The sequence below is a fragment of the Pituophis catenifer genome, unplaced genomic scaffold (assembly GCF_029215685.1).
Source record: "Pituophis catenifer annectens isolate HBS135680 unplaced genomic scaffold, rPitCat1.0.hap2 SCAF_2, whole genome shotgun sequence".
NCBI classification, from domain to species: Eukaryota; Metazoa; Chordata; class Lepidosauria; order Squamata; family Colubridae; genus Pituophis; species Pituophis catenifer.
This window is the reverse complement of record NW_027256882.1, coordinates 161,475,536-161,763,893: the sequence shown is the minus strand read 5'-3', so window position 1 is coordinate 161,763,893 and position 288,358 is coordinate 161,475,536. Positions and strand designations below refer to the sequence as shown.

The 288,358-nt window shown below is 40.8% G+C and overlaps 5 protein-coding genes and 1 long non-coding RNA gene across 11 annotated transcripts; 4 read left to right on the top strand and 2 right to left on the bottom strand.

The window, feature by feature from the left end:
* The first annotated feature begins 61,303 nt into the window (after positions 1 to 61,303).
* Positions 61,304 to 74,897, top strand: ATP5MC2 (ATP synthase membrane subunit c locus 2). 2 transcript variants are annotated; one of them, XM_070937941.1, is made up of 5 exons: positions 61,304 to 61,394; positions 67,829 to 67,901; positions 70,414 to 70,491; positions 72,408 to 72,598; positions 74,617 to 74,897. In XM_070937941.1, the coding sequence occupies exons 2-5, from the start codon at positions 67,836 to 67,838 to the stop codon at positions 74,729 to 74,731; spliced, it is 450 nt and encodes a 149-aa protein (XP_070794042.1). In that variant the 5' UTR covers positions 61,304 to 61,394; positions 67,829 to 67,835; the 3' UTR covers positions 74,732 to 74,897. The 2 variants fall into 2 exon arrangements, with proteins under 2 accessions (XP_070794042.1, XP_070794043.1); XM_070937942.1 differs by lacking the exon at positions 61,304 to 61,394 and adding an exon at positions 62,933 to 63,007.
* Positions 67,268 to 85,420, bottom strand: LOC139312824 (uncharacterized). Its single transcript, XR_011600034.1, has 3 exons — positions 85,262 to 85,420; positions 82,874 to 82,961; positions 67,268 to 67,298 (listed from the first exon to the last, which is right to left on the bottom strand). It is a non-coding gene; the product is annotated as an uncharacterized lncRNA (long non-coding RNA).
* A 239-nt stretch (positions 85,421 to 85,659) lies between these two features.
* Positions 85,660 to 208,476, top strand: LOC139312821 (cyclic AMP-dependent transcription factor ATF-7). Of its 2 annotated transcripts, XM_070937940.1 has the most exons (12): positions 85,660 to 85,807; positions 122,367 to 122,431; positions 183,625 to 183,721; positions 188,484 to 188,614; positions 196,047 to 196,181; positions 197,937 to 198,094; positions 198,787 to 198,886; positions 200,296 to 200,409; positions 201,923 to 202,075; positions 203,929 to 204,126; positions 205,939 to 206,047; positions 207,076 to 208,476. In XM_070937940.1, the coding sequence occupies exons 2-12, from the start codon at positions 122,384 to 122,386 to the stop codon at positions 207,291 to 207,293; spliced, it is 1,461 nt and encodes a 486-aa protein (XP_070794041.1). In that variant the 5' UTR covers positions 85,660 to 85,807; positions 122,367 to 122,383; the 3' UTR covers positions 207,294 to 208,476. The 2 variants fall into 2 exon arrangements, 1 of the variants encoding a protein (XP_070794041.1); XR_011600033.1 differs by lacking the exons at positions 122,367 to 122,431; positions 183,625 to 183,721; positions 188,484 to 188,614; ... (6 more) ...; positions 205,939 to 206,047; positions 207,076 to 208,476 and adding exons at positions 113,232 to 113,339; positions 113,617 to 113,758; positions 116,001 to 116,137.
* Positions 208,477 to 232,783: 24,307 nt separating this feature from the next.
* Positions 232,784 to 236,805, top strand: NPFF (neuropeptide FF-amide peptide precursor). Its single transcript, XM_070934940.1, has 3 exons — positions 232,784 to 232,930; positions 235,264 to 235,394; positions 236,498 to 236,805. Exons 1-3 carry the CDS (start codon positions 232,784 to 232,786, stop codon positions 236,622 to 236,624), a joined length of 405 nt encoding a protein of 134 aa, XP_070791041.1. The 3' UTR covers positions 236,625 to 236,805.
* Positions 236,806 to 238,210: 1,405 nt separating this feature from the next.
* Positions 238,211 to 255,162, bottom strand: TARBP2 (TARBP2 subunit of RISC loading complex). Of its 3 annotated transcripts, XM_070937939.1 has the most exons (10): positions 255,064 to 255,139; positions 253,343 to 253,512; positions 251,675 to 251,780; positions 249,965 to 250,045; positions 248,820 to 248,892; positions 243,673 to 243,790; positions 242,831 to 242,958; positions 240,741 to 240,927; positions 240,180 to 240,335; positions 238,643 to 238,715 (listed from the first exon to the last, which is right to left on the bottom strand). In XM_070937939.1, exons 1-9 carry the CDS (start codon positions 255,126 to 255,128, stop codon positions 240,202 to 240,204), a joined length of 1,062 nt encoding a protein of 353 aa, XP_070794040.1. In that variant the 5' UTR covers positions 255,129 to 255,139; the 3' UTR covers positions 238,643 to 238,715; positions 240,180 to 240,201. The 3 variants fall into 3 exon arrangements, with proteins under 3 accessions (XP_070794037.1, XP_070794039.1, XP_070794040.1); XM_070937936.1 differs by lacking the exon at positions 240,180 to 240,335 and having other exon boundaries at positions 238,211 to 238,715; positions 255,064 to 255,162; XM_070937938.1 differs by lacking the exon at positions 240,180 to 240,335 and having other exon boundaries at positions 238,211 to 238,715; positions 248,820 to 248,889.
* A 3,261-nt stretch (positions 255,163 to 258,423) lies between these two features.
* Positions 258,424 to 278,892, top strand: LOC139310725 (pleckstrin homology domain-containing family A member 3-like). 2 transcript variants are annotated; one of them, XM_070934939.1, is made up of 8 exons: positions 258,424 to 258,617; positions 259,998 to 260,114; positions 262,223 to 262,378; positions 266,229 to 266,365; positions 267,540 to 267,707; positions 271,233 to 271,276; positions 276,263 to 276,481; positions 277,962 to 278,892. In XM_070934939.1, the coding sequence occupies exons 1-7, from the start codon at positions 258,578 to 258,580 to the stop codon at positions 276,447 to 276,449; spliced, it is 849 nt and encodes a 282-aa protein (XP_070791040.1). In that variant the 5' UTR covers positions 258,424 to 258,577; the 3' UTR covers positions 276,450 to 276,481; positions 277,962 to 278,892. The 2 variants fall into 2 exon arrangements, with proteins under 2 accessions (XP_070791040.1, XP_070791039.1); XM_070934938.1 differs by having other exon boundaries at positions 267,537 to 267,707.
* The last annotated feature ends 9,466 nt before the right edge of the window (positions 278,893 to 288,358 follow it).

The following is a 288,358-nucleotide window of genomic DNA, read 5'->3' as shown; positions in this document are numbered from 1 at the left end:
TGAAACCTCCTCCCAGAGGGGAGCAACAGAAACAGACCGTGAAGTGGGTGCATGGAGCCTCTAATGATGCTTTGTGTTCTAAGCACATAGCGCTAATAACTAGTATCACTGGACTACGGTGAATTGCAGGATCCAGTCTGGGTCTATGAGAGAGTCACATCCACACATTCTGGTGAGAGAGAGATTCCCTGAGGTTGGGCTCCAGCATGAGTCTGAAAGCTTGGAAAACAAAATCTCTGGTCCTGGTAACCGACCCAGATTGGATTATTTGATTACGTGTATTTGCCTTCATTCTTGATGATCAGGATTGTCATCCAACACAACTGGAGATTGCTGAGCTGGGGAAATCAGGAGTCAGTGAGCTACCTCATGTTCTTCATGTGATCAATGGAGGAACATTACGGTCTCCTGCTCTTAAGCATAATCCATAAAAAGCAGGGATAAAAAGGTATGTTGGGAAAAGATTACTCAAAGAAAGTGATGCAATTCAGACAATTTGGATAACAATTTCCGATCACTCCCATCCAGCAATCAAGTCATAATTATCAAGTATGAGGGAAGTTGTAATCCAGCTCTAGAGGACACCAGCATGTGAGAAACTTCTGAACAACTCCTAATTGAAAGAAATGCTTTCTCAAAAGCCTTTGAAGGTAATCAACTGGAACAATCAGAAAGAAGAGGGGGCCAAGCCAGAGAGCCTAACATGCCTGGTATTCTAAGTTCTACAGTATTTATTTGTGTGGATATAGCAATAGCACTTATATACCGCTTTACAGTGCTTTATAGCCCCCTCTAAGCGGTTTATAGAGTCAGCATATTGCCCCCAACGATTTGGGTCCTCATATCATTTTTTTATGGTGTTGCGGTAGAGATCTTTCATTTCCCAAAGGAGAAAATGTTCTGTAGCATTGGACAGTCATGCAACTTCCCACAGCTGGACTTCTTTTATATATATATATATATATATATATTTGTTTTCTCAGGTTTTCACGGGTGTTTGTATGTAGGTCTTTGGTTATTCGGGTCTTCTCCCACGTAAAATTGGAAGTGTCTTGGTGACGTTTCGACGAAGTCTCATTCGTCATCTTCAGGCTGGTGTTCTCGGCTTCGTGCTTCCAGGAGCACGAAGCCGAGAACACCAGCCTGAAGATGACGAATGAGACTTCGTCGAAACGTCACCAAGACACTTCCAATTTTACGTGGGAGAAGACCCGAATAACCAAAGACCTACATATATATATATATATATATATATATATATATATATATATATATATTGCAGTGTGTCGTCTGGGTAGATACATCTCTGTGCTACATCGTTCATCATTTATCACATCTTTCATGTTCACATTAACATTAATTTTATAATGTTACATACATTACATATTTAAATATTGTAAAATTCCCCATTTTCTTCTTAGCATCTTTCAATAATAATACCCTGTTAACATCAAATATCATTATTTTCTTCATACAGATACTAAAAATTTTCATCTTATTTATAACTCTTTCTTAATATATTTTCTACTTATTTTTGGTCTCCTTCATTTCCAAGCTCCATTTTTATTCTCCAACCATTGATAAAATACTTCCCATATCATATAATATTCAGTTTGCTCTTTCTCTTTGATTGCTAACGCTAATTTATTCATTTCTGCACATTCTAATATTTTCCTTATCACCTTCTCTTCAGTAGGAATCTCTCCACTTTTCCAATGTTGTGCAAATACAATTCTAGCTGCAGTTAATACATGAATAATTAAATATACATTCTCTTTATTATAGGTTTTCGGTAAAAGTCCTAACAGAAATTTTTCTGGTTTCAACTCAATACGTTGTTGTATCATCTCTTCCAAACATGTCTTAATTTTTTTCCAATATTTCTTTGGTTCTTCACATGTCCACCACATATGATAATAAGATCCAAGTAGTTGGTGACACTTCCAACATTTAGCTGATTTATCTTTAAACATCTTTGCCAACCTCGCTGGTGGTAAATGCCATCTGTAAAACATCTTATACAAATTCTCTTTATATGCGGTTGACATCGTTCCACAGCTGAATTTCTTAATTAGCAGTTACTTCTTCTCAGCAATTTCTTGACTGGGACTAAAAAAAGGTGTATTAGAGACTCTGAAGTCCAGATAAAACAAAAAAGGAAAAAGAAATAGCATGTCAGAGTAAGTCTGCCCCTGAATAGTTTGGTTAGAGAGAATCTAGTCTTCCTGTAGTCCTAGGAGTTGTATTTCACTGATCTAAGAAATTAGTTCTAGGCTACAAGATTTTCTACATTTTCACAGTCTCTTGAACAAGAATTCCAATTTTATGTTGCTTCAAGATTACAGAATCTATGATGCAGGATAGCTGGAGATTAAAGATGCTGGTATAAGAATAATTACTACACATCTTTAAAGCTATAGACTGCATAAGATGTGACTCTAAGCAAAATGCACAAATAGGAAAACGGGGGTATATGGCTGACATAAAAAAAGATTAACAGGAAAAAGATAACCTGGAGGCCATAAGGCATGGTTTTATTTCCCATATCATTTTTCTGAACCATATTTAAAAGCTGAATGTTATATGTTTATTTCACATCATCTTACATTTTGTATGCAGAAATTCCCACAGCCAGTCCCAAACATTGTCATTTAAAAGGAATAGGGAGCAAGGGATGTGGAAGGATCCCCCTCAGCCTGAGATTTCTGAATTAGAATAGACAATAATGGTCTAGATAAAAAGCAGCCTGCACTGAAACAACAGTAGCCCTTTGTTTGCCCCACCTTCTCTCCAGAAACCTAGAAAATCAACTTTTTGCTCTTAGATGTCGGCACAAAAGTAACCTCGTTTATTTTCTTGGAATAGCTCTTATGCTATGTATTATTTCTTTTAACCCACTATATTGGTATTTGTCGCATCCTGACGGGGGCATGATGGCTCAGTGGTAAAAGACACTGAGCTTGTCAGATGAAAAGCTGACAGCCCAGGTTCGAGCTCCCCAGATGGGGTGAGCTCCCGTTCCTTGCCTCAGCTCCTGTCCACCTAGCAATTCGAAAGCATGTAAATGCAAGTAGATAAATAGGTACAACTTTGGTGGGAAGGTAATAGTGTTCTGTGTGCCTTGACATATAATCATGCTGGCCACATGACCATGGGAGTGTCTTCAGACAATATTAGCTCCCTTGGCTATGAAATGGAGATGAGCATCATCCTCTAGAATCGGACACAACTGGACAGGGGAAACCTTTACCTTTAGCATCTTGTCAGTCTGTTGGCAGCAAAAATTCCCTAAGACCCCAAAAATCCTTTATTCCTCCATCAGGGACCCACAACCGAAGCCCCACAGCCCCAACAGCACAAGAGATATGTGTCCTCGCATTATCCTCCCCCTTCTCCTTGCCTGCCTTTTGGGAAGCCTTCCTCGACAGGCCCTCGTTACACCTTCCTGCGCAAACAAAAGCCCCACAATTATCGCACCCTTCCATGAGTTCTCATATATCAATATTCACACACAGGGTCGCATGTTTCAGCAAAAACATCGAGGGCAGTTTCAATATAACATCTTGTAAAGCACCATAAAAAAGCCATAAACCACCAGGATAAAGACGACGCTTAACGCAGGGAGTTAATGAAACAAACAGAGGCAAAGCACTGGCTTGGCTACAGGTAGGATATAACATAAACCCAGACACAGAGTTTTATGGGAATGGATTTTCAAGATCAGTCAAAAGAGATTCCACTTGTGATACAGATGGCAATGTTGAGTAAAAACTCGTAAGCATCTGCCTGGCTTTTTCTGCAGGGGAAAAAAAAAATCACCACTTAAAACCGGTTAGCTTTTCTACCATTCTAACCCCCTTCTTTAGCCACCACATATTTTCTACCCTGCCACCCACCATGTAAACTGTTGTCCCCACAAATTGGCCTTGCATTCTCTGACCCCAGCTCAGGCTATGAGGGAGAAATTGATATAATTTAGGAAGGGGGGAGACTTTTATCTTTTTCGCCAGCATGCCTATTGTTTCTGCTGTTTTTCTTCCTGGGTGTAAAACATGTAGGTTCATCCTTCCTGATGTACATGGGGAATACTTTTAAGCCAGCCTGGATGAAATTATTTCAGCTTCATCAAAGCTGAAGAATAGGCCGCTGTAAAACGGGTCCCTTCCCTGCTCATCAGATTCGCTAAAACTAGAAGGGAGATGTGGGGGGGGGGGGAAATGCCAATACCGCTTTTGTGTAGTTCATAGGAAGGGTATTTTCAGATTGTCAATCTACCACTACTCTATCATTTTTCTGACTGTCTCTGAAGAGCACAGAGAGGCAGGCAAGGGAAGGAATCTTTTCTGCACAAGCGGACGGGGCCACAGTGACATTTAAAGCAAGGAAAGGTGAATGATGGCAATGCATATTAATTGAAACCAGAGGATATTCCCAAATGATCACTAAAGTGCCTGAAAATGTACATGTATTTCCAGGTTCATTTCACGGGAAGGCTTACAGAATGCAGCCGAGACAGATTTCTGAGTAAACACCCTCCAGACCAGGCTATAAATATGTGACAAGCCATTTTTCTACATTCTTTCCATTAGGTTTGTCTGCAGGTGTTTCATGAGGTATGCATGTAATGGGGAGAGGAAGCCCCCCCCTTCATGTTCTCATACTTGCTTTCCAGGTCAAAACAAAACAAAACAGGAAACAGCCTTACACCCCTTCACACCTTTGCCAGCTGTGCCTAAAAATCCAGGCAACCAAATCCTTCTTGGCTTCAGCTGGGAGGCCATTGTGATGTCAGTTCTTCTGCTGATCTGTGAAATGTACCACCAGGGCTTTACAGGGGAAACATGCAATCAAGCTTAATTGGAGAAAGAATTTGGAATTTATACCCACGAGAGATGTCCATTTGAAGGCTTCCAAGATCTAGCGCCAAACAAGGTCAAAACATAATTTAAAAACACATTCCATACAAATCGAATTAGCTTCCTTTTTAAGACCAGCGGGGGCGGGCAGGGGGCAGGGAATCAGAAGGAAGTCAAAACCAGCAGGTTCGTAGTACTTTGTTGTCAGAGAGACAATTTGAAGATGAATGGATAGAAAGTATAAATTACCTGTAGAGCAGGGGTGTGTTCTAAATTTTTTTACTATCAGTTCTGTGGACGTGGCTTATTTTGTGGGCGTGGCTTGGTGGGGGGTAATGTGACTGGGTGGGTGTGGCCAACTTTTTTTTTTTTTTAAAGCATATTTGCTACAACCTTAAGAGGTTGCAGAAAACAATGCTTTGAAAAGCCTCTGCCTCGGCTGAAGAGGTTGCAGAAAAAATGCTTTTAAAAGTTAAAAAAAAAAGCCTCTGATGAGGAGGGCGGGGTAAGTGAGCAGTGACCGGGCCGGGACTGGTTCGGGAGCATGGCCAACCAATGTTATTTCCGGTTCTCAGAACTACTACAAATTTTTATTACCGGTTCTTGCGAACTTGTGCGAACCGGGAGCAACCCACCACTGCTGCAGAGCATTTGAAGGGGGGCTGAGAAGGAGAGTCACTGTGACTGCAGATGCCTGCCTGCCCACCCACCCATCGACATGTCATTCTGGATGTAGTATACGATGACAGTGGGATTTTCAATACGTTGCATTATGGGAAGGCTGAGATGTTGCCTATATCTGGTTTATATTGCCGAGGGACACTAGAAGATTAGATTAGTTTGATACTTTATTTGTTTGTTTGTTTGTTTGTTTGCTTGCTTATTTATTTGTTTATTTGTTTGTTTGTTTGTTTAGTCAAACATGTACTAGATAAAGGTATAAATATAAACAAGGACATGAACAAGGAATGAGTACAAGTAAATGGGGACAGTAGGACAGGGACAATAGGCACGATGGTGCACTTATGCACGCCCCCTTTACGGACCTCTTAGGAATGGGGTGAGGTTCACAGTAGACAGTTTAAGGTTAAAGCTGTGGGGGTTAGAAGATGCAACAACAGAGTCAGGTAGAGTATTCCAGGCATTGACCACTCTGTTGCTGAAGTCGTATTTTCTGCAATCGAATACTCTCCCTATCTCCCAGCTGCTGGCTGGATTGCTACCTTTCTGATATTTTCCAGTCCTTGGACTTGAGCAGCTGACAAAGTGGGTGAACTGTAATTCAATAAATAGCCCCCACATAGCCTCCCCCGATAAATTAGCCAGGAAAAAGTTTATGGAGATGAATTCTCCACCATTACTTCAGCTCCAACCAATTACCTATCCAGAGAAGATCACCCCCTTTGAAGCATAAACCCTTGGCAGCTGCATAATTCCTATCCACACTTTTTATGCATATGTACAGTATATGTATATTTACTTAGTTTGAGTTGATGGCCTTTTTTTATGATCGAGGTTGTAAAAGTACCAGAGGACCTTCTATGCAGCTTTTGCTGTGCAGCCTGGTAAATCCAGGTCAGGGGGAGGTGTGAGAAGGAGAGAGACAAGAAGATTGAACAAAAGAGGCAGCCTTTTCAAAAAAACTTAAATAATCTTCCTTCTTCCTCTCTCCTCCTCTCTCTCTCTTTCTCTTTCTCTTTCTCTGACACACAGTGTTTATTGGTAAACCAAGAGATAGTTAATGGTTAAGGCAATGGTGGGTTGCCCCTGGTTCAGACCGGTTCGCAAGAGCCGGTAGTAAAACCGGCAGGAGGCCGCCCACTGCCCCGGATATTGTCATCGGCGATCTGCGCATGCGATCCTGTTGCGAACCGGTAGTAAAGGTAAGTAGAACCCATCTCTGGGTTAAGGACAAGTTATTCTCTTCACTGAAGAATCTTCTTTAAGATGTTATTTTTAAAAATTGGTGTATCCTATGTAACTACTGTAAAATATATTATCATATAGAATAGAATGTAGAATAGAATAGAACAGATTTTTTTATTGGTCAAGTGTGATTGGACACACAAGGAATTTGTCTTGGTGCATATGCTCTCAATGTACATAAAAGAAAAGATACATTCATCAAGAATCATAAGGTACAACACTTAATGATAGTCATGGGGTACAAATAAGCAATTAAGAAACATTATCAATATAAATTTATTGCTTGTAAGGATATAAGCAATAAAATTACAGTCATACAGTCATAACTGGAAGGAGATGGGTGGTGGGAACGATGAGAAGATTAATAGTGCAGACTTAGTAAATAGTTTGACAGTGTTGAGGGAATTATTTGTTTAGCAGAGTGATGGCATTCAGGAAAAAAACTGTTCTTGTGTCTAGTTGCTCTGGTGTGCAGTGCTCTATAGTGTCGTTTTGAGGGTAGGAGTTGAAACAGTTTATGTCCAGGATGTGAGGGGTCTGTAAATATTTTCACAGCCCTCTTTTTGACTTGTGCAGTATACAGGTCCTCAGTGGAAGACAGGTTGGTAGTAATTGTTTTTTCTGCAGTTCTAATTATCCTCTGAAGTCTGTGTCTGTCTTGTTGGGTTGCAGAACTAAACCAGACAGTTATAGAGGTGCAGATGACAGATGACAGGCTCAATAATTCTAAAGAAACCATTAGAGAGCATTTCACCGAGGCAGCCTTCGGCGGCGCCATCTTGGATCAATTGTACAAGAAAGTAATTTGTGTCCATTAAGTACTATGTAGAAATCAAATATGCTGGAGAATTTTTATCATCTATTATATAGATATCATCTATTATAGAATTATTATCATCTATTCTGGAGCTTACAGGATATCTGCTTCTTTCTTTACTAATATACCTGGAACTCGTATTTTTAGAATAGTTTTATATATATATATATATATATATATATATATTCATACATACATACATACATACATACATACATACATACATACATATATATTTTCTGAGATTTTCGCGGGCATTTGTATGTAGGTCTTTGGTTATTCGGGTTTTCTCTCACGTAAAATTGGAAGTGTCTTGGCGATGTTTCGACGAAGTCTCATTCGTCATCTTCAGACTGGTGTTTTCAGCTTCGTGCTTTTAGGAGCAATGTGAGATCGCAGCTGTTTCTTCCTTTTAACTGCTAGTGGGGGTGTGAACTGATTGGGTGGGAGCTTGGCTGTGTTCTGATTGGGTGGAGGTGTGTTCTGATTGGTTGGGGGTTTGGCTGCGCTCTGATTGGATGGGGGGTTGGCTGTGCTCTGATTGGATGGGGGTGTGTTCTGTTTAGGTGGGGGCTTGGTTGTGCTCGTGTTAGTCTGAGTTGCAGGGGGATTTGAGCTGGTGAGCTGCATTGCTGTTGTTTGGCTTCACGTTTGTGGTGTGCCACATCTTCATGGTGGGTGTCAGTTTGCTTCATGTATGGATTGGAGGGATTTAAAGTGGCTAATGATGCAACTGTGGTCTGGCTTCTGGTTTGTGGCTGTACTTCATCGGTGTGGGTTTGCTTTTTAAATACCTCCAATCCATTCCAGTACAATGGCACTGGAAAAAATGAGTCATGACTGGTTCTCACACAACTGTTGCAGCATCCCCATGATCACGTGATTAAAATTTGGGAACTGGCACATATTTATGATGGTTGCACCGTCCCGGCACTGTCATGTGATTCACCATTTGCAAATTCTGGAGGCAAGTCATTCCACTGATTATTCTCACTGTCAGGAAATGTATTTTTAGTTTTAGATTGCTTCCATCCTTGATTAGTTTCCATCCATTCTATCCATATGGGGGATTTGGCTCCTAGGGCAACTTTAAACTGGAGGAACTTCTTCCATAAATATTTCCACCCTACTAAAGGCACTCTTTTCTGCAGTGATTTTTGTTCTCTTTGGCTTCAGCATAAATTGCCAGGGAAAGAATTCAGCATAAATTCAGCTTAAACTGCAGGGAAAGTGCCTCAGAGGGAGACCATAGTTGCGATATAAGGATATCTGCAAGAGGGACCTTAGGAATGGACATTAACAACTGGGAAACCTTGACCTCCGATCGTTCAGCTTGGAAGCTAAAGACACAGCATGGCCTTCTCCAATTCAAAGAGACACTTGTTCGGCAGGCTGATGCAAAGAGACAGAACCAGCGAAATCTGGGGGCTGGGCAGGGGATAGAATGTATCTGCCCTCCAAGTTGAATGGATTGCCACTCTTGAATTGGCCTTTTTAGTCACACTAGATGCTGTTTTAGGACCTCTATCCGATACCATAGTCTTTTGAGACTGAAGGATACCAATGGTTTAAATTGCCAACAGAGCGGGAGGCCAGAATCTCTTATCCTCAATATCTTTAGCTTTGCAATATCATCGTCCTATTAAATGAGACTGGAAGACACTCATCCAGAGGTGTGTGTGTGTGTGTGTGTGTGTGTGTGTGGCTTTTTGTTCGTTTGTTTTTAAATGTGCTGATTGTGAAAACAAAGAGGCAGGAACAAGCAAACCTACTTGTAATTCTTATTGATGCATTCATTATGTGTTTATGGTGTTTTGTGGTTTTAAATTTAATTGATTTTATATTGTGAATGTATATATTGGAAGGCACCTTGGGAATATTTTCCTAAGAAGCAGCCTAATAAATATTTCAAATAAATGAAGAAATACTGCCTGGCCTCGTCCAGAATCTGAAATGGGGCTCCTGTCTCCACAATGTGTCTACAAGGAGAATTTATGCTGGGGAATTTTCAGAATTTCAGCTTTGAGGTTTATTCTTTTTTGATGTGAGTCAGTGGGCTTCCTTCTCTTTTCTAAGCTTGAACCATTGAGGGTTTGTTTGTTTGTTTCCTTTTGGTTGGTTGGTTGTTTCCTCAGAAATAAGCTCCATTAACTTGATAAAAGCTCCAAGTTAATGGAGCTTATTTCTAAAGAGATGTGAATCGGTGGTGGGATTCAAATATTTTTTATTACCGGTTCTGTGGGCGTGGCTTGGTGGGTATGGCATGGCTTGATGGGCGTGGCAGGGGAAGGATACTGTAAAATCTCCATTCCCTCCCCACTCCAGGGGAAGGTTACTGCAAAATCCCCATTTCCTCCCGATCAACTGGAACTCGGGAGGCAGAGAATAGATGGGGATGGGGCCAGCCAGAGGTGGTATTTACCAGTTCTCCAAACTACTCAAAATTTCCGCTACCAGTTTTCCAGAACTGGTCAGAACTTGCTAAATACAACCTCTGATGTGAATGCACTGGAGTGGCAGTTCATCCAGGCTTTTTTAGAACTCCTACAACAGGGGTATCAAACTCAAGGCCAGCAGGCCAGATCCAGCCCATGGGGTGCTTAGATCTGGCCCGCAGGTCTTCCCTGGAAACAGCATAGGACCGGCCCATGGTGCTCCCGGGCTCCGTTTTTGGCTGCAACGGCCTTCTGCAGTCCTCTGCCAGCAAAAACAGAGGCCTCCCAGCCTCCGTTTTCTCTGGCAGAGGGCTGCAGGAGGCCATCGCAGCCAAAAACAGACCCTCAATGTGTGACGTTGAGCTCACCACACACACTCGGCCCCCGAGGACAAACACAACCCTGATGTAGCCCTCAATGAAATCGAGTTTGACACCACTGTCCTACAATATGAGCCTCTTATCTGTGCTTCCTCTCCTCCAGTATCTTCTCTGCAACCCTCAATCCCTTGCTGTATTTCATTTTTGTTCAATAAAATTAGAAGAATCGTTTTGAGACTGGATAGTATGGGGGAATGTGGAAATCAACAGATCAAGGAAAGGGATATGTTTTCACAGAAATTATGATTTTTCTCTCTGACATACCCTCAATCCTCGTTATTTTCGCATTCTGTCTCCATGGATTCACTTATAGCCTTCCATAAAAGTGTAACCCGTTTTTCGTCAAGGAGGCCTCAACACAGCTATATGCAGTCATGGGCAATAGAGAAAAAAAATTTGAGAGCCTTTTCATGCAGCATTGACATGAGCTACAGCTACACCAAGATGCATTACGGTGTTGGTTGCAGTAACAAGCCTCGATGTCTTTCTTCAATAATCACAGTTTCCGTTTCCATAGGGTTCTTCAAGAACATAACCTGTGGATAATGAGGATTGAGTGTACCTATTTAAAGCTTTACCTGTATCCACTTTCCTTGCCTCCCTCGCCCATACTAACTCTCAAACAGTTTTTGCAAGACTCACATTGGGCTTCCTCCACCAAAATTCACTTGTTCAATCACATCCCAAAGCAAATGAGACCTGAAACCTTAAGTTGATCCACTAACCACTTCATATCTTACCTCTATTCTTTCCCAAATCAACTGGAGTTTATTGCCTCAGAGGCCATAAATACAATTTCACCTTCTTAGTTTGACATGAACGGCTGACTTAAAAGCTGGTTGGGCTGTATCCTTATTGGTTTCAGAACATATACCCTTTTTTCCAATATGTCCAGGACAAAATTCTAACAAAATGATTTTTATAGTAATAGTTCTCGATGTACAATTGAGCTCCACGTTTCTGTTGCTAAGCAAGAGAGTTGTTAAGTGAGTTTTGCTCCATTTTACCACCTTTTTCCATAGTTCTTAAGGGAATCACTATAGCTGTTATGTGAATCATGCAATCACAAAGCGAATCTAGCTTCCCCCATTGACTTTGCTTGCTGAAAGCTGCCTGGGAAGATTACAATGGTGATCACATGACTTCAAGACAGTGCAACTGTCATAAATAAATGCCAATTGCCAAGTGCCTAAATTCTGATCACATGACCATGGGGATGTTGCAATAGTCATAAGTGTGAAAACCAATCATAAGTCACTTTTTTCATTTACCTTCTAATCTTAACCATAGATTTTGGACACTGAAGCCTTTGGAGCAACAACTCTTTCTCCCCACTACCATGTTTAACTCTGAACAAACATAGCTGGTTCAGAAAACTCCATAGCCCATCTGATCCCTTGCCTGCTCTTCTCATTTCCCCAGCAGTAGGAAATAACATCACACCAGCTCAATGGAGGAAAGAACACTGGAAATTTGTTCCCCAAACAAGCAGTTGTGTATTTATTGAGAATGGTTAAGCAGCAGGAAAGCAGCAGAGCAACCAAACAAGCGATATTAATCTTGAAAGAACATCCATTTCTAGAAGGAATATACTGTACTGTGTGTTCTTGCAGCTTCTTCCCAACATTATTTCTTCCTAGTTAGCTGCAAAAATTCAGGCACTTTTTTCCCCCACTCCGAATTTGAAAAGTGACAGTTTCCTGTATGTATGGGCACAATAGACACATATCCCAAAATTGATAACACTGAAATTTCAGATGCTTAAAACAGCTATCAGCTATCAAAGGACATTAAATTAAAATAGGTTTACTAGGACATGGAACAGGTTTTACTTATGGTTGACTAACCATGATTTCCTGGATAAATTAACAAACCATAAACTATATTTTACAAATTACAGTGTCTGGGTACAAGCTTTTATAAACCTGGGTATAAACTATATACCCAATATCTGGGTATAAACCAAGGACACAGTTATGCTTCCTTGGATTTTAGTTCAGCATGCTGTGTAAACCCACTCACTGACTTTAAAAAAATTCAGGCAAGGGGTCCATCCAGTTGATAGAGTTCCCTTTTTTTTTTTACATTTTTATTAGAAATATTTTAATTAGAGCTGTGTGGAATCTTTTGCCTTGCTAAATATATGGTCTTTTCGTAGAACTGCTGCTTTTCCTCAAAGATCTTCTTATCAAATTCTGCCCAAGGAATTAAGAAATCTTACAGAACAGGAACCAGGGTCTCCAGATGCTAAAGAACTACAATTCCCAAGAACCCTTTTTGGCTACAGGCAGAGTGATTATGAATAGCTGGCAGTTATAGTTCAGCTGAGATCCCCATCCCTATGTTGGTGAAAAAACTGAAGCTATGGCCCGGTGCATATATTATATGCAAACGGTCCCAGGATCAGTCTCTGATATTGTTAAATAGGTCTTGTAAATTTCCACAGCCAATCAATACAAACGGGCTAAGCCAGCAATGACATTTCAGATGCCACTGAATTACAATTCCCAGCATTGCTCATCGTTTGCATGCTTCATAAGGATACCAGGAGTTATAATCCCACATTAGCCACAATCTGTGTCTGAATCAAGTAGTTTTGTATGGATACAAACCATAAAGGAATAGTTGTAGTTCCTTTTCTGATCTTTTCAAAAATATTCCCATTCTCTTCTCCCAATTCTATCACTCTGCCGTTCTGAAAAATTCTGGGGAAAATGTACCTATTTTTTGAGATACGGTGCAGCACATGCTTATTGTCGTGTAAGGTGTATGACATTTAATGTCAAAAATGTGTTTTCCGTTACTAACTTAATAACTGCAGTGATTCATTTAATGGCTGGGGCAGGAAAGGTTGTAAAATGGGGGGAAATTCACTTAACAAATGTCCCATTTAACATCAGAATTTGGGGGCTCAATTGTGGTCGTAAATCGAGGACTACCTCAGTGGTGGGTTTCAAAAATTTTTACTACCGGTTCGGTGGGTGTGGCTTGGTGGGCATGGTATGGCTTGGTGGGTGTGGCTTAGAGGGCGTGGCAGGGGAAGGATACTGTAAAATCTCCATTCCCTCCCCACCCCAGGGGAAGGTTACTGCAAAATCCCCAGTTCCTCCCTATCAGCTGGGACTTGGGAGGCAGAGAATAGATGGGGGCGGGGCCAGTCAGAATTTTTACTACCGGTTAACTACTCAAAATTTCCGCTACCGGTTCTCCAGAACTGGTCAGAACCTACTGAAACCAGTGGTGGGTTCCTTCCAGTTCGTCCCGGTTCCACCAAGCTGGTAGCGGTGACGATATGACATCACTGAACCGGTTCTGCCCCCCGCCCCTCCCCCGCGTTATTCTTACCTTTTATTTGGCCCCACCCCCAATCTATTGCTGCCTTCTGAGTCCCAGCTGATCGGCTAGAAGGAAAATAGCTGTTTAAACTCTTGCTGCGGGGCTTCAAAGGGCCGCTCTACAGCTGATCAGTGTTAAAAGGCAGTGTGGTGGTAGACCCGTGCCTCCAAAAACAAATGAGTAGATCGATGCCTGCAAAAATAAATGAGTAGACCAGTGCCTGCAAAAATAAATGGGTAGACAAGTGCCTGCAAAAACAAATGAGTAGACCAGTGCCTGCAAAAATAAATGGGTAGACCAGTGCCTGCAAAAACAAATGGGTAGACCAGTGCCTGCAAAAATAAATGGGTAGACCAGTGCCTGCAAAAATAAATGAGTAAACCAGTACAGCTCTGCAAACAGTTAAAAGCCTGGTAGACCAGTACCTCTGCTAAACCCTAAAGAATTGTCACATGACCATCAAGCCATGCTCACAAAATAAGCCACGCCCACAGAACTGATAGTAAAAAAATTTAGAACCCACCCCTGGCTGAAACCCACCTCTGGACTAGCCTGATATTGGGGATGAAGAATTAGATCCTGCAGCGGAGTTGCCAGATTAGACACAGGAGAAACTAGGTAACAGGATCTGCCACTGAAGTGCTGAATCCAGTGGTATTTCATTAGGGTGGTGGGTGTCAAAAAGGTCAGGCTAGTGGGAATGATGATGCAATTAAAGCCTCACCCTTTTTAAAAATGTACTTCACATTTTTTAAAAAAACAAACTCATACCTGCTATCTTCATTTTTCTGCTCTCCCATCCCAACCTCCTTGGCTGAATCTCTCTGCAACCTGGTCTTTTTCTAATATATTCTGTGTGTGCAAGGGCTAGGAACAAAATCCATCAGTAAGCGCAGGCATTCCACCGAGTCTGAAAGGGACATGTAATTGAAGAAGATGCGTTGTAGATCGTTGATGTGAATACATGCCTATCTTTTCCCTTTATAGGCCTTATTCCTGAGCAGAAGGCCAGATCAGTGGTGGGTTCCTCCCGGTTCGGCCCGGTTGTCCCGAGCCGGTAGCGGTGACAATATGACGTCACTGAACTGCTTCTGCCCCCCCGCCCCCCTCTGCCCTCCCCACCCCCGGGTTATTCTTACCTTTTATTTGGCCCCACCCCCAATCTATTGCTGCCTCCTGAGTCCAAGCTGATGGCTAGAGGGAAAAAAACTGTTTAAACTCTTGCCAGGGGGCTTCAAAGGCCCACCCTACAGCTGATCAGAAAACAAGAAAGAAAACAAATGAGTAGACCAGTGCCTGCAAAAATAAATGGGTAGACCAGTGCCTGCAAAAATACATGAGTAGATCAGTACCTGCAAAAATACATGAGCAGATCAGTGCCTGCAAAAATACATGAGTAGATCAGTGCCTGCAAAAAATAAATGGGTAGATCGGTACAGCTCTGCAAGCAGTTAAAAGCCTGGTAGACCAGTACCTCTGCTAAATCCTAAATAATTGTCACATGACCATCAAGCCACGCCCACAAAATAAGCTACGCCCACAGAACCGGTAGTAAAAAAATTTAGAACCCATCCCTGGGCCAGATAAATATCTACATGAATCCAGGCAGATCTTCCTCATGCAAAAGGAACACTGAAAGAAATACCTGGAAGACACCCAATTATATCTTCCATGATTTTAATTTCCTCTCCTAAATTAATTCATCCCCCCCTCCCCCCCAATAGAGGTTGAAACTGATCTTTGTCTACAAACAGCTTACGTGGAGGAATGGCCAGGTTATGTGGTAAAGTTACATCTATTTTATTGGTTCATTTACTGGGCTTGTATACCACTCCAGTTATAACTGACTGAGCAACTCATTTCCCTATTCCATAAAAATAAGGTTTAAAATGTACATAAAAATGAAACAAGTAACAAATAACTCACAGTTCTATGCCAGGGACAATAAACAAACTCAATTCAAACATAACACCATATTCCAAAAGGGGCACTTCATAACAAATCAATCCCCTAGGCCTGCTGGAAAAGCTAGGTTTTAATTGCTTTTCTAAAGCCCAATGAGTTTGGGGCCATACCGATCTCAGAACAGTGTTGTTCTAAAGAAGGGGGGATAGCAATTGAAAAGGCCCACCACTGAGCCCCCTAAATATGACATTCCCTGAATGTGAGGAGAACCTCTTCTCCTACCAGATGTCAGCAGAAACAATTGGAAGAAGAGGAATCTGATAGTAAAGGGTCCTAGGTGCTCTCTGAGCTTGGTTGTTTTCTTTCATTACCCAGTAACATCATCACCATCTTTGTGCTCCTGAGTTGTTACCTATGTTACCTAGTTTGGGTAATGAAAGCTCTGCAAGAAAACAACCAAGCTCAGAGAACATCAAGGACCCCTCATTTCAACCCTGCGCTACAAATATTCCCCTTTATTAGAATCTGAAGATATTTAAGCACGCAGGGCTTTAAAGCAGTGGTGAAATTCAATTTTTTTTACTACCGGTTCTGTGGGCGTGGCTTGGTGGGCGTGGCAGGGGAAGGATACTGCAAAATCTCCATTCCCACCCCACTCTGGGGCCAGCCAGAGGTGGTACTTGCCGATTCTCTGATCTACTCAAAATTTCCGCTACCGGTTCTCCAGAACTTGTCAGAACCTGCTGGATTTCACCCCTGCTTTAAAGGGAATAACCGGCCTCTTGAATTGCATCTGGAAACAAACTGGTCATCTCTTTGTGAATCATGCCCCATCCCTAACTCCCTGTCAGCACTTTGAGAGAGACCAGAGTAGGAAACCAAAGTTAGTGATGCTATTTTTATTACCGTGCTACAATAACAGAATTGTACAAATCTGAAAACATCTCTGTCTTTATCTACAAGAGAACTAGGGAGGATTAAATCTGAGATGATTTTTTTTTCAAATTATTTTTTTCCCCTGGATTCAGATTCTCTTATCTGATTGTTGCCTTGGTAGCGACTCTTCCTCTTGTTCCTTAGGTTATTCTCATAGCCCATTACATTACCCGAGCAGCAGTATGCTGAATAATCTGTAGCATCTGGGTGTTAAATGAATTCATAGACCCTGCTACACCTTTGTGCAAGTACTACAGAGGCTAAGAAGTTTTCCTGTTCCAGGCCAAATTATTTGTCCTTATTCACAGTTGAGTATTCTAATTGGTAGCATTTTCCCACTGCTTCAGATATAGCTCTCTGTTTCTTTTTATGCTGGCAGTGCCAGGAATGGAAGGTAAAACTTTCTCTTTGATACAGATATCACTGCCAGATCAGTTCAAATCATGCTTTTCACTGGAACTCTTTATTCAGTCAGATGTTGACTCCTCAGCACATTAACAAGTGGTGAGATGTTGAATAATGGCTATACCTATCAAACAGAATATCAGTTCCCCACTTGGAAGGGAAACAGGATTAAGGGTGGTTTGAGTTGTCCCACATTTGACAACTCTATCCTTTTTTCATTGTCAGATCTCTGACCGAAGGGTGCTTCTGGGTTCTACAACCTTAGCCTGTATGGATATCGTTAAACGGAGTAGGAAGATCAAAGGACAATCTAAAAAATCTGGGACTTCCCAGTAGAAAATATTCTATGTGACTGACCATGGAGAATTATTCATCTCATGTATGCTGCAATGCATATGATGTCCTTCAACATCAGTGGTGGGTTTCAAAAATTTTTACTACCAGTTCTGAGGGTGTGGTTTGGTGGGCGTGGCATGGCTTGGTGGGCGTGGCTTGGTGGGCGTGGCAGGGGAAGGATACTGCAAAATCCCCATTTACTCCTGATCAGATGGGACTTCGGAGGCAGAAAATAGATGGGTACGGGGCCAGTCAGAATTTTTACTACCGGTTCTCCGAACTACTCAAAATTTCTGCTACCAGTTCTCCAGAACTGATCAGAACCTGCTGAAACCCACCTCTGCTCAACATGTACAGAGGAAGACCTTGTGCTGGCGAGAGAAAATGCTGTCGATGTGGCCCAATACTGGGTAAATGTCATTTAGTTTTAATCCTACTTATTTTACATACTTTTTACATGTGCTGTATTTTCATGGCCTATTTTGTATTTATCTTATTTGCTCAGTGTCGAGTGTTATATGTTTGTTTGTTTATTTATTTATTTATTTATTTATTTATTTATTTATTTATTCATTCATTCATTCATTCATTCATTCATTCATTCATTCATTCAATTTATATGCCGCCCCTCTCCGAAGACCCAGGACGGCTCACAATACACTCAAAAAATCACTATAAAAACACTTAAAAATTAAAAACATTAAAAACATTAAAACCCATTCAAACCATTCATGGCCGGATCTCGTCAGATCGCAAAGCGAGATCAACGGCCCCAGGCCTGCCGGAAAAGCCAGGTCTTCACTGCTTTTCGGAAGGCCAATAGGGTGGGGATGGTCCGGACCTCAGGATGTAACTGGTTCCAGAGAGCTGGGGCAGCCACAGAGAAGGCCCTCCCCTGCGGGCCTGCCAGCCGGCATTGTTTAGCTGATGGGACCCGGAGGAGACCAACTCTATGGAATCTTACCGGTCGCTGGGAGCTATGCGGTAGAAGGTGGTCTCGAAGATAACCTGGCCCTGAGCCATGTAGGGCTTTAAAGGTAATAACCAACACCTTGAATTGTGACCGGAGACCAATAGGGAGCCAGTGCAGCTCGCAGAGTATTGGTGTAATATGGGTGTACCTAGGTGCACCCACGACAGCTCGCGCGGCTGCGTTCTGGACCAACTGTAGTCTCCGGACACTTTTCAAGGGTAGCCCCATGTAGAGCGCGTTGAAATAATCTAACCGTGAGGTGACAAGGGCATGAGTGACTGTGAGGAGAGCCTCCTGATCCAAGTAGGGTGGCAATTGGTGCACCAGGCGAACCTGTGCAAAGGCCCCCCCTAGCCACAGCTGTCAGATGTTGCTCTAATCTTAGCTGTGAGTCTAGGAGGACACCCAAATTGCGAGCCTGTTCTGAGGGGGACAATTTCTCCCCCCCCAGAACCAAGGATGGACAATCGACATAGTCTTTAGGAGGCAATACCCACAGCCACTTGGTCTTGTCTGGTTTAAGCCTCCAGGCACCAGCACATCACATCCACTGCATCACTGAATTGACGCGGGATAGAGATATACAGCTGGGTATAATCAGCGTATTGCTGATACCTCACCCCGTATTGTCAGATGATCTCACCCAGCGGCTTCATGTAGATGTTAAATAGGAGGGAAGAGAGGACCGAGCCCTGAGGCACCCCGCAAACGAGGAGCCTAGGGGTCAACCTCTGTCCTCCAACCAACACTGACTGTGACCGACCAGAGAGATAGGAGGAGAACCACCGTAACACGGTGCCTCCCACTCCCAGCTCCTTTAGTCATCCCAGAAGGATACCATGGTCAATGGTATCGAAAGCTGCTGAGAGGTCAAGTATCACCAAGATGGAGGAATGACCCTCATCTCGGGCTCGCCAGAGATCATCATCAGTGTGACCAAAGCAGTTTCCGTGCTGTAGCCAGGCCTGAAGCCAGACTGAAAAGGGTCTAGATAATCCGTTTATAATCTGTAGTGCCTCTGACACTTAAGTTTTAGTTTTAGTTTTTAGTTTTTATTATATTTGTATACCGCCCTTCTCCTGAAGGACTCAGGGCGGTGAACAGCCATGATAAAACAACATACAAGACAAAATTTAAAAAACATATTAAAACAATTCAATCTTTGGCCAAAATTAAAACTTCCAATTAAAACCATATTAAACCACTTTAAAACCCAATTTAAAATCATTTATCCCGTCAGACCGGCTTGCTGAAATAATAGGGTCTTCAGAGCACGACGGAAGGCGCGGAGGTCGGGGATCCTTCGTATGTCCGGGGGCAGTTCATTCCATAGGACAGGGATTGTCAGATCATCAGTTGCCTTCAATGCACTGTGTTATTGTAGGAGATGACCAGGCTGAGCCAGAGGGAGGAGTCAAGTGTGTCATCAATCTTGAGTCCCTTTGTGCTCACAAGAGATCTAAGTTCAGGCCAACTTGAATTCCATTTATTCTTATCTACCACCAATTTGCTCTGATCGTTGGTAGTTCAGATTCTTGTAGAGATCTTTAGCGTACAATAACATGTATTCATTTGAACCATATTGATTCTGGATTTCCTGCACTAGACAGGTATAAGAGGTTAGGATGGGAAGTTGTGAAAATGTCACAAAGGAGCAAATATGTTTTGCTGAAGGAGGAACTCATGCAATGGAGAATGGTCAGGAGAGGAACAGCATTTGGAGAGTCTCTTCCCCAGTGAGTCATTCTCTGGCTCTGCTGGGTCTGCAACTCATATGAGATTCTGGCCATTTTAGTTCTAATACGTCTCCTGGGAGACCCAGATTAGAACAGGCTGACATAATTATTTTCTCTCCACTTCCACTGAGAGAAACGCTTCATTGATTAATTTGATTTTTTTTTATAAACTGCCTGCTTCCCTTCAAAGCAAAAGTTTTCCCAAGGCAGTTTACCACGGACTAATTCTAAAACCATAAAAACCTATGATACATATACGGTTACAATACAATAAAGCAATGGCTCAAATAAAAAAGTTTCTGAATAGCGGCAGGCTCCACAACCATGAATAACTGAATGTTGTCCAATTTTCTGGGTCAGTACAACCTGTAATCGTAAACCGCTCTCACAACGATGGCTTTGGTTAAAATGTGGTTGGCTAATACACAGTTTTGGTGTGTGATGGGAATGTATCCACCACATCTCCCATCTGCACTAGGAATGCCAGTCAAAGTAGGGACGAAGCCCTTGAACCAAAAGTTTGGATGATGAAAAAGCCAGAGGCTGCAATTTTCTAAAGAAATCCATACTCAAAGATCCTTCTTTCTCCCACCTGTGCTTTGCTCAACATCTGTTCTTCGTTTCTTTTGCGTGCCCACACCTGCCTTTCCCTGCTAGTGGTCCAGCCAAGCATCGGTAACTCTGTACCTTCTCACTGATCCTTGTCTTCCCCCCACAGTGGCAACGAGTTGATCTAACCCCGTATGGAATTTTTGTGCAATACGAGCACATCCAAACTGCATGTTATCTAGTTTAAGTACTTCACATTAAACTGGGAGGAATAATAAAAACCCTTCAAGCCGACTGCTCTCCCACCTCTCCACTTCCATTGCTGCCATGCCATCTTCTTTTCCCCCTTTTCTCCCCAGTGACACCCTCTCTGCAAACATGAGAGAGATTGCTCCCGCCCCACACATCCCCTGCCCTAGACAGTTGTAGGTAACTGTTTTGTCTGCATTCAAACACAGCTCGTTTTCTTACTGATAAGCAAGGAGAGGGCACAGTGGGCACACAAATGGTGACTGGGGGACAAATGCCTGAATATCAGGAAAGAGAAATAAGTAGGAGATAGGAGCTCTGAGTTTATAAGAAATGGAGACAACATGGAGACACAGCCTCAGTGGTGGGTTGCTCCTGGTTCTGTCCGGTTCTATAGAACTGGTAGTAAAACCGGCGGGAGGCTCCGCCCACCTGCCATGACGTCATCATGGGTCATCTGTGCATGGGCAGAAGCTTCTGCGCATGCGCAGAAGTGCGCGCGCAGGCACGAGCAAAACAAGCACACACACGCACTCCCGCTGCAAACCAATAGTAAAGGTAAGTAGAACCCACCCTTGCACATTTCTATTCAGAAAAAGACCCTGCCAGAGCTGCCCACTAAAAAAACCCCATGAGGCTCCTGGAGAGTTTGAGTGGCTGAGCATGAAAAGCATCCAGCCTCCAACGCTGAAGTCAGTCCGGTCTTTCAAAGGCTGCTTAGCATTCTGACAACGCAGGAGCCCCCTGGGCTGAGCCCACTCAGATTGCACAGCACGTCCACATGGCCCTGGCAGCTTTAAGGCTCAACAAGGCAAAGAGAGAGTGATGGAGAGCAGAGCTATACATGCCTGTGCATACATAGAGGGCACAAGTGACCCACGCAGAGCACACTTCTGTAACTAGCTCATGCAGGCTCACACACAGGTTCCTTTCAGGCATGGGAAAGGAGATGAGCCTGACCTGAAAAGGCTGAAATCTCACTAATTGACCTGGTAATTTAAGCCCAGGGAGACCCAGATTTGTTTGGAGCTAGTTTGATTCCCTTCTGACCAATTATTCCCATTGTGTGCATCACTGGCCAAAGACTAAGTTGTCCCTTCCTCTGTCAACCAAAATAACATCCACACAAAAGTTGGGCCTCTGTAGGCATTCTACTCCTGTGCTTATTTTGATTTTCAATCATTCCCTCAAGCCAGACAATGGGATGGAGATGGGCAGAACAGGTATCCCTCCCCTCCAATTCATTTGCAGGTCACCTTCCCCGATCACTTCATTCCATATAGTTGCATTTACTTGGAACCACAGACAACAAAGGCAGAAGGTAGCAAATCTCAGCGTCTTGTGGCAGTTGGGAGGACTGATCAGACAGCATCCCCTCTTATGGGCTGCCGGCAGATGGTGGTGGATCTTTTGGCCAGGAAAGGGGAAACGTTAAGTCAAGCATGTTTCACAAAGAAACCGAGGAAAGAAATGCAGACAACATCACCCCATAAATCTAGTTAACAGTAAGTTCATTTGGAATTAATTTTAATGGGGTCAGCCCTGCCGTAAGTTAAAGAAAGGCTATAACTTAAGAGAACAGATGTGGGCAGCAGCAGGAACCTTCATGACTCTCAGGACTGTTGAAGACTGGAATTGTTTATTTATTCTCTCCTGGGCTCTCCAGCCAATCTATTGCAGGGTTGGGCAGCCTGTGAGGAAGGAGATCTCAGTTGATAGGCTCAGGGAGAACAACTGCTTCTGTCCGTGATCTCTTACTCTCTTTTTCTCCTCTTCTCTGGGGACTAAACTCCATCATTCAACAGCCAACCATGTTATCTAAATGGGGATGAGTGAGTCAAAGGAGAGTAACATTCTTGTCCAGCTGTCCAAACAGACAAAGCCCTAGAGTAGCTCCAGAAAAAGTGGGCTTCTTTGCAGACTCCATTTTGATTTCCATTTACTCTCCTTTTGCTCATTCACTTTGGGTGAGAGAGCAAAAGCCAAAAATGGGGATGGGAAGAGAGGTAAGTTAGTTCCTCCTGGCTACTGTTTCCACTTGGCACAATGGACTTTTCTTCTGCCTTGTGGTAAAAGAACGACCACTAGGAAGTGGTATCCTCAAAGCTTCAGCTGTGATTACTATGAAGACATCAAAAACGCAACTGGAACAATGGCAATTGTCAGAGCTGGTTCCAATGGGTAAGGTTTTATCTAAGAGTGGTGAAAAGCCACCTCTCTGGATGTTTTAAACTGGATTTCTATAGGGAACAGGGCAGGGGTGGGTTCCACTTACCTTTACTACCGGTTCGCAATGGGAGCGCATGCGTGCTTCTGCACATGCGCAGAAGCTTCTGCACATGCACAGATCATCCATGATGGCATCTAGGTGGGTAAGCGGAGCTTCCTGCTGCCTTTACTACCAGTTCTCAAGAACCGGACCGAACCAGGAGCAACCCACCACTGGAACAGGGGGTTGAACAAGGTTGCCTTTATGGCTTTCAACTAAGATTCTATGGAAAATGCTATTTCCTTTAAAGGTTTCTCCTGTCCAGTCATGGAGGTGGAGCTCATCTCTAATTCTCAGCTGAAGGAGCTTGCGTTGTCTGAGAGACTCTTCCATCGTCATGTGACCAGCATACAGAATGCAGTAACCTTTCCCACTGAAGGGGTACCTATTAAGCTACTTGCATGTGGCATGCTTTTGAACTGCTAGATTGGCAGGAGCTGGGGCAAGTAATGGGAGGTCACCCTGTCATACGGCACTTGGGTCTCGAAACTGGGCTGTCAGCTTTCCAGATGACAACTCACTGTCTTCACCGCTGAGCCATCACACCAGCCGGCTACTTCCTTAATGACGTCAAAATAAGATGCAACTCTGGTTGCTTCCACATGAAAAATGGAAGAAAGTGGGGTGCCATCTTGCACTCAAGGCTGCAAATTATTTTGAGCAGGTCCTCTATTTTATATTTTGAGTCTGAATAAGATGTAATTGTTATCTGGTTTCTGTGAAAGTTCCCTGCTTTTAAATTTGACAGCCAACGTTCTTTGAAAAGTCACCATAGCATGCTGTGCGTGCATCCACACCGTAAATCTAAAAGGATTTGTGTATCAATTATGTTCTCATCCGGTCCTTAAAAAGGGACAATGACAGCCAGTTTCATTGCAAAATAGGAGTTACGATAATACATCAAGAATGTAAACTCTTTTTCCAGTGGTTTAAACAATGCCAAAGGATGTACCGGTATATAGGAGGCAGTACCTAATTAATCTTGGCTTAAAGTTAAGCAGGGTCAGACTTAGTTAATACATGGATAGAAAATGACCAGGAAATACAATTCCATAACTGAAGATTAGACTGAGAAATTGAAAAACTATTCCAAAAGGTGGCAAAAGCAATCATTTTCGTATGATTGCCAAAACAGTAAAAGGGACATGTTAAAAGAGAGTTTAGCTCATTTTATTTCATATATCCTCAACAGCTCACCAATGTAAAAATGTACTTTGTTCTCACACATTGTTTTGTGAATGGCCATTATTAATAAGTAGTTACCACGGTCTGTAGCTTGCATTGATCTTTATCATCCTTGTCCCTCAAGCAGAAATGTTCTTTTAGTTCAGGATAATGCTTTATGTATCGGATGAAGTTGGCTGTAATCCCCAAAGCTTGTATGAAAATAAATTTGCTAGTGTTTTTAATGCCATGTTGCTATTTGATATTATGGCAAAAAACTTAACGTGGTTATCCCTCTGGAAACATTTGAACTACGCAGTATTTATTTTGTTGTCAAAACATAATATCACAGCTCCATTTTACATAATGCTTAATAGAGTAATGGATTATTAATACTTAAATGAATAGAATTTTTTTAAAAAGATAAATCCACACTCCTCTAACTATCTTTTAGAGGAGAAAAGACAAGATAGCAACAGAAAGAAAATCGAGAGGCATATAACTTTGTTACAGAATGACTTATAAACACTCTATTTTGGTGATTGCATAACGCAGCTAACCAAGGGAGAATGCAGTAATTTTAGTTCACTATTCCAGTAATAATTTGGACAAATATTGCCCTCTCATGATCCACTGCTGATGGCACATTTATGTTTGCACAACATAACTTAAACCATAGTTAAATCATATAGTATGTCAGGCACACCCATCATGTACAAAGTCAGTAATACAGAAGTCCAAAACATGCATGTTTAGAGATACCCTATATATACTGAAGTAAATATGTATAATATTGCAGGCAAAGTGAGTAGGTAAGGGGAAAAGGGGAAATGGATGAATAGAATCAAATATTTTTAACTTCAGCTGACTGCTAGTTCAGCAGATCAGCGGATCAAATCTGACCAGCTCAAGGTTGACTCAGCCTTCCATCCTTCCAAGGTGGGTAAAATGAGGACCCAGATTGTTGGGGGCAATATGCTATTTAGTATACTGTCTTTGGTGTAAGCCGCCTAGAGTCCTCGGAGAGTGGGCGTCATAGAAATATGAATAATAAAATAAATAATAAAAATAAATAAAATAAATTAGGGGTTTTGAAAATAATATAGGCATAATTAAAGACTAGAAAATAAAGAGGAAAGGGGAGAAGAGGAAAGTTCAAGATAATATGCCAATTAGAGCAGTTAATATGAGACTGATTGTGATTATGTGCAATTAAGTCACTAATTAAGTTAGTGGCCACATAGGTAGATTTTCTCCATGATGATCTGTCCTAACGTCGTCCTTCAAGTCATCCAAAAGTGCACCCATCATCCCTGTAATAAGATGATAGTCATCCTCTTCCACTCTTTCTTTCTACCTTTCCCAACTTCTCTAGAGCCTTCTCTAGAGAGATAGGTCTTCACATAATGGAGGATAAACGGACAGAGAAGTATCCTCTGATTAGCTGACATATGGCAAACATTGTGTAAGTCACTTTCAGATGAGAATAACCTAAAAATCAGTACAATGAACATTGAATTATTACTCCAGCAACTGAGACAGACATTTTATGATATGGTACCAGTCCATATGACATTGCAAGTATCTACTTTTGATTTTTATCATCTCTAATCTATGGGAAATAAGGGCTTAATTTAAGACCTTTGGCATAATTATTTCTTTATTTAGGCTTGTCGACTTTATGTCTGAATGTCAATATTTGGACATTCACTGCAATGGATAATGTTAGAAACTGGTTGAATGATAATACATATGGGTACATTTCCAAAGGCTAATAACAAATGTTTGGAATGATGCACATTCACGCATGGCATGAAATATGCCATTTACTACTAAGTGATGGAAATGAGTATCACAAGTCTGGAAAGGCAGGGTTTAATTGGCATGGCTGGAGCCATCAGCTTGACTTTTTTGACCTGCTTCCTGCAGACACGCCTGTCTCGAAGATTCTTTGTGAGGGTTTTATGATAACTGCCTGTTCATCATTCTCTGAAACTTACTATGGAGTTAGAGTAGAATTCCATCTTTATATTCATTAATAACATGTATTTTCTACCTACGTATCATTGCATTTGCATGCAAGCGATCTATTTCTATGCAATTCTATCCAATTTCATATTGAATACATTCACATTAACATCCACATAAAACACATTGTTTTATGATCTTCCCCAATGCCCTTCTGGAGGAGATGTTTGTGTGCTGGTGGACAGGGTTGACTTCAGATAGAAAGCTCCAAAAAAAAAAGTCCATATACTCAAGAAATCATTGGTATTGAAATCTAATTCCGGAACTTATTTATATCTGTATTATTATTTCAGTTTATTTATAAAGGCATTCCTTGACAAAGTGCCATTGTGTTCTATTGATAGGCTGTTTAATTTAATCAACGATTGGCCCTTTCTGATAGAAACTATTCATACAAATTCTTACAACCTGGTGTTTATCAATTCTAGAGCAATTATTATTATTCAGAGATATAAGCATGCAATAAAAAAGAATCCCAAATAACCATCCATACAATTAATCAATAACAAGGCTCTTGTTTTAAATTTCAGGTGACACCTTTCATCGTTTCTAGCCAGCCCAGTAATCAGGGTTGCAAGGACCACACCATCTGAGCTTGATGGGAGTTCAAATTCAAGCATCTTCACTTCCACTAAAGAAAGGTGTTCCCAGAACGTCACAGTACTGTAGTCTAATTGACCAGTTGTAATGCTCTTTCTTCCTCTTTCCCCTTGGCTCCTTTAAAAAAAAAAAACATGCTAAATGTGGAAGGGAAGACAAGATCATTGCTTTAATAATAATAATAATAATAAAAACCCTTCTCTTTGGTTTGATGATAACAACCCAAGGAGCCTGGGTGGAGCAGGAGGAGTAAAAAAGGGTCAAAATGGCAAGATAAGTTTCATTTAACTGGATCCGTGAGCAGCAGAAGTGGGATGGGGTGTGCGGCCAGGAGACAGAAAGAGAGAGCAATGAAGAATAGTGTCGGGGAAGGATGACTTTCTGCATATGTGCTCTTTCAGCGCTCTAAAAAATATTTCTAGGAAAGGAGGCGATAGTGGCGTGAAGGGCAGGCAGCTCGCTGGATTCTCCTTCCCTGTTGTAGTTTTGCTTAACTCTATACTCATTGTATCAAAGAGCTAGCGGTGGGACAAGCCGTAAAGATGAATTATTGGCCCATGACAGGCAGAAATATAACATCATGGAAATGCTAATGACTCTGCGCTGCCTTTCTTTATGGCAAGTGTAATACAGACTTCAATCATAAAAACAATCTTCCAACATTTTAATGGGCTCCATCATGCGCACGCTTGTCCGTATATTTGAAAGATAAATCAAAGCCCCCAGTTGGAATGAATTTCCCGTCAAACTCTGCTACTCGTTGGAAATTGATTGGCTTTAAGTCTGGATAGTTTTCACAGGCAAGTCTGGAGAAGAAATAAGGAGGGGGGGAAGAGGGGCTCTGATAATGGGGATGTATGGCTAGAAGGATGTTGTTAGGATGAGGTGCAAAAATCCTCGCTTTGGGGCCTGGAGAAGTTCCCATTCTTGGCCTTGGTTGCTATAGGAAACAGCAGCCTTTTTAGGAGTTGAACAGAATGGCACTGTCACAGTCTTATCCAGACTGATGCCTTCCAGTCAGAATGACCTTCCGGGATGGTTTCTAACACATTCAAAAGACACCAAGTTGGGAAAAGATTACTGTCTTATTAATTCAACATGGAGGGTCCATACTCTGCTTCTATTTCTAGTCTATTAGTTTCCCCCCCCCAGCCTGCTTTTCTTTGAACATTATGAACTATTGCTGCCCTCGACCAAACACCCAGGGAGAGATTCAACCTGGACATTTAAGGGCTATCCAATAGATTTTAATGAATAACATAAAGGAAAGCTTGCTCTGATGCAGGTTAGAAAATCTGTGTGCTACAATTGCTTGCATAACCCTCATGCTCATAGGATACAAAAGTGAAAAAATGGAGTACAGGTTCAAGCTAAAGGCAGATCACGGGTCTGAAAATGTTGGACATGATTATATTATAAAAAGCAGTAATAATTACCTTGTACCTCTGTAGAGTAACAACATCCTACCATCAAGATATAACCAGGCACGAGAAACACTAGTCCTAGCTAACCTAGCTATTTCTAGCCAGAATGGGAAAAATGTCAGGGATGGCTAATCACAATATTCTTAGATGAAACTGATTTTAGGCTCAATTATGCTACAAAAACAGTCTTGGGCACCTTGTTGGATCATCTTTACTGAGAGGCAGGCAGGCAGGCAGGCAGACAGACAGAGGAAAGGAAATCAATGTTTGACAATGGCATGGATTTGATAAAGGTCTACAAACTGAAATTCAGGCCACATGGGACAGAGGTGTTGCTGGTGGATGGTTTCTCAGTCCAAGTTCAATTTATCTGGATGGGATTGACATATATCTTAAGGATCAAATTTGTAATTTGGGGGTGCTTCTGGATTTATCTTGGACATTAAAAGCACAAGTAGCCTCTGTGGTGCGAAACACATTTTTACAAGCTCAGGTTCAGTGGTGGGATTCAGCCAGTTCACACCACTTTGGGAGAACCGGTTGTTAAACTTTCTGAGCAGTTTGGTGAACTGGCTGTTGGAAGAAATCATTAGGGCAGAGAACCAGTTGTTAAATTATTTGAATCCCACCATTGCTCAGGTTGGTGCAGTATAGTCTTAATTGAATAGAGATTGCCACACAAACACAGTGGAATCTAAGCATTGGAATCCTTTTCCAAAACAGGTTATATCTGGCATTATTTTTATCTTTTCGGCGCTACTAATCATGGTGCAATTTTTAACTTTTTTATTGTTGCTGTTCCTGGTATTGTTTTGTTGTTGTAAAGCATATTTTACATTTTGTAAAATAAACAATGTAGGCTTTTATGCATTGTTTTAATTGTTAGATTCTTAGAAAGCACCCAGTTTAAAAAAAAAAAGAATAGAAACAGTGCACCAATATTTTAACTAGAGAATATTATGGAACATGTAGTCTAAAAACATCTAGAGACTTGTTTGGTTCACTTCTCTCAGTTAAACAATATTCCTGTCCCAATGAATGATTTTTAGGTTCCTTGTACATTCTGTATATAATACCTTCTTTTTTTCTCACACAAACATCTTGCCTCGAATGTCTTTATTTTACTTCAGATCCTTTATTCCTTGCTAGTTTCCCAAGAAATCTCACATATACCGGTAGTTCATTACCAGACTCAGCCATAGTTAATTTTTTTTAATGTGCTTTCAGATCACTTACAACTCTTCTGCCTAGATGGGTGTTATATTTGCTGACTCCCACTCACTCCCAATCCCTCTGAAGTCCAAAGTGGACTGACTTCACTGTGCTTTTTTCAGGTCCTGAGATGGAAATCCTCCCCATGGATCATTTGAGCCGATTGGAGGTTTAAAGGCCATAAACTATTCTACAGTCACTAAATCAATGCTCACACAAGTCGGTAGTCCAATTCAATAATCATAAGGTAGACTTTAGTTGTTTCTTGCCACATAGGCAGAACAATAAACATTTACTAGGCCTGTGTGCACAATTCAAAAGAAGTGCTTTGGACTTCGTACAAGCAGTACACCTCTCTGCTCTTCACTAAAGAAGCTTAACTCCTCCAGGCTTCTGCATAAGCCTGGGGAAAAAAGAAAGATGCTGTCATTTAAGAGGCATTATCGAACGGACCCTTTAAAGCATCATTCTCTTTAGGCTCATATACGTTGAATTACTATAATGAATAGGAGATAACTGCTGAACTTGTACCTGCTCCCAAGAACCCCTGGATCACTTCTAAAGCACAACAAGCCCTACCACTTACACTAACCATGTTCTAAACTGGGTATTTCAGTTGAACTTACAATGTATATTAAAGGAACATCAGCCTGTATGCAACTTCCCAGCATCCCATATGAACAGCAAGCTGGATGTTTTACCTCTCCAGCTTGCCTAACATTTTAGCCTTCCTCATTTTATTTATCTTAATACCTGAGAATATAAAACAGAATCGACAGAGGGACCATGTTTTTCAGTTATGCCTTTCTTCCTCCAGGGTTTGTGTGGTGATGTAAAAGAATCATGGTCTCCATATTCTTCCATATTCCCCTAGTCCTCTTTTTCTTACATCCAACCATCTACCATCTCCAATCTTTGTGCTTCAGTTTGATAGTTTTCTAGGACTTTCTTCTGTATTTGACTTTTTTTTAAAAAATTATCTGTGCTTGTGTGTAGGTCCAGTCAGTGTTGACTCCTGGAAGTTGCCTGGATGAGTACCCGCAGTTCTCTCGGCAAGGGTTTTTGGAATTGGTTTGCTTCTTAGGACTGAGGGAACCTGGTTTAAAGTGGAACTAGAACTCACAGTCTCCTGCTTTCTAGCTCAAAGCTTTAACCACTACACTCTCATTTGACTTCTAAATAAAATATAAGTCAAAGAATAAAAGTAATTGTTGGGGGAGATGGGTGGGGGAGAGAGAGAGAGAGAGAGAGAGAGAGAGAGAGAGAGAGAGAGAGAGAAAGAGAGAGAGAGAGAGAATTATCTGTCATACAGGAATTCCATGTGTCATACATGTTTTCTCTTTATCCCAGGTTTTTCCTACAACAATCTGTGAAATAGATTGGGCTGAGAGAGTATGATGGCTCAAGACAACTTCTGTGGCTCAAGGTGTCTAGAAGGCAGGTCTGCTAGTTCGACATCGTAACATTAAGCCAAAATGACTGTTTTTTACATGCTGGGGTTGGGATTTCCATATTTTTTTAATCACATCCTCTGGGTAAAAGAGACTGGATGAAGCATTGCCAGTCATAATCCCTGATGCCTGGTAAAGCTTTTGATGCTATCTCCTGCTATGTCGGCAATTATCACCAAGTACTTTGCAAATTACTGATAATGGCAAAGTGCTTTCTACAACTTTAAAACTGTGGGAAACATGTCAAGTGGGTACTGAAACAATCTATCCTTAAAAAGTCACCCTAAAAAACTTGTAGAAATACAGCAACACACGCACAAACTACAATCTCTGCAAGCTGTATTTTCCCAGGACAACATGATACATAGACCATAATCTATTAAAATTCAATCAATGAGGGTTCACTGAAACTTAAAAACAACACAAACCCCCTAAATTGCCAAATTGGCTTTACACAGCCCATTCATTCCTAATTTTAATCAATCAGTTGGAGTGGAAAAATTATTTGGGAGGAAAAATCTTTGGAATCTGACTTGTACATAAAAGCAGCAAGACTCATGCTAGCAGCGGCTGTTGTTATTATTATTACCAGACCTAATCATAGGAATTTGGACAGTCAGTTGGCCCAGATTATAAAAGCTGCCACTACGGTTAAAATCTGAAACCAGTTGCAGACTTCTGGACACAAGTTCAAAACATATTGTCGCCAGGAGCTAAGATTATTTTGGCAGCAGTTTTCTCTCCAAGCTTGTTTGAATTTAGTTTTTGAACGTTTCGTTACCAGATTAGGATATTCTTGTCCTGTTCTCCTTAGTTTATGAATGTCATATGTGCCAGTGATGGTCGCGTGATTGGTTGTTCGTTTGGAGCTATATTTAAATTCTGAGTAGCTGATTGGTTCTCTTGTGGACTGGTTGTTCGAATGGTCTGGTTTCTTATATATTCATATGTTGGATCTAGAATCAATATGCTTGTTAATTGTAAACTGCTTAAACATGCTAGGATTATTACCTACTTTGTTTTCTGTTTCATGGAAAGCAAATATCTTCTTTAGGTAGGGGGCTTTCTGTTCCTTCCTTTTTGATCCAAGCCAGGGGTGAAATTCACTTACCTTCCGTACCGGTTTGCAAATGTGCACGCCAGAGGTGGGTTTCAGCAGGTTCTGACCAGTTCTGGAAAACTGGTAGCAGAAATTTTGAGTAGTTTGGAGAACCGGTAGTAAAAATTCTGATTGGCCCTGCCCCCATCTATTCTCTGCCTCCCAAGTCCCAGTTGATTAGGAGCAAATGGGGATTTTGCAATAAGCTTCCCCTGGATTGGGGAGGGAATGGAGATTTTACAGTATCCTTCCCCTGCCACACCCACCAAGCCATGCCATGCCCACCAAGCCACGCCCACAGAACCGGTAGTAAAAAATTTTTAAAACCCACCACTGGTGCACGCGACGCGCATGTGCCGTCATTTGCACATGCACAAAGCCTTCTGTGCATGCAGAGGCTTAAAATGTCACAAAAAAGCAACATCATGATTGTCACTGCGTTATTTTATTTACCAGCTGAGCTTCTCATTTCTGGACTATCAGACTTTCCGTACCTTGCCAAGAATTGTTATCAGAAGCTACTACGCATGTCCATCCACCCACATTCCTTCACACTCTTTCCTTTGTTCTCCTGCCAGCAAGGTCCGGCTTGGACCGGCAGGAGATTTTGCTTGCCAAAATGTAACAATTAACTTTTCTTAGTTAGTGAGGTGTTTTTATTTTCTTTATAACAAATAAATGAGTTTTATTAGAAACTTTTTCCTCGCGTTTCTTTTCAGATTATTGCAAACAAGGAGGAGCCACGATTCATCTCCTCTAATTAAACCAGGGTAATTAGTCCCAGAGCCAAACATGGGATTAATAGATGCCCTGGGCGGAGCCTCCCACGGCCGCCACTGCTGGTTCGCCCCAGCCAGATAGAACCGGCTGAATTTCACCCCTGATCCAAGCCCACCATGAAACTATGACAGTCCTACCTACCTATTCTCTCTGCCTGTATATCCATTTTAATTAAGAAAAATCACTTTTCATTTTTAAGTTTTCCATGCTAATCCATAATCTTGCTCCAGGCCCTTTGGGAAAACTTGTTCTTAAAAGGATCCAAATCTTCTTTCTTTTCTCCCGAGAGGTTCTGAATGACATCTTCGCTTCATTATCCAATTATTGGCACTTTTCCAAAACAAGCTTCTTTGGACCATGAGTTCATAATGTATCAGAGTTTTTCTCCTACGTATTCCTATTCCATTTCCTCTCTTTCTGACTAAGCCTGAATAATAGTTAAGTACCCGTGTTGACTCACATGGTAATATAATAAAAACTCAGCTAAAAGAGCATCCTTATCCCCCACCCCAAGCTGGTGTAATAAAGAAAGCTAGGATAGGTGACAATGATTCCTTGCCTCTGGGAAAAGCATGGCATTTTGGGCAGATGTCTACCTTCTTTGGGTAGATAATAATTATTTCCCTTTTAATTGACATCATTTAATTGATTAAATAAAGGTTCACAGTACCAGTGAATTGTCTCTGTTCAAATCTATTGTCTCTGTTTCAAATCTATTGAAGAGAAAAACCAAGTTTTAAATTCAAGTTGTTTTTTTTATTTTATTTTATTTTTTTATTTTTTTTAATTTGATTTATATGCCGCCCTTCTCCGGAGACTCAGGGCGGCTTACAATGCGTTAAGCAATAGCTTTCATTCTTTTGTATATTTTATACAAAGTCAGCTTATTGCCCCCATAAACTGGGTCCTCATTTCACCTACCTTAGAAAGGATGGAAGGCTGAGTCAACCTTGAGCCTTGGAGAGATTCGAACCAGCAGAAATTGCAGGCAGCTGTGTTAATAACAGGGTGCACTAAACCCCTGTACTATCAAGGCTCTTTGGGCACAAAGTGATGTCACATCTGGATTAATTCAGAGAAGGTGGAGTTGTGCAGTATGGAGAATCACTGTGGATATTTTGTTTGCACCCACTCCATTCCCAATTTATCCCTGTATCCAGATCGGAACAAGCATATACCCCATTCAAAATTGTTAGCAAAACAATAGTTTGATGTTTATTAAACATTGGCATCACAAAAAAATTTAACTGGCTGAACAAAAGAAAAAGGTGAAAGTAAGGAAAGAGTGACATGAACAATAAGCAAGAGGTCTGTAGCTGTGCCAGAGTTAATACAGGTAGTCCTCAACTTACAACAGTTGGTTTAGTGACTGTTTGAAGTTACAACAGCGCTGGAAAAAGTGACACTTTTTCACACTTACAACTGTTGCAGCATCCCTATGGTCACGTGATCAAAATGCGGATGCTTGACAACTGACTCACATTTGTGACGGTTGCAGTGTCCCGGGGTCCTGTGATCCAGTTGTGCGACCTTCTGACGAGCAAAGTCAATGGGGGAGGCCAGATTCACTTCCCAACTGTGTTGCTAACTTAACAACGGCAGTGACTCACTTGACAACCGTAGCAAGGTAGGTCGCTCAATGGGGCAACATTCACTTAACAAACATCTCACTCAGCAACAGAAACCTGGGGCTCAATTGTGGTCGTAAGTCAAGGACCGACTTACTACCTGCACACCAGTGGTGAAATCTAAAATTTGTTACTACCGGTTCTGTGGGCGTGGCTTGGTGGTGGGGTAATGTGACTGGGTGGGTGTGGCTAATTAATTTTTTTTTTTTTTACTTTTAAAATCATTTTTTCTACAACCTCTTCCAATAGAGATTGTAAAAAAATGCTTTCAAAAGGCTCTGACAATCCCAACTGAGTTGCCTGATCGGCAGAGACTTTTTTTCTTTTAAATGCCTCTGACGATCAGGCAACTCAGCTTGGATCGTCAAGAGGCATTTAAAAGAAAAAAAGGTTTTTTTTCTTTTAAAAGCCTTTGATGATCCCAGCTGAGCAATGCAATTATCAGAGGCTTTTTTTTTTTTTTTTACTTTTAAAAGCATTTTTTCTATTTTTCATTTTTTTCAGCGAAGGGGTTGTAAAAAAATGCTTTCAAATGGCTCTGATGATCCCAGCTGAGTTGCCTGATCGGCAGAGACTTTTTTTCTTTTAAATGCCTCTGACAATCAGGCAACTCAGCTTGGATCGTCAAGAGGCATTTAAAAGAAAAAAAGGTTGTTGTTTTTTTAAAAGCCTTTGATGATCCCAGCTGAGCCATGCGATCATCAGAGGCTTTTTTTTTTTACTTTTAAAAGCATTTTTTCGGCCGAAGAGGTTGTAGAAAAAATGCTTTTAAAAGTAAAAAAAAAGCCTCTGATGATTGTGCAGCTCAGCTGGGCATGGGGGGGGCGGGGGGGCAGGGATTTTTGCTACCGGTTCTCCGAACTACCCGCTTCTATCACTACCGGATCGGGTGATCTGGTCCAAACTGGGAGCATTTCACCCCTGCTGCACACTCTGTTGCCTTCGTTTCAACATCACCCAAGAGCAGTAAAATAAGTGTGTGGTGTTTGTTAACTTTTCTCACCCTGGGTGAAAAACCTGGTGACCGCTGCGGCTTGAAACACAAACAACTGGGACAAGACAGACCGGCATTGGTGTAGCCAATGTCATGCCAGTCTCATGTAGCTTTCTGCTGCTTCAAGGACGGATGGAGAGCAGTAGGGAAGGGGGGAATCCTTTGAAAACATTGTGGGCTCTGCCCAGCAAGCACTGAGTGCTGTTCCGAATGAAAACCTCGTGTCCTAAAGCAGCCTAGTGGGAGAAGGTGGCTGTCCCGCTACCAGAAGGATGTTGGCGATGCAGAGTTTGGCTCTCGGCCATCCTTCCAAAGCTAGTTCCGGGTGAGTGGAATTGGCCAGCTTCCAGCAGATTTTTTTTTTTTTATTGGCCAATAAATGCCAGCTCTGCTCTTGGAAGAAAGGCTGGATGGGGAAGTGATGAAATGACCCATGCAGAGCTGCTCCACTCCGGGATCTCGGCAGCCTGGCGTGCTTGTGCTTTGTTTTCCTAAGGGGTGGTCCAGCTTGTGCTTGATTCCAATTCTAATTACTTCCTTTCCTCCTTTCTCGCCAAACCCCAAAACAAGGAGGGAGGTGTTATAGAGCCAGGTTTGAATGACAGACTAATAACTTACAGGTAATCCTTGATTTACAGTCACAACTGAGACCAGAATTTCCAGTGCTAAGCAAGGCGGTTAAATGAGTGGCGCCCCAGGTTTTACAGCCTTTTTTTTTTTTTTGGCAGGGTTGTTAAATGAATTACTGCATTTGTTAAATGAATTATGCCTTTGTGAAACAAAATTAGCTTCCCCCATTGACTTGGAAGCCGGCTGGGAAAGTTGCATGACCCCAGGACACTGCAACTCTTCTAATTTTGATCACATGACTGTGGGGATGCTGTGACCGTCGTAAATGCAGGGACTGGCCGTGAGTCACGGTTTTTCCGCTCTGTTGTAACTGTGAATGGTTGCTAAATGAATGCTTGTAAGTTGAGGACAGCCTATTCGGTATTCTATATCAGATTCTCCGGCTGAGCATTTTCCTCACATACTGGATTACAATTCCTCTCCTCAATTCTAGTATTGTAGTTCAATGTACAGGTCGACCTCGACTTATGACCTCCTGATGATTGCGCTCAACAATCCCAGTCAACAAAGAGGAATGATGGAAAACACACTAACGCAATTTTTTACAAATTTATTACACAGTAACAACCTTTGAAGAGCCCACCATGCAAAGACAGCATTACCAGGTTGATGTAGTAATTAAGATACCAGGCTAGAAACTGAGAGACTGGGAGAATGGGAGTTCTCATCCAGCCTTAAGCATGAAAGCCAGTTGGATGAACTTGAGCCAGTCACTCTCTCTCAGTCCTAGGAAGGAAGCAATGGCAAACCAGTTCTCAAATGTTGCCAAGAAAAGTGCAAGAACTTCTCCAGGCAGTTGTCAGGAGTCAAGACTGATTCAAAGGTGCACCACCCCCCACATACACCTAGGTCCACTCCCCCATTCCCTAGGATCTGAAACAGCCAGAGAATTTACCAAGTACAGAGAAGCAATAGAAAGAAAGAGAGAGAGGGGGGGGAAGGAAGGAAGGAAGGAAGGAAGGAAGGAAGGAAGGAAGGAAGGAGGGAGGGAGGGAGGGAGGGAGGAAGGAAGGAAGGAGGGAGGGAGGGAGGAAGGGAGGAAGGGAAGAAAGAAAAAGAAATAGAAAGAAAGAAAGAGGGGGAGGGAGGGAGTAATGAAGGAAGGAAAGAAAAGAAAGAAGGAAAGAAAGAGGGAGGGAGGGAGGGAAGGAGGAAGGAAGGAAGGGAAGAAAGAAAAAGAGAAAGAAAGAGGGAGGGAGGAAGGAAGGGAAGAAAGAAAAGAAAGAGAAAAAGGAAGGAAGGAAGGAAGGAAGAAAGAAAGAAAGAGGGGGAGGGAGTAACGAAGGAAGGAAAGAAAAGAAAGAAGGAAGGAAAGAAAGAGGGAGGAAGGAAGGGAGGAAGGGAAGAAAGAAAAAGAGAAAGAAAGAAAGAGGGAGGAAGGAAGGAAGGAAGGAAGGGAAGAAAGAAAAGAAAGAGAAAGAGAAAAAAGGAAGGAAGGAAGGAAGGAAGGAAGAAAGAAAGAAAGAAAGAAAGAAAGAAAGAAAGAAAGAAAGAAAGAGGGAAGGAGGGAGGAAGGGAAGAAAGAAAAGAAAGAAATAGAAACAGAAAGAAAGAAAGAAAGAAAGAAAGAAAGAAAGAAAGAAAGAAAGAAAGAAAGAAAGAGGGGGAGGGAGGGAGTAATGAAGGAAGGAAAGAAAAGAAAGAAGGAAAGAAAGAAAGAGGGAGGGAGGAAGGAAGGAAGGGAAGAAAGAAAAAGAGAAAAAGAAAGAAAGAGGGAGAGAGGGAGGGAGGAAGGAAGGGAAGAAAGAAAAGAAAGAAAAGAAAGAAAGAAAGAAAGAAAGAAAGAAAGAAAGAAAGAAAGAAAGAAAGAGGGGGAGGGAGGGAGTAATGAAGGAAGGAAAGAAAAGAAAGAAGGAAAGAAAGAGGGAGGGAGGGAGGAAGGGAAGAAAGAAAGAAAGAAAGAGGGGGAGGGAGGAAGGGAAGAAAGAAAAAGAGAAAAAGAAAGAAAGAGGGAGGGAGAGAGGGAGGGAGGAAGGAAGGAAAGAAAGAAAAGAAAGAGAAAGAAAAAGAAAGAAAGAAAGAAAGAAAGAAAGAAAGAAAGAGGGGGAGGGAGGGAGTAATGAAGGAAGGAAAGAAAAGAAAGAAGGAAAGAAAGAAAGAGGGAGGGAGGAAGGAAGGAAGGGAAGAAAGAAAAAGAGAAAAAGAAAGAAAGAGGGAGAGAGGGAGGGAGGAAGGAAGGGAAGAAAGAAAAGAAAGAAAGAAAGAAAGAAAGAAAGAAAGAAAGAAAGAAAGAAAGAAAGAAAGAAAGAAAGAAAGAAAGAAAGAAAGAAAGAAAGACACGGAGCCAATCTCTTGCAGTCTACTGCCTCTAGAGGCAGCCCTGTGAACAAGTTAAATCAGGACCCTGATGCCTAACAATCCCCAGACAACATTCAGCTGCTTCCTTTCAAATGCAAATGTAACTTATTGTTATGTTAACTTGGCAATGATTTAAAGAAACATTCCCCAGCTGGGCAGCAACCACTCAACCACACATGCTGGCTTTAATATTTTTGTAATTGAGGATGATGAGGAGCCAGTTGCTGTTTCCACTGATTAAAAAGAGAGAGAGAGAGAGAGAGAGAGAGAGAGAGAGAGAGAGAGAGAGAGAGAGAGAATTATGAGCTTGGTGGAAAAACCTTATTAATCACAGATTTGAACTGTCGCTGAATTAGGGAGACAGTAAATCTCCCTCGACACCAGCCATGTCCGCTGCGGCCTATTAGAAAATAAATCTGGGCAGCTCCAGCCCTCAACCGCATCTTTTCCTGAGTCAATTAATCTAGTAATTGGTTTTGAAAGGACATCAAGAGATTATCGGAGACAGATAGTTGGGAATGGCAAAGGGGGGCTGGAGCTGAAGGAGGGGGAGGCGGCAACAGGTGCTCTTCTGCCCTTACGGTTCAATGCTTAGGATTCTTCTCACCAATTCAGGGGCGAGCAATAAATAAAGGACAGTTAGTCCTTGACTTACAACAGTTCTTTTAGTGACTGTTGAAAGTTACAACAGTGCTGAAAAAAGTGGTTTATGACCATTTTTCACACTTACGACCGTTGCAGCATCCCCATGGTCACGGGATCAAAATTCAGAAGCTTGGCAAAAGGTTCGTATTTATGACAGTTGCAGTGTCCCAGAGTCATGTGATCTCCTTTTGGAACCTTCTGAAAAGCAGAGTCAGAGGCAAACCAGATTTACTTCACAACCGTGTTACTAAGTTCACAACTGCAGCGATTCACTTAACAACTGTGGCAAGAGAGGTCGTAAAACAGGGCAAAACTCACCTAACAAATGTCTCCCTTAGCAACAATTGTGATCGTTAAGTCAAGGACTACCTGTATAAACTATCTTCATACAGATAGTTCATACAGATGAACTACAGATAGTACAGAGAGCTGAAGAAGCTTCTTGGATGAGAAGCGAAATGTCTTCAAAGAAAAACCAGAAAGTCCAGTTGCCTCTTGAAAAAAGCACCTTTGGGACAACCATGACCAGGATGACTGAGAATCTCCATAGACACTGAACTATCTTATGATGATGGGATTTCACCTGGAAAAAAACTGGGTGTTGAATATGACACAGTTGCCTCCTATGGAACTAAAGAACTTGCCTCTATTTACCTTTCAAAGCGTACCTGATGCCCTAAGATTCCCTTGTTTTTGCTATTAAAGAATAGCAAAAGAAACTCTCTTTAAGTTTCCTAAAAGAAAGGCACAGAATCAGAAACAGGACTGCCAATTTACCGATGCGGTCTATGATGATGATAAAGTCTTGAACTCGTTTAGAACAGAATAGAATAGAATTCTTTATTGGCCAAGTGTGATTGGACACACAAGGAATTTGTCTTGGTGCATATGCTCTCAGTGTATATAAAAGAAAAGATACATTCGTCAAGAATCATAAGGTACAACACTTAATGATAGTCATAGGGTACAAATAAGCAATCAAATCATATTAGGAAACAGTCAATACAAATCGTAAGGATACCAGCAACAAGGTTACAGTCATAAGTGGGAGGAGATGGGTGATAGGAACGATGAGAAGATTAATAGTAATGCAGACTTAATAACTAGTTTGACAGTGTTGAGGGAATTTTAAATTTTAAATAGATTTCTATTTAAATTTTGAATAGATTACTTGGAAATGGACATTAATTTATTGATTCTTAAATAAGATTCCAGATAAAAACTATGTCAAAGAAGAGAGATGTTTAACAAAGAATTTCAGCAATGTCTCACCTTTAGAAAAACGATAATAGTGAGGCTATAGTATAGCTCCGTGATGGCGAACCTATGGCACGCGTGCCACAGGTGGCACATGGAGCCATTTCTGTAGGCACATAAGCGTTGCCCTAGCTCAGCTCCAGCAAGCATGTACAAGCTGATCAGCTGATTTTTGGGCCTTCCGGGCCCACCGGAAGTTGGGAAACGGGCTGTTTCTGGCCTCCAAAGGGCCTCTCGGGGGGTGGGGAGGGCCATTTTCACCTTCCCCAGGCTCCAAGAAAGCCTCTGGAGCCTGGGGAGGGAGAAAAACGGGCCTACCGGTAACCTTTTTGCCGTCGCGTGCCAAAAGTGGGGGGAACGGGGAGGGCATTGAATTATGGGTGTGGGCACACACACGCACCCCCCCCCTCTTCCCGCTTTTGGCACACAACAGCAAAAAGGTTAGCCATCACTGTTATGGCTGATCCCTCAAAGGAGAGTGGCCGGGATATTTAAAGTATATATATATTTAAAGAGAGAATAGTCTCTAATCGCTTTCCTTAATGTGGATCAGGCTGGGTAGGTGGGGGATGAGGCAAGGATTGAACAGTAGGAAAATAACCTTAGCCGTTGACTTTCCTCACGCACAACTGAGATGTCAGTATTATCACACATAAAGTTGTAGGGAACAAGAGATTGTTTAAAAGTTCAGAAACAGAGACTCGTTGAAATGCTCAACCACGATTCAGAGCCCAGGGTCACCAGCAAGTCAATCACATTCAGCCTAGTGTGTTGTGCAAATCTGCCCACAGGAATAGGCCAGGCTATGCAAACGCATGTCGTAAAATTTTGTCACCCGGAGAAAACTGAGTGGGGGGGATGGACATGGAGCTTTGGACTTGGTGCTTAACTTCTCTCACCAAACTATTTATCTTGACTACTGAAGCTATTCTCCCCCAGCAGGATTTTTTTTGCAAACACTCTCATATTTCATGAAGGTAGTCAGTATTTTGTGGAAAATTTAAAAATGGAAGAATCAGAATGAAATGGCAACAGATTCCTCTAAATATGTAATTCCTTTGCAACCGAAGCCTAGTAGCTAAGTTGAAACAGATATACGGGCATCATGTTTAGTGAGGGCTGAAAGAGGATTCAAAAATTTTGTGCAAGCATTGTTCAACTTTCTGAATAATTTGACTTGAATAGAGACTGTTTATTAAACAATAGCTTGAAGTACAGAAGATACTCCAGCCTCCCTGTATGTGATATTCATCTGAAAGAGATTGTTGCTGGTGTTAGTTGCAAAGTTGTGTCCAACCCATCGTGACCCCATGGACAATGTTCCTCCAGGCCTTCCTGTTCTCTACCATCCTCTGGAGTCCATTTAAACTCACACCTACTGCTTCAGTGACTCCATCCAGCCACCTCATTCTCTGCTGTCCCCTTCTTCTTTTGCCCTCAATCGTTCCCAGCATTAGGCTCTTCTCCAGTGATTCCTTCCTTCTCATTAGGTGGCCAAAGTATTTGAGTTTCATCTTCAGGATCTGGCCTTCTAAAGAGCAGCCAGATGTATTGCGTGTTTAAACAATTTGCCTGAAGTCAGACTGTCTTCCTTTATCTCAAGCATCAACCCCATCAGCCACAATTATATGTCTAGACTTCCCAGACTGAAATGTTCCCATCTAACATGAAGAGGTCAGAAAGGGTATGAGGAGAAGCTGCATAATCCTAGGATGGAGCCAGTCCAACATAATCTGGTTTTCATTCAGCTGAGTAACCTAAATGTCCAGGATTAAGTTGAGCTTTCCTTCAACATAGACTCTGACAGTCAACAGCCAGAGTAAGAAAAATTTGATCCGGATGGGAAATTTGATTCTTAGCTTTTGAAACCAGGATTTGTCTTACATATTTAGTGGCAAATGGGGGCTTTTAATTTTTTTTATTTTTATAAATAAAAATATCTAATATTCCTTCTTCCTATTTTTCCCCATAACAACAGCCTTGTGAGTTGAGTTGGGCTGAGAAAGAGTGACTGGCCAAAATCACCTAATGGATCTTTCATACCTAAAGTGGGATTAGAACCCACAGTCTCTTTTTATTTCAAATCTGGCTCCTTAACTACTATTTGCCCAGAGTGGCTGATGCGCTGGCTACATCAGTCCTATTCCACATCACGCTGTTGATAATGTCCAGCATTATGAACTTCGTGGAGATATTAGGAGTAAAGCTACAATCTTTTACATCCAAAGAAGATCTTGATATTCATACAAGAACAACACATACTTCGAATTTTAGCAATAGTCCAATTGTTCTTCAGTTGCTCCAAAAATTAATGTATAGGTAATTTCTATACAGTATATATATTTTACTTGATATTTCCCAAAGTGTACATATTCTTCCAGACGAGTAATTTTAAGAACAGAATTTGTAGATCAGAGGGAAGGTAAAGAAATAAAATATAGTTTCGCTCTGTAGGCTTTGTTACAGTACAGGTAGTCCTCAATTTACAACAATTTACAACAATTCGTTTAGTGACTGTTCAAAGTTACAACGATACTTATGACTTATGACTGGTTTTTTTACACTTATGACCATTGTAGCATCCACATGGTCGTGTGATCAAAATTCAGATGCTTGGCAACTGGTTCATATTTATGACGGTTGCAGTGTCCCGGGATCATGTGATCCTCTTTTACGACCTTCTGAAAAGCAAAGTCAACAGGGAAGCCACTTCTACTTAACAACTATGTTACTGACAACCCAAGGGATTCACTTAATAATGGTGCCAAGAAAGGTGGTAAAATGGGGCAAAGCTCACTTAACAACTGCCTTGCTTAGTAACAGAAATTTGAGGGCTCGGTTGTGGTCGTAAGTCAAGGACTACCTGTCCTGCTGGAATAAAGCAGTGATGAGGCTGTCTGTTAAGACTCCCGTTTTCTGATATCCCAGTTAGCACATGACAGCTACTCTGCCATCCCTGCTACTTTGCCCTGGAGCTACCGAAGCCGATGTCTTTAATCGGTGACTGCTCCATGGGAGGTGAAATGTGATGGCATTCTCCACTGGGCAAAGGCAGTTGCCTATGCTGCACGTCTGCAACCTAGCCAGGCCCCCTGCCCTCTTTTGATTCAGTTACAGTTTTTAGACGAGCTTTGTTCCAAACCATAAAAGCAGCCCCTGGGTCTCCAAAGGCAGAAAACAGCCCTGTAGGCTGCTGTGATTAAACTATAGGAGAAGCCATTTCATCTGTCAGCCAGAAAGAAAGAAAGAGATGCTTGGTTTGGTTGTTCAGAGATGGCCACCCTTTGCAAGTCAGTTGTCCCAGTACGAAACATGCAGGAGACAATCATCGAAGCACCAATACAAATCAAAACACACATTTATTCGTTTACTCCAGTTTGTATGAGGGGGTGAATTTTTTTAAAAAAGAGGAGAACGGGGATGATGGCCCTACCAGATGTGACTTCAGATTTGCAGAGGAAACCAGTTGAGCCCCTGCTGATCAGTTGGTTGTTTTCCTTTAGTCCGAATCCCTGTTTCCCCCACTTGTTATACAAACTGACATCCCCCTGAGGCTCAGAATTGTGTCCTGTTTTCCTTGTATGCCCATAGGGAATTTCTATCTTCAGTGCATCTGTGGCAGAGCTAGGCTTTGAACCCATATCGGGCCAAGAAACACACCCCACAAGAAATACTGGAACCTGACTTTATTGATTTAAGCCAGTGTTTGTCAAGGTTGGGAGCTTGAAGATGGGTAGATTTCGACTCTGCTGGCTGGGGAATTCTGGGAGTTGAAGTCTACTCATCTTCAAGCTTCCAAGAGTGATAAACACTGATTTAGGCTATAACCATGAAAGCCTGATAGATTCCCTTTCCACCTCTCTTTTATCAAAAGAGTTAAGCAGGGCAATATTCTTTCTGATATGGTCTTATTTCTGGGACTGAGCTCATGTTTTGCTACTGATTTCTATACATCTCCAAGCTCATCTCTGCTTTCTTCTCAGGCCAGTAATTTAAGTTCTGTCCACTGAACAATCTTGTCTATGAAATGCATATATAAACTTACTAGGAAGTGAATCCTTCAGTCAGTAACAAAAGGTCCAGGTACATATGTACCGGTATATACATATTTATATAAGTAAAAAATAAATAGATGAAGAAGAAAGAATACTAACAGTTGCACTAGAGACCTAAAGACTTAAACTCAAATCTTTCAGTCCAGAGTACCTCACAAAGAATTGTTAAGAAAATTAAATGAAGGAGGGTATTATAGAGTATTTTGAGCTTGTGTAGAAAATACATGAAAAAATAAAATAAAATAAAATAAAAATTATAACTATGTGACGACTCCCAACAGGAAGAGAGGAATATAAGTAATAACCTGATACACATATTTTTGAGGCCCATGGGTGGATTTTCTATCAATATAGTTCTGAGTTTCAACATCTACATATTTTTATTCCCAGTGTTCATTTTTGCTTTTTAGGACAGGTTTTTTTCAATACATTGATCTAGCAGTGCTCTACGTATAAGGGAATGGCCTGATTTGTGCTTAATGTTGTAAGCCACACAGAGTTGCTTTGGGATGAGATGGATGGCAAACAAACAAACACACACAGACACAGAGAGAGAGAGAGACATATATACATTCTGTGGACCTAAACAGGACATAGTTCTACATATCCGCCATTTTTGCAGCTTTACTGTTTCAAAAATGTAGGAATCCAAATGTAGACAAAAGAGTATAGATCAGGGGTGTCAAACTCATGTCATCACAGTGGCGTCACATGACATATTGCGATTTCCACCCTTCACTAAACCGGATGTGGGCGTGGCCAGTGCATCATGCATCTGACCCATGGGCCGCGAGTTTAACAGTCCTGGTAATAATGGAGCTAAAAAATCATTTGGAGGGATGGAGAGATACAGGTAGTCCTTGTTTAGCAACAGAGAGCATTCAAAGTTGTGATGATGATGAAAAAATAACTTCATGACCAATCCTCGCATTTATGACCTACATAGGTCTGTAAATCAAAGGAAAGTTGAAGTAAGATCATAAACACAATCACAGTTTCACATAGCTACTGCTTGATTTAATGACCAAGTTGCCAGTCTCCATTGTGGTCACTAAACGAGAACTATCTATATAAGAAAGAAGAATTGGAAACAGGCCTTGCGCACAATTTTGCAAGGAAGCACTTTCCGGAACTGCACGGTTTCTTTTAAGAGTTTGAAATTGCTCCTTTCATCACCCGGACAGGATCGCTGTGGTAGCTAAGATAGGTGTAAATGCATGTTTTGCAACATTAGATTGTTTTGCTCAATGGCAGTAAAGATGTTCATGTCAGAACGGAGGGGCTGGGGGAACTTGCAATGAACTTCCTTTGATTGAGTTCCTATTCTAAGACATTATTTGGCAAGTGCCACTAGCTGTCTTGGCGGAAATGGCTTTTTCCTTAACACCCAGGCTTCCAGACCACAGGTAGTCCTCGATTTATGACCACAACTGAGCCCAAGATTTCTGTTGCTAAGTGAGATGTTTGTTAAGGGAGTTTTGCCCCATTTTATGACTTTCCTTGCCACTGTTGTTAAGTGAATCATTGCAGTTTTTAAGTCAGTAACTACTGTCATTAAGTGAATCTGGCTTCCCCATTGACTTTGCTTGTCAGAAGGTCGCAAAAGGGGATCACATAACCCTGGGACATTGCAACCGTCATAAATCGTAAAGCATCTGAATTTTGATCATGTGACCATGGGGATACCGCAATGGTCGTTAGTGTAAAAAATGGACATAAGCAGTGGTGAAATCCAAATTTTTATACTACTGGTTCTGTGGTTGTGGCTTGGTGGGTGTGGTGTGGCTTGGTGGGCGTGGTTTGGTGGGCATGGCAGGGGAAGGATACTGCAACATCCCCATTCCCACCCCACTCTGGGGCCAGCCAGTGTGATATTTGTCAGTTCTCCGAACTACTCAAAATGTTTGCTACTAGTTCTCCAGAACCTATCAGAACCTGCTGGATTTCACACCTGGACATAAGTCACTTTTTTCAGTGCCGTTATAACTTTGAACGGTCACTAAACAAACTGTTGTAAATTGAGGACTAATCTGTACAATCAAAGAGCTGTTTGCTTCCTTCCAAATAGTAGGGAGGCTGCCTGAGATCTGGAAGCTCAGATCTGTAGTTCCAGGATGCTGCCAGGCCAGGAGTGGGTTGCCTGGAGAGCACTTTTGATCCCTTTACACCAGTGATGGGATTCAACTAATTTAATAACCGGTTCTCTGCCCTAATGATTTCTTCCAACAGCCAGTTCACCAAACTGCTCAGAAATTTAACAACCGGTTCTCCTGGAGTGGTGCGAACTAGCTGAATCCCACCACTGCTTTACACCCTGCCTGCCCGGTCCTTTGCTTCCTGCCCTCTCCAGTTCCTGCTCTGCCTCTGTCCACCCCTCCCTTCTGCACCATTTGAGTCACCACCAGTCGGCTGTTACCATGCCAACCTGAACTCCGACCCTCTTAATGGCTATTTCAGAGGGTGATTTATGGCGGTGATTAGGCACTCTGCTGAATTTATAGCTGCAACTCTGGCGTGCAGACATACGCACTCAGGACAGGCGATGGCTAAAGCTGGTTGGGAAGCAACCAAAAAAGTACTGGGCCATTGAGAGCTAGCCCCTTCCTGTCTGTGCCTTGTCTTCAGATCTAGGACTGACATCTGTGCTTCTGGCAGAACAGCTGGAAAAAAAGACGGGACGGATGTTTCTCAGTCCTTACTTGCAACATTAGTACTTAAGTTCACCATTGACTTCCCTTGTGGCTTTTCACACTAGACTTTCATGCTTCCACTCTCCAGACCCATTTCTCAGCGGCCGGGCACAAATCCAGCCCTAAATCAGGTTTTTTTACCACAATGTATTGAACAAGCAGCAATGGCCAGATTCTCCCATGCTAAGCCCTAAAGAGCAGCTTCACCTATCATGCTAAGTCCCCAATAAACCACATTAATCTTGCTGCATTATGTAGGGACCAAGAAATATCGATCACTATGAAGTTATGGCAGGAGCAAAAATTAGAGCCAGTCTTACCATTAAGTGGAGAGAAGTGGATCTGAGTGTTACGAAAGGATAGCAAATTATTACCTACGGTATTAGATTTGTTGATATATTTGGCGTAGTGCTAGTAGTTCAGTGAAAAGTACCTAAGCACTTTTTTTTTTTTTTTTTTGGCTCTGCATTTGGTGGGGTTGTGGGAAGGAGAAAGAAAATGGGGATAGAGATATGGAAATGCTTAACTCTGAAGTTTTTAAATTTTCGGTGGCATTTATTTCACAGAATATTCTGCTGGTGGGGAAAAAAAAAAAGCCGATCAGATCTACGCTACAGATCCTGTTTGGGAAGAGCACAAGGCGGGTTTTATTACGCCAGCCTTTTCAATTTGATGCTGCTGTTTTTATGTTATCTCCTGCTGCTTTATTATACAGTGACATTTTTGTATTTATTGTATGTCTACCTACTTTAAAAAAAAACCTATTTCTTGTAAGTAGCAGCTTGAATTGTTGATGGTTTTATTTTAACCATTGTAACCCATTTGGGGGGCATTTTATAATTTTATGAAAATACAATAAAGTGCTCTTATGAGGGAAAAAATTGCCTGTATATGTTGCATACTAATAAAATTACTGCAAAATATATTAACGGTATTGGTAAAGCCTCCTTCAAGTTGTGCCCTATTTCTGGTTACTTACTGGCTGTGTTGATATAGTTTCCTTGGCCACCATACGGAACAGGGATGCTGTTGCCTTTATTTCCCGCCTTCCTCCATTTTACACCTTGGGATTTCCTAGTGGTTTCCCATCCAGATACTACTCAGATACAAACCTACTCATCTTCTGCAAGATCACCCCAAGTAGGTTAAATGTTGCTACTTTTTAGAATTAATATTACAATATGCCTTATTATCAAACTTGTTGACTTAGTTAAGCATATTGTGGGAATAATGTCATGGTCTTTGTGTATGAGATGAAGAAGCAATGTACGAACCTCATCATTTGATTTTTATTGTAACTAGACTTAAACTTTGTCTTTCTCTCCCATTCTGGAAAATGTCACATTCTTTTTCCCAGGCACCCGCATCCTGTAGAGCCAATGATGTCACTTGGTGGTGTGATTTTTCCATTAAAAGTTAATGGTAAAGTGTTTTTAAAAGAAAAAAAAAAAGGAAGTTGCGCTTGTTGTTTATTTCCTGTGAGACAAATGGTACACTGAGTATTTTCTGGCCTTTTTAATATTTTCAAAATGTTTCTTCTGCCTACACCCTCTGTTTATCTTCTATCTCCCACTCCATTCCATAGCCAAGAATTGCTTATTTAAAATAATGCTAAAAATAATTCTAGAGCCCCTGGGATTAAGAAACAAAACCTGGAAGCGATTTTACATAAATAGGTAGCTTTGATGATCAGATTAAGAAGTTGCGGATTATCAAACAATTGGTTTATATTTGGGAAAATGGGAAAGGAGATATGGCCTAGGCCCGTGATGGCGAACCTATGGCAGGCATGCCACAGGTGGCACACAGAGCCCTCTCTGCAGGCACGCCAGCCGTCACCCCAGCCCAATTCCACCGTGCATGCATGCGCACCTCCTGCCAACCAGCTGGTCTTCGGGTCTCTATCGCACATGCATGGGGAGCAGGGCAATGCGGGGGATGCGTGCGCGCATGTGCGGGGGTGGGGTGCATCCACAGGGGGGTGCAGGTTGGTGCAGGAGGCTTTCCAGGCACAAAACAGGGTGCGGGGGGCCTCGCATGGCGCCCCCGTGTCCCGTTTTGGCTTCCAGGTTGGTGTAGGAGATCTTCTAGGCCCAAAATGGGGCACAGGGGGTGCATATTTTGTGGGTTCGCATGCACACGCTTTGGGCCCTCGGCACCAAAAAGGTTAACCCTCACTGGCCTAGGCTTTGGTTTTTCATATTGGCTTCAGCTGAGAAAAAAACACGACAATCTTTTGTTTTTGAACCTATTCCAAGATAGTATGACAGAAAAATATTATATATATTAAGATGTTGTCCTTGCAACAAAGTTTAATATTTTAAGATGTCTATATGCTGTTGAGTTACATACCTTTTACATGTAAACTAATGGTTGGACAAAAAAAAAAAAAAGGGTTCTCCATGCCATTCTTATTGTTAAGAGACCTAATTCAACACTGGAAAGATAAATGTATAGCCTCAATTATTCAATGGATTGAAGACCTCATGTTATGCATGACTTGCACATGAGTTGCTTAAAAGTGTACATTATCTATGAACATTCTTTATTAAAACTGTTGCGTAGAAATGTCATACACACACACACAAATGCATATATACAATTGTTGCTGTTTTTGTTTTTCCTTTTCTTTTGATATTTTCCCCCTTTGTTCTGTTTTATTAAATAAATAAAGGCAAAAGGGGGGGGACTGTTCCCAACATCAGGGGTGTAATAATCAAAACCTAATTCTGAGCAAGGCTCAGGATGGAGTTGTCTGAAAAAGAATGCTGTTTATCTTCAGGCTGATTCATTTTGGATTTTTACTGAGTCTCATAACTGAAGGACAGCAGCCCACAGGAGCTGAACATCTCATAACCATCAGATACCCTTCTCCTGCCAACTAGGGGAGATGGATCACTGGGTGCAGCTGAGCGCTTGCCTCTCTCCTTCCCTCCCTCCCTTTTTTGTGAACATAGCTCTGCTTCAGCTTTTCTTTTAGGAAGCTGCAATTTTGTAATAATCCAAGAAGAGGCACTATGCTGTCCAATCACTTCATGATGAAGCTTCTTGGAGTAAGCAGTTTGTGACTGGAGGATGGCTAGAGGGAGAGAGCGAGATTGAGTGGAAGGAACAAAAAAAGCATAGTTACTCTTCAAAAGCTACTTTTGGAAATGGCATTTATAATATTTTTTTAAAAAAATCATTCATAAATATTGCTAGCAGGGCATCTCTATCTTTAAGTGCATAGTTATACACATCACCATTCTCTTACAAACTCAAGAAATATGGTGGTTTAATCTAAATGGTATAGAAAAGATTCATGATCCTGCTTCTAGATAGACACTGAGACTTTTCTGATGATTAAAAATTATTCTTAGCACAGTATTTGTGCCAGGCCCAAGTGATGAAATTCATGTTTTTAAGGAGGATGGAAAATGCTCTCCTATTCTTTACTAGTGGGATTGATTGATTGATTGATTGATTGATTCATTGATTCATTCCTTCCTTCATTCATTCATTCCTCCCTCCCTCCCTTCTTTATCTTCTTCCTTCCTTCCTTCCTTCCTTCCTTCCTTCCTTCCTTCCTTCCTTCAAATTTGTGGTCTATATCTTGAGATGCTTCAGGCAGCAAGACAAAGCAGGCTAAGTAGTGGGTGTAGCAGTGGTGGAATTCAATTTTTTTTACTACCAGATCTGTGGGCATGGCTTGGTGGGCATGGTGTGGCTTGGTAGGCGTGGCAGGGGAAGGATACTGCAAAATCTCCATTCCCTCCCCACTCCAGGGGAAGGAAATTGCAAAATCTCCATTCCCACCCCACTCTGGGGCCAGCCAGAACCTGCTGACTAGCAGCCTTGGGTGTAGTATTATTATAGAAGACCATTATAATAAATGGATATTTTTCTCTGTACTTTTATTTTTTAAATGGTTTCTTTATTCTTGTATATTTAGTATACTGTAGCTTGCTAAGGTCTTCAATTTGTACAGCAAGCCCCTGAATTTTCCCCTTCCTTCTCTCCTTGAAGCTTAAATAGATGCTTTCTCATCTCCTGATACAGACTAACTCAAGATACAGCATTATCTCTTTCCTCTGTTTCAAGGTCAGCCACCTGTAGCAGGGAGGGTTTGATATATGAGCTGGTACCATTTAATATAAACGTTTGGTAGCTGATAGACGAGAAAAAAAAGAAAAACAAAGCAAGGAATGGGCTTAATTAAAATATGAGTAATTGGAATTGTGAACTAGATAAGCTTTGGAAAAATTCTCAGGAATGAGCTTCAACATAAATCTAATTTCCAAGAAAAGAAGCTGCACATTAGCCAGTTTTGGGGAGAATGTTCACTATCTATTCACTTTGATGACCAGGTATTCTTGGTTGCGATGGAAGGAACCTGAATTTTCATTCTGTGTTCACATTCCTCATGGCTGCTTTGTTTTTCACTAAGGACCAGGGATAGGCAGATGTTGTTTGTTGTTATTGTCACAGAATGTAAGCTCTTCCAAGTATTGCTGCCTTTTGCAATTGACTGATGGTGATGTGGTCAATGACAAGGGTGTTCAGGTGGGGTTCCACATGTTTTCAGATTATATCCAAGGTGCCTAGTATTTTTGCTTTATTTTGCCACAATCAGTTTACTTCTGTTTGCAAGTCTTTGTGTTTTGTGATTTTCTCCAGTTTTTTTTTTTCCTCTTCTATCCTGCTATCTCCAGGTATTGCAATGTCCACCACCCTGAATCTTTTTGACTTATCTCATCAACAGTTTTTAAGTCTGGGGTCTTGTATGGCAGATGATGAGGATTTGCTTTACTTGGTTTAATAAACCATTTTGGTCCTTACTTTGTACGCATGAACATTGTCTTCCAACCTATAAAACTACTACCAGACTTCACTGTGCACTTCTGATCTTTTGAAAGTCACTCAAGATCTGGCTATGCCAGGAAGTCTGGGAACCTCAGGAGATGGGTGAACTAGTGACGTGGCTCTCTTATTGTTAATATTCCTTCACCCATTTGTTTCTTTGTTTTATTTTTGCTTTTATAATTTTCAATGGTTTTAATAATTATTATATAACAGTTTCAGATAATGAGAGCAGTTTTATTGGATTGTTGTACGCCACCCAGAGTCATTTTCTGTGAGATGGGCAGCCATATAAATTTGATTGAAAAATAAATAGAAACAGTGGGAATATGTGGTAGAAATTGGCTGTGAACCATTTATAGTTTTGGAACTGTTTTGGAAAACCTTTCATGACATTCAGTGCCAACATTTATTTTTCTTCTGTCCAGAACCCAGTTGTGTGAGATGCGTGGAAATAGTCCAACTTCATACGTTTTAAGCAGAAATTGGCTGGGTCCATGGCAGGCATGTCCTCAAGGGGATCTTTCTAGGTTAACCCCATCCTTGTGAATATTCTTGGTATAGTGTTGATTGTCTGGCACCTGGGCAGGCTCCAAGAATATTCTGTGCAACCTCTAGTGCAGTTCTGTCTAAGACTGCAGTAAACAAATGGAGTAAGAAGAGAGGCATTTAAAAACTAAATCAAATAAAATTGCTTACCTGAAAGACAAGGAATAACCCTGACTGACAACTGGGCCAAATGTCAGTTTATTGATTCCCCCCCACCCCCAGTCATTCTGTTTGCAAAGCAGGTGATGGGATCTAAAATGAGTTTTCTGCAGCTGTCTTCAAATCAGGTAAAATGTGATGAGATGACATCACTGTAGTTAAAAGGATAGAATCTGTCACTGTGGTTACATTCCTAAAACTAACTCTGTATGAAACAATGCATATCTCGAAGGCTGAGCCTCCATGGAAGCGCACTGTATGGGCATCATCGCTATGTTCCCATCAAATGCACTCAGAAGGTTAATTGAGGCCTTCTCATATAATCAAATTAAAAGTTGCCTTAATAACTAGGGCTGGAATGAGCAACACAGCAGTAGTTTTTGTATGCAATTAATGTTTCATCATAACTGCTAACAAAAAAGCAACAGTAAATTAAATTACTGGCAATCCTCGCAGTGGTGAAATTTAATTTTTTTTACTACTGGTTCTGTAGGCGTGGCTTGGTGGGCATGGCAGGGGAAGGATACTGCAAAATCTCCATTACCAGCCCACTCCAGGGGAAGGATACTGCAAAATCCCCATTCCCTCCCCACTCCTGGGGGAAGGATATTGCAAAATCCCCATTCCCTCCCCATTCTGCGGCCAGCCAGAGGTGGTATTTGCCAGTTCTCCGAACTACTCAAAATTTCCGCTACCGGTTCTCCGAACTGCTCAAAATTTCCACTACCGGTTCTCCAGAACCTGTCAGAATGTGCTGGATTTCACCCCTGAATCCTCGACTTCATTTAGTGACTGTTCAAAGCTACAACAGCACTGAAAAAAGTGACTTATGACTGTTTTTCACAGTTACCACCTTTGCAGCATCCTCCCGATCATGTATCAACATTCATGACAACTGGTTCATATCTACGACCACTGCTGTGTCCCAAGGTCATGTGATTACCTTTTGCGACCTTCTGACAAGCAAAGTCAATGGGGAAGCCAGATTCACTCAACAACAACTACACTTGTATACTATACTGTTTTGGGCAGTGGTAGTATTTATTTATTTATTTATTTATTTTGCTTCTTGTTTTCGGCTTTTCTGAATTATCACAAGGTGATCATGATTCTGCCTTTGAGAATTTGGGGAATACAAGCATGACGTTTATTTTTTTCATCGTCATTTCTAGTTTACATGTTATTATTTTATTCTACAAAGGATTCCTAATTTACTAATTTAAGAACTGCAATGATTTTCTTAACAACTGTGGCAAGAAAGGTTGTAAAATGAGGCAAAACTCACTTGACTGTCTCACTTAATGACAGAAATTTGGGGATCAGTCAGTTGTGGTCATAAGTCTAGGACTACCTGTATTCTGGAAGAACAACCAGGGTGAATGAGAAGATTTATCCCTTCCAGATCCTGACCATTCTGTATTAAATCCTCTGGTGATCATTGGTGTGCATACCACTTATCCCTATTCAATGACCTCCATCCATGTGAGTTGAGATTCCAACTTCTAACTCTCAAGAGAGTAAGAACCTATTTTTTATTGATGCACACAGTAGATGAAAGCTTTCCTGCTCTTATTCTCCTCAGCCTTTCCTCAGATCTTGATGCAGTTGTTTACACTTTCTCTTCCAACAGATTTGAAATTTGGGTATTTCTGCTTCCAGTGTTTTTGCCCTGTTTCAGCACCACTCCTGCGATTGAGTCCATGAGGTTGCCCCCCAATTGGCAGATGAGCTGATTTGTTTCTGGTTTAGCTGGGCCATATCTGAAATACTGCAAAGCAATATTTTTTTTTTTTAATGTACCTCTGCGGAGTTGTGGGCAAACCACATTTCCCTGCTTGCCTCATTCTGCACAGGGCTTCAGGGTGTAGATACGACAGTTATCCATCAACAGGAAAAGAAGTTTCATGGTTTTTCAGCTCCCTATCCCCTTAGGAACATTTTTCTTTTTTTTCCCCTTTTATCTATCTGCTCACCAGTAGGAACACTACTACACTTGTATACTATACTGTTTTGGGCAGTGGTAGTATTTATTTATTTATTTTGCTTCTTGTTTTCGGCTTTTCTGAATTATCACAAGGTGATCATGATTCTGCCTTTGAGAATTTGGGGAATACAAGCATGACGTTTATTTTTTTCATCGTCATTTCTAGTTTACATGTTATTATTTTATTCTACAAAGGATTCCCTCTCTTTAAAACTTCCTAACTTGGTTCTTCCTTCGAGGCTCAGTTCTTAAAACAGATCTGTTCTTTCTGCTTTGCTTGGCTCCTCACCAGCATAGGGCATTCACCAAGTCCTGAGCCCATGAAGGGGTGACAATGTCCTCTGGAAAATGCCCCTAAAGTCCATATTCTCCAGGTTTGATTAAAAAATGCAGCCTTTTCATCTCAGCTGCCTTCAGCCCTTCACAAGGAAGGGTCTGAGGTGCATCGGTCCATTTTAGCAGCAGAAGTCGTTCTAACTGGCTGCAATTGGCTAATGGGCTAATCCGGTCCCTCCTCCTCAGTGCTGATTGGCTAATCGCTGACTTTGTGGACTAATCTACCAGTAGTTTCAGATCTGTCAGATGGTTATGTTCCCCACTGGTGGGCAACTGTCATTAAAAAATAATAATAATTTTGCAGTTGATCCAACAATGGCTGTTAAATCAAGGGCCTGCCCCAGAAGCTGATTCAGCCCCCTATCATTTTGTCCTCTCTAGCCTCCTTTTTCCTTTGCTTTTCTGGATGTTTCCATTCCCTCTTCTCACAGGACAAGAAGCAAAGCCACCATTGAAGTGGCCATAATTAGGACAAAGCATCATTCCAGCTCTGTTGTGAATCCACTGCAAGTCCGGCCTGGAATGTCTAAAGTGGCTTTAAGAAGCATCTGAGAGTATTACAGCTGACAAGCCGCTTACACTGCTCTGCGTAATTGCCTTTAAGCTCTTAATTGATTGTACCCCTCCTCTTAGCAATCTTATTTCGTCTGTCAGCTAGCAATATCATTGTTAATAGATACAGTCCTCTCTCTCATCTTAGTAACATTTCTACTTACTTTACAACAATTTCAGATAGTATACTAATACAGAATGAATGGGAATATCTTTAAACAAAATCACACACACAGAGAGAGAGAGCTTCCAATGCTTCAATAATCTTCCCCCAATTCTGATGTCATTGCTGTAAGTAAGTCCCATAATGCTGCCTAGAGTCATAAGTAGCTGCAATTCCATCAGATTATGCTGTATCCATTATCTCTGTTCCTTTTAAACTCCTATTATGGCTGTTAATTGCCTTCCCTCTGGTTTTCTAAACTTAGAGCCCCCATCTCCGTCCATTTTACATGGTACTTGGGTAGATGACCACCAAGGAATTCCAGGTCTCAGTGCTAGGCTAGAAAGCCAAAAAAAGCACCTGGAAAAAGGCAATTGGAAACCATATCTGTGCTCTTCCCTAAATCAACTTGCCTGGATGCTTCTGTGAAGTTCCCAGCAAAATAGTTCAGTTCAAGGGCATCTTTTTCTTCTTATCTATGTTATCAGATCTGTATCCCACTTTCATTTCTTCCTTTCATCAATTACGAAATATTTTCTCTTCTGTGCTCTTCAGTTTAACCACTTTCCTATTAATGGCTTTTAAGTGTACAATATTTGGGTAGATAGACATGTAACCTGACCAGAGGTGGGTTTCAGCAGGTTCTGACCAGTTCTGGAGAACTGGTAGCGGAAATTTTGAATAGTTCAGAGAACCGGTAGTAAAATTTCTGACTGGCCCTGCCCCCATCAATTCTCTGCCTCCCAAGTCCCAGCTGATCAGGAGGAAATGGGGATTTTGCAGTAACCTTCTCCTAGAGTGGGGTGGGAATGGCGATTTTACAGCATCCTTTCCCTGCCACGCCCACCAAGCCACACCCACAGAACCCGTAGTAAAAAAATTTGAAACCCACCACTGAACCTGACCAAAGGGGGGCTGAATTTGTACCAGACTTTTTATTGATCTGTTGGGGACAGGGAATTGCACCAATAATCTATGGTGCAAATCTAGCTATTATGGTTTCTAAATGAAGGTTTCTATTTTAGCAGGTTTATGAACCCAGCTTTATTATTATTATTTTAATTAAAGGGTAGTTAAGCAACCAAGTGGAAGGTGTGAACCAGTGTTGGGTTTCAAATTTTTTTACTACCGGTTCTGTGGGTGTGGCTTGGTGGGCGTGGCTTGGTGGGCATGGCAGGGGAAGGATACTGTAAAATCTCCATTCCCATCCCACTCCAGGAGAAGGATACTGTAAAATCTCCATTCCCTTCCAATCAACTGGGACTTGGGAGGCAGAGAATAGATGAGGGCGGGGCCAGTCAGAATTTTTACTACCGGTTCTCCAAACTACTCAAAATTTCCGCTACCAGTTCTCCAGAACTGGTCAGAACCTGCTGAAACCCACCTCTGGTGTGAACCCAGTTCTAAACAGAAGGAGACATGTTAGTTAGAAAGTCTGGGTGATACTGATGAATAAGCCTTGTCTTGTTATGACATTTGATATTTTAGGTCTCAGCCCTGCAACCACTAGGACACTGCCACAAAACTGCAATAGTTGCTCCCATCCTACATACGCATACATTTCATGTGATCACAAACCAATTATCCCAGGAAACTTGACCCTGTGAGGGATGAAATACTTTAAAGCTGTATCTTGGGTTTTCCCCCTCAGCAATAAAGATGAGTTAACAGCTTTTCTTGGCCCAAAGAGGAGGTGTATAAATTACAACCACCGAAACCTTGGGTTAAGCAAAGACAACTTGATATGATGCCTAGCTCTTGGCCTTCTCCCGGGGGAGAAAGATGGCCAGGGCACTGCAAGGAAAAAAGGGAGGAGGAGGTGAAAAATTAATGGGAGGTGTGCTCAGAGAATGAATGAATGTGTATTACAAATCCGTCTGCGCGCCTTTGGGGAGCAGAACAAAGAGTGTTAATTCTGCTTTTCTGTGCCAGCGTGTGCATGCATGTATTTAGGGAGAATTTACTGCTTGTATGTAAGCTGGGGGTTTCTTCAGGAGTATCTGTGTGGATTCTAACAATGAGAATGAGCTCAAGAGAAATGTTATTGTTTACTTTGACATGGGCCACTCTATAGTAAGTTTTGGCTCCTGAGTTCAAATTCTGCCTCATGCCCCAGATTCACTGGGAGTCAGTCTCAGTTTTCTTGTCTGTAAAATGGTGGCTTTTCTCAAACCATCTAGGATATGGCAGAGGCAAGCACAATGAAGACTGTACAATGTTATGTGATTTAATAGGGACAAGATCACCCAGTGCGGTCTTATGCATATATATGTCTCATGGGACTTCCTAATAAAAGGCCAATGCTTGCAGTGCTGATGTTGCCGTTATTACTACCATTATTGTCATTATTAGCCATATCATAACGAAGCCATTTCTTTCCCCTGCCCCCTCTCATTCCTTGAATAGCTTGCAAGTGTTATGTTGCAAATCTGGACAGCTATTACTTCCTACGTACTTTAAAGGAACTCATCTCACGGCTGAATAAGCAAGTTAGTTTTAAATGGAAACACAGCTTCTCGGTTCCATTGGATGATCGACTTCCATACAGCTTTTTGAAATATTTCATTCAACGCTGTGTGTATGGAATCCAATGGCAAGTATAATAAATTTACTCTGTGTAGGACTGTCCTCAAGGTTTTGGACAATGGACAGGTGGAAGACTTTTCCAACTGCAGATTTCAAATCACTGAATTAAGCAACAGCAACAAATTAAAATATGAAGCTTCAGTTTGCTTTATGTTACACTTAAACCCTACTCAAATATCAAGTATGAAAAAGGGCCATGAACACCAGCCCTATTCCTTCCACTGGATCATCCCTACAACTTTTGTGGCTCTTTTGATTTTTTTTTTTAAAGTCCTCAGGCTATAATAGGCTATATACAGGCTATAATACTAGGCCTTAGAGGCTTAGTGCAATGGATGCCTCCCTCAGCTTGAGATCACCAAATTGCAACCCAGGCTTGTAGTTTTTTTTAAATGCATTGATGGGTGTGTTTGCCCTGCCTTTCTCCTTCAAGACATTAAAACAGTGTCTTGATTTACAACATCCTTCCTAAACTAACATAGTAATGTCAGGTGTTTTTTCCCCAGAACTGGGAATTGGTGTAGAGAAAAATCCATTCATAAACCAGGGAACAAATATAGTCCCCAAATCAGCTACAGTCCTGATTTTGGGAACTTTTTAAACAAGGAAATTCTCTCCAACCTGGTAACCTCCTGAAGGGTTAGGAGTATAACTCCTCTAATGTCCATCCAACCTGATCCATGCTGTTGCGCTAGACTTCTAGCAGCAGTTACCTCAACTCAGAGGCCCCAGAACAGACAGGCCTGGCAAAATTGGCTCAACTTATGGATGTTTGACTTTTCCTACTTCCGCCTTAAACTGTTGACTCTCATGCTTAACCCAGCTGGAAAGGAATCTAGATTTAAAATTCCTTTTCTGGATTTCAACTCCTTCCCCCTCGTTGGTCCTAGAGAGGGCTTGCTGGTCTATATGGAGTGTGTTTACTATGTTACCTAAAACCTTACTATGTTACCTACCTGCTTCTTTATACTTTCTATTCATGCACTGCACTAATCACATTCCTAATCACTAATTCCTTCCCATACTTGGGTCTTTGAAGATACGGGGATCCCACTGATAGACTTTTATATGAATTCCCTCTGTTGACATCCTTTATCTAGGAAGGGAGGAAGGGAGGAAGGAAAGAAGGGATTAAATTTATTATTATTCCTGACAGAGTAGCTAGAAGGGGAAATTGACAGTTCTTTCAATTTCACCTAATAAAAACTTCACATTCCTTCCTCCAGGATTTCACTCCTCCAGCAGCCCAGGATCAAATGGCTGTAGAGGACAAGGATCACTGACATTCCTGCCATAGCAAACCGTGGCCAATAGGAAGGTCAGTGTTTGCTACAATTAAATGAAACACAGGTGACTCAGACTCCCCGCCCTTTTTATTTGCATAAACACTACTTTTAATGTATGGCAGAAAATAACAGGCAGGGGTTGCTTTTCTTAATGAGCTGAGTGCGAGTAAAGGATGGCATTGTACATCCCTGTCTTCACAAAAGTCCCAATTAATTTGGGCAGCTCACAACAATCCCTCTTCCATTCAACCTGGTAGATCTAAATTCAATATCCCTTCTGTGAAGAAAATCCCTAGATGACGTTAGGTGACTCAATTGTACTCAATCTTACAAGGATTTTTAATTAGTAGAAATGGCTGGCAAAAAAAGAATAGCACACACATATGCATACATACACACACAGAAGATATAAAATGAACCTGCTTTGGTGCATTTTTATTTTATTTCGCATATGGCAAATACATGGACTTATAGTGGTACAGATATTAATGTCCAGGCTGGGCGAATTCAGAGTGTGATGGAGCCGACGTTCGAAAGGCTGAGAGCACTTTCTTGATGGTAGTTGAGTGCTCTTTCATCCTTGGGGCTTAAGAAGGTCCGTTTTGTTTACCCGTTGCCATGTATTTAGGGAGCCAGGAATTCTACAAAGATGTCCGACTGCCAACTGTTGTTAACTGCCAATTCTTCAATGTAATGTGGCTGCCGATTGTTGCTAGTCATTTGGTACCGTCCTATCCCGCGCCAAAGAATTGAGGCCTTTGAACTATGGTGCTGGAGAAGACTCCTGTGAGCCCCTTGGAGTACAAGGTGATCAAACTGGTCAGCCCTAGAGGAGATCAACCCTGACTGCTCTTTAGAAGGCCAGATCCTGAAGATAAAATTCAAATATTTTGGCCACCTAATGGGAAGGAAGGACTCACTGGAAAAGAGCCTAATGCTGGGAACAATTGAGGGCAAAAGAAGAAGGGGATGACAGAGAATGAGGTGGCTGGATGGAGTCACTGAAGCAATAGGCTTGATCTTAAATGGACTCCAGGGGATGGTAGAGGACAGGAAGGCCTGGAGGAACGTTGTCCATGAGGTCGCGATGGGTCGGACATGAATTCACAATTAACAACCACAACCATGCTATCCAGGGTGCACCACAAGGAGGCACACTAGCACCACACCCCTTTGGTGCATTAAACAGGGTTTAGGACGAAGCTTCGATAGAGCTGCAACACTCCAGATGGACACTAGGTGGCAGCAATTAGACCTTGTCGCTTCTCTTGCCACCCATCCAATGGTAATCTATAGAGTTTTGCAGCTATGATAGATAACTCCACATAAGAAACCTAACTTTAAGACATCCCGCTAACAGCACTTCTATCCACCAGTCAACTTGGCGAATAAACTTCGGGAATGTATTCATAAGCAAAACAAGTTTAATAGTTGCTGGTTCGCCCGAGAGCGACACCTGCTGAAATTAAAAGAGAAAAGCGCCACCAGCGGTCCTTCTCTCCTCCACAGCAACGGCCATACAAATATCTTCCAATGCTGCCACCTTTGGGAGGCGATGCTTCAGAACGATTTGAAAAGCGAATTGTCACATTTTCCGGCAAGAGGCGAGCCGCGAAAAATGTACCGTAACGCTTCCGGTCGACTAGAACGGGAACCTTCCGTGCAACCACCCAAGCCGGCAGATGGCGCTGTCACATTATTCAAGGCCATTCTCCCCACTTGCATTTTTTCCCCCCCTTGGCGTGATGGGCGCTCCAGCCGCCTTAGCTCTTTCCCCGCAGAAACCGTTTCCGGGCGGCTTTAAGGCCCTAGAGTCGTCCTTCCGCTAACGCATGCGCGGAAAGCGGTCCTTCTCGCTCTCTTCTCCTGAGCAGCAGGTAGGGTCGCGGAGCCCTGGTCTTTATGGTGTATGGGAAATCCTCTCTCTCTCTATCCCCCCCACCACGTCCAGCCCCCCCCACTCGCCTGCTTCACCCCGGCCGGCCTTTTTTTTTTTTTTGCTTCGCTTCTTTTGCACTCCGTTCCTCTTGAAGGGGTGCACGGTGGGGTCAAGCGGGACATGCACGGTCTCGGCGGGACAAGGGGGCGGAGCTTGCGGTGGGTGGAGCCACCCTTGGGAATGATCTTGGCTTTAGGTGTGGGCGGGGCTTCGCGGTTTGAGAATATTCCTTATCCTCCCCCCCCAAATAGAATCAGCATAGAAATCTACGAGGTTGCGGGTGTCGGCAACGGCAACGGCGCGAGCGTCCTTTGCAGGGGATGCCTCGCAAAGCCGACGCGCCATGACAGAACAGCCCCAGGGTGACCCTAAGCTCGTCCTTCAGGAGGCCTGTCAAGCCCCCTCAAGGTTGCTGCCTGCCAGGGTTTCTCAACAACAACAACCCCCCCACACACACAATTTTAAAAAGAAAGCTGTAAAATCAAGCTTCGGTATGGTCTTCGTTACCGTTTCCAGTGCAAACCCTCCTTATATCCCCAAAGGTTTTTTTTTTTCTTTTTCCAAGAGGCAACTGGACTTTCTGATTTTTTTTCTTTAAAGACGTTTCGCTTCTCATCCGAGAAGCTTCTTCAGCTCTGGGGAAGCTTCTTGGACGAGAAATGAAATGTCTTCAAAGAAAAAAATCAGAAAGTCCAGTTGCCTCTTGAAGAAAAAGGAGGGGGAAAAAAAGCAACTTTGGGACAACCATGACCTGGATGACTTGAGAATTTCTATAGACAAACCCTCCATTTGTTGTTTCCCAAGGAGAATGCCCCACTATAAATAAAGGCACCAATAAAGGAGAATATTTGCAGCTCAGGGTTGACATGACGGGGTCCTTGGTGCTCTCTGAGCTTGCTTGTTTTCTTGCAGAGTTTTCATTACCCTAACTAGATAACATCATCATTGCTAACAAGGAGTGCTGTTTGCTACCAGAATATAAATTGACAGCAAACAGTACTCCTTACTACCGTAGCACTGATGATGTTACCTAGTTTGGTGAAACGTCTGCAAGAAAACAAGCTTGGAGAGCACCAAGGACCCTTCAAATAAAGGCAGAAAGTTTTGCCCCCTGCCCAAGTTCTGAGATAGGGGAGAAGAAGGTACAGGTAGTCCTGTGATTTATCACCATAATTGAGCCCAACATTTCTGTCCTTAAGTGAGACATTCGTTAAGTGAGCTTTGCCCCATTTTACAATCTTGCCACGGTTGTTAAATGAATCACTCAGATGGTTAAGTTAGTAACATGGTGGTTGAGTGAATCTGCCTTCCCCATTGACTTGGCTTCTCACAAAGTCACAAAAGGGGATCACATGACCCTGCAATACTGCAACCATCAAAAATATGAATCAGTTGCCAAGCGTCTGAATTTTGATCACATGACTGGGAATGCTGCAATGGTCATAACTCTGAAAAATTGTAATGTCACTTTTTCAGTAGCATTGTAACACTGAATGGTCACTAAGCGAACTGTTGTAAGTCGAAGACTGCCTGTATTGAAAGAGGAGGCATGTAAGTTAACATGATTTTTAAAGCCAGTCAAAGTGAGGTTTGGTGTTCAGCACAAAGTCTCTCTTGTAATCTCTTCACTGGGTATTCATCGATAACCTTTTGGTTTATTCCACAGCCTCTATTATTTCTTGAATATCTGCTTTTCTCCTTTTTCCACCCCTTTAGCATAGGTTTAGTTAAGTTCAGGTTGATAAGATTTACTTTTTTCTGGCAATTGGCAGGAAAGTTGCTGAAATAGAATAAAAAGGATGCATTGAGTTACCAGATTCAAAGCCCAGGACTATATTGAGATTGATATAGATTAGATATAGATATATCCCACTTTCCATTTAGGAGGTCAAGACAACACACTTAGTACTCTCTCCTGCCATTTTCCCCACAACAAAAACCTAGTGAGATAGGTGGGGCTGAAATAGAGTGGCTAACACAAAGTTTCCCCATAAACAGATTTAAGATGAATAAGAATCTGCTGTACCTCAGCCGCTTACACCACCACAACTGATTAGGATTTATAGCCTGTTTGTCTCAAAGGTGCTTTTCCAAAAGGCAATTAGACTTCCTTGTTTTTTTCTTCGAAAATGTTGCACTTCTCATTCAAGAAGAACCTTCTTCAGTTCCATAGACATCACAGCCTATTTGCAAACAAATCTGTTCTTGTTTCCTTATTTCAGCAGTATAATTTAACACGAGTAGAAGTATCTTTGTTGTTACTATTAAATAATCTGTCTACCAGATCTGGTAGTAAAGTTTTACTAACAAAATAATGTATCATCACCCAGAGATCTTTTAGATGATTCAGTTTAATTTTTGCTCAATCCTTGCTCTAGCAGACAAATCAGGAAATGGGCTCCCTTTTCCTATTTGCATTTGAAAAAGATTCACTGGGGTTATAAAAATCTTGACAACAATAAGATTTTTTGTGTGCTGTTAGTAATACTTTCTGAAAGATTCTTCAAGTAAGATAATGTATTTCACCTTTAAGTCCTCTGGTAAGTGCTGTATTGAAATATTCACAATAAGATAGGCCTTGAATTTTATTGAAAGTTGGTTAAGAAATTATGGGAGAACTATTAGCTTCTTCAGTTTTTCTGAATTAGCGCATATGAGAGTCTGTTGGGAAATCCTGAGTTTTTAATTTGCTTGTCTTTTAAAGATACTTGCTTCTGACAAGTATTTTTATTTTTTATATATCATTTCCCCTTTTCTGCTAAGCTTTTTTGTTGTCTTTAACAGCAGCTTGTTCTGTGCATAATGAAAGTAATGAAGCATTTTTCTTTGTCAGTTCCTTATAATAAACCCCGCAGGAATCACTGTGGGTTATGTATGTGATCAAAACGGTTACTCTGTTCTGAATCACGCTAAGACAGTTAGCTATAAAGTAGGCTTATCCACAGGAGGGCAACTAGTATTTGATTGTAAACTGTGAATAAAAAATTACTCAATTATGGAAGTTATCATTGCTATTCCAATAAATGTATGTATTAGTGACTGATGATACAGTATAGTGTAAGCTACTTTTCCTATAAAAATGAATAAATCTTGATTTCTTCCGTCCCTCTATATATTGTTCATCCCCAAATAATGAAAAGCTTTACCTGATTTTTGCAGCTGAAGCTATTAGTTACAACAGGAGCAGATCAAGGCTGGTTGGCAGTTCTTCCTCCACATTTTATATCCCATAGATGTGGCAGAGGATTCTGGATCTGTAGTCCAGTTGCTGCCATGCAGTTTGAGTGTTTTATCGAGCGCATCTTTTTTCTTCTCTGAATCTCACGGCTGCTGCATTGAGAATAATTTGAAACACAGTCCACAGCTAATTTTTAGTTCTGGTCATCTGCTGTATATAATAGCAAGCTTGTTGGGCAGCTTATAAAAAAGCTATGCATAAAAAGAAATATTTTAGGGGGGAAGGGAAGCACTTATTTCATATAGCCCATATAAATTATATTGATTTGAGATCACCATGCTCTGAATAATTCTCACAGGTACATCATGAATGCCAAATGTGCATCTGTGAAATATTTTCCTTGTAATAGTTGTTATGTGCTCTTGCTTGGAGCAATGTAGGGACAACACATAATTCAGTCTTATGCGTTATAAGACATCTGAATGCAGAAGCCACTTCTGGTGATGTAAATATCATACTTGACTATGTCTGTTCTATCTACAGTCTAAAGCACAGAACCCAGTTGCTGACATGCGTGTTTGGCATAAATGGGATAGTGCATTTCAAGCTTATAGGATCTTTTTCACTTTTCAAATTAAACCTGGTCACTCATCAACTAGAATCTGATTCAGATCCAGGGATGTTTTTGGTATATGACAAATGAATGAAACATAAAGTCCTTCCACACATACATAAATTCCACTTTCCCAAGCTTGCTTCATAAAAGCAAGGTGGGATGGAAATCTTATACTTGCTACTATTAAACAATCAAGGTTTAGAATGTCATACTGATCTGTTGTAAATCAAGTGCCAGATTTTATTAACTATAAAGTTAGCTGACATTTTAAAAATTGTTCCTTCATTTACAGTCTCCCTCTACTTCTGCAGTCTCAAAGCATTACATCTGAATATCTTCTAGAGGTGACTTTAGGTCCACCTCACATTGGCAAATGTTTAATATCTAGAATAGGCAACAAATTATTCTAGTAGTGTAATTTTAGAAATTTGTAAGGAATGTGTCATAAAATTCATGCTCCCGAATTTGGTATACTGTAAAATTCAAAATCTAATCTGAACATACCAAAAGAAACTTTAGATAAAATCTCTAAAGAAAAAAATATACTGGAATGTTTGACAAGCCAGTCTTTAAATTTGGGAAGCCCAAATTGTGCTAATCAGTTCCCTTTATCTGGCAGAGAACATACTGTGTATTGTTTTTTTTAAAATATTTTTCCATTGTATAATCTTTATATTATAAAGATACCTGCACAATTAGCACAGGAGCCCCCCCCCCAGGTCTGTGTGTTCTCTCCACTTCTCTTCTCTCTATACATCAATGACTGCATCACAAAAGATCCATCAGTTAAAATACTACAGTTTGCAGACAATACAACAGTGATTGGTCTCATTCAAGACAACGATGAATCTGTATACAGATGGGAGGTTGAACAACTAGCCTTGTGGTGCAACCAGAACAATCTTGAACTAAATACACTCAAAACCGTAGAAATGGTGGTGGATTTTAGAAGAAAACCTCCTATACAACCACCTCTTACAATACTAGACAACACAGTATCAACAATAGAGTCCTTCAAGTTTCTAGGTTCTATCATATCTCAAGACTTAAAATGGACAGCTAACATCAAAAACATCATCAAAAAAGCTCAACAAAGAATGTTCTTTCTGTACAACCTCAGAAAGCTCAAACTGCCCAAAGAGCTGCTGATTCAGTTCTACAGAGGAATGATTGAGTCTGTCATCTGCACCTCCATAACTGTCTGGTTTAGCTCTGCAACTAAACAAGACAGACAACAGACTTCTACAGATAATTAGAACCGCAGAAAAAACAATTGCTACCAACCTGCCTTCCATTAAGGATCTGTATACTGCACGAGTCAGAAAGAGGGCTGTGAAAATATCTACAGACCCGTCACATCCTGGACGTAAATTGTTTCGATTTCTACCCTCAAAAAGACGCTATAGGGCACTGCACATCAAAACAACTAGACAAAAGGACAGTTTTTTCCCAAATGCCATCACTCTGCTTAACAACTAATTCCCACAACATTGTCAAATAATTTACTAAGACTGTATTACTATTATTCTTCTCTTCCTTACTAGTATCTATCTCTTTCCACTTATTACTATAACCATGTTGCTTGTATCTTTCAATTATATTGTTTTTATTTGTTTTTTAGTACGATTTGATAGCTTATTAACCTTGACTATCACTAAGTATTGTATCTTTTTATTCTTGATTAATGTATTTTATTCTCCTTATGTACACTGAGAGCATATACACCAAAGACAAATTCCTTGTGTGTCCAATCACACTTGGCCAATAAAGAATTCTATTCTATTCTATTTATTATTGGTGTCCTGCATAAATCATTCCTGATAGATCTTCCAAATATAGTATAGATAGTCTCTGTGTATCAACTGCTTTGTTTACCAACAATTCAAAGTTATAACAATATTAGAAACATAACTTTGCAAGCAATCTTATATTTATTACCATTGTAGCATCCTCTGGTCATGTGATCCTCATTCCATTGCTTTACAACTCGCATTTACAGAAGTCGTAGTGTCTCATAGTCACATTATTACCATTTGTGTGCTTTGCAACTCCATTGTGACAAGTAGAGTTGAAGAGAAGAGAAGAGAATCTTTATTGTCACTTTGAATGCACACTAATCGGCATACATTAAAATGAAATTTCATTGCATACAACTCTGAAAGGGTCACCCTCCAAAATACACTACATAACCATGACAGAATAAACAAATATAAAATTATGCATATACCCACATATATGACACACAGAAACAACACAGTCTAGTTCGGATTTATACATGTACATGGCGAGAAAAATGAATCTTGCGAGTTTATCAGATGGATGGCATAGGGAACAAAGCTGTTACAGAATCTGGTAGTCCTACTAGAAATAAAAGTTGGAAAGTGTGGTCAGAGAATATTTGCTTAATGACTGAAGGGAAAGTGAGTTCATAAGCCCATCACAATCACACTTAGCGATGGAGTCGCTGGTCCCAGTTGTATTTGCTAAGTGAGAACTACCCGTAGGTTCCTACTTGTGAAAGATAATGGAAGCTGTGAATATTTTGTCCTAATATCTTGGCATTCACTTTGTTTTCCAGTTCTTGAATGTTGCTGTTCCACCCAACTCTGAATATGTACACTTGTGCAAAGTTGATTTCTGCCTCCACCCTGGTGAGTAAACTAAGATGTACTTTTGGAGTATTTTTTAATAGTGTGTAGGCTTTAAAAGCCATTGGCCATGTTGACAAGTATGTTAAAATCAATGAACTACAAAACTTGCAACTATGCAGTCAAATATGGACATATAGGATAATTTGTCCTGAAGATCCCTCTGAAGATTTCTTTTAGTTTTGACTCCTTATCCTCCTGATAAAGTATCTTAACATCTCTTGCTGCAGAGTTATAAATTGGAGTGGATTACAGAGGTGGTTTATGACAAGGGAATCATGCATATTTTAGTATTCCTGTCTTTTTCTCCAAGAAACCCATTCTTCCACTGTTTTTCCATGAGTAACATTTTCTGCCAACATCTGAATACACAACAGCCCTTTTTAAATAAAAAAGTTATATAGCTGATCATGTATGCTATATGCTTTTGGGTTTCCATCTGAGATACCTTGACTCTTCATTGCTATGATTATGTCACATTCTTTCCTGTATCACTACAAAGAACAGAATACAGTTAATTGAGCAGTTCATTTTTTTCTCTGCTGAAAGTTGCATCTCTTATCGGGGGCAGGCAAAATGGATGCGAGCAGCAGACTGGACTATGTTCTGTTTATCTTTTCCCAATCCTGTAGGTGAACTACTACAGATTTTTCTGAATTTCAGGAGTTTATAAATATCTTCCTCCTTCCAGTTTGATCTTTTGATAACTTTATCTGAAAATAGGTTCTACGTTTGAAGTTGGAATTATGATGGCTGTTCCCAATTTATGATAGGCCAGGAATGGGCACAGGGCTTCATTCAGCCCTGCAGCCTTAGACTTAGAATAACTTTATTGTCACTTTGAATGTTGCATACAGCTCTCAAAGGGTCACTACCTCCAATATATACTACATAACCATGCAGAATAAATAAATGTAAAATTATGCATAAGGTAAAGGTTCCCCTCGCACATATGTGCTAGTCGTTCCCGAATCTAGGGGGCAGTGCTCATCTCCATTTCAAAGCCGAAGAGCCAGGGCTGTCAGAAGACGTCTCCGTGGTCATGTGGCTGGCATGACTAAACGCCAAAGGCACACGGAACGCTGTTACCTTCCCACCAAAGGTGGTCCCTATTTTTCTATTTGCATTTTTTATCTGCTTTCAAACTGCTAGGTTGGCAGAAGCTGGGACAAGTAACAGGAGCTCACCTCGTTACGCAGCACTAGGGATTCGAACCACTGAACTGCCGACCTTTCGATCGACAAGCTCAGTGTCTTAGCCACTGAGCCACCATGACCCTTAAAATTATGCATATATCCACATATATATTATATGACACACACAAATGACACAGTCTAGCCTCCCAAGATTGTGCGGTAGGTTGTACATTGAGTTGATGGATTACTGCAGTAATAGGTAGGATAAGAGAAGGACACTTTCCACTCTCTGCAGTTTGAACAGGCATAGTTCAAAAGATGGAGCAGCCCAACCTGTTCAACTTAGGATGGTAGTCTGTCTAAATAAAGAATTCAGCTTAAGAATCTTATTTATGTTAAATAACTCTCTATTGCTTTTTGATTAATAATAATTTTTATTAAAGGATCCTTCCAATATATGCCATTTCTAATTTGGAGTGCCTTCTCCCAGGTTAAATTAAATTAAGATAACATTGAAAAAGTTCAACATCAATTGAAAGTGAGAAGGGGTTTGTTCTTCCCAAGTGGAATTACCCAGTGCTTTGTTTTCTTTTCCATTAATGCAGGGGTGTCGAACTCAAGGCCCAGGGGCCAGATCTGGCCCACAGGGTGCTTAGAACTGGCCCACAGGGCCACACTGGAAATAGGAAAGGACCGGCCCGCGTGGGCTCTGCCAGTGAAAGCGGAGCTCACGAGGGCTGCTCGTGGCCCCCCCAGCTCCATTTTCACTGGCAAAGGGTTGCAGGAGGCCGTCGCAGCTGAAAACGGAGCTCGGGAGCCCGTTTTCGCTGGCAGAGCGCTTGGGCCACCATATCTTCCCCCTGACACAAGTGATGTTATGCTGGCCATGCCCTGTCCCCGCCCCCCCAGATCAAACACAACCCTGATGCAGCCCTCAATGAAATCGAGTTTGACATCCCTGCATTAATGGCTCAAATAGGATAACAATTATGCCTAATTCACAGATTCTAATTACTGCTGGTTCTTCAGATAATGATCTACAAAATTCAGGAATTTAATTTACATTTACATTAAATTTTTCCTTAGTACTTGCTGCTGAGAATAACAGTAAAATTCCAAAGCCCAGAGGGGTCCAGCAGGACATTTTACCATTGTTTATACCTGACAAAATACATTGCGCAAACTAAAAACACAAACTAGCTCATTTTATTTGCATGAGTTCGTACAAGTTGCAAGTATTGTATTACTTATATTTTAGCCTTTTTTGTTTTGATTGTAATTTGAACAAGTCTAGAATGTGCTTGGCGAGGAAGCTTGTTTTACCAGTGGAAGTTTTGTTTCTCTTCTGTAATGTGGTTTTTTTTTCTTTCTTTCTGCAGGTGAGGAACAGTTCCACAGTTTTGTGCAGACCTCTCTCTGCTTCTGTGCTGAACAGACCTCAGATCAGGACGGATAAGGTAAGTTAGGATCTCCAAGAGAGATAGATTTTGAATCTTCTCAGCATTTTTCTTCTTTGTCCTACCAAGTTTCGGCAGGCAAAAACTTGCTATAGCTTTAACCAGGGATGCACAAAAGCAATTGTTCAATTCAAGCAGGCCAATGCAATTATTCCAATCAATACTGAAAGCTTTCAGATCATCCCTAAAATAGTCAGATTGGTATCAATGAGAATATTCCAGAATTCTCCAGAACATTCTGCCCCGAGAATATTCAGCACTGCGCATCACTAGTATCAATGAATAAGCTATATTGGAGCATTCTGTGTCAAAGTGGGAGTAATGATTTTAGAAGAATATAACAAGGCTTTTATAATTCAGATTAAGATATGGGAATAAATGCGGCTAAAAGACAATGGGAGAAAAAGGGAAGAGTGCAGTTCCTGCAGGCTTTAACTCGCGGGTTTTTCTTACAGGCAGAAACACACATCCCTACAATACAGGTAGAACAAAATTAGGCCCAGAATACAAAATCATAGCTCAGAGTCAGACTGATCCTTGAAATAATTCAACAAAAAACACATTAATGTGTGTGTGTCTGTCTGTCTGTCTTACCATTTGCTATGGCTATTTTATTCTGTTTCTCTAGTCATTCTCCAGGTTGGAAGGTTTTCTTAAGAGGTTGAAGCAGGCCTGGGAAAAGACCCTGTCTCCTTCTATGATGAAAGGCAAAATGGCATTCCTTTGTTCTCTTTTATATAGCCTACCTGAGGGGAATTTTGCTGCTCCTGATTGGTACTTCAAAGTTTGATTGCCCTGAGTCTCTGCCCACTCTCTGGAGTGATTGCTTTAGGTTTTATTGATGCAACAGATATAAATTTTCCTCTCTTCGTTCATGTCTGAGTTTCTTGAGGTAGGGTTCTTCCTCCTCGTCTTCCGTTGAATTGGCTCTGCTAGATTTTTTTTAAGATTATACAAGCAGCAGCAATAGAACAGTATTCATTTCCAAATAGATATCTTGTAAAAAACAAAAATAAAACCAGCAACAAATCACTAGAGGGCCTTGGGATGCTACAAGACCATCTCTCTATAATATTAATTAGGTCTGCAGATGATTATTGAATTTGTTAAGGTTTGAATCTTTTTACCTTTGGAGCTTACTTGGAATTCTTCCATTTATTCCTCCTCACCACTGGGAGACGCTAAGGCCAGTGCATTTAGTTCAAACTTTGGAACTGTTAATCAGCTTTGAGAAATTATCTCCATCAGTTCCTCATTCATGTATTGCTTTAATCTTGTAAATTCTAGATTGGTTCCTAGATGGGGATCAGCAGTTAAATGCAGTGTACTTCATAGTCACAGAGACATTTGAATCTGGGTCTTATCTAGAGGTGGGTTCTACTTACCTTTACTACCGATTCGCAATGGGACCGCACATGTGCAGATCACCCATGATGACGTCATGGCGGGTGGGCGGAGCCTCCCACCAGTTTTACTACCGGTTCTATAGAACCGGCCCGAACCAGGAGCAACCCACCACTGGTCTTGTTATATGATTCTCTATGCCAGGTTTAGACGGTCTGATACTCTCCATAAGGCTTGTACGGTAAGAACAACAGCACCCTGTGTTGCCTGGAGCCGATGAAACAGATTGCCTACCTTTTCTTTGTAATTATAATGGCCCAAATCGTGGTAATTGCCCCCTGCCAAAATTTACAGCCACTGTCAAACCAAGCTATGAATTGGTTTTAACTGTGCTATATTTGGAAATGCACTATAATCTGACTAAAATGATAACAAACATCAACAGCCAAGATTGGTTAATGGCTGTGGGCCATGCTGATTACTACAAAGTTATCTTTGGTCACCTCCTGTTTCAGACCTTTGCCTTTTTACACCTCACCCACCACTCACTCCTGTTTCTTATTTGCTCCTAGCCCTGCTGCCTTTCGGGTGCTCAGCATGAAGTCTTGCCGCTGCTGCATCGGCAGTTCCAAACGAGCGCGGTGTCCAGGGACATAGATACTGCCGCCAAGTTTATTGGTGCTGGTGCTGCAACCGTGGGTGTAGCTGGCTCTGGTGCTGGCATTGGAACAGTGTTCGGCAGTCTCATCATTGGCTATGCCAGGTATGGGAGAGTTTTACTTATGTCCTCATTTGTAGTGTCATTATGCAATGGCAAGGAATTATGGGATTTTCCTGGCTTTTAGGGCCCTCGATTTAACATTTGTTTAGCGACTGTTCAAAGAAGAATGGAATAGGAATGGAATTAGGATTGGATTGGATTGGATACGATAGGATAGGATAGGACAGGACAGGACAGGACAGGACAGGACAGGACAGGACAGGACAGGACAGGACAGGACAGGACAGGACAGGAATAGAATTAATGGAATGGAAATGGAATAGAATGGAAATAGGATAGGATAGGATAGGATAGGATAGGATAGGATAGGATAGGATAGGATAGGATAGGATAGGATAGGATAGGATAGGAATTGAATTAATGGAATGGAAATGGAATAGAATGGAAATAGGATAGGATAGGATAGGATAGGATAGGATAGGATAGGATAGGATAGGATAGGATAGGATAGGATAGGATAGGATAGGAATAGAATTAATGGAATGGAAATGGAATAGAATGGAAATAGGATAGGATAGGATAGGATAGGATAGGATAGGATAGGATAGGATAGGATAGGATAGGATAGGATAGGATAGGATAGGAATAGAATTAATGGAATGGAATGGGAATAGAATGGTATAGGAATGGCATAAGGATAGGATAGGAATAGAATTAGTATAGGATAGAATGGAATAGGAATAGGAATAGAATAAAACTTTATTATCACTTTAAATATACACTAATCAGACTTTAAATATACACTAATCAGCATACATTAAAATGAGATTTCGTTGAATTCAGCTCTTAAGATAACCATTATGCATATATTCGCGTACACACACATAGGGTACAGCACTGAAAACTGTGACTTTCAACCATTGCAACATCCCCATGGTCACATGATCAAAATTTATGTATTAATGACAATTGCAGGGTCCCAGAGTCATGTGATTGCCATTTGTGACCTTCCCAGTCAGCTTCAAAAAAAGCAAAGTCCATGGGGGAAACTGCATTTGTTTAATGATCACCTGAGTCACTTAATGATGATGGTGATTCATTTAACAATTGTGGCAAAAAAAAAAAAAGGTGGTAAAATAAATCATGACTCACTTAACAAACAACTTGATTAGCAATGGAAATTCTGGTCCCAATTGTGGTTGTAAGTTGAGGACCATCTGTAATAAGATGTTTTTTGCTGCCAGGTTCTGCCTCCCATTGCTTTAGCTCAGGGGTGGGCAACTGTGTCCCTTTTACAACCTGTGGACTTCAACTCCCAGAATTCCTGAGACAGCTTGGCTGTCTCAGGAATTCTGGGAGTTGAAGTCCACAGGTTGTAAAAGGGACACAGTTGCCTACCCCTGCTTTAAGTCAATATAGCTGTGGCATTACTGATGATTGTACTTAATTATTCAGTTCTTCTCACCAAGGATATATATCTAGTAATGTTATTATCCCATCTTTTAACACTTGGGAATAACACTGCCATTCATTTTTAAAATGAAGCATTAGTTTCCTCTTGTTGGCATCCCTGAGGAAAAGGCTCTTTATCAGGGATGCCGTAGCTATGCAGAATAAAAACAGAGATGGAAAAAAGTGCAAGGGGAAGCTTCTAATTAACATTGCAGGGACATTTTGTAGAAAGAAATAATAAACTTAGAAATAAACTCTGAAAGCTCTTGGCCACTACTTATTGATATACAATAGTAGTATGTTAAATGTCTCTCGGAGCCTTAGTTTTAATTCTACTTGCAATTGACTGCAGAAAAGCAGTGCTAAAAAGACCTGGTGCAGAACAAACCCTAGTAAAATCTTTATAGTCTAATAAATTTTGCAGATTTAATTGCAAAACTGGCTAAAGGCTCTCTGCGCAGCTAGGTTTTGTTTTTTCTTTTGCTTCTCCTAATATGTGTGACATGGCCAGGAACAATGTAATATCAAACTTTCCCTTGAGAGATGCTGGAAGTCTAGCTCTTTTCTGTTTTCTGATCGGCATATATTTCTCTTTAATTCCTTCACAGAAATCCCTCCCTGAAGCAGCAGCTCTTCTCCTATGCCATCCTGGGTTTTGCGCTCTCCGAAGCCATGGGGCTCTTCTGCTTGATGGTAGCATTCCTCATTCTCTTTGCCATGTGACAAAGCCAACATGCACTACTACATACTCTTCCTTTCTTCCCCCCCCCGTGTTTAGTCTAATGTGTACGCTGAGCTGAGTGTTTTGTGGGAGAGAAGGGAAGCTCACCTGTTAACCAAATCCTCCCTGTTCACTGGGGGCAAGTGAATAAATACAGATTGGTATACATTTCCTGCTTTTTTTTTAGTGTGCATATTTGGTTTTGTAATAGACACTTGGTTCCAAATATTTTCCCCATGTGGTTAGTGATTGGGGGGGAGGGGGAGGGTTGACCAGTGGGACACATGAATTCCATCTGATGATGTCAGCCATTTGCACAGCATAATTGGATGTGTTCAGTGCCTTCAATAGATCATTGAAAATCCAGTAATGGCTGTAAGTTTGTTTTTTAGTTCAGTAATTTGCAATAAGTGTGAAATACCTAATCAGTAGCTCGATGCCATTACTTTTTATGAAATCTTAATTAATTTAACGAAGCTTGTCCTTAGTGTCATAGGATTGTAGCAATACTTATTAGTGCTTCTGCCGGCATGACTTTAGCTTGGAGCAGGATGTACAGCTTCTATGCAAGATACAGTTCCCGAGCCTCCTGTTTTGCTGCTAGAATGTATTAACAACTAGCAAATAACAATGAGACTCCCCATCATCTTTGTTGTTTTAAAAAGCAAAATAAGCATTTTACATGTTCCGCCTATTTTAGGCATAAGAAAAGTTAAAAAGCAAAAGGCAAATATTAAAAAGTCTTAACACCCATTAGAAACATCACTGCACCATCATCAGTGGCTAATTTTGGAGAAGCACTAGCTTCAGCTCAAGAATGCCTCCCCAGTTTAGGCAATCAGTATTTGTTTGTTTGTTAAGGAGGGGTAAGAATCTGAATAGCTCTTTCTAACTTTTGACAAACTTGCAGAATTTGGTTTTCTTGGTTCCAGTAAATTAAAACATGGCCAAGAACCAGCAGCCTTTGAAGTGTCTCTTTTCCTTTAAGAGTTAGTGCAGATGGGTGTGGGTGGGTATGATATTTAGTTAACATGTTGCTGCTGCTGCTTGGAAGAACCCTGCTTAATTAGACTAAGGCTGATCAAATTTAGCATCCTCTTTTCTTCAAGAGGTAACCATATGCCTTTGGAGAAGGAAGCCTACCAATAGAACACAGGTGTAATGCCAGCCTCTCAGGTACCATAGGATATTGCAGACTTCTCTTCTCCCCATGGACTTCTAATGGATTTTATTCGTAGACTGAATTCACAGTCATGCTAAACTATATCATTTCATTTTTAATTAGAGTTTGGAAACTTTTTTGAAGTATCCCATCTCAAGCTTGAAATAATTATTCCCACTTTATCTTCCAAAGGGTCTGACCAGCTATTTCAATCTTAAAACATTTCCATTAAGAGCTGTTTTCTCACATCTGTACAATTTGCTTAGTGTTATGTAAGAGATGGAGCTCCTTTAATAAATCATGGATATGGAAACTAGGTGTAAGTCAATTGTGAATTCCACCCTTTGTCTTGGGTCCAGTTGTAGGCAATGAGACCTTTTTGCATCCTGATCACCTGATCATTTTACAGTGGTTATCATCTAATTAAATCTACAAATATTTGTTCTGTTTCTAAACCTCTGCGTTTCAGGTTAATACTCTTATATGGAAAAAAGTATTCTCAGCTCCTTTAATATCCAGATGTTTTAGATTACTTCAGCAATCTCCTATAGGGTGTGCTGAGTAGGATTAATAGAAGTTGAATTCCAACATATCTGGGAGGCATCAGATTATCTACTACTATTATAAGTCTTCTGGGTATTTTGGAAAGCACAGTGCAGGATTTTGACCTTACTTCTTATTTGAGCTTTGGCTTATTTATTTAATCAAATTTAGCCACCATCTCACAAAAATGACATACACTAATTGATAAAAACACAATACATATTTAAAAACAGGCATTTAAAAAAAAATAGAGATTAATTAACTCTAAAATCTACAAAGCCCAAACACAGAGAGAGTACATTCAACCTCAATAATGAAGCCACCTAAACAAGTCTCTGGTTCCCATGGAATAACCAGATCGTGAGGAACTTTCACAAAAGCGAGGAAGATGTTGGGGCGGGGTACGTCTATCACCGTCCACTGTATTAGCAATATTTATGATGACTCCAGAAGTCTGCAGTGTAGCTTTTTGTCATTGTAATAGAGCTTACTGAGGTAAAAAAAAAATTGCCTTGATGCTTCAAGGATCTTAGAAGAAAGTTATGACGCTTATGGCCCATTATTGTAATGCTTGTATTTGTTTTTTAAAAGTCTGGGTTGTGAAGGTTCCATTCAGAGACAGGTCTCTTAGCTATTAAGCGAGAATTGGGGAGGATTTAAAAAAAATAAAATTTGGGAGAGGAAAAGAAATCACACGTCTTCTTCAATCCATCATTTGGTAATTAACTCTTTTAAGGTTAAGTACACAGTAAAAAAAAAAAGAAGTGCTCCCAAGACAGTATCATAGGGGCATGAAATGGAGCAGATCTGCCTTGCTGCTCATAGAAAGCTATCCCATGGGCCAAGTGGAAGAATCCGGAATTGCAATCCTTTTGGATGCAGCACTGAACTCTTCATCTGCTTCTTCCATGTTTTTCTGTGTCCTAAGAATTAGGAAGAGCTTTTGGTTTTATTATTTCTCTGCCGTGGGATTTCCTCTCCCTTTTGCTTGCCATGTTCATGTTACAGTATATAACAGTGATGGCTAACCTTTTTGCCATCACGTGACAAAAGTGGGGGGAGTGTGGGGGGGCGCTTGCGCGTATGCCCACACCCATAATTCTATTCGCCCCACCCCCCGCACATGCATATGCGACCCCCCCGTGCTCCCCCCACTTTTGACATGCAGTGGCAAGGTAGGCCTGTTTTTCGCTCTCCCCAGGCTCCAGAGCCTTTCTAGGAGGTTGGGGAGGGCAAAAATGGCCTTCCCCACTCCCCCAGAGGCCCTCCGGAGGCCAGAAACAGCCTTTCCTGACTTTCGGTGGGCCCAAAAGGCCCGAAAATCAGCTGGCTGGCGCACGCATGCACACCAGAGCTGAGCTCGCTTGCCCACTGATTTGGCTCCACATGCCACCTGTGGCACGCGTGCCATAGGTTCGCCATCACGGGTATATAAGAAAAGAAACGAATCTTGTCCAACATAATTTCATAATTTAGAATCCTATCCTTAAAAATAAAAAGGCATATAATCAATTTCCAGTTTTTTTTTTTAAAAAAGAAGGGTTGATCTAAACAAGCTAAAATGCTTTCAAAGGGGGAAAAAAAGAAAGAAAAAAAAAGAGGATGGTAGTCTTTCATCAGCTTCCTCAATACGTTTTTCAGCCTCGCTTCTCTTGACTAAAATGTTTTGCCTACGATTGTGCTGGGTGAACAAATGGCCCACAACTATTTTGGGAGTTCTTGGGAACCTGACTATTGACTAGGGTTGCTGCTGCTTGTCAACCCACAGCTGGTCCTGGCAATCTAGACTGGGGTTGCTAAGGAACTGACTGAGCTGCATATTACAGTTATGGCTGTGTTTTGGAAACTTGCTGCTGATGCCAACCTGGCCATGGGTGGGGTGGGGATAGGGTGAGTGAACAGTAATAGTTAAACAATGAAGGGAACGCTAACAAGTATCTGAACTGAAGAAACATCATGTCTGAGAGTTGTTCTTAGTCTATGTAGGAGATAAAGTAGAATAGTTAATGGACAATTTAATCGAGGACCAGATATTTTCCAAAAATGCTAGTAATAATGGAACTGCTCAACTTCTTATTCCCAGACAGAAAAGATTGTAAAATGGGGCAAACTCACTTAACAAATGTTTCACTTGGCAACAGAAATTTTGGGCTCAATTGTGGTCGTCAGTTGAGGAGTACCTGTACTTAACAATGTTGAGGGAAAGAATGCATGCCACTAACTCCTGGATATGAGCTTGTCATTCATTCATCCATTTTAGCAGGAATAAAGAATGATTCCCTTCTTACTTGGCAAAAACTAGGAGTTGGTGTGCTCTCAAACTCCAGCCAGTGAAAAGAATGTGGGCATGCATCCATGCTGGGGTTTCTGTAGCTAGCAAAGGGGAAAAAAAGCAAATCCTTCAAGTAAACGCCATGCTTAAGCCTACCGTGTAATCAAACATTTATGCTTTGTGCTGCAGTACAAACAACCTGTAGGAGTTATACTAAAGACTCATAGGTAGGAAGCCATTTCAAGGATTGTCAGTTGCTTTGGTGGTAAAATATATACCATCAAGGTAGATGCAGCTTAACGGATGCTCTAAAAAAAATCTTTGCCTTACTCATTTGTGTTGGGGATGTTTAATCACTCTTGTAATTTTGAGAAGGGTTTATATAGGAGCAGAACCTGGGGGAAAAAAGTCTGGCAGCCTTATCTCGCCCCATGTTCTAAAGCTAGGCTGACGGCTGGATTGAGTGTGTACACTTGGGATCCTATACCAAAGAACAATTTCAAAACATTGTGTGCTGTGGGATAAGAGTATTTCCAAAACAAGGAGACAGTAGAATTAAAAATAGTTTTTGCTTGTTTGCCTCTTTTCCTTTTGCCCTTGGTGGAAGGATGCTCATCTCTCTTGGAGTGATGAGTATCTATTATAATCAGTATTTCAACATCTGGATGACCACATATTCCCCCATGCCTAATATAAGCAACATTTTATCCCTTCACTCCAGCCAATTCAAACTTCCCCATCCCCTCTCAGGCATATAGGAATTCCTAACCAGCACAGGGATTCTGGGAACTGTAGTCCCGAGACCTCAAGATTGGTTGGGGAAAGAAAAGAAGGCTGTTTTCATCATCTCCAGTTGCCACCTGACCCTTTTGTTAAACAGTATATTTTTTGTGGACTGCTACTGCCACAGACAGCATCTATTCCTCGCATTTCAAAAGGGACAGGCTTATTTCAGTAGGAATGCCTGGGATATTTCCTAGACCACATGCTTTGTCAGCTGGCTCCTCTCGAGTTGTCTAGGTCGAGATATTTAACAGCCTGCAGAGACAAGATACATCTTAAACACCTGCATGGCTTCTACATTTAAGTAATAACAATGGCAGCAAATGCTATGTTGTTCGCTTATTGTAGTATCACTTGCTTAATCTTTTGTCAGTTTTGACATTTCACTGGCATAAGTTTTAACAACGTAATTATGACGCTCTTTTTAAAAGAATGCTAGATTCACTCTCCTGGTATCCCCCCCACACCCACACCCACCCCCCAAATCCCCACAGCACTGAAACATTCAAGAAAAGTTTTGACTTTGTTGGTTTTAAATCAGGAAATATCTACCCATGTTGTAGCAGAAGTGGTCTGCCTTTCTGGCTGCAAGGTAGGCATATAGTCCTAGCTGGTAAGTTGGAGCAACATGTGATGTGTTTAATATTATGTCAAAGTCTACTAATGTTGGATATAAGTAGAATAATCCTTTGAAAGCCAAGATTATCCCGAGAGAACCAGTGTGGTTCTGGTGTTCTCTTCATTCACCGATAGAATAGTGGAGTCAACAAGCATTAGGATTCTCACAAGATGGGAGGTGTTGAGGTATCTCTGTCTTTATTGCAGACTTGAGTATCAGAGAGATCCTTAGGCAGTTTCCACTAATCATACAGATGAAGCAGCCATCTTTACCTCACATGAATAGAAGATAGCATGCAACCAAACCAATGTAGGTTCATTTCTTGCCTTGATTTTTCAGAGTATATTAAGTGAACAAAACTTCAGTGTTAAGATTATTTTAGGATTTATGCTTGCCTTTTAAAGGCTTCCCTGCTCATTGTTATGGGAAATCAGCTTGCTGATTTTGGGGCTATCTGAAGAGTGCTTCAGGGGTCACAGGTTGCTCTCCTGTGCATTAGATCAATAATAAAGAGGTAACAGAGTTGAAGAGAGGCAAGCCTCCACCGCATTTGTTTCAAATTGAATTACATTATGAATTTGTTTACTGTCACTGCAGTGATGCTGGCTGTATACATTAAAAGATGTGATCTATAGCAAGTAAAAATATGTATGGGCACCTCTTATTTTCACGCTTGATAAATAACTTATGAACCGATGGTGTTGAGAAACTTCATGTATGAGTGCCTTGGCGTTGACCTCAATGGTTTCAATGGTTGCTTCCAACTCTGGTTTCAGGGTTTTTTTATCCATGTGTGAATGCTGTATTTGTACTGTACATCTGATTAGCTTACAGAGCAGTTTGATCAATTTGTGTGTGGCGTGACCCATCCAACCATGGTTTATTCAACAAACAATGGTTAAGCAAATTATACTTTGGCATAATGTGCATATTTAGAGTTTGGATCAGTCTAAGGTGGAAATCCTAAAAAAGTAATTCCCAGGGAGTAAATCCAACCGAAGTTGGTGTACTCATGCAATATCCTGGTTTTAAACTAAATTGTGGTTGGTTTGTAGCTCAAACTAACTACAAAGTTGTGTCAACCCAGCCATTTTGTACCAGATTTACATAACTTGCTGTATGTTAAAGTGAAAACAGCATTACATAAACAAAACATTTGACATAAGGTGAATCAGTGGTAGGATTCAAAAAATTTTACTGCCGGTTCTGTGGGCGTGGCTTGGTGCGCGTAGCAGGGGAAGGATACTGTAAAATCTCCATTTCCTCCCCACTCCAGGGGAAGGTTACTGCCAAATCCCCATTTCCTCCTGATCACCTGGGACTTGGGAGGCAGAGAATAGATGGGGGCGGGGCCACTCAGAGGTAGTATTTACCGGTTCTCCGAACTACTCAAAATTTCTGCTATTGGTTCTCCAGAACTGGTCAGAACCTGCTGAATACCACCTGAGGTGAATATTAAGTAAAACTAGGCAACCTATCTATTTCATTGGGTCACCTTTTCAGAGATATTTCCTTACCTAAATAGAGAAACAGAATGACTATGGACAGGCAAAAAAGCAGTGGGAGCAGGAATGACCTCTGAGTTCCTGCTGGCTTTCCCATTGACTTTTCTTGTGGGAAGCTAACAGGGTACATTGGAAATCAGGATCACAGGACCATGGTTAACCATGTTGCAGCAGCCACAACTTTACAAATGCAATTGGTATGAAAATCCTTGAAATTTCAATTATATAGGAATAATGGGTCCCAGATTTTGTACACATTCTTTGCTAGTTGAAGGTTATAAAAAACAGGAAAGTTTTGGAAATGGAAGCATACAAAACTTTCAGGCACCAGAATGAGTATATAGTACAGTGATGGCGAACCTTTTTGGCACCGAGTGCCCAAACTGGAATGCACATGCATGTGCGCCTGCTGTAGTGCCGGAAACCAAAAACGGCCCAGAAAACAGTCCAAAAAACAGCCTGGAAACTGCCTGGAAAACGGCCTGTTTTTTTGGCCGTTTTTGAGGCAGTTTTCCAGCACTCCAGCAACATTGGAAAAGTCCCACCGGAAGTTGGGAAACGGGCCATTTCTTGCCTCCGGGGGGTGGGGAAGGCCATTTTCGCCCTCCCCAGACTCCTAGAAAGGCTCTGGAGGCTGGGGACAGCAAAAAAACGGGCCGTCCCCACCACCACCACCCCAAGGCCCTCGGAGGCAGAAAACAGCTGTTTCCCTACTTCTGGTGGGCCCAGAAGGCCTGAAAATCAGTTGGCGTGTGCCAGAGCTGAGCTCGCGTGCCCACCAATATGGCTACGTGTGCCACCTGTGGCACGCGTGCCATAGGTTCGCCATCACAGATATAGTAGAACAATTTTCTTAGATAGATTCCTACAGATGTCTTAACATACAGAGGTTAGGTTAGGGAAGACTGCACTATAGTAACAACCCAATTTTTGGTTGATTGTTCTCTTTCGTCCACCTTGTAATAATGAATCTTTTGGAATTTGCAATAAATTACAGATAGGCATAAAATTATACATTACTTGAGTTAATCCATGTAGCTGATTAAGTATAATATCTTTAACTTATACTTAAATATGACTTTATTCGTTAAACCAGAGGATATAAAAGACTGCACAAGAATGAAGAAGCAAGCCAATATACACATCATCAATCATTTTAATGCAAAACAAGTAATCTTCAGTTGACTGGAGTTAGCATGGAAAAAAGTACACAAAGGGAACCAATCTCAAGAAGAGAAGTTTTTTCAGTGGATTTATTACTTGCATTTATGTTGGCTCTTTCTCCAGTGAGCTCAAAGCAGTGCAATGGTTCTTCCTTGTTTTATCCTTATAATAACCTATAAATAAGCTGAAAGACAAAAGCTGGGACTGAATAAGTTTAGCCATGCTTAATTCAGTCTAAGCATCCAGGTTTTCATAGCATGTTGAACCATAAACATGTTTAAAAGTTGGAATTGGTCAATATAGGTTTTATAAGTATAAATTCAGCCAGTAATTGTCCTAGGGCAGGGGTGTCAAACTCAAGGCCCATGGCCCAGATCCAGCCTGTGGGGTATTCAGATCTGGCTTGCAGGGCTGCCCTGGAAACCGCAAAGGACTGGCCCGCAGTGCCTCTGCCAGCAAAAACAGAGCTCGGGGGGGTCGTGTGCAGTCCTCCTGTGCCCCGTTTTCGCTGGCAGATGGTTGCAGGAGGCTGTTACAGGCAAAAACGAAGCTCGGGAGCCCGTTTTCACTGGCAGAGCGCTCAGGCCGCCACAGATGCCCCTGACATGAGTGACGTTGAGCTGGCCACGCCCACGCTGGCCCGCCGAGGTCAAACACAACCTACATACAGCCCTCAATGAAATCAAGTTTGACATCCCTATCCTAGGGTCTATCAGATAGCTGGGTAGACAACTGAACCCAATTCCTCAATCTTTTTAGATGAGGTTTAGATTCAGATACTGTTTAATTCATTGTTTACTTAACTTAAGTTTATTGAAGCCATAACTGGGTTCACACATCAAGCCATATTTCATAATTTGCAAATATCACTTCACACAAAACATAAAAATGAAAGTAATTATAGGGTTTAATGTGATGACCAAAAGCACTCTAATTTAGAGTTTGGTAACTTACACCTGACCAGGTATTACTGTTTGAATTATCCCTCACTATTGACCATAGTAGCCGATTTATAGTTGATCATAATGGATGAAAACTAATCAAAGAGCGAAGCAACCTAGAACTAAGGAGAAATTTCCTGATGATTAGAACAATTTATCAGTGGAACAACTTGCCTCCAGAAGTTGTGAATGCTCCCAACACTGGAAGTTTTTAATAGCAATAGCACTTAGACTTATATACCACTTCATAGTGCTTTTACAGCCCTCTCTAAGTGGTTTGCAGAGTCGGCCTATTGCCCCCAACAATCTGGGTCCTCATTCCACCTCAGAAGGATGGAAGGCTGAGTCAACCTTGAACCTGGTGGGGTTTGAACTGCTGAACTGCAGCTAGCAGTCAGCTGAAGTAGCCTGCAGCACTGCGCTCTAACCACTCTGCCACCTCAGCTTTAAGAAGAGATTGGACAACCATTTGTCTGAAATGGTATAGGGCAGGGGATTGGACTAGAAGACTTCCAAGGTCCCTTCCAACTGTTATTCTATAATTAATATCTGAGGGATATAATTCTGTAGTCTCTGTGATAATTGGATTGTTTAAAGAACCTGTCTCATCTTGATAGTTGTAAATTAACATGCTTTTATCAGCAAAATTTTGGTCCTTAAATCCAAGTTAAGCAGCAGAATCGTGAAGAATTTTTATAAATAAAAGGTAAAGATAATAACTTCCTTCCATCAAGCTCAACCTCTGGTTCATGCCCACGCAGTTTTCTTGGTGACACTACATAAATGGATTACAGCCGCCTTCTGCAAGCTCCTTCTCCCGATGGCCTCCCATCCAAGTATTAATTCTGACTCTACTTGGCCTTTTCCAGATTGGCCACGTTCAATCAGATACAAGAATCTACTGTGGGGTGCTAACAAATAAGAACATTAAATACAGCATGGTCAAGAGCAAAGGACTCTTGATTATGTCTTAATTATGGCAATTCCTCCAATCCTGCAGCTGTAACTCTGCAAATGATATAGACAGTAACCACTTACCTGGAAATAAGGCTACAGGAGATTTATTGATTAAATGCATTGGGAACATGGTCAGTGTTTGGTCCACGCTTACGGCCTTCAACCATTCTTCTGTGTCTTCCATCTTTGTGTGTGTGTGTGTATGTATATGTGTGTGGTGTGTGTATATTCACACACACATATTGCACAGTATATCATGCCATACACATGATTCTTGACTAATGTATTTTATTTTTTCTTTATGTACACTGAGAGCATATGCACCAAAGACAAATTCCTTGTGTGTCCAATCACACTTGGCCAATAAAAGTATTCTATTCTATTCTATTCTATTCTATTCTATTCTATTCTATTCTATTCTATTCTATTCTATTCTATTCTATTCTATTCTCACACGTACATGTGGGTGAAATGGCTGAGAATGAAAAAGACGGAACACAGAAGAATGGTCCAAGGCCGTTAAGTGGACCAAACATTGACCATGTTCTGGATGGAAAAACGACTAAACCAACCTTCCCTGACTTACCGTCTTTTAGTTGGCCATACCAGGCAACTTTCTCAGCCGGCACCTGGAGGGCGCCAGATTGGAGAAGGATGCAGGAATAACTTCGTCTCGAGGGTCGGGCAGCTCGAATTCTACTGGCGTGCCTCGCGCGCACAGGCGCCCGCGCGCTCTCCCTCCCTCCCTCCCCAACCCGGGAGTTGAGCGACGGGAAGCAGCACCCAAGTCCAGCAACTTGTTCCCCTCAGCCGCAGCCGCTGCTTCCCCGCCCCCTCCCCCTCCCCACGCCCCATGCTCAGTACCACCTTGTTTTTCCTAATCCCGCCCACCCTCTCCTTCATTGGTTTTACGATCCTGTGGCCCCGCCTCCTTATCAAATCTCGCGAGGATCTCTGGTGCTCAGAAAGCGGCGCGGGGGGGGGGGCACCGCAATCCACCACAGCGAGACTTGGGGGCTGTCGCTGGAGAGTAGGGAAGAGTCCCGTTAGTGTCGGCGCCAGGCGGAGGGGCACGGGGACTTAAAAGGGGAGAGGGAGCTCGGTCACTTTCCCTCCTTTCTCCCCTCGCGAGGTGAGTGTCTTCCGTTGCTTCTCAGCTTCTCCCCGTTCTCTAACCTCCTCCTCCTCCTCCCCTCAAGAAAAAACCTAACTCCTCCAAGACTTGTGAGATGGGGTTCCGCCTGGCGGTGATTGGCAGCTCTGCCGCGTCAATTAGCGCAGCGGTCGGGAGGAGTGTTGGGCGACTCGGCTAATCAGAGCGTGAAGTTGCAGCCGGAGCCCGCCTCCTTCCCTGGATGTGGGCGGGACTTCGGGGGCTGTGAGGAAGCTCTGAGAAGGGGCCCGGGCGGTGGCCAGGAGGAGGGGGGCGCGCGCCCAGGAGTCGGAGTGATGATGGGCGCGCGAGAAGGGAAGAGTTGGGAGCAGCCTGGGTGGGTGACCCGCGGGTGTGCTTCTCGCACACGTGTATGGATAGGGTGTATATGTATGTATATGTGTGTGTATGCGTGTGTATGTGAGATATATAATATATAACATTACATTACACACACACACAATACACACACACACACATATACATGCATACATACACCTATATCTATCTATCTATCTATCTATCTATCTATCTATCTATCTATCTATCTAGGCACCTGGTCTATCCCAACATGTGGGAGGGAGCATTCTGCTTCCCTTTCGCCTTTCAGCTCCTGTGTGTGTGTGTGTGTGTCTGTATACACACACACACATACATGTGGGTGAAATGGCTGAGAATGAAAAAGACAGATAGTCCAGGGGCTGAGGTTTATGAGAGGGAAAAACAGCATCATCCTGAAGGAAGGGGAGCTGGGTGGCGTTACCGATCAGAGACGATTACAGCTCTTGCAAAGACTTAATGGAAGATATACATCCCAATAGAGAAACGCTCACCCCCCCTCCACCCTCCTCTCTCACCAAACATATTGGGAGATTGTTGTACAGTATACTAAAACAACAAGAAGGATGACTTGTTGTTCAAGGCTTAAAAGATGATGCAGAGTCAGTGAATAGGTGTTGGAAAGCCCTCCTAGATCAGTCTGGAAAAACTTCGGTATTTGATGCCCAAGAAGATTATGCAAAAAACTGCAGCTGCAAGTTCCTTTGGACACACCTATGAAATAAAAATAGGGGTAGCAAGTCTCCCAACTTCTGTATGCTCTTCTGGGTAGTGTAGTTGATGGAGAAGTTGCCGGACTGCCCAGAGGGAATCAATAAGTGAATAGCGATTGCTGCTCCTTGCTGTGATTATTTGGCTGATTGTCCACGAAATATCTATTTCCATTTGAATGTCCAACCCTTTTGAGAGGAAATGGGGTATCCATAATGCCATACAAAATGGGTTAGGAATGGGAAAAGTGTACAGAGATGGCTTGTCCTGGAAGGGCTGCTGTTTTGCCTGTTTTCAACAGGCCAAAAGGGAAGAGTGTTGCTTGTAGGAGGTGCCCCCCCACCCTAAAAGTGGTGCTACTCTGCTGGTACTAGTTCACCTCCTAATAACCATCTGCATCAATAACCCTTCTTCAGCCTCATCAAATGAGATTTCCCCATAAGAGAAAGGCCTCACATTTTGTATTACTAGCAAAGTGTTGCTCCTCAGCTGTTTAAGGACATAAGATAAATGACTATGAGATAGCAAATGTTTGTTCACCTGAACAAGAATTGTTGTTGTTGCGGAAAACTGCTGTAAACTAAAATCTTATCTTTGGATTGTACAGCAGCTGAGTAGCTCCGTCCACCATGACAGGTGTCTTTTGAGCTGCTGCTCCTGATTTTTTCTTATAGAAAGGGTTAGGGCTAGTAAGAAAGTGGTGATCACTACTTTTTAAAAATAACACTCACCTGCCAACTTTGAATGGGGAGGAGGAAGTGATGCTTGTGTCGTGATATCTGCCCGTAAGGCAGTCTAGTGGAATGGATAAACATGTGGTTGTGACAGCATAGAGTGTTGATGGTTGTTGCTTTGCAATGTCAGCTAGTTAACTGAGAGTGACATCATTGGGACCACAAAGTTCTGTGGCCTTTGGCAGCAATCCAGTGACACCAGCTAAAATCATCAGGGAAAAGATAGTGTCCATCTTTGTCAGCCCCTTGAGTTGAGTGCAGACATTATTTTCTTTTAAGTAATGTTGGAAGTAGATTATTCTTCCTGAATGGCTGTGTCAAAAATTTTTCATAGCATAGCATGCTTTATTTCACATCATCAACATTGTCCTAAAGCATTAACTTCACTTGATTGGTTTGTTTATCTGAATCTAACTGGGGCAGTGACAGACTGGGCTGGAGCTAAAAAATACTATACAGATAGTCCTTGACTTATGACCACAAATGGGACCAGAATTTCCATTGTTAAGCCAAGGTGGTTGTTAAGTGAGTTGTGCCAGATTTCATAATCTTTTTTGCAATGGTTGTTAAGCAAATCACTTCAGTTCTTACGTGAATCATGAAGACGTTTGGTGAATCTGGCTTCCACTGTTGACTTTTCTTGTCGGAAGCCAGCTGGGAAGGCTGCAAACGATGATTATATGACCCTGGGACAGTGCAGACATTGTAAATGCATGCCAGTTGTCAAGCACCTGAATTTTGATTACATGACCATGGAGATGCTGTTGGGGTCGTAAATGCAAGTCACTTTTTTCAGGGCTGTTATAACTGAACAGTAGTTAAATGAATGGTTGTAAGTCAAGGCCTACCTGTACAATCTTTGAAAATACATTTTCAATATGCATAACTGGTTTAGCAACAGCTTACAGTATCCCCAATGATACAAAAGATACTTTGTAAAAAAAAAAATCCAAAATATGCGCATTGCCCTACTATCTTGCTTGAAAGTGCTTTCATTTCAGGTGGCAGTAATTGCAGCTTGTTTTGTTTAGAATAATACATGATATATCTGTGGCTTATTTTAAGAGCGCCAGATGCTTCACAAAGAATTGTAGTGACAACAGCTGTGTAGGAAGATTTTCTAATCTAGTCTGAATAGCTATTAAGAAAATGAAGAATAGTGGTTTCCCTATAGCTGCATCGTCAACTTTCTGTAATACAACGTTTGAAAAATTATGGATTTACATACTGACTTACAGCCATTGAATTAACATTACTTTTTGTCTTGTAACTTCGTATGTTGGTGATTATGTTAAACTGAAATTCCACATGGGAAAGCAAATTATTAATAAAGAATAAAAATGGTCAAAATTGAGAAGTGTAATATTTATATTAATATTGCGACAAGTTCCTTTGCTGACTGAAGTTAGAGGAAGCAATTTATAATCTATTTTCCTGAGCCTTTCATCCTTCCAAGGTCAGTAAAATGAGGATCCAGATTGTTGGGGGCAATATGCTGACTCTGTAAACCGCTTAGAGAGGGCTGTAAAGCACTGTGAAGCGGTATATAAGTCTAAATTCTAGTGCTATAGTGGCACAAAAATCTTAAATTGTATAGTAGAGTGTTTCATCAAATGCTTTATCATTTTTTATGTCCTTGTAATGAAAATAAATACTTCGCTTCAAATAACAGAGATGGGCTTTGTCGGAATATTATTAAACTTACCTTATATTTGCAAACTATGGGAGAACATGACACTATGGCAGGAGAATGAAGAGGCGATATTCCTCTTTCATAATATCTTACTCCTTGCAGAATTTTCAGATATTGGGATTTCTCAATTATAGAATTGGAAAGGGTAATCAGATACTAAATTCTATCCAGATGGAAGGCTGTGTCCTTGACTATAGAGGACTAAAAAGCTAAGAATTTTGTTGTTAGCCCTGAAGCCATTTTGGGAGCATCTTGAGGGCTGTAACAGCAAGGCCGGGGGATGGACGGTGGACGTAAGTGGGGAGGTAGAGATAGCTGGGGGATGTGTAGCCAAAATAACATTCTTTCTCATGGAAGCCAAGGACGCTTTGCCGGGTGTTGGAAGGGTGTGGACCAAAGCCAGCTGGAGTTGGGACTACGACCTGATTGGACCATGTGATGGACATGTGACCTGGAGGGCAAGAACTTTGGGCTTTGATTTGGGTGGGGAAACCCTGGGTCCTGCAGAGTCGGGTTTTCACCAGCTGTGCCAAATTGATATCCCAAATAAACTTTTGCTTTGAGGAAACTCTAGGCCTCAGAGTTTTTATTGTTTTGGGGTTATTACTTGGAACCCTGACATCTGTGATGCCTTATTGGCTATAGGTCTTAAGTATTAATTTTTCCCTGACAGTTGGCCCTGATATTAGCATATGTTGATTAAGTATATTGATGTCATGTCAAAGTTTTCTCACATTGCAGCATTAAATCTTGCTAAATCAAAGTGAAATTACTCAAAACTTACAAAAATTGTGGAAGAAAAAAAAAGATGATTTGATTCAAGATGTTTCCTCTGTACTTAGCCACTTCTTTTGCTAAAAACTTCATAGAAAAGCACTGTGATATGACAGAACTGTTTGAGAGCATTGAGTATAATGAGGCTGATAAATATATTGAACTGTCTTTGGGTAGAAATTAATATACTGCTTTCCTAGCAAGTATTAAGTACGTTTTATTTGTGAATCAAGCATTGTAGACGTGTTGGTTGTGTGTGAGGACTTGAAAGTGCACTTTTGTAAAGTTTTGTAGTTCTGAACCCTTAATACAACAAAATAATGGGAATAATGGAAAAAGTGTCCATTAATCCAAATATTGAATGGCATATATAAAATGATCAACCTGTTTTATTCCATTAGTCTGCTAAAATGAAGTTCAGTAAATTAAAGGTTTACTATAGTAAACTCATCTTCTGGTAACTATATGAACATATCCATGTTGCTTTCTTGCATTATGGAAGTAGTTTCCTTTGCCTTCTTTCAGACCTTTAAAGTTATTTTTTAGTGTGACTTATCATTATCTTCCCTAACCTAAGTACCTTCTTAGTAGCTAGCTTTCCAGTTTCCAGAACTCCTAATAGGTGTATTTGCTGACACATTTTTTAATAAAACATTTTTTATTTTATTTATGTATATCCTGCCTTTATTATTTTTACAATTAACTCAAGGCGATGAACATACCCAACATACCTTCCTCCTCCTATTTTTCCCACAACAACAACCCTGTGAGGTGAGTTGGACTGAGAGAGAGGGAGTAGCTCAATGTCACACAGTTGGCTTTCATGGCTAAGATGGGACTTAAACTCACAGTCTCCTGGTTTCTATCCTGGTGCCTTAACCACTAGACCTTACTGTCTCTCTTATCCAGAAAGTGTTATGGTAGGAAAAACTGACTTACATCAACTGGTGTGTGTGTGTGTGTGGAATCAGAAACTGTAGGATTTAAATTTTTGGTAACCATATCTTGATATCAATATTTGTTCCACCTATAAAATATTTCTTATATTATGCAATGCTCCTACACCAAGTTATGTAATGCTCACCTGGATGAATAAAAGAAGGTAAGTAGCATTGGCTTCTTATAGTCCACATACTAGCCTAATAAGTAGAAAAGATATATTTATCAGGTAGGAACAAAATCTTGTAGGCTTCCATTATGATACAAGATTTATTTTCAATACATATACAGTTATTACTCAAATACATTTGTTCACTGAACATGCAAGACTTTTCTACTAGCCTACTTGTCTTTAACTATTGTAAACGATGTCAACAATAGTCTTTTTTTTTTAACCATACTTTTGTTTGAATGCCACAAAGTCTGGACTTGTCATGTGGAGTTACTGTATATTTAACCGCCTGGCTGCCAATGGGAATTAGGAATTGTTTGCAGGAAAGCACTTCCTCCAGACAAGTGAGCAGGCTATTAAAGAGGAACTGAGACCTTTGTCCTTTCTTTGCCTGCCAACTTAGCTATTGTGCTAGCAGAAAAGGAAGGGGATTCTTACCTTCCATACTGGCTGTGAAGGAAAAGTTACCTGGTAATGGAGTAACAGTATTTTTTTTTCTGATTGAAAGTAGATGAGTGAGCTAGCAACTTTGGAGCTTAATAACTATATTTGGCTAGAGTTGGTTTAGAATAAAGGTCAAGTATATGAGCTGCGAAAATCCCCAGTTCCAATATTACCCTATCTATGTACTTAAGCAAGTCACCAGTTTTGGTCTCAGCCCCCTTATAGGCTGGACTGGTAAATTAAACAAGATTTCAGAAGAAGGCCATCAAAAATTGCATCATGACAAAAAACTTATGCATATATCTATGCATGAACAGGCAAGTTTGATATGAAGTAACCTTTTCCATGTTTGTAATATGAAATCTATTACACAGAACTGATTTCGTATATCATATTATTTTTGTATACATGAAAATATATCTTTGTGACTCCTTCCTTCTTATTCAGCAAGCTCTGTCTCTACAGTACATTAAGTTTCCACTCATATTTACATGTCAGCTGACTTAAGCATATTATGCTTCTGTGGAAATATGTTTTTGTTGAGCAAGTATTTACAAGATGACCAGGTAAAGGAAAACTTCCTCATCATTTTACAAGGTATTGAATTTTTAGACCCTTGAACGGGGCATCCCAAAATAGTGGCAGAGGAATGCTGTTACTTATTCCAAGTCATATAATTGCTGAGATCATAACTACATTTTGTTTTATTACTCTACAACAAACAGTGTAATTGCACTATGCTGATAGTTTATTATAGGTATAATTTAAAATTTTGCAAGTATGTTCAGTTGTTATAGTGTAGGGATTAAGAGATTTACACTATTGCCAAATCCTTTATAGATAGTATAGATTCATCAGGAAATCTAGGATTGCATTGTGAGTTAATTTGTGGTCCTAGTCATAGTAGTTGTTATGAATAGGTTTGGGAATGCAGGAGCTCTTTCATGTAGTTATCCTGGATTATGGGGCCCCATAACTAAAGCTTTCACTGTTGAACCAATAACCAACATGATTTTTTTGTTCAACCATCTAACTTTCAGTAGTGCTTCTGTTTCAATAATACAAATGTTATTCCCCATATTTATATGTTGGTAGAATTTCTTCCCTTTCATACTTTTGAAAAAAAATAATCCAAAAATAAATAAAATTATAAATTAAAATGACAAGTGTTTCAATGTTAAAATAGTAATCAAAATAACAATTATAGAAATTTCCTCTTTGGACAGAAATTCTTCTCTTGAAGTACGGAATCTATATAGGTATGATTTTGATTCATTTCAGTAGTTATGGAAAGATAGTGTGGCACAGGGTGGATAAAAATCAATGATTTTTTTTAAAAAAAATCAAAAAAATCAGATTTTTTTTATTTAAATCGGATTTTTTTTATTTAAATCAGATTTTTTTGATTTTTATTGAATTTATTTTAATAAAAAACTTTTGGGGTAAAAATCTATCGTAAGATAGTTTTCTATTTAAGATACATAAATAGTTTATTCAGCATGAAATGGAGCTTAGTTATGTAGCACAAGGCTGTATATTCTGCAACACTGGGACTATCGGTGAGTCAACAGCGGGTCAAAGGAGTAGCAGAGATGAAGTTGCTCTTTAAAAATTATGATTTAAATCGAGTTGATTTAAATCAAGTCTTTTTACTAGTGATTTAAATCATGATTTAAATCATGATTTAAATCGACTCGATTTAAATCAAATCCACCCTGGTGTGGCATTAGCCAATAACTGATTTAACTAGATATTTGAAACTTGTTCTAAGAAAGACATGCTAATGGGGCTTATTTATACTTTATTAAGCCTTAACAAGGGAACAATGATGTATTTCCTCCATGTATTTACAATTATTTTGGCTTATAATACTAGTAGTGATTTAAATAAAAGCGCTATATTCCCATTTGAAAGCCCAGATTACTCAGATTTATTCATGAACTGTGTCTCTAAAGTACAGTTTCAGCTAGATTTGAAGTTTAGCCTTCCAATTTGAATTAATTTAAAAGCTTCAAGCTTCAGTATATGCTAGATGTTGATAAAGCTTTAAGCAATCAAATCTGTAGACAAGTCTTTTTTTGCTGCCTTTCTACCCCAATCCATTATCCACATGACTTAAAGAATTGGAAATTGCATAGAAAATTCTAATAAATTAAGGGCACAATTGAGATAATACGTTTTAGCTAAGATAAATATTGCATTTATTTCTGACACTTTTTTGTTAAATTAGTTGAAATTATCTCATACATAAATTAAAATAAAGTATTAGGTTTGCTTAGTGAATGGTATATTTGTGATGGTTCTAGGAAGGTTTGTATTTAGCTTTATTTGTTTGTGCATAGAGAAGGATCAGGGACTTTCTTGTCTGCTTTACAGAGTATGATTTGCTATCCATAGGATCATCTTAAGAGTTTCTAGAATAATAATATTTAGCTTTTTTTCCAAGTCTTTTTATTTACACAATAAGTAATAAGAATCTACAGGTAGTCCCTGAGCTATGATTGTAATGGACCCTGCCCATTTTGATCATAACTTGTGACAGCTGTAAAGTGGGCCGGTCACATGACCAACCTGATTTTATAGATCTTTTTTGCTGTGGTCATTAAATGAATGCCGCGGTTGCTAAGCAAACCAATGGTGCTGCTTTTATAAAATGCAGTCACATGATTGGGATATTGCAAATAGCCATATACCGGTGCGAGCTGGTTGCTGAGTGCGCAAAGTGCAGTTAACAGGATCGCACGGGTGTGTGTGCGTGTGTGACTGTTGGACCTTTGAATCCCGGTTTAAGTTCCTCCACCCCCAGGGAGATCTGTCAGAACCTTGAACAATCACAAATTTAAGGATTATCTGTACTACAAGAAATAATAAGTAATCAGGATCTATTTATGATTTTGGAAAACATGTGAGTGCCAATGTCATATACTGAACTTAAAATGAGAGTAAAAAAGGACATTTTCAGATAGTCCTCAACTTACAAGAGTTCCTTTAATGACCGTTCAAAGTTACAATGGCACTGGAAAAAGCAATTTAAGACTATTTTTCACAATTAACGACTGTTGCAGTACTCTCATGGCCATGTGATCAAAATTCAGATGCTTGGCAACTGATAGTTGGAGTGTCCCGTGGTCATGTAATCACCTTTTGCGACCTTCTGACAAGCAAAGTCAATTGGAAAGCCCAATTCACTTAACAACCATGTTACTAGCTAAACATCTGCAGTGATTCATTTAACAACTGTGGCAAGAAAGGTTGTAAAATGGGGCAAAACTCATTTAACAACTGTCTCACTTAACAACAGATATTTTGGGTTCAATTGTGCGTATAAGTCAAGGGCTACCTGTATTATCCTATTATGTTTGAGTTGGGCAGTAAAATCGGCTAAGAAATATTTCTCAATGAATGGTGGCTAGGGAATCCTCCTGTATCCTGTAATCTAAAAGAGTAGCACTGTCAAAAATGCTGCAAGCAATGACTGGCTGAAGGTGAAGGAGCTGATTTGCATGTTTCCAGTCTCCTCAGATTTTACTGGGAATAAGGGAAGGATGAACATGTATATAATTTTCAGTATCATTTTGCTTGAGGCATGTTTTTGATGCAGCTGTAGGTTGCATGGCATTGTGAGAGGATTTGTGTACACTTGCACATCATAGGTATAGGGTTAGAAGTAAAAGTCCAAGAAGATAAGTAGGGACTTTAAAAGTTTGAGATGCTTTGGATTAAGTTCAACAATAAGCTATTTTCCATGTAATAAGAGCATGTCTCAAAGGAATTAAACATAAAAGACTTTGTATGTTTATAATAAATTATATTCTCCTGGCACTTGAGATAGTCCACCTATTTGTTTTCTTTTGTTTTGGGTGCTTTCTCTCTTTTTCCTCCTGCCAATTGGCAGCTCTTTTTGAGATTAACTGTAAAGTGGAAAACACATATATAAATATTTAAAATAAGTATTGGAATACTCTACTGACTAAATAGCTCAGAAGATTAGCATAATCAGTTAGAATGTTGTTTATAGCAAAGATATTAAACTAAAGGTAAAGGGTTCCCCTCTCACATATGTGCTAATCATTCCCGACTCTAGGGGTCGGTGTTCATCTCCGTTTCAAAGCCGAAGAGCCAGCGCTGTCCAAAGACGTCTCCGTGATCATGTGGCTGGCATGACTAAACGCCAAAGGCGCACGGAACACTGTTATCTTCCCACCAAAGGTGGTTCCTATTTTTCTACTTGCATTTTTTACGTGCTTTCGAACTGCTAGGTTGGCAGAAGCTGGGACAAGTAACAGGAGCTCACCCTGTTACGGAGCACTAGGGATTCGAACCGCTAAACTGCCAACCTTTCGATCGACAAGCTCAGTGTCTTAGCCACTGAGCAACCGCACCCCTATAAGGATATTAAAGGACAATAGTAAATTCGTTCTCCCTCCCCTTCTAATTAGCCATATATAAAATGGGTAAACTTGTTTTCTGACAGCATTAGATTCTTGCTTTTATATTTTAATGAGCTTATACCATTATAAGAAAGCCTACCTCAAAATGCAGTGTTTGGTGAACAAGTAGAGATTTAGTTACAGCAATCTATCAGTAAATCTCACTTGATTGCAGTATTCTAACCTTGTTTTTTAAAATGCCTTTTTAGGCACGAACAATTGTGAGGAAACATTTATTTAAACTGTAAGGAAATTGGGGGACAGTCTGAAAATAGCAAATGCTGCAGTTTTGCTAAATCCCAGGAAGCCAACATTTCCTGAAATCTCAAGGGCTCCCTTGGGAAATCATACTGAATACAGTCTCTATTCATATGCCATTTAGAAAACTATGGGCATATTCTGAGCTAACCTTTTAAACTTAGCTTCCATCAAACATGGTAGACCACAACACCCATCATCTCTAGCTATTATGTTGTACTCTTGCAGTGCATTGCAGCCGAATGGAGTTTAGATGAGAATATTTGTGCATTCACTTTGAGCAAAAAGGGCATTCTTTTTACTGGATATGCATATTGCTGTCTATGCAGAGTTGCTGAATAATAAAACAAAAATAAGGCAGAAAATTTAAAATTGTACTGTATTATAGGCCTCTGCAAGTCATTTAACTTCTGCAGCTGATGCTCCTCTTTTGATCTTTTCCTGAAAACTGCAAAGAATCCAACTTTTTAAAGAATCAAAGTGGCTCTTTTGAAGCTTTCCTGCAGCCTTCAGGTTGAGTATGAATGCCCAGAGTGTACTTCTGCCAGGATTAGTTGCAAAGCTTTATACAAGCATGCCCGGAGGACCTTCAAAGGATTTCATAACAGCCATTCTGGCACTTTGAATGGTTGGAGCATGAGGAACAGATCCAGTGGGTCATTTTGCTCCTCAAATGATTTGCACAAGCTACTTAGCAAAGTTTGTTTACTGAGCAGAAAGCTAAATAAATATTAGCATTCTGTAACAAGGTAGGTGACCTCAAACTATCTTCAAGAGCATATGGAAATCAGTGTGATAATCCAAACAAACTATGGATCAGTGTGGTCTTCATCTATAGATAGTCCTCAATTTACGGCCACGATTGAGCCCCAAATTTATGTTACTAAATGAGAAATTTGTTAAGTGAATTTTACCTCATTTTATGACTTTTCTTGTCATGTTTATTAAGTGACTCACCATAGTTGTTAAATGAATCCAGTTTCTCCATTGACTTTGATTGTCAGAAGATTGCAAAAGGTAATCACATGACCCTGGGACATTGCAGCCGTCATAAATGTGAGTCAGTTGCCAAGCATCTGAATTTTGATCGTGTGACCATGGGGATGCTGCAATGGTCATGAGTGTGAAAAATGCTCATGTCACTTTTTTCAGTGCTGTTCTAACTTCGAGCGGTCACTAAATGTATTGTTGTAAATCAAGGGCTAGCTGTAGTGCTCTAGTTGACAAACCACTCAGAACTGAAAACAGGCATGATTTACAACTGCAGGTCCTTTTTAATGACAAAGATGAATTCAAGTGTTCTGTGACATGCACACTGCTCCTTTTAATCCTTCTTAAGAACAAGTTGTTTTTTTACCTCCTGTATACGGAAACTATCCATCAACAGTGCCTCCTTAATTAAGGTCTTTATGTCTTCCAGTAACATGCCATATAATTTTTCCTTGGGACTTTATTGATATTTCTCTTACTCTTTCTTCAATATCTTGCAGCTATCCTTCTGCAGTATTTTAAAATGGTCATTTTCTAGAAATATTTTAATATTCTTCATTAAAATGTAGCACAACTAAAAAAGCATGTTGGTATGGGAAGGATTACAGTAAAGAATAAGAAAATAATTATAAAGGTTTAAAAGCAAAAAAAAATGTTTTTGTAAAGAAAAATTTGCATAAACTCTATATATTTAGATACAGTATATGTATGCACGTTGCCCAATATACTTTTTGCAATCTATTTTCTCCAATACATTTCTACCTATTCGTGCCTCAAATCCTGTTGTGTTGTCTCATTGTGGCAAGGGTGATCTAATGATGGGAAAGATGGAAAGAAAGAGAAGAGGGGCACCAGCAGCAAGTTGGATGGACTCGGTTATAGTGGTAATGGACTATCATGGAGAAAATCTTTCTATGTGATAATTAGCAGTTGAAAGTGATTGATGGCTTGATGGATAATCCATCCATTAATTATTTCTGTAAATGAATTTCACTAATAATTATGTCACTAATAAGCACTAATAATGTTCTCATACATATGCTTTTTATCAAGAAACTTGCAACACATCATCTTAGCCCATTTCAAAGTTGGGAAGAATATGTATTTATTTTGGTGTAAAAGTATAAATAAAAATGTAACTTCTCAATGGCTGTATCAAGATTCAATACGCATATATATATAAATACACATTTGTATTCTGCCTTTTTTACAAATAACTCAAGGTAGCAAACACATCCAACACACTTTAATATTTCCACCCACAACAACAACCATGTGAGGTGAGTTGGTCTGAGAGAGAGAGATTCCTGGGCACCTGTATATGAATGTTTATGTAAAAATAAAAATTTGGTCCCATTGAAGCAACAAGGAAGAAAATCTGATGTTTGTTTGGTTTTTATTGCCACCCATCTAAACTGAGGACTGTGGGTGGGAAATATCATAAAAAGGGGTTAAAAACAATTGAAACAACCTAGGCTAACTCAAATTAAATTACACTAGATTCCCAAAGTTGCTAGACTATTATATTACATATTAGAATAGTAATATGTATATTACTATTATATATTATATAAATGTGCTATACTATTATATAGTGATCTGTTCTTCACAAAAACATGTCATAAACCATGCTTTACAAATATCAGTGGCTGTTTATCAAGCCAAAACCATATTGGTAATGCCAGTTTGAATATCAACCCAAATCATGGCTTGCACTAATAAAACCAAACAAACCATTACTAAAAATGAGAGTAAGATTTTTCTTTTGGTGAAAAGACATATTCTTCCAATGACAATTTAATGGTGAAGCCCACAGTAGGAAGAAGTCATATGGAGCCCCTTAAATGTAGTTACATTATTACATTACATTATGTTAATTAAAAGATTAAAATCCAATTTCAGAATACCAAAGAATGACAATATTGTAAATAATCTTTCTTGCACCATTTTTTTTAGCCAGTATGCTTCTTACCAAAGAACTTCTGCTTTGCAACAAAATAGAATGTTCCAAGTAAGCAAAAAACTTGGATTGTTTCCAGCATATATTCTGTCATAAGGTGCAAACAGACTGTTTAATAATGAAGATTTTAGCTGCTGTGTCCTGTTTTAATTATTGTATTGCTGCAATAGAATAGTTCTGTTTCAACGAACTGAATTTCTGGATGACTGGAGAAAATTCTACTACAAAAGATATGTAAATGTATCACTACTATTTATACTTTAACTGCTCAATATTACTACAAAGTAATATAAAATTCTTAGGGAGAAACAAAAGGAACTACTTTGCCTTTACTATAACTACATGTTGGAATCTGGGGCATCGTATTGGTCTAGTGCCATGTTGGCGAACCTATGGCACGCGGAGTCATTTTGTGGGCAGGCGAGCTGGAGCCCTAGATCAGCTCTACCACACATGTGTGTACGCATCCCACTGGCCAGCTGATTTTCGGGTCTCTGCCGTGCATGCAGTAGATGCATGCACATGCCCATGGCGCCCCTCCCCTCCCAGGAGTCTCCACGCGGCCCGTTTTGAATGCCAGGTAAGTACAGGCTCACGCGAAGGCTCTGGGAGGGTGAAAAATGGGCTACCGGAAGTCCGGAAACGGGTTGTTTCTGCCCTCCTGGAGGCTCCAGGAAAGCCTCTGGACCCTCCGGAGGGTGAAAAACGGGCCGACCGGAAGTCCAGAAATGGGCCATTTCTAGCCTTCAGAGGCTTCAGGGAGGCCTGCTAGGCCCAAAACGGGGCACGGGTTGCATGCAACTGTGCAGGGGGGGTGCGCGTGTGTGGGGGATTGCACATGCATGTGAAGGGGATGCGGAGTACATGGCATTGCATTATGGGTGTGGGCATGTGCACGTGCGCACTTTTGGCACCTGAGGAAAAAAAGGTTAGCCATCACTGGTCTAGTGCCTGACTAGATCTGGAACACATTAGTAAGCCAAACTTCTAAAATATACTTCATTAAAATGTTAGATATACTACTTTTTATTTTAGGCTACTCCAGGCTACCAAGGCATGACAAATGTTATCAAGAGATGCTCCCAATCTAAGCTACACCTTGAAAAATAAAATTACCGATAGTTGAAATTAGTGTCAGGTAAAACCTTTCAAAATTTCAGTGTTCTGATGTATAAGATTTCAGCAACTGCACAAACATTTCAAAGAGCTCATGGAAGATTGCCAACATTGTGTGACATTTCTACAGATTTGATAGAGAATGGTACCTACCTAAGATTAGTGAACACAAGCAAACTAAAAAAAAAAAAATGGCTTGAGTTTGAAAGTTTTCCACTTGCAGATTTTGAATCTGCTATAGTTCCAATCTCCTCCTATAGGAGTTCTGCAGGAAGGTTTTGCAACTCATCCTTATAATACTAAGACAATATTGTGTATGAACACAGCACTTTCTTTGCTAGCTTCCTTCTGTCATCATGGACCATGTAATAAACACTGAATATGACTGTCATTCTTTGCAATATTTGTTACAGCTATAATCCAATTCACTTATTGGTGTATAGTAAATTTAACTCTGCTAAGTACTATTTTCATAAATATATCAAAAGCAGAGTTACATTTTCTAAGCTACAATCTTGATTTCAAATTGATAACTCAAAGTGGAAAAGATTCTTAAATTTCAATGTACCTTAGTACAATACTCCTAAGAACTGGTGATTTTTAGATTTGCTGATTAAAAGGGTTGAATATGGGAAGAAGTGTATTATGATGTAACTTTAAAGGAGGAGGACAGGTAAATTAACTGCTGTAAAGATAGGAAGTTGCTTCTCTATATAGCTTCTTGATTTTTTTTTACTTTTTCACACATTTCCTTTTTGTCTTTTCTTAATCTTACTTTATATTATTTCATGTTTATCTTTTGTTTTGGTGAAAATCTTTAATAAAAATCATATAACAAGAATTCATAAGAACTAAAACATGTATTAAAACTATTCTTTGTGAACATTTTCTAATTGTTGCTTTATTTCTTCTCAAAATCCCAGATATTCAATGAGGGCAAGAAACTTATCCAATAGAATAAATAAAATGAAATTAGAAATTCACAAAATTCCAACAAGAAACCTATTACCCTTTTAATAGGTTTCTTAAGATTTAAATCTTTCCTACTCCAGAGCTTGATAAAGAAAATGTTACTGCATTTTATAAAGTGACCCTGATAACCTGAGATGCAGGTTTTTAAAGAAATAGATACTGGTTTCTTGTTAAATTATTCTGCTTGGGAATTTTACAGCTTAAATTGGTAGATCTGTGCTAACAGTCTGCCGATCTGCTAAAAAATAAGAAAGAATCCTTATGCCAATAAAACAATATTTTTGGAATGTTTGCAAAATATTTTAGAAATGATAAGAATTCAAATACTGCTCAACCTTTAGAACGATTTAGTAGCAGGGATTTCTTATCCCTTTCCTCTTTTTTTTCCAAATTTATTCTTCTGGAAATTCCTTGAATAACTCTTGGGAAGTTATAGGAAAGAGACAAAAGCCAAGTTTTGCACAAGAGAGTGAGTGCTTCTGTAGTTCTCCATTCTAATTATAGCCGTGGTGCTTTAATTATCTATGCTGTTCTGATATATTAACTGTTGCCAGTAGTGAGATTTAGAGCAGAGAGATACCAAAACCCTTTCTGTGGACTTCTGCTGTGTCCAGTTTTGTCACCACAATATAAAAAAGATGTTGAGACTCTAGAAAGAATGCAGAGAAAGAGCCACAAAAGATGATTAGGGTGCTGGAGACTAAAATATATGATAAACTGTTGGGAGAATTGGGAACATCTAGTTTAACGAACAGAAGGACTAGGGGAGAATATAGCAGTCTTCCAATATTTGAGGGGTTGTCATAGAGAGCTGGGGTCAGCCTATCCTCCAAAATCTGGGAGGGCAAAACAAATAACAGATGGAAGCTTATTAAGGAGAGATCCACCCTATAACTAAGGAGAAATTTCCTGTCGGTCAGAACAATGAATCAGTGAATGAATTTGTGAGTTTATATGTGTTTTAATATGGCTGTACACCGCCTTGAGTCCTTTGGGAGAAGGGCGGTATAGAAGTTCAATCAAATCAAATCAAATCAAATCAAATCAAATCAAATCAAATCAAATCAAATCAAATCAAATCAAATCAATGGAACAGTTGGACTCCAGAAATTCGGGGTGCTCCAACACTGGAAGTTTTTAAGAAGAGATTGAAAAGTCATTTGTTTTGACTGGTATAGGGTCTACTGCTTGAGTAGGAAGTTGGACTAGAAGACCTCCAAGGTCTATTCCGACTCTGGTATTCTCTAGTGTAGCTGCTCATGCTTTTTTTTGTGTACTTATAGTCTGCTATGTATTTTCCATTTTGTTTTTTGCATGTTGGCATTAGTACAGATAGTCCTGGACTCTCAACTATTCATTTAGCAACTCTTTGAAATTATAATAGCACTGAAAAAAGTGACCTACAACCAGTCCTCACACTTACAACTCTCATAGCGCTCAGTCCTCACACTTACAACTCTCGTAGCATTCCCACAGGCACGCAATTAAAATTCTGGTGTTTTCCAGAGTGCTGCTCCCACTGTCCATGGCTGGGGAACTACACTTCAGATCTTGACAGTAACTGAGTGAGAGCTGTTAAACTCTCCCTGCTAGGACACGCCTCCAGTCCCATGATCCTCCAGTCTATCACTCAGTTACTGGCAAGAACTGAAGTGAATTTCTGAGCTGTGCTATTTTAGGCCTGAATCTTTCAGATTTTGCTCTCTCCCTGTTTTTCTCCTCTCGTTAGGTTTTTATTTCTTTATTTTGATTATTTCCCTTTTTCGTGACTCCTGTTTCTTCTGGCTGCTGTTGCGTGTGGTGAGTCCGTTTCGGGCCGCCCACGCCTGGAGCGTCGCAGCCGCCGGATTCCGACTCTTCGGGGCGGATCCGGCAAGCCTCTGTGGCCGCGAGCGAGGGGCTGAGCGTGCAGGCTTGTCGCTCTCCCCACTGCCTCAGGACATCGGCGGCGGCTTCGGGGAAGCGTCACGCTGAGAGTGCGCTCCCCGTTACTTTGATTCCTGGCGGCGGCGTGAATAGAGGCTTCGGCGCGCAGGCTTGCCGCCATTCCCGACTCGCCGCTTAGCTCTGCATTCGGAGGAGCGTCATCCTGAGGTGCGCCCTCCGCTCGACTGTGTCTCCATCGGCCAGGTCAGGAACGTTCCGGTGGGCTTCTTGGAGGCGAGTGGGCTACCTGGCTTTGGCCTGAAGACAGCAGCGGGCGCCATTTTGAAGGTCCAGTTGGGCGCCCGCCATTTTCCCTGAGTCTTCGAGCCCGCCATCCTGCTGTGGTTAGGAGGGCGGAGTTTGGCCTTTTCAGAGGTTTGAGGCCTTGCAGCAGGCAGTTTATGCCACCAGCCTGGGACTGCAGTTTACTTTAGGCCTGCTCTTAGCCATCACTGGACTCCCTCATCCCTTCTGTATATAGTTATATTCCAAAAAAAAAAAAAAAAAAAAAAAAAGAAGACAGTTTAGAATTAATTTGTTGCTGGCCTGCTTCTTGCATCGTTTGGCATAATCTTACATATTGACATTTCAAAAAAAAAAAAAAAAAAAATCTGTATCAATAAATATATTTAAATAAACTTCAAGAAGGAGTCAGTTGGCATCTGGGCCTACCCTTGGGTCCCAGGCCTCTTCTACTTACCTGCCAGTTCCGTGCCTCCTTGGTCGGTCTGCGCAAATTGTCGACATGGCTGACAATGCATTATCCTCTGACTCTGAACCAGCCCACAGTCCGCCTCACAGTCCAGCTAAGCGGGCCAAAAAGGCGTCCAAGAAACGTTCCTTGCCTTCCAGCCACTCTTCTCGGAAGTCAAAAACTTCCAGGGGCTTGGACAGAGATGCCCAACGCCGCCACAATGCACTTGAGAAACAATGGGACAAAGCAAGGTTGGCGGCTGTGGCAGAAGTGGGCCTGGGCACAAGCGCATCTTCTCACGGCCCAGTCGTCCGGGACTATTTGTCTTCGGGTTCACCAACCTCATCTCCAGAGAGAAATGTCATCTCGACTGCGCATCAAGCCCAGCAGTTACACCTTGTCAAGGGTGTCTCTCAATCACTGCCAGATGTTTCTAGGGCAGGGATCACTCCCTCCCAGAGACCAGTCTGTCACCCGCCTGAGGCCACGTTTACCCCTACTGCAGCTGGGCTTCGGGGTCCCGATGGAGCGCTTGCCCCGTCACCTATGGACATGCAAGCCTTTTTCGCCTCTGCGTTCTCATCGTTCTTGGCTGCCGGAATGCAACAAGCGTCCATGCCTCCACCAGCCTCTTCCTCGGCTCAGCCCGCTCAACTGGGTCATCAGGTTGCCTCGACCCAAGCTAATAGAAAACAGTCTGCCTCCTCATCCAGGGCTGACTCTGACCAGGGTGAGGAATGCCCAGAGGATATCGAATTTTCGGACGATGAGGACTTGCCACCGGATTCCCCGGCTTTCACGGGGTTGTTCCGTCCTTCAATGTTTAAATCGCTACTGCACAAGGCTCGCCTTACCACCAATTTGAACACCCCTGGCGTGGATCCATCTGGTGCTACTGCGTCAGCGGGACCCCACGACGCCTTGTTTATGTCCGCTAAACAGGACAAGGAGGTGATTCCGTGTCCCCGCCTCTTTCTGGACGTTCTCCAGTCACCTTGGGGGCAACCTGGATCTCTGACTTCGCCCAGCACCCTGGACAGGAAGTTGTACTGTTCTGCACCCGAATTAGAGGATCTCCTGGCCCTTCCCGCTGTAGATCCACCTGTGGCGTCTTTGGCCTCTAACTCCTTAGTATCTACTGACTCGCTAGATGGCCTTAAGTCTGAGGACCGCAGAGCTGAGCTGGCCTTCCGGAGGTCTCACCAAGCGGTCGCCTGGGCGATCAGGACGGCGACCGCTACTTCCTTCTTCAATAGGGCCACACTAATTTGGTTGAAACAACTCCAACAGAGGCTGCCTCCGGAAGAGACAAGGATACACCAGGACATTAATAAGATCGTGGCTGCAACCGAGTATTCAGCGGATGCCTCGCTTAACTCGGTGAAGTTCGCGTCCCGGGCCTTGGCTTCATCTATCTCCTCCAGACGTCTATTCTGGCTCCGACATTGGAGGGCGGACCTCAAGGCCAAATGGAGGCTGGCGTCAGCTTCATATAAGACACCAAATTTGTTCGGACCTGCCCTGGACCCGCTCCTAGTAGAGGATCGTGACAAGCGTAAGATCCTCCCGACAGCATACCGACGCACCGAAAGGAGGTATACTCCCTACAGCCAGCGACCATCCTTTCGTCCCTTTCAAAGTTTGGGAGGCTCATTCTCCCGCAGGCCCTCTTTCACCGGCCCTGACAGGACACAAGGGAGGGACTCCTTTCGTGACCGGAGCAAGTTCCAGCCACAATCTAGACGACCCTTTCGTGGCTCCAATTTTAGGCAGTCTCGCAGGGGCAAATGACTCGCCCCTCACTGGGCCCATAGGGGGGAGACTTCAACTGTTCCATCACCAGTGGGCCCTTTCCACCAAGGACTCTTGGGTACTCCGTACCATCTCCTCTGGTCTCTCTATCGACTTTATCGGAACTCCGCCGAGTCGCTTCGTCACCTGCCAAGTTCCAATGTCGGTGGAGCGACAAAAACTGATGCTGCTGGGGATAACCCATCTGTTGAACATCGAAGCAATAGAACCGGTCCCCCATTCGGAACGAGGATCGGGTTTCTATTCGACTTTCTTTCTTGTCCCCAAAAACTCAGGGGGCTGGCGCGGTATCCTGAACTTAAAGCTCTTGAACCTGTCGGTGGAGTACCGCAGGTTCAAAATGCATTCGCTTCGGTCAATACTAGCGGGGGTTCGTTCTGGGGACTTGCTCCAATCGGTGGACCTGAAAGAAGCCTACCTGCATGTTCCGGTTCACCCTCTCCACAGACGCTTCCTGAGGTTCGAGTACGGAGGGAGGCATTTCCAGTACCGGGCGATGCCTTTCGGCCTCTCCTCCGCCCCTCGCACCTTCACCAAACTCGTGGCTGTGGTGGCTGCCTCACTCAGAATTCAATCGGTGCGAGTGATGTGCTACCTCGACGATGTCTTGATACTATCTTCATCTCCAAATCAAGCATCGCGCGACCGGACCCTAGTCCTGGACACGTTCCAACGCCACGGGTTCTCGATAAATCTGGAAAAGAGCCACCTCGTTCCGACTACAAGACTGCTTCACCTCGGAGCCCTGATCGATTCGGTCAAAGGACAGGTTTTTCTTTCACCAGACAGGGCTCAAAGCATCACCAACCTGATTCGACAAATTCAACCGCTCGAGAAGGTACCGCTCTCGCTCCTATCACAACTACTGGGGAAAATGGTGTCCTGCTACAACGTCGTTCCGTGGGCACGCAGACACTCCCGGGCGTTACAGTGGTTTCTCCTCCCCTTCCAACGATCGGGCTCTGCCAGCTCGAGCATCAGGGTATCCTTGCCTCCCCAGACCCGCCTGTCGATGTCCTGGTGGCTTTCTCCTGCGATTCTACAGGGCTGCGACTTCACAGAGCCGGACAGGCTGACCTTAACATCGGACGCCAGCCTACGAGGTTGGGGAGCGCATCTGGGCAGCCTCGTTGCTCAGGGTCAGTGGTCCGCGACGGAGAGCCGCTGCAGCATAAATCTGCTCGAGCTGAGGGCGGTGAGACTGGCGCTTTGTCACTTCCAGAAGTCGGTGAGAGGTCGACACATATTGATCCTTACCGACAACACGGCGGCAAAGGCGCATATAAACAAGGAAGGAGGCACAAGGTCAAAGTCGCTGATGTTCGAGGCGGAACATCTGTTCCACTGGGCAGAACGTCATCTACAGTCGATAAAGGCGGACCACATCTCGGGTGTGGACAATGTCCGAGCAGACTGGCTAAGCAGGGAACAGATAGACCCAGCAGAGTGGCAACTCCACCCCCGCCTGTTTCAAGAAATCTGTCTGAGGTTCGGCACTCCGATGATCGACTTGTTTGCTTCACGGAGGAACGCTCAACTGCCCCGCTTCATATCCCGCTACCAAGACCCGTCGGCGGAGGACCGAGACGCCCTGAGATGTCACTGGCCAGTAGGCCTCCTATATGCATTTCCCCCCATTCCTCTACTGTCACGAGTCGTGAGGAAATTGCTGAGAGAACAGGCGGACCTGATCCTGGTGGCACCCAATTGGCCACGCAGGGCCTGGTACGCAGACCTTCTCTCTCTCTCCGTGTCTCCGCCCTGGGTGATTCCGCCCACTCAAGTAGTTCTGCTCCAAGGGGCCGTTTGTCATCCAGAGCCCCAATGGCTCCACTTGGCCGTTTGGCGTTTGAGCGCGTCCTCCTAAAGAAGTCTCATCTGTCAGACGGAGTTGTCAAGATTATACAGGCGGCCAGACGCCCGTCAACTTGCCGTATTTACGAGGCTTCCTGGAGAGCTTTCTGCACTTGGGGGGCTTCGAGGCATGTGGATCCCACCTCGGCGACGGTGGAGGAGGTCTTGGAATTCCTGCATTCCGGTCTTCAGAAAGGCCTGGCCCCGGCGACCCTGAGGCGACAGACTGCTGCCTTATCCACCGTTCTGAAGTGTCCTCCCTACGATTCTCTTTCACGACACCCGCTCATCAGGGGCTTTCTCCACGGCGCGACCAATCTCTGCCCACCACAGGTCCACAGATACCCTACTTGGGATCTCCCTCTGGTGCTTCGGGCCCTGACAGCTTCTCCATTTGAACCTATTAGGACGGCTACGCTAAAACATCTGTCATTTAAGATAACATTCCTGTTGGCTATCACATCCGCCCGCCGGGTATCGGAGCTCTCAGCGCTCTCTATTCGAGAGGACCTTTGTCTTTTCCGCGACAGTATGGTGATTCTCAGGCTTGACCCTACGTTCCTTCCGAAAGTAAATACTCCCTTTCACAGGGCGCAGGAACTATCCTTGCCGGACTTCTGTCCAGCTCCGAGGAATTCTACGGAACGTCGTTGGCATAAACTTGACGTTAAGCGGGCTCTGCGCATATATATTCATCGGACCTCTTCCTTTCGTAGGACGGAGGCCCTGCTGGTCTCCTTCCATCCTGCCTCGATGGGACAGAAGATATCTGCAGCTACAGTCGGCAGGTGGCTCAAAGCGTGTATCTCATTGGCGTATGAGCTGTTGGGACAACCTGTACCGGGTAGAATCCTACCACACTCCACACGCAGCGCGGCTACCTCCGCTGCGTGGGCGACACAAGCCTCGGTGGAAGATATTTGCCGGGCTGCAACATGGTCCTCGGTGTCACAGTTTATCCGTCACTATCGGATTGACTCATATGCTTCTTCGGACGCTTCCTTCGGGCGCCGAGTACTACAAAGGGTAGCCTTGGACACAGGTTTGGGGCATCCAGTCTCCCGCCCTAGTACTTGAGCTTGGGTATGTCCCAGCCATGGACAGTGGGAGCAGCACTCTGGAAAACGGACGTTGGCTTACCTGAACGTCCCTTTTAGGAGTGCTGCGACCACTGTCCATTCCCTCCCTTGTTTGTGTGTTATTCTGCTGTTGCAGTTTCTTTCAGACTGTCTGCCGTGTTTCCAGTTCCCGTGTTTGGATTTGCTGTTGGACCTTTCTATTGGAGTCTTGCTGTGTCTTCGTGATAGACTGGAGGATCATGGGACTGGAGGCGTGTCCTAGCAGGGAGAGTTTAACAGCTCTCACTCAGTTACTGTCAAGATCTGAAGTGTAGTTCCCCAGCCATGGACAGTGGTCGCAGCACTCCTAAAAGGGACGTTCAGGTAAGCCAACGTCCGTTTGACAACTGGCTTGTATTCATAATAGTTGCAGCATCCTGAGATCATGCGTTCACCATTTGTGACTTTCCCAGCCGGAATCCAACAAGCAAAGTCAAAGGGAAAGCTGAATTACCTTAATGACTGCATGATTCATTTAGCAACTGCCATGATTCGCTTAACAGCTGTGGCAAAAAGTCATAAAACCAGGCACAACTAATTTAACAACCTCCTTGACTAGTAATAGAAAGCGTGAGGATTCACGCTTGATTCCTCTCAGTTGAGCTACTAGGGTCAATATATTATCCGGCATGCATCAGAAAGTTCAGTGAGCATGGGAGCAATGTATTTCCTCTGAAACATCGTCAAGGAGCGATGTGCTTTTGGAACAGTTTCAAAGCACAGATTTCCTTCCTTTCACTTTTTTGGCTAGGGAGATTTTGCTGCTTCGGCAAGATGAGTTGTGTCTACATACAATGTTCCTGGAAGCAAAGAACGAAGGGTTCTTTTTAATGACTTATTGCAACCACTGCTTTATTGGGTTTGTTGGGAACTGTACAGTTTTCAGGATGTTGACTTAGATTTTTTTTTTCTTACAGAAGCATATCCCTTAGCATGTGACATAGTAAGAAAGTGCCCATTGACATACAACTTAATTTTAGTAAATTGAGTGGTCATCTTGGCATTTTACTTTGTGTACTTTTATGTAACCAGTTTGTTGTGCCTTGAAGTTTGGGTAAAATTCGCAACTCATATATTGAGTTGACTTATTTGTATCATGGCTCTGTAGTTTGCTTATGCTAGAGCTTTAGCCTCCCAAACTCCCAGCATACCTTACAAAGAACAGAGGTAAGAAAATCCTTGCCTTTAGGCTTACACCATAAAAGCACAATATAAAATAAAAAGAAATGGAAGAAGAAACAAAAATTTTAAATGGGACACCTTTACAGACAATTAGTTTTAATACGTGGTTATTGATTTGGTTAACATATTTGTTTTCCCTTGCCTTTTTTGAACTGGTTGAAATATACATGCTTGTTCATTTTTGTCATATGCACACATTTATCCTTAGATAAATGTGATGGTTGTGATAGAGAATATCTGTGACGGTTGACATCAACCAATAGATCTAAAGTAATGAAGGAATTATAAAAACGCCTTTATATGGAACATGATTTTCAGGGAAAAAAAAGATCTCTAAGGCAGGGGTGAAATGCTCCCAGTTCGGACCGGCTCGGGCGAGTAGGTAGCGATGGCGGCGGGCAGTTCAGAGAACCAGTAGCAAAAATCCCTTCCCCCCCAGCCTTCAGCTTGCTTACCTTAGCTGCTGGTTGCAACGCCTGCCTTGCTTCGCTTGCTGTAATCCCTGCAATCCATTGCATCAGCAAGCAATTGAATCTCCCTGCCTGCAATCAAGCTCATCGGTGAGCAGCTCTATCTGCCTGCCTGTAAGTTTTTTCCCCTTTGGGAGCTTTAAAAAAAATAGTTAATAATAGTTTTTTTAGTCATTCTTTTTTTAGACCTAGCCATTTAAAGTTTAAGAAATTTTAAATTTAGCTGCTTTTATACACTGCTCAAAAAAATAAAGGGAACACAAACAGAAGACATCCGAGATCTGAATGAATGAAATAGCCTTATTAAATACTTTGTTTGTTACATACAGTAGTTTTGTGTTCCCTTTAGTTGTTTTAGCAGTGTATAAACTACTGTATGTAAAGACCAAAGTATTTAATAAGGCTATTTCATTCATTCAGATCTCGGATGTCTTCTGCTTGTGTTCCCTTTATTTTTTTGAGCAGTATATAAAAATAAAAATAAAAATAAAATAAAATAATATTTGTGCAGCTTTCTGAGATTTTGTGTGTTTCTGTAGTGTTTCACTCTAATTACACAAACACACAAAATCTCACAAAGCTATATGTGGAATTTTGTGTGTGTAAAGTGTGAAAGTTGGTTTTTGGGCTTTTTGGGGCTGTGTGAGGTTCCTGCTTGTTGCAGGGGCCATTTTGGGTCTAGCACAGCTGCTTTTACATTGTGGGTGAGCCAGTTGTGTTGTGTTGTGTGTGTGTGTGTAAAGTGTGAAAGTTGGTTTTTTGGGGCTGTGTGAGGTTCCTGCTTGTTGCAGGGGCCATTTTGGGTCTAGCACAGCTGCTTTTACATTGTGGGTGAGCCAGTTGTGTTGTGTTGTGTGTGTGTCAAGTGTGAAAGTTGGTTTTTTGAGCTTTTTGGGGCTGTGTGAGGTTCCTGCTTGTTGCAGGGGCCATTTTGGGTCTAGCACAGCTGCTTTTACATTGTGGGTGAGCCAGTTGTGTTGTGTTGTGTTTTGTAGGTTAAAAAAGGGCAACAAAGTGACATTGACTTGGCCACGCCCACCTGACCAACAAGCCATGCCCACCCAGTCACCTGACCACTAAGCACCACCCACTAATTAAGCCATGCCCACAGAACCGGTAGCGAAAATTTTTAGATTTCACTCCTGCTCTAAGGTATATTAAAGTTGACTTAGAGTTGTATTTTATTGGATGGGCCAGAAGCATGAGAACACTAGTGAGAAAGATTGCTTGTGGGAATGCTTCGGACTACTGTAAATCCTCTTCTTCATCAAGAACAGGCAGAAAAATAGTCTTCATTATGTATCAATTCTGGTAAGCTAGTTACATTTATTATGTCAGAAATTACAGGAAACTATGGGACATGGATTGCAGTTCTAGCAACTGCATAGTGGCAAAGAGCAGCTCCTTAAATCTGTTGTTAACACAAGGTACCTCCCAGTTTAAACACTGGGAAAGCTAATTATACAGGTGCTAGTCAAGAGTGATTTTTGTTACTAAGCATGAGAAATGAAACTGCTTTTCAGACACAATTCTTTGTTTATTTCAGGCATACAAAGTAGTTAGCGGTCTCATGCGTGAGGCAGGGGAAGATACTTGAAAGAGGCATTTATAACATTCTCCCTTTAACTGTTATTCAAATCTATATTAAGAAACACAGCATCTAATGGATGGAAATATGCAAGCTTGAAGTTTTATATGGGATTCCTGACAACTGGCAACCATTTGGAGTGCATTTGATGTCTCATAGTGAGTGGGATATTCTGCTCTGCACACTAGTTGCTCTTGGCTAGTTGAAAAGCTATTCTTCAAAAGATTGGCTTCATGAGGGATCTGTGGGTCATGTCTGGGCCCATATTGAGGCAGCAGTTGAAGCTTATTTCGTTCTTTACACCTCAAAATTGTCCTTATTTTCAAATTTGTTTTTATTGGAATTTTAAAAAACCATTTTCCGTACTTTAAGATGCAACATTGGGTTGAAAACCATATTTAAACCTTACATTTGGTTTCTTTCTGAAAGTATTTTTGAAGTGCAGCATGCTGAACTTTCTTGGAGTTTGTCTTCCTAAAATGGTGGCAAGATGAAAGGCAAATCAGTACGAATGGTTGAAGTGTCAGATTCTCAGATTTTTCTTCTCATTGGTTTTGCTCATCTGTCAACCTATCTCTTTCCAATATTGATATTGGAACTAGTGCCCTAGTTAAGGTGGATCAGTTCCTGAATGTAAAATAGAGGCAAATTACAGTATTTTATTTTATTTTATACATACTATTATATGTGCATACTAAAATACACACACACACACTTATGTGGTATATAAATACTATGAATCAACAAATACCCCCAATCAATGCATAAAATATATTTGTGGGAAGCATTCTTTTGATTGAATTTTTAATGGCTGAAGTGTGATCTTTGTCAACCAATCGATGACAGACATGTGCACAGACAGTTGTGAAAACAAGCAAGGACAATTCTCAATATAAATAGGCAGTGGATCATGTTTCTTCTCAAATGGATGACAAATATAGATTAAGACGTGTTGAGCCTTTAAAGGTGTTTGGTTTTTATTTGAGTGCTATGGGGTGGGGATGCTACTGTAGTTTCCTTTTTATGCGTTCTTCAAATCTCAGAATGTATTCTTATCCATCCTTCCTATGACTTAGTGGTCTAGATTTGGAAATAATTTTGCCAGTGCTCACTGATCAATTTTACGTTGCTTTTATCCCCTCCCTCTCGGAAGACATGTGGAAGTGAGCTCTTTCTTACGTTTGGGTACCGTCGCTGATTTTTTTTTTGTCTATAATCCATCTTTAGAATGCAATCAATTATGGAAAAAACCTGAGTCAATTATTTCAGCTATAATTTCCAAAATTACTTCATCAGAGAGAAAAGGAAAAGAGCCTAATGAAAGCCTTATGAAAGGTATGTGTTTCTTCTTTGCTTCAGCCTCTGCATCATCTCCTGAATATGTAAACAAATTGCTTATGAGCGTGATGTTTTCTAGGACACATAATTAGCCTAGGGCCCCATTCCAGCTCAGGAACATTTTTTTTTCATCCCAGTTTTTAAAATTTGAAATGTGACATAGTCGCCAAACATTTGGTTTACTGGAATTTTAAACTTAATCTTTCAAGTTTAAGGATTAGTTTAATGTTTTTTTCCTCCTCACTGAAGTTTGGCGTGGTCTTCTACTCCCCAGATGTTCATAGGGAAGTCCTAAGTCTGGCCAGAGTCCCTCCAGAACAGACCCACACCAGTATTCACCCACCTCCGATGGGGGGAGAGAGAGAGAGACCAGGAACTCCCATTTTGAGGCTTCCCAACTGAATCAAATTGCAAGGGTATTGTATTATAATTGTTTTTAAATGTTTTATTATTTTTTGCTGCCCAGAGACACTTGCTTGAGATGGGTGGATGTAGAAGTTGAATAAATAAATAAATAAATAAATAAATAAATAAATAAATAAATAATATCATTTAGATTGCAGTTAGTTATACCTACTCACCTGAAGATTGGGTGGGGCCACCTTATTAGCCTTTAATATTGTACCAAAAACCATACAGAGTATCTTAACATCCAAACAGCTTATACCACCCACATGTACATGAGTTTTTGTAAATACCGTAACAAAAAGGAGTGAACCCCACAAAAATCGGCCTCCTTCCCAGTCCTGTTTTCTTTGGAATGAACTTTGACAAGGAGCTACAACTTACCATCCTCCATAGACAATCCTCTATCAGCCCCTTCTTCAATTTTATCACTAGAATATTTCTAAAGAAGAAAAAAAGAAAGATTTCTAAGATGGGCCTCACTACTAAGACCAACCACTGTCTTTTGTTATCTGTTATGGAACTTTCAGCTAATTATCTAAGCCCTAATCCATGCCCCATTCAAATCCTTGAATACGTCTGACATGGTACCAGTTGCTAACTTCCTAGAAAGATGACAGAGATAAGAGTGCAGTATGCCCAAAAAAGTGGTAGATCTCCCACCCAGCCATTAGGAACAGTTGGAACAGCAATTTGCTTATAAATTCTCAGATTTACAAAAATCTTGAGTCCATTGTGATAGCTAGGGAGCGTCTGTGACCACGTGATCTAGGACTGCTTCTGGCCTGTGAACTTTAACAAAATGAAATAAATAGAGTGTTCTTTTGGTTGTCTCTGGTCACTTGTGTTCTTGAATTAGTGCCTGATATCAGGAGACTGATACCAGTAGTCTTAAAAGAGGCTGTGATGCACCCATTCTTTCAGAGGCTTTCCTCAGATCTATCTGTATTTGATAAGTATTGCCCGGGCTTTAAACTGCTCTTCTGGAGAAAGGCTATTGAGACTACAGTCAATATTCAACTATGGAGCACCCTAAAGGAATCCGACGGTTTTGACTCTTTTCAACCAGGATGTAGGTCTGGGCATGGAACTAAGATATGATTGGTTGTTCCTATAGATGACCTTGATTTCCCTTCTTGTACTTTTGGGCATCTCAGCAGTTTTTGATATTATCCATCATGGTATCCTTCTGGACTACATGCAGAGAACTGTTTTAAAGTTCTGTTGTGTTCCTAGAGAGTTCTAGTCAACGGACAGGAGAGAATTAAGGCAGGTTCTCTGAAATGTTGCAGAAATTAGTTTTCTCTCCCCAGGTTCTTAATAACCACATGAAGCTGCAGGAGGTCATACGTTGGTTTACAATATGTTAATGATACTGAGCTGTACATTGTTTTCCCGTACCACATAAGGCATGCTCTCAGCATCTTGATCCATTGTCTGGTGGCTGGGAGGTTTGAAGAAACAGGATCACAGTGCAGGGTAGTCCTGATTTCAACAGCTACTTCTAGATGGATAGATGGAAGCCATAGCCCAGAGGCCTTTGCTCCATTTTAACTAGTGTACCAGTTGTAGCCGTGTTGCAAATGTTAGGACTTTGCAACAATGATGCTCTCATCGCCACTTGCTTGGGATCAATGCAATGTGATCTACATGGCTCTGCCTTTGTAAATCATCTGGAAGCTTCAACTAGACCAGAATGTGCTAGCCCAGTATAAACACATTATACTTGTGTTCAAGTCTTGCATTGGATACTTACTGGCTTCCAAATGCATTTCAAAATGCTGGTTTGGACCTTTAACGTCCTACATGACTTGGCTGCAAGGTATTTCAAGGATCATTTCTCCAAGCAGCCTGTCCAACACAGATGCCCCTGAGGAACATTTACTTGATCCATTCACTGCCAAACTTTCCACTTCATCATTTTCAAACAGTAGAGGGAATGGCAGTTCATAGGAACAGCCTCTCACTTGTCATTTCCTCCCTATTCATCAACTCCCACTTTATTAACAATTTATAAACTGTAGCCACGTTTGTGTCCAAGTGGACAACTGTCATGTAAAAGATATCTCACCCCCTGCGCACCTTGTTCCCTTCCTCCCCGTCTTTTTACCATAACTTAAGATTTTATTGCTATATCTGTATTTGTATTATTTTTCTTAACTTTATAAGCCTCCCAGAGTCACTTTGTGGCAAGATAAGGGGCAAATAAATTTAATAAATACTACTACTAATAATAATAATCTCATTCTACAGAAGGAGAGGCAAGACACATGAGAAATGTTCCAAGAAGGGGAAACTCCCTAGTTTTCCAGAGAGCAAAAGGAAAGAAGAGGATAAATAATTTCAGTCCTGCAAGATTTTGTTAATATAGCTTTATAATAAAGATAGAATTGGTGTTCATAGTTGTGCTTCTTGTGTGAACTACCTAAAAGGGGTAACATGGAATTATGTTCTCCACCTGAAATATGTTCAGGATCTTCTAGCTTTTCCTCTGCAGCAAGTCTATAGTCTACTATCCTATCTCTACTGTTGAAAAAGCACCACAGTACATTCAATACACTGTTCTCCATCAGCGCGCAGAGAAGGAACGTTCAGGTAAGACAACGTTCGTTCTTTGCTTCATTTTGCTGAAAATTACAGCATGAGCCAAAAAAAGGATGGCTTTGTATCTTGTCTTTAAAATAAAGCTTAAAATATGGAGCCATTCAAACTACTTTCAGCTGGTGGGCTCTAAATATGTTAGATCCCCTGCTTCATATTTAAATACAAAGTTGGTGTAAAGACAGATGCTATTGGTGCATGTGATACAAGTCTTTTCACTTTAGCTTCACTGTAGAAGCCCACTGTTTTTTATATAAAGAAGTAAAAGGAATTTGATTTTCTTGGCCCTTGCTTTAAAGAATCATGCTAACATTAGAGGTTTTGACTCTCTGAGTAGAAGCTTATGCACTTGAAAGGAGACTCACAAACAGTTATAAGAAAATCCAATTAAAATTGCAGCATATGAAAGGAAAGGGCAGTGTAGCACAATACCTGCATTGTAGAAATGGTATTGCTGTTATCATAAAAGTGTATGAGAGCAAAAGGAATGTAGAAGGGAAGGGGATTCTAAAATCCATTGGATGAAAAATAAAATACAATTACTGAAGATATAGTAGATACACTACTATTCCAAAATTCATGCCTTATTTTTGCCTTTGGTTTTTATTGAGCTTCAGGATAATTTTGCAGCTTTTAAAGAACTTTTAATAGTCAAATGAAGTTTCCTGAATCAAATATATATTCTAGTATGTTACTGTCAAGGTGCAATTTGTGATCTCTGTAAATATTCCAAGGAGCTACCTTAACATACGTCTTACCTCCTCCAAACAAGCTAACAGTCTTTTCTGCTTAGTTTTACATTTCTACTTCCTCAGTATAGAGCTATAATACTCCCACATGATGAAATAATGTACAGTTTCCTGTTTGTGAAACTGGTGAGGTAGACTTCTCCTAATATTCACAACAATGTGCTATAGCAATACAGTGCTAGACTCTGGTTGGGAAAATCCAGATTTGAATGTTACTTCCCTTTTAATTTCAACTGGGTTAGTGGCGAGTTGCCAGCATCTCCTCCTCCATGGGATTGATCTCTCAGAAAAAATGATTGGGAAGTATGGGCTATATTTGCAATTTGGGTCTTTTGGAGAAAGTCTAAAATAAAAAGCACTTAAAATCACAATGTAAGGAGAGTTTTTTTTAAAAAAATATAAGGGATATCTTGCACCATGCAGCCCAGGTGTGAATTTTTTATCAGAGGGGAATATATTTTGCTTTAGGTCTGACTGTTGTACTGTATGGTAACTGTGGAGAGTGTGGATTTAGGAGCTATATTTAAAGCAGGGCACCAGCTGCTGCCCTTTGCAGATACCTTACAGCACAAACACACACTAACTGAACCTTTGCTGCTGTGCACGGAAATGGAGCTTTTTGTAAAGTGGACATCTTCGCAGAATTTCTCAGAAATCCTACTGGCATATTAGGAGGGCAGTTAAAGCTGGGGGGGGGGGGTTTTCAGGAGACTTTTGAAATAGCGGGCTGAGATAATAGTCCAATTCTGATATTCTGTGGACTTTGTGTTCAAGCATCTGGATGGTACCCTTCCTACTATTCAGTTTACTATTTCAAAGGTTGCAATCTGAAATGTAGCATTGTAAGAATATGACCTGGAGGCTGTTCTTATTATACAAATCCTGATACAGAAGTACAGGTAGTCCTCAATTTACAGCAGTTCATTTAGTGACCATTCAAAGTTACAACGGCACTGAAAAAAATAACTTACTACCGTTTTTCACCCTTACGACTCTTGCAGCATCCCCATGGTCACGTGTTCAAAATTCAGATGCTTGGCAACTGGCTCATATTTATGACAGTTGCAGTGTCCTGGGGTCATGTGATCACCTTTTGTGACCTGACAAGCAAAGTCAATGGGGAAGACAGATTCACTTAACAACCATCTTACTAACTTAACAACTGCAATGATTCACTTAACCACAAAGAAAAGTCACACAATGGGGCAAACTCACTTAACAAATGTTTCACAACATAAATTTTGGGCTCAGTTGTGGTCATAAGTCTCCCTGATTTGTCCCTCTTTAAATTGGGCATATGCTTTCCCGTTTGATCTGGAAATAGTGAAGAGACCTGAAGACTTCAAAAACCAAGTGAAACCAAGTATACACCATTTTTTAAAAGAGGGGGGGGGGTTTGCAAATCCTTCAGTTTTAATTTTTAGCTATTTATTTTAATAACAACTTTAGCATGGCCTCATATCAGAAAAGCTTTAATTAATTCCTCCTTTATATTGAAAGTTGCAGTGCTGAACAATTTAAAATAACAGTAATAATATAGCTTTTTGTTTTCACTAATGTATGCCTGCAACTTGCTGAACATGTGAGAAAGCAAGAAATTGGATAGGATAAACATCCCAATAAATATTGTCCTTACTTTAAATCCTAGATTAAGCAAAGCACTTGACAGGAAAAAAAATTAGAGTCTACAACTATCATACATATCTTTCTAGCCTAGCATTTTCAGTGTGATAGCCAGTGTGTTAGAAAATTTGGGAGACATAGTCAGAACACATAATGGAAAGCTGTTTTAGAAGATGCTATTTCATATTTTGAGAATTCTTGGTGCAAATATGTTGGAGTTCCATTCAGTGCAAAGAATATGTGTTTGAGTTCCATGATGAAAAGGACTAGGAGTTGAAACTATTTTCCCAATATACTAGGGAATAAATAGCGGATTTTAATTTTTTATGTATGAAATTAATTTTGAGGCTAAATAACAAAATGTGTTTTGTGTTTGTTAGAGGTTTGGAAAATTTCAGTCAGAATTAAAAATGCAATGCATGTAAAGCCTAAAGAATACAGCTATAATAAATGACCAGTAAGTATATTAAATCTTCCTGGAAAAGGTCTGTGTATGTGGTTACTAAAGGTCAGCACTGACTTGATGGCACATAATCAAAGTATATTAAAATAATATAAAATAGTAATGAAATATAATTCTTCAAAATTCACAAGAAGACATTTTAAAGTTATAAATATAGCACACATATTAAAATATGTAAAGACAAATTTCAGATTATTTGCCAGTGGTAAAAAGTTCAGTTATGCATTGTGATCCATTTCTCATCTTCTTCAGTAGTCTGAGCAATAATTTGTTTTAAAAAAATATCAAATCTGCAATTAATCCTACTTTGCAATGTACATTGAACATCACAGATTGCTTAAAAACTAATATTATTACAGTAATACAGATCACTCCACCCATGATTTCTTTTTCTCAGATCTGTGTTTTGGAGGAATAATCATCTGATGCAGTCAGCATGAACATTACAAAAAACAAGTTTGCAGGCAGATGCAGTTGTATATTTACTCTCAGATGCAAAAAATAATGTGCATTAGCCAGGTGCATTTAAAAATGCACTTGTTGAAAATAGTAGCCTGTGCAACGGGGGAAGATGTTTACAAACAGTATTTACAGGATTCAGATTCAGCAATCAACCATTTCCAACAAATTAACCCCTTAATTTAGGAAAATATATGGAAATTTCATAAACAGTTACAATATAGGTCAGTGATGGCTAACCTTTTCGGCACAGTGCCGAAAACGTGCGTGTGTGCACACACCCATAATGCAATGCGCACGTCCGCCCCACATATGCATACATGACCACCTTGTTCACTCCACCCCCGCACATGCATGCACAACCCCAACACGTGCCACACACCCCTGTGCATGCACGCATGACCCCCGTCCATGCACACATGACCCCCGCATGCGTCCTTCCCCCTCTGCATGCATTTGCAACCACGTGCGTGCGACACCTGCACATACACACACATCTCCCACATGCGCCCTGTCCCCCATGCATGTGTGGCAGAGACCTGAAAACCAGTTGGCCAGCTGGAGCTGAGCTGGGGCGACAGCTTGTGTGCCCGCAGAGAGGGCTCTGCGTGCCACCTGTGGCACGTGTGCCATAGGTTCACCATCATGGGTATAGGTTGTTTTCAATTTATGACCACAGTTGGGATGAGAATTTTTGTTGCTAAGCAAAAAGCAAAAAGTTGTTATTTTACAACTTTTTTGCCACAGTTATTAAATGTTAAATTAATGAGTTGTTAAATGAATCACTGTAACTTATGTGACTTATGCAGCGAATCCAATTACGTTAAGCGATTTTCAGAAGTGGTTTCAGTGGTGTGCCACTGTCTCCTTCCTAGGGCTGAGAGAAAGTGACTTCCCAAGGTCACCCTGCTGGCTTTGCCCTTAAGGTAGGATTAGAACTCAAGTTCTCCTAATTTCTAGCCTGGTGTATATACCAAACTGACTCTCTGTTAACTACAGGCAATCCTCGATTTAAAACCACAATTGGGACCAGAACTTCTGTTACTAGGCAAGTGAGTTGCGCCCAATTTTATAATCTTTTTTTTTTTTGCTATGCCTGTTAAACAAATCACACAGTTGCTAAATGAATCATGCAGTCATTAAGTTAATCCATTTTGTTTGTTGGAAACCAGGTGGGAAGATCACAGATAGTGATCACACTACCCTAGGATATTGCAACAATCGTAAATACATGCCGATTGTCAAGTGCCAGAATTGTGATCATGTGGCCGTGGGAATGCTATGATTCCCCTAAGTGCAAGGACTGGTTACAAGTCACTTTTTTCAGTCCCATTGTAACTTCAAATGGTCACTTCAAACCATTTGTAAATCAAGAACTGTATGCAATAGCAATTTCTCTGAAGAAATAATAGCAATTTTATTATACTGTAATTGTTTAAGTTTCACTATTAAAAAGCTGGGTGGGACAGAGAAGTGATTATTTCTAAAATTTGCATAGTGGAGGCTTCTTTTGTTTGCACTTTTTGTTAATAAGAATAGTTTCACCTGTTGTGTAACAGGACTGATGTTTTAAATTCTTTTACAGTCATTTTTGTCATCGCTCTTGCAATTTTACCATCAGGGAGCTAGATTATTGCCTTGAGAAAATGGAGCTTCATTCCTACAATCCTGTGACTAATTACAGATTTGTAGTTCTCTCATATTAAAAATATTGGTTCCACGTTGAGAAGAATTGAATTTATCTCTCCATAGCTTGGAGATAGATTGTTGTACATTGCACAATCACTTTATGTTTGCTTATCTGTGTTGTGATCACAAAAAACCAAAAGTGACTACCTTCAGAAGGATAATAAGTAATGCATGGTATTTCATAATCCAGCTATCTTCATTCTGTGGCCAGAATTGAAGATTAAGGCCTGCAAAAGCAACCTGAGAGTAGCATGAAGCAGAACTGAGATTTTGCTAAGTTTTACAATATGTCTATTTTTTGAAATACTGAATCTTTCTGTGATTCCTAAACATGTTCCGACTCTGGAAGGAGAAGGGAATGCGTAGATTGTTTGAAATGCCAGGATGTAGATAGTATCTGTGGTCCAGATGTTTTTCAAGGATCTGAGTTTTTCTGCTGCTTCACTATTGGTGATAGCTAAAATGTTAAGAAAAAACTTCCCAACGGTAAAAACACTGGAACAGAGAGACAATTTCTCAGAGAGATGCTGGGCGGCCTTTGACTGGATGAACTCAGGAAACTGGGCAGTCATCTGTCTGGAATGCTTTAATTAGAATTCCTATACAATACTGAGCAGGGGATTGGAATCGGGGACCTCCTTGGCCCCTTCCAACTCTATGATTCAGTGACTCTGAATAACAGTTGTATTAGTGCAGTGTGTGTGTGTGTGTGTGTGTGTGTGTGTGTGGCTTACGTCCCACTGCTTGTTGCACATTTTCCTAGATGTACTTCTGGCCCAAACTGGGAGGCAGGCAGACTGACAGGCAGACCTTGCTGCTCAATATTTGTCTATTCCCCCCCACCCCCAGAATTCTCATTGTCTTTCCTCATCCCCACAACCTTGTGCCAATTTTGGTCTGTTCAAACATGTCATTGATATTGATACTCCTAAAAAGTGCTGCTACACAATAGCATTTCGGCTCAAATTTCATCTTTAGCTAACTTAATTTTTTTTTTTTCTCTTTCCTCCATCCCCTTTTTCCCCCCATTTGTAGCTCAACTGTAGAAAAATATGGGAGACGACAGGCCGTTTGTGTGCAGTGCCCCCGGCTGTGGACAGGTAAGTTTACAGTATACTTTGCTGTTAATATATCATTATGAATCAAAGTGGCTGTTTTATCACCGAGGCAAAGAGTTTAAAGCCAACGTCTTATGTGATCACTGGGGGTAATCAGATCGGAAGATTTGCAGTGTGTAAATCCAAGTTATGAGCAAGTGCAAGAGCCCTGAAGTAATGAAATTTGCCTGGTATGCCTGGCGTTTTGCTGGTATTTTCTCTCTTCTTGTATGTCACATCCAGAAGTAATCACAAAATATAGAGGGAGGAAACTTTATACCTGATATCTAGATAATATAATCTGATAGCGTAGTATGATTTAATAACATTTCTTGGTCCCCCCCCCAACATATATTTATTTCTCAGGAAAAGCTTAGAATGTCTTTAAACCTATTTTTAAAAAGTGCATATTGTTCCATAGCAACACTTATTAAATTTTCCTTTTATAATACTATATATTTAAAAAACACAAGAAGAAAAACAGAATTAAAAAAAATAAAAGCACCTAGGCATATAATCTGTACAAAGATGCACTTTGGCATAATCCTTTAAATATTAGCCTATTTACTTTTAAAAGCAGTATTTTAATAGTTTAAGAAAAATAAGTTGACATTTGCTCCTGGATGAACACATTTATTTTCAAATGGAGACACAAATAAATAAGCCTTGTTTACATTCTGGGTGTATGAGTGAAGGTCTGTACTATCCATGGAAATAATCTTTGCCATTAAATGGCTTCAGATGGACAAGTAGTACACTGAGATTCACACTGCGATATGTACAGGTAGACCTTGACTTGTAACAGTTCATTTAGTGACCATTCAATGTTACAACGCCACTGAAAAAAGTGACTTATGACCATTTTTCACATTTGCCACCATTGCAGCATCCCCATGGTCATGTGATCAAAACTCAGATGCTTGGCAACTGGTTCAGATTTATTGCAGTGTTGCAGTGTCCCAGGGTCATGTGATCCCCTTTTGCGACCTTCTTACAAGCAAAGTCAATGGAGAAGCCAGATTCACTGTACTAAACACGGTACTAACTTAACAACTGTCATGATTCATTTAACAACTGTGGCCAGAAAGGTCATAAAATGGGGCAAAATTCACTTAACAAATGTTTCACTTAGCTACAGAAATGTTGGGCTCAATTTCAGTCGTAAGTCGAGGACTATCTGTATATAAAAAATAAATTTTATGACAATTTGGACTGGAATTTCCATCATAAGTCGTTCTGATCATAGGTCAAGTCAGACCTGGTTTTACAACAATTTTTATGGCAGTTGTTATGCAAATCGCCATGGTCCTTAAGTGAATCCAGCTTCCCATGTGGCCGTTTTTTGCTAGAACTTGGCAGAAGTTGCAAATTATTACTACCTGATGCTGCTGATGCTGCAGCCTGTCATAGATGCGAGCCCTTTGCCAAGCACCAAATTCTGATCATGTGACTGCGGGGCTGGGGCAATGGTTATCATGCAAGTACAGGTCATACATGACTTTTTCCAAAGTCGTAACTTTGAACTGTCATTAAACAGATAGACATAAGTCGATGGAGTGCAAAGGAATTGTCTCTGTGCGTGCTTAGCTGAAGTGCTTAATTAACGCTTAACCTGAAAAGATGCCCATATGTGAGTGTATCAGGTTTTGTAATGAGATGCATAATTCAGTTATTATTATGTAAAAGTGAAATGACAAAGCAATTCTGTAAGCTGCTATCTGTACATATCCATTGATATCAGTGAAACTTACTCCTGAATTAGCATCCATCAATCTGGATATTTTGCAAGGTGGAACAGCTGATATTATGCTATATTTGTAAGGCTCTGAAGTTCCTTGTGGAATGCAAAGAGATACTTTCCATATAGGTGGTCAGAGCAAAGTAAAGACCTTTATAGAGGATCAGAACAATTGCCACCAAATTAAAGAGATCTAGATGACCTGTTTGTCCAAATTTGAAACAATTTCTTGCTTAAAATTATCTGGTGAACCTTTTATTAGGATCCATTTTTTTGGGCTGGTGATAAAGAAGGTATTAGAGCAGCACACTTCAACATTTTCATAAATTGGCTATTTTGTAATCGACATTAACTATATTTTATCACTGCTGGATTAGTTAGTTACCATTTTCAGTCTTTCTGCGCCATTCTATATAATTGGCAGCAGATTTTGATATTTGAACTGAATAATTTTAATTAGCTATCTGAAGTTTGTTTCTTTTCACTTCACACTCCTGTTGTAATATTTTTCCTTTTTAATACTTCGTTATGTGTGTGTTATGATGTATAATGTTAAATGAAAGACTGAAGAGGAAGATTGGCCAGGGAACAGGGACTTTAGGGACAAAGTAAAGAAAATGGGATAGATGTTGATAACTGTTGCTGAATGACTTACTTTTAAATATGAATTATTCTGAGGTGGTTGTATGGTTGTTGTTTTTCTTTCCTGGCTCAATTATGGAAGTACCTAGTACCCAGTGTTGATCACTAGAGGTAAAAAATGTAGCATCAAAAAGATATTCCATATACTAGTAAACCTGGCTCATGTAAAATGTTGAAGGCATAATATTTCTTTTTTGCACACATTGTATGAAATTATCCACAATGTTGGAAGAGATCTAATCTAATCCCTTACTTGATGCATTAATTCACAGTTATGGCAAACCAAATAGATAGTTGCCCAGACCCTTTTTAAAGGCCTCCGTAGGACCATACAATGAGTCTGTATTGCGGTTATTATAGTCAAGACTCTTCCACCACCCCAAAGGATAATAAAACTAGTGTGACATAAACTTGTGTAGATATAGGTCCCTAGAGATGCTAATTCCATAATAATGTTAATAAGAAGTCTTTAAGGAAGAGATGGGCAATCTTTTTAATTTATTAAGGGCTGTATTTCCTCAGGGGTAATTGAAATTGTGGAGATTGCATTTAAGCAATATTGAAGCAAGTGTTGTATTTCTTATGGACACTTTCTCCCTCCCTCCCAGGCAGCAGACTTCAGGGAAAGCGATAGTATCTCTTATCTGTCTGAACTGAGCTCTTAGAGATAACTTTTGAATTAATCTAAAGGACCCGTGTGTCCTTTCCCTTCTTTAAATATATATGTATCAATAATATGCTATGCTTAGAGTCATGATGCTCTCCTGTAAGATCCTGTTAACAAATAATTAGGTTGCTGTATCTAGCAGATGTATTTCCAGTCTATCCTTTCATGTATCATGGATTTATCATGTATTGGAGATGAATAGCTATAAGTTTGTATAAGTCTGTGCATGTCAAGGACATAAAATTATTGAAATGACAGGAAGATAATGACCACTAACATATGACTACCACATATCCCTTAGTATTTGCAGATGTGTTTTTCCCTTTGAAATATGATTTGCAAATATAATAGAAGTATTTCAGAACAAAGGTCCAGTGACAAACTCTTATCTGTACTGAAGATCCCTTCATTTTTCCCGTATTATTACTGAAAGAAAAGCTGAAGGAAAGCCATTCTGAAGCAATTTATCCTTTTTATTTCCTTTATTTGGAAATTAATTTACTATTTTTCAAAAGTATGGTGTGGCTCAGAAATCTAGTAATTTTTTTTTAATTTTTTCTTAATTTTGATTTATATGCCGCCCTTCTCCGGAGACTCAGGGCGGCTTACAATGTGCTAACCAATAGCCTTCATCCTTTTGTATATAGTAATGATTTAAAGCTGGAAATAATTTCATTTGATTCATCAATGTGGTCTTTTATAAAATACGGCCGTACAAGGAAGGGGACTGATTCTGCCTTACGCCGCCATCTTGATGCTATAATTTTGTTTTGTTTTATTCTTGCAGTTTGGGAACTCCTAAACAAAAATGTACATAGCTCTGTTTGGCTATATTTGTTCATAATGCTAAGCTGAGATTGATTTTATTTATTTATATTTATTGAACAATAAATATTGTTCATAAATATTTATTGAGTTTTACAGATGAGCAACGTAAACACGGCTTTTTCAGTCGATTTCTTGTTCGCTTTCTTCATTTCCTTTGTTAGTACCACAAGAAACAGGTTGAGCACAAAAACCAGAAATAGGCCAGGGGAAAATATAATGATAAGCCTTTGCTGAAACAAGTCATGACTCAAAAAACAAGTTGAAATCTCTGAAAATAGCCATGAAAGCCAGCTGGGTGACCTTGGGCCAGTCTCTCTCTCACAGTCCAACTCACCTCAGAGGGTCGTCGTTGTGGGGAAAATAGGAGAAAGAAGATGTGTTTGAATATACCCTGTTTCCTCCCCCCCCCCAATAAGACATCCCCTGATAATAAGCCCAATCAGGCTTTTGAGCACATGACAATAAGGCCAAGCACTTATTTCAGGGTTCAAAAAAATATAAGATAGGGTCTTATTTTCGGGGAAACACGGTATATGTTTGCCACTTCGAGTTATTTGTAAAAATAATAAAAGTGGGTTATAAAGAAACAAACAAATAAATAAATACATTGGAGTTCATTGGAAAAAAGAAACTTGGGTTAGAGTCCAAGATCCATAAGATAACACATGAAGAATCGCAATATGTCTTTCTTCACTTGGGCTCAGAACTGTGTTTCACCCGCATACAAATCAAAGCTTCTAGAACCTGCATTTTCAGTTCAAGCATGGATCACTTGAAAATGAACTGTTAATGCGTGTACACTCTTAACATGCAGTTAAGCAGACACTATTCTTTTTTAAAGTGAAACCTTTCAATCAGGTTTTGGTACCCCAGTTGTCTTTTGATTTTCATCACAATTCAATTTTATCTATAGTAAATATTACATATGGTTGCCCAGCAACCATAGTATTATCATGATAGGCAACCCATCGGTTTCTAGCGTTAATGAACTTTTAGAATCCTTTTTTTCTCTCCCTTCTTCTCTTTCACTCCTTTTGTATATGTACAAAAAAAAAGGAGGGCCTGAGACCTTGGTTGGCATAACCCTGTTAGAAGTCTCAAAATCTACTGTCTTTTTATTAAATTTTATTTTAAATATTTTTCATACTTTTTAAACTTAGTTGGCTATTGAGGGTTCTGTGTGGATAGTTCTTGATTATTGCTTCTGAGTATGGCATTTTTGTTAAATAATGTTTTCGTTCTTTTGATTTGCATCATTATATGTGTTCCATTGCTTATTGCTAAAAACTTTGTATGATTTATATGGTGTTTAAGAAAAGTGTAAAATTGTCTTAATATTCAGTAATTTACAATATAGATTCGGGAACTAGCCTGATCACTGCTCATTCATTTCCAATAATCACTGCAATAATACATTTGGTTGTTTGGTTGTTTTTTAAAGATAAGTATATCATTATTTACTGGTAGAACATTAAAGGATTCATACAATAAACAATTTTGATTTTCTTAAAAAATAAAACAGATAAATACATATTCTATTTTACCTCTGTTTACATTATGTGTGGCTTGGTATGTTAGTGTATAGCATTATATACAAACCAGCATAATGCATTCAAAATGTAACAGCAAGTAAAATAAAGTTGAAATGGAAACTGAAAAGAAGGCTGGCGAGTTTTTGCTCTTCAGTCTTGAAAGCTGGTGTTAAAATAAGTCATTTGGTATCTCAGTGCCTCTGGAATGTTACACAAGAGTATTTGTATATATCAGTGGCATTCCCAATTCCTTCCATTATATTGTTTTTTGAAAAGTGCTATTTCAGTTAGGGAGGTGATAGACTGAAATTGAATTAGGTGAAACTGCTTTCCATTCTATCCTGTAATTCAAGCTATTGGACTTTTAATGGACCTATAAACATGTTTTTTCGTTGCTAGGTCTTCAATGACTGTTATTTTTGGATTCTGTACATGATCACTTCCCAGCAGTAAGCTTGGTGTGACACAGCTGAATGGGCTGCATATACTTCTTTTTTTAAAAAAATCCACTGAATGCCATTAATCTATTTTCTTTTCTAAGAGGACAGGTGACACTTCTTTCCATTCCTCTCCAGATTCCTTCTTCCACCTGGTTTCTAAGTAGTTGCTCAACAAGAATGTTTCTCATAAAAGAGAGTTTGGAGATTCGAGGCTTTCTGTGGCTCAATCAGTAGGCACTCATGAGTTACATTTATGCAGTTTCTTCTATTAAAATATGAAAAAAGTTACAAAACTGATTTCTGTGGAGTAACGTTCTTTCAGGAGAAGGAAATTACAGGTCAACAACTGCATAGTCAGACAACTGGACAATTACAAGCAAAGAAAAAGTTGAGAAAATGTTTCTTTAACAGTCTAAAGTTTCCCCACACACACATACATTCCTGCCAAAATCAAAATCACCTTTGGTGAGATGGGGAGCTATATAAATATGTACATGACAGTCTTTTCTAACATAATCTTTTAACTTAGTGAAAATATTTCAGACTGATTTTCCATACAGTGTTGTATTAGCAAGTAGAAAAGAGTAGGTTATGAATAGAAACTGGGAAGATACAATGGTTTTTTTAAAAAAGATAATATCCCCCTGGATTTTTCTAATTCACAATATGGTTAGCAAACAGGTATCACTGCACTCCTAGCTATCAGTGGTTGTTTTGATGAGCCTGCATTCTGGGCAGCACACAACAATAGATAAAACCAAAAATATAAAAACACAAATATGAAAACCATAGTAATAAATATCCTAAAACCTCAAAATACAATCATAAGTGAATAATAAAAAATCACCCCTTCAACAACGGAGCCATCTAGACAACTTTCCAGTTCTGTGGGAGCTCCAGGCCTAGTCACATAACCAAATCTTGAAGGCCTTTTGGAATATCAAAAGGGATGTGACCAATCTAATTTGAGGGGTAGAGAGGATATTCCATAAGGCTGGCGCTAAAGAAAAGACATGTCTCCTGGGACCCACCAAATGTAGGTTCCTAGCTGATGGTAGCTGCAGCATGCTTAAGGCGATTGGTCTGAAGGCTAAAAATGTTATTTTACAGCCCAAAAGCTAGCAAAAGATAGTCATCCTAAAGGCTAGAAAGGTTTTTCAGCAGCTTCAGAAAAAAGCAAAGGAAAGGAATAGGGAAAGAGCTCAGGCCTACTGGGCATGGTGGGGCAGGGAGAAGGTTCAACTCTCGCAGGTGTGGGGGGATGGGGAGAAGTAGCAAGGGAGCTGAGCAAGTCCTCCAGCGCTATGTCGATTTTGTACACAATGGTGGGCAGGTGGATAGCTGAGATGGGTGGGGAGCTGTAGATGGGTGGGGGAGTTGCAGCGTGTCTAGTGATAAGGTCAGACATGCTGTCCTAAAGCGCCTAAATTTTGATCACATGAACACAGGGACACTGTAACAGCTATAACCTGAGGCCTGGGTCCCAACTCTCATCATTCAGCACCATCATAATTTCAGACAGTTGCTGAATGAACAACCGTAAATCAAGGACTACCTGTAATTCAATCTGAAGGTGATTGTTTGGCAGCAAAGTCAGGGAGACGAATGCACATATAGTAGATGAACTGCGCAATGTGAACTTCATTAGCGCTAAATCACTAGATGTCAATCCACTAGAATTGTTTATTCAAATAATGTTCCCCAGTTTTGATCGATACTTCTTAATACACATCTTGGTATACTTTAATTTCCCAGAACGATCTTGCTTGCTATCTAGGGAATTCTGGGAATTAAAGTCAATAACCTGGAGAGTGCCAGGTTGGAGATAGCTAGAATGTAAACTCTTTGTACCAAGTTTTGTCCAACTTGGATAATTTGGACAAAATTCCATTTGTGAAGTAGTTTCAGTAGAAATTGTGTACATATTCTGGCATTTGGATATACTGTTACCACTTGAATTCTAATAGTGATGAATTATGCCTGCTGAGGTATATTTTCTACATTAAGGGGGGAAATTCAAACCTTCCAGAGAGTCCAATTACATGATTTTAGTACATATTTCTTATAACAAGCTGGTGGAGAAGATTTAGATTGTGATTGGCCAGTGAACTTTGTGGTTGAGTAGTTTTAGATGCTTTAATTCTTATGAACAAGTAGAACATGCCAGTTACCATACTAATATAAAAATAGCTATTTTTTAAAATAAAAAAGTTGCCTTGAATGTGGAAAAAGTATTTATTGAAGCAATACCCATTTTCTCTCTGAGATTTGTCAGGATCTAAAACTTTCACACTAAAGATAGTAGAATTGTGTTGGAATGAATCCAGAAGTTCCTGCCTGAAATAGTACACTCTCTATTTTAGTTACTCAGATCAATATACCAGCTGTACCATCAAGATTTCTAAAGAAGGTGACTCCATATACCACCTTTAGAAGTTACAGTATTGTGAACTGACAGCTGGGAAATTTTTTCCTTATAGTTTGATTTAAAGCTGTTGCCACTGTAATTTTAACTTCCAGGATAGCATTATGAAGTACAGATTATGAGGAGGGATTTTTGTTTCAGGAAAATTGCTTATCCATTCATTTCTACACTAGTTCTGGTAATGTGTAAGTTCTACAGAGCCTCTCAGCTGCATATTGACAAACTTCAGTATAAATTAATGAGAGAGCCAGTTTGGTCTACTGGTTAGGGCACTAAGTTAGAAACCAAGAGTTCATGAGTTCTAGTCCCACTTTAGGCATTAAAGCTAGCTGGATGATTTGGGACCAGTCATTCTCTCTCTCTCTCTCTCTCTCTCGGCCCAACCCACCTCACAGGGTTGTTGTTGTGGGTAAAATAGGAGGAGGAAGGAATATTAAGTATGTTCATCACTTTGAGTTGTCTATGAAAATAATAAAGGTTGGAATTTAAATAAATAAAATAGTTTGCTTGGTTATTGCAAGAAACAAGAGACATCAATACAAGTAGTCCTTGATTTATAACTGGTCCTCACACTTACAAACATCACAATATCCCACAGCCACACAATAAAAGTCCAAGTGCTTGGCAACCAGCTTGTATTTACAACAGTTGCAATGTCTTAGGGGGGTCATGTGGTTGCCATTTGCAACTTTCCTAGCCAGCCTCCAACAAGCAAAGTCAATGGGGGAAGCCAGATTCACTTAATAACCTCATGATTCACTTTACAACTGCAGTGATTTACTTAACAACCATAGCAAAAAAAGCCATAAAATCAGGCACAACTCTCTTAATAATGGCCTTGCTTAGTAATGGAAATTCTGGTCCCAACTTGTAATTGTAAGTTGAGGACTACCTAATGTGTGTCCAGACAGTTTTTTGGGTGGGTGGATTTCTTTGTACAAATTACTTTTATATATTGAATTTAACACAGCAATTCAGTTCAGTGGGTAAGTTTTGTTTCTGACCTGAATATTCCAACCATAAAAGACTAATGGTATTTATTGTTCACCATTTTTGTAGCTTGTAAAGCAGATCGTAATTTGCATGTGCTTAGACAACAAAACAAGGCAAGGAAATGGCAACCCACTCCAGTATTTTTGCCATGAAAACCCCATGGACAGTACCAAAAGGAAAAAGGATATGATGCTGGAAGATGAGCCCCTCAGGTTGGAAGGTGTCCAATATGCTACTGGGGAAGAGCAGAGGGCTAGTACTAGTAGGCGCCAGAAAGAGTGAAGCGACTGGGCCAAAGCCGAAAGATGCTCAGCTGTGGATGCATCTGGTGGTGAAAGGAAAGTCCGATGCTGTAAAGATTTTTTCTCCATAGGAACCTGGAATGTAAGATCCATGAATCCAGGCAAGTTGGACATGATCAAACAAGAGATGACAAGACTGAACATCGACATCTTAGGAATCAGCAAACTAAAATGGACAGGAATGGGTGAATTTAATTCAGATGACCATCAGATATACTACTGTGGGCAAGAATCCCTCAGAAGAAATTGAGTAGCCTTCATAATCAATAAAAGAATAGGAAAAGCAATACGGGTATACAATCCCCAAAGTGACAGAATGATCTCAGTTCGAATCCAAGGCAAACCGTTCAATGTCACAGTAATCCAAGTCTATGCCCCAACCACTGGTGCTGAAGAGGATGAAATTGACCGGTTCTATGAAGCCCTACAGCACCTTATAGAATTAACACCAAAAAATGATGTCCTTATCATCATGGGGGATTGGAATGCTAAAGTAGGAAGCCAAAAGATAACCAGAATAACAGGCAAGTTTGGCCTTGGAGTACAAAATGAAGCAGGGCGCAGGCTGATAGAATTTTGTCAAGATAATACGATGGTCATAACAAACACTCTTTTCCAACAACTCAAGAGACGACTCTACACATGGACATCACTAGATGGTCAATACAGAAATCAGATTAACTATGTGCTCTGCAGCCAAAGATGGAGAAGCTCTATACAGTCAGTAAAAACAAGACCAGGTGTTGACTGTGGCTCAGATCATGAGCTTCATGTTGCAAAATTTAAGCTTAAATTGAAGAAAGTAGGGAAAAGCACTAGGCCACTCAGGTATGAACTAAATCATATCCCTGATGAATATACAATAGAGGTGACAAATAGATTTAAGGATTTAGATCTGATAGACAGAGTGCCTGAAGAACTATGGACAGAGGTTTGCAACATTGTACAAGAGGTAGCAACTAAAACCATCCCAAAGAAAAAGAAATGCAAGAAATGCAAAATGCTGTCTGAGGAAGCTTTGCAAATAGCTGAGGAAAGAAGGGAAGCGAAAGGCAAGGGAGAAAGAGAAAGATAAACCCAATTGAATGCAGAATTCCAGATCTCTTCAAGAAAATTAGAGATATCAAGGGAACATTTTATGCAAAGATAAAGGCATGATAAAGGACCAAAATGGCAGGGATCTAACAGAGGCAGATTAAGAAGAGGAGGAAAAATTACACAGAAGAACTATACAAGAATGAGCGTAACATCCCTGATAACCACGATGGGGTGGTCACTGACCTCGAACCAGACATCCTAGAATGTGAAGTCAAATGGGCCTTAGAAAATCTGAGCAACAACAAAGCTAGTGGAGATGACAGTATTCCATCTGAGCTATTCCAAGTCTTAAAAGACGATGCAGTAAAAGTGCTATATTCAATATGCCAGCAAATTTGGAAAACTCAACAGTGGCCACAGGATTGGAAAAGATCAGTTTACATTCCAATTCCAAAGAAAGACAATGCCAAAGAATGTTCAAACTATCGCACCATTGCACTCATTTCACATGCTAGTAAAGTTATGCTTAAAATCCTACAAGCTAGGCTCCATCAGCATGTGGATCGATAACTACCAGAAGTACAGGCAGGATTTTGAAGAGGCAGAGAAACTAGAAATCAAATTGCCAACATACGTTGGATCATGGAGAAAGCTAGGAAGTTCCAAAAAAAATCTACTTCTGCTTCATTGACTATGCTAAATCTTTTGATTGTGTGGATCAAACAAATTGTGACAAGTTCTTAAAGAGATGGGAGTACCAGACCATTTTCTTTGTCTCTTGAGAAACCTATATGCGGGTCAAGAAGCAACAGTGAGAACTGGACATGGAACCACTGATTGGTTCAAAATTGGGAAAGGAGTCCGGCAAGGTTGTATACTGTCACCCTGCCATTTAATTTATATGCAGAGCACATCATGAGAAAGCGGGGCTAGATGAATCAAAAGTTGGAATTAAGATTGCTGGGAGAAATATCAACAACTTCAGATATGCAGATGATACCACTCTAATGGCAGAAAGTGAAGAGGAACTAAAGAGCCTCTTGATGCGGATGAAGGAGAGTGCAAATGTTGGCTTGAAACTCAACATTAAGAAAACTAAGATCATGGCATCCAGCCCTCTCAATTCCTGGCAAATAGATAGGGAAGAAATGGAGGTAGTGACAGATTTATTTTCCTGGGCTCCAAGATCACTGCAGATGGGGACTACAGCCAAGAAATTAAAAGACGCTTGCTCCTGGGGAGGAAAGCTATGGCAAATCTAGACAGCATTCTAAAAAGCAGAGACATTATACCAACAAAAGTGCGTATAGTCAAGGTTATGGTTTTCCCAGTTGTAATGTATGGCTGTGAAAGTTGGGCCATAAGAAAGTCTGAGCGCCAAAGAATCGAGGCCTTTGAACTATGGTGCTGGGGAAGTCTTCTGTGAGTCCCTTGGACTGCAAGGCGAACAAACTGGTCAGTCCTAGAGGAGATCAACCCTGACTGCTCTTTAGAAGGCCAGATCCTGAAGATGAAACTCAAATACTTTGGCCACCTGATGAGAAGGAAGGACTCACTGGAAAAGAATCTAATGATGGGAAAGATTGAGGGCAAAAGAAGAACGGGACAACAGAGAATGAGGTGGCTGGATGGAGTCACTGAAGCAGTTGGTGTGAGCTTAAATGGACTCCAGAGGATGGTAAAGGACAGGAAGGCCTGAAGGAACGTTGTCCATGGGGTCGCAATGGGTCAGACACGACTTCACAACTAACAACAACAAAGACAACAAAAGTCATTATTATAACAGCAAGTACAGCATCATACAATTTCTACTAAGAAGAAAAAAACAATCCTTTGTTTTGACTATAAGTGTCAAGTTAAATGGATCCAAATAGTCAATTTGGCAAACATGCTGAACCTCTCTAGTGATTATTCAACATAATTTCCTAAAACTATTTAAAATGCTCTACATAATAAAACAGAGTTTCTGTAGAGCTGAATGTGAGTTATAAAGTTTAGTAGTGTCCTTAAAACAGAAAGTCATTGACCAAAACATAAATGATGGAACCTTCTCATTAGACCAGGAATACTTGGTTATATGACCTATCTCAGACCCACAACAAGCTATTATTATTATTATTATTATTATTATTATTATTATTATTATTATTATTATTATTAATTGAATTTGTATACCACCCTACTCTCGAAGGACTCAGGGCTGTGAACAGCCAAATAAAATACATATAATACAAATGTTAAAAAACCATTAAATACAATTAAATAATTGGCCCGGAAAACAAAATTTAAAACACCCCAAATTCATAAGACAAATTTAAAATTTAAAATTTTAAAAATTTTAAAAAACAGTTTAAAAGAGAGGTTAGGCCAGGCCAGCCTGCTGGAAAAGAAATGTTTTGATGGCACGACGGAAAGCGCGCAGGTCCAGGATCCTCCGTATCTCTGGGGGGAGCTCGTTCCAGATGGCGGGTGCCCCCACAGAGAAGGCTCTCCCCCTGGGGGCTGCCAGTCGACACTGTTTGGCCGACGGCACCCTGAGGAGCCCCTCTCTATGGGAGCGTACTGGTCAGTGAGAGGCTACTGGTGGCAGAAGGCGGTCTCGTAGATACCCCGGTCCTAAGCCATGGAGCGCTCTAAAGGTGGTAACCAAAACCTTGAAGCGCACCCAGAAGACCACCGGGAGCCAGTGCAGCTCGCACAGGAGGGGGGGTCACATGGGAGCGCCCCATTGCTCCCATAACCACCCGCGCAGCCGCATTCTGGACCAGCTGGAGCCTCCGGGTGCTCCTCAAGGGGAGCCCCATGTAGAGAGCATTGCAGTAATTCAGGCGGGAAGTGACGAGGGCATGAGTGACCGTATTTAACGAGTCCCGATCCAGAAAGGGACGCAACTGGCGAATCAGGCGAACCTGATAAAATGCCCTCCCGGCCACAGCCATCAAGTGCTCTTCTAAAGACAGCTGTGAGTCCAGGAGGACCCCCAGGTTGCGAGCCCTTTCCGACTCGCCCCCAATAGTCAGTGATGGCACCAACTGACTATATCGGGATGTCGGAAACCACAGCCACTCGGTCTTGGATGGGTTGAGCCTGAGTCTGTTCCTCCCCATCCATATCCGTACAGCCTCCAGGCACCGGGACATCACTTCAAGGGCATCATTAGGGTAGGATATGGCTTACCATGGCAAAGATATGGCTAAAGAAAGTTAATTCTGATTTTTGTTCAAAAACATCAGTGACGAGTTCACTGCTTTAAACAACCATCATTGAATGCACAATTTCTAGCATGCTTGGGAGCCTTTGCAAGATGGTATTATGGTTGTCATATCTGTTCACATTGGAAGGAATTTATACAGCATCTATGCCTACAGTGCAAATCCAAACTGGAGAAACTCAACCCCTGTTAGTATGGTGGTCATTTTCTTTGAATGGAAGCAACACAGGCAGAACTTTAGAATTCTGCATCAGATTTGGCAGGTGATTCTGAGTATGATTATAACATAAGCCACCCTGTCTTTCCATGCTAAAAATCTTAGTTAAAGGATGCAACTTGGTCCTTATTTTGCTGCCTCAAATTAAACAGTTAATATTATACATTCCTTTCCTTTTTTTACCTACTTTATTAAAATCCAAGCATACAACATTGTAGATCAAGGATCCCCAACCCCCGGTTCGTGGACCGGCACCAGGTCACGGCATGCCAAAAACTGATCCGTGCAAACAAACGAAGCCCCATCCGCAGGATGCAGGCAGCACATGAAAGCACGCCCTCTCCAGTCTGTAGAAAAAACTCTCCACTGAACTGGTCATTGGTGCCCAATAGATCTGGGGCCACTGTTATAGATAGCATTGTAAAGTACTTGAAGTAGAAGGCTGTAATTTCTCTGCTTTACCCAGTGCAGTTGCCAGGTAGAGATACTTTTTTATGAGTGATACCATAATACTAGTTGCAAGCTAAGAGGCATTATACAGCCACCAAAGGGGGGCAGGGGGGACTTGGAATATTTCACTTTTTAACACTTACCACAAATCATCACTCAGATGCTGATCGCATGAGTACTTTTATGTCCACCATTTCCTCAAACAATTGTCTGCTTTTTAAACCTATCCCTTGGACAATTTATTCGCCCTTAAGCCACTGGTCTTAAGTGTGTTGTCATCTGTAGAACAACCAAGAAATCAAAAGCTCAGAACCTGAATCGGACTACAAAATATCTTCCCCCCCACACTTTTGGGTTTTACTATATCATCTTATCTTGTCATATAATAGGAATAATGTTTATGGCGCTGAAGCCTCAGCTCCACTTGGCATTTAACCAACCTGGCAAGTTGTTTATTGCTTTGTATGCTCTGCCACTATAACCATTATCCCTTAAATCTCTATTCTTTGGTAATATACAATCCAGCAAATGGCTTCCGTGATTGGCTAAACATGGCATGACTCTAAGGTGTATTTTATAGCTGATATAATGCAAACCTGTATGGATTACTTTGGTCAACAAGCACTTGTATTAAAAAGAAAAGGTGGCCTTGGGAGGTGCCTCTTTCCCCACCCCCACCCCAGAACCTTTTAAGTCACAAGGTGTTCTTGCTGCTTTTGACTTCATACTAGCAAATCAAAAGGTTGCAGGGAAGGCCTTATTTTGCATATTGCTGCATTCAAACACAGAAATGGGATTTTTTTCCCCTTTTCTGTAAGTGCTTTGATACGTTGGTGGCCATGGAAAGTTGATTGTGACACAAAAACAACTTACTTTCAGATTGTTGTCTGAAAAACATATATCCAGCGAATGCTTCCGTCCTGTGAATATCTGCTGCAAATGAATAAATAACGCAAAAAATGATTAAATAACTCTAGAAGAAAGTGTGCTTCTTTCTATTTTAAAATGCGTTGCTCAGGGAAAAAAAGCTAAAAAGGAAGTGTATGGTATAACAAATGAATGTAATGTATTTGAGAGAAAGACTTCCCAGTGCCAGGTGTGTGTTCCTTACACTTGAGGCAGATTCTCTTGGGAAAGATAGACAGGGCTTTAGGGAGATGCACGTTCTTTCCCAGTGGGTGCCTTTAATTCATGTTTAAAGAAAATGTCAATTCTTTCATGCCTCCCTTTTTATGAAGTCCATTTTTCACTTTTGCCTTAGTTGATATTGCTGGGATGTCATCCCCTGAAGGGTCAGCATTATTGTTCAACACTGTCCCCAGTTGTTCAGTTTTTATAGACAGGAGTACAGTTTGGCCAAGTAATTCCAAAAAGATTGAACAACACAGTAGTTTGTTAAACTGATTTCATTTCTCCTTTGTTGTTTATCTAAACATTAGCATAGATCTTTTTTTATATCTCAGGGATTAAGTATTTGTATCTGCTGGCTTCAGTGGTTTTTATTATGTTAGATGATACAGTAATCTCTACAATTTTGTTAAAATTCTATTTTGCTAAAGTATGTAAATCAGCAAATATTGGTGTTGATTAGATCAGTCAGTAGTTAGATATAGATCTGATGCATAAATAACATCTTCGGTATCTATATAGTTCAGTATCCTTCCTTGTCAGTAGAGACTAAGCTTGTATAGTAAATACCTGCATGCCTGAAAGAAATATTTTCAGGTGATTTAAAAGATTCATATGTTTTAATTGAAACAAATGTTAATTTGGATTCAGAAATGCTTGTATCCAGTAGTTCATATAGGGAGATTCATGTGGAATTTTTAAATTATTTATTTTTGTAACTAATAACTTTTGTGGGTTGACAAAGCCGAATATGTCAGTTGATTTCACTATTTCTTTGTTCACTAGGTTTTCATACCACAATTTAGACAGTTCTGATGCACAAAGAAAGAAAACCATTTAAATCTATTTCAGCCCGTTACTGTGAAAGCAACATCTGCAACTTAGAAACTGCAGAAGCCTAGCTCTTACAAATTGAACCCTAAATCATGTATGCATACTATGTAACTTTGCCAGTGTTGTTAAATCACATTTCCCAGCAGCATTTAACAACAAAATCAATAATAAGCGATAACATTCAGTAACATCTAGTGGGCTATAACAAGGTAACATCTTCCTGATGTCTACATGGTCACATTTATGCTGTTTTTTTAAATAGTGCAGAGGTGATGTAGAATAAGGAGAGAATGTCTTGGGATTCTATACTGTACACAGCATATACTAAAAGAGGTGAAGGCCAAAGAACATGAGGCTGACCCAGAAGAAGATGGAGACATCAAAGACACACTACAACAGCAGCAAATAACAATGGTTCAGGCCACCAGAAATGCAAGAACTCAAGCTTTGTATCTCAATCAACACCCGAAGTAGTAAAAGAAAAAGAAGATAGAAGTGATTTGCCATTATGTTACTCTGGAATGTTTTATCATCATTCTAGTCTGCAACCCTGGGATTCCTTGGTGATTTCCTGTTCAGTTCCTAATCAGATTTGACCTTGCCTGTTTTTTTTTACCAGATCAGTCAAGCTTTGCTCGTTGTTGGGATATTAAGTAATATGAGGCTGGATTTATTATAAGGCTTCCTTTTATGACCGACACTTTAAAATCAGTAAATTGATCAGTATGTCTATGGAGATTCTCAGTCATCTAGGTAATGGTTGTCCCAAAGGTTCTTTTTCAAGAGGCAACTGGACTTCCTTTGTTTTTCCTTGAAGACATTTCACTTCTCATCCAAGGAAGCTTTGATTTATATTGACTGTTTCCTAATATGATTTGATTGCTTATTTGTTCCCTATGACTATCATTAAGTGTTGCACCTTATGATTCTCAACGAATGTATCTTTTCTTTTATGTACATTGAGACCATATTGCACCAAGACAAATTCCTTGTGTGTCCAATCACACTTGGCCAATAAAGAATTCTATTCTATTCTATTCTTCAGAACTCATCCAAGAAGCTTCTTCAGAAGCTCATCCAAGAAGCTTTTTTAGAATTTAGAAGCAAAACATCTTCAAGAAAAAACAAAGAAAGTCCAGTGGCCTTTTGAAAAAGCACCTTTGGGATAGATCAGGGCTGTCAAACTCACGGCCCATGGACCGGGTGTGTCATTCACTGGCCACACCCAATTTAGTGAAGAGGAAAAAAGTCACTTGACGACGCCGTGACGTGAGATAGATGATCAGCAGATGAGATAGATGATCCTGCATTTAGAGCTGTGAGATACAGGGCCTTTTTAGTGATTTGGAAAACACTCCTTACATTCTTTGGTGATCTTCGAAAGGATTTTACATTAATCAGGTTATTTAATTAATGAGAAGCACACTATATTAAGCTTTTAGCTGCTGCTACTTTATTTGGCATACAGTATTTTTGTTTTAATTATTTGTGGTTTTAGAAATTGATATGCACATGTAATGAATTCTTAAAATCTAATCTGCTTTCAAAGATTTTTTTTTAACCATAGAAAGTGGACTATGACTCTATTAAACATTTTCCCCTTTAAATTTAACTCAAAAGCAATTCTATTATAAGTGGGAATATATGCTAATTTTTAAATAATAATTTGAAAAGTCATCTGAAGCCAGCAACCATTTATTTTTTAACATGCCTATAATTTAAAAATGGCTAAACTAGTTTAATCCAAATTGGATAATAAAGAAAAACCTCCTGGGCTGAGCTTCTGTATGCCAGGTTCTAGCCTAGAATGGATTTTTATAACCAAATTATAAACCCCTTAAAATTAGTGTTTAAAATGGAAATGTTGACAGACCTTTAACTACAAAAGCACAATAATGTGTTCTCTACTCTAAAATATAATTAAAGGCTTAAATATTATTTAATAGCCACCCTTCCAGGAATCTGAAAGCTAAGTCATTCTCATAATAAGGATTCATTGCAGAGTGTAAGAACTAGTTGAGTCCAACATGCTGTGGCCTATAAGCACATGCATTTCTCTGTCAAATGTAAATTATACTATACAGTTCCCTTCCTCTTCTAAAATCCTTTTGAAATCATGTTGGTTTTGGTGTGTAGTGACCCAAAAACCTTTAATCTATAATCTGAGGAAATGTGGCCATATAGGTTGTCAGTGAGAACCCTTCCATCATGATAGGTTATTGTCTACCATGGGATTGATTGGTAAGTTTGCTAGCTCTCATCCAGGAGGGTTGATGAGGTGGATAGCCTTTAAAGGAAATCTGGGCATTACAGCTGGTCAAGGGCAGACAGTTGACCCTTCCTCCTTCCTTTCAGATACTGTACCTGCTACTAGTTGGTCTCAAAGGAAACTCAAGGGGGTTCAGGAAACAAGAAGAGGAGAGAAAGTTATACTGATCTATTGAATGATTAATTGATGACAGGAAATCCTAAAAATCAAGATCTTTAGTCTCTTCCAATTCTGAATTTATAAACCTGTTCCTTGTTTATTACTCAAAATGGAAACTACTGAAAGCCCTCAATCAAATGTGTTTATATCTATGGGCAATTATCCAGTAGAAAGGGCACAGCTTTGTGTCCTTCTTCGGGCAAGTGAATACCAGCTGTATGTTAATCAAATAATGAAGCTTATCGCTTTACTCTATCCCCAGTTTCAGTGGATAATTTAAATTAAGCAGGCTGGATATGGATAATCACATATAAAAATGTGACTGTAATAGAGATTTGATATGGAAACTGATTTGGTGTAATAGAAAGCAGTACTTCTCAATCATCTTTAACATCTGCCTTGGACCTTAGAAGTAACACATTTTTATTTTAGCATTTTACCCCTTTCCTTTTTCACACACCATTATGAATAATTTAATGCGAAAAGTAGTAAATTAATGTTATAAAATCCACAGGAATAACTCAGTAATTGTCAACCACTTTTTATTTTTAACTCTTCCCATAATGTTCTAAGTAAAATAGCGAAGAGCTGCCACCAACTGCAAAGGGAATTGGCATCAGGGGTGAAATGCTACCGGTTTGGGCTGGTTCACCCGAGCCAGCAGTAAAAAATGTAAAAAAGTTCCGACGATCATCTGAGGTATGCACGATCATCGGAACTTTCTTTTTTTTACTTTTTAAGCATTTTTTTACTACCGATTCTCCGGAACCGGTAGGTAAAAATGCTTTAAAAAGTTAAAAAAAAAACAAAAAAAAGTTCCGACGATCATGTGTCGCTCAGCTGATAGTCGGAACTTTTTTTTTTTTTTTTAAGTTTTTAAAAAGTCTCGGACGATCGCCTGGCACAGCTGTGATCGTCTGAGCCTTTTTAAAAACTTTTAAAAAGCATTTTTTCACTACCTATTTGTCCAAACCGGTAGTAAAAAATGCTTTTAAAAAGTTTTTTAAAAGGTTCCCAAGATTTGTGCATGTACGTGCACAGCGTGCACTTGGCCCACAGTGTGCATGTGCAGCCAGCAAACCGGTTGAGGTTTCACCACTGATTGGCATCCCAGTTGCCATCAAAGTAGACACCAAAGAAATGATACACTATGGAAACAAAATTGCCTTTCTGTTATGTGGTACTTACAGAATAATGTTATCAATATTTCCATTTTCTATTTGGCCAACATTTGTGTTGTGATAACATTATAAAGAAACAATTATTGGAATAGTTCAAGCAACCTATTATGGCTAAATTGCAGTGTTCTAGCTGATACAAAACAATAGGTAAAAACTGACATTGAGAAAATTGCTACTAGCTTCAGTTCTTCGGCTTTTAACATATAATATAGCTTCCCTGGGAATCATAGCAGGCCTTTTCCAGTGATTAACCTGGCAGTGTCTGAAAGACAAATTCTCTAATTAACTACAGAAATATGGTATCAGAGGAAAGATGGATGAGCAGTTTCCCACATACGATGAGATTATCCTTCCCAATCTCATAACTTTTAGGTGTGTTGCAATTTTCCTAATTATACCTGCCTTTGTGGCTATATTGGCTAGGGTGTACAGGAATTGTATTCCAACACATAAAGGAGACAGAAGGTTGAAAGTTGCATTGTAACATTCCTCTGTAATTTAGCATACACAAGTTCTCTCCCAAATTGGAACAGTATTCAGTGTTTTATATAACTACAGGTGGAGAATATTGCCAAGAATGACTATACTATCAAAATCTCCCCCAATAATGCAGCATTAAATAGTTTAGGAAATTACAATCCTGGAACAGAATTCAGGGATCTGGTCTCTCTTGCCTTGGGTGGAAAAAATATTCGTGACTCCGCTATCAGAAAAGAATGGGATAAGAAAGTTATAAGGAAAACCTTTGGCTTGCTAAAAAGAACTTTAATACTCATCCTAGATTCAACAGAAAGCATCTTGTTGATCCATTAGACTTCTGGAGGAAAGTTCTACAGACAGATAGGTCAAAAGTGGAACATGAGTTTTGTTTCTGATGCAAACCACATCCCACCATAAGAACCTCATGCTAATTGTCAAGCTTGAGCTGATAGCGTCATGGTTTGGGAATATTTGCTGTTTCAGGTCCTGGATGAGTTGCTATCATTGAAGGAAGCAAGAGCTGAAGCTGAAATACAAGTATCATGCAGCAGCAGCAAGAAAATGACCTAAACATGTGGTATAAGCAAGTCTTTAAGAGAATGAATGAATAGAAACAAATTCAGTGTTTTGGAATGTCCCACCCCTAAATCCCATAGAAATGTTATAGCAGGATTTGAAATAGTACCGAGTTGAAGCAATTTGCTATAGATATATGGATCAGAATTCTTACCCAGCAGTAGATTACTATCCAAGTTATTGGTGCAGAGAATATCTGCATGGGATGTGATCTCATTACTCCCCCACAGCACTGGCAAATGTGTGCTGTTTACTGAGGATAGCTGCAATCGTGCCATTCCTGTCTTTGTGAACTCCCATTTTAAACTATTCCCAGTTTTAGCTTCAAGTTTACATAGCTGTGACAATCTGATTGCAGTAAATTAGAGCACTTTGGTTTTTTCCTTATGTGCAAGAGTTTGGGTTGTAGAGGTATCTGCCGTGCCTCACCTGCAGCACCCTTGGAAACTTCATGAAGATTTTGTATACTATCATTTTGCAAATTAGAAATGGCAAGTACTGAACTTCAGCCAATGAAAGAATGTACAATTATATAAGAAGCTTATAAAACTCTAAATAGTGCTTGTTGCAACAAGCATAGTGGCACAGTAGTGACCTTTTTTAATTCAGCTAATTTTGAAAAAGTATGTTGCACCTCTATAAAATAGCCATCTGTATTGGTGTGCCAGTTTTGGTATATTTTGTACAATATCAGTGTATCAGTTTGATATCGTGGTTAAAGGCATTGAGCTAGAAACAGGGAGACTGTGAGTTCTAGCTCCAGTTGGGTGACCTTAAGCTCTAGTCATTTTCTCCCAGCCCTAGGAAGGAGGCAATGGCAAACACACTGAAGAAAACTTGCCAAGAAAACCACAGGGACTTGTCCAAGCAGTCTCCAAGAATCAGACATGATTGAGGAGAAGGAAAAAAAGTGTTGCATTTCTATGAAATAACCATCTGTATACATTAAACGCCACATTGCCAAGAAATCCAAGTTTACAAATCCAGTTCTAAATTCAATTTAGCATTTGTCATAGTTTTGTTTCTCCAGAAATTAGGGTGCTTTCCCTGATTTTCCTTTTCTCCCTCACAAGAACTTCTGAGGCTTCTCCAGTCAGTTTCTTAGAAATGTTATGAGCCTGTTAAATATGCAGTCCTGCTATCCCTGGCATTTTAGAAGTCATAGAATACAGTGACTTTCCCAACCCTGGAGTATAGGAGAAATGTTCTCTTTGGAAATAGAAATCCAAGTCCAGCTAACTTATCCCCCCATCCCCACCCCAGCAAATATTAAAGCCTCTAGTAGTCCTTATCTTTATGATGTGAAGTGTGTGGGAAGGGGTGGGGGATACATGGGCATTGAGTTGGTATACCAACTAGATCCCTACACCTACAAAATGGAGTATGGAATAACATCATTCTGGAGCTAATTAGTAGAACATAATTTGTTATCAAGGGGGGCAAAAATATCTCACTGACCAACAGCAAATAAGGTTAAATTAATTGTTACCTGTCTTGCTGAGTTTATGCTACGATTCCTGGGAGTCCTGTAATCAAATGGTAAGGTCTCTTCATTAAGGTGCAGTAATTGGGAAAGTAGCTGTTTTAAAATAATTTTGAAATCTTAGGATTCTTGGCTCTTACGCTATGTATCAGACTTGGTGGATACATAACAGAAATACAGCAATGCTTAGACACTGCTGTGATCAGATTAGAAAGTGCTTAATCAGACATTTTTGCGAATTCATAGAGGCTTTTTCAAAACAAATGTGTTGAGGCTTGAGAAAAAATTACTTTGGTCTGACTCTTCCTACATAATGAGTACGCGAATCTGGCTTTTCACACAAGGCAAAGTTTTGTTATTATACATAGCAGCAACAGAGCATGACTAGAAATTTTATATAAATACACATTTGCATTCCTACTTCTTGTCTGAAAGTATTCAAAAACCTTTCACCAACTGCATCTGTGCAGGACCTCTGAAACCCAGCCAACTGCTGTAAAGCATGTAACAACATGGAAGGGCCTCCAAGATATTTTTGGCCATGCATACCACATGAAAAATCTCACAAGTGAAAAGTTCAATGAGGGTCTTTATTTTTACAAGGATGAGAGGGAATTTGCTACGTAGGTCAGTGCAGATTGAGATTTTATGTATCTTTTGTTTTCTGTAGTTATTTGAAAATAGCTGTTTAAACATTTCTTTCCCATTTAGGAGCGTGTCCCTGCTGCTTTATTTTTTGGTTTTGTTCTTTAGCATTAAGAGCCATATTCGCTTCTGTTCAGGGTTATACTTTTAAAATATTTGTTTTGATTAGGGCTGGTCCTTTGTGAGCACATTTAGACACATATATATCATTTTAAAATTTGGTGGGAAAAGAAGAATAGATAAGTACACATTGTTGTTAAATGTTTAGATGTAGATTAACTCAACTATATCTTTTTTGAGCAATTTGTTATTAAAAATGATTCTAGAAAGATTTTTAAAACTACAGAAATATAGAAGAAAAATAGAAAAAGAATAAGATTATGAAAGGGTAAGAGAAGAAATGAAGTTAACAAAATAGCAAGAAAAAAATATCTAAAGAAGTGACTTAGATGGGTCTAGGAAGGACAACTCCCTTGTCAAGGGACAAGTTTCCGCAGGACAATTCAATGCTGTATTAATCATTTCATTCAGTTACTTTTATTATTGATTACCATATTTTCCTCAAAATTATTGTAATCCTTGTATTTCTGGATTGTCTTTATTATTATTGGCCACAGTTCTCTCGAAATTAATTTAACTTTTGTATTTGTTGAATTGTCCTATGGTGAGTAGGCCACAGCGAGTTGTCCTCTTCCAATTATAAACATAGCAATCTCCACCTTCCCATATTGCATATTATAGTTCCATTCTTCCCATAAACAAAGCTTTTAATCAATAAATCTCAAAAATTAGCAGTTACTTTTTTTATCCATTTTCAATATTTTATAAAGATTTCCCAAACTCAGCCCTCTTCACAATCTATTCCTCCATTATAAGTGTTTCTGTAGTCTTCCGTCTTTGGCCATATAAAACCAATTCTCCATAATTTTTTTACATGGATGTCCCTAAATCTTAATTACAAAAGTTCCAATTTCCTCTGAATGTTAATTTTTTAAAACTCTGCACCCCCATGTATTTGTATGCAATATCTTTTCACTTTTTCACAAGTCCATCATGTATGATAAAATGTCCATTCAAGTTTTTCACATTTCCAACAATGATTAAAAGTATCTTTAATTCTGTTTTTATCTTACTCTATTCCTGGTACTTCTTAATCTGTATTAAATCTTAATTGTGCATATGAGAATCGTTGAAAACCAGATCCCTCTGAGGTCAATTGTTTTCTCAATTTCATCTTAAGCTCCCCATTTTCCTTTGCTAGCAAGTCTTTACATGTTAACCATTTGTCTTTGCCAATTGTTCTTTTCTATAATATACTTCTTGAGCTGAAGCCAACAAAGCCTGGGTTTGTATATCTATTCCAGATTTGTAATACAGTATAGCATTCCGAGCATAATGATTTTTAAAATTTAAGTTTACTTTATCATACTGAACTATATCTATATCTCTCTTCTTACCTTTCACTTTCATTTCTAAAATAACCTTGGGAGAAGACTTTAAAAATAGTTTGATTACTAGATTTGCTTTATTTGGGATTCAATATTTTAAATAAGAGATTATTTTTTTTCCAAGCAAATGAGTTATGAGGGAGACCCCCATCACGCATTTCAAGCTTGGAGTGGCAGTTGGTCAGACTGCAGGAAGAGTTCTCTTCAGCCAAAGACTTGCATAGATCAAAATTTTAGATTGCTCATTTGTTTTTGCCAAGTGTTTTTAATGATCTCACAATTAAGCTAGTATCATATCAAATGAGTCAGGAGAATACCTTGTTCTGAGTTCATCACGCCCACCAACCTGTGATTTTGTTTCATTTTATTGCTAATCTACCCCTACCCATATATGATTCCTCTCATAATATTTCTCCTGAAATCTTCAGAAAATGTATAAAATAAAAAAAATGTGTACCTCGTTAATATACTTTTTTTGCAATAAGAAATATTCCATGTTTATTACTCTTTACTTCTATGTTTAAATTATTAATTGATAATGCATTATGTTATTAAATATCTTTCTTGGGGGATGTTTATTATGAGAAGCTGCCGTTATCATGCTGGGGTGTTGTTAGTCCTCTATTCTACGATAACTTCTTATGCTGCTAGAAGTCAATATTACAAGACAGTTTCTAGAGAGGACTGTATGTGTGTTTTCCTCCTGACCGCCATCCTTTGTTTTATTTATGAATGATACATGTTGCTTCTAGCCTATTGTATATTGCTTATTGAGGAAAGAAAATGAGTCAATTATCCGATTGTGAATTATAACTTCATTTCCATCTGCCATCTGCCTATATTGGAATGAACTAACCTATGCTACTGGGTTTAAGCCTAAGGCAAATAGTGCTTTGAACTATCTCTACTAGATTTGAAACTTTGGATTTTGGAGCAGGAAGCTTTTAATGTTTTTTAGTTTAACTTTCCAAACTTTCCAAATTTTGCTTAATTGGTTTTGAATTAAACTCTTTAAGAAAGGAGACATACGGTAGCTTTAAAACTGCATTTTAAAGTATTGGCTTCAATCTGACTCACAAATAAATGACCTAGTAATACTGAGGCTTTCAGTGGCTCTTTCTCTTGACACATGGTGGACACAGCAGACTATTATTCTATGAAAGTTCTTGAATTATTTAAGACAGGGGTGTCAAACTCAAGGCCCGGGGGCCAAATCTGTCCCATAGGGTGCTTAGATCAGGCCCGTGGGGCCGCCCTGGAAATGGCAAAGGACCAGCCAGCTGTGCCTCTGCCAGCGAAAATGGAGCTCAAGAAGTCCGCACGCCAGAACTTACAGCAAAATTGTTTGATGGCTGTTCCAGTTCAGAGTGCATATGGCTTAATACCAGGCTGTTTTTGCAGAAAGAGGAAGAAATGGCAGTATAGGAATAACAGTGAGTTAGAGGAGATTCAGTAAGTGACAGGCTATTAGTCGGTGATAGATTTGAAGAAGTTCCAGGTATAACTTTCCACAGTTCAAGTCAAAATAAGCCCTCCGTGAAAACCTGGGGAGCTATTGTCAGTCAGTATCATTAGTACTAGAATAGCTGGTTGGATCATTATGGATCAATAGCTGGTTGGATATTATTTGTCACTGGCTCTGAAACAGTAAGTCCCTATTCTAAGAAAACTTGTAAAGCTATATGATTATCAGAACATTCTCCATTAGTTTTTGTTTTTTGTTTTTAATTTGATTTATATGCCGCCCTTCTCCTGAGACTCAGGGCGATTTACAATGTGTTAAGCAGTAGCCTTCATACTTTTGTATATTTATACAAAGACAGCTTATTGCCCCCATAGTCTGGGTCCTCATTTTACCTACCTTAGAAAGGATGGAAGGCTGAGTCAACCTTGATTAATTAAATCAATTAATTAAATATTTTAAAGCAGTACAGCCATACTCTTTCGGCAAATGAGTGCTAATTCAGATTTTTCTCATTCACCCAGGCTCAAAAAATGGTTGTGAACCTTGTACAATTTTGAATGCAGAATGCCTTCCTGTTATCGCTAACTTAAGTCAGGCTTTAAAAATAGTATATATTCCTGTGTGTAACAAGATTTCTCAAGAACTAACTCGACTATTAAACCAGCAGGATGACACCGGAAAAAATGACTTAGTTTGTTTTTATTATTTATTTATTTATTTTATTTATTTGCATCCCACATTTATTATGTTTATAAATAATTCAAGGTGGCGAACATATGGAACACCCCTTTCTCCTCCTATTTTCTCCACAACAATCCTGTGAGGTAGGTTGGGCACAGAGAGAGAGTGAGAGAGAGAGAGAGAGACTGGCCTAAAGTCACCCAGCTGGCTTTTCATGGGACTTGAACGCAGCCTCCTGTTTTCTAACCTGATGCCTTACCCACTAGACCAAACTGGCTCTCCTACAATAATCCATAAAAGTAGGCAAATTGCCTATAACTCTGACTCTCAGTGTTTATCAAGTTGTCAACTACAGATAAAAACAACAACAAAGTTGAGCAGAAAAACAGTAGCCTCAAGCGAAGTTCACAGTTTAGACGTGTCCCAAAGTCCCAGGTGACTAACTCGGCTAAAGAACTGATTTTTTTTTTCTAGGTGCTTGTGGCTGTACAAGTGAGGACATATCTGTGTTATTGAACTGCCAAAAGGTGTGCAGATAATCACATTCTCAAGTGTCTATTAAGGATACGGAAGCATTTGGTGGTAACAGCAAAGGAAAGTCAAATTCTGCCCTCAAATTTAGTTCAGTAAGTGGAGATGTAAAGCTCCCTTCAAGGAGGGGGGGAAAAATAGGCAGAGAGAACATATGATTAAGATCTGACAAATGCCCACACAGAAAGGTTCTAAATAGAAGTTTTCCTTCCCTCTCTGTGAATCAACAAGGTATGTCTGCCAATCCAGTTGGAACTTTGGGATGCAAAATGAGCCAATGCAGCTTATAGATGAGACCATAGAAAACAGCAAAGAGGGATGCCTGCGTAATAATTGCAAAGGATGTGCACATGAACACCCTGTTCTGTTTCTTCCTCCGTAATATAACACACGAGGTTTCAGATTGTTGCAGGTTCCACTTCGTACATTCTAACAGTAAACAAAACATTGGGAGTCTGGTAAGTGCCTGAAAATGAATGGGCAAGTGGGATTGCAAGGAACTTGCTGTTCTGAAGGGAGCCCCTGAAGACTGCCTGAAGGTGACACTCTTGGGAAATATGGCATCTTGTTTGCATGTAACTATCTTAATGATACATGCTAGCAAAACAAATCCTGTGTTTTTAAGCTACCAGCTCTGTTTTTAAAATGATAACAATCAGAACAAGCAACATCTTCATGGACTGGTTAAACAATTTTTTTTTTAAAAAATTACCATTCAGAGATTACTTTTTTTGTGTAAAAATGATGCAGGATAGAGAATTCAGAAGGCACAGCAAAATAAAGCGATAAATTATCCACTAGTCAAATCTTGTTAAAACACATTTTTATTATAATAGAGGGTATGCAAATTTATCCATTATAAGCAAAAAAGCTACAGGACTATCAAATGCTCTGAAAATTACTACCCAATAAACATTCCTGTATAAAAACTAGCAACCAAATTAAGAAAATCTTTAGCATACTAGCCAAAATGGATAAATCACAAAACAAGAGCAACACACATGGTGAAAAACAGCACAACTATCCTCTCACAGTTCTATAGACAGCCAAAAAATACCTGAACCTGACATCCTGTCCTGAATGCTCATATTGGTACTTGGTAAAATGGCTGTGAATACTTCATCAGCTCTGATTAAACTGCTTTAAAAATAATAAAATACCTTAGAATAGAAGAGCACAAAATATGATATCCTTCATCACCACTCTCTTCGCATCAATTGCCCCCAAACTAGCCCAAAAAAATTATTCTTTTATACAAAATACCCAACCTTAATTGAATACATACATTTGCACACATAGAGAGAAAGCAAAACTTATGGATCTTACAGGAGGCCCTGTGATGGGATCCACCATTTCCGAACTCATAGCAGAAGCAGTAGTGCAACAAGAAATTATAATCCTCCTACTAATTCAACCAACTAATATGGATGTGCTATGTAGCTGACACCTTTTTCATATTTAAAAAGAATACTTAGAAAATACAACTTAATGGACTATATGTTAGATGGAATCGTATTTACAAAAGGAAAAAAAAACCAGGCTACCACATTTTCCTCATTAGAAGAAACATCAACATAGTACAAACACAAATCCAGTGGAAAGCAAACCACAGAACAATAACAACACAGAAAACAAAAAATAAAGACCCTATTCAGATGAGTCATAACATTCGGGAGCATGCTGAAATTTTAAAAAGGAGAAATAATCTACCCACATGATATATTTTAACACAATGGATACCCACACACATTCATCAAAAAGTACATATCACTAAAATCAACAGCAGACATTTCAACCCATGAAACAGATAGCCCTCATTTAGATCAAAGACCTTGCAGGGTTTACTAGCAACTTACTTTAGCTATTTGGCACAATTGTGGTGCACAAATCAATCCCTACAAAATACTCCAAACCCCAATACAAGTAAAATAGTAAGTTTAAGAATTTTCAGCAGAACATATTCATGAACACCAGCTGTCAGAAGATATGTGAGTTCTGACAACTGTCTGGATTAGCCTCTGACAAGGCAAGGTTTTTTAGAAAAAGTTTGCCCTTGTTTCATTCCTAGGTCTGAGAGAGATTGACTGGCCTACATTTTGTGTCTTAAGGCAGGAGCAGAAGTCACTGTCTCACAGTTTCTAGCCTGGTGCCCCAAGCAATAAACCAATCTGGCTCTCCAGAAGATATGACAAAACTACTAATCTCCCTCCTCCTCAGTCATAACCTCAATTGAGAAGTAATGGAAACAAGCAACTGGTAGAAAAGCCAGAGGAAAAAAAAATATGCAAGGGGATTCTTAAAAACATGGCACTTTGATTGTAGACTATCTATGAATCTTATCAAAATATATTTCCCCCAACCCAACATTAACATATGAGTTTAGCACACAGGAAATCATCCACCATCAGCCAACAGCTAGATGAACTATAACCATCTCCATATCAACCTAGTAATCAAAATCTACTACAATGCAACAAGACCCAGTTTGTTGAATTGGTTAAGACATCAGGCTAGAAACTGGGAAACTTTTCCCCAGTGATCCATCCTGTTCATCCACTTTCAAAGCAAGCAACAGAGAAGGCTTTCACACCCTGCTTATCAATGAACTTTTGTTTCTTCAAAACACCTTCACGGAAGATGTTACCCTGTAGGGCAATAAAATAGCCAAAACTCAAGCTTGGAGAGCATCATCATAATCATCATCAGTGTTATTACTATGGTTAGATTTTTATCATATCTTTTTATCTGTCTGTCTATCTGTCTCAAGGTGGTGAACATAATCCTGCTTCCTATTTTCCCCACAGCAACATCCCTGTGAGGTAGGTTGGCCTGAGAAAGAGTGACTGGTCCAAAGTACCCCAGATGGCTTTCATGGCTAAGAAGACTCACAGTCTTCTGGTTTCCAGGGCAGCATCTTACACTATACTAAACTGGCATGCACACTTTCTTAGTTAGACATAATAGTTGGTGCTTTTAAAAGTGACTGTAATTCCTGAAATTTTGATTTTTCTGGCTTTGTTAGGAACATATTAAAAGGCATATTTGAAAGTAAAATAGCCCCTCATAGGACTAATGGTACGTTTGGGCATTGTAATATATATTTTGTATAGTTACCATACCACAGACTTTAAGTGTGTCACCCCCTTCAAGTGTCTGTCTGGTTAAGATATATTCTGCCTTTACACCATAAGTACAGTGCTCAGGTGGTTCAGGGCACTTTAAAATTGGAAAATAAATTGCAGAACAACAAAACATTACAAAACAATAGCAGTAAAACTGACAAATTTAGCAAATAAAAACAATTTAAAAACAAGGAGTCAGCACAATACCATCTCAGCCCTGAAGTCAAAAGAGCCTTGATAGCACAGTGGTCTACGCACCCTGTTATTAACACAGCTGCCTGCAATTTACTGCTGGTTCGAATCTCTCCAAGGCTCAAGGTTGATTCAGCCTTCCATCCTTTCTAAGGTAGGTGAAATGAGGACCCAGTTTGTGGGGGCAATAAGCTGACTTTGTATAAATATACAAAAGTATGAAGGCTATTGCTTAACGCATTGTAAGCCGCCCTGAGTCTCCGGAGAAGGGCGGCATATAAATCAAATCAAATAAAAGTTGCTGGAATCAAAGTATCTTAATTGGTTATCAGAAGGGAAGAAGATAAGGGGACAAAAGTTACCTCTAGAAAATCCACAATTTAGGTACAAGTACAGAAAATGATGACCCAGTTCATCACGACTGAGCCTGTTTTACCTCTTGTTTTAAGAGTTTTTAAGTTTGAATTGTACTCTTTCCCCCAAAGAATAATATGTTTTATGTTGTTTAAGAATTCACACCAACCTGGTATTTTCTGCTTTGTGTTTGTTCCTTTATTGTTTGCCTTATTACTTTCGTTTTTTTTATTTCCTGCTATTATTTTATGTGGGTCATTGATTGCAATAAAGAATAGATAAATGAAAATTATATACCTTAGTGAATAGGGTGGAGGTGTCCAGCCTTGGTAACTTTTAAAGATTTCTGGACTTCAACTCCCAGAATTCTCCAGCCAGTTGAAGTCCACAGGTCTTTTTTTTTTTTTATACATTATTTTTTTAAAAAACAAAAATATAAAACACATCTTTTCAAAACGAAGCTTTTGCTCCGGTCACATATTAAGGCAAATCATTAACAAATCTTATTTTTCAATTAACACAACTAAATATTTTAAAACAAGTATTTCCCTCAAATCTATATAACTATGCCATTATCCCCAAAAACCTGTTACTTAAATTTTATATCCTAACCAATTATCAATCCATTTTCTCTCTCATTTGCTTAGATGGATATATTTTAACAATATAAATCATACAATTATATTAAACATTCCAAAAAATTTTAATTTCAACGTACCCATTTTTTTTCCTAACTATTAAATTCAAAATTTGTACTCTTTATTTCTATTATTAAACCTATCTTATTCATTTTATCTTAACTATCACTCTCAACATACATCCCCTCACTTTAATTATCCCACTTCATTTTATATTTTCCTAAAAAAAAAACAAAAAAAACCATTATTATCTTTATCTTTGTTGTTAAACCAATCATTTTTATTTCTTGATTATTAAACACAGCATAACCATTTATTTATTTTGGCTGTTGAACACAGCATATCCTTTTTTATTTTTTGGCTGTTACACAGCATGCCCTTCATTTGGCTGTTAAACACAGCATATTAATTTTTGGTTTTTGGCCATTACACGGCATATTCAGTTTGGTTTGGCTGTTACACAGCATAATCATTTTGTTAGGCTGTTCAACATAGCATATTATAACTTTTTTGGCTATTAAGCACAGCATATTCATAGTTGGTTTAACTATCAATCTCTACTTAAACCTTTCTTTGTTGTTTCCATCCATCTATGCATTGCTTTTTCACATAATCTTATTTTTCTGTATCCTTTTTCATAACATTCATGACATTTTAACATTGAGACATGGTTCTTGCTTAATACATATCTTTAACTGTATTTATAAATTCCTTTTAACATTTTAAATTAATCATATTTATCCTTGTTCTTTTCCTTAGCATTTTGACATTAAAACATAGTTCTTGCATCAAGCATATCTTTACATGTATTAATTAATTTCTTTTAACATTCTTAATTTCTATAAAAACCTCCCTTTTATTATTACAATCCATCTTTACTTTATTTTAGTTTTAATCACATTATCTTCATTTCCTCGCATGCAAACCTTCCTTCCATTTTCCAAATTTTTATTTTTTTTCTCTATAAATCACATTAATTTTCCATTGCGCTGCTCCTCCAATCCATGGACGGGGTAGCTTCTCCTAGTTGCTGGGCAGAACTGAGTGCTAAACCTTCCCATTGTTAGGCCACGCCCACCTCAACCAATCAGCTTCAGTCTTTCTCACTCAGTTGCTGTGAGAACTTGGCAATTTGAGTGCTCTCTAATTAATTTACCTTCCTTGCTAATTATTTTGTTATTTTAATTTATTATTTTCCTTTCACATCTTTACTTATACTAAGGAGCTGCCACATGGGATTACTAATTTGCTGTGTGCCTTCGGCGTGCTTGGGGCTCCAAGCCGCCTGGCCTAGCCCCGTATCGATCGGGGCTGCAGCATACCGGATTCCGACCCGGCTGGGCGGATCCGCGCTTCCGTTGCCACTGGCAAGGGGCTAGCCTTCCGCTGAGGCGTTAGAGCTGCCCTCGCCTCAGCTCTGTCCTTCGAGCGGCTCCGGAGTGCCGGCCCTGTCATCGGGCGGCCTCTGATGTTTGTAAATCAGCTGGTGAGCGCACAGAGCGAGCGGAGATAGCGGAGACAAGCGCTGTTTGGCGGACACCTCCTGCGCCGTTTTCTTCCGGCCTGCATCGAGGCGCCCATCGACCGGATCGTTGGGATTCGTCTCCTGAAGTACCTCTCCCCATCGACTACAGCAAGTATTCAGCCTTTGTGACAGCCGCCATTTTGTTTCGGGACTCTGTCAGCGTGGCGGCCGCCATTTTGGAGAGACAAAATTTAAAAAAAAAAAAAAGGATCTGGAGGCTTTTGCCTGCTAGCGCAGGGGTGGCTTTTGGTTATTAACCATCCTTACTGACTTTGGACCCTGAATTCTGACCAAGGCCTGGCAGCTTTATCCCTTCCTTGCCTGGTTTAGTTGGCTTTCTTTGTATTGGGGATTTGAGCTCAGCAGCTTCTGAGCCTAATTTGCCCCCCTCCCCTGCTCATCTGGATCTGCACTGTGGGCATTTTTCCTTGGGGGAAAGCCTCGGTGCTGCTCTTTAGTGGACTTGGCCTACTACTTCCCCTCTTCTGCCTCATTCAGCATGGCAGACATTGCCTTATCTTCTGATTCAGAGGGCACCTGTGATTACCCTGCCACTCAGCATAAATCAGGCAGTAAGAAAGCTAAATCCAAGGCTCGCTGCTTCCAACTTGCAACGCTCCAAAGGAGTGTCAATGTCATTGCCAGATGTGTCCAGCCAATCGGATGCTCCATTGGGCCGTAGACGTGTGCCGGAGGCTACCTTCACACCTACTGCGGCGGGGCTCCGCCTGACACTCCTGTGAGTTTTCAATCTATGTTGTCAGATGCGCTGGCAAAGATCTTAGCTGCTGGCATACAACAGGAGGTGGCCCGGCCAGTTAACACCTGTCAACTTTCTTCAGCTCCGGCCCCCGTTGATGATGCAGTTCCGAGCACTAGTAGGCAACGTCCTGTAGTGTCTTCTTCTGAGGAGTCTGAGGAAGGAGAAATTTGTCCAGAGGATGTCGAATTCTCGGAGGATGAGGATCTCCCTCCTGAGAAGCCCTCCTTCACAAATTTGTTCAGACCTTCTGTCTTCAAATCTTTGCTTCATAAAGCCAAGGTCGCTACTAAGTTTGGTATTGCAGATGGGGCCGCTGAAAAGTCTTCTGATTCTCAACACCCACACGAGGCCCTATTCCACGTTTCTAAACAAGATCAGGACGTGATTCCTTGTCCTCCCTTGTTTTCCAATGTCATCACATCTGCCTTTGGCCAACCGGGCTCACTGACTGCTCCGAGTGGCCTGGACAAACGTCTTTATTCTGCTGAGTCACACCTGGAGGAACTTCTTGCCGTCCCTTCAGTGGACTCCCCAGTCGCTGCTTTGTCGACTTCTTCAATGCTGACTTCAGATGTGGTGGATGGCCTCAAGGCGGAGGACCGCAGGATGGAACTGGGGTTCCGGAAAGCGCACCAAGCGGTGGCCTGGGCTATCAAGGCAGCCACTGCCACGTCGTTTTTCAACAGGGCTTCTCTAATCTGGCTCCGCCAGCTTCAGGAGAGGTTGCCCCCCACCGATACCAGGCTGCACCAGGACATTAATAAACTTGTGGCAGCCACGGAATACTCCGCGGATGCCTCCTTGACGGCGACAAAATTTGCTTCTCGAGCTATGGCGGCAACGGTGACCAACAAGCGTCTTTTCTGGCTTCGGAACTGGCGCGCAGACAACAAGGCTAAGTGGAAATTGGCATCAGCACCATTTTCGGCCCCAGCACTATTCGGTCCTTGTCTGGATAGAAGATATCCAATCTTGATAGAAGATAAAGACAAGCGCAAAGTGCTACCGTCCTCCTTCCGTCGTGCAGAGCGGAGATATACGCCTTATACACAGCGCCAGTCCTTTCGGTCCTCCTCGATGCCGAGCGGGCAATACTACCAGTGCTCTTATTCACAGACGTCTGACCGAACATCGGACAGACAGCCATTTCGTGACAGATCTAGAAACCAATACCAATCAAAGCGCCCCTTCAGAGGCTCCTCTTACCGTCCTCCACCCAGAGGAAAGTGACTCGTTGCTCCCAGGCCCTATCGGAGGTCGACTCCAGCAATTCTACCTCCAGTGGGACCTTGCAACGACCGACGCTTGGATCCGCACGACTATCCAACACGGGCTTCGCCTCGAGTTCCACACACTACCACCCAACACCTTTCGTCGCTGCTCCATCCCTCGGTGCAGAGTCCAGAGGGAGCTCATGGAAGCAGAGATCTCACACCTCCTCTCCATCAACGCCGTGGAGCCGGTGCCCCAAGGCCAGGAGAGAACTGGATTCTACACTACCTTATTTCTGGTGCCCAAGTCATCGGGGGGCCACAGGGGCATCTTGAACCTAAAGCGCCTCAATCAATATATCCTGTATCGCAGGTTCAAGATGCACTCCCTCAGGACAATTTTGGCATCAATCAGGCAGGGGGACTATCTTCAATCTGTAGACCTCCGCGAGGCATACCTGCATGTCCCTATCCACCCGTTGCATCGTCGCTATCTTCGCTTCGAATACAACAACATGCATTTTCAATACCGGGCGATGCCTTCAGTCTGTCCTCGGCTCCCGGGACCTTCACGAAGTTGGTGACGGTAGTCGCGGCTTCCATCCGATCGAGCTCTGTACGTCTCAGCTGCTACCTCGACGATTTGCTGGTGATGTCAACGTCCCCGTCGCAGGCGCGGAAAGACATAGAGGTGGTCCTCCAGGCGTTCCAGAACCACGGTTTCTCTATCAACTGGCAAAAGAGCCATCTGACGCCTACGACTCGGTTCCAACACCTGGGTGCAGTGATCCATTCCCAGCTGGGTCAGGTGTTTCTCTCCCCAGATCGCGTTCGCGACATCAGATCTATGGTGAGGCGAGTCCAGTCCCAGAGGAAAGTGACGCTGCTCCTGTTGAATCAATTGTTGGGGAAGTTAATATCCTGCATCCATGTTGTTCCGTGGGCACGCAGACACTCCCGCCCACTTCAGTGGCTGTTGCTTCCCTTCCAGAGAGAGAAACGCAGCTTATCATCCCATCAGATTGTCTTAACCCCACAAGCTCGACTGTCACTCACGTGGTGGAGGTCCCCCGCACTGCAGAAAGGATGTGTCTTTCTCGAACCGGACTGAGTGGTTCTGGTTACCGATGCCAGCCTGTCGGGCTGGGGAGCCCATCTACAGAACGCAGTGATTCAAGGTCAGTGGTCTCCGGCGGAGCGGACGAACAGCATCAATTTGCTGGAGTTGAGGGCTGTTCGTCTCGCCTTGCGCCATTTTGTTCACACCTTGGAGGGACAACATGTGCTGGTCCGGACGGACAACGTCACCACCAAGGCACACATAAATCGGGAGGGAGGCACACGCTCCAGGTCCCTGATGATGGAGTCGGAGAGTTTGTTGGCGTGGGCGGAAAGGCACACAGCATCTCTGGTGGCAGACCACATCTCGGGGCAGGACAACATCATGGCGGACTGGCTGAGCAGGGAGCACTTGGACCCTGCAGAGTGGTCTCTCAATCCTGCCCTCTTCGATCAGGTAGTGCAACAATTTGGCCGCCCTCTAGTGGACTTCTTCGCCAGGCCCCAGAACGCCCAACTAACGAGGTTCTACACGCGTTACCCTACCATCGGTGCAGAGGGTTACGACGCTCTAAGCTGTCATTGGCCCCCAGGGCTTCTCTATGCCTTCCCTCCCTTGCCACTGATTCCAAGACTGATTCGGAAGGTGTTGTTGGAGAGGGCCGAGTTAATTCTGATAGCACCTCAGTGGTCTCGCCGGCCCTGGTATGCAGACCTAGTGGGATTGTCCGTTTCTCCTCCGTGGGTAATACCACTGGGGGAGGAGATGCTCAACCAGGGGGCCATCTTCCATCCCGATCCAGGGTGGCTCCGATTGGCCGCTTGGCGCTTGAGCGGCTCCAGCTACAGAAGGACAGACTGTCTTCCGACGTCATAAAGGTGATCCAAGCAGCCAGACGCCCTTCCACCACTAGGATTTATGAGTCTACGTTGCGTACATTTTCTTCCTGGTGTGTGGCCCATCACATGGACCCAACCTCTGCAGATATCCCGGACGTTCTGGACTTCTTACATGATGGTTTGGCCAAAGGTCTTGCTCCTGCCACGCTTCGTCGCCAGGTGGCCACCTTGTCCACGGTCATTCGGTGCGAAGAACACCGTATTCTTTCGCATAATCCTAGGATTAAGAGTTTCCTGCATGGTGCCTCCAACATCTCACCTCCGGTGGTACATAGATACCCATCCTGGGATCTTCCGTTAGTCCTTCAAGCGCTTACAACATCGCCATTTGAGCCCTTGGCTTCAGTGTCTCTAAAATTTCTGACGCTTAAAGTCACCTTTCTTTTAGCCATTACGTCAGCTCGACGCGTATCGGAGCTCACTGCACTATCAGTCCACAAGGATCTTTGTATCTTTCATAGTGACAGAGTGATCCTGCGCTTGGATCCATCTTTCCTACCTAAGATAAACTCACGATTCCACCGCACTCAAGAGTTGGTGCTGCCTAACTTTTGTCCGAACCCTCGTCATCAGACTGAGTCCTTATGGCATACTTTGGATGTTAGACGAGCTCTCCGGCGTTATATCAAACGTACTGAGTCTTTTCGGCAGACTGAATCTTTGTTTGTGTCTTTCACACCTTCCTCGATGGGGAAGAAGGTCTCATCTACCACAATTGCCAGGTGGATTAAAGCGTGCATCACAACGGCCTACGACGTACGGAAACGCCCCCGTCCAGCTAAGATCTACGCACATTCAACATGCAGTGCAGCCGCATCTGCAGCTTGGTCTACGAATGCCTCAGTGTCCGAAATCTGTAGAGCAGCCTCATGGGCTTCTGACTCTTCCTTTATCCGGCACTACAAAATTGATCAGTACGCCTCATCCGATGCAGCGTTTGGACGTAGAGTTTTACAACAAGTGGCCACGCCTCAGGCTGAGGTTTCCAGTCAGCCTCCCGCCCTGAGCTCCTGAACTTGGGTATATCCCCGTCCATGGATTGGAGGAGCAGCGCAATGGAAAACAGACGTTGTGTTCCTGAACGTCCATTTTCGGGGCGCTGCGACTCCAATCCATACCCACCCATTTGGCTTCCTGTTTCTGTTGTTTCTCTTGATTAAAATTGTTGTGTTTTTCATAGTTGGCCTGGTTCCTGCGCCTTTGTGAGGAAAGACTGAAGCTGATTGGTTGAGGTGGGCGTGGCCTAACAATGGGAAGGTTTAGCACTCAGTTCTGCCCAGCAACTAGGAGAAGCTACCCCGTCCATGGATTGGAGTCGCAGCGCCCCGAAAATGGATGTTCAGGAATGCAATGTCCGATCTCTTTTCTTATTTTTATTCTGGATATGATGTATCAAGTCTTTTTCTTTTGAGGCCGCGCTTAATCCTTCTTCTATTCCTGCGCCAACATTTAAATTGTTATTATTTCAACTGTAGGAGTTCCATTGTAAATTTCTTTTCTTTTCACCATAATCAGCTGCCTGCATACAGGAAAGAAAAATCCTCCTCCACAGAATTCGGTAATTTTTATCTATAAAACTCAGAGTTTCCCATAACAAAGGAAAGTTACAAAGTTCCTCTTTACGCCAGATGGTGTCTCTCTATAATCCACGTTTTCCATTAGTCATGCAAGACTCCATTTTATTTATTATTATATAACCATCCAATTTCTTTTTTCTTATTTCTTCTTCTTTTAATTAAAAAAATATCAAATCTTCTTTTTTAAAATCCAGTTCAAATTTTAAAGTGTTTAGTCTTTTAACCATATCTCCAGATTAATTCTCTTAGTTCTGTTCCAAAATTAGTTGTTTCTCCGGTCTTTGTCTCTTTAAAGTTGTAGTTTTAAAAAGTTTTTCCAAAGCCCCTTTGTTGCATAGCCACTGTTTTAGGCTAGGGGTCTTCTAATTATTAGTGATGTTCCAAACGTTGTTACAAGCCTGGGCTGTTGTCACTCACCTGGCTTCAAAGAACTCCGTTTTTCTCCGCTTTCCTCCAGCACTTTTCTTGCCCGGTTGTCACAGCTTCATGGCAGCCGGTGTGGCTGCTGCCCCCCGCCGCCGACTCACAGAGGGTTCCCTCCGACCTCCGAGGAACTTGCCTCTCAGTTGTCCGAGGCACCCCTCTTCTTCCCCCATCCCTACAGGACGGTTTCGGTCCGAAGACCCATCGGCAGCAGTTCGGCAGCCGGGGTTTTCGCGGGGCTCATCAGAGTCCGCTATTTCCCCAACTGACTCACCGCGACGCCAAACCGGAAGTCAAGTCCACAGGTCTTAATGTTGCCAAGTTGGGACACCACTGAATAGGATATACATCCTTAGAGGTTATTGAAGCAAGCAGAAATTATGACATAGGGTTCCTAATTATTTTAGAGAAGTCTGTGGTTCCCAGAAGGACAAGAAGACAGTTTACCCATGACTATCAATTACTTCTTGCATTGTACCACCTCAGCAAATTTTAGGAACAGTAAGGCTATATAAAGACCAGACCTATATTCCATGTGTAGATGCAGCATGTAATTAAACTATGGTCCAGTTCCATGTATCATCAAACTCCAGTAATCAGTGATGAGCTTGTGAGCTTGGGTATCAGTAATGATTTGTTTTGTATTCAGCTCCTTGTGAGTGAATTGACAGTGGGATAAAGGGAGAGAATGTGGAACATTTGCTAAGACTGAGTTGTTTATCAGGGATGGGACAAGAGATTTAAACAATGCAAAGAAATTCCACAAATGACCTGAATATTATCAGTTTATAGTTAGTGCATGCGGTTGGATCATAAAGGCCATTTTCTGTGTTGTGATACAAGTGATGCTACAGGATTTCAAACATCTGTGGTGGGATTACTTGTCTAAAAGTAGCATAATTTAAGTTATTACATAAACATACAAGTAAGTCTCCATGCTTCTGTATTTCTCAAGTGATGCATATAGGCTGGCCGCAGTGGGAAACCCTGTTCAAATCATTTTGTGGTAACAATCAAAACTTGATTATAGCTGGACAGTTTTACTAAGAGGGTCACTAATTTTTTGAAACTCCTTTGGATCATTGCCTGTTTCATTCTTATGGTATCCTAGGAATTGCTAGGAAACTGTACCAGTTGGCTATTAAATCCTTGATGAATGTTTGAAATACGGAAGTTATCTCTTAGCTATGGAGCTTTTCCCACATTCTTAATTCAGCACTTCAGTATATTAGATCTGTAAACTTCAAACATGACAATTAAACACCTAGAGAAATCTAGTTGTGTTATTTTACAATTAGAGATTTTTTTAATCATAAACTGTTTTATCTCATTATAAAAGAAATTAATTGCTTGATGTTCTGTATACTTTTAATATAATTTTAATGCTTACTTCTTTGCCAAATGAGCTGCTGTGTTTTAGCTTAAGACAAGAAATTGAGAATATTGGCTATAGAGAAGTACAGAAGAGAAAGAGAGAAAGAACTCTCTAGAAGTTTAGAATGAGATTTATTGGCTTAGCTGTGTTCAGAAAAATATGTACACAATTGTTCATATTGTCTCCTGACCATTTAGTTTTTTATAAAGGGGCTGCAGCTGGAAAGTAAAATGCTTAAAAGCTTTGGCTACTGCTCAGGACTATTTTCAAAAGCTATTAACACTACAAATTAGAGAAGTAACAGTCTCAAAGTTCCATCTGGGAATTTGGAAATAGTGAACATGGGGAGATGACTTTCTGGTGAGGATTCTATCAACTCATTAAGTATGTGATTCACACAGGTTCACTGGGGGTTTGCTAATGGACTTACCAGACTTAATTTTCTTTCAGTAGAAATCTTTTTCCCCCTCTCCCTCTTTGTGAATCATGAGTACTATAAAAATAAAGATTTTAGAGAAGAACTGGGAATTAATTTTAATCATTTGCTTAACCCTTTTTGGCTTTATAATGAAGCCAGCATCAAATATTTTCATTTCTAAAATGGATAGGATTGGATAAATTTACTGCAGTTGGCTAAAGCTTGGTTGTAGTTACTGTGGTTTGTCAGAAGTGGAAATTTGTCATGCAAGTTATGACTTAAATGTTAATCAAATAGCTTTATAAAGTGGATTCATGGCAGCTTCAGTGGTTACTTTAAAATACATTTTGGATGTACTTCTACATACCAAAATTGGCTCGGTAATTAGATACTGTTTTATCAACAATTATGCAACATAAACAGCTTTCTTGATCCTATTCTGTAATTTTTCAAGCTCAAGAAAAATTTGAGGTGTTAAAATCACTGAACTTAAAACTTCTATCCTGGGCTTGCTTACACGGTAGTGAAAATCAAAATAAATCTTTATTACAATCAAAGAACAACATAAGGAAGGTATGGTATAAAAAAAATGAAAAAGCATCAAACATACCTCAAAATAAAACATTATACCGTTATATAAAAAGCTTAAAAATATAAAAACCAAAACCTAATAAAATCTAAAACGACTCTAAAAGGAGGGGAAGCAGCAGTGGATGGGTGTAGGAGGGCATGTCACAATAAGGAGCACTCTAGGATGATGAACTAGGTCCTCATTATAACTGGTTGATGACACAGATCATCTTCTGATGGATTTTAAGTGCTGCTGTGTAGAACCTGGCAGCATTATATGTTGTAGCAGGGAAGTATAAAATTGTCCTTTGCGCCCTGTGTGTTTAGGCATTAATGGTGAGATATAAGAAATCATTATTCTAAAATTTAACAAGAGAGATCAGACTCCCACCATATTCCTACGTAAGTTTGGAAAGCCACTCTGAATTATTCTGAATTAAGAAGAAAATGCTGTTGCTCTACATTGAAAATTGAGGAATCCATCACTTTCAATGTGCCCAATAAAATGCAGGAGGAGAAGAGAGCTTGTATTACTTGTTTTTTGTGTTAAATCTAACTGTTTTCTATCCTTTATTATACTGGGCAGTAGATTTTTCCTAGCAATCCTGCTAATTGTCTTTTTTCTACATAATAGATTAATTTTACCCCACATTGAATGTTATCTACCTCTTAATGCTTTGATTCACTTCTGTTTGATTATAAGGATAATTTATTATTCTGTAGTGTCCATCGTTCCTAAATGAGGCAACCTTTGAAGATGATCCAGAAGCTGAAAATGGTTTGCTGGGCAGAAACAAGATGGCCCCATCCATTCAGAGTGATTCTGAAGTCACCGGAATAACTTCAGAATAGCTTCCAGGCCCAATTCAGAGTGCTGGTGATTGTCTTTAAAGCCCATATTGATGCAACACTAGATTTACAGGTGGCCCTTTTTCAACGACTCACTCAATGACTGTTTGAATTTATAACAGAGCAGAACGTGTCCATGTTATGACAGGTCCTCATATTTATGGCTGGTGCAGCATCCCCACGGTCTTGGGATTGTAATCCAGGCATTCAGCATCCAGCTCATAATTACAACTTTGCAACATCACATGGTTATGCATTGGGTATTTGCAACCTTCCCTGCCAGCTTCTGACAAGTAAAGTCAATGGGGGCAGCTGGCAAGCAGTCACAGTCATGTGAGCTCTTCTCTTAACAACCCATGCAGTCTTTGCTCAACGATGGCAGTCATGACTGCTGGAACTGCCATTGCTAAGCAGTGCAGTCCCATGGCTTTTCAACTAATCACCGGGTAGTTTAACCACAGTTTCCAGTCCTATTTAGCATTGTTAAATGAGGACTACCTGTTTAGATCAAGAAATGCTTTGCCAAAATGAAAACTGCCCATGTGGTTAGGATATCTAGGGAGATGTAATAATATGTGGGAATGGGAGACAGAGAAGAGCTGCAGCCAGGGGAATGGACAGATAAGAGGCATCTTAGCCCACAAAAAGATTTTGGCTGTAGCAAACATGTCAGAAGGGACTCTCCCTAGTTTGTTGGGTTATAAAGGGATGGGGGAGAGATATACTTTCAGAGTTGCAAGATTCTGTTAAGTAACCTTACAATGAAGAAGAATTAGTTCATCTAGGACTGCTGCTTATTTGGACTACCTCAGGATCCCCCTTTGCAAAATTCATAGGGCATGAATCAGGCAGCAGTTCTTCTCCTTGATAAATTCCATTTTTATGGAACACCTTGCCTTTGGAAGTGGGTTAAAGTAGGACAGTTTTTAGTGAACACTTGTCCCATGGCTTCATTTTGGTGGTCGTAATAGTTAGTTTACCATTAATACTATTTTGTAACATTTTTTTTAAAATGCATTATATTTTGCCATCCAGAGTTTATATGGATTAGAGCAGCCTATAAATATTGTTAAATAAAGAAATAAGAGATTCTGTTGATTATTAAGGCTGCATTCCTACAGACCTTAATCTGAGATCAAACCTCTGTGTATTCATAGATTGCATTAAGCTAAAATTAAATAAATTTATAATTTAGTGTATGTATGCATCCAGCCAATAAGTCTTTTGGCTGACCAAGCAAAGCTACAGCCTTGGTTTGATATTACTGAGAAATAAGCAGTGCTGTGGAGTCGGAGTCGGAGTCGGAGTCGAGGAGTCGGAGTCGGAGGAAATTTTGGGTACCTGGAGTCGGAGTCGGAGTCGGCAAACAATGCACCGACTCCGACTCCTACTAAATTTAGATTGGAATTTTAAAAAAAGCAAGTTTAAATGTCCCAATTCACAAAAAGTTATAATTAATGACTTCTCTACTGTAAGAATAAAGACCAATGCATGCAGTGCCTCACGTAACCGCAAAATGAACACGTTAAGTGACCGTGAAGAAGCATGCTTTTCATGTGCTTCACTATAAGGCACGCAACGCACAATTAGGAGTGGCAATACTTATACTTTCCATAGTGTTGTGTTCTGCTGTTACAGGGAACGCAGCGCCCATGGGTAACCTAGCCTCTCACTGATAAGGGATTAAGTAAATATGTTTTTTGCAGGACTAGAGACACTTGCATAAGTGAAGGGAATGGAGGGTCAATAGTTCAAGACTGAAGCTGTAAACCATTGGAAAAACTGCTGTCATTCAGCTAAGGCTATAAAAACTTGTAAACTCTGATTGTTAGCTTAAACTTTAAACATGACTATGGGATTCTACTAGGGAAATCATGTTTTATAATAAATGCCCCTTCCTGGATCCTCCCACTGCCCTATCTTCAGCAGCAGATCAGCACACAAAAAGGAGAAGGCAGCAGCTTCTGCCCAACTACCTCTCTCTGCTAGAAGAGCTTAGAACAGCGGTTCTCAACCTGGGGGTCGCGACCCCTTTGGGGGTCGAACGGCCATTTCACAGGAGTCGCCAAAGCCCTCTCTGCCCCCCCCCCCATGCCTTCACTCACCCTCACTCTCTGCTCTGTTGGATCGCTGGCCGTTCGTTTACCCCGCCCACTCCCAATCTATTGCTGCCTCCGATGGCTAGAGGAAAAAAAACTGTTTAAATTCTTGCCACGGGGCTTCAAAGGGCCGCCCTAGAGCCAGTGGTGCAGCCCAACCGTTTGTTAAATTGCTGGCTTGCCCCGCCCCTCCGCACCACTAGCAATTTAACAAATGGTTCGGTGGTTTTTTTGTAATTTTATTGGCCCACGGAGCTTCAGCATAGGCTAATTAGCCCTTGATTAGATCGGCTCCCGACCCCCAGCTGATTTGCTCTGAGCTGTTTTGCTCAGTGCTCTTTTGCTTGCTTGGAAAGACTGCAGATTTTTCCCCCCCTAGCTATACTGAAAAACGAAAGAGAAAGTAAAGCAGGCTGTTGGTTTTGCATGTTAGAAAATTAGGCAGGCAGATTTCTTTTCTTTTTCCTCACCAAAAAAGGTAGGTGCAAAAATTGCAAACAGATGCAATTTTGAAAAGACGTGCAGGAAAAGGAGCCATTTTGGATCAAACAACTCGCTGGGGAAGCACTTATTTAATGGTGAAGCGTTTGCTTGAACTTAAAGACTTCATAGAAGAAATGGACAATGAAAATCTTGCATTAACTGCAAGCCAGTGGACACAAACAAAAGAGCTGGAGAACCTTCTTTCTCACCCCTTCACTGTCACCAAGAGGTTGCAATGTGATGATCTAACCCCGGGTAAATTCCTCTTGGAATGGAAGAGCCTGTTATATCGCCTGAACAAAAATGGAGGGTTAATAGCTGAGGGCATTGCATCTTCAATGATGAAAAGAGAGAGTCTTTTGCTGGAAAATGAAATCTTGTTAGCGGCTATTTATGTCGACCCAATGAGCCGACTTTTATTGAACAGTAAACAGATTGCTACTGGGAAAAAGGCCCTCTATGATGTAGCAGTTCGCATGAAGGGATTACGACCTGAAATACCTCCACAGGAGGATGGAGTTCTTTTAAGCAATAGTGGTAACTCAGAATCATCTTCTTCAAACGAAGAATTAGACTTTGATTCCTTCTTAGACAAAATGGAAGTTGCTAAAGGAAAGCGACGTCGCATAAGCGTTACAGAACCAGTAAATGTCCAAATAAAAAAATTCCAACAGGAGTTTTATAAAGCACTAAAAGAAGTTGAAAAGTATGATCGCTCATCAAAACTTACTGTTGAAGAAGCCATCCTTGTTTATCCAGAGATCGTTAGTGATGTGGCCAGAATAGTTACTGCAATGCCACCCACCCAAGTCAGTGTCGAAAGATTATTTTCAGCCCTAAAAATAATAAAGTCTGACTTAAGAGCCTCTATGAAAGAGGATCTGGCAGAGGCAATTCTCTTCCTTAGAACTCTACATTGAATTGATTTGCATTTGCTAAGCCTATAACTACATTTCAAGATTAATATAAACCATTTCTAGGTTTTACAGATTTTGTTTTTGGTTCATATAGATAAGCTTTGTTTTTGTTCTAAAACAACCAAATAATGTGGTTTGTATTTTTGAACTGGTAAAGTTCCTGTTCCTGATGTTTATGCCTGCTGCTACTATCCAGCAACTTGATTAATTAAATTAATAAAAAAAAATTAATAAAACTTTGTTGTTTTCATTGTGTTTGTCTTTTGCTTAAACTGTTCAATACAGTAGACTGTTGGCTTCCCAGCCAGTAGTCCTGTGGTAATGACATGTATGTTGCCTTTCTTTCCTTCAAGGAATGTATAAAATACATTCGCATATTAATACAGAGGAGTCGGAGTCGGGGAGTCGGAGTCGGAGTCGGAAGTACAAAAAACTGAGGAGTCGGAGTCAGAGTCGGAGTCGGAACATTTATCTCCCGACTCCACAGCTCTGGAAATAAGAACATATTGCAAATACTTTATATCAGGGTTCACCAACCTTTTGGACCCCAGGGACCACTAAATTCATAATTTTAAATCCCACAGACCAGTAATATGATCTGCCTAATGACCAGCTGGGTGGACGTGGCAAGGTGGTCATGTGACTGGGTGGGTGTGGCCAACTCGATGTCACTCACATTGAGGGGCATCTTGCCAGCCTCTACTCGCTACTATTCACCTGCCCACCTGGGCTCCATAGGGCCCCAACAGGAAGCAGTTGCTGGAGTTAAGCAATCACCATGAGAAGAAATTGGCAAAACAGCTCAGTTCAAATTGGATCTGACCAAGAAGGAGGCTCAGTAGAAGCACCTCACTGAAGACTACAAGCATAGGCTTTCCAAGCAGAGGGAAGACCTGCGGGAGTGCAAGGCCAGGTATAGGTGCCAAGAGGCTCAGCAGGCTGAGATGGTCAGCCAGTTCCAGGCCATGATGCTGTCCCATTGGGAGGCCCCGGAACAAGGCCCTCCAGCTCTTTGCTATCAGCGGTACTTCCCTCCAGCCTTCACCCAAATCCCCATACCAGGAGGCTGAAACAGACCCCAAGTTGGAATTTCTGCCCCCGTCCGACCCATACAAAAAGACCCAGAAGGGGGACACTCTCTCCAGCAACACAAACATTCATTGTATGTATCCGGCTCAGGGGCCGTAGTTTGAGGACCCCTGATTTAGTGCAATATAAAAAATGCAAATAATTTTTCTGTGGACCACCAAAATTTTCTCATGGACCACCAGTGGTCCACAGACCACCAGTTGGTGACTGCTGCTTTATATTATTATAGTTCATCGCACAGTAAGCCAGATGTTCAGATTAGATTTGGTATTAAATTATTATGATATACACAACAATGTAAAATCACAACTACCAGTCGTTCAGCTGGTATTCAGTTTCATACACAACAAGTTCTTCCCAAGAACATAGGATGCCATAATGTATAGGCATAATATATTGTGAATCCAAGCAATGTGGTCTCTTGTAATTAACTGCAATGTGCAGATTTATCAGTGCTGCTCAGGATTTTTCGGTATGGCACCCAGTATGCAGATAACTACTGGGATCACCACAGCCGATTTATGACATAATTTTTCAACTTTGATATTTAATATTCATTTATTAATCATTGTATATAATATTATAACATACTTTTATTAAGCAACTCTGGGTGGAGGGGAAAAGAGAGGTTGTAGGGCTATAAAACTTTCCCAACAAAAGCAGCCTTTGTGAATTGAATTCTAAAGACCATAACCCAAAATACCTAGTGCTGTGAGTATATTCTGGGACAATTTCTTAATACACTTTCAAAGTTTGTTGCCATCCTGTGTCTCCATTTGGGTTCCTGTTCTTTAGTATTTGTCTTGCAAATCATAAATCAAGCATTGATACACTAATCAGCAGCAGCACCGTTGAAGATCATTAACAATACCATAGTCCACAGGACGAATAGATACTGAATATTAGATGAAGTAAAATCTCAACTCTTCACTGAAGCTACTAGTAAAAAGCTAAAGTTAAATATATTGGACATTTAATATGTCCAACATATTTAACTTTAGCTTTTTATTAGTAGTTCCAGTTCATTTAATATGAAAGCAAAAGAATCATTGAGAACTCTAACTAAGTATAGGCAAGGAAAAAAGAAGTCAACAGAAGCCAAAGTAGCTAATCCTATTCTAGATGGTTCAAGCACAAGATATAAGAAACACTTGTTTATAGAAGCCCTAATAAACTAATGTCTCTACATCAGAAAAGTTAGAAAATCTGAACAGGGAAAAATTAGAGGTATCTGCATATGGCTGCCATAATATGGAAGTTAGAATTTGATATGTGATGTAGGATTTCATTCTGTAAATAATCAGTTATTTGCTCACCTCTAGTCAATTAAATTCTCTGCAGAGAAAAATAAGTGATTGGGGTTATTTATTTGTTTGTTTTAAGTTTACTTTTGATCTCCAGACATGGAAATGCCACAGATGTTTTAATTAAGTATGCCTGGGTAGGAAACTCCTAAAATGTATATATGTATATATATAATTTCATGAGCTTATATTCTATTTTAAAGGAAGTTTACTATCATTTCTGAGCTACCAAGAAAAAAAAAATGTGATAGAAATTATAGTACTTCTCCATGGCAGTTTGATGACTGTAATTTCTTTTGTTCTTAATGTTAGAAGAATAAAAAGTTTTATTAAAATAAGAATTATATTAGTATAATAAATGCTATTTTAACAGGTTACTTCCATATTAATGCTGCTCATATATCCTTATTTACAGTTTGGGATACAAATAAATTGTACATAAAGTGTTACCATACAGTTCTCTTCCTGCATCAATAAACTGAAAAACAAAAGCAAGATGGGGTTAATTCAAAGGACCAGAGAATTAGAATTGAATAATAAAAATAATCCAAGTAATAAAGTTTTAGAAGAGGTGAAAGAATATTAAAAGGCTTTACAAGCAGCAAAAGCCTTTAAGAATCTCAGAAGCTTTTGGGAAGCCAGAATGCATCCCCTTTTGGTTCTCAGATTTCCCGAATAAATGAAGTAGAGGAAAACAAAGTCAAAAAACTCTTTGAATTTCCTCAAGTGCTTCTCAAACTAATACAGGTAGTCCTTAACTTATGACCAGTCGCTTAGTGACCATTCAAAGTGCCCCCCCATGCTACTTACAAGCCAGTTCCCATTTCACTTGACTACAGTTTACATTTTTGCCAAAAACCAACGTTTATTTCCGATCCAATGGGTTTGCTTTATGACTGCTACCTTTGCTTAATGACCATCACAAAAAAGGTGATAAAATCAGGTTGTTTGTGGGATGACCCACTTTAGAACTGCCAGAATTTATGACCATAATTGCCAGTCTCAATTATAGTCATAAATTGTGGACTACCTGTAATTGTAGAGAGAAGGTCATTGATACATTAGGTCCACTAATCTATGAATCCCCTGTCAGGTCCTCAATGCAGAGGTGTGTGAGTATGTGTGTGTGTGTATATTCAAACACAAATGATGAATATTGGGCCCATTTATGAGATAAATAGAATATTTACCCTATTCATGAGATAAATAGAGAAGCTTATGCCACTGTGGTTGAGAAAAATCATCTCATTGGCAGAATTCATTGCATATGGAATCCAGATTACAAAATCTTGGATATAAAATTTGTCAAGATGAATCAGGAAGCTCCCTGATCAGGAAGCTCCATGATCAGATTTTGAATCTAATTTTTCTCTTGCTATTTTAAACACTTGGTGGATAATTTGATGGTGACTGATATGAAAGGGATTTTAATAGAATCATGTTATATTGCCTTCCTTTTTTAACAGTTTAATCGGAAAATATTAAAACTATGTATAAGTAACAGCAGTGTAAATGATAATGGTATCCTTAATGAAGCTTGGCTCTTGGTCACTAGGCAGCCATATCCATGTTGTTCATTTGGTAACAATACAGACGCATTTTTTGGTTGCCTTATTTCAGGGTGTTTTTTTCCCAGCTTCCCATTGTAGCTTACAGCCTTGGAATTTCCTAGTAGTCTCCTATCCTTAATACAAACCAGGTCCGATTCTGCTTAGTTTTTTCAAAATCTGCCAAGTTCAGCTAGGTGCTGCCACCAAGTGAAGAACCTATGAATTATATAATTAGTTACAACAGAGTGGTTTTACATAGTGAAATTTAACATAGTTATCCCTGCTACCATTTTATTTGTGATTTATTTGTAAAGCTTTAGATTATTTTCCTCAATGAATAAATGAACAGGTCAGTGGTGGGTTGCCCCCAGTTCGGACTGGTTCTATAGAACCGGTAGTAAAATAGGTGGGAGGCTCCGCCCACTGACCCTGATGTCTTGAGAAGCATTCTGGGCATGCGTAGAAGCAAGGTGCGTGTGCAAGCGAGCACACGTGCGCGATCCCATTGCGAACCAATAGTAAAGGGTGGGTAAGTAGAACCCACAACTGGAACAGGTATAATGTTTTTGACTCATTTGTTTAATTGGTTTCTCTTTATCTAGTTTTACGGCTTGTATGGAGAACAGATAACATTTTAGATCACATTTATGTAGGAATATTGAACATTCCAAAGGGTTCACTAGCTTTTAAGTACCACTGTTTATGCCAGTGTCATGATATTTTCATCAATAAGTATCTAACCTATATGGACTAAATATATGTCCACTAATGAATAAACATATATGTAAATCAGTTATTGAAACTACTCTATGTAGTTGAATACAAAGGGGTTTGCGACCTTTTATAAGTCATAACTATTGATGGGAGATTGCAAAATTTCTGTCATTTGTTATAGCTGCCTTTTGGTGCTTTCTTTATGCTGCTGTTACAGTCCTGTCTTGTAACTTTATTTGGTATGTTTTTATGATTGGTCTTGGATTATAAACAAGTGAATTAAAATGAAATTGAGAAGGTTTTTCAGTGAAAGACCAACAGGAAGATATCTGAATAATTAGCTATATTACATTTATAGGCCATATTAATAAGTCATAATCTGGTCTGTATTAAGTTGTACTTGAATAATTATGGATCCCTTACAAGTGAGATATCAAGAGATGTCAAGGTTATTTGAATAATAATACTGTCTAACATGGATATATTTAATGTTAAAAATGGGTATCTTTCAAAAATTTTACTGTTTTTGGAAAATGTACCAACACAAATGAACTTCAAAAAATTGCCGAAAGACTTCACTAGTCCCAGGTTTTTTTAAAAAAATCTAATTAAATAAATAATTGGCAAAACATAATAACCAAACCAATGTATCAACCAACTGCAAAAATCATATGAGAGATCTTAGTGTTATTAATATAACCGTGAATGATTTTGCTTGTTGGCTGAAAATTTTGTCTGAAGGCTTGACAGTTGTTAATAAATCATGGCAAATAGCAACATTTAGTTCCTATGATCTCATATAAGAAATATCTGCAACAAAACATTATAATATAGAATGCTGCTATTCAAGATTGCAGCCATAAAATTTTTCTTTCACCTTCAGGTTTTCCAGTTTTTAATAAAGTGACTGTGGCTTGTGAGCATACTTAGTCTTATTGTATTATTAGTAGGAAACCTCTACAGATTTTTATTCCTCAGCAGTTTAGGGATCCCTCCATCTGATACCACCTTCGTATATGGTATATAGTTAATGTTTAATTATATGCCTAAATATCTGAAATAGAGGGAAAGCTATGTTCTTTATTAATACTAAAGCCTTGAAATAAAATATTTTAACACTATTTTTAGATGTGTTGTGCGATTTCATTTATATTGTGAGTATATTGTCTGTTTAATATTATTGTGATCCACCTAGGATTATTTGGTATAAGATAAACAGCCACATAGGTTTCCAAATGAACCTATTTAGAAGTGGCCAGTAAATGGCCATTCAAACAATTTGTGTCCTTAAATTTCAGGATCTTGCATGGAAAGATTACTACTTAGTCGAAGTAAGATGCCAACATTCTTTAGTACAATTTCTCCCATCAAACTTGATACTCTCTAAATAAACTAGACTTCACGTTTCATAATTTCCTTGATTTGGAATGACAAAATTGATCCAACGCATCTGAAGGGCTTTGGGTAGGAGAAGAATACGTTAATACAAGTCTTTCCAGTTAAGACATAATACTATTCTCCAAAGCACCTGAGGGTGGAACAAGAAGCAATGGGTGGAAACTAATCAAGGAGAGAAGCAATTTAGAACTAAGGAGAAATTTCCTGACAGTTAGAACAATTAATAAGTGGAACAACTTGCCTGCAAAAGTTGTGAATGCTCCATGTCGAATGTGGACATTTTTAAGAAGATGTTGGATAACCATTTGTCTGAAGTGGTGTAGGGTTTCCTGCCTGGGCAGGGGGTTGGACTAGAAGACCTCCAAGGTCCCTTCCAACTCTGTTATTCTATTCTATTTTATTCTACTGTTATAACACTAAAGAATGGGATGAGAATAAAATTTGAAACAAATGCAAACAGCAATTCAAAAGAATGCTATTCTGATTTATCTAAGATTTAGGCAACTGGGAAAGACTTCTAACAGGAAAATGCAAAAAAAAAAAAAAAATTGGCAAGCAAAGTATAATAAATGATATACAAAATGTTATTTTTATTACAGAGCCACCAGTATCTTTTTTTCAATCTCAGTGAAAATAACATATATTATTCAGTATGATTAGTGCCTCAGTAAATAACATTTATTAAAGAGTCAAAGATAAATATTTGATTTTGCATTACGTCACAGAGTTGCTTTATGATTGTTCTACCTGTAAAACTTGAATGACTTCTTGTTTCAAATATTACATATCATTATTTCATTTCAAACCTAGACTCATTTTTATCATTGTTCCATGTTTATGCAACCAAATCCATCATGTTTCATATTTATCGTAAGTAGACTAGGTGAATGAATAAGTCATATTTATAGTAATTGCCTCCATGTGTTGGATACACATTGAACATACTTTAGTATTTTATTTTATTTTTAAATTTGATTTATATGTCGCCCTTCTCCGGAGACTCAGGGCGGCTTACAATGCGTTAAGCAATAGCCTTCATCCTTTTGTATATTTATACAAAGTCAGCTTATTGCCCCCACAACTGGGTCCTCAATTTACCTACCTTAGAAAGGATGGAAGGCTGAGTCAACCTTGAGCCTGGCGAGATTCGAACCTGCAGTAATTCACTAAATTCATACTTTAATATTTAATATTTTAATCAGGTAAGAGTGGCAGGAGGTCAAAATGTGATTTTGAATTTAAAGATGTAGGAGAGGTAACATATGTATTGGTGCATGTTAAAGAAGGAATCTGCTGTCCGTAGTTTCTCATCCATTAGGCAGGGATGAAGTTTGTTGGTTAATAAGATGAAAGAATTACTGTTTGTTAGTGTAGGAGTGTAGTGTAATGTAGCAGTATAGGATGCTTGTGAGCCCAGAAGCGCTAGATGCGGTAGGCTTATTCAGGCTGTTAGTCAACATGAATCATTTCCTCTGAGAAGGATGCTTGTCTGGGTCACATACTGCATCTTCACATTTCTTGGACATTTGCACATTTAATAAAGAACTTTCTTGTCCTGAAAACCCAGCTGCTTGTTTCTGTCTTTTTAGGTAAGCAGAATAGCTTTGATTTTTGCAATCAGCATGGCCTGCCTTTTGAAGAGAAGGGGGGTTCTGAAATAGGAGTGATTACTGCAATTCAGACATTGAACATGTGTAACTCATCTTTATGCTGGTATATGGCAGCGCACATCAACAAAAGGAAAACTCTTAATTCACTGTTTCCTCTGCCCCTTAAGACCCAGAGATTTTTTGGTATGATGTTATTACGTAGATAATAATGTCAAAAGGAAGGCTTCTGCACCTGTTTCTTAGAGAAATATGCCAAGAGAAGTGTGAGTCTCCCAAGTTTTCGTTTATATGTAATGCTTAGAAGTAAGACTGTCTTGATGTTTCTTTATGCGCAAAGACTTCTAGAGAAAAGTTCCATCTTTACACATAAATGTTCTATAATCAAAATGCAAAAACGGCGAAGAAACATTCCTGGGACTTCAGAATAACAGCCTAAATTTCCTCAGGCTCACAGCTAGTGTTAATATTCAGGAGGAAGTGCAATATAAATACCTAATTGATGGTAAGAGTGATGTAAAGCTGTCAGTAGGTGATAAACATGTATTCAGCTTCTACTGAATAACCTCATGATGTATTCCTGTAGCTCAGATAGTAGCGTCTTTGTCTAATAGAGCCAGGCTGGTGGAATGGTTAAGGCATGAGACTAGAAACGGAAAGACTATGATTTCTAGTCCTGCCTTAGGCACAAAAGGGATTGGGTGACTTTGGGCCAGTCATTCTCTCAGCCCTAGGAAGAAGACATTTCCAAAAACACTTGTGAAGAAAACTGCAAGGACTAGTAAAGAAATGACTCAAAGGCACAAACAAACAAAAATAAGTTACGTTTGACTTACACGAATTTGGGGTACAACTGGTATGTGTTGGATTTTTTTTTCCAATTTATTATTACAGTTCCTTTTAAGTAAAACACCATTATATCTGCACAGTGATCATCTGGCAGATTCTTTGAGCGTACATGATCAAGTACAAAACAAAACTTAGAGCCATAAATACAAAACAATTAACAGTAAAGCCCAGATCTTGTATAAAAGGGTTAAATAAATATCAGCATCAACGAAAATCAATCACAATAAAAGCTCAAATTAGCTCTCTCGTGTTAAAAGCAGGCAGTATGGAAACAGCGGCTGAATCCTGTATTATTGTAGTAAATTCTATACTTTTAGATTGCTGTTTTGATTGTTATGTTGGGGAAATGAAAAAAGTACACCTGAATACAAGTTAACAGCTCTGAGAAGTAATTAACACTGGAATTATCTCTGACAACAATATATGAACTTTACTGTGAGAGTTGCTCTCTGGTTGGAATTTAATGCAGGCAAATATATCCAACACTTACTTACTTACTTTACATTGTCATTTGTGCAGGATCAAGAAATAATAGATTAGTTTTCCTCTGAGAAAACTGAAATAGACCCCAAGCTTGCCCTCCTGTTCGGTCTTTGTTTGAACTAATGACTGATCTGTTTGCAGCCAGGAGCTACATTTATTATTTGGGCTCTAAGGATATGTTGATATAATGGTTAAGGCATCGGGATAGAAAATAGGAGACTATGAGTTCTACTCTTGCCTTTGGCACAAAGCCAACTGGGTGACTTTGAGCCAGTCTCTATTTCTCTCGGCTCTAGGAAAGAGGCAAGCACTAACCATTTCTGAAATTTTGTCAGGGAAACTGCAGGAACCAGTCTGGGCTGTCTCCAGAAGTAACCACTGACTTGAAGGCATTTTTAAAAAAGGACATGGGAGGACAATGATGATTGGAGAGTTTTGGGGCTGAAAAATTACAACCTGCCACTTATATATCTATATGAGGGAATAAGGGAGTAAAAGATTGTATTAAGACAAGAAGTAGTAAAAAAGGGATGGAAGGGAGAGAGGAAGGAAGGAAGGAAGGAAGGAAGGAAGGAAGGAAGGAAGGAAGGAAGGAAGGAAGGAAAGAGAGAGAGAGAGAGAGAGAAAGAAAGAGAAAGAAAGAAAGAAAGAAAGAAAGAAAGAAAGAAAGAAAGAAAGAAAGAAAGAAAGAAAGAAAGAAAGAAAGAAAGAAAGAAAATTTTGTGCATTTCCTTGCCAAATGTTTCACAGCACTTTCTGGAAGCATTGAGGAAATGGAATGTTCTGAATTATAGGATAGCAAAGCATAGCTCTAAGTTAATAATGTCTTCTAGTCCAGAAAAGAATATACATTATTGTAGGTATCATGGATTGATAATGGCTGAAGGGATACAGACAGTAAATTGAGAGCATTGAAATTGATCAAATTTCTGGGGTAGGTGATAAGAAAAAGAGATAAAGTTATTAAAGAAAATGTAATAAAATAACTTGACTGAATATTGATTCACAAATTTAGTTCATAGAGGGAATCTATTACTGTAAATATATACATGACATTCAGCTTTCCTGGATTGAAAACATTTATGGTCTGTCTTATGTATTTGATGTTTATAGTCATAGACTTCCCATAGCACATAAACAGGGTAAACCACATACTATTTAATTGACCCAAATATCTCATAAAGTTTTGCAGGTCAGAAACCATAAGTTTACTATGCAACCATAAACAAAGCAATTGTCTCAGCCTGAACTGGTATTGACAATACAGTATGGCCAATTCTTTCCTCTTTCTTCTGTGGCATAGATGGAGATACCACTTAACATACAGTATAGTTAATGCTAGTATAGTTTGAAAAGAAAGCACCATTCTTGGAGAGAGGAGAGCAATGTTAACAAAGATTAGTTTGAGAAATACTGCTTTTCACATGCACAAGCTTTATTCTAGCAAAAGATACTTATCTGTATTTCAGACTTTCTTTTGGAGTATATTTATATTGAATATATAATAGTAATCAGTGGCTTTGAATATATTCTGTCTCTTGGAACCAATTCACATCTACACATATTGAAGGAATCCCTTTAACTTCATAAGAGAGGCTTGAGAAATGAAATAGCTTTGATGTCCTATGGTTTTCTCAAACTGAGTATTTTATATGTGGATAGAAGCGGAGAGCACATGTTTAGGGTTATCAAACCCAATGCAAACTGTGCTTTTATGTTGCATAGAAGCGAAATGCTAGCCATTGCCGTTTTCTAATATTATTACAAAATTTGGCAGAGATATTATTCCCTCTGTCCATGCCTGACAAAGCCTGTCCAAAGTTTGGAAGTGGCAAATTTGAGAGAGATTAAAAATACTGATTCTGTATTTCCAATTCCTATCCTTTTCATTTTATGTTCCATCACTTTGCCTTCTGTATGGAGACAAATGATTTAGAGCTGAAATGTTACATTTTGCCTCCAGGTTTTGGCATTAATTAGAAAGCAGCTGAATCTGTTTCGGTTTGCATGAAGCACATTGTAAAGCTACTAAAACACTATCAAAGCTTGTAAACTTCTACATTGTAGAACAAAGGTGTGTGTTTTCTTTTTGCAGTGCTGATAATAAGGTTGTGTGGCACGAATATAAGAACAGATATCTCTTTCCCAGGTAGTTAATGCAAGGTAGGACCAGGATCAGCTCCCAAGGCCAATTCCCAGTATCAATAGAAGAGCTTCACCAACCATATGAATTCAACTGTGCAATAAATAATGCAGCAATCATACTGCATATTTTACTCCAGTTAGCAAAATATTCATATGGGTAATTACATAGTATGGAGCCTTACATTTTTCTGCTAGATGTTCCTCTAACTCTGCTTGAAGCAGTGGTACAATTTAATGGCTGAGTTGTGATGAAAACTCTTTAGATGCCCATTCAGTTGTGAAGTACACAACTTGCATTTATCCACCAATTTACCACCTGCTCTCCCTCTGCATTACCACTACCCTTTACAACTGTTTTGGCATTCTTGATACATAAGACCAAAAGCTGAATCTTCTCAGCCTGATAATAGGGGGGGGGGGGATTCCATTTCATGTTTTTAAACTCAATTCAAGGCATCGTAATTGTTTATTGTTATTCCTGTTGGTCAGGAAACTATTCTAGTTTCTAAACAAAGAATAATAGTTTGTTTCTGCTGCAAACACTACTTGGGTACCAGAATAGCTTTGGATTGAGAAGTAAATAATAAAATCAACAGCTGTAGCAGTGTACAATAATGTACAAAGTCAATAGAAATTTTATTGAAGAGGGGAAGTTTGATAGAAAAAACTATGCAATTATTGGTAGAAACGTATTGAATAGTACTTAGTTTGAAAGAAATATTGGCTAAAAGAAGCAAAAATGAATGTAGAAGTATATTTCTGCCCAATTTGCTACATGGAAGTGAAAGTTGGATATGTGAGGGCAAACATAAAGGGAAATTGAATAGGGGTGGAAATGATTGAATTAAGTTTGCATGAGTAAACAGGAAAAGATACGATCAAAATAAATGGGTGACAAATGTGGATTGAGTATTGTGCAAATGTGAGTGACTAATATGAAGGAAGTCCATTGATGTGGTTTGTCTAAGAATAAATGAGGTTCAAATCACAAAATAAATATACAGAAAAGTGAATTGATAGACAGGCTGATTTTCCAGGAGCGCTTCCATCATGAGCTGCAGAATGCACACTGCAAATCTGGGAAGCCCATGTCCCTCCGCTTCCTCCAGTCTCCTGCCACCCCAAACATTGCCTCCCAAACAGCCTCCAACTTCACCCAGGGAGCCATAGTGGCGCAGTGATTAGAATGCAGTATTGCAGGCTAATTGCAACTGGTTCAGTCCTAATCAGTTGACTCAGCCTTCCATCCTTCTGAGATTGGTAAAATGAGGACCCAGATTCTTGGGGGCAATGTGCTGACTCTGTAAACTGCTTAGAGCGGGCTGTAAAGCACTGTGAAGCGGTATATAAATCTATTGCTATTGCTTTACACCAACAGTACTTTGCCTCACCATCTCGCTACCCCCTCCCTGGCCAGGCCTGGCAGGCTCCCTTCCTCAGATGACGCTTTGCTACCCTGCCGCATTCACCCTGCACATCCCAGGGCTGCATCTCCACAGAACACCTGCATCCCAGGCCAGCAGCAGGAAGGAGACTGTAGGGGTATGTGAGAGAATACAAGGGATCCAAAAGGGTAGAGATGAGGGGGAGACAAGTGGGGGGAGTCAATTCAAGCACCCCTGCAGTTGAATTTTGATCATATGACTGTGAGAATATTGCAGTGGCCATAACTAAAGGGACCAGTCATTATAACTTCGAACAGTCACTGAATGAATGGTCATAAATTGAGGACTACCTATAATCTGCTTCATTCTTGAAGTAAGTGAGTATGGATTCTCAGGTAGTGGTATCCACCTAGAGCTGTGATGGTGAACCTATGGCACGCGTGTCACAGGTGGCACGCAGAACCGTATCTGTGGGCACACAAGCTTTGCCCTAGCTCAGCTCCAGCGCGCATGTGTGCACCAGCCAGCTGATTTTCGGGCCTTGTGGTCCCACTGGAAGTCGGGAAATGGGCTGTTTCCAGCCTCCGGGGGATGGGGCAGGCCGTTTTCGCCCTCCCCAGGGTCCAAGAAAGCCTCTGGAGGCTGAGGAGGGCAAAAAATGGGCCTACCAGGCCCACTGATAACCTTTTTGCTGTCGCATGCTAAAAGCAGGTGGAGCGCAGTGGGATCGCGTGCACATGGGGGGGTTGCGCATGCATGCTGGGGGGGCATTGAATTAAAGGTGTGGGCACACACATGTGTGACCCCCCCCCTGGGCACCCCCCGTTTTTGGCACACAACGGCAAAAAGGTTAGCTATCACTGACCTAGAGCATGGGTGTCAAAGCCGCGGCGTCATATTGCCCTCAGGTGACGTTTTACAACGTTTTTCCCATTTGTGGAGATGGGGTGGGCGTGGCCTGTTCGTGACGCATCCGACCCGCGGGCCACCAGTTTGCTACCCCTGACCTAGAGCATACATGCAGGATCTGGAGTAAAGCATGGATCCTGATTTGTAGCTCACAAGGGAAGAAACTGCTTTTAATACTTACATAGCTTAATACCCTTTTACTTCGCTTTGAGCATATCTATGGCTGGACTAGAATTTTTTTAAAAAGCATTCCAGAAAACAGCAGCAGCAGCGAACTGCTTCTTTGCTTTTGTCAAAAGAGACAAAAAGATGCATTGTCCAGAGAGAGATGGTTGCAGTCACTCAGTTAACTCAGAAGCATTTTTTTCCTTTTCAGAATCTAGAACAGAAAGAACATATAATAAATGGGACCTTGGAATATAGTTTCAGTTTGGTGTGGGGTTACTAGCTTGTTCTGAGTAGCCTCAGGATGAAGTACAGGTAGTCCTTGACTTGCAACTGTTCATTTAGTGACCATTCAAAGTTACAACAGCACTGAAAACCGTGGCTTAGGACCGTTTTCCAACCTTTGCAGCATCCCCATGATCATGTGATCAAAATTCAGGTGCTTGGCAATTGGTTCATATTTATGACAGTTGCAAATGTCCCTGGGTTACGTGATCCCCCTTTGCGACCTTCTTACAAGCAAAGTCAATGGGGAAGCCAGATTCACTTAACAACCGTGTTACTAACTTAATGATTGCCGTGATTCGCTTAACAACTGAGACAAGAAAGGTCATAAAATGGGGCAAAATTCACTTAACAAATGTCTCACTTAGAACAGAAATGTTGGGTTCAATTGTGGTCGTAAATCAAGGACTACCTGTACAGTACTGATTCGTCCTGGCACTTGATAATTATGGAACAACTACTCTGTAGAGCTGTGGTGAAGATGGCATTTTAAGTTTTATCAACTAAGTGAAAGTAACAAAACTTTTTTTTTTCTTTTGAAACAAGAAAACTGCTGGTTTTTGTGCATTTACTGTAGTAGGAAGTGGAATACAATATACGGTATCTTTCTCTAACAAATATAGCTGCTGTTTGTTTCCTTTCTTCAGTTCTGCAGAAAGAACTGTTTTTACAGAATTTCAGTGGTTAGCTAAAATGCAGACGATTAATCAACATTTTTAAATTGCTTAGAAGTCCTAGCGGGACTATATGATACATCCTTGTAGCCTTGAGGCCTTGGCAGGGGAGGATGTCCATGTTTGCTACCAAGGTCCCGGAGACCAGCTATGCTTAATCCCTTCTTGTAATCACGCTGCAGGTGCAGCATAGCATATTCTGGCACACAAGATATACAAGCCATTATTCACTGGGAGCAATGATTTGAGTTGTTGCATTTCTCTGTGTTTGCATCCATTAGAATAAAGATCTTGGGCCAGCCTAGTTCTGTCATGTTTCATAAACGGCGGGATCAAATCACCTGGTAGATGCCAGCTCTGTTTGGCACAACTCAAACCATTAGCTGATCCTTCCCACCCCCTCCATTGCCAGTAGTAAATAATTTCTCTCTCCATTAGTCAATAACAAAATTGACACATTTTGCAGGGTACTGCAGAGAAAGCAATACACGTTTCCTAGTTGAGTTGCAGTAACTACACCCTGTTGCCTCCCCCCCCTTTTTAAATTTTGATTATTAAATCCATTTCCTTCTGTTAGCTGAGAGCCCTGCATGTTATGGTTCTCCTCTCCCCCCCCTTTCAATTTAGAGAGATTGTGTTTGCACAGCACTCCTCTCACAATCTGTCATGCTTTGTTTTGTTTAGCACACACTTTAGAGATTTTATTACAGCCTCTATCTTAGGGCTTTTCTTTCCCAACCCGAATCCTGCTGCAGAATGTAAAATTCTAGGATAAAAATGCATGTACTTGTCTCATTCCAGAGATTTACCAATGAAGACCACCTGGCTGTTCATAAACTCAAGCATGAGATGACATTGAAATTCGGTCCTTCCAGAACAGATTCCGTCATCATAGCAGGTATGCACCATGTTCCAGATCAATTTAAAGGAAAATGGTTAATACAGCCCATTGCCGTGATGGCGAACCTATGGCACGCGTGCCACAGGTGGCACGTGGAGCCATATCTGTGGGCACGCGAGCATTGCCCTAGCTCAGCTCCAGCGCACATGCGTGTGCTGGCCACTTGATTTTCCGGCCATCTGGGCCCACTGGACGTTGGGAAACGGGCTGTTTCTGGCCTCCAGAGAGCCTCCGGGTGGGTGGGGAAGGCTGTTTTCGCCCTCCCCAGGCTCCTAGAAAGGCTCTGGAGCCTGGGGAGGGCAAAATACGTGCCTTCCGGTATCACCATGCCATCGCGTGCCAATAGCTGGGGGAGTGTGGGGGAGTCGCACGTACATGCATGGGGGGCAGGGCACATTGAATTATGGGTGTGGGCACGTGTGCGCGCAAACCCCTTGCTCCCCCCGCTTTTGGCACGTGATGGCAAAAAGGTTAGCTATCACTGGCCCATTGTAAGATTGATAGTAGGAGCTGGATGCACTAGGTATTATTTGTTCCACCTGTTTTGTAGACTAATGAAAGGAAGGAAGGAAGGAAGGAAGGAAGGAAGGAAGGAAGGAAGGAAGAAAGAAAGAAAGAAAGAAAGAAAGAAAGAAAGAAAGAAAGAAAGAAAGAAAGAAAGAAAGAAAGAAAGAAAGAAAGAAAGAAAGGCTACTAAATAGATTTCTGTCTTTTTATGCATTACAGAAGTGTCAGATGTTGTGCCTTAAAAGTGAAAGATTTACAGACAGTTCTTTTTAATACATCCTGTGTAATTTCAGGGTGACAAACAATAGTTGACAGCCCAGCTTCCTTTTCTACTCCCAGGCGTCAGTTTTCTTAAGTGTTAGGTGATCACTTAATACATTTGAAACCTCACCTAGCACTTTGCTGGGAAGGCAATTGCAAAGCCCAGACTAATCTCTCCTAATATGCACAGATTTGAGGAAAATATTCCTGGCCGTCTAGCAGCAGGCCATGTAACACAGAGAAGGCCACAGAGCATTCTTCTTCTCTTCTACCAATTGTATTTGGGATCTTTTAAAAACAAGACTGACAGGCTATAGATCTTGTAAGAAATTGTCTTGGTTATAAAGTCTCAAACGGAGAAAAAAAATCTTTCCAAGACATCTCTCTCTCCCATGTTGGCCGAGAATGTAGGGAGTTCTCAACATACCTGAAGAGTGCTAGAAGGAAGAAAACAGCTTCAGTTAAACAGTTATTTCCTTTACACACAGGCTGTCCTTGCATATTTTAGTTCCTTCATCTGCATCCCCCGTTTCTTCTGCTACTGCAGTTATGATGGGGAAAAGTGCTTTCGTTCTTGCTTAAAATAAAAATATTGAAAGCCATTCTAACTAGTTTGAATCCCTGAATATACTTGTAGTAAGTCAAAATTAATAAACCAATATTGTTTCCTCTGACTGGCAGACATACTGTAAGACCTGAAATGGAGGATTTATTTATTTTTTTGCCATAATCTCCCTGATCCTTTTGTAAAATTTTGTTTTACTATAATCATTTTGAAGCATTATGTAAGAACTACAGGTAGTCCTCAACTTATAACCATTATTGGGATCTTTCGTCCCTAACAATGCAGTCATTAAGAGAGTCCTGCCAATTTTTTTGGCCTTTTTGCCACAGCTGTCAAGCAAATCACATGGTCATTAAGCAAATCCAGCTTCCCCCGTGAACTTTGCTTGTCGGAAGCTTCCTGGGAAGATTGCAAATAGTGATCCCAGGATGCTGCAAATGTCGTGAATACATGCCAATTGCCAAGGGCCAAAATTTTGATCATGTGACCTAGGGGACATTGTAGCCGTCATGAATGCAAGGACCTGTTGTAAGTCATTTTTTTCAGTGCCTTCATTACTTCAAATGGTCATTAAATGAATGGTTGCAAGTCGGTTTTGTGGGGATTGCTAACCATACTTAGTCTGATCAATTTTTTAGTAAATTATAACAATAATAGAAAGCATGCTTTGGGGGATTATCTTTTCCTCATGTATGAAGGGATTGCTGGGCAAATAGTGCACATACTGTAGAAGAGGATAAGAGCATTGGGGCTGGACAAAGGAGAGTGTCCTTTAGCACTTGCGCCCAGTAAATACCTAATAGACAATTACAAAAAATCTATACATACGTATAATTCTTTAACACTGATGTCTACCAGGTTGTGTGTTGTGATACACACAGTGACTGTTTCACAGAATTGCCTGTCATTGATTCCTATAGAACTGCAGAAAAAACATAGAACATAGAACTGCAAAAAACATAGAACATAGAACTGCAGAAAAAAACAATTGCTACCAACCTGCCTTCCATTGAGGATCTGTATACTGCACGAGTCAAAAAGAGGGCTGAGAAAATATCTACAGACCCCTCGCATCCTGGACATAAATTGTTTCAACTTCTACCCTCAAAACAACGTTATAGAGCATTGCACATCAGAACAACTAGACACAAGGACAGTTTTTTTCCCACATGCCATCACTCTGCTAAACAATCAATTCCCTCAACACTGTCAAACTATTTACTAAGACTGTATTACTTCATCCTTCCTAATATCCATCTCCTTCTACTTATGACTATAACCTTGTTGCTTGTATCTTTACAATTTATATTGTTTTATTTAGTTTCCTAGTATGATTTTGATTGCTTATTTAGTATCCTATGACTATCACTAAGTATTGTATCTTATGATTCTTGATGAATGTATTTTTTATGTACACTGAGAGCTTATGCGTGGAAGACAAATTCCTTGTGTGTCCAATCACACTTGGCCAATAAAGAATTCTATTTTATTCTATTCTTTTGTTGCAGCTTTTGATTAAGTAGATGAATCACTCAAAGCTCCTGTTTTGCCTTTGCAGACATCAATTCATGCATGCCTCCCCCTAGCAATGACAGCAAATCAAGTTTCTGTCTCCACCACCAAATAACATAAAGTACAAATAAAAGATTCTCCTGAGATCCGGGGCTTGCTTATATCAGCCAGCCTATTAAAATGTCCCAACAAGAGGTGGGAACAGTGGGCCAAAATCCAAGTCAGAATATATCCCATTCTTCTGTGGCTGGATGGATGCAGCATGTCCAGTTTCATTTAAAAAGTGGGGGGGAAGATTCTAAAAATTCAAAATTTTTAGCTGAGCTAGATTCAGAGGCCAAGCATTAATGACTTCAGTGCTTTATACGCAGTTCTCTTTTCTTCTGTATAATGAGTAGAAGCAAAAGAGAAAACACATTCAAACATGCAGAATTCAAATCATAAAACATCCCATTTGACATCGAATATGTTTAAAATTTTATTTCACTGCAACATATACAGTGGTATCTCGGTACACATTGCTAATTGGTGTGACAAGTATTAAAAAAAGGACAAGTCCCAAACAAACCACATGACTTATCAAGTGACTCTTTCTTTCAGCTGGAAATATTTTTCTGTCTGTCCGTTTTCAACGACCTTTCCAGTGTGGCCAACTTTCTTCCTGTCTGTTCTCAGCAGCCATTCCCCTCTTCCTAATGGTGTGCATAGAGTACTAAACAAACACCGAGTACTGGAAAACATTTTTGTATCAAAATGTGTCAAGTTCCAAATTTGATAAGTTTTGAAGCAGTTGAGTACCAAGGTACCACTGTAAATGTAAACCCTGCAAGTAAACCTAAAACAGGCAAGCAGAAATGAAAAAGCTGATGTTCATGTTAACCAGTATGCTTTTTGAAACGTTGCTCCTTCAGTGGCTTTTCTGCATCTAGCAAAAATCTAGCTGGAGGCAGCCAAGCAGGGAAGGTTTTTGTAAATTGGGAAAGAGAACTGGCTCTCTTCTTTTTAAGTCATTGATATGATACAGCTGGAAAGGAAGAGCAAGACGAGAAGGAAGTTCTGAGAGGGATAAGAGCAAACATTCCCCACAGAGATAGAGATTCTCATTCTCATTCTCTCTCCCTCTCCCTCTCTCTCTCCCTCCCTCTCTCTTTTCCTTATTAGAAGAATGAATTGAAGCTCTTCATAAATGGGATGTTCTTTTTATGTCTCACTGTTTGGATAAGATAGAGATTCCTTATTCTTTCCTCATTCTTCTTGATATTTTTAGAAGCATCTATACATGCACACTGAAGCATCTTCCTGAGATCCTCTGAAGCAGAACTTCATATCCCAGCACCATCCAGAGCAGTACAGTGTCTTGGGCTTTCATATGCTCCTACTGTAAGATCTCCCCCTCCTGTTATGATATAGCCAATCTGTATTTGCTATTTCTAAGCCGTCCTGCTCTGATCTTTTAAAATGCCCTCATTCGTTCCTGCCTTCACGTCTTGACCAGCCCCTCCTACTTCCTACTGCATTACAGTCCTCCGAAACTGCAATTCATTTATACATGTTTTCCTATCTCTGTTACAGATTCAATATCACATACCATTGTAAAATACATAGAATTTTGTTTTATATTAATACATGGCTGAAACATTTTCTGCCCAATGTGCTCTGCACAGGACAGGAGGAGGATGAGGAGGATGAAGAACACAGAGACAGACAGACAGACAGACAGACAGACAGACAGACAGACAGACAGACAGACAGACATAAGTATCTGAATAATGGAATCCAAACCTTCTAGCATGATAACTGCATTGTTACAAAGCTGTGCTATAAATTAATATCCTGGCTGCACATTCTGTGGGATGAATCATGGACTTCAATCACATATTTCTTACTGCCTTTTTTCTCTCCTTTGCCAAACAGATCAAACTCCAACACCAACGCGTTTTCTGAAGAATTGTGAGGAAGTTGGTCTCTTCAACGAGTTGGCAAGCTCATTTGAACATGAATTCAAGAAAGCCTCAGAAGACGATGAGAAAAAGGCAAGAGGCAAAGTTCTTTGTTCTTACTAAACTAAAGTGTCAAGCAACATGAGGGTCCTCATCTGTATCAAAAAATATTGCCAGCTCAGGGAGAATTTAGGTTTTGTTAGGCAAGGAGCCACAATTAACCATGGAGAGGGCAACCAACAAGGCAAAGTCGATGGCCTGTGTCATGCATGTAAAGTAGTGCTTAAAAGTATGTGAATTATTTTGAATTTTTGGTATTTCTGCATAAATATGACTTAAAACATCTGTTTTCCACACATATCCTAAAAATAAGGGGGGGAGAAAACCCAATTAAACAAATCAGTTAAAAACATTATACTTGTTTCTTTATTTATTGAGGAAAATGATCCAAAGCTACATATTTGTCTATGACATGGTCCCTAACCTTTCCGGCTTTGCGGACAAGTGGGTGTGGGAGGAGAGGGGATGATGGTTCCACACAAGCAAGTGCACAAATGGAGCTTTGCGCACACTGTGACGGCTGTGGCCAGGGGGGCTTTTTATTAGGTTCGCCTCATTCACCAGTTGCGTCCCTTTCTGGACCGGGAAGCCTTGCACACGGTCACTCACGCCCTCGTCACTTTCCGTCTGGACTACTGTAACGCTCTCTACATGGGGCTCCCCTTGAAGAGTACCCGGAGGCTCCAACTGGTTCAGAATGCAGTCGCACGGGTGATTATGGGGGCAACTCGGTGCTCCCATGTAACACCGTTCCTGCGCGAGCTGCACTGGCTCCCAGTGGTCTTCCGGGTGCGATTCAAGGTGTTGGTTACCACCTTTAAAGCGCTCCATGGCATAGGACCTGGATATCTACGAGACCGCCTTCTGCCTCCGATAGCCTCCCACCGACCGGTACGCTCCCACAGAGAGGGTCTCCTCAGGGTGCCTTCGGTTAGACAGTGTCGACTGGCGACCTCCAGGGGGAGAGCCTTCTCTGTGGGGGCACCCGCCCTTTGGAACGAGCTGCCCCCAGAGATTCGTCAGATTTCCGACCTCTGTACCTTTCGCCGCGCCCTTAAAACGCTATTATTCCATCAAGCAGGGCTGGCCTAAATATTTTTAATGGGTTATTGTATTTTAGATGATCGGCCAAAACTATTTAATAATTTTAAATTGTTTTTAACTTTTATATTGTGGGTTTTATCTTGGCTGTACACCGCCCTGAGTCCCCTGGGAGAAGGGCGGTATAAAAATTTAATAAAACTGAAACTGAAACTCGCAAAGACCCAGTTCCGGACAGGCCACAGCCCAGTACTGGGCCACAGCTTGGGGGTTGGGGACCCTTGGTCTATGGGGTAGGTAGCTATAGGCATCCCTAGAGCGAAACATGTTGCACCTCTGCTCCATGAGCTACGTTGCCAGTTTGCTTCCAGGTTCAATGCAAGGCGCTGGTTTTGTCCTTTAAAGCAGCGGTCCCCAACCTTTGCGGCTTGGTAGTCCGGCTGTGGGGAAAGGGGAACTGGGCCATGCAGGCGTGGCCCAGTTTGTGCACACATGCGTGCACATGGACCCTCCTCCACCACTTGTGCAGGTTGAGCTGCACACTTGCCCACCGGCCCACCGCTCATGTGGCCCAGTTGTGAATAGGACACAGTCAAGTGGTGGGCCGCAGCCCGGGGGTTGGGAACCCCTGCTTTAAAGCCCTACATGGCATAGGATCAGGATATTTGAGGGACCACTTCTTCCCAGTCATATCTACCCACCCCATCAGGTCAGGCAGGAAGGGCATGTCTGCTGAAACGTTTCATCTGACAGGACCAGTAGAGGAGCCCTTTCTGACATAGTGCCAGTCCTTTGGAACATCATCTCTCCTGAGGTGAGAATAGCCCCAACCCTATTGGCCTTCCAGAGATATCTCAATATGTGTCTTTTTCCAGCAGGCCTGGGGATCCCTTAGGATCAGGAGCTTGCAAGATGTCTCTCTTTTTGTCTGGGTTTTTAAATAGTCTCCCATGTTACGTATGTGTTCCTTATTCGTAGGGTTATTTTAAGATCTGTTTTTATTATTTTGCTTTTGGTGCACCCAGCCCAGTCACATTTGCGAGATGGGCAACTACATACATTTGAGAAATCAAGAAATAAATTAAATAAATAATCCAAGAAAGGCTTCATAGAGTGGCATTGGTATTCCGTACTTATTCAAAACTTTTCCAAAATACCAGAAACTCAAACATGGATCTCTGGGCAGCACAATCCTGTCAGAGTTTTCCATGAGGTCGGAATTTTCAATCTCTCTCTTTCTCTGAGGGGAGAACTTGATAAATTATGTTGGCTAACAGTAATATGTATAATTAGTATTATTAATAATGTACGGTAGTTGTTGCTTACTGACCATTCATTCAGCAACCCTTTAAAGTTGAATGAATGGTATTTAGGATCAATATTCAAAGTTCTGGCTGTCACAGCACCCCAGAATCATGTGATCACAAATTGGGCACTTGGCAATTTGCTTGTACTCATGAAGTTGCAGTAATCTACAGTCACCTGAACAACGTGTTGTCCTTTCCTGCTAGCTTCCCACTAGCTAGGTCAATGGGGAAGCCAGCAGGGAAGGTCGCAAATCACAGTCACATGAAATCTTTGCTTAACAATCCTCAGGGTCATCATCTCCCACTTAATGACCCACATGTCGGGGTTACAATGGGGTTACAACCTTTGACAGCAACCAGGACTGTCTGGCTTAACCTTGCTAAGTGATATAGTCATCTGATAATTATTCTTTATGACCACATCACTTTCCCAATCATTGTAACCTGAGAATTAGCTATATGTGAAAAGCTTACTTGAGTTTACCATAGTTAGTAGTTAGCTATGCCATCTATTATAGTTACATAGTCATTTATTGAAGTCACTAGCTAGATACGTGTGGTTTTGTTTTGTGATGTGACGTGACGTGACGTGATGTGACAGCATGCCATGGTCATTTTCTGGGATATTGTTCCAAGTTCCTAATCAACTTTAGAGCTCTGGGATTTTCTGGTGGCCTCCAGATTAACACAAATGAGGTACTAATCTGTTTTGCTTTCTGAAGATCAGCCAAGATCTGCTGGACGCTGCCACCTGCTATAACACTCCATCTTAGGCATTTGTTTGATTTAAGATGAGATCTAAAGGAGAGGAAAAAATTGTATTGCTTCAGTGCTGCTTTGTATCCCAGCCATAGCTAAAGTCAGATTTTATAGAACCCACTGTTAGTACACTAATGAAAGAAATGTTGAAAAATAGATTTCATGAATTCATATTTTGAAATGAGAGTTTTTCCCAAAGCATTGGAAGGGGATGCTTGGCTTAGAACACATATATCTATATTTTATTTTTCATACTTTTCTTTATTAAATCATCTGTATCTTATTCTGCTCTTGGAAGAGGTATCCGAACGCTGCTTGCGTGAGTTTGCACTTTCCCTCCTTCTTTCTCTAATAAACCTTAAAGCAGGGAGCATTCAAATGAATTATTTATTAAATAAGAATTTAAAATAGGATTAGGCCAGCCAGAACAAGACACTAAGCAACCCTTGATCTCTTTATATCTCATATTATGCTTTTTAATATAAATAAACCGCCACAGGTCTCTTAATGAAATCCTTATCTTGCCTGCTAAATTGCTGCCTTGCTGTTCCCACTGAGCCATGCCTTTATGTCTGTCTGGGTTCCTTGTCTTTTAAAAATTGTGTGGCGGCCTGGAATCTTAATTTTTGCTTTTAATTTGAAGGTTTTTTTTTTTATAGCCAAACACTTTATGTGTTTAGACCACCCATGGTCCTATTGATGGACTTTTTAAAATAGCTACCGCTGCGGCTCTTAATTTGGTGGAGTTTGTCTCCCCTTCCTCCTAGTTAAAATATATGACTCAGCCTTAATATTTCTAACCTTCTGCAAGAGCCTGCAGCAGTTCCAAGCCTGGCTAGTTTCATGCAGGCTGAAGGAATTACTCCTCCAAGAATAGAGCTGCCTGGATTGTTAATTCCAGCTGGTTTCCTATTTAGAAAACTTGGCGGATTTTGCCCGCCACATTCATGGGATACTTTAAACGCTTGGCTAAATCGAGTCCAGTTGCTGGTGGTAGTTTTACTGTGCGGATGTATGTAAATTGATAGGGGAGGGAGGGTGTTGCTTCTTCTTCTGGGTAGTTCCAGCTAAGAGATGTTGATGATCTTTATGGTTGAAAAAGATTGGGGTATTTCCAGACGGATGGGTGACTCATCTCCTGGGTCAAGGCGAGTCATATGGAGAAGCTCCATATTCATTCACTCATCAGTGCTGAGACCTCTTTTTTAAACCCTGCTGCAGGCCCAGTCCTTGTTTTTAGTCTGTATGGCATATGAAAAGGGTGGATGGCACCTCCATTTTATCTTACAGCAACCCAATAAAGTAGTTTCTTCTGAAAGATAGTAGCCAGGTCAGCTGTTTGTCGGATACCTGCTGTTTCTCACAGAGAACTTGATGCTTCCTGGTGGATGTTTTCAGCAATGATTCGTCTTCTGAATGATTCCCTAATTATGTTTTCTGCATATCCTCAGCCTAAAAATGCTGACTGGGGATTCTGGATGCTTTGGAAGCTCCACTTCTTTAAAGTGAGCAATTTAACAGCTTTAAAAAAATTGGAGACGCTCCAGTTCTTGAAACTTGGTTTCAAATTACCTCATTAAGTTGGTAGATGAGCAGAACTGAGGGATCCTCCTTCAAGAGGGGTTAAATGTGACCCTCCTATTGCTAAACCTCATATGAGATTGGATTCATGCTCTATTTTTAAGATATGACATTCATGGTTTCTCAGGAGTGACTAGAAATTAAGAAGCTTGTAATTACTTACAGATGTATTAGCCTGGTTCTTAAGGTAATTAATGTTAATAACTGACTTTGAGCTTCAGTATTTTGGACACCCATTTGGGTGTCATCATCCACGGTGATGGCCATTTTCTTTTATTCCTACAGAATTTTTTCAGTTACAGGATTAGTAAAGCAAATGGGAAAGTTCAGTGGTAGAACATGTGTTTTGCATGCAAACCATCAAAATCTGAATGCTTGGAATCTATCAGTTTTTCAGAAAGTTAAAAGGCATTATCTAGCAGCCTTAGGGAAAAGCTCCCCTTGAATAGTGGGAAAACACTTAAAGTTATAATTTTTCTCTAAGATGATTGCCTCTGGTTATAATAGGAGTGTATCTCCCAGAATTACTAGCCAAAATTATTTATAGCCCCAATATCTCTAGAGCAGTGGCCCCCAACTTTTTGGGAACCAGGGACCGGTTCCATGAAGAAAGGATTTTCCACAGACTGGAGGCGGAGTAGTTTTGCATCCCACGGTTGGGGCTTCGTTTGTTTGTGCGGCCCAGTTGCTGGCATGCCACGGATCAGTATTGGTCCACGGATTGGGAGTTAGTGATCCCTGCTCTAGAGGGTACCTTGTTAGAGAGGATTGAACTGGAATATACTGGGCCTGTGTTAAACAAATAAAAAGCTAAAGGAGAAACAACCAGGAGATGGCAAAGTCTGACATTCAGCATGTAATATGACAGTTTGTGTAGGCGATGACCAGGCTGAGCCAGAGGGAGGGGTTAAGCATGTCATCAGTCTGGAGTCCCATCACGCCCACAAGAGATCTAAAACCAGCCCTCCTTGAATTCCGTGGACTCTTATCTACTGCCCATTTGCTTTGACCGTTAGTAGTTCAGATTCTTGTTTAGAGATGGCATGGAATAAACTTCTACTGATTTGAACAACCCTGTTTCCTAATTTCTTGCACCTAACGGTGTGTATTACAGCATAGAAGAAGGTTCTAAAGAAACATTTAATTGACGATTATGCATAAGAAATAGCCAGCAGAAGACCAAAGAGGTGGCAAGTAGCAGATTGCTAACAAAGAACAGGGGATGCCTTATTTTGTTTCCCCCAAAATAAGACATCTCCTGATAATAAGCCCAATTGGGCTTTTGAGCACAGGGCAATAAGACCAAGCGCTTATTTCAGGGTTCAAAAAATATAAAACAGGGTCTTATTTTCAGGGAAACACAGTAATTAATCGTTACCCTGGTTGCCCCTGTTGGTTTTCTTTGGTAGCCACTAAAAGAAATTTTCTGCTTTTCATCGAAAAGTAGCTTTTTCGTGCCGACTGGCCTTTTCCCCTCCCAGCAGCTCATTATACCTTCTTTTATCACCTTAGCAAACTCCATCAAAGGCCTTGAGGAGGTATTAGGCCGCTTTTGATTGCTTCAAGACTAGTTAATGTGCTATTTCTCTTTCTGCTTTGATGTGCATGGTGCCATTTCTTCCTGCTGTACTACAACCCAGAGATCTACGAGCATAGCAGGCTGTTGTTCACAAAAATTGGAAAAGGCCACGCTGAGCTGTTGAAATGAAAATAGGTGGTCTGGCAATATGCCAGGCTCAGGCATATGGTTGGGTTTTATTACAATGGCCTGGTCATAGGTTTGTAATAACTTACATGGCTCTCTCGTTGGCTTTTGATAAATCAAGCAGTAATTCAAAAGTGACTTATATAGCGGATTCCAGCACTTCTGTGAATGAGTGGGAGGGGGGGTTTGTGACCTGCAGGCCCTCCAGCTTTATTTTTATATTCGCAAAGTTTTACAAGAAAAAAAGGGTTGCCTGTATAGTGTTATGTACACGATCTTCAGAATGCTGCCTTTCTGGTTTAATAAGGTTTTAGGGTCTGACCAATTTAAGACAGACATCTAACTGACGTTCATGCAAAGAAGAGTAGCAGGTGTCCTTGGTGGGGGCAAACTGCTGTTTGCATAATCTGCGCTCCACTGTTTCAGCCCAGGGACCCCACTGTAAGAGCATTCTCAATGGCAGTCTTTAATAAATACATCGCATGGAAAAGCCCAGCGCATGTATTCTGGAGAGAGAGAGAGAGAAGTTCCCTGATGATAGCCTCCAGCATGATCCCGAAAGCTTGGAAGAATAAACCTTTGGTCCCGGTGACCGACTCAGATTGGACCCTGCAGTCTTTAGTATTTCTGGTTCTCCAGCTTTTCTGGACCAAAAAGCCATATTAGCGTCAGAAAACCAGGATAACTGAGCAGAGATGGCACAATGGTAAGAGTGCAGTACTGCAGGCTACTTCTGCTGACTGCCGGCTGCCTGCAGTTTGGCAGTTCAAATCTCACCAGGCTCAAGGTTGACTCAGCCTTCCATCCTTCTGAGGTGGGTAAAATGAGGACCCAGATTATTGGGGGCAATAGGCTGACTCTGTAAACCCCCTTAAGAGAGGGCTGTAAAGCACTGTGAAGCAGTATATAAGTCTAAGTGCTATTGCTATTGCTGTTAGAAGTGCCACGAGCATGGGTAGTGCCACAAGCATGTTTCTAGGCTTTTCTAACTATGTTCGTGGATGGTGGGCATGCAGAAACCTGCAAACACATCGCAGTAGCTTTGGGCACTATGTGCTAAAATATATATTTTATGTTTCCACAGTGTTCTGGTCCTCTCGATATGTCTCTTCCCTCTACCCCGGACGTCAAAATCAAAGAGGAAGAGCCTGTCGAAGTGGATTCTTCTCCTCCAGACAGCCCAGTAGGGAGCCCACAGTCACCACAGCCTAAGGAGAAGGTGAGCTTTCAGGAAAGGTAGTCCTCGAGTTGAGCCCAAAATTTATGTTGCTAAGTGAGATATTCGAGAAAGTGAATTTTGGCCCATTGCATGATTTTTCTTGCCGCATTTGTTAAGTGAATTGCCGCAGTTGTTAAATTAGTAAAACCGTTGTTAAGTGAATCTGGCTTTCCCATTGATTTTTGCTTGCCAGAAGGTCACAAAAGGGGAAATAAAATGACTCAGGGACACTGCCAAGGGCCAAGGCCCTAGTGGCTCAGCAGACTGATACCATTGTGATTAACACCAGCTGTCCGCAATTACTGTAAGTTCGAATCTCCCCAGGCTCAAGGTTGACTCAGCCTTCCATCCTTTCTAAGGTAGGTAAATTGAGGACCCAGTTTGTGGGGGCAATAAGCTGACTTTGTATAAATATACAAAAGTATGAAGGCTATTGCTTAACGCATTGTAAGCCGCCCTGAGTCTCCGGAGAAGGGCGGCATATAAATCAAATTAAAAAGAAAAAAAAAACTGCAACCGTCATGAATATGAACCAGTTGTCAAGTATCCGATTGTAAATCGCATGACCATGGGGATGCTGCAACGGTCAAAAGTGTGAAAAACAGTCATAAGTCGCTTTTTTCAGTGCCTTTGTAACTTCGAACAGTCACAAAATGAACTGCTGTAAATCGAGAACTACTTGCATTATTTTAATCTGCTTTTAATGGCTTTTGCTCATTCTGAAAAAGATGCCCTCTGTATAAAAACAAAAGCAAAATTAGCTCTCTTATTATTTCTGATAATAGTAACATAGAGGCAAGAGATTCAGAAGTATTAGTTAGTTTAATCCTACAAATACGAGTTTACTGCTGGACTTGCTACCCATTTTCCGATTCTTTGGACATGCCAGGAGTAAGAACTGGCAGTTCCATGCCAGGGACAGATGCATGAAAACTGCTGAAATAATTTAAATTATCACCACCCCAGTGTCTTTCTCTATGCAGTCCTTTCTTGGCTTCATGTCTGCTGGCAACTCCACGTTCCTAGCGATGGATCTCAACCAAATCATAAAGCAGGAAAGAACTCAGAAGAATGAAATGAAATTTATGGGCACGTGGCTTATTCCTGCTCTTGAAGTTCTTGCTCCTAGAGAAAAGCACTGGGATTGGATTTGAATTTTAATGAACATCTTTTTGAATTCCAAATAGCTCTTATATTTCCCTCGGAGTTCCAATTGCCTATTATCATCTACCAATATGCCTGCAGATCACATTAATCTATGTTTTCCGTACTATTGCACTACTTCGTGAGGTATATTAAATCCCACCCTATTTTTTGGTGCGACGCTACTAAATGCTATAAATAAATAAATCTGTTCAACTCATTTCTTAAATCAAGCAATCCTTGTAATAATTATCCTGATCATGATGAAACTGAGTGTTGTAGATTCCTGGCTTGAGAAGATGTGGACTTTTTGCCTTTTGATAAAATTGGGATTTTTGAAACTACATTCATGCGATATTTATAGACCTCAGGCCTATCAGATATTTGGAGTTAGCAGGGTGTTATTTGGTCTGCCTTAAGAAAGAGGAGTGTTTTTTGTTTTTTGTTTTGTTTTTTTTTCATGCCCTGTTTCTATGTTTCCATCAATAATAATCAGTAATATGATAAATAATGTAATTAGGTAATCAATAAGATAATAAAGCAAAAATTAATAGCATTACGCAAGGAGGGTGGTGGTGGGAATCTGGCATTGACTGTCTGTATTTCTCTTAGGAGAGTGCTTCAAAACCTATTATAATTTCTACGCCTACACCAACTATTGTACGTCCTGGATCTCTGCCACTGCACTTGGGATATGACCCCCTACATCCAACTCTTCCTTCTCCAACCTCGGTCATCACCCAGGCACCACCTTCCAACAGACAGCTCGGGTAAATAGAAACTTTAAGGGAAGAGAAAGCATCCTAAATTCAGTCCTAAAATTGAGCATTTCATCAGATAGCATTTTCTCCTGAAGTGTTCCGGTATCAAATTTTATGGAGTATGGAAGAGGAATATATAATTATCCAAAAATAGTCACGAAGGAAGGAAACATGCCCTGAGATATGGTTTCATCAGTTAGATTTTGAGATTGATTGGGAGAAGAAGCTGGCTTTAGTTACAGATGGTCCTTGCCACAGTCGCCTGCCACATTTAGCAACCACTCACATTCGTGACGGGGATGAAAAAGTAACTTGGTGACCAGTCCTCATATTTACAACCTTTACAGGTCTGTAATGGAAAAGAAAATTGAAGTAAGATCATAAAATCATGAAGTTTCGCTTAGCAACCACTTCACTTAGTGACCGGGTTGCTGAATGAGAAGTACTGTATTGGTTTAGAACCAACTGTGGCTTTGTGATCCATGTTTACTCTGTCAATTTAGTTAGCAGTTAAAAAGTTAGATTAAGAAAATAGTTTGTTGTCCATTGGTTAGAGCACCATGGAGAATTTGGAGAAGGGATGGGTTCCACGAATCAAAGAGAATCACATGCAACCAGGATTTGCTGAGAGAGTTCACTTCCCTGCCAAATGGACTGAAGTTTGTTTGACACGTTTTCTTTTTGCTTAAAATCTTTTCCAGGTCTCCTACCAGTTCTGTACCACTTGTCATGCACCTTGTGAATGGACAGACTATGCCGGTCCTTCCTGGCCCACCCGTTCAGATGCCTTCTGTCATATCGGTAATGAAAGCTTCCAGCATGGCTGATTTTGATAAAGGAAGGGACAGCTTTTTCCCTTTGCAGAGCATATGGGGCACTTTAATTTGCAAAAATTGACATCTCCCTCTACTTCTCTGCATGAGATAAGCCTATGTTGGAGTAGAGGACATAGGGGTGGTGAGAGCCACTGCCTGTGAGGGTAGCCGTGCCTGCCAACCAAGTCATTGGTCAGGAAGGCTCAGGCTGAATCCTTGTATGAACAGATGGCTGGCCCTGTTGGTTCTGGGGCTGGGAATGGCAGGCTTTCTGATTAGCTAGCTTTGTGCTTGAAACCATTCAAGCTTGCAGAGAACATGTCGGCTTTTCCAAGCCAGGAAAAACTCCCTCCCTGGCCTCTTCGGGGCATGAAATGGTTATTTAGCTTTTATTTCTGCATATGGATTTGACAAACATGAGTACCTTCTGGTGCATCTTGTATTATTTCTGATGTTGCATGCAAATCAAGTGTCTGCTTCTTTGTGCGGTAAATTTTCACTGACTTTTAAGTGTTCAGAAAGTTTCTGCCACATTGGAAATAGATCGACTCCAATAAATTGGAACGGCTAATTTGTTAGGATAGCAGAAGACATCTCTCTATGTACCTAGTGGGGAGGTTTGCAAATGACTGCCTTTTCTCCAGGATGTATCAGTAATACTCTTATGAATTCTACTTAGCTTACCCAGCATCTTCCCTCTCCAATTGCTCTGAAAGTGAACAATATCATAAAATGAGGGGGAAAATTGCAAAGAACCTTACAGAGGATAACAAATCGGTCAGAAGTTTTCCTCCTTATGATAAAAATATAATTCTGAGTCTGCCCTCCCTCTAAAAATTTCAGGCATCTGCACTTCGTTTCTGACTTATTTTTGTCCCTTCCACAAAATATAATAAAAATATGTTATCTGAAAGATGACAATAGCCTTGAATATTGCTCAGTGTTGTGTTCCTGTCCCCTCTAATTCAAAACTAACGGTTTAATCATTTTAGCCTGATTGATCTCCAAATGCCTTTGTTCTAAAACAATTCTGTGGGCCTAGTTATCTGGAGCCATAATCTTCCTTATGATCGGCAGATTGCCAACAATCTCCAATTTCAAGATACGAATTGTTTGAGAGCTAGCATTATGTTACAGTTTTTAGGCGACTGTTGAGAAATTGCACACAAATACCTAAAATCAAATAAGGATATTTGGGACAATCATTAAAAAAAAAAGAGGATTTGGCTGTTGTAGCCAAATGGAATGGTTCAGAGAAAGTGAAAATTTGTGGGTTTCATGCAAACACCAATGGTGAGATTTTTGTGAGGCTTTTTTTTCCCCTTTTCGGTGTGTTCTAAGTAAAAAAAGAAAACCTGAGATGCTTCTTTTTCCTCCTCCTCCTCCAATATATAGCTGGCAAGGCCGATGCCTATGGTGCCAAACATTCCTGGTATTCCTGGTCCCCCGATTATCAGCAGTGGCTCAATTTCACCATCAGGCCTTCCAGGACACTCTGAAGCTAAAATGGTGAGCTCCTGATTCTATTTCGTGGTTCACAAGATGGCTCCTTTTAAAGAATCGAATGAGAGAGATGTATGCACCAAGATGCATTGCAGATTTCAAAAACATTTTTTCTATCATTCTAGTCTTGAAAGCATGGCAGGTTGGGATATTATTCTGGGAGTTGAAATCCACACAATTTTTAAAAGAGTCCAAGATTGAGAAAACACCGCTTTAAAGAAACTTCATCTTGTAAAAATGTTTTAGGTTGTTGTATCATTTTTCAGAAGTCAGGCTTAGTCCCCTTTGCCATCACCACTTGCACAATTTACAGACTTGAAGTACTACTAGATCCAAAACTGCTAAAGCTCACAGTGGTTTTTTTCCCCCTCTTGAATTGTATTCCCATGCCAAATACAATAAAATTGCTTTTGAAATTCCCTGTTGGGTTCAAAAGCAACTTGGTGTATGGCAGCCTTCCCCAACCTGGAGCTTTCCAGACATGTTGGAATTACAAACCCCTAAATTCCCATCCATGGAGGCTGATATATGGCAGTAGAAGAGGAGGTATTCAGCCAAACCCACTGTAAAATCCTTTTTAGCATATAAAACTGATGCAGAGTTCTTTGAATTCTGGCTTGGGATTACAAAGAGTATAGCCACAAAAGTGTAGACATGTCCAAATACAGCATATTAAGAGTAGATATTAACTTACATCTGAGCAAATATCGCACAAATGTAAGAAAAACAGTTCCTCTACTTCTTCAGGCTAGACATCCTTTACACCAACAGAATGTTTTATTCTATCTTACAGGCATAAACTCTTGGTAGTTTTATAAGCTCTCTCTTTTAACTGTCTTCCATTTGACCAAATTATTTTGAGACTAACACATACATTCCTTGGAAGGAAAACGAAGTAAAATGTAATAAAAAACTCAATGTTTTAGTAGAAAAATTCCAGCTGTCTGAACATTTTATGGTGACTTATTTCTTAATTGTATGGGAAAGGAAGAATTCTTGTTTAAACATTCCACATTAATGAGAGCTTCTCCTCCAAAAAAAAAGAGAGATTTTTCAGATTTCCTTAGCGAAAAGAATTCCCAGTCACATGTGAAGTTTTTACATCCATTAATCCAGGTTTTTATTTTTCTTCTAGGAACATAAATGTGAACCTCTAGTTAACAGCATGTCAGGTTTACTGCCCCTTGTCTTCAACAGACTGCCACTTTTTAGCAAACTCCAAGTATGTGTTTAAAACATCAACAATAGCAATATCACTTAGACTTATATATCGCTTCATAGTGTTTTATCAGCCCTCTCTAAGCGGTTTACAGAGTCGGCACATTACCCCCAACAATCTGGGCCCTCATGTTACCGACCTCGGAAGGATGGAAGACTGAGTCAACCTTGAGTCGGTCAGGATTGAACTCCTGGCTGTGAGCAGAATCAGCTTGCAATACTGCATTTCAACCACTGTGCCATCTCAACAAGGAGGAAGTTGGGCTTCTCCTAGTGTTTGTTTTGTCTTCATCCCATGCAGAGGCTAAAAGCCAGCCTGACGCAAGGAATTACTTCCTCACTGAACGGCAGCAGCATGATGGTGGGATCAGCGAGCACAATGGTGACTTCCCATCCTGAACAGGGTCAGATACTTATCCAGCACCCTGATGCACCTTCTCCAGCCCAGCCACAGGTTGGTTAAGTGCCAAATTGGATTAAGTAAGGATTCAGGAAACAGAAGTGAGACTACAATACATCTCATCCTTCCTCAGCTGGCAGGCTCATCAGCCAAAGGAAAGAGCCCAAATTTAGGAAAGCTGCTGTGGAAATTTGTAAGGGTGCTTGCTAGATCGTATGATACTTAATTAAAACCCAACAGCTATTATTTGGAGCCAGAGTTTTATATAAAATAAAAATGTACTGGTCCTTGTGAAGAAAAGGGGAATGGGGAACTTCTAAGTAGGGACTTGAGCTAACTATGGTATTAGAGAGAGCATGATGGCATCATTTGCTATGGTATTTATTCATATTTTTAAAGAACAAATACGAATTTAAGATTTTGAACCATTATAAAAACAAGAATGATCTGATAATTATGTGATGAGTGTATATCAGGGGCTAATGAACCCTCTTATACAATAATGTAATCATTTCTGGAGAAGGGAAGGAAAACCGTCATCAGCTTTCAGCAGTCTTTTAGTTATCTGGAAATAAATACTTTGTTTTGGATTTCTCTCTTCCCTTATGTTCCTGTACATCTTTCTATAGTCTTTCCCCATTTCCTTAGAGAACCAACTCTCCTTTTCGCAGTTTCTGAAAAACTACTTTAGAACAAACTTCAAATTTTGCAAATGAAAATAAGCTTGAAAATTCAGTATGTTGTTTTTCCTTGTTGCCAAATTACAGTTTTCTAGTTGCAGGATGTGCCAGGTTTAAGGCACTCGGTTTCTAATTCCCTGGGCAGGTGGGTAGACTAGGGTGAGCCTCCATTGCTTCTGCCAGCATTGCTACCAGATGTTTATCACTGAGATACAACAGCAATGGGGACAGAGTCAGAAACAGAGAAGCAGTATTTACAAATCTTCTCTCCCTCTGTCTCTCTTCCTATCTTAATTACTTGAGTTTAAATGCACCCCATTTGGTCCTGCCAGCTTACCAAATGCCAGCCTTCCATCACAATTACCACCTGCTCTGTCAGTTAGAGCTTCCAGAAGTTTACTGTCCATATGTTGCCTGACTGACAGCGAGTATAGAGAAGTGGAAACTGTCTGTCTAATTATAGAGCCCATTTGGGGAGGCTGAGCTAAGGTGGGAACCTGCAAATTTGTTTTTGCTTTTGGCAGTTATTTCCATTTGGCTACTTAAAAATAAAAAGAATTTCAGTGACTATTACAGTGTTGCCTTTACCACACAAGCATCTCGTTGCAAAAATAATGCTTGAACAGGCACAAGGGAAAAGAGGAGGGTTTTTTAAAAAATTAAATTGATAAAAGGGTGCAAAGTCAAATAATGGCTGAATATTCCAAGTTGCCTGCAGATAAATGCAATAGACATCCATGCGTCTTGCACATCTATTTTACAGAGAGACTATTGGGAACCAGACAAATCAGAGGAAAATGTTATTTATTGTTTGTTCATTAAAAGATTACAGGTGTTACTTTTTATTCTCAGACAAAATATCAGAACAGTTTACAGAAAAATATCACGCAAAATATAATAAAAGCAATCAAGAATAAGAAAAGCAAACATTAAACAGTAAAGTAGCATTTGAGAGCATTAGGGCAGTATTAATAGTCCCCAAAATTGCTTGGATGAGTTCTTTGGTCCATGTATGACTGCTGAGTTCTTAATACAAGGTGGGCTTCTTCAGATAATTGCTGAATTGCAATTTCCAGCAGTTCTAGTGGGCATGAGTAGTGGCAAGAGATGCTGGGAGGTGTAGTTTAATAACAACGGAAAGCCACAGGTTCCTCCTCTTTTTCTTTGAACAATCTGCCCCATCTTCTGTCTGAATAGCCTGCCCATCTATTTGTCCTTCATCCTCAGGTTTCCCCAGCTCAACCCACACCAAGTACAGGTGGCCGACGGAGACGCACAGCAGATGAAGATCCAGACGAACGCAGGCAGCGTTTCTTGGAGCGGAACCGCGCTGCCGCCTCCCGCTGCCGCCAGAAACGCAAGCTCTGGGTGTCGTCCTTGGAAAAGAAAGCAGAAGAGCTCACCACACAGAACATCCATCTAAGTGTAAGCAGGCTTGCCAACATGCCTACAGTATGATAAATGTACCCTTAATATCGTATCTATCCTTGCTTTATTTTCAAGACCATCATCCTCCAGGGTAGTGTGAGATCTATTGTTCATAAATTTGTTCCTAGCCAATATAATCTGAAATTATGGGATCCGAATGTAGTGTGGAGGTGATTTTTATACTCTGAGACCTTTATTACTTATCTTTGAAGATCCTGGCGTGCAGTAGGTATTCTTGGTCTTGGCTGTCTACCATCTGGAGGAGCTTTCCTTGCCAAGGAAGGGGGGGTGGGGAGATTTGAGGTCTCTGTGAAAGAATGCGTTCTACTAACACACGTTTTCTCAGATTATAGTTCCCTTGGTTAAATTATAGCTCCTTGTTGGAATGAGCATTTTGTGGAACAGACATTAGGGCCTCGGTCATTTTTATTTCTTGTTACTTGTCAGTGTGGACTTCTTCAGAAAATCTTACCACTCAATTCCAATCTTATTGCAGCAGTTCTTTTTACTCCCCCTTTGACAAGGATAATTGATAGCCCTCTTCTTCTTCTTTTTTTTTTTTTGTTCCCATCATCTATACATTTAATACGTTATTATCAATATATTGTTGTCATTTCAAAATATCCTGATATATGAAACTTTCTGTTATTCTTATGAGTAAGAAAGACATTTTAACTTTTGTGTGGTCTCGATGCATAAAGGGAACCTTTTCATGCTTTCCATCTGCCTCTTAACATTGGAAGCTTAGCTTCTTCTCCTGTCTGCTGTGGTACCTTGGCCTGATTTTTGATATATTGCTGGGGCTAGATTGTGAGCCAAGCTATTTGCGCTGCTATGAATTTTTGGCTTTGGTTTTTTACTACCATGTTGCTTAACTTATCCTGAAGCTTAATTAAAGTTTCCCGCCTTTGAGGAAAAAGAATTGAGCCTTCTGGTTCTTGGACCTCAGCCAACAGGGGTAGTTCTGTCTTTGAGGGAGAAACTGAAGTTCAGTGTAATCTCCCCTTCAGTGGTAATAATAAGAATGTTAATACACTTGAGTTATTTCCACATGTGCCCTTGATATGGTGTTCCCACCTTTTTTGAGAGACTTACACAAGGAATGCAACTAAGCAAGCCTACCATGAAGTATAAGCAGCTTCAATTCCAGTATTAAAACAGGCTGCTACCTGCATTCCCTATAAGCAGCCTCTGTCTGCTAGAAACCAAAAATAACTCCAGCACTCCGTGAAGCTAGTATGCTAATAAAAGTAAACCTGGAAGATGCACTAGTTTTGCCTTTGTGATTTTTCAGCACCATTTTTTGTAAAACCCTTCCAAGGTACTTTGCATCAGCCCTATTGCTTCCACTTTATATTTCATTGGTGGAAAAGATTTGAAACTACTGCCTGAGTGAGTGTGTGTTTGTGTACAAATGCACAAGTGCATTATGTTTAGCCTGACTTATCTCAAAAGATTTTCAGAATTAAAACATGTTTTATTTCAAGGTTTCTTAGATTAGAATCTCCTTGTTCACTACCAGGTTTCCATATTGGCTTTTTCAAAGATATCCCAATAGCAAAAGACACAATTTAGGCATAGGTTTGAGCCACAGCAGTTTTAATGCTAAAAAAGGGGGCATGATGAATGAAGCATTCCCTAAGCTACGCAATGAGTAAAAGATGCTGGCTGAAACCCATCATCTGTAAATTCCTTCATATTTATGTTGTACCTCTGATTGTTCTCTCACTGTTTCAAATGAACACTTAGCAAGATTCAAGATTGGATGTTGAACCAACGCAATGAGATTAAATGTTTCCTTTCTCATAGAACGAAGTTACATTATTAAGGAATGAAGTTGCGCAACTCAAACAACTATTGTTGGCTCACAAGGACTGCCCTGTCACTGCATTACAGAAGAAAACACAAGGTTATCTTGGTAAGCAGAATCAGGCAGGGCAAATGGGGTCAAATGCAGGGGTCCTTGGTGCTCTATGAATTTGGTTGTTTTCTTGTAGCACTGATGATGTCACCTAGTTTGGGGTAATGACACGTCTGCAAAAAAGCAACCAAGCTCAGAGAAGGACCCCAATTTCAACCCTGAGTTACAAATACTCTCCTTTATCAAAATCAAATACAGATTTTAGGATTTCAGCGTTTTATGAAGTAGCATTTTGGAATCAGTTAAGATTTTAAAAAAGCATTCTATAATTGAATATTACAAGGACACCAACTCTGACCTAAGCTATTCTAAAACTGCTGGGGATAGAATTCTCAGTACCCCAGTTATTATGGCTAGTTCTTCCTTTGGATGATGGATGGGTTAGTCCATATTATCTCAAGAACACCCAGTTGAAAAAGGTTCTACACATTTGCAGCTATAGGACAAACCCTATTTTCCCCCAAAGGCTGATTTTTCCCCCCACTGCTGTAAAACTGTATTTTTTTTTCTTTTTCCTCTTCAATTCTGGAAGTTCACATTATAAGCCTTAGCTGTAGGGAAAGAAATTCAATTGGCATCTCTAAATAAGGCCAATCAAATTCTTCTCAGTTATGCACATTCAGTTTTATTATTGAGATATGTGGCTGATTTTTTTTTTTAATCAAAGAAACCATAATCGGCTGACTCCACACAACAATAAACTATGGTTTACCAAATACAGTGGCTGGATTCACATAATATGCTGGGTAAAATGAAAATTCTATGATAATGTGTTCTGTGTATCCAACACAAGATTATACAGATACTTTTGATTAGCATCAGAATGAGTTGTATTTTCAGGCTTGTTAAACCTGTATTAAAACTGAATTTTTGTACAGAGAATATTGTGGCCAAAAAAGAGCAACTCATTTGAGAAAATGAGTAAGAACTGGCAGAATAGTTGCTGAAGCATGTTCTGTAGAAGTCTGTAAAGCCAAGTCCAATCACTAATGCCATTTTCTTTTTCCCTTTTCTTGAAAAATCAGAAAGCCCCAAAGAGAGTTCTGAGCCCACCGGTTCTCCAGCTCCTGTCATCCAGCACAGTTCGGTGACTGCATCTCCCAATGGGCTGAACGTCCGCTCTGCAGCTGAAGCTGTTGCCACTTCAGTCCTCACTCAGATGGCCAACCAAAGGACAGAACTGAACGTGCCCATACAGTCACATGTCATTATGGCACCGCAGTCCCAGTCTGCTGGCAGATGATGTCGCCAATTGCATGACATAGAACTAACCAATGAACTGCAGCCAGAGAGACTGATCATAACTAAGCCCCTTGTTCAAAATGGGGTGGATACAGTTTTTGTTTTGTTCATTTGTTTTATTCTTTTGATTTCTTAAAAATGAGTGAAGGGCAGCTATGGAGCTTCTAACAAAGTATATCTCACATAGGTCCTGGCCTCAAACATCTATCATAGGGCCATCATCTTTCCAAAGGGTGACTTTGGAATAAGTCATTTTGCCATACTTTAGAGACCATTTCTGATCCTATCTAGAATCAACCATTTGGATAGCCTTATACAGTGTGATCTTAAATGGTTAAAGTTCAGGTAACATTGCGCTAACACTAAGCCTCCCTTAGTTTGGTTCCTCGTGGTGCTTCCTTGTCTTGGCTACTGTAGCAAGAGAAAGCAGTTCTTGGGAGGTGCTGTGATGTTTTGCTGGTGCTGGCCATTTTTGTGGAAAACTTTAGCATCCCGACCGTTTTTGTAGCATATCCATCAACATGGTACCTGACCTTCCATTCTACACTTTCACACAGGATTCCAGCTCACGGCTCTGAAGATGGTAAGCTCCATAATTTGGTCGGTTTGAACTGTTCAAATTGTTTTGTGAAGAGAGTAAGAAACCCTCACTATTAGCTGCTGCAACTGATGGGTGATTTTGCTGTTCTGGAAGAGAAAATGGCAGGCCTGCTGTATGCATTGTAGATCACATAATTTGTACTATGCATATTATCAGGGATACCTTTTTGGTCATGTTGTTATCTAATACAGACTTTAATTTTTGTAGTTCAAGACGAAAGCCATCAAAACACAATGGGAATTCTTTGGTTTTTAAGTTACCAGGTGGGAAGAGCTAAGGCGTATTTCAATAACGGGAAGGAAGAACATTCACAAGGGCATCTCTTACTGTGTCTAGGAAAAAAAATAGAATGATTTATGTCAGTGTTTCTCAATCTTCACAATTTTAAAATGTATGGACTTCTAGGTTGACAGGGGAATTCTGGGAGTTGATGTCCAGACATCTTAAAGTTGCCAAGGTTGAGAAACAGTGATTTATACCTTTAGAATCTGAGTAGTTGCAGAATCATTCATAAGCATTACATTAGCAGGTTCAAAGTTACACAGTGCTAAGCTGCAGGATGTAACTAAACAAAATTGTTTGGGGACAACGTCAGAGTTAGCTCAATGGAAGGAAACAGGAAAAATTATCTCTGTTTGCAAATGCTAAAGATTCAATACTCTTATAAGCCATGTTCATTTCAAAAGCTAAGCTGACATGTTTAACGCAGTGAGCTTTTCGATTGTGGCCTTAAATCATGGACTATTTCAAAGACAAGTAGATGGGGGCATACATTCCAAATTGCTTCCCCTCTTAACTTTTTTTTTTTTTTGGTCAAAGGTTTTCCATCCTATTTTTCCTTCAGATGATGTCACCTATTGCTTTTTTCCATCTGTCTCTTCCAAAATAAATACCGAGTTTCTTGCCCATTGCTATCATAGGGTAGATTGAGAACAAAAAGGAAGAATTGGAAGTAATCTCTCCCTTTTTCTTCTGCTTCTTGTCAAAGTGTGTGCGTGTGTATCTTGGACTGACCTTGACCTCTTGCTAGTTGGCCAATGTTTAGCTTGAATCACAACCAGAGGAAAAGGTGCAGAGCGATAGAGTGCAGCTATCATGAGCTTGCAACTTGACAACTCGTCCACTATTTTGTCTTCCTAATTATGTTTTTTTTTTTAATAAAGCATTGTCCTATAAGGGACTGGGTAACCATGCTGCCAGTCTATACAAATTTTTTTATTATTCCTCAGTTTCCACCCACTAGAAAACACACATATAAAACACACACAAATGCACATGTCTATCTATATATGTGTAAATGTATATGTGGCATGTTAAACTTAATGCAGGTTTTCTGTTATTGGTGTTGCTATTGTCACGATCAATCTAGCTTCTCAGGACCTTAATGCCGCTTGCTCTCCAACTGTTTCCTTGCCTGAATATGATGCTGTTGCTTCTTCTGTGACGTGTTTAATTTTAATTTCTCCTGGGTTCCTTTTCCTTTCTCCTTTGTTTAAAAGAAGCAAAATGTGTTTTGAATGTCTGCAGACTTCCTTTTAACAAGCATTTCAGACATCCTGTCACTTGTCTTCCTCCCCATCTCCCCCCCCCTTTTCCTTGCTCCCTTGATATGCTAAAAATGCAAGTTGGCAAGGGCTTTGAAATATAACTTGTCCCAACAGGGTATCTGTTTCCTTAGTGACAGTTCCAATAACAGTGCACAGCAGGTGTAGCCAGGATCTTCTCAGGTTAATAGGAAAAGAAATGAGCTTGCTGGCAAGTGGGACAGATGATAAGGTATTTTAGTTTTCTTTTCTTTTTTTAATTTATATTACTTTTTTGTACCTTTCAAAACATAACTGTGGTGCATTCTTTCATTTAAAAAAGAACACTTCAGAATTCTGCTTGCTGTTGAATGAATGCAATGCAAGTCCAGAGAAAGGACTGTAGAATTTTGGTTTCGCATATTTTCCATTGAAAAATAAGGGCTCACAATAGCATTGAATTTGCCACCTGTACTGGTGCCTAGATTCTCATTGACAACTAGTGTTTTGTTATGAATAAGAACAAATGAAGCTATCAGTTGCACTATTGGCCAACCTAATTCAACACTGTCTTCTTGAGCTAGCATTGGGGGCATGGTAAATAACCTGGAAGGGAAGTATGAATGTATCAAGATTTGCAAACGAGTGATAGGCAGAGACTTGCCAAATAGAGGTTAAATTTTGGGTGGATTTCCTACCATAGTTCAAAATGACACCAAAAGATAGATATGGCCCAGCATTGTCCTTACTCAGGTCCCTCCAAGAGTTGTACAGTTGTAACACAGAGTGTGATTCAGTAAACCCTAATAATTCAGACCAAACTGGGTAGAGCAGCTGTGGTTTAAGAATAATCTCCAAATATCTAACTTAAAAAAGGCCTTTCTTTATTTGGGGGTCATGAGATAAAAACTCCAGATCTTTCTCTTAGATGGGAACCTTGTTTTAGAGCAATTGGCAATTGCACCTGGAACTTTTTATATGAAAATCTCTAATACACTATAATCTCTCTCCTAATTGGACATGAGGCTGCTTCAGTTACTTTTAGGCAGGGGTATAGAGCAAGCATTCTGCCTCAACTTGGCACTCTCTGGAAGGGCTGGCTAGAGTTAGGACTGCAACTCTCATTGTAACGGACAAAGGAAAATATTTGTAGCACAGGGTTGAAATGAGGAGTTCTTGACGCTCTCTGAACCTGATTGTTTTCTTGCAGAGAGCACCAAGGACCCCTCAGCTCTATGTTGGCTATCTTGGCTGAAATGGGAGTTGTGATCCATCACATTTGAATATGCCAAGCTGAGAAAGGCTGATCATTATTAAAGATCTTGTGAAGTGGTGGCCTTCCCTCTGCATGAGTTCATGGTCTGTGCTGCTTTTCAGACATTGTCATTCAGCCTGGTTCACTTAATTCTGTTACAGAGTAGACATACGTTGAATCTTCAGTCAATGTGAGAGTTATGCTCAAGCTGTGAGGCAGTAAGAACAAGTGACAGTAACACTCCAGGAACAGGTAAGAGGGCTTGTGGAAAGGACCTGATTTCTTGGGTCTGATAGAATGCACAAGCTGCTTCCTATGGGAGACATACTGTGGTTCAAAATCAGGGAGTATAATATAAAAGAGCTTTCATTAAAAACGTCTCATTCCGTTAGCTTACCCCAGGCCTGTCAAAATGGCGGCCCATGGTCCAGATCCGTCACGCACAGGCCACACCCACCCTGGCTCTGCAAAGGCAAAAAATGTTGCAATATGTCACAATACATCACGTGACGCAATTGACACCCATGGCCTACCCTAAAAGAACATGACTGCAGCCTGGCTCTAGGAGTTCCCTTCCTCTGTGCTCCAGGACTTTTTTTTTTTTTTTTTTTAATTTGATTTATATGCCGCCCTTCTCCGAAGACTCAGGGCGGCTTACAATGTGCTCAGCAATAGCCTTCATCCTTTTGTATATTTATACAAAGTCAGCTTATTGCCCCCACAAACTGGGTCCTCATTTCACCTACCTTAGAAAGGATGGAAGGCTGAGTCATCCTTGAGCCTTGGCGAGATTCGAACCCTGCAGTAATTGCAGGCAGCTGGTCTTAATAACCAGCTTAATAACAGGGTGCCTTCAGGATAAGAAGGGAATGTAGCAAACAAAAGCACACATAATATGAGCCAAGGGGACATTTTTATGTACCCTTGGGAACTCCCGCTGTAACTTTGGATAAATTCCACTCTTCTGTTAGATTAAGCCAATCAGCCACCCAGAGTCTCGTGACGAGATAGGTGGCAAATAAATTTAATAAAGAAAGAAATAGATTAAAATATCATGCTGTTAGAGATGAAGAAATATTTGAGGGGAGGGTTAAAAATTAGAAACCACATTCACCCTATCTATTGGACTCTGCTGTATCCTCAACCAAAAAATGCCCAGCCTAGTAGAAATGAAGCCAGAATTGAAATAATCTTACCATTATTTTTTTTTAAATGTTGTTGTTGTTGTTAGTTGCGAAGTCATGTCCGACCCATTGTGATCCCATGGACAATGTTCCTCCAGGCCTTCCTGTCCTCTACCATCCCCCGGAGACCATATAAGCTCACGCTGACTGCTTCAGTGATTCCATTCAGCCACCTCATTCTCTGTCGTCCCCTTCTTTTGCCCTCAATTGTTCCCAGCATTAGGCTCTTCTCGAGTGAGTCCTTCCTTCTCATTAAGTGGCCAAAGTATTTCAGTTTCATCTTCAGGATCTGGCCTTCTAAAGAGCAGTCAGGGTTGATCTCCTCTAGGACTGACCGGTTTGATCACCTTGCAGTCCAAGGGACTCGCAGGAGAGTCTTCTCCAGCACCATAGTTCAAAGGCCTTGATTCTTTGATGCTCAGCCTTCCGTATGGTCCAACTTTCACAACCATACATTGGAACTGGGTAAACCATAGCCTTGACTATATGCACTTTTGTTGGCAGGGTGATGTCTCTGCTTTTTAGTATGCTGTCTAACTTTGCCATAGCTTTCCTCCCCAGGAGCAAGCATCTTTTAATTTCTTGGCTGTAGTCCCCGTGTGTGGTGATCTTGGAGCCCAGGAAAATAATATCTGTCATTACCTCCATTTCCTCCCCATCTATTTTCCAGGAATTAAGAGGGCCGGGAGCCATGATCTTAGTTTTCTTAATGTTGAGTTTCAAGCCAACTTTTGCACTCTCCTCCTTTACCCGCATCAGAAGTGTTGTGACCCAGACCCAAGTAGGTATGATCAGATGCAATCAGTTCGAAACAAACAGACTTTATTAGAACAGCTGAGAATTAACTCATTCTCAGCGTAATCCAAACTAATTCAAAACAAATTCTTCATAACACAATTCTTCAGCCTTATCACCAACCTTGGTCTAATTAGGCAACCTGCCAAAGGCTTTTCTTGGCAAAAGTTCAGAAGCAGAAGACTCCAACAAGAAATAAATGCAACAAGACAAGAAACAAATCTATCAACGTTGTTTTCCAACAAAAGCCCAAGAGGCATTGCTGGTCTTTTAAGCCTTATGGGAGGGGCCAATCATCTCTTGGCCTTACTCTAAGTCCTCCTTTCTGCTTTAGCTGCTCTTGCCTTCTGGCAGCTCTTCTCATGCGTGCACTAGGAACAGGTTCCTCCTGTTCCTCTGCCTCTCTGCTGTCAGCCTCTGGAGGCTCCGGAGTCCGCACATCACTCCCAGATGGCCTGGCCCCATCTCTGCCTACAATGCAGAGCCCTCATCCGGGCCTTCCCCAGCCTCCAGGACTGGCCCATGTTCTTCCTCAACCTCCTCACTGTCTGACTCCGCTGCCAGCTCCGCAGGCTGCTGGCAGACCACAACAAAAAGGCTCTTTAGTTCCTCTTCACTTTCTGCCATTAGAGTGGCATCATCTGCATATCTGAGGTTGTTGATATTTCTCCCAGCAATCTTAATTCCAACTTGTGATTCATATAGTCCTGCCTTTCTCATGATGTGCTCTGCATATAAGTTAAATAGGCAGGACAACAGTATACAGCCTTGCCGGACTCCTTTCCCAATTTTGAACCAATCAGTGGTTCCATGTCCAGTTCTCACTGTTGCTTCTTGACCTGCATATAGGTTTCTCAAGAGACAAATAAGATGGTCTGGTACTCCCATTTCTTTGAGAATTTGCCACAATTTATTGTGATCCACACAATCAAAGGCTTTAGCATGGTCAATGAAGCAGAAGTAGATGTTTTTCTGGAACTCCCTAGCTTTCTCCATGATCCAGCATATGTTGGCAATTTGATCTCTAGTTACTCTGCCTCTTCGAAATCCTGCCTGTACTTCTGGTAGTTATCAATCCACATACTGCTGGAGCCTAGCTTGTAGGATTTGGGGCATAATTTTACTAGCATGTGAAATGAGTGCAATGGTGTGATAGTTTGAACATTCTTTGGCATTGCCTTTCTTTGGAATTGGAATGTAAACTGACCTTTTCCAATCCTGTGGCCACTATTGAGTTTTCCAAATTTGCTGGCATATTGAGTGTATCGCTTTTACTGCATTGTCTTTTAAGATTTTGAATAGCTCAGCTGGAATATTGTCACCTCCACTAGCTTTGTTGTTGCTCAGACTTCCTAAGGCCCATTTGACTTCACATTCCAGGATGTCTGGCTCGAGGTCAGTGGCCACCCCATCATGGTTATCAGGGACATTAAGCTCATTCTTGTATAGTTCTTCTGTGTAATTTTGCCACCTCTTCTTAATCTCTTCTGCCTCTGTTAGATCCCTGCCATTTTGGTCCTTTATCATGCCCATCTTTTTAAGTGTATTTGAAGGAAATAATTTCTCTTATAACATTTTAAAATTAAACTCTGCTTTGCTGTCCCCTTTTCCATGTACTTGCATCTGGTTTGTAACGGTTCCCTTAGTATGATTCTGTGCTCCTAGCAATCATTAAAAATGAAGCAACATTTTGCATGTTGCTTTAGTTCCTGCTATTAAATACCTGCCTAGTTAGTAGAGCTCCAGAACTACAAAATTTGGGGTATGTAAGTAACCTCTGCAGCATGGAATCATAGTAAAAGGTGGCTCTTATAAGGCCACAGAATTATGTGAAGAATTGGTTAGACTGTGATCAGCCCTACGTTAAATGAAGCTGACACACTAGTTAGCTGTGATAAACATTACAATTCATAACATCAACAATTGGGTTTGTAGCAAGGATCTCTGTAGTCAACTTCAGATGATGGCCAAGATATAAGTTGTTGTCTAAAAATAATTCCTTTCAAGTAAGCAAAGAATTTTTGAGATTGAGAGCAGGGTAAGGGATGATCCTGTCAAGTTACTCTTTTAGCTCGGACCTTATACCATGTTAGGCATAAGGCTGATCTACATATTCTAAAGCAACGAGTCTCATTTTATTTCAGCCAATCTTCTGATTGTACCAAGGAAGTGCATTCTGGGCTCACACCATATTTATAAGAAATTACTATTCTAAGTGTGTACCCTTCCAACCTGCCAATTGACCAGTGACTGCATGTCTGTTACTGAACTCTTTAACAAAATTCTGTGCCTTGTAGCAAAGAAAGCAATCTGGGAAACCATATATATATATATATAGTTATATGTAGTGTGTGTGTGTGTGTGTGTGTGTTCTTTTCTTTTCGTAGGCCTTTATGTGTATTTCTTTTTAGCCAGGTTCCTCCTACGTAAACCAAGATTTTTATGCAGCCCTAGTTCAGTGAAATCCCAATCCACTAGTTTCTAGGCTTTTTTTCTTTTTTTCCAGCAGCCAGCAAGCTCCCTGCTGCCCATTGGGAGAGCCTTAGTCTCCTTAGTCTCCCAATGGGCATCAGGGAGCTTGCTGGCTGCTGGAAAAAAAGCCTAGAAACTAGTGGATTGGGATTTCACTGAACTAAAAGCTTCTTCTATGAGAAGGAGAAGTACCATAATCTTCCATAAGTAGTACATTCCTAGTACATGTGAATCTGTCTCTTGGTAATTAAACGTCAGCATTTAAATAAGCTTCATGAGGAAGTTGGCTCTATAAGCTTCCTTATATAGCAGTTTTCACAAATGGCAGTGCCTGGGCTGGAAAAACTCATATCAAGGATCTATCAAATCATGAATAGATTTGTTTTAAATACTCCCCGCCCCCATCTCCAACAAATTGCAAACAGCTTTCAAAATCTTTTGTTTCTCTTCTCTTGGCAAAGTTTAAGTAATTTTTCATATGTTCTGATTTCATTAGAACTACAGTAGTTCATACCGGTAATTTTTGGATCCATTCTTGTGTATGTGGCCTTTACCTCTGAACAGTTTCGTTTATCATTCTAAAGAGATACTGAAGTTTTGTAGAACAGAATCAGGAAACACCCTTTTATTGGATAGGCTCAAATATTTATCTTACCTTTTTTTGTTTTTTCCTTTTGAATGTTACAGTAATAATAGTAAAAAAAAAAAAAAACTTATTCTGGTAAATGTCTCTAATAGAAATACAATACCACTAGTTGCTGCTTAGTGAAATATTGCAGTGTATCCCAGCTCCTTGGGAAAATGCAATATCCCAACCCATTCTAGTTCTATTGGTATAGATTGCCCATCTCTATGAGAAACTGTTTCACTCATACCGTAGTAGGGGACTCTTTCACACATTATGCTAAGCAAAAAAGTTACATTATGGTTCGTATTTATCTGAGCCAGGCTTTATGTCTGTTTCAGTATAACAGTGTGCATTTCAGCACACAAGACCTAGTCCTAGAGAGTGGTGCTTCCACTAGTAACTCAAAATCCATAAGGATTTGGTGCAAATAACATTATGGCGGCCATACTTTCCATGTAAGTATCAGGGTTGTGTAGGAGACACTTGCAGCCAAAAATAGACTTCTGTTATTGCAGACTTCATTATGCTCTCCCTACTTCTGGACAAGCTGCCCTATGTTACATTCTCCTGATTGTCAGTGTCTGTCTTCTGATAGAACAGGAGTCCCCAAACCCCAGGCCATGGACTGGTACCAATCTCTGGCCTGTTAGGAAACAGGCTATGCAAGCGACGGGCGAGTGAGCAAAGCTTCATCTGTGCATGTGTGGGATCTAGGTTGTGCACAAAACCATCCCTGCTGTCATAGAACACCTATGGACACATAAAGTAATCCTTTTGTATTCCAACAAACAGTCTACTATTGAATATAACCATTGCTTGTTTGTAACTTATGGGGAAGCTGTAATAAATTCGCTTATCCACACCAACAGAAAGGGAAATTACAATAGTTGCATATAAAGAAGATTCTGGAACTCATGATGGAAAATTATTTTGCCCCAAGTGATCCGTCTCCAGTATACCTGTAGTACTGGCACATCAAGGAATCTTTGAATAGAAAGCAAGGATAGGAGTTACTCATCGTATAAAGTGTTGACAGTTAATGCTTTCCGGTACTTTTTTCTTAGGATAATTATGTGTTAAATGTATATTTTTTCAAAATTACCAACAGCTGCAAAAACATGCTTGTGTAAGTGTGCATGTGATTCCCCTTGTGTTTTTTGTTGTTGTCTACCGAAGAGGATTCTTGTTTGGGTTCCGTGGTCAGCTTGCTTATTGGATTCTCACCCATTTATGACACTGTTCCAAATTGCTAGATAGGGATGGTCACCTGCTTCTGGTCTACTTTCATCTTCCATTCTTTTAATTGTATCATCCTATTTTAGCGAACGGTATGTTTCCTGACCTCAGGCAATTTTTACAAACTTATTGAATATATTTTCTATGGGGAATTCTGCTCCTGTTAAACAATCATTCTTTCTATCTTACCTTCCTGCTTTTTCACACCTCCACCCATCAGCTCTCTGCCAAAATCTCTTTCCTCTAGGGCAGCGTTTCTCAATCTTGCCAAATCTAAGATGTGCAGACTTCAACTCCCAGAATTCCCTAGCCAGACTTGTTGGCTGGGGAATTCTGGGAGTTGAAGTCCATATGTCATAGAATTGCTAAGATTGAGAAACACTGCTCTAGGGCAATGTCTCGCAACCTCAGCAACTTTAAGACGGGTGCATGCTGGGAGTTGAAGTCCACATATCTTAAAAGTTGCTAAAGTTGCTCTAGCCGGTAATGGATTGCCATTCTAATCAAGGTCTGAGGACAGGGCAAAGCCCTTCCAAGTTCTGCTTATTGGCATATCCAGCTGATTGATTGGCACCTGTAATCTCTTTACAAAATCATTTCCTTTTCAGCACTATATGGTGTGTGTGTACTTAAGAGGATTATTTCTTGCGAATAATATATTGTGACTTGGAATGCTATTCTTTCCTCACTAGATGACATTCATGTTATATTCTAAAGAGGAGGAAAATTTCATGTCTTCCAAGACTGCATTCTTCATATTTTAAACAAGTCATTGGTTGGATTTATGCATCTGTTTAAACCATAGTTTCATGAACAAACCACAATATACTAAGTTTATGAACTACAATGACAGTGTTCACTCAGTACTGATGGACCAAACTGAACAAATTATCTTTGGTCTAGTGGTTAAGGCATCAGGCTAGAATCTAGGAGTCTGGGACTTCTAGTCCCATTAAGGTATGAAAGCTAGCTGGGCAACTTTGGATCAGTCATTCTCTCTTAGCCCAAATCACCTCACATGGGATTTTCTGGGGAAAATTGAAGGAAGAAGTATTATGTATGTTCTCCACCTTGAATTATTTATAAAGATAGAATATGTATTTTTTTCAATCTATGGCTTAAATGGATGATGAGTTCAGCCATGGACTTGTGAAAAACAGAATTCTTTGAGGACCTTTGGCCTTGGAAGCCAGCACAAAGTGAGAATTTCCACTTCTTTCTCTCTCTGTGGTGGTTCTTGACCAAGGTCCACCAGAGTTTGGCTCTGTTACTCATTTTAACTCTAGCGCTTCTCTCCAGCACCAGGGGAAGGCCAGCTGTGGACCCATGGTGGGTTCCCTGGGTGGAGTGGTGGGTCAGCTGGGTTAGGGAGCCATGGTGAAGTGGGCATGGTCATGTGTATGTGATCAATTGTCCTAGACCTCCCTCTTTTCAACAACGTATTGCACACTGACTTCTTCCCAGCAGCATATGGACCAAGTTTAGCAAAAAAAAAAAGACAGCAGCAGCATTCAGGTTCATTACTGGCCCCCCAGACAGAAGCTCCTTTACAGATCTGTGAGCTGACTGATGCTTAGCCAAGACATTGCATGTCACAGAATACTTATCTTCTATAATAATAATAAAGAATTCAAGTATTGGATAAGAAGAGAGGTTTTCACCATAAGTTCTATTTGAAGTTAGTCTGCAATTAAGTAATTGGTTGTTTGATTTATTTATTTATTGCCAGTTTAAAAACACATTGAAAGCTATAAAAAAGGGAGACGAATCCTTTGGCCAAACAGTAATTATAATGGAAGCCCCAGTAGATGCGTTGAAATATATTCTTCAGTTCTAAGAGTGAAAATGATAAATGGTACTCTCAGAACTGTTTCCTTTTCTAGAACCATTTCAGTCTGTCTTTTGGGCAACATAGGCTACAGAGTCTGCTTTGGAAGATTAGGAGAAATTAGATAATAGGGGGCATATGGGACGTATGTCTCAGCTAATTTGTCTGGATCTTGTGGTGCCTTTCAGGACCATCTGCCATGATTGCTTCTAAACTAGTTGATGTAGTTGTTTCGCAGTGGCTTCAGTCTTTCCTATTGGGCAATTTCCAGAAGGTGGTACTGAAAATAACTAGCTTGATCCTATGGCCATTAGCTTATATCTGTGATGGTGAACCTATGGCACGTGTGCCGGAAGTAGCAGGCAGAGCCATCTCTCCGGGCATGCCAACTGTCACCCGTTGCTCTTCCGGGTTCCGGCATGGACATGTATATCAACCAGCTGGTCTTCATGTGTGCGGGAGTGCCGGAAACCAGAAGGTGCGCCAGGAAGATGTGCTTCCAGTTTCCAGCACACGCACGTGTGCCGGCCATCTGTTCTTCACACACGCATGCGTGCCAGAAACCAGAAGACCAGGTGGCTGGTGCGCACGCCAGGGAGCTGCTCTTCTGGTTTCTGCCGCTCCCGCACGTGCATGCTGGAAAGCTGCTCTTCTGGTATTTGGTGCTCCCCCATACGCGCATGCACTGCCGTTTCAGCACTCAGTGCTGAAAAGGTTCGCCAACACTGGCCTATATGGTGTCCTATAGAGTTCTGTTTTGTCCCCTGTGCTCTTCAACATTTATCTAAAATTGCTGGGGATGGGGGAAGGCATCCAATGATTTATTAGAGTAGAAGTGTTGTGTGGTTCTTTTGTTCCTAATTCTTCAAGCTTCAAAAAGAAACTAGTATCCTTGAATGCAAGTTAAATTCAGGAATTAATATTCCGACAATAGACAGATGCTGTTAAATCAGTAACTAAGGGAACTTTGGAATTAAGACTCAGTCTGTTTTGAATAAGATTGCATACCCTCTGAAAGAAGTCTGCAGTTTGGAACTGATCCTTGATCTTCAACTGGATTTGTGAGTAGTAACTAAGTCAAGGAGCATATGTTACTGGGATTGCGTGATCCTACACTAAAAGATTTGCACTGGTTTGTCAGTGGGGCTTAGAGTGCACATTTTAAGGTATTGCTATTGATCTTTAATGCATTTTAGGATTTAACTGAGGAACTGCCTGTCCATTAGAAATTGTCTTCGTGTTTACATCTGCTGGAGATATCCCACTGAAATTGCTTCTTAACTTGCTCGAGTAAAAAGGTGAGGCATAACAAGTAAATAATATTATGGTAGAAATAAGACTAAGGTCCCAGGTTCTCTACAGTACTAAGACTAGGGAAGCCAAGCGGAGAAATCCAGGTATCCCATGCTAATGATTTTTACTTTATAACGATTCCCATAAAAGAATATTGTTGAAAGATGTTTTTTTTCCATTTGCATTTAAGTAGGAGAATTAGCATGCAAGCACTAAAGCCCTTTAAGGAGGCAGTATTGAAGCTGTAGGAAAGGTGTAATGCTCAGTATTGGAGTATATGGAGAATCATTTGAAAAAGAAGGCTTATTTTCAACAAGTAAGCACATTGTTGGGGCTACTGCAGTGCAATAGATGGGCTCAGGATACTTTCCAATACTTGAAGCAGTTCTCTCTGAATCTGTATGTTGAGTGATATGACTGAGCTCAAATTCTTTGACGAAAGTACTTCTATTATAGCTTTCCTTCAATCTGATTGAAGGGGCTACATCATAACAATTTTGCAAAGAATATCCACATCCTAGCAAGGGATATACAGGAGCTGGAATAACAGTTACGGGGCAGTAGTATCTGAGTCAGTAACAGATATTTTCCTTCCTTTCTCTTGTGCTAAACTCTGTGTTCAGGGCTTAAATCCCGGCAGCTGAATGTCAGTTGCAACAACTGTAATAAATATATTTAATGATTCTCCTACCCATTTGTAAGCCTGCCTTAAAGCAAATCCCTGATCACAAATGCATTCAGTTGTAACTTTTCTCACTCTTCATCTTTTGGAGATGGGAGTGGAACAGTTGTGTTTACTTGCAGCTTGGTCATAAACCAGTTGTCCCAGGTCCTTTCCTCATGCTATTGAGAGAGAAAAGGGTATATTTATCCAAGAAAGCTCTCTTCCTGTATAATAGACCTTGCTTTTGTGAATGTGAACACCCCATAAGTCTACCATTTGGTTCCAGGTTGTCAAATCATCCAAAGCGATGTATATGTCATTTTTGATCACCATTGATTTGTCCAGGGTGCTTCCTCTCACATCTCCACAACCTTTGGGTTTCTCTCCCATGGATCCCACCTGCCTACATATCCATAGTCTTCCCTTCTTGTAGCAAAATGGCTGTTCTGCAAGATCCCTTAGGATGCCTTCCTTCTTTCAGTAATAGCTGCCTGCCTTGTTTTTGCTATCTTTTCAAATGTAGAAATAGTATATGGAGAGCTTTTTTTTACGATCAATAAATTGAGGGTGGGGAAGAGAGATCCCGGAATGCTTAACCACAAAAGAGGGTTTAGTATCTCATAAAATGAAATGCATATCTATAAATATATATAGAACTATATAGGTATATATCGGCTCTTTTCTCCTCCATGGCTGCCGTTCCTTCTGCAGTGGCCTTGTTGATGTGTCACTTCCTGAAACGTAGGTAGATCTAAGGTTCCAGCCCTTCTTTTGCCTGACAGAATTAATAGGCTTGAGGGGGTGTTGTGAAATATGGAGTGATGTATCCTCTTGACTGGTAAGCCAACGAATAATTCACCGAAGTGCTCCTGTGAGCAGGTCCTCACAAGCTAGCATTTTATCTGTCCCGTGGTTCCCGTGGCCCTGTGTTGGCTACCACAGGCCTGGGTGAGTTTTGTGGCATTTCATCTTTGTATTCTTCTATTTTTAAAACTTTAAAAATGAATAAATACACGAAACCCTGCCACTTAGCAACTTGTTCTTTCAGCCACTGTTCTTACCAAACATATAATGTGCCTTTTTATTTATGCTGCAAATGTAACATTAAAATATTAACAAAAATAAGATTGTTTGTATTCTCTTTTTTTTTTCCTGCTTGGGTGGTTCATTAAATGTTATCTCCAAATGACAGGACATATCTACTTTTTACTTTCCTTCTCTTGCTGCTCTCTATTTGATGTTTTTTCTCAAGTGCCTACTATTTCGCCTTGAATGCAAATTAAAAGTAAGAAGTTAATGGTGTGATTTTTTCCCCCCTGTGTTCTCCTATTGGAGGAACCATTTGCAACTAGAGTTCTAGTTAAAACTGCCTCTTTTGTCATTTTCTTCTGATTGCTGTATGAATGAAAACCCATCAGGCTGCTGCCAAAAATATTTTGAAAACTGCTGGCATTAAAACGTATGTTTCTGGGAAGCCTTGGCTTCCTCTAACAGTTGTCAGGAGTGGTGAACTGTGAAAATATATCAGTATATATTTTTTTCTCTTAAGAAGCACTATCCGTCTTTTGCTGTTATGCAGGTGTTGCATTGCGAAGTAGAAAACTAGACAGTCTAGCCAGAATTCTACACTAACAAGAGTCTTACATTTTTGAAAGCCATTTTGTGACAAATGCTCTGGAATTCGTGGGCAACCAAATCAGTATAGATCAGATTCTTGAAATGGAGAATTTCTGTCTTCCTCATCTTCTTCCCACTGCTTTTAGCTGGGGTGGGGGAGGGAAAGAATGTTGGCATATTATAACTAAAGCTAGATGGAAGAAAAACATATTACATTGGCTTACTTTACACTTGTGCCGTTCACCAGGATATGGCATCCACAAGAACCCCACAAATAAATGGAGTTTGTGAGGCAAAAGAATGCTCTTACCCCCTGGCTAGGCAGAGGTCACTTTGTACTCTTGTCAAAGGAACTGACAGCCTGAAATAATAACAGCTGATATTACAATTAATAACACCTGTTCTCAACCAGGTAAGTGCCTCTGAACCAAATCCTCAAAAGCTGTAGATATCTAAGCTTTTCTTCCATGTAGAATATTTCTGCTTAAAAGTATTTCATTACAAAACCATTTTAATGTCTGCTTAACATGAACCTGCTTTCAGGGCCAAGGAGTCCCCTGCGGATTTTACTCTGATAGTTGAGTGGGGGCAGTGCTCATCTTCTTTCAAGGCCATTGAGCCAGTGCTGAATTTCCGCAATCATGTGGCCAGCATGACATCACAGAGCACTGTTATCTTCCCACCAAAATGGTATCTATTTATCTACTTGCATTTGTATGTTTTTGAACTGCTAGGTTGGCAGGAGCTGGGGTGAGCTCAGGTCTTGAACCAGGGCCAACAAGCCCATTGTCTTAACCACTGAGAATCCATGCCACCCCTTTCAGGGCCAAGAGCAGGAAAGAAAGCTAAGAGTGGCTTTATAGCACATTCTGTTTTTATTTGAATTGGATATTGCTGTTCACTAACTATAGCTAACTAATAAGTAGTTACTAACTATAACTAATACAAATTTCACAATGATGCACAAAAGCACATAGCAACCCACCAAGCCATCCTAAATCTAAATTAAAGAAAAAAATAAAATAAAATAAAAAAATGTTGGGAGAAGCTAATTTTAAAATCACAACAATAATGAAAAATTTTCAGACAAAGGTTTTAACTTCTGGAAAGTATGCAAGAAGAAGACTGGCTATGCCACTTGGAGACATCCAGAAGATTCTGAAGAGGCCTCGTTCCCTGCAGGACCTAAGGTGAATTAGTGTGTTCATCTCATCTCCAAGGGGCAGTGGATCTCTTAGGATAGGGGTATCAAACTCACGGCCCATGGGACAGATGCGTCACACACTGGCCATGCCCACCCCGAGTTTAGCAAAGGAGGGGAAGTCATGATACATCATGTGAAGACAACATGACACCGCGAGTTTGACATCCCTGTCTTAGGACCTATTAGCATGGTCCATCCAAAAGAGGCTGCCTGTTTCATGAAGTCTTGCAAGAGTTTGCAGGTTTTCCTGCCAGGAATACAATTGATTCTTTGGTTGATAGCTGAAATAAAAAATGAACTAGACTGGTTGACATCATCTGGTCTCTCACTTCAAGAATGTTCCTGTGGCATCCAGATGAACTACAAGAGCTGAAGCAGCATGGCAGATCATCTGAGTGGAAGGAAGACATATCTCACACCTGGTGTCCTGCTTTCTAGCCTGATGTCTTAGCCACTGGACCAAACTGGTTCATTTTTCACTCTAGCCCACAAAGCTCTCTACTCTGTTTGGGTTTTATAAGATAAACTAGCTGGATACCAGTGCTTCGCTACTTATTACCATTTTTCACACTTATGACCATTGTAGCATCCCCATGGTCTTGGCAGACTCTCATTGTCATCACTGCCAACAAAGTATATCTGGAGAAATGAAGGCTGCTGCTGAGGCCCCGCCATGATACTCCCTATCCTGTGGTAGACCTGCCCCTGCATTTTGAATCTTGGCATAAAATTTCCCTCCTTCACCTCTCTGGTTCCAAAATACGTCATTTTGAAGCATCCGTTGTACTTCCGGGCAGCAGAAAGACAGTCTTTTCCCTTTTAACTGGTGTTACAGTGGAAGAAACAGATTCGTCTGAACTGAGGAGGTCAGTGTAAGAAGTGAGTTGGGGCTGGGACACTATGCAGGAGAAATTAGGTTCACAATCCGTTGCCTCAGTGGTGGTTGGTGATTGAAACACATAAAGGAATATCTCTCCCGTCGTCTTTGAGTCCGGAAGCAGTTCCATAGGTGGAAGGCGTAGACATTTTGGTATGGTAGCAAATGTATCTTCCCTTTTCTTTTATGTACACCAAGAGCGTATACACCAAGACAAATTCCTTGTGTATCCAATCACACTTGGTCAATAAAGAGTTCTGTTCTATTCCATTCCATTCCATTCCATTCCATTCCATTCCATTCCATTCCATTCCATTCCATTCCATTCCATTCTATTCTATTCTATTCTATTCTATTCTATTCTATTCTATTCTATTCTATTCTATTCTATTCGTACTGTAAGGAGCCCCAGACCGCTCCTGAGTAAAGGAGTGGAACATTACCAGTTTGAACTGGGGTAACGGAATGTTAGGCAAGTGGCAGTTGGAACTTTTCAGGTAGGGAGGGGGAGTAGAACGTCTAACTCCTTAGCATCAGAGCGTGTTAATATAAATATACTGTATATGAAATACTAATGATCTGATAGTCATTTCGAAAAATCCTTTGTTAGCGAGTGCCTAGAAACCAAGAGGAACGTATGTGCCAAATTTCAAGTCTGTAGGCTTTACCGTTCTGGAGATTTTGTGATGAGTGAGTGGATTTCGCTGTTATATAAAGAGATAGGAAGCTGCCGTGCTGCACAGTACCAATCTGTGGCGTAATCTTTTTATTTTCAAAAATGCCTTCAAGTCTCATACTTGTTCCTAGAATTTTTTTTTTAAAAAAAAACATAGATGGCTGTACAGCAGTGCTTTGTTCGAAAGTACATTTTTTCAAAAAATTGGAAAGAATTGCCCAGAAACAAGAGAGAGACAAATGAATGGGAGGAAACACTCTCCTAATTTTATTCTGGCAAATGAATGGTAAGTGACTAGACCCGGCTCCCACAGCAGCCATTTTGTGAATGGGATAACTTCTGTATGACAAAAAACCTGAGAAAGTAAGTTGGACAGAACCGCTCTGTGACGGAGAGGGGCAGTTTCTAAATGTGGTATATAAATAAATAAATTAGTAGTTGACCTAAAAACATGATGCACAGCTGAGGAGGAATCTGAACTGACATCTCATTGCTGTAAAAAAAAAATGATGTCTCACAGTGCTGACTCCTTCTGCCCACCTGCCACAAAGGAAATAGTAATGTTGCTAACTGGGATATAAATAAAATTGTCTGAATAATTCTGGCATGAGCAGCCGTAGCAAAGCATAAATCATGCTTTACAGCTGGGTTGATTCAGTATTAATTTTTTTAGATCATCATGACGTGGCCTTAGTAAATACTCTGAGGAAATGCTTGGATGTGCTCTCCATTTGATGCTTTGTTCTCCATGGGGGGGGGGGGAAATCAATAAAGATGATTAAATGGCCTTTAAACAAGTCTGCAAGATCTCCACAAAGTAAGAAATCTGTGAAATTTTATTTATTGATTTTGATGTGTGTATTTCCCTCAGGAGCGCAGCCTCCTACAATGGCACAGTTTCATTTTTTTTTCTACAGTAAGATAAATTGGGGAGGAAAGGATTTTTACAAAATCATCCTTTGAGTTTTTATGGGGGAGGATGGACTTAACACGGGGTCTCCCCAAACCAAGTTCAACCCTCTAAATCGGCTGCATGAAGAAGAATTATTGGGCCCAACTCTGATTTATTTTTTTCTGGTGCAGAAATCCAGGCAATTATAATCAGGAAAAACACTCTAAAAAGGCTTATGGCTTGTAATTTTCATATTATAGCGCTATTCTATAGTACCATATTTTTCCCTATCATTTGAAAATACTCTTCACAGCAGCCTGTTTTTCTGGCAATAGTAGAAATGGTGGGTAAATGATTACAAATGTATATAGGTAGGTGCTCCAATTTCCAGAATCCAACAAATAATATTTTGCTGGGATTCTTTTCCCAGTAATTTTGCAGGACTCTGAAATAATCCTGATTAGACAAATTTGCAAAGATCTGTCCATGGTTATTAGGCAAGTTCAGAGGTAAATGACGAGATGCTCCTGGGGACATGTAACAAGGGATGGGTTTTGCTATCATGGATTGGCCTCACAGGCTCTTCTTAAGGAATCTAACTGGCTGTTAATGGCCTAACAAGATGATGTCAATTTGATCTCAAAAAAAGAAACACAGGCTGGGCCCTTAATGCAGGCCATTCCATTGCATATTTATCACAGGATTAGCTACTCTGATTAGAAATGGCTCTAATGGATTTTGGGTAGGAAATCAAATCAACTAATCAATATAACCAATCAGTTACTGAATCAAATTACTGTATCGTATCAGCAATTCATTACGGATTTATCTGCCTGGCAGATATCAATCTCCTGTCTCTAGAAAACATTTTTGCCTGTTGATGTGCCCCGGCCCTTGGTGTCTTTAAAACACAGCAACATCCAGCATTTAAGTTACCAGTTTGCAAGCTGTCCATCCTGATCTCAAGCACTGCAGCCTGGGCTTGTGTTCGTGCAGTGTGATATTCTTAGCAGCAGGCCTCAGCTCGCGCTTTCTCCACAAGCCACAAGGTGGCAGCATTGCTCTATCAACATCCAGAATCAACTCCTGAGTTGAAACTGTTTTCTAAAGGAAGTTCTTCATTTTGCTTGGAGGTAAGGACCCATTAATTTGGAAAGTGTACTCCCCTCCCCTGATAACATAAATGTCTTTGGTGCTTGTGCCAAGAACTTCAACACTACAAACATTACACATCCAAATATGTTTCAGTTCCGTTGTCACTTTTACCCAAAGCTCAATTCACATACGCTCTTTATGCAGCAAGAACTGGTATAAAAAATATTCAGGTGCTCAGATCTCAAGCTTGTGATTTGATTATTTTGTTCTTTGACACTTTTAGTGAAAGGTTTTGTGTGGTTGACCAATTCCTGACTTTTTTCATCCTGTTCAGAACACTGACATCAAACTCATTCCTGGCCCCGGAACTGGGCTTCCTCAAAATTCTTATTTATCTTATTTATCATTTCTCTTGAGGCACAAATGCTTCCAAGATTTTCCAGGAATTTCCTCAGTTCTTCCTTTCAGCTTCTGTTTTCCTCTTTTTGATGTTTCATTCCCAAATACCTGCCTTTTTCAATAACTGATTTCTCCAAATGCAGAGAAATTACAAAATCTATGTAATGCATTTCTTTCTACAACATCCTCCATGATTTCCTTGTTTAAAACACAGTGGTGGAAGGATGTGGCCGGGCATGATTATTACAACACCAATCAATTCAATGGGTCTTTTCTTTGTTTCAATAGGAAGCAGCAGGAAAAAGGGGGGGAGTCATAAGAAGAACATGGTATGTAGCTGCCCCATAAAATGATAGTTGGAAAGCATCCATGGAAATTCTCAAGTCATCCAGGTCATAGACATGGGCAGTTTTTTCCTTGAGGAAGAAGACATTTTGTTTCTCATCCAAGAAGCTTCATCGATCCTGGCAGGATGGCTGGGGCTATGGAGGGATTAATTCTGACAGGATGTGGGGTGGGTTTGATCCAACCTTCCCCCCCATCGTATTAGAATTAATCCCTCCATAGCCCCCACCAGCCTGCCAGAACTGATGAAGCTTCTTGGATGAGCAGATTCTTCTTGGATGAGATTCTCCTTCCTCAAGAATAAGCTGTCCAGTTGCCTTCGAAAAAAGCATCTGAGTGTACACCTGCATGGAATCCTTTCCTTTTCTTCTTCAAGTTGGCTAAGTACAGGATCGAAGAGCCTATGGACATCTAGATGATTATTATTGGCCATACAGATTGGAAGTTGTAGTTCACAGAAACCAGGTAGGTTCCAGAGTCCCCACCCAGTGTTGTTATAAGAGCATCACTATGGAACCGGATTCGCCCCATCACATCAGCCCGTCCCACTCAGTCAGTCAAGGAATGCATGCTACAGACTCCATCAAAGAATTTTGACTGGCAGGGTCAAGGAAGAGGGACTTTTCTTCTGCTGCCCCTACTTTGTGAAACATCTTGCCCTAAGAAGTGAGGAAAGGCAATCAGTCGGCAAGCAATCAGTTTGAACCTCTATGAGAAACATGTTTTTGCGTTTATCTCTCTCCCTCCCTCCCTCCATCTCTCTCTCTCTCTCTCTGTTGCCCACCTGCTGCTTTATCTCCTTCAGTTTATTCGCCATCAGCAGGACATGGCGCCTGCAGGTCATTTTTCACTACAATATAAGTTTATTGTCTTCTTCTCCACCCAGAGATGTATCACAGATAAACAAAAAGCTGTACCTTATGCAGCTTATTCCTTGCATTGATGGATACCAACCTGTCTATGGTGCCAATGCAGGAAAACACTTGATTGTTATTGGAAGTATTTATCAGCTGCTTATTAAGCCTGCAGGAAATACAGCCCAGGAATTAATATATAGTCAGATGGATCCATCGCTTTCTCCTGTTGCCTAAAGGTTGTACAGAAAAATCTCACACAAACACATATAAACACTTTTGCACCGGAAGCATACTTTTCTTATATGAAAAGGTTTGGCAGGAAGAAATTGGCTTTGTGTGAAGTGCTTTGGCATGAATGAAAGCCATATATTGTCAATGGAATTTCTTCCCTTTCAGGTAAAAATTCTAAAGATCCAGGAACAAATCTACCAGTAATTCAGCCAACATGCTTCTCACATTTAGATTCAAGAAATGAAAGATCATATATATGTATATATCATTTATATCTACCATTAATCATCACCATCATTATCTCTATCATCACCATTATCTTTGTCTATTCATCTATCATCATATCTATCTATCTATCTATCTATCTATCTATCTATCTATCTATCATCTAATTTATTTACCGCCCATCTTGCGATTCAAAGAGACACTTTACGGTTCACATTACACTAAACCATAATCAGATTGGCTTGGTTCTGGCTTGGCACAATGTTTTGACCTAACCATGTGTAAATCATAGTTTACTGCACTGAATCAAGGAATTTGTAGCTTACTGAAAAATTGTGGTTAAAGCAAACTGTGTTTTAGTAAAATATGAGAATCCAGACAGGCATATGTGCACAATCTCTTTGTTAGGACTCTCTGTAGCTTATTTCACATGTAAAATATGCAGCTAGTCAGAAACCACACCAGGTCCAAATATCCTTCTGGGGCTCAGGGATTTCTGTCACCTGGGGAAGCCATGGCAATGAATTCTGCAAGAGAACTGGCTCAGCTCCTGCTTCAAAGGAAACGGTACAGTTTTGCATGGCCTGAGTTTTCTGGCGCTGCCAATTTCTTCCTGAAGAAAAAACTTGCCTTCTCCCTCCCCCCTCTCCCCACTCCTTCCTGAAGCCAAGGCAGTGCAGCTCCTTGGCTTTGCCCAACCCTGACTATCTTGCTCCCTGCACCACAAGATGCTTAGGTTGAGCATAGTAGAGAAAATAAATCTAATAAACAAAATGGACATTCTATCGGTTTGCTCTCTGATCTTTGGATCTTAGGGTCAAACCCAGTTCACCTCTTTGACTAACCCCATCAAACCTAAGTTGACTTTCCATGCCCCGGATAAAGCATCCTGCAACCACTTCTAAACAAAGAATAGTCTCCTCGCCAGCTCACAGCACAGCCCAAGGGAGTTGCAACCTAGAGAAATCCCAACCTTCTATCTGCTGATCAGCTGATAGCCTCAATCTTCCACAGCCCTAAGAATGGGCTTTCCCAGCATTGCTTCTCTCCTAAAAGGCCTATTTTGCCTAAAAGCAGAACTCGCCCCAGGTGTACAGACAAGGACTTGATTAGCTTTCCCAAACAGAGCAGCCAATCAGATCCCTAGGATTTTGCCAACTTGTAGCCCTCAACTTCTATAATAATCTTGGCTTATCCACTGTTCAGGCTCCCTCTTTCTTGTAAAGCAGGCAACCAATATGGTGTTTGCAATAAACATGGTTCTTCTGCTTGGCATTGTACTCTTGTGCTCTTCTTCAGACTGAATCCACTGGTCAAGTGAGGCTGTCCAATTTCTAAATTCTATGGCAAAACTAGTTAATGGATATAATTATAGACGTCGCATCTTGGAACACAACAAATTAGTCCCATGATCATCTTTTTCACTTGCCTGAGGTTTGCCCTTGCCTCCTTTCTGGGGCTAAGAGAGACTGATTGGCCCAAAGACACCCAGCTGCATTTATGCCTATGCAGGAGTGGAAGAAAGAGTCTCCAGATTTCTAGCTTAATACCTTCGCCACACCACCAAACTGGTTCCCTTATTTTTTTAATTTATATTCCACCTTTATTATTTTTACCAATACCTCAAAGTGGCAAACATATCCAGCATATCTTCCTCCTCCTATTTTCCCCAAAACAACTGGCTTTTATGGTTAAGGCAAAACTTGAACTCATGGTCTCCTGCTTTCTAGCGTCATGCTTTAAACAAACTGTAACTTACAAATGATTTAATTGAGGGAACTGATTATTTGCTCATGGGGTTTTTTTTCATCCTCCTGCTTGCCCAGCCCTTGCATTGAGGTTGCCACCTTATTTTAACACACACCCAATTACAGGTAGTCCTTGACCTACAGCCACAATTAAGTCCAAAATTTCTGTTGATAAGTGAGACAAGTGTTAAGTGAATTTTGCCTCATTTTACCTTTTTGACCACACTTGTTAAGTGAATCACTGCAGTGGTGAAGTTAGTAACACTATTGTTAAGTGAATCTGGTTTGTCCATTGACTTTGCTTGTCAGGTCACTAAAGGTAATCACATGACCCTGGAACACCGCAACTGTCATAAATATGACTCTGTTGCCAAGTGTTTGAATTTTGTTCACATGAACCCTGGGGATGCTGCAACGGTTGTGTGAAAAATGGTCATGTTATTTTTTTCAGTGCCGTTGTAACTTTGAACGGTCACTAAATAAACTGTTGTAAATCGAGGATTACTTATATTCTAACAACTATATGATGGGAAGAAAACTATCCCATGAAGTTATTTCCACAGTCCTCTGGCTTGATTCCTGCCCTAGCCCTACAAATTAACTAGGGCAGTTAGCTTCTGTAAAAATAAGGAAGTAAAAAAAAAGTATTAGGCCTTTATACTGAACTGGGGAGAATACAGGTAGCTCTTGACTGACAAACATAATTGAGCCCAAAATTTATGTTGTGAAATTAGTGACACGGTTGTTAAGTGAACCTTGTTTCCCCATTGATTTTGCTTGTCAGAAGGTCGCAAAAGATTCCGGGACGCTGCAACTGTCATAACTGTGAGTCGTTTGCCCAAGCCTCTGAATGTAAAGCATGTGACGGGGGGGGGGGGGATACTGCCATAATCATAAGTGTGAAAAGTGGTCATAAGTCACTTTTTTTCAGTGCCGTTGCAACTTTGAACTTTGCAGATCGTCACTAAGCGATCTGTTGTAAATCGAGGACTTACATGGTTCTCCTTTCCCATGGAGCAGAGACGTTTCCCTATCCCACACCTTGCATTGCAGTTGCCACCTTACTTTAACATGCACCCGATTACAGGTAGTCCTTGACGTATGTTCACGATTAAGCCCAACATTTCTGTTGCTAAGTGAGACAGTTATTAAGTCTTAAGGTGGCTGGGCGCCTATCCCTTCAGCTCGGCAAACTCCCCCCCCCACACACACACACATATACACACCCTTCCCCGTCCCATCCCCGGGCCTTGTGTTGTAAATGGCTTTCATTATAAGCGCGCTTTGTCGACGTGAATGCCGCAGGGAAAGTGGGGCTTGTTGAAAAGCGGCTGGCGGAAAAACCTGACAAATGCCCCGTCCCGCGCAAGCATATCTGGGGGCTCTAGTAGACCCATCAATCCAAGCCGGCTTGCAGGAGATGATGGGGGTGGGGGTGCTGGAAAGGGGGGGGGGGGGTCAGCGTCCCAATCGCCGGCCTCGCTTTCCCCGGCGCAAACCACACAGCGTGGTAAACAAGCAATTAGCCGACGCGTCCCACCAGGGCCGAAAAGAGCCATTCTGCTGGATTTATCCTCGCAATAAGCGCGCAAGCGGCCCCAAGACGGCAACGGCGCTCGCCTCTTGTCAGGGACCGTCGCGGTCCCACTCCGCTCGTCACGGGGAGCTGCCGCAGGGCCCGCACCGCATGGGCTGCCTGCCTCCCTGCCTCGCAAACAGTTTCCGCCACCCCTGTCATCAATCCCGCCCCGCGTCTGGGATGGTAGGAGTTATAAAGGCGCTGCCAGGGAGAAGGGAAGCAGGACAGGTGGGGAGCAGAGAGGCGAGAAGGAGCGGGGCCTCCACCATGGACGCTTCCCGCCTTTTGCTAGCGCTGGCCTTGCTTCTCTCGGGCGGCCTGAGGTCGGTCCGGAGTCTCGAGGAGGCGTTCGGCTCCCAAGAACTCTTGGCCGAAGAACCCAATGGCCACCCGGAGAGGTTTTTAGACTGGATGGTAAGTTGCCCCCGAGGAAGCAGCCGAGCGGGACGCGGGGACTGTTTCGCCCTTCCATCTGCTTCTTCCCGCCTTTCCTCGAGGGAAAAGTTTTAGCCGCAGATGTGGCTGGGGCGTCCGGGGCAAAGCTGCCTTTCCTCCTCCAAACTTTAAACCGGGGGGGGGGGGGTCTATGGAGATTCTCGGTCATCCAGGTCATGGTTGTCCCAAAGGTGCTTTTTCAAGAGGCAAACTGGATTTTCTGGTTTTTCTTTGAAGACTTTTCGCTTCTCATCGGAGAAGCTTCTTTAGGACTACTTCTGTGACCTGGATGACTGAATCTCCATAGACATTTAGCTTAGACGGGGTGCATAGTCGCCCTCCTGCTCCCACCACATTTCATCCTGACCACAACCTTGTAAGGTGGGTGAAGGAGAAAGAAACTAGCCTGAACTTGACCAGAGGAAAGCTTTGCTATAGATGTGCCGACTCCCACTACCCATCGCTATAGCCAGGCTGCCCCAACCTATGTTACACCCATCCAAACGGGACAGTCGCTTGCACCTTTCCTACCAACAGAGACAAGGCTGGGGATCCTGCCATCAGCTTGCCAGTTTGGAGGTGAGAAGGTTAGCTGAAGCTCGACCAGGAGAGAAAAAACAAGCCTAATTGTGACAGGCTTATAGCTAATGGCCTTTGCTCATTTCTATTTCTCAATCCCAACCATTTTTCTGATATTTCGGGAACTCCCCAAGGAGGACGAAGAAGCATCCTTGTGATCCATCAAGCTCTGTGGCTAAGCCAGATTTCTTCTTCTAGTTTATTCTATTGTTCTTCCTCTTAACTGCTATCAGTTCCGGACTCAGTAGGTGGTCTTAAGAAAGTAGTAATTAATTTTGGCGCTAATAAAGATCTGGGATAATTCTATAGAGCTGTGTCAAAGGAGTACAGTAAACGTCTGCAAAGTGTGTGGAATTATTTGTGGATTAGGACACATTTTGTGACTACCGTGCTTGCTGTGTATACAACTTAGAATGCTGCAATTTGAGAATTTCAGATTTTTTTCTAAGCATGATTCCAGCAACAAAAGGCATAAGGCGGTTCAAGTTGGGAGAGCCTGTATGTTGCTCTTTGTCATCCTTATGTTAGTAACAAGCATCCGTGTTTGCCTATGTATTGTGGACATGTGCTCTAATGAGTGACCACTCGATAAATAGTATACTGTATATATATACCTTGTTTCTGGTGTACCATACTATTTGTGGAAATAGCTTCCTACGTGATTTTTTCCACAAGATACGCAGTTGATAAATATGATCTTTAGGATGTCTTTTTAGAGGAATTCTGTTTGTTTGTTTTTTTGTTATATGGCTGCTGTTGGGAAAGGAACATGGGGAAAAAGTTCCCTTTAGGAATCTTAAAACTGTCTTGCTGATCAATGGGTGCCTTCGGCTGACTAGAATGAAGAGGCTTCTCTGCTTCCTGGTATCTCTTAAGGGCACGTTTGCAGCAAGAGAATTTCCAGATTGACACAGCCTGTCATATTCTGATATGGAGGCATCAGTTTACCCAAAAAGTGTCCTTGCAAATTCAGGATTGATAGGCAGCCTATAAAGACTCACAGCGTATTAGGGGCTGAAATAGAAGAGCTACAGATTAACTGTGCATTTTAAGAAACACGCAAACTGAGAGATAAAAAAACAATATAGCCAGGATCCAACTCAGAGTGATCTTTCTCTTGTTATAGGCACTGGACAAAAATTAAACCAGAATGTGCTTTTAAGATTTACATCTGAAGCAGCCTTGCCCAGCCTGATGCCCTCAAAACCTACCATTGCTAACCTGGCTGGGGAGGATGGGAGCTGTAAACATATACAGCTGGAAGATGCCAGGCTGTAGAAGGCTGATCAAAATCTAAAGGCAAGGTTCGCATAACACACTTAATGCATGTTGGGGGTTTGCACAGTACTTACACTAACACATTATCTAGGTTTCCCAACACATTAAACTTCCCATCTAAAAACAATCTAGGATTAAAACTAACCAAGTTTAACATGTCGCATGAATGCAAACCTTTGATCTTTAACTAACCCGGCTAGGCATATTATGTGAATCCAGCCATTAGAGTAAAAGCAAAGGAAAACGGCTGCCTGTATTTTGTTATGGTGCAGGATAGATCTTCTCCAATACATAGGTCTTCAAGCTGAAGCTACAGTCAGTATGTAAAACCTACATACTGTTTCTGCTGAGTTGTCTTGGGTCTTCATCTAACCTGTTGTACCTCTTAAACATGGGGCAAACTCTCCTTCTGTCCAATTGCATGCTCTGATGAACTCCAGGCTTTCTTCCTACAGCCACAAGAGGGTGAGGACCACACTGGTCAGAGCTTACCTGATGACCATCTGCTGGGCGTCCTTCTCCGTACATTGTTCCATGCTGTGCAGAGATCTGGTCGCAGCCCTTCCTTCCTATTCCAGCCACAGAGGTATGATTGATTACAGGTTTATTAAGCAGAACTATGTATTCAGGTGAAATAGGAGCAAATACGTTGACTTCATGTTTCTGTGCAATTTCAAAGTTTCATTTCGGTCAGTTTTCTGGATTTGATTTGAAAAACATTTTTTTCAGTGGTTGCGTTAGAACATCCAGCTACTCTTTCTGGCAAGGCTACTTATACTTTTCATCCAAATGGTGCGCTATTTGCAAACCTCTTGTGGCATCATATATTGTAAATATCAGGCAACAGCTTCATAATTTAGAGATAATTAAAAGAGAACAAGAGATAATGTATAATTGCTATCCAATTAGAGCTTTCCAAAATGTTTTTGTGTGTTTGTGTGTGTTTTTGTTCTTTTTTTATGCCCTTGCGTGTGCTAGATGAACTAAGGTCAAGTATTAGTTCCAGCTGTAGGAGAAAAATTAACCAAGGTTGTTTTACTTTACTGAATTCCTGGCTTACACCTTTGTACAAACCAGGAATTGTGTTTGAAATAAACTGCTGATTTCTGTTGTGTTTATTCAGCAATTGAATAGTGTTTATGTTACATCCTGGTTTGAAACTAACAGCAAGGCAGAAATTGGGCAAAATGAAATTGAATTTTGGTTCGTTCTTTCTCCAGGCTACGCAGGGAAAAACATGAGGAAATCAAAACGGAGTTCTTTATGCTTCTCTCTGCTGTTGCTACATACAGCTCCTGGCTTACTGGTGCAAATGAATGCTGCCTGTCCAATACAAAGCAGTACTATGAAGTGCACTCAGAAATGAATGAATAAATGATCCATTTGTTGGCATCCCTATTCATGTATAACTCCAAGGGATGCCTTTCATCTTTTCACCTTTCTGTCCTTTAAAAAGAACTAATTACTTCCTGAACTGCAATCCAATTCACTTCAGAGTCAAGTCCTAGAGGCAAATGGTACCCATAATTCATTGCTTCTGAGCTTTCTGGAGTCTTTTGACCAGCTACTGCTGGAGATAGGATGATGTATCAGAGGGAATATTACTCTGATTTCCCCAAAGAGGGTCCAGTTTGTCCCTGCAGGCACTGCATTCTCTGTGTTGCTCTCTGCTTCTGATCCTTTCTGTAGGTTTGGCCGTGAAGTCAGGACCAACATTTTGAGAAGCACTGGCCGGATCAAACCACGAGCTTGGGATTCTCTGGCCCCTCAGTTTCTCAGTATGGCTGCCCCACAACGCTTTGGCAAGAAAAAATGAAGCTGGAAGTAGCAACCCAGAAAAAATAAACACCAAAAGTAATTGCTTCCTGGATCCTGGCAAACTAGACGGGAGCCACACCTTAATTTTCTGCTTCTTTATTTCTGTGTTTTGTCACTCAGCCTTAGCTGGGTGGCCCATCCCTGTTAAGGACCTGTATTTTATTTGTTGTCAACAATAATAAAACAACATTGTTACATCTTGAAGGATACTGCAGTCCTTTTGTCATGTAGATTAGCAGGTAACTCTCTGCAATTGATCTCTTCAGCTACAACCCTCATTAGTTTTGGTCTTCAGGATCACTAAACAAGGGAGAGATGATGTACTTCAAAATATCTGCAGTGTTTTCTGTTAGGGAATGGTATTCAGTTCTAGGGAGGAAAATGAATGGCACATTTGGAAAAAGAATTACAGTGAAAATTACCTGTGCCTTCATAGGTGAGTACATCTATGTAAGCGAAGTCTGCTTTTATGCAAAGACTTCCTCTTCCTCCTCTATAAAATGCTAAAAAAAAATGTCTGTTGGTCACAGTGGTGGTAGATTATTGGCAACGCCTGTCTGGGAGCAAGTCTTTAAAACATTGCAAAATGCAGATTCTCCCCAAAATGGATTTTGCACAATGCATAGAGAATTCATTACACTGAAAGATTAATATCCTATCCTATACCACATATGGCCAAAGTAGCTGAATAATACAGCTCGTAGAGTAAGGGATATGTAGCCCAATATCATCTGACTCCAGCTGAGCTAGAAAAATGCAGTTGCTGTTTACGGGACCAGTTACCTGTTCAAATTCTTTCCTTGGATTGGGACTGCTTGCAGGTACATGCACAATATATCATAGGAGGAAATCATTTCTACAAAAATGAGTATTGGTTTGAGGAGACAGAAGACAATCTAGAGAAATTAAGTAAAAGGCGAAATTGTTTGAAACTCCCATTTTAAAAAAGAAAAATGCTTTCTGGACATGAGAAGGGAGGCTTGAGGGACAATTCAAGAGCCTTGATAGTACAAGGGTTTAGTGCACCCTGTTATTAACACAGCTGCCTGCAATTTCTGCTGGTTCGAATCTCTCCAAGGCTCAAGGTTGACTCAGCCTTCCATCCTTTCTAAGGTAGGTGAAATGAGGACCCAGTTTGTGGGGGCAATAAGCTGACTTTGTATAAAATATACAAAAGAATGAAGGCTATTGCTTAAAGCATTGTAAGCCGCCCTGAGTCTCCGGAGAAGGGCGGCATATAAATCAAATTAAAAAAAAAAAAAAATCAAAATTTCTTTCCATACCTGAGTGGTGCAAATTGGCTTCCCAGAGGTTGCTGGACTTCAATCACCTGGAGAAAGTCTGTTGGTCAGTTGTGGGATTTACAGCCTCAGCCCCTCCCTTCTGAGAGAAAATAAGCATGTGGGCAAGGGGATGCTAACTTTTCACCCTCAAGTGTGTAGGACTGCATCTAAACTAGCAGAGATCACAAATAGCTCAAACAGTCTGAAGGTTTCTGGCTTATGGAATGTGGTGAGGGAGGTACAACTCTCTTGTATGTGCATGCCTGATTCCTTTTAAGAATTGGGGATAAAATAGGACAAGTTTTTATTTTTTAAAAAATCCCATTTTTTTTTATTGCAACTCCCAAACATGATAGAAATCAGTCGGTGCTTATGTCCCGGAGAACAACAAAGGTGACCCCGAGTGAGCAAAGAGGCTGGATAGGCTCCAGATGGGTTGTCCTTGCTCCTCAGGAAACAAGGCTTCGTAAATCCCATCACTGCTGCAACTTCGGCCAACTTTTTCAAAGTCTTCCAGTTCAGCCAACCTCTTCTAACCCTCCTCCTTTCTTGCAGCCCCATCAAATTGCCTTCCTGTCACGTCGATTCATGAGAGGAAAAAAAAATGGCCTCCTCAATAGATCTGCAGCATTGCCGGACACATGCCTCTCACTTGCCTCCAGCCATGATTTTGAGGTACTGAAGGGCATTGCGGGCTGCATCAGCGCGGGCAGCAGGGCGGGAATTGGCTGAGCCGTGACATACTGTGGCTGGCTGTGTAGATAGCTCCACCAAGCACTGGTAGAGGCCACTTATGCTCGTCTCATCTATGAGGGGGGGGAAAAAAACCCATTCTGTTACTCAAACCAGAAAAACAGCAACCTGTTGCATCTGATCTCATACAGGTAGTCCTTGATTTACAATCGTTCATTTAGTGACTGTTCGAAATTACAACTGCAATGGAAAAAGTAACATGATCATTTTTGACACGGCCGTTGCAACATCCCCATGGTCACATGATCAGAATTCGGACAGTTGGCAATTTGCTCATATTTATGACAGTTGCAATGTCTTGGGATGATGTGATCACCTTTTGCGACCCTCTGACAAGCAAAGTCAATGGGTAAACCAGATTCGCTTAACAACTGTGTTACTAACTTAAACTGCAGTGATTCACTTAACAACTGTGGCAAGAAAGGTAAAATGGGGCAAACCTCACTTAACAACTGATTGTTTAGCAACGGAAATTTTGGGCTCAATTGTAGTCAAAGATCAAGGACTATCTGTATACTGTATACTGATTATTCTTAATTCAGATGAAAATATTCTTCAAATGGAAGCAGAGCAACAGATAAACAACATCTACAAACCTGGCAATTAAAACAAGGTAACAGGACAACAGAAAATTTTCTTAGCACATAGCTGTGATAGTAAAAGAACTTCCAGATTCATCTAGTAAGGTCAATGGCAATTTATCTCAGCCTATCAAATTAAATGGCAACTATCTGATCCTGCTTTTGAGAGCTTCACCAAGGAACCTGGTGAGTTACTGTAGCGTGGTGGTGTTAACACAATAGTGTTAAAATTTTGCTACAGTCGTGTACTCACCAGGCGGCCTAAGGAAGGGATGGGGAACAAGTTGACTTCTAGATACAGATGAATTGCAAACTCCAGGTGGCTTAACTACTATGGACATGCTGCAAGATAGACTTGTAATTCTCATCCAGAAATCTGGGGAAGGAAAACCTATTCTCAAATGAAACACTAGGATGTGTGCAATTACAGCAAAATGTCTAATCACTACAGTGATTCTTTTCCATTTCTATTACTTCTTCTAATCTTAAACGTTTGGGGAAAACCCTACCTTAACAGGCAGAATAGGTTTGTCAACTGTGTTTCTGTAGCACTGAAGTACATATTTCCATTCTTGTTTTGAAACTACTTTTAGAAATGAGCATTAGTTTAGTACAATGTAATATAATTTTGCTTATTGAATTAGAATTTAAATTAGATATTTTAAAATTTCATTCTGCTCAAGAGCAAATACATGATCCTTGTAGAGCTAGTCTGCATTCCATTGCCCTTTAAAAAGCAAGCAGGAGCACCGTGCTTAAGTTCATTGTACCAGAATATAATGCTGTCATTCCTAAAAGATAGCAGGACATACTTGTCAAAATAGACAAACAAAAATCTGCCTGACTTGGTGACCACGTCAATATTTTCCTCTTTTACATCTAATAAATATAGACCTAAATTAAAGCAGACCAACATTGCAGTACCAAATTCCTGACCTTGTCTGGTTTGTGTTCCAAGTCAATATTTCTCTTTCATGAAGCCAAACATTGATGTGATCCATGTAGATCCAAGCTCACCCAAATTCTCTCTGACTTTAAAGGATAATTCTAAGCTTGCCTGGCCACATTTGCTTTCAGCCACCCAGTTGCTCACTGTGCAATTGGGAAACACAAAGTTGCATTTGTAAATGGACAAATAAATAAGGTTATTCTCATCAAATGTCTACTGTTCGAACCAGCAACTCAGTGATGCACCAAAGACAAATTCCTTGTGTGTCAAATCACACGTGGCCAATAAAGAATTCTATTCTATTAAGCGAAGCAGATGGTAAATGAAACCGCTCCTGTGCTTATGATCTTACTTCAGCTTTCCTTTATTTTACAGACCTGCAAAGGTCCTAAATCCAAGGATTGGTTGTAAAGGTACTTTTTTATCAGTATTGTAAAAACTGGTCACTAAATGAAGCAGTCACTAAATGAGGACTGCCTGCCGTGCACAGGAGGGAGGAGAAAATTCACACAATCTTTATTAACTCAAATTTCCAGCTCATTCCTTACCAATATCAAGGTAGCTGATATCAAAACTCTGCTCTTCGGAAAGTTCCTTCAAGAGGTTGCAGAACCCAGTATTGAAGATTCGGTGGTTTTTCAGATGAAGAATCTTCTCTCCCACTGAGTTGCGCAGGGAATCCCAGGTGCAACCGGATCCCCGACTTTTCATCCCGTCCAGTTTGGTTCCTGCAATCTAAGCAGGAAAAAGTGTTCACAGAGGTTCTGTTTCTTTCTCAGATTTCAGCATACAGTCGTTAATAATCTTCCTTTTGCTGTTACACAATTATCCTTAGTTTTCTGTCTTTGTTCTTTACTAAATTTCTAGAGAACCCAGTAGTGTTACCAGCCCTTCATCTAAAAATCAGCTACCTCTCTGCAGGATCTGGGAGTGGGAATTGCTTAAATTAGCAGATTACAATACTTCAAGTTCTAACATTCAAGATGCCCAGGACGCAGAAATCTGACAACACAATCTGAGAACAAGAATCTTACAGCATCAAGGGGAAATGCAACATTGCCCTTGAAGTTCAACTCTTTGAACCCAGACCTCAATGTATTCTGGGAAATGCAGGCCATATTTCTGATTCCAATGATTTATGTCAATGCCAAACCTTTGAGGTCCATGGATGGCGAACTGGAGAAGAGTATATATTCTGTTCTTAGATTGGATGACTGAGCAGAATTCACCCCAGATATTTTGCTAGTTAAAGCAAAGACAAAAGATTTACTCCATCTCATTAAGAAGAAAACTGCTATTCAAATATAAGCTGTAAAGCTGCCCAGCATAGCACTTCATTACCTTCTTCCTCTTCCTTTCTGCCCATATAAGAGTACTTCTGCGCATACACAAAAGCCTGGGAAATGGAAGGGCGAATCTTTAGCCTTGTTCTAACCATGAGTCAGAAGAGAAGAGGAGAAAAATCCACCAGTCCTCAGTTGCACATTCAAAGGACACCTATGCTATGTTTTCTATCATATTGGTCAACTAGTTTCCCCAATTTGTTGATGCACGGAAAACAATGCACGGAGTGTTTCTGGCTCACGGGAAACCTCCAAAATTGCCACTAAATTGTATTTTAGGGACAGAAACTGTTGTACAAGTCATGTTCATCTTGTGTGCCCATTGCATCTATTTTTGGACAAGCAGGACTGACAGCCCTGGAGGCCATCTTTCTCTTTGGATCTTCAGGGCTGCCACATGTAGTGCATAGGCCTGCTGTGGGAAACTGGGAGGGGGGTTGCATGGAGTGGGTATAGATAGATAGTCAAAATAACATTCTTTTCTCTGGAAGTCAAGGACGTTCAGCCTGCACCTGGAGAGGTGTGACTAGGAAACATCTCCAGTTGGGATAGTGGATTGATTAGACCATGTGGTGGACATGTGGGTGCAGGGGAAGGGACTCTGACTTTCCTTTGGGTGGGGAAAACCCAGGGTGCTTCAGATTCGGATTTTCCCAGATGTGCCAATATGAAAATCTCTAATAAAATGGAACTGAGGAACTGCTGGCCTTGGAGTCTTATTCGATTGGAGGTGTTACTTGGAAGTTTGACAAGGACCTCCTGATGGTGGAGCCCTAGTCACCCACAGGTGGGCTATTGCAATCTGCCTTACATGAAGGCTGCCCTTGCAGGCTACTCAAAAGCTACAACTATTGAGTCCAGACTAAAACAGTAGAAGCTGTAATGAGCATGTCTCAATGCTATATGCCGAACTGTGGCAGAACCACCAGCTGAAGGGGAGGGAGCCCTTCTAGGGGAAGTAGAGACATTCCAATTTAGTCTGTTGGGAGGCGAAACATCTGATGTCAAACCCTCAGGTCAACATCTGCAATTTCCCAAGGGAAGGCAAATCGTCTGGTGAGATTCTTGTAATATAGTGATCAACAATAAAAAAACTATTTGGACCTATCCATGAGTGGTTCTCCCTCCTTGGATTACTGCCTTGTCGTGGCAAAGGGCTTGCATAGCTCAATGAAGCTATGAGCTATGCTGTACAGGGCCACCCAAGACGGACAGGTCATAGCAGAGTGTTCTGACAAAACGTGATCCGCTGGAGAAAGAAATGGCAACCCACAAATTGTCACGTCAAGACTCACAATAGAAAACTGGTCCTCTTCCATTTCAGCTTCACTCCCCTCCCGTGGATCCAGAGGAACGTTGTGGATCCGAACCAGCATCTTCGCTGCAGCGTTGCGTTTGGCTAGTTTTTTGGAAGTGCCACTCCCTGGAATGGCAATTTGAAAACAAGACTGATATATTGATCCTAAACTAGATTCACCCCAAATGCTGAATATACAGCCTTAGGTTATGAAGACTTGTTTTTTTAGGGCCTTTCAGCCAGCTCCCTGGAAAGTCTTATACTGTACATTCCTCTTTCTTTAATTGGGTGTACGTGAGTGAAGGATGCTTTTGTGCATTGTGTTTTGATTTCCTCCATCTTGTCTTATAAGGGCACCATTCCTCCTTTCACTTTAAGCCTGTTATTGGGAAGTTTCCCACTCTTTTAAAAAGCCTTTAAAAATCCCAGTGGGATTGCTGAAGGAACAAGTCAACAACATCTACACAATAAAATGTAATTAAAAACTAAGCAGATTAATCATAGATGGATTTAAATTCTTTGCTAACATCTTATGATAGTTATTTATTTAGTGTACGACTTATCATACATGGACTTGCAATATGTATTAAGATTTCACCTAGATTAAAAAAACATGGTTAAATATGAATGTTAAAAGGTTCTATATTCAGCTTAGGGCATCTAACCATTGAAGCACAGCATCGTTTATATATATATATAAAAAAAGATACTGGACCAGTATTTGCCCTCAGTTTACAGCTGGTCACGATATGATCCACAGTTTGACATAGGACTCTGCAGTCACACTGAAGGGAGGCTGCTATGCCCCTTTTATACAATGACTATCCTATGATAGTATACCTATTTCAATAAACCTTTCAACACGACAAGTCATGGTGAATTCCTTGCGGTGTGCTGGCCCGGATTCCTGAGTGACGGTGTATTCTGGGAGTCGCCAGCCCTTCTGCACCACCAGTTCCTGGGGAAAGAGGCAGGATTAGAAAAAACATTCCTTTCTGGATTCTTAATGGGAATGGCAGGTCTGGCCCCTTTTGTTCTTTTGGTATTTGTAAAGAAACAACTTAATGTATTTAGAAACTCTAGTATATAGAGTATATAGTATAATGCAACCATCAATTAATATAATGGTTGCATTAAATTAACATATATTTAACTAATCTTCGCTATGGTCAAATATGATTACCACCAGAAGCCATGGTGGCGCAGTCATTATAATGCAGTATTGCTGCAGGCTACTTCTGCTGGCTGCCGATTGCCAACAGTTCGGCAGTTCAAATCTCACCGGCTAAAGGTTGATTCAGCCTTCCATCCTTCCGAGGTGGGTAAACTGAGGACCCAGATTGTTGGGGCCAATAGGCTGACTCTGTAAACCGCTTAGAGAGGGCTGTAAAAGCACTGTGAAGCAGTATATAAGTCTAAGTGCTATTGCTATAGGTTGGACAAAGACAACTTGGAAAGCTAGGGCCACAGTTAATGGATTTTACTTACAATATGAGGGCTGAGAAAACTGATTTAATTTACCATTGACCTTTTGAGATGGGGTACGTGACTGATTTCATCGTATGTGACTGGTTTTATTCCAGAGCTGCAGCAAGCCCATCTTCCTTCTGTCTAAAAAGCATAATCCCAAAAGACCCATACATAGTGACAGGTTGTTTTCCTACAATAGTTCTTGGTCCTTCCTCCAAAACTGCTCCACCACCTGAGAGTCTTGGAGAAGTACTGGAGAGGATCAGATGGATGTGACTATGTGGTTGATTCCCTATTCCTGCCCTCTAAATGTTGGCTAATGTCTCATTTTTAAAAATCAGGACCTTGAGAGCACTGAAATTAGGTCAGGTGTTCTTGTCTAAGCAAAAGATGAAGCGAAAGGAAGGAGAGGGCCTGAAGTGCCTGGTTCACAGAATAGGCTACAAATGAGAATCAATGTCAGACACGTAGCTTGCATGCCGTCAGCATAGATCAGTGGTTTCTATTACAAAGCCGGATGCTGAAAGAGGAAACTACAGGTAGTCCTCGACCTACGACCACAACTGAGCCCAAAATTTATGTTGCTAAGTGAGAAATTTGTTAAGTGAGTTTGGCCCCATTTTACGACTTGTCTTGCCACTTGTTAAGGGAATCCCTGCAGTTGTTCAATTAGTAACCTGGTTGACAAGTGAACCTTGACTTTGCTTGTCAGAAAGTGGCAAAAGATGGGCTTCCGGTTTGCTCTTCGTAGCCACCAGACGGTCCCTCGGGACCGCCAGCCCCTTCGCCTGTAAAGAGCTGCCTGTACAGCGCAAAGGCGGCTCGAAAAACCCCATTTCCAGGAGGAAATGTGGGATAGAGCAGGTGAGTGTAGGTAGAGCTCTCCATAGCCCCCAGGGTTTTTTTTTTTACTCTTGGGGGCGGGCGGAGGAAGCTCCCTATAGCACTCGCCGCCCGCTCCGGGCGTTGGGAGACCTCTGCCTTTTTGCAGAGCAAGGCTACGAAGACAAGCTTTTTAAGATATTTAACAGATTAACTAAAGATGATGAGATTTGGATCTGGACCTGTGACCCTAAATTGCAAGTATTAATACTTATTTCGCAAAGGATATTCAACAAAGTAAAAAAGACCTTTTAAAATGGCGATTGCCGAAACTGGAGCAGGGAAGCTGAAAAGAGAAAGTCCTTCCGTTTCTTATTAAGCCACAAAGTAGCAGAATAAATGCTCCTGGCTACATTTGAAGGGATATGAGCTGGACCTGTGACCCTGAATCGCAAGTATCTCACTTATTTTATAACAATTATTGAAGAAGGAAAAGGAAAAGGAAAAAAGAATCTTTAAAAAGGGCGATTGCCGAGGCTTGAGAAGGGGCTGAAAGGGAGAGTCCTTCCGTTTCCTATTGAGATACAAAGTAGCTGAATAAATACTTTTGGCTACACTTGAAAATAAAGCTCTACTTTTGTGTTTTTTCTCTTCCTGGAGATCTGATATTGATCTTGGTTGGAAAGAAGTTTTTTTTCTCTGCTGCCTCTCTTTTCTTTTTTTTTTAAAAATAGTTTGTCTGTGTTGAAATATGGCATTAAAGCCGGACAAACTAGCAATGGGGGGGGATTCCCCCATTAACAAATTACGTGACCAAGTTTTAAAGCTCCAGTCTCAGAAAACTGATTTTAATATAATTGAATTTCTTTTGGAGGAGATTGTAAGAAGGGATGAGATTGTGAATCAGAACTTTGAAAAATTTAAGCAGGAAATTAAAGAATTAGTGCAATTAAAGTTTGATATTTTGGATCGAAAGATTATAAAAATGGCTAATGGCTTTGCAGAATTTATGATTAAGTTGGATGAAAATACTAACTTATTAGAGTCTAAAGTGGAAGAAATTGAGGACAATTTGGACAATAAAATACAAAAAATTGAAAATGATTTGACAAACATTCAAGACAATAGCTCAGAAGAAAAACCTAAAATGGAGGTTGAACAAAAGTCTTGTAATGCAGAAAATTTACAACAACAGATTGAAAGAGAGGTTCTAATGGTGCATTACAATTTTACAGAATATGCGATCAGACTGAGAGGTTTGCAGAAAAATAACAGAGATGATTTAAGGAAAATATCTTCTGAAATTCTGGCTGGGATTTTAAAGGTTCAACCTGAGGAAGTGTTTTGTAGGATTGACAGAGTTTACAGAATAAACTCCTGGATTGCAAAGCAAAGGCAATTGCCTAGAGATGTGGTGATTTATTTTACAGATAAAGAAATTAGGAATAATATTGTGCAAAATTCCTTCAATTCTACTTTGCAATTGTATGGAAGAAAGATAGGATCTACAAAGAGCTCCCCCCCCAAGATGTTAACGGAAAGGAAGAAATTTGGTTTTCTGGTGACTGAGTTAAAAAACAGAAATATTTCATTTAGGTGGGATGCCCCAGTTGGCATAATATTGAGATATCAAGGAGAAAGATACCAATTAGATACTGTTGAAAAAGCGGAAGAATTTTATCAAAAAGTTTTGAAAATGAACTTAACATCTATAGGCACAATACAGGATAAGCAGAAGGAGTTGGAAATAAAGGGAAAACATCGAATTACAGAGGTTGCGGTAGACAAATTGCCTTTGGATTCTCTCGATACCCCAGCTGGATTATCTACAAATATGAGAGAAGCGGCATCTGATTTCAACGTGATGATTCACCAAGTCAAAGACAAGTATGGAAATCAATTAGCTGACATACAATTGGCAAAAAAGAAATATGAGATACAAAAACAAAACCAACAAGATCAACTTATAAAGCAGAATGAAAACCAATCAGTTGATATACAACTTGTAGAAAGGAAAACAGGATGGAAATTAAACCCACAAAAAGAAAAGAAAAAAAGAAATAGGTCTCACAAAAACAGAAATTTCTAAATTAAGCAACGGTGAAGCCAGTGATTTTAAAAAAATGAATGAATATGTGAAAAGATAGTGGAGGCGAAGTATTGGTTAATATCATCCTGAGGACAGTGACAGACCTCTGCAATGCCGTAATTTTGGGATGTAAAAAGAGCCTTAAACTGTTGGATTTGAATTATCTATTTTGGATTTCTTTCTTGTATTGATAAATATATTATAACTATTCTGAGCTACAAGGCAAGAGAGCTACGTTGGGGCATGCAGAAGATCTGGTTGTTACCCATTAGGATGATGGGATTTAATAATCCTGATGAAAGCCACAATTACAACTATATGGAATATAATTATAATGTCACTCGGGTGGTTGTTTCTACTTTTATATATATATGAGGATATTCATTACTGATGGGGGCAGATGATGACTGAAGACTTTGAACAAACTGTTGCACCAGGATGCTACGTTACCCAATTATGGATGAGGGACTCAACAATCCAGTGGAAAGACATCAAAGAAGATATTATATGGATTATAAATTTAAAGTTATTGTCTTTTTTTTTTTAAATAACGGAATATATACACACACACATATATATATATATATATTTTAGCAGAGTGGGCAGTGGATTAAAGATATTAAGAATTGTTGTGCATGGTAATTTTGTAGGAAAGTGGGTGGAAATATGTTAGTTTACTGATTGATTAGTTTAAGAAAAGGGATGTTTAAGTGATATATTTAGGGCAGTGGAGGAAATGGATAGAGTTGAATAAATGTTAAATTAGGATTTATGGGGAAGGCTGCTTTGAAATGTTATATTAATATACACAAAGAATAAATGTTAAAGTAGGATTTATTATATAGTCTTAAAGTGGAAGGTTGCTTTGAAATGTTGTAATAATATATAGATATAAATTTTGGGGAGGAGAAAAAGGGCAGATTATTGCTAAATTGGGAGTTATAATAATATTATGCTAAATTAGAAGTTATCATACAATGTTATAGTAGACTGCTTTTTTTTTTGAAATGTATGGTAAAAGGGGAAAGTAACAATATCAATAATATTTTTAGTAAGTAAGGGTCAGTATATAGAGGAGGGAGTAAGGAGATGGTAAAATATTATGTAATCTGTTATGAATTAGGTTTTTGGTGTGAAGAAGTCACAGGGGGGGATGGGTGGCGAGGGGGGGGTTAGGGAGGAGGGGGGGAAGGAAAAAAGGGGGAAAAATTTGTATTTGAAAACTTTTTCAATAAAAAAAAAAAAGTGGCAAAAGATGGTCACGTGACCCTGGGACACTGCAACCGTCATAAAAGTGAGTCAGTCGTCAAGCACCCGAATATAAATCACGTAACAATGGGGATGCTGCAACAGTCATAAGTCACTTTTTTCAGTGCCGCTGTAACTTTGAACAGTCACTAAGTGTTGTTAAGTCAAGGACTACCTGTATACTAGGACCCGCATCCATGTGAGTTTTCCCTTCCCTTTCCTGGTGTTTTCCCAATCTGTATTATGGAAATTGTATTCAGTGCAGCGGGACAGCACCCAAATTGAGGGAAGCTGATCAATGCTGTCAGCAGAAAGTACCTGAGGTTGCAAATATATCACAGCCAAGAAAACTGCTTACCTGTAAGGCCCCAACTGGATTGCACTCAGATTGTTGTGGGGATACTGGGGATTTTATGTCCAGCGGAGAACTTCTGAGTAAAAGGTGACACAAAATAAAAAATTCTTCTCCCCTAAAGTGTTGCTAACTCAGATACCCCATGCACCCTCGCCCACTGCTAATTAAAGGCACAGTATTTTTTTCCCCAGGAAGCTGCCTGAAGGGCCCTCAGAAAGAAAAGCTTTGCGTTGAATCTACATTTGACTGCAAAGAAAAGCATAAGCCAATCAGTCTAGATGTCAACTTGCAAAGCTTCCCAAACCTGCTCCCGAGTTGCCATAGGCAGGGGGATGGGGAATCGAGCCTCACAGCTGCATCGAGGAATCTGCACCTCAGTCAAAACAACGCACATCCTAGCCGGCCAAAGTCAAGGCCATCTCCACAGAAACCAGTAACAGCCGGAGGGAGGGACTTCTACAAACCACGAAATTGCTGCATTGGGGAATGTGACTGGTGACACACCTTGGGGAGAGGGGGAAACAGGGTCAGAGGCAAGGCACGAACTGAGTGGGGTCAGAGCTGGCTTCACTATATCCATGCCGACATGGCGCTCCTAATAAATAACAGGATTTTTCTTTTAAACTGGCTTGAGGCGCCTGCTTTTATTAGGGCATCGGTCAGAACCCTGACACTAGGTTGGAAGGAAAAATTCATTCAAGATAAACAGGTGTGTTATACATAAGGTGAATCAAATAAGAACCACTTGCTGATATTTCCAACAGCAAAACAGACCTGCATAACTAATTTCAGAGTATTGAGTAGCAAACAAAACGGGGTATGTTCCATATATCTGCATCCTCTGTCTGCCCAATCCTTCCCAATCTAGATGCTTCCAAGTGAGCTGGACCTCTGCTCCAGAAAACCCATGCTTAGCTTGTAATTCTAGAACTGAAATCCAAACCATCTAAAGAACATGATGGGGAAGACTATTGGGAATCTATGAAGAGCAACAGGGACAAAACTGCAATAACAAGCACCAGGAACACAGACTCGTAGAATCCAGTTTGTTCTAGCAGAGCAGTAACAGGCTTCAGGGAAACAGGAAGAGTTTAAAGCCATTGGGCAGCTCACCCTTTGTGTTTTAACTTGAGTAATTATCCCATTACCTTGGAGAGGCTGCTGGTAGGATGGGTACAGGCACAGCCACCGGAGCAGAGGTCAGAGCCAAGGGCTCTAGAGAAAGAGAGCTTGAAAATACAAGGTGAAAATATTAAAGCACATTCAGTAGCAGAAATCCATACAGTGGGAAAAGCTTTTGAAATGAAGTCAAGAGATTGCCAAACTTGAATTCCAGAATCTACTTTATTACTTTTGTCCTTCCAGAATATTTCCTCTACCCAAGCTTCCTTTTATTGCTTAATGTCTGCCCGTTAAACTACTCTAATCCCATAATAACGGATTTATACAACCTGCTGAGACAAAGGTTTCTATCTGGTGTCTGGTTCAATGTGTTGTGTGAACCCAGCCATTCTATTCATTTATGGTTCAGCGTATTGCGTGAACCCAGAAATTGAGTTAGTTCAGTAGTTAATTCAGCTGACTGGTAGTGTAAAAAGCAGCCCGTAGATCCATGTGCTGAATAAACTCAGTGTTCATTCAGTAGCGCACAGTATAACATCATGAAAAAAATGAAATCTCAATGTGACTTGCAGTAGAGCTTGATCAACGATATTTCACACTTTGGCCCAGTTAAAAGCCTCAAGTATTGTGATGCAAAGTGAAGAAACATACGTGGAAAAAGTTCATAGTGCAGATTTAAAACAAATGTTTTCAAATAATTTTTCATGTTTTCAACAGCGCAACAAATATATTGCAGCCTTGCCTAATTCCAGCACTTGGTTACCCATTTGTCAAAACAGAACTAGTTCTCAAAATATTGGGCTAAAATTAGAAGTTGGATAGAAGAGATAATTGGCTATAATGTGGAATTGAAACCAGAGACGTTTTTACTGGGGATATTGAACAGAACCTACAGTAAAGAAATTAGATATTTGATTTTACATATAATTACAGCGGCAAGGATAGTCTACGCAGTCCTGGAAAAATGAAAAGGTCCCAACAGAGGAAGAAATAATTAAGAAAATCCTGGACTGTGCGGAGATGAACAAATTAAGAAAAGAAATAAAAGGAAGATACAGAATATTATCAAGTATGAACTAAGTGGTATGATTGTCTTGAGATTAGGGAAAGCAAAAGTGAATAATGGATGTGATAAATATGTATAATAATGTAAATGAATAAAACTAGAAATAAAGGGACGATAAAGGTAATAAAGAATGAGAAAAATGGAGAATGTAGAAAGTAGGAAGTAAGAGAAACGAAGCTGATACATAAAAAGAAACATATTGTGTGTTTGTGTTTTGTATGTTGTGTTCTGTTGTTGTAAAATTAATCTTTAATTTTTTTTTAAAAAGAACTAGTTCTCTTTCAATAATGAATAAATGCAGAATACCAGTGGAAATATAGCATTGCCAGTAGAATTGTAATGCTGGGGCAGAACAACCAACCTAGAGGCTTGCTCATCTGCGGGGCATGGAAAACACAGAGATTGTTTAAGCCCTTTAAAGCTCTGCAGTCCTTTTGGTCTTTGGTAGCCTGCTCAAATATACCCCAAATATTAGTATAGCAGGGGCTTATTTACCTGCCCAATAGTATCACCAATAGTAAGAAAATCCCCATCTTTATTCAAACTGGACACACATTTAAGTTTTTGAGATGAACAAAATATAAACAGTACTTGAGATAGAAGATGCCCTGATAATTCTTAAAGAACATCTGGGATCTCTAGAACTATCCCAAGCAGGTAAGTCCCTCACCTGGCTTCATCCAGCGGCGTCGGCTCTAACATGTTTCCTCCCTTCAGGAGCCTGAGTGCTACTTCTGCCGCCTTATGTTTGGCAGCTTTTTTGCTAGGTCCTTGGCCTGAAAATAGGAAGGAAAGAGATGCCAATACCAAGCCAAAGTCAGAATGAAAACTTCTAAGAGTGAAACATTTATTATTTCCTGCCACATGGTAGAAATCAAGGGGGCATACATGGGGATCCCTGGAATTTTCCGTAGGCCTGGCCCAGCCCTACATAGCTTTAGTAGCGAGGAGTTAAGCAGGTTACAGGAGGGATTCCCAAACTGCGGCTCAGGACATTCCCACCCACCCCAAGGAAGAATTGCAAATAATTTGTGGGAGGTCATACTTTCAAAAAACTCCTGAATAGACTTGTGCAGACAAAGTAGGAGCATTAAAACTCATTCTGGGCCTCCTTTCTCATTTTGCCTAGCACACTGTGCAACTGCAATACAACAAAGTTTAAAAGCTGCTGTGATAGATACATTAAAAAATGCATATTTTATTAAATGCTCATTTTATTACAAGCAATCTATTTATTCTTTATCTTATCCTAATATCAATTAAATCATTAGTTTTATTCAGCGGGAAGTCGCACATACTCATTGAACAATTTGGGGGGGGTCAAAGGATCATGAAGTTGGAGAGTCACTGGGCTATGGTGTAGAGCTACCAGTTCTGGACTGCAAAAATCCACCAGTATCCACCAGGGGACATTTGTATTTTTACAGGAAGGACCTGGGGGATCTATTATTGCAGATGTTTTTTAAGAATTATACCCAAGTCTAAATGATATTGTGAATTGGGACACAATTTAAGGCAAAATCAGCAAATTTTTACTGGTTACAATATATATATTTGCTTTATCTCACATGCCCACACACACGCACATATCATCCACAGTTACTCAAATCCTTCTCAACTAGGCTAGCACCACTAGCCAGAGGGGCAGAAGTCTGGATCCAAAGATAACTCAAAGAGTAAAAGCTTCAGGACCTCCAAAGTCCTTGTGTCAAGACTGAACTGCTTTGCCTCTTTCAAAGTTTAATGCGTCTCAACTTGCCAATGAACTGGGGGGAGGGAAGGGTGAAATGGAATTATGAGAATGTATGCGGAGATTGTGAGAGCACGGAACCATCAAGGTCACCACTGCAGGGGTGGGGAAATGGGAAGCTATTGTTTAATTAGGCAAGCAATTGCACGGGGAAACCAGAGCTGGTTTTGTTTCTTCAGTACCAATATGGTGTATCCAATGAAGTTTTACTTTTGGGAATTCAAAGCTTCTGAGAGTGTTTCCTTGATTTGGATTCACTAGTTGGACAATTGACACCTTACTTTGTTAATTCACATATCTGGTAGTTGTTAGCAGGACTTGGGGAGGGATTTTCTATGTGCTCAGGCCCAATTTCTTTTGTCCGATTCAGGGGACATTTTTTTCCTAGGTTTCCTTAATGACTAAGTTCCTTCTTAATTACTTCCCCTAAGAATTTTTTAGGTAAGATTCCTTGCTTTTATCTACTCTGTTTAATTAAGTACCTACTTTTCATATTTAGGTATAGCAGCTTCAGCCTAGTCTCACAAAGACCAATGAAAAATAAGGTAAACTGGTTCATCAGTATACTTATTCTTTACCGCAACTAACCGGTGCAGCTGGTGTCACCAACTGTGACACGAAAGGTGAAGTTGGGCTGATGTGCTTGTCCTTCAGCTTTCAGTAAGTCATAGACGGGTGTTTTGCCTATGCGTGTCCCATACTCTTGTAGCAGGCTGATCGGGGTCTTGCCAGGATTGGACGCCAGCATTTGCTCTATACTGAGGGAAGCATGGAGATTGAGATGAATATTAGAGCTATTCTTGCCTGTTTTCAATGTGTCTGTATCTGCTGTGATCTCATACTTTACAGCAACTTTTCCCAGCCTGATACCCTCCAGATATATTGGGGAACAACTTTGACTCCCCAGTTAGCACAATTCACCAGAGGTGTCAACAGGTGTAGCTCAATATACATGGATACCACCAGATTGAGGAAGAACTATTCTATAACAAAGAATGATCATCTTTCTTTCAATCCCATTTCAAAATATCTCCATCTTTACCACTGACAGAAGCAACTAAATTTCCATAGTGAGTTCCCCAATGACAAAAGGATTAAACTCTTCATTAAAAGATTTACTACCAAATGAACTCTCCCATTTTCATCTGTAGAAAAATCCAATGAGAATAAATTCAAGTAGAATAGAAACCACAAATGTATACCCCTATGACTGCTTTGATTAAACATGGAGCTATCATTTATTTCTAATGCACAGAAATCAATATGACACCACATAAGCCAGTGTTTTGGAACCAACTGGACCACAGTCCAAGAAACCTATTTATCTATATAGGTTTGCCCATATAGTATGGCTGTACTACTATTATCCTTCTCATCTGTTCCACTATCTTCCCTTATCGGTATAATTATTATGAGTATTATTTTGTTATTCTGAGTATTATTACTTTGTTGTTTTGCATGTACACTAAGAGCTTATGCACCAGAGACAAATGCTTTGTGCGTCTAATTGCACTTGACCAATAAAGTATTCTGTTTTTATTCAGTCCCATTCCTGCTTTAAAGGCAGTAAGGTTGAAGATATCCTCAAGTTTAAGCTTCATTCCTGGTGACAATATGGATTTAATTATACTGTTTACTTAAGTATGGAAGTGAGCTTTCCTGGTGGCCTTTCATCCAAGAACGACCAGGCCCATCCCTGCTTATTTTCTAAGCCCAGACAAGCCGCATGGGAATAGCATACACAACGACAGTATACATTACAAATGATCACATCAGCTAAACCTCTGTCCCATGTATTAAGAAGAAAAGTGCAGATTCTGTTTAATTCAAAGCTCTGTCCCACTCTTCCCTGACCCCTCTCTCCCCCCACCCCACCCCCACCCACAACTTTTGCTTTCCTTCTGCTGATCGGGAATGTCACACACAACTCAACCCTCCCGGGACCCCAAGATGGGACAGCAGCCATAACGAAGTTCAACCGTGCCATGCCAAGCCTAGGTAGGACTTCAATTCTCATCATCCTCAGCCAGCGGCATGCTGGGGGTGTTAACTAAACTAACGAGCTGGTTTCTTTTCCCACGAATGCATGGATGCTGGCTGTCCAAAGGCCCAGGAGATCTCGCCCCACACACGCCTTCTACTGCAGCAGGGTGACCGACGGCAGACTGGGCCTCGGGGGCGTCGGGGCCCTTTGGATCTTCGCAAGGGCACCCGAAACGCGGTCCTTGAGGAAGGGGGAGGGGGGCGCAAGGGGCGGGGCTTGCCCCTTCGTCTCTTAGCAACGGTCCCAAAGAGGCGGTGTTATTCACCAGGGGAAGCTGCCGCAGCTCCTCGGGCTCCCGCAAGGCTCCTCCGCCTCCTCCTCCTCGCTCATTCCCTCCTCCTGCCCCGCCGCCGCCGCCGCCGCCACCACAACTCCTTCCACCCTCCAGTCCGGCTCACAAAGGCCGGGAGAGAGGAAGCGATAGTCTCCTGCCGCCTCGAAAATGTTACGAGGCGCATCCTGGATGCTGGAGTCCACGCGAAGACTACCGCCACAAGGCAACATTGGCCAGAAGACTACGCATCCCGTAAGACTTTGCAGCACCGGGGAGGAGCAGAGCGGCTTCTCTCTCCATACGCTTCAATGCATTGTGGTTGCCCCAGTGCACGCTGGGAGTCGTAGTTCTCCTGTTGTAAATTTCCAAGCTGTAACGTGGGCATGGGCGTTATAAATATGCCCCAAAGGACGGAGGCGCGGTTCGAGGAGGAATAGTTTTGCCATTACAAGTAACAATGCGAATAATAACACATCAATCTGATCGAAACCTGACTTCCGGTTGGCACCGCAGGCGTCGTGGACGGTCTCCTTGGACCGCCAGCCCCGCGATCTCGTAAAAGCCGCTTTGACAGCGCTAATCGGCTGTCTGGCAGCTGAAAAACCTCTCCATCGGGAGACGAAGGAGAGGAGAGCCGGTGGGTGTGAGTAGAGCTCCCTGAAAGTCTCTGGAATAATTCCATAACCACATAAGATTGATTGATTGATTGATGCTTGCATGGCATCACTTCTTTTTAGCTCTAATCCTTTCCCACATCGCTCACCCAATTGCTTAACAACGAAGGATGATCCTGCAGTTATAATTCCAAAACCACACAAGATTGATTGGCTATGCTTGCACGGCACACGCATCCATATTAAATGAACCCGTGTTCTGGGTTCATTGAATGATGAAATAAGCATGTTTGGGTTCATTCAGGGCATGTAAATGTAAATTTAACTGTTTCGTTATTTTGTGTTGTGCAAACAGCTATGAAGGGAAATACATCATCTGCTGAAGTTCTCCAAATCCAGTAACTTCCCTATTTTTACATCCAAATGTATAAAGCTCGTGCAGTGTGCCCTTGTGAAGATGGTACATAGCATTAACAATGTTAAAGATAAGTTTCTGCCAAAAAAAGTCTTGTGGTTTAAAATGTATAGATTAGGAATTTTTTTAAAAAATCAGAGATAAAAGGGAATACCAAAAATATGACCTTAGTTATAATTTATAACTAATTTTTAAAACAAGGCTGAATTTTTCAATTGGAAACAAATAAAATAATGTAGGTTGAAGGAGATGATACTGAACATAGAGAAAACGTATTCAGGTCAGCATCGGACACAGGCAGTCAAATATTATGACACATATTGCGCAGAAGAATGAATTTTGGTTCAGCTTATGGGTCAGATATAAATCAGTATTTCTTTTATCTTTAGGACAGCTTTCCCTATTAACTGATTTAAAAGATTAGACACAAACACACTCCACCATATAGAATAGAATCTAATTTCTCTAAACTAGAGCTATCAGATCTAAATTACTATTGTAGAAGACAGATATTTGCAGCCCAGATCTGATAGTCTATCTTATTGATGGCAAACCTTTTGGTGCCAGCATGTTAAAATTCAGAATACACCTAACTTGAGTCTGCTGGCATATCAGCCCCCCACCCCCAAAAGAGAAAAATCTTTCTATATTCATTTATAGTTCAACACACTTGTTCATACCGATGAAAAAACTGATTTCATACAAACACTGATACAGATAGTCCTTGACTTACAACAGTTCACTTAATGATCATTCAAAGGTACAACGGCACTGAAAAAAGTGACATGACAATTTTTCACACTTATGACCATTGCAGCATCCCCATGGTCACATGATTTACATTGGGATGCTTGGCAACCAACTCACATTTATGACGGTTGCAGTGTCCCGGGGTCATGTGATCTCCTTTTGCAACCTTCTGACAAGCAAAGTCAATGGGGAAACCAGATTCACTTAACAACCAGGTTACTAATTTAACAACTGCAGTGATTCACTTAACAAATGAGGCAAGAAATGCCTCATGAGACAAAACTCACTTAACAAATTTCTCACTTAGCAACATAAATTTTGGGCTCAATTGTGGTCGTAAGTTGAAGACTACCTGTAGTGCGTTCATTTTGAACTGTGGTTGCAGATATCCCCTGGACTTGCACCTTGAAAATGAACTTCGTTGTACAAACAACCACTCTGTGCAGTAGTTGGGAGACATCTGATCTGTGTGACTGTCATGTTCTATCATATTTTGTAAGCTGTTCTCTTTCCTGTCATCACTCATCACAATTCTGAAGATGACAGATCATGTGCTGTTATCAATGGGGAGAATCCATTTTAAGCTTTGGGTAGTGCAGGATCTCATATTTCTTGTATTTGTGCTCAAACAGGGAAAATAGATTTTGATGGATGCCGACATGTCACCCAAAATGAAATGTGTCAACTTTGACAAGCATATCATAGGTTCGTCATCACTGTCCTAACTCGAGTGGTCACTCCCCGAATGTCATGTTATTGTGCAAATAATACGGTAGTAATCAGTTGCTCAGTCTTTAAGAAATATATCGTGGGAGTTTAAAGTGCATGTCTAAGGATATGAAACAGCCACTTTTAGCCATGATTACAGGATAAATCTCACAAAACTCAATGGGACCAAGGGTGCCTTTCTTGATTGGTTTATTGGGATTCGTGGTGGTGCAGTGGTTAGAATGTGGTATTGCAGGCTAATTCAGCTCACTGCCAGGAGTTTGATCCTCACCGACTCAAGCCATCCATCCTTCTGAGATCGGTAAAATGAGGACCCAGATTATTGGGGGCAAAATGCTGACTCTGTAAACCACTTAGAGAGGGGCTGTAAAGCACTGTGAAGTGGTATATAAGTCTAAGTACTATGGCTATTCTGCATGTATGGGTTCAAAGACAATGGATTTCCAGCCAAACACAAATTATATGAAATATTTGACAACCGCCAGCTGTCGCTTGACAGCCTGAACCTGTACATTTTTAGTCATTTAAGACCCACTGAACTTACATCAGCCAACTTGCACAGACCGGGCTCTAACCAATACCCCTCAACTCCGTACAGCCACATTTCTAACAGAAACGGGTCGAGGAAGTGCTGGGAGAAGGCTGGCATTTTCCAGCTTCGGAGCCGTTGGAAGAGTTTCGGAACTACATTGCCCTTGAGTCAGTGCGAGGGTCCGCGCTTTGTAATTGGCTCAGGGAGAGATTTCCGGCTTTCGCTTCTCGTCCGATTCGTTAACGCTTCTCCCACCTCCGCTTCCTCCCCCTGTCTTCCTTCTCGTCCGCCTCCTGTTCTGCTCTCTCTCTCTCTGTCTCTGTCTGCCTCTTTCTGTCTCTCCAACCCTCCACACCTCCCCCGCCTCCGTTCCGACCGGCACACGCCCCATGATTGGCTGAGCCTCGCCGGCGCAGGGCCGCAATTGGATCGGCGTGGCAGACCGGCGCTGAGCTTGCGCTGGTGATGGAGGGAGCGCTGTTGAAATGGACCAACTATCTTTCAGGTGAGTGGGGAGTGTTCCAGCAGGCCTGGCTTCGAGGTAGCGACTAACGTGGGGACCTCGAATGCGGGTTCCTCGGCTCCCCGCCCGCCTGTATCCTCTCTCCCCCGTAGCCCTTGTAGAAATAGGAAGAGCAGCCGGCGACCCAGGCTTCCTCCCGTCTTTGTTCACCCGCAGACGGTACTCCGATCCTCAGGGTCTCGCCCTTTCTGATCCTTCCCGAAATGCAACGAATCCTTTTTGCCAAGGGATCCTTCTGCCTCTCCTTCCCGAGTCAGGATCGGAAAGGAGATCGGATCTCCTTTCCGATCCGCCAATATTTTAATATTTTAAAGAACTGTTTTAAGCGCTTGCGCGACTGGAAGAAATGAAAGCGGTTTCTCCAGCTTGGAAACGCAGGGAAAGAATAAACTTCGACCGTTGCCAGGTGGCCTGTAGATGTGAAGCGCTACAGCTTGTGAAAAAGTGGCTATATGTTTTTTTTTGAAAGACACATAAAGCACAAGCCCGCAGTGGGGGGCAAATCTGCAAGAGGTTCATAAAGATAAACAATAATAGTTGTCTATAACTTCGCTTTGCAAAGGAAAATTCAAAAGCCTAACCCCCCCAAGTGGATTTAATTATTAATTAATTAACAAATGTTAATTAGATATTAATTGTTTAATCAATTGTTTAATTTAAAGTAAATAAATTTAAAGTACAGCTTTCTGAAATAAAGAACTGCCCTTTATGATAAAGGGTGTATAGTCACTTTATTGATAGCACTAATCTTCATGGCAGTGTATATGTACCTTTTTTTGTTCTACTTAAAGAACAAAATATTTATGGGCCAATGAAGTCCATTTTCTTTATTCTTGGAATGTATACAGTATCTAAAAGCTTTATTTATTTATTGGTTCGATTTATATGCCACCCTTCTCCGGAGACTCAGGGCGGCTTACAATGCGTTAAGCAATAGCCTTCATACTTTTGTATATTTTATACAAAGTCAGCTTATTGCCCCCACAAACTGGATCCTCATTTAACCTACCTTAGAAAGGATGGAAGGCTGAGTCAACCTTGAGCCTGGTACGATTCGAACCTGCAGTAATTGCAGGCAGCTGTGTTAATAACAGGGTGCTTTAAACCACTGTACTACCAAGGCTCTCCTTAACTAGAGAGAGAGAGTGACTTGGTGGCTTATGAATGAGCAGCCTTCAGCAGCATGATTGCTTCTAATTTAATTATAAATAATGCTTTTAAACAATAAGTATGGAGAGGCAAGGAGCCTGGCATAAATTAAGAATAGTACCACAAGGACCATGTTTCCCTCGTTCCCCCCCCCCCCCCCACTGCAAACTGTTCACAAGGTCCAATTTGCCCTTTTTTTTCCTCTGGCCTCAGGTTGGCAGCCACGATACTTTGTATTAGAAAATGGCATCCTCTCCTATTATGACTCTCAGGACGATGTGGGCAAAGGCAGCAAAGGCAGCATCAAGATGGCTGTATGTGAAATCAAAGGTAGGCAGTTTCGGTACTGTACACGGATTAGAAAAAAACGTAACATAATTTATCTTTCCCAAACTTTGCTTCATTCAGTGTTGTGCGTTATCTTCTGTTTTTTGCTAAGAACTGTAGGAGCTTCACCTTGTTGCTTTCTTTATTTTGGGGCTATTTGCTGCTCTTCCTTTAAGCAGGTGGTTTCTTACTTTCTTCATTAGTTACTTTCTTACGCAATGATTGATGCAGCCATTCAGGGAAGCCCAGATTTTTTTTTTTAATTATTACTAGTTTTGGTGCCTTTGAATTAGCCTTGATTCATGGCCTTTGCCTTGGCAACTTCTTGCAGCTTTCTTGGCAACATTTTTGGAATTGGTTTGCCCTTGCCTTCTTCCTAGGGCTGAGAGGGAATGACTGGCACAGGTCACCTTACTGGTTTTGTACCTAAAACATTCACAGTCTTCTAGTTTCTGGCATGATATTTTAAACCACTGCATAAAACTGGCTTCAAACAGTGGATTGGTAGTCTACTGACAATAATGCAAGTTACATTGATTCATTGCATGCTGCAGAGCCTAGATTATGCAGATTTGACTTGTATCTGCTGGAACTTGTAACATACGTTGTAGAAGTTACATGATGCTGCCATGCCTCTACTCTGGGCACCCCCAGTGTTCTTTTAAGTACTGACCCACAGGTAGCCCTTGGTTTATAACTACATTTGGGCCTGGAATTATGGTTGTGTTGGGATCATTAAACGAGATAGCTATATGACTGTTTCACTCAATGACCACAGTCCCAGTTTTCCCAGTTGCGATCATTAAATGGATGGAATGAAAAATCTTCCCTTTCTGCATGGAAGGGAACTCCTGCGGTGGGCCAGAGAAATGAAGTTTGGCTCCCGAAGATCCGAGTTTCATTTCTCCAGCCCACCACAGGTCTTCTCTCTCCCACCCTCCCGCCCCTGCCCCCATGCGCAGAAGGGAACTGCTGTGTTGGGCTAGAGAAAGGAAGCATGGATTTTTGGGAACCAAACTTCCTTTCTTTGGTCTGCTACAGGAATTCCCCTCCCGTCTCTGTGCTGGACTTTTGACTTTTCAGAAGTACCAAGTCCATTAGCTTTCTGGCTAGAAAGCTAGAGAACACAATGTTTCTAAAGGAAACATTGCATTTTCTAGTGTTCCAGCAAGAAACTAGGAAACACAATGTTTCTGAAGTGTAGACAGAAGCCCTATTTAGCTTTCAGAAACACTGCATATTATATCCCGGCTGTCTGGTTGCACCTCACATCAGCTTGGCACACCTGTCAGCAGCTGCACAAAAAGGCAAAAGTAAATGGGTCCAGGTGTTGCAAGCATGGTGGGGTGGGGAAAATACCTGGACCTTCTGGGTATGGTGGGGTATTGGTGAGGAAGTAGGCAGGGGAGTGGCAGAGACTGGCAACCAGGCTGGTGGGCCTGGTTAGGCGACTGAGATGAAGAGGAAAGATAGGTGGGATCTCTTCAATGGTTGTAACTTTAGGCAGGGTTTATAACTCAGTGTTTTCAGCACGGTACATCAAGGAACAAGCTGTAGGAGGCTTGTGCATTTGCCAAATAAACAGGAAAAAAGAAGTCTTGTCTTGCCACTGTGATTGAACAGTAGCTTGATCGGCAAATATCAGTAAATGAAGTAGGCAGACTTTATCTCTTGTTATCAAAAGCACAAAGGTTGCATTTGGAAAACTGACTGTTAGCTCCGAAAGCTTGAAGCAGCATTCCAAAACTTGGTACTTTTAAAGGCGTTTTCATTCAGTTAGGTTAATTTTTATTAGGTTGATGTCTTCGATCTGGAGCGTTCTGGTTGGGTTCTTTGCTACCATATTATAGTCTGTGCTTCCTACAGATTGCATAATTGTAGGACATATTCCTTTAGCCCCAGAATATCTCTGAGTCGTAAAAAGATAGATTTATTTTCCCCTTTTACTCCTTCATCTTATACAAGGTCGAAATGTCAATTGGTGGCCATGAAATCATATTCGACATAACAATAAGACGTGTGACCCTGTGTGTGGCAGAGTGAGGGGGTGGTTTACTGATGATTGTATGTTCACTTTTATTTACCTTTTATTTTTCTCATCCTTCCTGTAGTGCATGCAACTGATTCTACTCGTATGGAGTTGGTCATCCCAGGTGAGCAGTACTTCTACTTGAAGGCAGGAGGTGCTGCTGAAAGACAGAAATGGCTGGTGGCTTTGGGCAGCTCCAAGGCCTGCCTCGGGGATAGCAGAAGCCAGAAAGAAAAAGGTTGGTTCTTGGTCAATAGCTTTGTGTTAATGAATTGGTGGGCTCAAGTTTACGGGGTTGTTGGTAGAGCTGGTTAGTATTGAGTGGAAGTACTTGGTCAACTTCAGTGAGTATTTTACTCTCCCACCTCCTTAGCAAACATATCTGGATTTGTTGAGCCATTTGCAACCTCTCCCCTCCATTTACACCCATGTTTGCATAAATGAATTTGGTTCTTCTTGTAATAATTAGATTGCTGACTGCCTACAATGGGTTAGAGAAATGGATGTCAGGATCCAAAAAGAAGAGCACAGTGTAGAAATAGCGTTGAATGTGCTGTAGGGTCCCCAGTGCTAATTTTGATGACTTGGACAATTTTTAGGTACAGGTAGTCCTCAACTTACAACAGCTTGTTTAGTGACCATTCAAAGTTCACAACAGCACTGAAAAATGTGACTTAGGATCATTTTTCACAATTACAACCATTGCAGCATCCCCATGACCATGTGATCAAAATTCGGATGCTTGACAATTGAGTCATATTTATGACCATTGCTGTGTCCCAAGGTCATGTGATCCCCTTTTGTGACCTTCTCACCAGCAAAGTCAGTGGGGAAGTCAGATTCACTTAACAACCAGGTTACTAACTTACCAACCGCAGTGATTCACTTAACAACTGCGGCAAGAGAGGTTGTAAAATGGGGCAAAGCTCACTCAATACATGTCTCACTTAGCAATAGAAATTTTGGGCTCAACTGTGATCGTAAGTCGAGAACTACCCTGTACTTCAGCAATAAAATGAGGGAAAGAACAGAATTGATTCCCCCTTTTGAAAAGCAAGTTTTTAGGATTTTTTAAAATCCATTATTCAAATGATAGAAGACAGACAATCCTATGGACAAGTGTAGCATTTCCCCCATTTATTGGTCAGTCTCTGAGGTTCTCCAGGAAAAAATGCTGCAACTGGTTCATAAAACTGTTCATGCTCAACCCAAGAAAATTAAGACTCCTTGAGAATAAAAAAATGAAGGGTTTAATGTGCAGAGAAAGAAGAATGAATTCCAGGACCGATTGCAGCATTGTTTTACTGACTGGGTTCACTCATCACAATAAACCATAGTTTATTTCAACCAAGGTTTCCTGACTCAGCAAACATGACATAGTTCATGTGATGCATCAAGGTTAATTTAGCATTATTCATAGGTAACATCTTCCCACAGGCCTATATATTAAATTTCCCACTGTCTATTGTGTTGATATCGGATGGCTACTTTTGCAATGGCTTGTCATCCCTCACTTAACCTTTTCCCCCTTTAAAGCAAGCGGTCCCAATTTCAATGGGGGAAACTCACATAGGAACCCCACAAAGGTCTAAATAACTGAGTATAAGGGGGGGTGGGAATGTTAATCCCTCCAAGTAATCTCCCCCTTTAGGATATGAAAAGAGATTAAAGCAGCTTTATGTTGCTGTCAGGAAGGCTATACTATATAGCTTATCCAACAGCTGTGCCTATGCCTAGCAGATTAGTGGCAGCCCTCCGGGGGTTTCTTAGTTTGTACCCAGTCACATTACTACAGCACAAAGCATCACAAAGTTCCTATTTTGGTTAAAGCACTCTCGGCCCCAACCTACACTATTACCCGGTCTTGGATCCATAGTAAATCTAACTGCAGGCAAACCTGACTATTGGCTGGATGTATATCGTCCACTTAGGCAAAATAAGTCACCACTTAATGTAACTTAGGACCTCAGTTGCTTTGTCAACTTTTCCATGTATGGGAGGAAGTCAAAGCCTGTGCTTAGAATACTTTTAACGTAGCGTATATTTAGGCAACTTGTAGGCCTGTGATGGCGAACCTATGGCACGGGTGCCACAGGTGGCACACGGAGCCATATCGGTGGGCACGTGAGCTCAGCTCCAGCACGCATGTGTGCGGCAGCCAGCTGATTTTTGGGCCTTCTGGGCCTACCAGAAGTCAGGAAGCACACTGTTTCCAGCCTCCGGAGAGCCTCTGGGGGGGTTGGGGAAGGCTGTTTTTGTCCTCCCCAGGCTCCTAGAAAGGCTCTGGAGCCTGGGGAGACCAAAAAATGGGCCTACCAGGCCCACCGTGCCATCGCATGCCAAAAGTGGGAAGAGCATGGGGGGGCAGGATGCATAGAATTATGGATGTGGGCACGCGTGCATGTGACCCCCACCGTGTTCCCCCCCGCTTTTGGCACGCGATGGCGGAAAGGTTAGCCATCACTGTTGTAGGCCATTCTTGTGATGCTTCACCTTTTACTCTGCAGATTGTTAATCTTTCCTGTGCTTTGTAATTGTTACTTTATTTTAGTAAGAGGATTCCGAAGTTCTACTTCCCTAAATAACTATTGGAAACATGAGTGTGTGCACAGACACAAGTTATGTGTGCATTTCCCAGAATAAATACACTGAGACCGTGGTTAAGCCTAAGCCTCTCTTGGCAGATTGGGTGATAAATGTTTTCTTCCATCCCACCCACACAGATGCAGTTGTGCACCAACTGCAGTTAACATATTTTTCCCTCTGTTACTTCACAGAAAGCCACAAAACCAGCTCTCCTTTGCTTCATCACCTCCTAGTTTCTTCTTCATATTGGTGTGTTAAAGAATTATCAAGGCCTGGCATAGTTCAATAAAGATTATGTGCTATCCATAGGCGCCTTCCTTGGTACCAGCCAGAGTCTCTGCTTCATCTGATTTTCAGTGTTTTAAAATGTTTATTTTAAAACGCTTAATCTGCCATGTCGCATGTCACAGAGTAACAATATTCTTAGAAAATAAAAATGCTGTATTTTTCGGAGTATAAGACGCACCTACCTTTTTTGGTGAGGAAAAGAAGAAAAAGAAATCTGCCTCTGCCTCTGAGCAATTTTGCTTAGTTGCAGCAAACAGCAAATAGCTTGTTTTACTTTCGTTTTCGTTTTCAGCAGCTTGATTAGCACAAGGGGAAAAAAATCTGCTCCAGCAATTTACCTCCTTGCAGCAAGCAGCAGAGCCCTGCGCAAAACAGCTGAGAGCAAATCAGTTGAGAGTCGGGAGGCCGATCCAATCAACTTGTGCTAATTAGGCTGTGCTGAAGCTGAAAGGAGCTGTTTTTTCTTGCTGTTTGCTGCAAGGAGGTAACTGCTGGGAGGCAGAGGCCAAAGGGTGGGGACCAGTGGGTGGGCGGGGCTACATTCGGAGTATAAGATGCACCTATATTTTCACCCCCTTTTAGGGGGGAAAAAGATGCGTCTTATACTCTGAAAAATACGATAAGTTGTAAAAGGGCTTGAACCGTCCTTTTAAAATTGCATCTGTGCTCACTAGTCCAAGAAGATAACTCAACCCAGCTTAGCGCAATGTGCAAACTCTTCCTTAAAAAGTTCTTCAGAGCATGTGGGAACATGAACATATCTAACAGCAATTATTTAAAGCAGCTCTGTGTTCCTGGATCACATGGATAGATGCCTTTGGGTCTCAGAGATAAATTGGTGGCATTTCATTGAAACTAGAGGGAATTGTTTTGGTTTTACTAATCTTTTTGTATATTTACTGTATTTTTACTCGCTCCTGGAAAAGGGTACATGAAACAAACATAAATTGACAATCTATACTACATCGCACATTACATCATTTGCATTTTATTTTCATTGTCAGTTCTATCCACATATTAATGCTCAAAAGATATTCGCATCTTGAAATCACAGAAGGCATCTTAAGAGGTCATCTTGATATGACAGAGGGAGGAAGCTTTTTCACTGGCAGAAGCAGCACTAATTCTGTTTCTGCTTAAGTCTCCCATTCTCTGCTGTGCTGTGTGAATGTTCTTTCAGTGTCTTGTGTAAATTCTTTGTTTGTCTATCCCAGATCTGGACATAAGCAACGAGTCCCTCGGAAGAAAACTGTCTGAACTGCGTTTGTATTGTGACGTGCTGACACAGCAAGTGCTAGCTGTGCAGGATGCAACACAACCTCAAGAGAATGGATCTCCTTTGGACATCCAGGTAGGGTGGGAGAGAATCCAGAACAATTACAGGTTTTTGTTTTTTGCATGTTCCAGCCAGGTCTGGTAAGAAATCTGTGGAATATTAATTCTCTGACAACATTAGCAAGTTTATTTCTGATCACTGTAGGGCAGGGATGGGAAGCTGAGAGCCCTCTAAGCTTCCTGGTCTTGTATTAGCTTCAGCCACAGAGCCAGTGGGAGTTTGTAGTCCAGAGATCTCAAGAACCGGGTGACACAATCAGTCATTGCATAGTGCCTTGAAATTAAGCCCACATAACAATCCAAATAGCCAAGAGCCGCTAAGGATTCTAAATCTGTTTTATGGATATGTAAAGCAGATATTCTTATGTTTTGGAGATGGTCTGACATAAAAGAAACAGGGCTAATCCAAGACATTGTTTCCTTTTGCTTGGAAGATTCAAATGCTGCTACAATTTGCATATATCAGCAAAGGTCACAACCCACCGTGAATTAGTTTAAAAAAGCCATTTTTATTTTTTTTTATTTTTTTTTAAATTTGATTTATATGCCGCCCTTCTCCGGAGACTAGGGCGGCTTACAATGTGCTAAGCAATAGCCTTCATCCTTTTGTATATTTATACAAAGTCAACTTATTGCCCCCACAACTGGGTCCTCAATTTACCTACCTTAGAAAGGATGGAAGGCTGAGTCAACCTTGAGCCTGGCGAGATTCGAACCTGTAGTAATTGCAGGCAGCTGGTCTTAATAACAGGGTGCTTTAGACCACTGTACTGCCAAGACATTTAACCAAATCTATAGGTTTCATTGAGGTTTGAATATATATCTCACTTTTGTCTCCTTTAATGTATTAATGCACCTGGCACAGATCAGGCCCACCTATAAAATTAGACATCGCATTAGAAGCAATCACAAATTCAGCAAAACAAAATCTCTCAATTGACAGATACATCTTGGATGCATAATCAAAAGTGCATAATCTGTTGGACGTGGATGACTTATCAGTTGATCCAAGTGCTAAAATAAAATTCCCTGGGTTTTTTTTGAACAATTTATTCTCTTTTGATCTTTTCATCATTGTTCCAGAAATAATTGCAAATAATTGGGTGGTGGGGCTCTGAGGATTAGGATGGAAAGGCCACCATGCAATAGTGCTGCTTCACTTGTCTGTGCTCTCAACTCCCAACCAGAAGATGAATGAAGCTTCGTCTTTATTACGGGCAACCTGCAGTCAGTTCATCTCCACCCTAGAAGAATGCATGAAATTTGCAAATACTCGTTTGGCTCCTGAGTTGTATCATCCTTCAACGATCCCTGAGCCTTCTGATTTTGTAGGCACTAAACTTCCACATTCCCACCGGGTAAGGCTACTTATGACTTCTTCCTATTTATATTCATTAGTTCTACCCTAATAAGAAGCCTGTTGGGTTGCTTCTGGAAAAACTGTGTTTATGCCACATTGCCAGGAAAGAGATTGTCACGCTGTGGTGCTGTTTTTCATTCCCATAGAATTAATCAAGAAGAGGCAACTTGATTCCACATAAATCCTTTTTACTGCCCCCATAATTTTTGACCACAGGTTATAGTAGCTGGAATTTATGCGTTTTAGTGCCAAACGTCTGGAGACCACCAAATTGGTAGCCCTGATTTCATTTCTTATGGGAAATAATAACCAAAGAACCATTTGAAGGCATTTTTACTGAATGCTAAATGAATGAAATCTCAGAGTGAAAGAAATTCCTGACACTGATCGTTTTATATTTCATCAGAATTCGTGTCTGTGCTGAAAAAGTTCATAATGCCCAAGACATTTGTCTTTTTGTTTTTAACATGTGAAATATGTGTCTGTTGATAGGTGTATTATATTATATGTTTTTATAAGTTAAAAAGCCATTCTGATTTAGAAATTCATTTGTATTTCTTTGATTTATACATGATATTTTTTTAAAAAAAGACTTGAGGAGATGTAATCATTTGATCTCAGAATATGGAAAAATGACTTGACAAACATCTTCCCTTCAGTTATCCTGAAGTACTGGCTATTTTAGCAAAGGCTAATGGGAGTTGTAGTGTAAAAGGCTTCGTGTTGTGGAAAACTCTCTTTAAGATGGACTGCACCAGCCCATTTTAGATATAAAAGAAACTGCAAGCACTTTGAACCCTTAATTGCACTCATTATGTCTGTACTACATTAATGAAAACTATAACAGCTCTCCTGTAGTATACATTCTTTCTTTTCAAATAATTTCATTAAGAATCATACAGGATAAGAATAAAAGTCAATGCTGTACAATGCAATAAGTATAAAAATTACAAACATAAATATACAAGAAAAAGAAAGGGGTGTGTGAAAAAGGAAAAGAAAAAGGAATGAAAAATAAAGAAGTAACTTCCCCCTTCATCCTAGCAGGTAAAACATTTTTAATAACTTATCACCATCTTTAAGTAAAACATAGTCTCTCTTTTCCCCATAGGTCATCTCTCAGGTAAAGAAAACAGTGCAAATACTCTGTCAACCAATTTTTGTCAGCAGATGTCCAGTAAGGGTAGCCAAATGTAACTAATTTCTTCTTTTCACCCTGACTGAAAAAAGTCAATCTTAGAAATCTTTTCTGTTTTTTTAATAATACTCTTTAACCCCCTTAAAAAAAGACCCAGAGTTAATTTGCTGTTCATCTCTGTTTCAAAGGAAAAATCCTTCAGAATTTTAACAGAATTCTCTTGTATCCATAGGTAAAAATTATCCTTTTGTTTGTCACTTCTAAAAACTTTTTTAGCAAAGCTCTTTTGTATATCCAGAAGAAAGAAATTGTCCAAATTAGTTTTGTGGTTTAATGTCTGTTCCTCTCCTTTAGGGAATAAGTCATCCATTAGATCCATTTATATTACATTTAAATCAACCTTCAAATTAATTTCATCAATATCCATTGCAGCTTGCTCTTGTTTTATAATTTCAACAGAACATGCTCTTTCAGTTTTATCAAGTGTTTGATCCATTCTGTGCAAAAGCTTGGCTGAGAGATAGTCAAAAGTTTGCACTAAAGCTTTCCGCTCCACTTTCTTTACCCTCTGTTTCTAGTGTCCTTATCATTAAAAAAAAAAAAATGAAATCAATCTCCATTCTCCCACGAGGAAGTATCTTCTAAATAATTCAAAGCTATAATTCCAAACCCTTCTGGCTCCTTAATCCGTCATTAGCTTTCCAAAATCCATATACTAAGCACCCTTTTGCTGCGCAGTCAAAAAAAAAATGATAAATTTAAAAAAAAAATTAAAATCAAATTTACACCATCTTTTAAGAAGACAAGAAACTCGCCCGATGAATTCAGTAAAACCTTGCTACTCCAAAGGGTCTTAATCTCTCTAATATGCAAAGAATTTTTTTTAAAAAAATCCAAAGCAAGTGATTAAGATATAAGGCTTGGTCAAGCTGAGTGTCTATAAAGGCTGCTTTGTGGGTTTTAGCTTGTTGTAAATCCTGACTATCAGCCACTACTTTCATAAGCTGACCGTAAAAACGACTGTTTCCATGGTCTACTCACGAGGAGCAACTGTCCAGGGTCATGTGGGATGATCTCAACAATCTCCTTTGTTTCGGAGAGATTATGCTGACTCTGATCCAGTATCCGGTGGCGCTTTCCCACACAAAGCTGTCTTGCTAGCTAGCAAAAGCTAGCTAAGCATCCGCTCACAGGAAGTCTCACAGAAAAGTTGTATGTTTTGTACCAGTTGGAACAAAGTTGCCATTATACAGCATGGCTTTCATTTTTGATTCTAAGAACTGCCATTTTCATACCTTGATCATCATATTGAGTTAGTTGCTTTTTTATTACCTAGGAACCGGGCTATATCTGTTAAGGGATCCACAATAATTCACAGCGGCCAACTCGCCACGGCCAACTCACCACAGCCAATTCGCCGCGAGACAACTCGCTGTGGGACAAGAGTTACACTAATATCAAAGAAATGGTGGAAGAGAATCATTAAAGAAAGGATGCAAAAAGGAGGGACAAAATGAAATGTGAATGACAAAAATTAAAATATTGTTTTATTTATTTTAAATAATTACATTGAATTGTTAAATTGTCTCGCGGCGAGTTTGCTGCGGCGAGTTTTGAATTCTGTTCTGCTACAAACTGCAGTTATCTATGGGCAGCTGGTGAAAGGTGATATGAAGTGTAAAAGTAATTTAGACTTGCTTTATGATAAGAAATAGACTGCTATCTATTTGTGTGTTTGTTTGTTTTGCATGGAACCTCCAGATCTTAGTTTGCTTCTATTACTGATTTGGCTTGCACCAGTGACTGGAGATAAGGCTCCCTAGTGATCAACAGATTGGGAAAGTACATCAGATAAGTAGTTGGCAGATGGTTTAAAAGATGAGATTAAGCCCTTAAAACATCTGATAAATTAAAGAGAGTCCATTTTTCCAGAGACTGTGCAGCTACAGAAAAAAAGTCAAATTAGGTTAATAATTTTTAAAATCAGAATGTTACAGCGTGGGTTGCTACCGGTTCGCCCTGGATTGGGCAAACCGGCACCAGTCGGAGGCTCCGCCCACCTGCCCAGATGCTTCTGCACATGCACAGGAGTGTGAGCGCACCCACGAGCAAACTGGTAGCGACGAATTTTGAAACCCCTGGAGTGTGTAGTTGTTACACCAACAGTGACTATCTCCTCAAAGCATTTGGGTTTGTGTGAAGTTGTACCTATCCATGCACATGCCAATCAGAATAACAGGATATTACTTTGCGTTTATGTCCTTACCATTGTTGTTGGGGTCAATACGCTGACTGTGTAAACTGCTTAGAGAGGGCTGTAAAGCACTGTGAAGCGGTATATAAATCTAAATGCTATGGTATGTTTTTTTTCTCTCCATTCTTCAGGTTAGACGTTCTATGAGCCACACAGGCATAGTTTCCTCAGACAGGTAAGTCAGCCAGAATATCTCCAAGGCTTATTTTAGGATTGGTTAATTTTCCCAGAGAGTGTTTGGAGTCAGGGGTGGATTTTTTATTTTTTATTTTGCCATGGTATTTTGGAAATAATCCCATGGAGTTAAGCATATTCCCTCTTTTTCAGTGCTCTCCACGGTCCCAGGCAATAAAAATAAAGAAAGTAAAATATTGAATGTGGGGCAGCTTAATTACAGAGGTAACTGGCAGCAGATATCTCTCAGTAGAGACAACAGAGGATTTTCCACTAAGCATTAGACCTGCCAGGCTTCTTTTTTCTTTTTCTTTTTTTGTCAATTTCTCCCTCTTCTTGATTACTTCCTTTCCTTAAATGAAGAGGGTTTTTGCTTGCAAAAGAACTCAGGAAGAAGTTGATTAATAAAGCGGGTAGATGCTATTAAAAACTTTTAATTTCGGAGAATGGTATTGCATTTTAACTTGACAAAACACAAGTCTCTGAATGTCTGAGTTTCAAATTTGCTACAGCTAGTCCTTGTTTACCAACCATTTGCTCAGCGGCCAATCAACGTTTTAGTGGTGCTGAACGAGTGGTACTTAACAATTAGTCCTCAAAGTTCCAGCATTGCACACCTCCATGGTCACGTGATCACAACCTAGCCACTTGACCACCGTTGCACTCTTAACGAAAGTTGCAATGCCCCATGGTGATATGATCACCGTTTGTGACCTTCCCTGCCAGCTTTCCACAAGCAAAGTCAAGCCAGCAAGGAAGGTAGCAAGTTGCTTGGTTAAGTCTTCCTCACCTGCAGCAGCCCCATCAGGTCTAAAATCTCCCGTGAGTGTCGCTGCAACCACTCACGCACCTCCCCACCCACCCAGCAGCACACAGCCACTCCCAGAGCGAAAGTCACTTGTGCATGCCACATACTTGCCAATCAGCTTGCTTGTGAACCACCTAAGACTTGCAACTTCCTACCAGCTTGCCCATTGACTTTAGTTGTTGGAACCCAGCAGGAAATTGCAAGGAAGCTCTTGCTTAACAACCCACAATGCTCGCTCAACAACGGCAACAGGGACTACTGGAATTGCTGTTGCTAAGCGATGGGATCATGTGACATCACACTTTGAATGCATTGCTTAGTGATTGAAATTCTGGTCCCAATTAACATAGTTAAGCAAGGACTACCTCTAATATGAAATGTTAACCATCCCTGTCTCTGATTTAATCAATAGGAAACATTATTTTTCTAATTTATTCATTTGGTTGGGTTTTGCAAAGGAGGGTGTATTTATTTACTTATTCTTTTATTCAGAAGTATGAATTCTGCAACGTGTAGTAGAGATTTATATCATATAAATGTATTGGATGATTTAAACAAAAAATGTAATTACTTTAAATTTCAAGTATCTTAACATCTTTGGGAAAACAAATTAACGCATGGTCCTGCCAGGAAATTTGTGTCTTTCCTTATACTGACAACTTTTTCCTTCAAAAAGTTAGAGGACCGTTTCGGAAGACTTAATCGAAGAGGAAATAGCAGAAATCTTGGGGGGAAAGCGTCCATGTCATGCTAGACTTTTATTATTTTAATGGAAATGAAAGCTAAGTGTAATTGACTGGATATCATGAGCTTAAAATAAGAGGATTTTAATGAATTCAGAGCAATTATTCTTGCGACAGGAGAAGCAAATGGGAAAAAGCGCTCAAAGTACGTGGATTAGTGTTCCTAAAAAAGGAGAGTCAAAAGGCACAACTGCAGATGATTCCAATTTAAAAAAAAAAAAAAAAAGCATGGAGCACAGCAAAAGAAATCAGCATGACTGCACAAAACATTTAGCGAAGATCTGAAAATACTGTAAGCAAGGACTGTTCTAGGACAGAACCGAATGAGTAAAAGACAAAGAAGCCTTGGAGAAGTTGTCTGGAAATAGAAAGCACTCAGGAAAGCTGAAACTCGAAAGGAACTGCCAAGAATAATTGAAAGAACTTCTTTAGAGATCTTCAAAAGAATAAAAGAAAAGAATCAATATACCAATTATGCAGCGAAGATGGCAAACATGTAACAGATAGCAAAGAAAAGAAAGAGCAATATTAAACTCCCTTCAGACCAAACTTTCACACTTCCTATAAATTAGCTTGGTGTTTTTCCAATTTGATAATTTTAAGATGTACTGAATTCCCAGAATTCTGTACTCAGCATGCTAGCTGGGGATTTCTGGGAGTAAAACTCCACACATCTTAAAGTTGCCAGAGTTAAAAAAACACAAACTCAAGAAAGCAGTCAGCACCTTTGTCCCAAAGGTGCTTTTTCAAGGGGCAACTGGACTTTCGGGTTTTTCTTTGAAGACCTTTTGCTTCTCATCCAAGAAGTTTCTTCAGCTCTGGATGAGAAGCGAAACATCTTCAAAGAAAAACTAGAAAGTCCAGTTGCGTCTTGAAAAAGCACCTTTGGGACAACCATGACCTGGATGACTGAGAATCTCTATAAGACAGTCAGCAGTCCTTGAATACCGCCTAAACTCAGTAATGGTCTGAATGAGAGAACAAGGTGAACCCAGACCCAATGGCAGGGCTGCTTGATTTTGGGAACCGAAGTTGGAAAAGCAGATTTATACTCTAACAGTAGTCCTTGATCCCCCTGCGGTCATTACCAGAGGTGGCTGCTGCCGGTTCGCACTGGTTCAGACGAACCAGTAGATAAGATTCTGTGCAGTTCGGCAAACTGGCAAATCCCACCACTGGCTGGCCCTGCCCCCGCTTGTTTTTCAGCCCGTTTTCCGGACCAAAAACGGTCGAAAAATAGCCAAAAACAGCCAAGAAACAGGCCAGTTTTCAGGGGGGAAATGGCCTGGAAAACAGCCCAAAAACGGGTGAGGTGGGGTCAGACAAGTAGTGGGATTAGCCCAACCGGCTGAATCCTACCTCTGCTTTTGAGGTGTGTGGCCGGAAAGCGGGACTGGGTGTGATGAGTGATGTCACCCATCCAGTCACATGACCAACCAGCCACGCCTACCCAGCCAGAGAACCGGTTGTTAAGTTATTCAAGTCTCACCACTGGTCATTACCCTCCAGGTAACGTCTGCATTAACAGCTCATTTCAGCTCCATGGCTAGTATCCCAACTGCGACCTTTCCTGAACCAGTCTGACTTAGCAACAATTATCCCCATCTTTGTTAAAATCCCATCTGGACTCCTACAGTATGCTTTACACGGAGCTGTTTTTGAGAAGCGCCGGAAGTTGTAACGAGTAGAAAATGCAGTGATCAGGCTGCTAAGCAGTGCAAGATACAGGAATCACATGATGCCTAAATGGAAAAATCTGCACCAGTTGTCAGTTGCTTACTAAGCACTATTTAAGAGCCTGGCATCGACCATTAAAGACCTAAATGGCTTGGCCTTGCTGTGAATCTGTTTAGTTACTCAGATCAGCAGAAGAGGCTGTTGTGGCTTATGGAAGAGCTGTGTGGTGCTGCCCCTAAGAAAATGTGTTTGTTTGGCCCGCCGTTCATCCAGCCTTCAGAAAAAGGGCCAAAGCCCCATCTCCTCTCACCAGGCTTTTCCCCTTTTCATGGAGCCGATTCTAATAACATTTATTTTACGTCCGATATAATAGCATCGTTTTGATTTTTCTAATTTGCCTTTCTAAATGTGAGCAGCCTTGGACATCATGTCTGTCTTTATGGCTAGTGCCCCAACTGTGACCCAGGATCGAAGTTGATGATATAAATAAAATATGAACACGATCGTCGAACATTTTTAAGGACATCACCAAGAAGAAGATTGAGACCTTTGTCACCTCAGACAGCAGGATGAGGAAGAAGGGATTGAAGTGTGCACATTCTTAAGGATAGTAAAGCAGTGGACCCAGTGACCCCAGAGAGGTGGTGTTCAGGAGACACATTCAAGTGGAGACTAAAAGACCATCTCTCCCCTTCCCCCCCCCCCCCGTTTTAATTTAGATTCTTGCACAATGGGGATTGGACTCACTGGTCAGACCTTATTGATGTTTACAGGACTTGGCCTGCTTTCTATGCAGTGTAGCTGGTTGCATGAATCATCAGTTTTTGTTAGCCTTGCAAGGTAGCACAACCAGGAATACTAACTGTTAGTATTATTACTGAGCCTGGTGGCTCAGCAGACTGATAGCATTGTGATTAACACCAGCTGCCTGCAATTACTGCAGGTTCGAATCTTACCAGGCTCAAGGTTGACTCAGCCTTCCATCCTTTCTAAGGTAGGTAAATTGAGGACCCAGTTTGTGGGGGCAATAAACTGACTTTGTATAAATATACAAAAGGATGAAGGCTATTGCTTAACGCATTGTAAGCCGCCCTGAGTCTCCGGAGAAGGGCAGCATATAAATCAAATTAAAAAAATAATAATTATAAGGTTAGATTAACAGAATCTTGCTGAGACGGAAAGTACAGGTGGTCCTCGACTTATGACCACAATTGAGCCCAAAATTTCTGTGGTTAACTGAGACTCTTGTTAAGTGAGTTTTGCCCCATTTGACCAACTCTCTTGCCCCAGTTGTTAAGTGAATCACTGCAGCTGATAAGTTAGCAACCTGTTGGTTAAGTGAATCTGGCTTCCCCATTGACTTGGCTTGTCAGAAGGTCGCAAAAGGTGATCCCGTAACCTTGGGACACAGCGACGGTCATAAGTATGAACCAGTTGCCAAGCGTCTGAATTTTGATCACATGATCATGGGGATTATTGTGAAAAGTGGTCATAAGTCACTCTTTTCAGTGCCATTGTAGCTTTGAACAGTCACTAAACAAACTGTTATAAATCGAGGGTTACCTGTATTCCTCCTATCCTAGAAAACTCGGGAAGGGATCCCTTTCGAAATGCTTCCCACTCCCCTTTTCCTTCTGGGGACTGAGGCATCTCTTGTGTGCCAGTTCCTGTCTGTGGCTGTCCCGCCTGTCTCCCATGCAGTATTGTAGCATGCCGAGTGCAGGGTTTGCTAGCAACTCCTGCCTGTCTTCCTTTGCAGAGTGCTGGAGTCAGCTCGGATCCCCCCGGTGCCTCCCAAGGGCACCGAGACTGTGCTGCGCAACTTGGAGGAGATGGTGGTGTTCTGCTCACAGCAGTGGGGGCAGCCAGGCTCCCAGTCTGGGAGTCCCCCCAGCACCATAACTGAAGAAGCCGTCGCTAGAAGCCACCACCAGATAACTGCATGAGATTGACCTGGGAGGGAAAAAGCAGTGAGTTGGTAGGTACCAGGGGTGAAATCCAGCAGGTTCTGACAGGTTCTGGAGAACCGGTAGCGGAAATTTTGAGCAGTTCAGAGAACCGACAAATACCACCTCTGGCTGGCCCCAAAGTGGGGAGGGAATGGGGATTTTGCAGTATCCTTCCCCTGGAGTGGGGGAAGGAATGGGGGTTTTGTAGTATCCTTCCCCCAGGAGTGGGGAGGGAATAGGGATTTTGCAGTATCCTTTCCCTGGAGTGGGTTGGGAATGGAGATTTTGCAATATCCTTCCCCCAGGAGTGGGGAGGGAATGGGGATTTTGCAGTATCCTTCCCCTGGAGTGGGGGAAGGAATGGGGATTTTGTAGTATCCTTCCCCCAGGAGAGGGGAGGGAATGGGGATTTTGCAGTATCCTTCCCCTGGAGTGGGTTGGGAATGGAGATTTTGCAGTATCCTTCTCCTGCCATGCCCACCAAGCCACACCATACCCACCAAGCCACGCCCACAGAACCGGTAGTAAAAAAAAATTGAATTCCACCACTGGGTAGGTATGTAAACTTGTTCCCTGCCTGGTGTGAAATAATTGCAGTGTGTCCTTTTCTATACTACCAGAATGTGCACTGAGGTGTCTGGAAGAATTCTTACCACCTGGGTCCTTAGCTAATATCGTATGGAAGTCCGGTCACCCAAGCCTAGAAGCCCTTGAATTGGGTTTACCTGAGATCTAATCCAGCATGTGGCAGGGTTGGAGCAAAAGAGAATTTGGTCTTCTCTCGTTGAACCAGATTCCCAATTTGATCTGAAATTAGGTGGTAGCTGCCACATTAGCAGGAATTGCGAAGCAGGCAGTGTCATTTGGGGAGGAGATCACCTTTCAAGGTTTGCCACAAATCCCTGAAATCATGTTATGCTCAGTACAGAATCTGGAGAACAAAGTAGAAATACTTCAACTTTTGCACTGGTGGAGGGAAAGTGTTATAGTACAACCGGGCATTGCAGCAAATTGTGGGGGGAAGGAATGGCCGGCATGATGGTGGGCCATGCCAAAAGGCATAGAATATCATGTGGCCCATAGGATGCCTGCTTCTGCACTGAAGCTCCTGACTGTTGCTCCATTTACAACTAGGATTTTATTCTTGGCTTATGAATCCTGACTTACTTGGAAGCCATGTCCTCCTAGTTGAGATGATAGGCTAAACAAACTCTTTGGTTTCGCTTAATAGAAATGATAACAAGAAATAGTAAAGTGGTGATTCAGATAGACCAGAATTCTCTAGGATCTTGACATATTGTTCTGTGAGTATTTTCTATCTCCAGGTTTACTTTGTAAACTCTGCCAGTAGACCCAACGAGCCTTGCTCTGCTTGAGAGAGTTCCATGTGGTTTAATTCCTCTTCCGCTCAGCTTTGAGTAGTTTTAACTATGAAACTGCTTTTGCAGGTGCTGGGCCTGCAGGAACCACCCTGTCCTTCATCTCATCTCTTTTTCTTGTTTTTCTCAGATAAATCATTATTGGTTCAGGACTTCCCAGTGGACTCAGCTGGTGGCAACCGATCAGCGTAACCTGGATTTTTTGGTGCTTTCTCAGCTCCTGGAATCAGCTCGGCTGCTCTTGAACTGAAACAGTCCGTTGGGGGCTTCCTCCTCTAGCTTAGGAATTACCTAAACTTTCTGGGTATGGGCTCCTGCAAGACCAGCAGGCACAAAGAGCCAGGTACCAGAGACGGCATCCGTTCTGTTTTTTTCTGGCTTGTGCTTGCCAGGGGTTGGAGAATGCAACCCATATATTCCAAAATAGATGCTGGCACCTAGGGGATGGGTTGGGAAGAAGAATAGGGATTAGCTCTCCAGGCTAGGTTGGTAGGAAAGAAGAGATTGCTCTCAAAAACATATCGGACGATTAGTAATTTCATACCGGACAAGTTAAGCAACCGTTCTCCTGGCGCTCCCCCAGATGTCTTACGTTTGCATTCGGCCATCCGAGATACTTTTGAGTCTGTAGAAAGATGGCCTGTTGCAGAGGCAGAACAGAAATCTTCTGTCGGGCAACCCTGCTAGTGTTTTGCCTTCTGATAATTGGATGGGGGAAGCCTTTTGGCCAGGAATTCAGTCTAGATGCAAGCAGGGGAGATCTTGGTGAGCTCCACTTCTTTTCTTAGCAGGAGTTTTCCCTCCCTCAAACTTGGACTTCCCCACAGAGCTTGCTGACTGGGATAGAGGAGTCCCTCAGAGCTCATCAGAATACTCCTTGGTTCCTTGTAGAGCAGCATAGAGCAAATGTCCAAGGTAACCGGAAAAGCAGCCTCTCTGGACATCTGATCTGAAAGTGAAGTTTGGTTCCCTCACGTATCGGTCGCTTGCCTTTTGCATAAAAGGGGTGAAGTCTTAGTCTTTCAGGAATGCCTGCCCTCTTTTTTTTTTTTTTTTTTTTTGTACAGACACATGGCAGCCTTGTGGGCATCTGCATACACCTCTGTTTGGAGCTCGCTTTCTCTCACAGGAAGAGCCCAGCCAAGGACGAGACTCTTAATTTTGAAAATGAAGACTTTAATTTTGAAATGAACGCAGTGTGACTGGCTATATGTTTTTTTCCCCTGTGGGATGGAAGTTGGCACCACTGGGGTTTTCTGCCAGAAGCAAAGCCAAAAACAAAACAGCCTCTTTCAGGCTTGCCTGATATAGACACAGCAAACAAGGCGAAACTGCATTTGGTCTCTCGCCTGCAATACGGCGAAGGAAAAAAAAAATGAGTTCAGGAACATCTGGAACTAATCCCTGTCTGTCCCGATGAACAGGTGGTTGCAGTTTTATATAAAGACTTGTCGCATCACTGAAGCCCAGTGCAAAACTGAGAGGCAGGTGACTCATAATGGCAGAAACAAACTGGGAAACAGCAGGGCGCTATTTCTGGCTCTCCTACTGTCCCCCCCATCCCCCCCTTGAAGAGATGTCTTGTTTGACTTGTGTTTAATTTCTTTCCTGGGGCATTTTATGTAATTAAACAAGGGCTAGATTTTTCTGGAGGTTTAATTCTAGTTACCTGAGCAAGAATCCACCACTGTGTACTCAAAGCCAGGTATCCTGTTACTTTTCTGAGCATCCGAGGAAGGGTGAGAAGCAGTTTGGGGTAATGATTAAGGCATCAGGCTAGAAACTGGAGGACTGAGTTCTAGTTTTGCTTTAAGCACAGCCAGTTGGGGACCTTGGGCCAGTCCTTCTCTCACAGCCCTAGGAAAGAGGCAAGGGCAAACCACTTCAGAAAATCTGGCTAGGAAAACTACAAGGACTTGTCCAGGCAGCTACCAGGAGTTTACATTGACTTGAAGATGCCCACGCACACGCGCACACATGCACACACACAAAGGATAGAAAAGAAATTCCTACAAAGGGGACAACCTTCTTTTGCCGCAAACTACAAGCATTGCCCACTGGCAGTGTGCTCAGGTGGCATAGCGCCATGTTGTGTAATGGGGCAGAACACCCAAGAATTATGACATTAAAGGAAATGATGGCCCCCAGATCTCACAAGATACACCAAGACTTGTACAGTTTAAGCGATTTTGTCGGTATTTTTACTTGAAATCTTTTGAAATCTCATAGAAGAGCCATTAAATCTTACTGGATAGGTTAATTTCGCAAGATCCCATCTTGTTATTTGATTTTAGGAGAGTGCTGGTGTCTTGACTAAGCCTGACCAAGAGTTGAGGTGGTCAGCATTTGGACAGCTCCTCATTTAAGAGCTAGGAAATATGTGCAACACTAGTTTCAAAAGAAGGAATTGTTCATGAAATGTTTGTGTTCAGTATTTATATATTGGAGCTCTCTTAATGCCAGTTTCCTTCTTTTTTATTTGTCTATCTTTATATGACTGCGCATCTCACAAAGAGGGGCTCTGGATAGTTACAATGGAATAATAAAAACAATAAATTAAAAAAAATAGTATTTTTTTAAAAAAATTAAAAATCACAAGGTGTAAGAGACAATAGAGGTTAATAGCCACCTCAAGATCTCACCAGTTCCCTGGAACTACCATTTTTACAAAAAATTATATCCAGGGGTATTCTAAGCAGGATTGGCCCTGTTTCATTCTTAGATGGGCATTTATCATGAATACTTTAGACTGAACAATTTTTTTTTTTTAAATATGTCCTGAAAGGAGAAAGTGACAAACCATTTCCAAATGTTTCCAAGAAAATTATGTAGGTCTGTGAAGTTATCTAAAATGATGCTGGACCCAAAGGTGATGGAATGGAATGGAATGGAATAGAACAGAAACTTTATTGTTACTTTGAATGTACACTAATCGGCATATATTAAAATGAAAATTTGTCACATATAGGTCTCAAAGGGTCACCACCTCCAATATACATGGCATGAACATGACAAAATAAATAAATACAAAATTATGTATATACCCATGTATGTTATATGACACAAACAACACAGTCTAGTTTGGATGTATACATGTAGATGACGAGAAAAACGAATCTTGCGAGTTTACCAGTCAGATGGCATAGGGAACAAAGCTGATTTGATTTTACTTTCTAAAGGAGTAAGGAGAACTTCCCACAGTACAGGTAGTCCTCAACTTACAACCACAATTGAGCCCAAAATTTCCATTCCCAAGCAAAACAGTTGTTTTGCCCCATTTTACAACCGTTTTTGCCACAGTTGTTAAGTGAATCACCACAGTTGTAAAGTTACTAACATGGTTCTTAAGTGAATCTGGCTTCCCCATTGAATTTGTTTACCAGAAGGCCACAAAAGGTGATCATATGATCCCGGGACACTGCAGTCATCATAAATACATGCCAATTACCAAGCATCCAAAATTTGATCACATGATCACGTGGGTGCTGCAATGGTTGTAAATGTGAAAAATTCTTTTTTGTTGTGGCCCATCAGCGGCCTGTGCAGATTGTAGCACCTCGTTCCGACAACGAGGAGGCTGGTGTGCTACGCCAGCAGCCTGTGCAGCTGACGCTCAAGTCGGACAGTGAGGAGGCTGGAGAAGATGTGGTGCCAGAAGCAGGGATTCAGCCAGGGCCTTCAGAACCTCCAGAAGCTCCTTTAAGTGAAGAGGATGAAGAGGAGGAGCCTCTTAATGCATAGGCGTGCAGAGCTGCCAAAAGGAGGAGGTCTCCTCAAGAGTAAGGCTTGGGGCTAATTCGCCACTCCCTTAGCCTATTTAAGGAGGAACGCCGCTTGCAGCAAGCTGTAGGGAACAACTTTAGTTCAATCTCCTTCGCGTCTGGATTCTCCGCAAAATTGTTTCTGCGCTTTCTGCCAACTCTAGTAAGACTGTGATTACCTTATCTTAGAATTCTGGTAGGCTGTTAAGACAGTTTATTAACAGCCTTTGGTTGATAAAGACTAAGTTATTTGAGTAAAATAAGCTTTGAATAGAGTTTGTGTGTGCTGCGTTCTTTGGGGTCCATAGCTGGGGCAGAACATTTTTGTTCCGTGCCAATCCACTTTCAAATGGTCACTAACTGAATGATTGTAAGTTTGTTTTTTTTTTAATTTGATTTATATGCCGCCCTTCTCCGGAGACTCAGGGCGGCTTACAATGCGTTTAGCAATAGCCTTCATACTTTTATATATTTTATACAAAGTCAGCTTATTGCCCCCACAAACTGGGTCCTCATTTCACCTACCTTAGAAAGGATGGAAGGCTGAGTCAACCTTGAGCCTTGGAGAGATTCGAACCAGCAGAAATTGCAGGCAGCTGTGTTAATAATAGGGTGCGTAGACCACTGTACTATCAAGGCTCTTTTTTGAAGTTGCAAGATGACCTGTGTCTTTAGTCTAGGAATAGATTCTAAAATGTTGCACTATTAGTAGCAGGTAGTGCAAAGGCAATGTATAGTGGCGATTCCAGAATTTCCTTTTGTATCCCCCACTGTTTCCCTTCCATTCTTTGGTGTCTTTATATTGGTACATGGTATTTGAAATAGTAACTGATGATGACCTTGCTTGAATATTCCCATCCCTGAGGAAAAATGGGGATATAAATTGGGCCATGTAGTATAAAATGAACTTTGGAGCAGGTAGGCCCTTGATGCTACCTTTTCCTTCCTGACCAAATTGTCTTGGAGGCTGTTTCCCAAGGATGTGGACTCTGCTTTTGGAGCCCCTCCTCAAGAGGTCTACCTATTTGGATTGGGCTGATCTGTGGAGCCTTTGTAAAAGCCTCATACCAAATCCAAGAGTTGGGGCTTTGCTTTCATTTAAGAGAAAAAGCACAGCACACCTCATTTTCAGCCCAAAGAACCAGTGGTGCCAAGTGATATTTCCGAGTGACTAAGGAGTTGTTTGCATGGGCACATAACTCAGGCCATCTCAGTCTTGGTGCAGACATTTTCTCCAGGTGTGCCATAAACTATCTTGTCCTTGAAACCTCCAAAATCAGAATTAAGCCGCTTGAATTAAACTGAAGAATGTACAGAGAGAAAGTCTTTATGGAATCCTCACTATTGGTGATATACCCATATTTCTCCAGGCGGATGTCTTGAATATGGGGAAGTAGTTAAAGCAAAAACTGTAGAGTTTTAAAAAGCTGCTTAAAACTGGGAAAGATGCAGTTAGATTTACACTAGGGTCACAAATGGACTGACACAAAGGAAGCTCTGCCCCTACCAAATACAAATAGTGGACTTGATAGTGAGATTATCAGAGTGCTTGGCTTGAGAACCTTGGATCTTTACAAGTGGCAGAAAATTGTAGAAAAGGGGGTGGGATGGAGTGGGGGGGAAATCCTAGAAACTAACAAACTGATCTTCGCTACCTTGGACCGCATTTTACCAGGAGAAATCTAGAATTTACCATGAAAGTCCATTCATTCATGTATACAGATTCATGTCACTTTTTTCAGGCTTACCCTAATATACACAATTACAACAATAATTGTGAATATGGTTTACTGTAAATGCAACCTATAGTGAAACAAAGACACATTCAAGAGAGCATCCCCAGTGTATTATTTGGGCATCGGAGGTAATTCGTGTCTGAAGACCTTCTGAAAACAAATTGGCTAATCAGTATGCTGTGGGGCACTTTGTCAAATACTTCGCTTAAATCAAGATATATTGCATCCACAGCATTCCTACTATCTATTAAGAAGGATAGTCAATTAAGAAAAATGATTTGATTAACCAAATCTGTTCCTGGCAACTCTAGGCTGCTGCTGGCTACTGCGTTGTTTTTAGAATGCATACGGTGCAATCTCTCAATTATCTGTGGTAGAATCTTCCTAGCTTTCAGTGTCCGGTCTGGCAAAACTCTAGCTTTTTTAATTTACTTTTTCTTACTTTTTGAAAATAAAGATTTTTACTGTTCCGGCACATCTGATTCTTCAGAATTTCTTTTTTAGCAAAGGGTGTTTCACAAACTATAAGCTAGTAGCCATAGAATCCATCTGCTCCTGAAAATTTAAAATGATTCCCAGTGAGGAGGTGTTTTCTGACCATGTTTGCTTCAGTCTCGGGTTTCAAACCGACCCCTTTGCCCTGCTCTTTAGATCTGCCTGCTGGAACATCCAAGTTTTTCTATTCGATAAGATGTAACCATTGGAGAGGCGAGCTCTGCCTTTTCTTCACTACCTGTTCATACAGGTAGTCCTCAACTTACGACCACAATTCAGCCCCAAATTTATGTTGCTAAGTGAGAAATTTGTTAAGTGAATGTTGCTGCATTTTACAACTTTTCTTGCCGCATTTGTTAAATGAATCACTGCGGTTGTGAAATTAGTAACCCGGTTGTTAAATGAGGATCATGAAGTTGCAAAAGGGGATCACATGATTCCAGGGCACGACAACTGTCATAAATGTAAGTCAGTGGTCAAGCATCCAGATGTAAATCATATGACCATGGGGATGCTGCAACGGTCATAAGGGTGAAAAAACAGTCATAAGTCACTTTTATCAGTGCTGTTGTAACTTTGAATGGTCACTAAGCAAACTGTTGTAAGTCAAGGACTACCTGTATTTTATCTTTTCCACTGGAGAGATATACTGATTTTTTCCTTTTGCTTTTATTTTAAGTATATTTAAAAAGGCCCTTTTATTGTTCTTAATTTCTTTCAATAAATACATTCTGATTCTTCATTTTCCTGACAACAACCTACCTGTATATAGGCATATGCACGCGCACACACACACACACACACACACAGTGGTGGGATTCAGCCAGTTCGCACCACTTCGGGAGAACCGGTTGTTAACTTTCTGAGCAGTTTGATGAGCTGGTTGTTGGAAGAAATCATTAGGGCAGAGAACTGGTGGTTAAATTACTTGAATCCCACCACTGCACACACACACATATACACACACAGCTAGGTATATAGGTAGCTTATAGTCTATAGGTACATATGTAGTTCCAGTCTTCCTCTATAGAGTCTTCCTTTGTGTCCTGGTTCTTTTTCTACTTTCTGTATTTCTCTTCTTTGTTTTCAGGCATTCGTTTAGCTTTTAGAGTAACCATAAGCTTCTTTTCCTATCTTGTTTTCCTTCTTCACTGGTATTGATTGTAATTGTGCTCTTCATATCTTCGCTTTTAGAATTTCCATCCTGGGCCTTTGTCAGATCTTTGGTCATGGAAGTCTACCGAGACCCGTTTTTGAAATCTTTTTTGACATTTTACATTTGCCTATATTCTTTTTTCAGTTCCCTTATCTTAAAAACTTCAACATTATATATTCACCTCCCTCCGGTGTCCCTGCTACTTCCACTTCCCCAGCTAAACCTTTCAAACTGATTTATAGCTTATCAGACTGATTAATCCTCTTGCACCTTCCCTCACTTTTGAAGGTAAAAGTTGTTAGCAAGGTAAGTAAGAAATTTCCTGGAAGTACTATGCTTGGGAGAGTTTATCCTTCAGCAGGGACAGGTAGTCCTTGACTTACAGCAGGTCATTTAGTGACCATTCAAAGTTACGACAGCATTGAAAAAAGTGACTTGTGACCATTTTTCACGCTTACGAAAATTGCAGCAACCCCCCCCCCCCCGGTCAGGTGATCAAAATTCACCCACCTGGCAACTGATTTATAAGACAATTGTAGTGTCCCAGGGTCATGTGAGTCTTCCAAACACTCCTCAAATCTAATGGAGATCTCTTTAGGAAATGCTACTTGTGTGTTAAGTTGCAGATTCCATTTGGGAAAATATCCATGGTTTCAGGGGTGGTATTCACTTACCTTCGCTACCAGTTTGCAAATGGGAGCGCACGCGCCACCTCCGTGCAGGCACAGGACCTTCCGCGCATGCGCTGAGCGTCAAAAGGGGTGTGATTACATCCGGAGCCTCCCGCCGCCGCCGCTACCGATTTGCCCGAACCGGATAGAACCGGCTGAATACCACCACTGCATGGTTTCTATTTGAACCTTTTGAATAGATACTGGGATAAATGTAACTGACTACTGCTTGTTCTATCCCAGGAATTACTTTCACTGAAGGATTTCATGGAATTATCTTCAGTGTGAACAAAAGGGAGGATATTCACTTCTATCCCCATAGACATACACCTTTAAATTATTTTGGATCTTTTCTTGCCTAGTTTATATGGAAAATATAAACCAGGAAGAGGAAGATGGGTTAGATCTGTTCGCCACCTCAAGTTATTGGTAAAAAATAATGAAGGTTATAAATAAACAAATATGCCAAGCCTAACAGAATATTTGTCACCATATTAGCAAAACAGCTTTTGAAATTCTGAGTGTTGTAATATGGAGAAAACGCAGTGATATTTGTATGGCTTAATCCACAAAAGAGTCAGCCATATTGTACCTGGCTGGCTTTGTGAAGCCACCCCACGTGGTTAGATTTGGAGTCAGGGTACCTTTGCAATCCTAAGTAATATCTCAATTATTAATAATTGAATAAAATATACTATTAATTTATTCATTCATTAAATAGGCTGCTTAGCTCCTAATTGGTGGTTTACAGGTAAAAAAAACAAGTTGTAAAAGCATACAACTGAATGGAAGAGCAAAACTATAACACAAAACTGGGGCTCCACAATCACCTTGTCCTCATGGGTGGGAGAACCACCAAGACTTCAGTAATTCCCTGGATGATACAAGGATGGCTGCCACATAAATTTCTTGGCGCACATCATTCCAGAGGAGCAAGAATTGCAGCTGAGTAGATGAGTTTCCTCATCCTGTAACATGACATTCTTTAATTGATGGAACCTAGAGTGCATTTACCTGCTAGCAAGGCCAAACTGGATGGGTAGAGAAGACTGGAGATGACTGGATCTTCAGATAAATTCTGCCTCCAGAAATCAGGATGACCCTGATCCAGATGGCCTTCTTTCATAAAGTCCTTAAGACCTAGTTGTATGTCCAGGATCCATGTTTGAAAGGACCCGCCTCCTGTCTATGCTAGTGATTGCAAACTGAGCTGTTTTGATTTTGTTTTTTGATATTATTCATCACCCAGAAACGTTTATGGGAAGGTATGCAAATTGATTAAATAAATAAATAATAGGGGATGTGATGGCTCAGGGGCTAAGACACTGAGCTTATCGATCAGAAAGGTCGGCAGTTTGGTGGTTCGAATCCCTAGTGCTGCGCAATGGGTGAGCTCCCATTACTTGCCCCAGCTTCTGCCAACCTAGCAGTTAGAAAGCAGGTAGAAAATGCAAGTAGGAAAATAAGGACCACCTTGGTGGGAAGGTAACAGCGTTCCATGCGCCTTTGGCATTTAGTCATGCTGGCCACATGACCATGGAGACGTCTTCGGACAGCGCTGGCTCTTCGGTTTAGAAACGGAGATGAGCACCACCCCCTAGAGGCGGGAACGACTAGCACATATGTGCGAGGGGAACCTTTACCTTTATGCAAATTGATTAAATAAATAAATAATAACCAGGACTCATGCCACAAAGGGCTTCGAACATGATATAACCAGCATCTTGGCTTGCACCCAGAGGCCAGTTTACAATCAATAGAGCTCCGAAGCCATGGAGTCATGCATGCATCAAAATGCAGCATCCCCGTCACCACCTATGTGGCTGCATTCTGGACCAATTGTAGCTTCCAGACAGTCTTCAAGGGCAGACTCATTTAGACGCATTACAGTAATTCAGTGGTTAGGTGATTAGAGTGACTGTCTGATAAGCTTCCCAATTCAGGAAAGGGTACAACTGGCACATACCTGAGAGTCCAAGAGGACCCCCAGTTTATTCACAAACCTTGAATGTGAAGTGCAATCCAATGGAGAGTCAATACTGGAATATTTCTAATTCTGGAAGACCTAGGCCCAGCCATTTTAACTATGCCTGAGTCTGTTCCTCCCAGAACCAACAACAGAAAAAAAAAACACAATAATGATAACAATATAACACAATGGCACCCAAACCCACTCTAACTCAAACTGTACAAAATCACATGTCAAGACAACATCCGGGTCTTGAAATGTTTACAAAATGCTAGCAAGGTCAAGGCCAAATGAATCTCAGGGTAGGGTGTTCCAGAGGGTAGGCACTGTAAGAGAAAAGGCACACTGCTGGAGAGCACTGGATAAGAATCTGAAGCATGCCCACCCTGTTGGATTTAGGCAGGGAGACAGAACCAACTGGAGAAAGCTGGTTCCACAAATAACCCAGCCCCATGCCATGAAAGTTTAATAGGTGGCAACCAGCTCATTGAATTGCATCTGGAAATCAATGAAACAGTGGGAGAAGAGATCTCTAAATGGTTTTGGGACAGACCTCTCACCTCCTAATAATCCAGACTGCTATTAGCCCTAGAATAAGGAGAAGAACCACTGTAGCATCATGGCCCCCCACTCCCAATCTCTGAGTCTGTCTAGAAGGCTATCATGATTGATGGTGTACTGAAAGCTGCTGAGAGATGTAGGAGGACCATTCCTAGCCTGCCCTTGCCAGAGGTCATCC

Excerpts from the sequence above, each read along its gene's own strand:
- ATP5MC2 (XM_070937941.1), top strand. The coding sequence starts at position 67,836 with ATGTTGCTGTTCCACCCAACTCTGAATATGTACACTTGTGCAAAGTTG. Across the intron at positions 67,902-70,413 it reads TGATTTCTGCCTCCACCCTG|GTGAGGAACAGTTCCACAGT; the intron begins GTGAGTAAACTA and ends TTCTTTCTGCAG. Across the intron at positions 70,492-72,407 it reads CTCAGATCAGGACGGATAAG|CCCTGCTGCCTTTCGGGTGC; the intron begins GTAAGTTAGGAT and ends ATTTGCTCCTAG.
- LOC139312821 (XM_070937940.1), top strand. The coding sequence starts at position 122,384 with ATGGGAGACGACAGGCCGTTTGTGTGCAGTGCCCCCGGCTGTGGACAG. Across the intron at positions 188,615-196,046 it reads AGAAAAAGGCAAGAGGCAAA|TGTTCTGGTCCTCTCGATAT; the intron begins GTTCTTTGTTCT and ends ATGTTTCCACAG. Across the intron at positions 204,127-205,938 it reads CACAGAACATCCATCTAAGT|AACGAAGTTACATTATTAAG; the intron begins GTAAGCAGGCTT and ends CCTTTCTCATAG.
- NPFF (XM_070934940.1), top strand. The coding sequence starts at position 232,784 with ATGGACGCTTCCCGCCTTTTGCTAGCGCTGGCCTTGCTTCTCTCGGGC. Across the intron at positions 232,931-235,263 it reads AGAGGTTTTTAGACTGGATG|CCACAAGAGGGTGAGGACCA; the intron begins GTAAGTTGCCCC and ends TTCTTCCTACAG. Across the intron at positions 235,395-236,497 it reads TTCCTATTCCAGCCACAGAG|GTTTGGCCGTGAAGTCAGGA; the intron begins GTATGATTGATT and ends TCCTTTCTGTAG.
- TARBP2 (XM_070937936.1), bottom strand. The coding sequence starts at position 255,128 with ATGAGCGAGGAGGAGGAGGCGGAGGAGCCTTGCGGGAGCCCGAGGAGC. Across the intron at positions 251,781-253,342 it reads TGGTGACACCAGCTGCACCG|GCCAAGGACCTAGCAAAAAA; the intron begins GTTAGTTGCGGT and ends TCCTATTTTCAG. Across the intron at positions 243,791-248,819 it reads ATCCAGTTGGGGCCTTACAG|GAACTGGTGGTGCAGAAGGG; the intron begins GTAAGCAGTTTT and ends CTCTTTCCCCAG.
- LOC139310725 (XM_070934938.1), top strand. The coding sequence starts at position 258,578 with ATGGAGGGAGCGCTGTTGAAATGGACCAACTATCTTTCAG. Across the intron at positions 266,366-267,536 it reads GATCTCCTTTGGACATCCAG|AAGATGAATGAAGCTTCGTC; the intron begins GTAGGGTGGGAG and ends ACTCCCAACCAG. Across the intron at positions 271,277-276,262 it reads GGCATAGTTTCCTCAGACAG|AGTGCTGGAGTCAGCTCGGA; the intron begins GTAAGTCAGCCA and ends CTTCCTTTGCAG.